A 249850-nucleotide genomic window follows, 5' to 3' on the forward strand; every position below is an offset into this window, starting at 1 on the left:
TATTACATTCCAATCGTGGGACTTATCCCACCAGGTTTCAGTGATGCCTATTATGTCATATTTAGTTTGCTGTACCAAGAGCTCAAGCTCATCTTTCTGTGGCTCTGTAGTCTTTCTGCCTGTGTTGTGCTTCTCTGACTATTATGGAGCCCCTAACCCATTCACCTCCATAGGTGATGATAAGAATGAGGATTTTCCCTTGCCTTCCTTCCCAACCGTTTTTCAGGAATAGGAGGTGGATGATGATAGGAGTGAAGAATTTATGCAGGATGAACCTTTTTCCATGTGGCTGTTTCAGGAGGCTAGTGCCCTCACCCTGAAACATAAGATAATGCACATCTTAGAATTAACTGCTCAACCTGACAGATCAGTCACTGAACCAGAGAGTGATCTGTATTTGTTAACTCCTAGCCATATCCCATCCAACTTCATGTTGGTTCCCTCAGTGCTTAAGGCAGTAGTTAAATCTGAGCTTGATGCACCTATGCACTCTAAAAGAAATTCTGCCTTAGTTAGCAAACTATATGACTTGAATCCTGAATTCATGGCATATAGTCTTCTCCTTCTATAGACAGACCAGTTTTAAATCTGTCCTTGCAACATCTGGTTCCCAAGAAGGAAATGCTCAACTTTGGGACACTACTGATAGGAGAATTGAATATGCCTTACTAAGACCCATGATGCAGCGGCCCCCTCTGTGAGAGCTGCCTGCATAGCATCCTCATGTGCTCGAGCATATATTGTTTGGTTTGAGGATCTGTTGCAGTCTCCTCCCCAATATCCAGCTCTACAGCAACAGATTCTTGCCAAACTCCTTAAAGCTCAAGTATGGCAAATGCTTTCATGCAGTTTGCAGCTAGAGCAGTGGCATCCAGGTAGCTGTAGATGCACTCTGTGGCTGAAGTCCTGGAATGCTGGTGCTGCCTCTAAACCTTTCCACTGAACCTTTTTCAGGAGGTCAGCTTTTTGGAGAAGTGGTGTTGAAAAATGTCTTTATAGAATCAAAAGATAAGAGAAAAATCTTGCTGACCCAGAGAGATGACAAGCACCCAACCAGGCGTTTCTTCCGACTCTTCTTGTTTCCAATCCTTCCATAATAGGCAAAGGGACGTCAGGTTCAGACCTCAATCCTTTAGACAATGCTTCCAAGGCAGGCAAGGGTTTCATCGCTTTCCAACTTTTTCCAGTACCAAAGCCACAAAACAGCAAACCCAATGGCAGATCTGTGCGGGGGCCGATTCTTTCCCTCCTCGCCTGGCAGACGCCAGTATCCAATTGCTGGGTTTCAGAAATTATTTCATAGAATTCATTTCCATCCGTCCCCCAACGTTTCATTCCCTTGCCCTTGCCAAGAAATAAAGTATGTTTGCAAGCTGTTTGGACTTGTGTTCGCCATCTTCTGTCTGTGGAAGCTATAGTGCTGTTCCCTCAGATCAGCACTTTCGTGGTTCCTACTCCATATTTTTTGTTGTGCCAAAAAGAGATCCCCAAAAATGGCATCCTGTTCTCAATTTACGCTTCCTCAACCGTTACGTGGCTTACAAGAGATTCAAGATGGAATCTCAGAACTCAAACTGAGAGTCCTTACACCACAGATATTTCATATTGAGTATCAATCTCTTAAGACGCATACCTTCACTTCTCACTCCATCCCACACATCAACAATATCTTCGATTCACCCTAGGCAACCATCATTTTTCAATTCAGGACACTCCCCTTTGGCCTCTCCTCATCTCCAATAATTTTCTCCAAAGTAATGTGCTCGTGCCACAGCACACCTCCGCCTCCAGGGGGTCGATATTTTCCCCATTGGCTCCAGCATCCCTACTCCCAAATATACACTTCAGGTAAGACCAATCATTCTTTCTACATATTATAACCAGAATATGGCCAATTCTGATCAATGCAAAGCAACTGGACCAAATTCAGCCTCATATTATTACTATTATGGTATATGTTAAATCCTAGCAATTGTGCATAGAAAGGTTATAATAATATTATAACATCCTCTGCATGTACTCTGACTCAGAGCCTTAACTCAAAAATAAAGACAAACTCAAGAGTGTCAAACAACTTTTAATAAAGGAAATTTTGTGGTACAGTTTCTCAGAACAAATGCAAATTTGCTGTGGGATACAGCAATTGACCTGCTTACATATTTTGATGTAGATGTGCATAAAGCTGCATTGTGCACCTTATGTACTTATTTATCAAATCAGTGGCTGCTCCTAATTCAGAGTCTTCAGCTACTTAGATTGAACTATTGATTGTGCAATTGAACCATAGTTAAGTGTTAACATAAAGTCTCTTCAAATGTTTTAGTTGCTGCTGCTCAAAACCAGAACATATCACTACAAAATTGCCACTACAAATATACAAAAATATACTGGCTCCTCCATCCTACCCACCCTCTAGCCAGTTTGGCAATCAAGACTCCTCTTTCTTCCCACCCATTATGTACCAAGAGACCTGGCTAATGTTATCTAAAATAGTAATAGGAAAGTGTGTCTGGTATTATCACATCAAAATTAGGTGAGGCAGAAGTAAAAGATTGGAAAACTTGTGATGATTATTAAAAGCATATAAACATATTGAACATATTTCTGAAATCTGAGTACAAATCACTGTTTATAAATTATTCCTCATGCTCCTGGACGTTTGGAAGGTAACTTCATGGCCTGTATAAATAAGCATCACAGTTGACTCAAATCTACATCCAGGAGCTGAAAGCCTTTAGTGTTACTGTATTTCCATATAAAGAGACGCAAGCATTTCTCATGAGCCTAAAGTCTAGTTCACATTAATAAACAAATGTCATGGTTACTATAAGCATAGCGGCTTGCTGTGAGGGTGCTGTGATATGAGGGCAACTGAAAACTGAATTTGACTAGACTAATGAAATGATGGTCATGCATGAGCTCTCAACAAAGATTTGAGGGGCTGGATGTCATATTCTCATCACTCAGGACTATAGTCTTAGAAGTGCCCAGATGGTAACAGTGGCCAAGACCACCTCCCTCCAATGCTATCCAATAAGAGCTGCACTTTCTTTTATCAGGAACCTGGCAAGTGTACACCAATGGACTAAAAAGAGACTTACCGGTTTGCCTTCAGGGAAGATTCAGGCATGTCAACTAGTGCAGAATGCATTGCATCAGTCACCAGAACATTTAGAGTCTTCCGCATTGTGTACTCATTACCTTCTGGATCCAAATTCAAGGCTTGTGATCTTTGAGAGAAACACCAGGTTCAAACTGTCTAGAAAAGCATTCTCACTTCTTCTTTTTTAGTAGCTGACCCTTCTCCCAGATCCACAACTCCTACGTGAAGACTCCTAGAAGTCCAACCTGAGCACTTTTTGGATGCATTGCAAGATTGTCTTAATGGAATTGTTCTGCATTCAGAATGAGCTGGGCAATAATTCTAACAGGGCATAAATGCTAATAATAATAGATGCAATACTATAAGGAAAGTTGCAGCACTTAGACTGAAGATTCTCTTATCTGAGGCATTGTTCATACTGGTGTGAAGAGCAAGTCATGGAAGAAGCTTGTTCCATGGAGTTTTGTAGTTAGGTGCTCATATGAAAAACTATTTAGAATATCAGCCAGGGCAGGCAAATTGGCTGGTGCCAAGCCATTCTGATTGCTCATTGTTTTATACATATAATTTTGGAGAAATCAAATTATTTCCTCACTTGTAGTTGTAACTAAGACAGTGGGCAGCAAGAATTAACAAAATAAAGCAAACTGCAATGCACGCATCTCTCTCTTGCCAAAGCCCAAAGTGTGCACATACAGTGGATGAAATCCAGAGTACGCTAGGTGTGCCTCAGTCCCATTGGAACCATCAGAATGAAAACACAAGACAGTTAAATCTCCACTTTAGCCACACCTTACTTTGGCAGGATTGCTTCACAGTTCCAAAAATGTTCTCAGGGCAGATTTCTGACAAACCTTCAGGGGGTGGGGTAGGAAATTCCATAAACATGAAGCAGCTATTTGCCTCTCTTTCTTGCCTTGATGTTTGTAGGTAGTGCACAGATGGAATCTTTTACAGAGATGCCTCTTGAGGAAAGAGAATAGCACAGCAAGAAAGAAGAGTGTGATCATTAAAGAGGCCTGTGTCGGCTTTTGGCCAGCATTAGTATGTGAGGGGGAAAGACAAATCTCTCTTTCTCCCTCCCCCGCCTTATCTTGGGCTATTGCAGACTAAAATGGGGAGGCAGGAGTCCTAGGGGAGAAACACACCCTTTGCTTCCCTGCCAATCATGAACCACAACTTTTTATAGCAGTTCTGGGACCCAGGTTCCACACTCAGATCACCAGTACCTCACAAACTACTGAAAATATACACTCTAGATTGTTGTAATGCAGGGCTGAAAGAAAACTCACAGGGTGCTAACAGGAGTGACCCCCTTAATCCAGGTTCCTGATGCCTACATGCTCAAAGATTGGAAGTTACTGACAATGATAGAATGAGCCAGTTTACACAGCATGTTAAACCCTAATGGTTTACAATGAATGGAGAGATCTCTGCTCTTTCACTCACCACCTAGTTTGAGTGGGAGCAACCAAGCACACTCCTCCCTAGTTCAGTGTTAGGGCTGAAATGCAGACTGAGCAAAACCACAATTCACAAGCCAAGAATGAACCACAACCTATGGTTTGGATGTGATGCTAATCACCTTTTGTTGCAATCATAGGCCGAGAGGGGAGGAGGGATGTCTGAGCCTTCTGCAAGTTAACAGTAAGCCATCAACTATGAGTGAATGTGGAGCCATAAGATGCACTGTTGGCCTTCATCCCTCAAAGTACATGCTGCACATTGCATGTGAATAATGATTGAAACAGCTAGATTCAGGTAGGTAGCCGGGTTGGTCTGATGCAGTCAAAATATATAAAAAAATTGTCCAGTAGCACCTTAGAGACCAACTAAGTTTGTTCTTGGTATAAGCTTTCATAGAATCATAGAGTTGGAAGAGACCACAAGGGCCATCGAGTCCAACCCCCTGCCAAGCAGGAAACATCATCAGAGCACTCCTGACATATGGTTGTCAAGCCTCTGCTTAAAGACCTCCAAAGTAGGAGACTCCACCACACTCCTTGGCAGCAAATTCCACTGTCGAACAGCTCTTACTGTCAGGAAGTTCTTCCTAATGTTTAGGTGGAATCTTCTTTCTTGTAGTTTGGATCCATTGCTCCGTGTCCGCTTCTCTGGAGCAGCAGAAAACAACCTTTCTCCCTCCTCTATGTGACATCCTTTTATATATTTGAACATGGCTATCATATCACCCCTTAACCTCCTCTTCTCCAGGCTAAACATGCCCAGCTCCCTTAGCCGTTCCTCATAAGGCATCGTTTCCAGGCCTTTGACCATTTTGGTTGCCCTCTTCTGGACACGTTCCAGTTTGTCAGTGTCCTTCTTGAATTGTGGTGCCCAGAACTGGACACAGTACTCCAGGTGTGGTCTGACCAGAGCAGAATACAGTGGCACTATTACTTCCCTTGATCTAGATGCTATACTCCTATTGATGCAGCCCAGAATTGCATTGGCTTTTTTAGCTGCCGCGTCACACTGTTGGCTCATGTCAAGTTTGTGGTCAACCAAGACTCCTAGATCCTTTTCACATGTACTGCTCTCAAGCCAGGTGTCACCCATCTTGTATTTGTGCCTCTCATTTTTTTTGCCCAAGTGCAATACTTTACATTTCTCCCTGTTAAAATTCATCTTGTTTGTTTTGGCCCAGTTCTCTAATCTGTCAAGGTCGTTTTGAAGTGTGATCCTGTCCTCTGGGGTGTTAGCCACCCCTCCCAGTTTGGTGTCATCTGCAAATTTGATCAGGATGCCCTTGAGTCCATCATCCAAGTCGTTGATAAAGATGTTGAATAAGACCGGGCCCAAGACAGAACCCTGTGGCACCCCACTAGTCACTCTTCTCCAGGATGAAGAGGAACCATTGATGAGCACCCTTTGGGTTCGGTCAGTCAGCCAGTTACAAATCCACTGAGTGGTAGCATAGTCAAGACCGCATTTTACCAGCTTCTTTACAAGAATATCATGGGGCACCTTGTCAAATGCTTTGCTGAAATCAAGGTAGGCTACATCCACTGCGTTCCCTTCATCTACCAGGCTTGTAATTCTGTCAAAAAACGAGATCAGGTTAGTCTGACATGATTTATTTTTCAGAAATCCATGCTGACTATTGGTGATCACAGCATTCCTTTCTAGGTGCTCACAGACTGTTTGCTTAATGATCTGCTCCAGAATCTTCCCTGCTATTGATGTCAGACTGACTGGGCGGTAATTATTTGGGTCCTCTCTTTTCCCCTTTTTGAAAATAGGAACAACATTTGCCCTCCTCCAGTCTGCCGGGACTTCGCCTGTTCTCCAGGAATTCTCAAAGATGACTGCCAGTGGTTCTGAGATCACATCTGCCAGTTCTTTTAATACTCTTGGATGCAGTTCATCTGGCCCTGGAGACTTGAATACATCTAATCTAGCCAAATATTCTTGTACTATCTCCTTAGTTATTCTGGGCTGTGTTTCCTTTGCTGAATCATTTGCTTCAAATTCTTCAGGTCGGGCATTGTCTTCTTTATCGGAGAAGACTGAGGCAAAGAAGGCATTGAGTAGTTCAGCCCTTTCTGTGTCCCCTGTTTGCATTTCACCATCTTCTCCTCTGAGTGACCCCACTGTTTCTTTGTTCTTCCTTTTGCTACGAACATACCCATAAAAGCCTTTTTTGTTGCTTTTAACCTCTCTAGCAAGCCTGAGTTCATTCTGTGCTTTAGCTTTTCTGACTTTGTGTCTACACGTGCTGGCTATTTGTTTGAATTCCTCTTTGGTGGTTTCCCCCCTTTTCCATTTTTTGTACACAAAAAAGTGTGCATGCAGATACACTGAAACAGAAGTCACCAGACCCTTATGTATACTGGGAGGGTGGGGTGGGGTTTTTCTCAGGAGGGTAGTAGGAGATGGGTGATTGACTCAGTGGGTATGGTAAACCTGTTGACAACTGTTAACAACTGCAATTAGTCCTACAGGAAAAAGCAAGGGATAGTATGCAGATGATTAGCATGTAATGAGACAGGAATCCAATATCTCTATTAAGACCAGGTCTCGCCATAGTTTTCAGTTTAGTGATAAGTTGTAATTCAGCAACTTCTCTTTCAAATCTGTTTCTGAAATTCTTTTGTAATAAGAATTGAAACTGGGCTAGAAATGTAGCGGGAGGCAAATCCTAAGCAGTCTTACTTGCGCCTCAGTTCACAAATTAATGGGTTTGGTCATTTAATTTTGATAATTTAATATCCCTGCTCTTCAGGCCAGGGGCTTCCTGGGTGTCTTTTGTATTTCACAGAATCAGAGCTGTAGAGTTGAAAGGGACCACGAGAATCATCCAGTGCAGGAATCTTTTGTAAAACATGGACCTTGAATCCACAACCCTTAGATTAAAGAGTCTTATACTCTCCTGACTGAGCTATCCCAGAAGACTTTTCAAAAACAAAAAAATGCATATGATATTACATATCAAATAGGAGTAGATCATACCCTTCAAGTGTCCCAATTTTCCAGGGACAGTCCTGGCATTCCGAAAGCCATCCCAGCTTCTGATTTGATCCTGGAATGCCCTATCTCCCCCCCCCCCAGCGCTGCTGCCACTAAGCTGAAGGAGAGGAGGAGCCGGCACTTTGGTGGCTGCTGTGAGAGATGAGGGAGCATCCCGTTGCCTCTCCAGGGCCGCTGTTGCCAGTCTCCTCCCTGGGCAGCTTGTAGAGACTGCTGGAAAGTGGGAGAGGAGGAGAGGCGGCTGCCACTGAGGCCCAGCCTGCCTGGCACACCTGAGGGCAGGGTCCCCAGGACAGCAGGAAAGGGAGCGGAGCAAAGGGCTTGGAGTCTTGATTTGTTTTTATTTTTTTAATGCTTTGTGCATCCATATCTAATCTTTCTCAAATGTATTTATTGATGTGCGTTTTTCTTTTTGTAAGCATACCAAAGAATAAAGTAAAATAGGGATTAAGAGGGTTTCTCAGAATGGTGGAGGGCTTGTGTGCCCTGTGTCCTGTTGGTGAAGTAGTGGCAGCACTTTCCCTTCTGATAGGAAATGCTCTGTGGGCGGGAGCACAAAAATGGGGGTCGAGGAGGGTCAGTTGGTGGGGGGGGTGGAGTGAGAAATGTCGCTGTCTGGAGCTGAAGAATGTTGGAAGGTACGGTAGATACATCGGTGAAATAGGCTGGGAACACCACACAGGTGATGTTTTGCAGATTTTAGAGATGTTTTGAAGCAGCAAAGGCGGTCTTGTTTCTTGGTGTGTAGCGCTTTTCAAAAGGATGTTGACGGATAAATACTTAGCTTGGTTCTTGCTCTGAAGTATTTAGAAAGGGCTACAAAACTTGATAGAAACACAGACATCCAAGCCCACCTGTCCATAAAAATCAAAACTATCAGGAAATATATATGTTTTCTAGTGGGGGTGATCTGAAAGCCTGTCTTCTTGTTATGTATTTTAATGTACAAAATACATGGCACATGGCAACACACATGCCCCCTTTCTCCCTTTCAATAATGTTTTCTCTGTATTGGTAGTGTTCTGGAAAGAATCTCCAGGTGTAGTTCATTCTTGCTGCAATGACCACCCATTTTCTCTTAGTCATCAGAGAAGGTACATTCCAGTCAAAGCATTAACTCCCATTGCTTTCCATAAAGAAGACTGAACTAATATGCCAGTATCTCCCACTGAAATCAGCGGAACTTTAAAATAATTAATTTCAACTGAATTTGCACCAGTTAGTAATTTGATCAATTATATTAATTTGATTGTACTTAATTGCCTTCCCACAAGCTTTTCAGTCAGTTAATTTAAGATGGATTCATTTCCCCTTTCAAAATGTCAATTTTCACCATAATTATGAACAGAAAGATTATGAACTCTCCCAAGATGCCTGAGTCATCTCTTTAAATCAGAAGAAATTCTTGGATATATTGTCAAACTCTAAAATGTGTCAGCTCTCCTGAAATTTTTCTTCCACCACAGCATCACCCAGAGATAAAGTGAATGGCTATAGGGATGGCAGCGTTTTTAGATGATTCTGGCAGTGAAGAGAGATGTGGGTGGCAGCAGCCACTTCCTTTGTCTCAATTTAATCCATGGAGCAAATACCACGAGCTGTCACCTACTACCTACAAACAAGATGACAAAAGTTGTAGCAGAAGTTGAGGTAGCTGAGTTTTGCATTTGCTGTCACTGGTCTACTGGTGTCTACTGGTCACCTGTCTCTGCCTTATACTGCTCCCATTTTAAGTGGTTCATGAATTCAAATCAGGCATCTCAGAGCTTAACAAGCCTTTTGGCAGCTGCAGACAGTGGAGTGTGTGCATGCACATGCTATGAGAAACAGGGTGCAAAATGAAAGACATGAAACTGCAGTACATACCTTAGGAGAGGTGAAAGTTGCAGGTCACCACAAAACCAATGAGACAGTGCTGCTTCTGTTTAATTGTTTTAAGCCTCCACCTTGCTTTATGAAAAGAGGTGCTCCCTGCTAGGCGGCTTCAAAATTTCCTTATGCCTTCTCTTAAAAGTCTGGACAGTGAGTCCCGATTATCAACTGATGAGTGGAATCACCAACCCTTTCTAAAGGGCTGGGACCTGAGCTGCCCCTTTTCGTCAGGCCTCTGTGAGTCTTATGCCCAGCTGGCCCAGAACAGGTCACCACTGCTCAGAGCTTCCATGCCTGAGCCATGCTTTCACATTGCTAGTATCCCTACCCTTGCTTCTTCCGGCCACCCTCACTGTGGGGCTTTGGACCAGGCAACAGATCATGTAGCATCTTCTTATGGTTTATATTATGTCATCAGTGTGTATTATGCTTTTGCAGAGTAAAAAACAAACAAACTGCTGCACCAAGGAGTTTACAATCTAATATTAGACATGTGCGGGAGATTAGCTGCCAAATCTAACAAATGCACATTCTTGCTAGTTAGAAGGGGCTAATACCACAGAGCTGTACTGTTGAGAGGCAGAAAGTCAGACCTTTGAAAAACATTTTCCTTCTTTTCTTTCTTGCTTTTTTTGACCAGTCTTGGACGCAGACATAGCTCTGCTTGCTCCAGCCTGAAGCTGGCTATACTGTAAATATAAATATTTTGCCTGCAAAGGTTTGACTGTTGAACCAATGCAAGATTATAAGGAAGTAAATAATATTTTTAAACTTACTTCCCAAGTTGTTGCCTGATGGTTTGTTAAGGAAGAAATGGGGAAGCCAGCCTAATTCCTGTGCTTCAATTTTGCTGCTAAGGATGGGACTTTAAAAATCTATTCCACCACAACATGGAGGAAGGAGGCAAGGGTAGCAGGCATCCTCTTTTTGCAAACACACTCATCTTACACAGAAGTAAATGTGACTTACTTTGGAGGCAGTGGGGTTAGGATTGCAGCCTTACCTGTCAATAAAAGAACTGCTAAAAGATTCCAAACTTTTTATTACACAGGAAAAAAAACCTTGCAATCAGTACTGCTCCACTCCACTCTCATATAGGGAGAAGATACAAAGCTTGTTCATATGTTACACTGTACATAGGTACAAGCTGCCTTTACATATGTACAAGCGTTTCTGTGAAAGAGTGTACACATATTGATTGGTACACCTCAACTATTGTGCACACAGATTACACACTCCTAGAACGCTACATGTGAGTAGCTGTACGAGTGTACAGCTCAACTATTTGTGTACACAGGTACACAGATTGTACACTCTTTGAATGCAATGTGAAAACCCCTATTGTGTCACGATTTCCCTTCTGGCATTCAAGCAGAAACTCACCCACAGTTCCCAGCAGTTTATCTGGCTATGGAGAAAATATCATGCTGTGACCGCTATGCAAATATATATATTAAAAAGCACAGCAAAAGCTATATCAATATTATGTGACTTCAAATTGTCAGAATCTGAACTTTCTTGCAATAAGAGTCCAACCCTTTTAATTTGTCCCCCTGCCTCCCAAAAAAGTCTCCCTCCATGTTTGGAAGGAGGAGCACTTACAGCAAAGTTAGAAAAATGTTAACTCTGCATTGCACTTTATCAGCCAAAGACAATGTTTTTTCACACATGCAAGAAAAGATAGAAGGTGATGGAAATAAAAGCTCAGTCACTTCAGTAAAGGGAATTGCGTATTTGCACATGTTCTTTCATATGTGCAAGGCTTCTCTCTTCACTAAAGAATATAAGAAGCAGGAGTTCCATGTCTGTGCAACAATGCCCATGGAACTATAGGTTGGAATAATGGACTAACTCATACCCAGCACGAACAGTACACCTTATAAAAACATTAAGGCAGGCAGAGAAAACAAGTGTGCGTTTACAGTAAATGCATGCTAATGTTAAATAGTGCTCAAGTAACAAATCAAAAGCACAACAACCAAAACATCTCAAAACAAACACACCATTTAGCTTCTTTCTATTCCCTATTTAGGGAAGTTTTTAATATTTAATGCTGTATTGTTTTTAACACTTGATTGGAAGCAGCCCAGAGTGGCTGGGGAAACTCAGCCAGATGGGCGGGGGATAAATAAATTATTATTATTATTATTATTATTATTATTATTATTATTATTATTATTATTCTGATTGGGGGAGGAGCAGAACTGGAATTTCCTGTGTGTAGATTCAAGGTGGGGAGTTTCCATTCCAAGGATGAGAAGCAGTATTTTTCATGAGGCAATACTAAAAATCTAGAATTAAGAGTTAGCACTGGACAGCAACTGACTTATTAGCACTTTAAATACAGTTGTTCTAATAATCCACTTCTCCAGAAAGTGTTCCAAGAAACTATTGAATGCCATAAGATTTAATTTTGCTGGAGTCATAACACAGACCAGTTTCCCCCCATTTTTAGTAATCCATTATTGATCTGTGGGTATGGGACCTTGTGTTCTTCTAAACAGGGGCTTAATATTGTAAACAGGTTTTTAATATATATAATTTATTGGATTTTTCCAGAAAGGGTAAATCCTGATTATCCTTGAAATAAGAGTTGGCATTTGATACCAATCATCATGAAAATGTTGTGAAAAATTTGCCCACATGCGAAGCATAAACACCCATCTGGATGTACCCCATAGACCTGTGGTGATTTGCCTTCCTCATAGGGTTTCTGGGGGACAGGAATTCTATCCTATATCCTATTTGGTGAGGTTTTGCTGTTTACAGTGCCAGCAGTACTATGAACAGTGAAATAAAGTCATTGGGACTCCTGATGCCCATGTTCTCTCACCAGCTGCTAAGCACTGTGCAGGCAAAGCGGCAGTCTGCATGGCTCCTTCCCAAGCAAACGTTCAGGGCATTAGTAGGTCTTGCGGCATCAACAAAGACAGACTGAGATCCTGAGCAAGTGGCAAAAAGACACAATTCATTCACAGCAATGTCATCATCCATTTGGATAGCCAGTTCCTGAATGCATTGTGCTTAACAGTTCTGCAGGATTTGCTTTAGTGCTCACAAGAGGACAAAATAGAACATGACAAAATGGAATGTGCTTTCAGCAAAAATAAACATTGGCACCTTGGAGACATAATAATCTAATACATACAATACTAGTAAGTGTGACATAACTCATTCTTATTTATGCTTGGTTATCCACTGCTATTCAGCAAACCTAAGGTAACTCTGCTAGTTCTTTGTAAAAAGTGAGACAATTAGAAAGATGCTCAGTGACTAGTTCCAAGCAGTGCTGTGGTTCATTTTCTATACAAGAGTCTCAGAGCAAATACAAGTAGATGCAGGTTTGGCTGCAACCTTGCAGTTCCTGCTCCATGAAGCTACTTGGGGTAGAATAAGCAAACACAGCATTTAACTTGCACACCTTCAAAACAACAGTAACCATCACAGGAGACCACTGTCCTGCACACAGAAATAAGGTCTAGCTCAACGCAGGTCTCAGGAATGAAGCGTGACACCTAGGGGTTAGATTGAGAAAGTGCAATCATTTCAATGGAATTAATTCTCAAATTTAATTCACCAGATTGTCAGACACATCCAAGGCAGTGTGTTTTTTTTCCAGTTTGTTCCGCCCCACAGTAGAAAAAGGAAAAAGACTAAAATAGCAAGTTCCAAGTATGCTGCTTTGACAGTACTATCCTGAGACAGGAATGCTTGTATAGCTATAAAAATAGAAAGTTTAAAAAGATACAAAAAAGGGTTACAGAAATAAAAAAGTAATTACACTTGCTGTTATGGGGACCAAAAGACAGTAAGGCAGCCCAAGCTGTATACTATATAATTATGTAGGTTGCAAACTACCAGTCAGTCTAGTGGTACCCACTTACGGAAGGGTGGGTGGTGTCTGAAAAGGAGGAAACCTGGTCTGGGAACAAAACAAAGCAGAGAGTTTCCTAGTGGTGATGTACAAGAAGCTGTGAGACTTCCCACTTCAGCATCACCCTGTACGGTGTTTTCAAAGAGCTGCTGCAGCCTGAAGGACTTGCACGGGGCCTGAAGAGGGATGCTAGTGAGTCATCAACGTGTCTCTTGACAGTATCTCTCTGAATTCTTCGGTTGTGCCACATCAGACCCAGGAGTCACTTCCTTGTAAAAGGAAACTATTCCCAACATTCCACCAGATTTCTGCTTCAACTAGCCAACAGCTTTTAAAACCAGTCTTCATGGCTCAAGAACTGCAGCCTCCTACTTGATACTGCCACAGTGAGCTAAGTGCTGTATGCATTCAATTAAATGAACATTGAGAACTAGAGACACGGGAGACAGAAAAGGTGGTTGCAAGTGTGCCTAGGGCTACAGATCTGCTATCTTAGTTTGAGGTGTAAAAAAAGTCCACAGCCATGGAAACAAATTATATTATCTTTCTCTCCAAGTATTACACATCTGTGCCTATCTTCAAGACAACTTCTCCATCCCACCAGTAGTTATATCTTCAGAGGGAGAAGGAGGGACCCAACAGAAGAGTCTATATGTTCATTTGTGAGTATCAGCTAATCAGGTAACTGTGCTTCTCCCTGGAATTAGTGCTCAGAACCATGCCTGAGAGATTGCCTAAGGAACAGAAAAACAAAGCACAATGATTAGCAAATTACAGGATTTTGACAGGAACCCCACCCCCATCTATTCCAGGAACAATTCCACCAAATGGGATGGTGGGTTTTATCAAAATTGCATCAGGTGAGAGTGGTGCAGCGGTTTTGTGTTGCTAAAAATGTTGGCTTTCAATGAACTATTGGGAATCCCTATAGTGTTGAGCCAAGTGACATCATAAAGTGGTTTTGGGGGAGGAGGCAAGGGAGAAGAATGGAACCATAGGCTTCCTTTTAAGATGACACTGACCTGGGACTGGACACTGACTGCCATCAGCAATAAGGGAACTCTGTAGCTGTTCAAGTTTCCACCTCTCCCAGAAGGAGTCACTGCAAGGTAATGGTGTGGAGAAGTCCCAAGGTGGGGGTGGCGATAAAGTAGGCAACATAAAATATATAAAAACAAAAGAAGTGGATGGGTGAGTCTAGAAATATGCCACTGTAAAAATTCCAAAATTATGAGAAGAGAGAACAGAAAGCTAGGATTTGTTTAGTCACACTACGCTGTAAAACAGAGAAGGGTCTGTTCAAACTGTCTCAAAGATGAGAAGGGAATCCCCATCTAACGTTTGTCACATGTATTTCAGATCCTAATTGGAGGAAGCGTCCCCTGCAGTTTAGCTAAGAAAAATCTACGACAAAAAGAATGAATGGAATAATTGAAAAGTTTCCTTACACCATGGCCCTGACCTGATGATACATTTGCACTAAACCGGGGGCATAGAGGCAGCCCCAGTCAATCAACAAGAGTACCAATCACCTGGCTGGGAGTGGGAGGCGGGGCAGGGAAGGCTTAATCCAAATCCTGCTTCCCCCTTCAGAATAGTAGTTCTGGTCTATCATCTAAGCAGGGCTGGCCTAAGGCACTTTGGCACCTGAGTCGAACCACAAAATGTCCCTGCACCCAGCCAGGGAAGAAGGGATGAAGGAAGATCTACATCAGGAACAAGGGTGGGAGGAGACCAGCAATGCCTCCTATTCGCCAAGATGTTGCGGCAGAGGCAGCATGTGGGGGGTGCGAATGCTGAGGAGGCTTCCAAGGCGTGTGCCACAGCTCTTGCTGCTACCATGGCCCCCCGAATCTGCGCCCCCTGTGGATCCTGCCGTCTGAGGCAGCCACTGGGTCGGCCCTGAGGGTGCTGGGAACCATGCCTGGCAGCTGTTCCTCACCCACCTAGGGATGCTGCGCTCACGTTTATAGGTCCTTGTGCTGAATCAGAGTGTGTCACAGGGATCTCTCTCAAAAGAACAGCATGTCACTAGATCTCAAAAAAGGGAATGTGCATCAAACCACTACTGCGGCTAATTAGCAAAATGGAGGCTATAGAAACAAAAATAAAAAATAAAAATTCTGGAATGGACCATTCACCAGAAAAATGCAGTTTCAGATAGGGTAGGGATGATATTACCATGAGGCTAAATGTCCCTGGCGTGGGGCAGAAGGAAACAACATCGTTTGTGCTAGGGTTGCCATACGTCTGGGGAGAATTTCCAGGATTTCAACGGTGGAAGTGACGTCTGGGGGGAATTTCCGAAAAGCTGCAGTTCATCATGGATTTTTTGCTACATAACCAAAAAATTGTTTTTTCCAAAAAGGGGGGGGGACAATTTGTATGTTTTTGGATTTTCACTTCGTGAAATATGGCAGCTCTCGTTTCTGCTGACTTTCCATGGATTTTCCATGGGGGTTGGGTGAAAGGCTGCCCTATGTTTGCTTATAAGTTTTCTTACCTGCACTTCACCATAAGGGCACAGGGCAGGTTACAGCAAATCATGAAAGCAGTGATAAAACATGGAAAACCATTCCAGCCCGGCAGAAAGTGATGTGAATGCATCTGAACGTGAGAATTCATTGGGTTCATTTCAGTCTCAGACCGAACTGCAGAAGGGATTCTCAATGCCATCTCCTCTGCCTGTTCTGATTTTGGACTCAGTCTCAATAAGTTAGTTGTACAAGTATACAAGGGTTGCTCAACTATAGGGTTCAAGCACAAATCAGGGCAATATATTAGACCACCATTGTCTACTGCTAATCCCACAGTTGGCACAATTAAAGGCATCATAAAAAATTTCCCTAAGAGCATCCAAAGACTAATTCCCAACATACCAATGCTATGTGAAAGCTGGGGGATTCAACAGTGAAAGAGTATCTGTGTGTTTGCAGAAAAATACCCCTTATTATCAAGCAACTCAAGCAATTAGCAGGACCAGGCAAAACCAAGAGAAGACGTATTTTGTCCATCATGGACAACAACTTGCATTGTTTGTCTTTGGATTCGCTAATTATCTCACTGATGTCCTTTCATTGATGAAACTTTCAATCCCATTCAGGAACTTTACAAATTTGAAAACTTTGGGGATGAGTCTGTTACTTGGTATGAATTGTTGGCAAAAAGACTCACAACTTGGACACATTTAACTTGTGTGATCACAGTTTTACCTGCTTTGCAGCTGGCCAGCTGACATTGCACAAATTAAACACAACTTGTTGGTGCCAAGGGTTTTCTGACTAAATGTGATTTCAGTTTTATGCGTACCCCTCCCCCCCACACCCTGGGAACAAACCCTCGCACAAGCTGTGAGTCTACCAAAGAAATATAACCATCACTGGGTGATGTTTGGATCATGAGCCTTACTGAACTACTGGACCACAACAAAATGTGCTCTGCTATTAAAATGGTCATTCTCATAGCACTTTCCCTCCCAGTTACACAATGAACAACTAAACAATCCTTTGGTACATTGTGGAGGGTGAAGGCAGGGCTAAAATCGACAATGAGTGAAGACTAATTGTCAGGCTTGTGTTTGTTGAGCGTCCATAGAGAAAAATGGAAGAGCTATCCCAAGGATAAATTCATAAAAGAAAAGACCGTTGACAACTTCACTTTTTGTTTACAGAATGATCCACCTAGTACTGTATTTTATTTAGTGTCAAGGACAGACAACCCTCTTCCTTATCAGCCAACCCTGACCCGGCAACCCTCCACAAGAGATCTTGAAGGTAGCAAAACAAGAATGGGTCTTTTCTGTGGTGGCTGCCCATTTGTGGAATGGTCTCCCCAGGGAGGGTCACCTGGCACCATCATTATATATCTTTAGATACCAGGCAAAACCATTCCTTTTATTCCAGGCCACCGGGTAATTAAACAATCTTTGGCCTTTTAAACTGGGGGGTGGGACGGTTATTTGTTTGTTTGTTACTATGTTATATATTTTTGTGTTTTTATATTATAAACTGCCCTGTGATCCTCAGATGAAGGGTGGTATAGAAATTTAAAGGAAAAGGGACCCCTGACCATTAGGTCCAGTCGTGACCGACTCTGGGCTAGCGGCGCTCATCTCGCTTTATTGGCCGAGGGAGCTGGCGTACAGCTTCCGGGTCACGTGGCCAGCATGACTAAGCCGCTTCTGGCGAACCAGAGCAGCGCACGGAAACGCCGTTTACCTTCCCGCCAGAGCGGTACCTATTTATCTACTTGCACTTTGACGTGCTTTCAAACTGCTAGGTTGGCAGGAGCTGGGACCGAGCAACGGGAGCTCACCCCATTGCGGGGATTCGAACCGCTGACCTTCTGATCAGCAAGTCCTAGGCTCTGTGGTTTAACCCACAGCGCCACCCGCGTCCCTTGGTATAGAAATTTAATAATAATTTTAAAAGCATTAACAAAAAAACCTGACTGGTTTCAGACCTTGGGTTTGGCATAAACCACAATGAATAAAACATATGTGTAAAAGTAGGGGAAATTCAGCCTTAGGGGTTTTAATTTGGTTTAGAATTCCAAGTATTGATGTTCAATGGACAAACTCAAGCTGTATGTTTTTCTCTGTTATTTGTAAATGGACAAATAAAGGAATTTGTTAGAAGTTAGTTCTGATATGTATAATCCCATAAAATGCAGTAAATTTCCAACAGGCACAATCCACTATGATTTCTCATTGCTTCTCTTTAGCAGAATGCAGTGGTTTGTGGACTTACGTTCTATGAAGACTGCAAAGCATCAACAACCTGTAATTAAAAATCTTTTTACAAATCTACTTTGCCCCTGCCCCTGAAATTATTTCTGCAGACACCCATGTGCTTGGGAAGTTCAGCTAAAATATATAACACAGATCAAGAAATGTATCACCACAGCCTCTGTGGTTAAAGCAGAATTCAATTAGCTGTTAGAGACAAAAAGGTTTCCTTTTGAAAATGGAAGTTTGGTAAGAGAACAAAAAAGAAAAGAAATGCAAGCAGACAATAGCAGGGGCTTAAAATGAATTTGAGGAGCAAATTGCTAAAAACATAAACAATAACAATGAATTATTTAAATACATCAGAGGCAGGAGGCTAACTAGAGAAGTGGTTGGAGCCTAGACTGACAAGGTCAAAAGTGTGCTAAAAGAAGAAAAGGAGATTGTAGAAAAGTTGAATGAATTCTTTGTGTTCGTCTTCACAGTGGAAGAGGCAGTGGAGGCAGAGCAAAGCCCTTGTGGCTAGTAGCCATTGCTAGTCTTACCTTCCATGAATTTGTATACAGTGGTACCTCGGGTTAAGTACTTAATTCGTTCTGGAGGTCCGTTCTTAACCTGAAACTGTTCTTAACCTGAAGCCCCAGTTTAGCTCATGGGGCCTCCTGCTGCCGCCGCACCGCCGGAGCACGATTTCTGTTCTTATCCTGAAGCAAAGTTCTTAACCTGAAGCACTATTTCTGGGTTAGCAGAGTCTGTAACCTGAAGCGTATGTAACCTGCAGCGTATGTAACCCGAGTTACCACTGTATTACAAATGCGGTTGCACCATTGATTTGTGTAATGGCATTATATCATAAGTTTTATTTTCCTTTCCTAATTATCCCTAGCAGGAACAGGAAAATTGGCTTCCAGGTGGAGAAATCAAAATTGGAAACAGAACTGTTAGAACCCAATACTAAGAATTTGTCAAGAATGTATAACTTGTTGCTGAAATGGAATACACAAGATGAAACAGTTAAATTGGCCATGATTAAGTGGGCACAAGACATTGGTCATAATATTATGTTTGCTGACTGGGAACAGTTGTGGACCACCGGTATAAAATTTACGGCATGTAATGCCTTAAGAGAGAATATTATGAAAATGATTTACAGGTGGTACATGACCCCAGTCAAGCTAGCAAAAATCTACCATTTGCCTGATAATAAGTGTTGGAAATGTAAAGAAACTGAAGGTACTTTTTATCACCTTTGGTGGACGTGCCCGAAGATTAAGGCTTTCTGGGAAATGATATATAATGAAATGAAAAAGGTACTTAAATGTACTTGACTAACCTGATCTCGTTTTTTGACAGAATTACAAGCCTGGTAGATGAAGGGAACGCAGTGGATGTAGCCTACCTTGATTTCAGCAAGGCATTTGACAAGGTGCCCCATGATATTCTTGTAAAGAAGCTGGTAAAATGCGGTCTTGACTATGCTACCACTCAGTGGATTTGTAACTGGCTGACTGCCCGAACCCAAAGGGTGCTCATCAATGGTTCCTCTTCATCCTGGAGAAGAGTGACTAGTGGGGTGCCACAGGGTTCTGTCTTGGGCCCGGTCTTATTCAACATCTTTATCAACGACTTGGATGATGGACTCAAGGGCATCCTGATCAAATTTGCAGATGACACCAAACTGGGAGGGGTGGCTAACACCCCAGAGGACAGGATCACACTTCAAAACGACCTTGACAGATTAGAGAACTGGGCCAAAACAAACAAGATGAATTTTAACAGGGAGAAATGTAAAGTATTGCACTTGGGCAAAAAAAATGAGAGGCACAAATACAAGATGGGTGACACCTCGCTTGAGAGCAGTACATGTGAAAAGGATCTAGGAGTCTTGGTTGACCACAAACTTGACATGAGCCAACAGTGTGACGCGGCAGCTAAAAAAGCCAATTCAATTCTGGGCTGCATCAATAGGAGTATAGCATCTAGATCAAGGGAAGTAATAGTGCCACTGTATTCTGCTCTGGTCAGACCACACCTGGAGTACTGTGTCCAGTTCTGGGCACCACAATTCAAGAAGGACACTGACAAACTGGAACGTGTCCAGAGGAGGGCAACCAAAATGGTCAAAGGCCTGGAAACGATGCCTTATGAGGAACGGCTAAGGGAGCTGGGCATGTTTAGCCTGGAGAAGAGGAGGTTAAGGGGTGATATGATAGCCATGTTCAAATATATAAAAGGATGTCACATAGAGGAGGGAGAAAGGTTGTTTTCTGCTGCTCCAGAGAAGCGGACACGGAGCAATGAATCCAAACTACAAGAAAGAAGATTCCACCTAAACATTCGGAAGAACTTCCTGACAGTAAGAGCTGTTCGACAGTGGAATTTGCTGCCAAGGAGTGTGGTGGAGTCTCCTACTTTGGAGGTCTTTAAGCAGAGGCTTGACAACCATATGTCAGGAGTGCTCTGATGGTGTTTCCTGCTTGGCAGGGGGTTGGACTCGATGGCCCTTGTGGTCTCTTCCAACTCTATGATTCTATGATTCTATGATTCTATGATTCTATGATTCTACTTTTCCTAAGAAACCAGAAGCCTTTCTCTTGGGCACTGTCGGCCAATTGGTGCCAAAGAAGGATAGGATTTTCTTTATGTATGCTACTACAGCAGCAAGAATACTTATCGCAAAGGATCTACCCACCCTGGAAGAATGGCAGATGAAGGTGATAGACTATATGGGACTGGCTGAAATGACTGGCAGAATCCGAGACCAGGGGAAAGAGACGGCGGAAGAAGATTGGAAGAAATTTAAAACTTATCTTAAGAAATATTGTAAAATTAATGAGTGCTAAAATTTTGAGGTTATAGAAAAAAGGGGATTACAGCTGCAAAAGATTAAGTAAAAGAAAAGAACAAGGGAAAATTAGATAAACTCAAGGGGGAGGATTTGCTGAAACAAATTTGGAAATTGGGATGCAGAAAGGGGAGCTACGGGGAAGTCGGTGAAGTAAGGTTTAAGAAAAAAAGGATTTGAAATTATACATGTTTGTTTATGTGTTTGTTTGTCTGTTTCGTGTATTGTTTGTGTTTATATAAATTGTGAAAAATCAATTAAAAAATTTATATATAAAAAAAATTATCCCTAGCAGGAAATTTGCCTTTTTCACAGCTCAACATCTTTGTTGAGCTATCCACTATGACCCCAAGGTATCATTCCTGGTCAGTCAGAGATGGTTCAGACCTCATTAGGGTATATGTGAAATTGGGTTTTTTTCTCTTCACATGCACCACTTTACACTTGTTTACATTGAATTGTATTCACCATTTCACCACTCATCTTTTTTGGAGCTCTTCACTACCTCTTTTTCTTTTAACCACTTTGCATCATGGCCACCCCACTGCTCACCCCTAGCTCCAAATCATTTCAGAATAAGTTAAAAAGTATAGGTCCTAGATAAATTAATAGGACATGAATTTGCTGAACCAATTGCTAAAAGGGATACAAAAATGGGAGACGTGAGGAAGTCAGGAAAATAAGTTAATTAAAGATGAGAAACTAAGAAAGAGGGGATTTTTGTTTTTTGTTCTTTTTATATGTGTTTCTTCTTTTTCTATTTTTGTGTTTAAAGTATGTATTTTTGTATTTTGTAATTTTGTATCTTTTTCGTTTTCGGTACTTTTCTAAACCTTTTTATTGATAAAACCTAATAAAATATTATAAAAAATAAAAAATAAAAAGTATAGGTCCTAATACTGATCTTTGGGGGACTCCACTTTCTACATCCTTCTGTTGATAGATCTGTCCATCTATTCTTACTTAAACAATACCTGATACAAAAGAGGAGCCTGCCTCTTATTCCATGACTGCTAAGCTTACTCAGGAGTCTTTGGTGAAGTAGTTTCTCAACTGGATCACCACTATCTATATGGTATTGACACTCTAAAAAGGAGTGAGATGGGATGTATCCTTACAGAAGCCATGCTGATTTTGCTTCAGCGGGGCTTGTTCTATATGCTTGCTTGTTTTATCTTCAACTAGTATTTCTACCAGGAAAAACATTAAGCTAATTGGCCCGTGATTTCCAGGCTCTCTTGCCACTCCCTGTAGCCCCAATCCTCTTTTTAAAATTGGTGCCACGGTGCTCACTTTCTAGTCCTTAGGCCTTCAGATTCACCTCTCCCTCAGCAGTGAGTAACTAGAATAGGAAGTAACCCCTAGTCAAGCTAACAGATTTAGCTGTAGTCACTTTTTACAAGAACTAATAAATGTCAACCTAATTGACATATTTTATAAAGTATTAAATGTTAGATTACTTCAGCATATACTTTTTAAAATCAATATTTCCATTAATTAATAAAATATATAGATTGAAGAACCCAGAATGTGTGTTTAATGCCACACCTACACCTTGCATTTAAAGTACATTTACAGTCATACATCATGTTATGGACGCTTCAGGTTATGTGTTTTTGGGTTACGGACTGCAGGAAACCCGGAAGTACTGGAACGGGTTATTTCCAGGTTTCACCACTCACACATGCGCGCTTTGCGCATGCGCAGAAGCGTCAAATTGTGCCGGCGCAGACGCGGCGCTTCAGGATGTGAATGCTGCGGGTTGCGGACGTGCCTCCATCACGGATTACATCCGCAACTCGAGGTTCCACTGTATAGCACTTTAACAGTTATGGCTTTCCCCAAAGAATCCTGGAAACTGCCATTTCCCCCTCACACAGTTACAATTCCCAGCACCTTTAACAAACTGCAGTCCACAGGATTCCCTGGAGGAAGTATGGTGTGGATGTAACCTTTGGTAAATCAGAATTCAGATATGAATAATACAGCTGCTGTGGTCTACAATGACCACAATATAATGGTCTACAATGACCACAATATAATGGTCTACAATGACCACAATATAATGAAGAATGCCACTCAGGCTGCTGGTACATTGGAAATGCATTTCCAAACGCTTATGGAATGGAATGAAACAACTGCTTTCATAATCAATGTAATTATAAAAGAAAAAGTGAGTTACTGCTGTATAGTGCTTGTCAAGCATACAGTTAGTAGTGATTTCCCCCTACCCCCACTGGCATTGTAATTTTTCTTATTTTATTCATTCAGCACTTGGGTCCTAAATAAATATTTGTTCCCATGGACTGACATGTGTACAACGTATTTTTTTGGATGCTGCAATAGTATAGCAGTTGGCATTATTGATTATGAGAACCCTTTTGAGAGCGGAGCAGAAATTTGCCAGTAAAGAAAGAGAAGGTGTACTTACCTCTTGCATTTCCCAGTGTTTGACAATCAAGATCATCATCAATAAACTCCTCCCCCTGGATGATATTTTGGGTGTCCTCTCTACGGTTTACAGGGTTGGTCATCTCTTGTTCTTTTTCATTTTGCATCTGTGCATAGACATTTCTGCCTGGTAATTTCCTTAAGAGTACAAGACAGGATTGTAATGCAATGTTGTACAGTGCTGCTCTGATCCACAAATGGGTGTGGATAATACCAGCTCATTAAGACTCAATTGAATTGGCTAGAAGCACCTTTTCATGCTGATGGGAATGTACTTGCCAACCTAGAACCACCTATTTTTTGCATGCTACTATAGCCAGACTAGGACCTAAATCTGATGTTGGCAACCTAAGACCCATGGACTGGCTCTGGCCCATGAGCTTCCTGGAACCGGCCCATGGCCATTCCGTGGGTCGGCGTGCGTATTCCGTGCTTTTTGGGGGGGCACCATTTTTTTCTCACCACGGGAACTGACTTCCGGGTCGGAAGAGCGCTGGAAACAGCGTGTGCGCATGCGCACGGGCACTCCTCCATCTCAGAAGAGCGCCGGAAATAGCTTGAGCGGACGCATGGGCACACACGCTCCGGCCCATCGAGAGGTCTGTCAGGGAGTGGACCGCCCCAGCCTCAAAAAAAGGTTGCTGACCCCTGGCCTAAATCTTTACCTCCAAAAGGAATGTTTAAAAGGTGCATTGAGGCAAATCCCTGGCTAAGAACATAAAAAGAGGCCATGGTTCGGGATCTTGTTCTCACAGTGGCCAACAAGAAGCCTGTGGGAAGTCTGCCCATGGGGCACACCACTGGCATTCTGGGTCATCTGACACAGTTCTATATGACTTGGTTGTGCACAATCAACATGCAGGTACAACTTGATGTTCTGCTTCTTCCCTGAGGCAAGCAGAGATACAAACCAGGAATTGTCAATTAAGCTTGGCTTCCTGTTACATCTGAACCCATAGTCATGCTTCGTTTTCCCCAGGTTTGTTTCTCTATTTGCATCAGGGGAGAAGCAAAGCATCCGGTTGCACCAGCATGCTGATTGTGCACAACAAACCAGAAACAACTGTTGATTGTTATGTGTCAGTGTGGCCAAAGAAGGGGAGGTTTGATGTATGTAGAGTTCAATGTCCCAACCCTCAGATCCAGAGAACTCTTCTATCCAACTAGGGCTGGACAGATCAATCTATTTACATTCTGTGTCAATTTTTCAGGTCCATTCCATTTCTGCATTTATTTGTGATTGTTCTTTATTATCTCAATGTGCACATTTATAAATATATGTTATTTTTAAAAGTTTAACACATTTTTGTGTATTTTATTTGAGTTGAGAACTACTTTTGAAGGATAGTTATGTTCCTCCTTCCATTTGGGAAGTGTAGATCAGGTTGTTTTGCATCAGAAATTGAATTCCTCAAGCATCCCCAGATCTAACCTAGTGTTTGTGACATAAGCTGACTGATAAAATGATTTGTTTAGCCCCGAAGTACTCTTCTCATTTGTATTTCCAGTGTTATGATTGCTCATTGCTCACTTGAAGGAATTGAATTTTGACCTTGGAACAACAGATTGCTCGTTTCCTGCTTACTCATTATTATGAACAATAGATCTTTAGTAACTCAGATTGGTACAGCTTGTGACTATAATTAAAGTGAAATGAATGCTACTGTCCTAACTCTACAATGCTGCTCTTGGGAAGCTGAGCACCAGGCAACCCCTGAAAGATGCATGGAAGCGCCAGGTTCTGCTCTGCTGAGTTTTGGTAGAGAGGAATGCCACCAACTCACCAGATACTCTTACTTTTCTCTTGTTGCAGCAGAGGGAATAACAGTCACATCAACCACTGCAAACCATTTTGAAGTCTAGTCATACAGTGTTATTCAGGACTCGCCCCCAAATACTTGATCAGGCAAAGGGGGTATTTTTTTACTTTTTGATTTCTGGACTGAAAGGCTTCCACCCAGGACGTGGGGCAGGAGCCCAGCCCAGCCTGGGCGGGTGGGGGCAGGGAACAGAACGCAGAGCCACTGGGACTTCTCTGCCCTGCAGGCACAGGGGTTCTGAAGCTGCTACACATCCTGGAAAAATCATTTCCCCACAGACTTTACTCACAACGTTTTGTACAGGCAAAGTTACTTTCAGTTTAATTTTTAAAAAATCTGTCCCTACTGTGAATAATATTTTGTTTCCTAAAAAGGGGAATTATTATTATTATATCTGCTTTATATCTGTTTTGGAAGCTATTAACATACCATGAGTTTATAATACAGTGGTGCCCCGCAAGACGAATGCCTCGCAAGACGGAAAACCCACTAGACGAAAGGGTTTTCCGTTTTGGAGGCGCTTCGCAAAACGAATTTCCCTATGGGCTTGCTTCGCAAGACGAAAGCCCATAGGGAAATCTCCGGGGACCTCTTTTAAATGCTGGTGGTGGGGAGCAAAGCCTTTTCCCCCCTCCGGCCTTCAGAAGAGGTCCAGGAAGGCCGGCGGGGGCCGAAAGGCTTTGCTCCCCACCTCCAGCATTTTAAAAGCAGTCCGGGATAGCAGGGAAACGCTTCCCACTATCGCGGACGGCTTTTGAAGGCAGGCGGGGGGGAGCAAAGACTTTCGCCCCCCGCCCGCCTTCAGAAGAGGTCCTGGACCTCTTCTGAAGGCGGACGGGGGGCGAAAGTCATTGCTCCCCCCTGCCTGCCTTCCCGGGAGAGCAGAGAAAGGCAGCGCGTTTCTCCACTGTCCCGGACGGCTTTTGAAGGCAGGCGGGGGGGCAAAGACTTTCGCCCCCCGCCCACCTTCAGAAGAGGTCCAGGACCTCTTCTGAAGGCGGGCGGGGGGCAAAAGTCTTTGTCCCCCCCTGCCTGCCTTCCCAGGGGCTTTTACATCGCCCCGGACAGCGGAGAAGTCCTCCGCTGTCCCGGGCGATTTTAAAATGCCGCCCGCCAGCATTTTAAGATCGCCCCGGACAGCGGAGAAGTCCTCCGCTGTCCCGGGGTTTTTTAAAATGCTGGGGGTGGGAAGAAAAGCCCTTGTCCCCCCCCCAGCCTTCAGAAGAGGTCGGGGGACAGACTGTCCCCGGACCTGGTCTGAAGGCGGTTTCCATAGGAACGCATTAATTGATTTTCAATGCATTCCTATGAGAAACCGTGCATCGCAAGACGAAAAGCTCGCAAGAAGAAAAAACTTGCGGAACGAATTAATTTCGTCTTGCGAGGCACCACTGTAATAGGGTTAGGGAAAAGATGTTGAAAAAAAGGTGAAGATTTTTTTAAAAAAGAAAAGAAAAGCTTTTCCTATGATTTCCAGACAACTTCTGCTTTATAACATATTCTGCATATGATGCCAGATGTAAAATCACTTGCCTTTTAAACTTGTAGAGGATGATAGCACCTACAGCCACCAGAGAGATGACAAAAAGGGCCATTATCGCCCAGTACCCTCCTCCTCCAATACTCTGAGAATCTGAAACCAAAGGCACACACTGTTAAATTCAATCCTGAGCACAATCAACCATCCTCTGTATTTAGCATTAGTGCAGATTCTTTTTTAATAAAGTGACCCTAAACTGTATCCACTCATCTTGTCCACAATGCAGTAAAGTCAATGGGACGAAGGTCCTGGGAAGGGTATAGCCATTGACTTAACTGCAATTCCCAGCACCCTTAACAAAGTCCCAGGATGCTTTGGGGGAGGCCATATGCTTTATGTATGGTGTGGAAAAGATCTAACTCCCCAGGCCTAACCTCATTTCCGGACGCAGGGAATCTTCACTTCAATAGGATTTTCTTCCATATAATATTTAAGAGCAAGATTTAAATTTTATTCAAAGTGATTGTTTTAATTGTAATGATAGGCTGACTGGTGTGTGTGTGTGTGTGTGTGTGTATGAATTCCAAACCAATATGGAGCTTCAATATTATTTTAACTTAAACATGAGAGGAACATCAACTAACTGTCAAAAAAGGATACAAATTTTACCTGAATCCGAGCTAACTAAGGTCACAAAGACCCAGCGTCCTCCTTTCATGAAGAAACTGATGTTATGGGCATTCAAAGATTGCTTAATAGCAGCTATTCTCTGGAAACATAAGAAAAACTGCATTAGGCAGGTCCTACCTTCCACAACCGCCAAAAGGAAGTCATTGCTTGTGTGGAGTTATTCACTGTTGAGTTGCTATGAAAATTCAGCCAAAAGTAAAATTCAAAATGAAGTAGGGGTTTCTTATACAGTGGTATCTCGGGTTAAGTACTTAATTCGTTCCGGAGGTCCGTTCTTAACCTGAAACTGTTCTTAACCTGAAGCACCACTTTAGCTAATGGGGCCTCCTGCTGCTGCCGCGCCGCCAGAGCACGATTTCTGTTCTCATCATGAAACAAAGTTCTTAACCTGAAGCACTATTTCTGGGTTAGCAGAGTCTGTAACCTGAAGTGTATGTAACCCGAGATACCACTGTACTCAAATCTGGGTTACCCACAGCAAATTTTGAGGCAAAACATTCATCTATGAGAAGGCAGTGAATCCTGACGCTGCAGAATCTGAAATAATTGCTATTAAAGCTGATGGCAAAAGATGAATATTTTAATACTATAGGGGCCCTGTGACTTCTGAAATATTGATTTTGTTCAGTGGTAGTCACAAGGACTTTTCACTTCATGCTTCAGCTGCAAGAGCACTGAGGCATGATTATGCATCCAGTAACTGCCCATATTAAAAAAGAAATGATAAGACAAGACTGAGCAGTGTTTGTCAGGATGATATCTGTCTCAATTCAGCATGTACAGTATTTGGGGCACAGGGTTTTTTTTTCATGTAACATGATACGCTCTCCAAGGCTAATGCCTTGCGCTCTTTCCAAGGAGGAGAAGGAGAAATAAGAAAATTGGAATGTGAATCTAGGGCCAATTCATACCTTACAATTGCAGCCTAATTGGATGGTTGCTTCCTATACCAGTGCTGCACATCCCCAGATATTAGGAGTGTGCATACATGACCTGTGTCCTGGGGGCTCCAGGCACATAGAACAGATGTAGTCGTGATGATGCAGCAGCTGTTAGAGGGAACATTCAATGTGACAGTCCCCTCCTAAAATACTTTTAGGCCCTTCAAAGAGTGAATTTCTGCTATGCTAGACATGTTGCAAAATTACACAGTGCTCTTAGTTTAATAAGGAGTGAGACAGTCAATGTGTATTGTGTTCTAAATTAATATTCATCTGTCTTCTTACCTTATTGCTAGACATACTTATTTTGCTTTTGGTGTGGTTCATGGATAGAAGCACGTGTAAATCTGCAGTTGTGGGCAGTCCAGGTTTTACTACTGTAACAAGACCTTCTTCAGGTACGCCTGTTTCCTGAGGGGAGAGAAACCATTCAGAAATGGACTTGGACTGCACGGCTACCTTTGTAATAAACTGCTCTACTATAGCTCCTTTAAAGTGATTTGATTTGTTTCTTGCCTCACATGAATTAGTCAAGGTTTGGAATAACTACTGGAAAAGAACAAACAAACAAACAAACAAATGGATGTAATAAAGAATAAAGAATAATAATTGGAAGATTTAGGCAATTTGTTTTAAAAAGTGGAAAATACTTATTAAGTTCAAGTGTCTTGTAGTTTCACCAGTGCCTTATTGCTTGCACTAATGACAGATTTAGTGCTGAGTGCTGTATCATCATCATCTAATTATTTATACCCCACCTTTTCCCCTGATGGGACTCAAGTTGGCAAAGATTCCCTTTTTTCCTCCCCAATTTTAACAGATGGTTATGCAGTCTGATCCATAGCTGTCAATTTCCCCCTTTTTAAAAGGGAAATTCCCTTATTCTGAATAGGATTCCTCGCAAGAAAAGGGAAAAGTTGACAGCTATGGTCTGATCTTATGCATTTACACTATGTTAAGTCCCATTGTGTTCAGTGAGTCTCTTTCCTTGCTAAGTATGCAAAAGATTGCAGTTCCATCTTCTAACATGGTAAGCAATATGTGTGTCTGTGTGCACTTTGCAGGGCAAGGTGGGAGATCTATTTATTTATTTAGTTAGTCATTCTATCTTGCTCAAGGCAACTTCCAACTGAACAACCAACAAAACCCCGTTGCATAGTTACATCAAAACTGGAGGCAGGAAGTGGTGGAATATGTATATATTCTTTTTTAAAAAAACATTAAAACATTTATTCAAAAGTTACAATACAGTTTTGTCCATTGCCATAGTATCACAAAATGATCATTCTAATCCTCAATCCCACATCACTGTCATGTTGGCTTGAACCCAACCAACAATCTGGCTAGACATTTTTAATTGATATATCCCCTCTATGATGATGATGATGATAGAGCAATGCTCCAGATGTTATTAACCCAAGCCTCTATTGGTTTATTAGAGGTTCCTTCCATCGTTGGACAATAAATAAAAAAACAATCTGAATGTGAAACATTTTCTTGTGAGGAGGTGATATTGAAAATTATAGTGATGTACGTAATGTGTCTGAAATTGAGCAAAACAATTTAGTGAAATACTGATAGGAGGTGAACATAACAGATCAAAATCATTTTTGTATCATAAGTATTCCACTATTCTTTTTACGATAGGCATTCCTCTCAAGCCAGTGACAAGTATTTTAAGAAAATTACTCCCGAATAATGAGTTAATCATATTCCTCTCAAGAGAAGTCAATTTGTGCTTGTTATGGATCCTCGCTGATGTACAGTATATCAAAGCATTGTTTGCACTTTGTTGCTTGAGCCCTAAATTATATGCCATAATTTTAAATCTAATGCACACCTCAAATTTCAGAACCTTGAAACCAAAAAAAGTATTTGCTGGTGATTGTAAATGTGCCATTGAATCAAAAGCGTACCTTAATTTTTGTACCACAATTTGGCCAAAAATGGTGAGCATTAGATTTGAGTAAATACAAGCAATTCAAGAGCATTTATTTACAATCACTGTTAAAACCTTGATAACTTGATAAATAAATGACGTAAAACCACATTCTCCCTGAAAAATGTCTCTACTTCATTTAAAGACACAAAGGGAACAAGAAGTAAAACCAAAACCCAGTGATGTCATCCTGCTGCACTAACTCTATATACAAGCTTCTCCAAAGGCTCCACATTCCCTCTGTTCCCTCTCTGCTAAATTTGCAAAGCATCAAAGCACCTTTGCAATCTGTTGTGTTACGACACGGCCAACATCTTCCCGCCAGGCAGGTATGTTTGGGTTGTATAAGTCCAGGTGTTCAGAAAACCTTAGAGGAAGTACTTGAAAATTATCTGGAAACAGGGAGAGAGAACTTAAAAACAAATTTTGTATACTTAAAAAAGCAATTCTGGATTTGCACAAAAGTTTCTCTGCACCAAGCTATTAGGCTTTTTCTATAACCACAGTCTTTATCTGAAAATTTTCACAACAGAAAACAAGCAACTAAGGGCAGAACTACATAGTACATGAACACACATAACAAAACCATGACAATCACTGGAAGAGTAGAATTAATTCCCCAAAGCTGATTGCGTGCCAGGATTTGTCAGGTTCACAGCTGAAGCACCCACAGACTTGTAAATATTCAGAAAAGCCCAAGCTTTCACCCAAGCTGTCTCAGCTACAATAGGATGGAGGTGAAATAATTTGCATAGTTTAAAATATATATTTGAAAGGAAAATGTCTCACCCAAAACCCGGACAATCTTGGAATCCTGAAGCATGAAGTTCCCACAGGAAGCCTGAACTGTAACTCTGACTTCCCCCACCTCTGCAAAACTGGTTACCAAAAAATTCTCCAGTGACAGAAGTGGCTAAAAAAAAAGAAAAGAAAAGAAAGAGGAAAAAATAAGCAAAGCCCAAATGTTCAACTAAGAGCTTTCATCTTTAAATTGAAGGAGGTAACAAACCTGGGGACAATTTTCAGGGGAAGCAAAATTATTTGAAACATCTGAGGGAACTTCCCATTGGCAGCAGCGATGGTGCTCGTCTTTCTCCCCACTTTTAACCCTTTTACTAAAAAAGTGTGTCCACACCACATTTGTCAGCAGAGGAGCTTCCCTTGATCGCTACCAGCTGGCAGGTGCCATTTTTGTTCCCTGCAATGTCTCAGACGCAGCGTCATTCCAGGACATTATGAAACAAAAGCAGAAGCCAACAGGTGGCAGCCGCCAAGAGAAGCTCCAATGCTTATGAGCAAGGGCACCAAAAAAGGTCTTAAAAAACCAAAAAGAAGACTACCATTGCTAGCACCAATTCACAAAAACCTGCAAATGGCATGTGGAATGGGGGCCATTTTCTTTCAGTCCTAGAGCAGAGGGTGAGAAACAAATGAAGGGTGAAGAAAAATGCTGAGAACATTGCAACTGTGGAAGCATAAATATTTCATATGGTAACAAACTGTTTAATTTGGTCTAAGCAGGGCTTTGTTTGTGTGAGGATTCACCAGGGCATTACCCTGGAACTTGTATTTGCTGCCAAGGCTCAACCCTGGAAAGCGCTCCTGGGTATTCTCTGGGTAGCAACAGGGTGCTCCAGGGCATCGGGGATTAGCAGCAGAAGATCCAAGGTCAAGCAACAATTATTTTCAGAGGAGCATGCAGTACATATTCTTGTTTCTTCTTTTTTAGAAATTCATATGGGAAGCTAGATGCTGCATGCAAATATGCATAACGAAACCCCACCAGTTTTTGAAAAAAAGAAGAGCTTCAGGAACCTGCAATTTTGAGTGGAAGGACAGCAGGGGAGGAAAGGCGCTTAATCCTTTCTCAACTGGCTCCAAATCCTCCTATGCTGACTTTTCCAGTTCTGAACATGTTTATCCTGCAAACATGCACCTAGAACACATGGCAGGGGGAAGCAGCTTGGGAGGGGCAGCTCTGGGCAGAAAAAAGTAAATAAAGCAGCTTTCCCTCATCCCCTGCTGCTACTTTCCTCAAAATTGCAGCCTCCTGGTGCTGCTTTTAATTTTAAAATGTGTTGGTTTTTTTTACATACATACATACACATCAAAATTATCTGTGTATCATCAGGTGCATGTTATCCAGAACAAGCCTGAGTAGAAGTATGAAAAATGTGAGACACTAAATTTTAAGGAAAATGCAAAAATATTAACTATATTATGAAGGAAATCAGAATGTACGGTATATTTGAATGGAATAAATAAGGAAGACGAACACTTTAGAGCTGGCAAAAAAAGCATAAAAACTAACAAAATACCAGTTTCCTTAGACAAAAAGCCTTTCCTCACTGTCTGGCATGATGTTGTATCTGGGCAGTGCCCCAAACGCCACTTGGTTTCAGGAGTCGTTTTGATCTCAGCCATTTCCAGTGGGGTTTTTTTGGAGGGGTGGGGGTGACAGTGCACAAAGGGCTGGTTTCCAGAGCTCCCAAGCAAATGTAACACCAGTAGAAAGATGCAAGAAAAGCAGACAGCTGACATCATGGCCAAAACCAGTTCCAGTTTTGGATCTGCCAAGAGATTGCTGTTTGAATTACTGTATTTACTCAAATCTAATGTGCACTTTTTTGGCCAAATCACGTTGCAAAAATAAAGGTGTGCATTAGATTCAATGGCACATTTACAATTACCAGCAAACAATTTTTTGGTTTCAAGGTTCTGAAAATTGAGATGTGCATTAAATTTGGTGGTGCATTAGACTCGAGTAAATACGGTACCCAAATTCTCTCAGTTGTTTCAAAATCTTACCCAATTGAAATGAGCAGACAGAACTTATTAGCCAATGAGGGAAAGGACTAAAAAAACTAGCCAACTTAAGAAAAGTAGGCAAATAAGCTTTTGAAACCTAGGTCACATCAACATCATACATTTAAAACATATTTAAAGCACTCAGCTTTCTCCAATGAATCCTGATAACTGTAGTTTACCCTCCACAGAGCTACAATTTCCAGCAACCTCAAAAAACTACAGTTCCCAGGATTCTTTGGCCAAAGCCAAGCAGATGGTGTGGATGGGACCAGAGCGGGTGCAGCCATGAGGCAGGTGAGGCTGCTGCTTCTGCCTGCCCCACCCCCAGTGGAGAAGTGCCGCCCCATCAGTGCTGATATGGGACAATATCACAGTCATTTTGGGTGAGATTTCACCAAAAATCGACGTGCCCAAAATTGGCATTGATGGTGGCAGCCCTTCACCAGTGGGAGATGGGGCAGGTTGCATGGCAGCTGCGGAAGCAGGTCAGTGATGGCAGGAGCCATGAAAGCAGGGCAAAGCAGCACTTCCTGTTTCATCTCCAGTGGAGAAACGGGACACGCCACTCCTGGATGGGACCTTAATGTAAATGAAGTCTGTCTGTATGTGTGTAAGTGACAACGATTCTCCCTTCTGTGATTTGTACATGGGAAACTGAACACCCACATCAAACAGGTTGCTTGAGAATGGTCATAGTTTTAAGAAGCTGGACAGGTTAAGTTGGTCAAAGTAAGAAATTAAGCCAATTTCTATCAGAGCATCTAAGGTGACCTCTTACCCTCTCATACACTGAATTCCTAATAAAAATATTATTTACTATTTATAAAAGGATTAAAATAAAAAAATTCCTTCCAGTAGCACCTTAAAGACCAACTAAGTTAGTTCTTGGTATAAAAGGATTATCACTCTTCCGTACTGCTATACTTTGTTTGTTCCTAAATTTATTGTTCTAGCCAAAGGCCTTGACAAACTTGTAGCAATAGTATTACTAAAATAATAATATAAGCCAACATCCATGATATTAAGTGAGAGAAGTTACCAGAGACAACAAACTCAAATCCAATTTGATTTGAGATCAAACCTCTGAATTTCCACAACAATTTATAGCAATTTTATCTAACTCCCTTTCCCTGATTTTTTCAGCCCGTGTATGGAGGGCCACTGTCTGTGTTACGAAACTATTATTGTCACTCCAAAGAAACAGCACATTTTCTGCTGGGGGTGTGCTAGCTTGCTTGTGTGAACAAAGGCTTCAGAAAACGACCTCTTGGGTCTCCACATAAGGGGCAGGCTGGCAGATCACGAGTGATGTCTTCCACTTGAGGTCTGTCTGCATATGGGACCTTCTTGTAGTGACCATCCAAGACTGCAGGGCATCACTTGGGAATGCAGCTCAATAGAGGCATTTCTTAAGGAAACTGGTGAGAATTTGCTCAGGTAACTAGTTCTAAAATGCTCTGTTCTCAGGAATGGATATCAAGGGGGAAATTGGTGTTTCTAATTAGTTGCAGGTCTCTTCTAGATTCTATCCAGAAGAGCCAATTCCTTAGTTGACACTTAGCCAAGGTTAATGCTAACCTAAGTTCTGGAAAATGATAATAGTTTAAAATCCTAAAGACCCAAAAGGTCTTTATAATTGTGAGTATTCTTGAAAAAAAGGAGTTGCAGTGCTCAGGTAAATACAAAGGATAATGGAGACAAAATTTTGTGTAACAGAATGGTATCGCATAAGATTGTGATGTTTCTTATATGTGCTACAAGAATAAGAAGCAAAGTTTTAACACAGGGGTGGTAAACCTCTAAAAGTTGCTGGATTACAAGACCCATTATATCTGCCTATTAGCCGTGATGGCTAGGGCTAATGAGAGTTGGGGTCTAGCAATATCTTGAGAGCCACAGGTTAGGAACTCCTGTTTTAAATATTGGAGAAGTCAGAATTAATTACTAGTCAATACCTGAAGGTTGTTTCCAATCCACCAGTAAAACAGTGTAAAGTTAGCATTTCTGGGAAAGATGATGGCTGTCAGGTTCACCTTCTGATTTTTGCCAGTAACAGGAACTACTTCTAGCTGTAATGCCTGCAGTGGAGCTAAAAAAAGTCCCTATCATTAATTAAGAAACTATTAATTTATCAAGCACTTCAGGTTCTGAAATCTTTAAACAATTCATCAGCAATATCATACTGAGAGACATAAGCAATGCATTTCAAGCAAATCCCACATTGCCAACAGGTTGAGGTAAATGGCCAGAGCCAAGTGGTTAATCACTTTCCGGCAGCACTTTCTCTTGCATGCTAGAATATACAAGAAAATGGTCACCGAATTAACTCTCCTACAGAATTAAATTTGAGATGCTCTTGCTTGAAAGCTCAGCATGCCCACTCAAAGCATTAAGGGACCCAAGCAATATTTGTGACACATTGAAATTTTCATCAAGAAAAAGAGAAGTGGATTTTATTATGCTTACAAGTAGGAAGTAGATTCCAAAGCCTTTCTGAAGCCCCTCATATCCATGTTTGAGCAGCACTGAACACACCAACTTTGAAAGGCATTTCAGGCTTCAGAGAATGGAGACTCTATGAAGTAGCTTAGCCTTCTGCTTCGAGAAAAGGAGCTGTGCAACTCCCAAAATTGACAGACCAAGTTATAGTGCAACTCCCTAACCAGACTGAGCCAAAATATTGGCAGAGTCACTTTCAACACCCTATGGGACCAGAGAGTATGCAAAGAGATTTTGCTTCAGCTTAGTGGGATGGGGAAATTTTCTCCATCTTGGCCAGACAAGCTCAGGAATTGCACATCTGAATTTCTGCCAAAAGCTTAAGTCATGGTTTTGCTGGATGTCTGACCGACTAGACAATCTCTGTTCCCACACTAGTTTGATGCTAGGGCAACAAAACAGAGCATCTGATGGACTTAAGTGTTACTGAAAGACTTTCCACACTATCTGTTTTGCACATCACCGCAAAACAGACTGCACAAGAGGTACTACATTGACAAATAGTAATGTTGTGGCACCTAATGGTATGACCTAATGGTCAGGGGTCCCTTTACCCTTTACCTAATGTTGTAGCCCAGGGATTTGTGCAAAGCAGAGCTCATGCGCCACCTGTGTATGCTTCCATTGATTTCTAGCAGGTGGGCTTGGGTGCTGAACAGCTTTCAGGGATCCAGCGTACTGAATAAATGTGTCAGAGATCACATACTATGGAACTCTGGCAGTCCCTGACACACCAACACACCTTGGGTTCATAAACAAAAAGAGCACTTAGCTGGTCAAATTTAGCTGAGTCTCTGCTTCTTTCTGAAGTGACAAAAGCCTTCATTTCACAGGTTGCCAAGACTGACCTATGGCAATAGTAGTATGGCTATGACTACTTCTACTGCTACTAAGGATGTTGATGACAAAAGACTAGAGAAGAATTAAGAAAAAGAGGTCAAGACTTACACTGAACCTGAATAAACACAACTGCTTCGTCTCGGCCTGCAGCATTCTCAGCTATCACTGAGACTCGGTAAATCCCAGGGTTTGCATAGCGGTGTTGTATGGGTTCACCTGTCAATGTGAGATTCACATAGATGGCCTTAACGCCATCGCCAAGGTTCAGCTGATACTTGGTGTTTAAAATATCTCCCTATGAAAAGCCAAGGACAGCAAAAATAAGAGACAGGTAAAACCAAAACAAAGCCACACACACACTTGCATTCAGCTCCATCATAAAGACTGGCACTGGGAAACAAACAGAATTAGTCATCAGGAGGATTATTACTGCCAATTCTTTCATAGGGCTTTCATCTCTTTTAATACATAGACATTTGGAAGATTCTTAAATAAATCAGATGAAATGTGTGAGACTATTCCCTGGAATAATGCCTGTTCAGCATTCAGAATGTGGGAGTTCCTGTGAATTTATCCATGCTTGGCCTGGATTCAAACGTCAATGAGGACCCTCCTCAAAATGGGAATCAAGTCTTCCAACCCTCAAACTTCCGCTCCACACTCAGATCAAAATCCAAGTGTTTGGGACAGTGTCATGCAGAACAACAGAAGTAAATTAATCATCCAAGGCTCTCCCTCAGATTCAGATTTTTCTGATTGTTGTCCCCAGCTCAGGACACTTTGGAATGTTCCCAAACCAACCTGAGGGTCTAAAAAACTGGACAGTGAAAAGTTTATTCCGAGTTTCATGAATTTCAGTGGTGAGAATGAATATCTGGCAATATATCTTAGTCTTATTCCAAACTCTACCAACCTGTCATATTTTGAAACACCTACATCTAAGCCAATAAACCCTCCAAACTACAAAGCCCCCATGGGGGTGGCTCAGCTGCTCCTGATCTCTCAAAATATTATGCAGCAGCCCAGATAAGGTATCTGATAAGCTGGGCACAACACTAGAGAGAGATTATCTCAGAAGCAAGAAAGCCCTCTCTCCCATTACACCAGGGGAAACAAGCCCAGTCACTCTCTCTAGCATAGATTGAACCCCTTTCTGATGTACACCGGGGAACCATCAATCAATCAATACATAATCCTTCTCTTCCTCTGGAAATTCACCATTCCCACTGTGCGTTGATTCCACTAAAATACTGGATCTTGAAGAGGAATGATGCATCAAAGAATACTGCCTGAGGAGGGAATATTTCTTTCCTTTTTTTTTCTTGGAAGAAGCCCCTTCTGTTTCTTTTCAGAGGGTGACTCAGCTATGCTCTAGATCAGGGATGGGAAACCCTGTGGAACTCCAGATGTTGTTGGACCCCACCTCCCATTGGCCCCAAACAACATGGCAATGGGCAGGCATCGTGAGACTCTGGTAAACATCTTCTTGGAAGAGTTTACCAGAATAGTGGCTGAGGAAGCACAACTGCAGTCCCACACCCTACACTTGGAACTGGAGTGGTTTTAGCAGCTCTTTGAGGACTACCTGCATGGAGAACTGGATCAGAACTGGTGAATATGTGGGTTCCCTTTCCCAAGTTTACGCAGCTCTGTAAAGCTTTGTTACAAGCTCCACAACAAATAAAAGTCCAGGAATTTGAGGTGTGGCCTATCTCCCCAGAGGTTTATATAGGGTCAGATGTCTTCTGGATGAGGATGTTCCTAGATTACACACCCTATCTTTGACTTTCCCTAGCTTATTTCACTCCGGGGGAAGGGATGCCATCCCACACAGGCATGTTCCCCACCCCCACATTCCTTACACAGAAGGCAACTAGCAGTTGGCTTGTACTTCAACACTGGCAACAAGACAGCAGACTCCACTGCATTTGAGGGCAGCAGGCTAAGACAGGAGACCCAGGACAGGACAGACACAGAGAGGAGAATGGGTGAAGGACTCAGAAGGAGTAGCTATAGGGGGCTGCTGCTGCTACTCCTCCCTGCCCCCTCACCAACATTCCCCAACCTGAGGCAGCTGCATCATTTTAATTAATGCTAGGGTTGTCTTGCAACCCTTGTCCAGCCTTGATATCAGGAGAGGACAGAGAGTAGGGCTGCCTGTAGCTTGCCACCCCTGCTCCATCTCAAGAGAAGAGACTCTGCGGTGTTCATAACAGCATGGCCTTGAGGGGGAAAACACCGTGGGGGGAGAAAAATAGGCTGGGAGTACTTTCTGGAAGAAGTGATATTTGGATAATCCAAACAACCTAACAAAGGGCCATTTTCTTCCTAACATATGTTAAGAGGAAGTTATGTGAAGACAGCAGAGGGGATTAATAGCAAGGAAAAGCTCTGCAGCAAACTTCCTTCCACATTAATTGGCAGGGCTGGATCTGGGAGGACAAGGAGTTTGGAATGAATCTTTCCCCAGAAAGAATTGGCCAAGGTTCCCCACCCACCCACCCAAGTGGAAACTCTATCCTGAAAGAATAAAACACATGTCCTGCTTCCAAATGAAAGTTGATCCCAGCTGCAAGGATCATGGGCAAGTCCGCTTGCCCCCTTATAGGTAGGGGTGCGGTGGCTTTGCAGGACGGCCAGCACCTCCACCACACCGACAATGAAGGGTCTGATCCCTGCTGAAGCGTGAGCTTTGGTTCGTGCTCCCAGCTTGAAATCCTGCTCTGCGTCAGCCTGCCAAATTGGCCAATGGCAGACTGGCACAGAGAGCTGGGCTCTCCGGGAGCGGGCTAGAGAGAACAATCAGGCTTCCCTCAGGTCTGCTCCCGGGGGATTTAAAGCAGCCCACACCGGACCCCGACACCCAGCTCTTCTTCGTTGGATCAACCCACCACTCACTCTAGTAATTTTGCATTTACTCATTGAATTGACCTTCCTACGGCTGCGGTAGCTGTTGTGGCTGGGTAGGAATTTGCCTCTCAGGAGAACTGGCTATGACTTGGAGGTTTTGCCTACCTTGTAGCAATCATCACAACTTCGGCAGTTTAGGCACTGAGTGACCTTAGTCTTGATTGGAGGGGGGTTGTACCCCCGCTTTCCCCTCCAGAAACAGGGCATCCCATTAAAGAGATCCATGATGGAGTTGCTTCTGTTCATTTGCCCAGATGGTGGGCTTGGGCCTCAGTGCTCCTAGAGGCAGGGATCCCTGCAGGGATCCCTCCATTTGATGTAAGTCATAGGAATCCCTGCTTCCGGATTGACCCTGATATCATTTCCTGTAGGCAGTTCAGAAATTAAAATGCTTACTCAATGTCTATGCCAAACCACTTCATCTGTAGTCAATAAAGTTGTGGCCTGATTTGATCCCATTCAACTGTGTGGTGTCTTTTATTGGTAGCTCAACTGAGCGGAGGAGTGGGAAGTGTGCGGCCTGGGCCTGCAATGGGAGCCACTGAACTGCCCCAGTTAGCAAATACTAATATGGGGAATGTTTTAGAATGTGTTAAGTGTCCTGAAATTGGAACCGTCAGCACCTGGATTAATATGCCTTTTCTTCTGCGGTTAACAAATATGCCGGGCCTCATGCCATTTCCCATCTTCCTATTCATTCACTTAGCAGATGGGAGACAAATATCTACAGAGGCAGGAAATTACAGTTACCTGATCTTGTTTGACAATGAAGGTGACATCTTCTCCAGGCTTAACAGCAAGGCTCTCCCCTTTGATGCTTATCTGCAGTCCTCTGGGAGCAGTCAGAGGGCACAGATGCTGAGATACATTTTGCTGCAAATCCACACCACCCTCACATATATTAGATATAACTTTGCGATACCTGTAGAAAAAATGGAAATGGAGAGCATATCTAAGTGCACAATGGGACTGTGCACCAAGCACAGCATGCATCATAACTTGGAGGGATCTGATCTCTCTCCATGGATGAGGCAGGAGGAAAACAGGAAGAGAACCAGACCAAGGTAACCAACAGCACAATCCAGAAACACAGGAAGCTGTGTTATACTGAGCCAGACTGCTGGTCCATTTAGCTCAGTTTTGTTCAGACTAACCAGAAGTGGCTCTCCAGGGTTTCAGACAGGGGGCATTTTGACCGCTACCTGGAGATACCAGGAATTGAACCTGGGACATTTTGCAGGCAAAGCACTGAGCTATATCTCTGTTTGGAAGTTATTCCCACCAAGGTCAACGGGTCTTGCTTCCACATAAAGCCACATCCACACCATGCATTCAAAGCAATAAGATGCCCCTTCAAACTGTCATGGCTTCACCCAAAGAATCCTGGGAACTGTAGTTTGTTCAGGGTGCTGAGAGTCTTAGGAGACCCCTATTCTCTTCCCAAAGCCACAACTCTCAGAGTTCCCTGAGAAAAAGGCTTGCCTGTTAAACCAAACTGGGAATGGCGAACAGCAACCTTTCAATATCCATTTAGAAAGGCAATGGATTAACTGAAGGAAGGAAGGAAGCTATGGGGCTGCTTTCCACAGCAGAACACTCCCCAAGTACTTACCCTGTGCTGCTTCTGTAGGCCTGCCCTAAGACACAGTCTTCAGGAGGAGTTTCAGGGTTGAACCAAAAGTCAGCAAAGCACGTGTTTGGCTCAGATTTTTGCAGCGCTGAACGCTCAAACCCATAATCACTACAGAACAACAAACAAGCATTAATCATGAAGTTGACTTGTCTTTACTATTAATTTGTAAAGTGTTATTTGTAGTGTACGTGGCCTGGGGAGTACGAGTACACAACTGGCATCTTTTGTAGCCATTGGGAGGGCACCTCATGCCAAGTGAGTGAGGGTCAGCCAGCCCCCACCCCAGGGTCTCTTGTATGGCAGGAGTCTACTGAGCCCTGCAGCCGGAAGATGTCTCGGGAAGTGACAAGATGTCTCGGGAAGTGACAAGATGTCTTGGGAATTGACAAGATGTCTCGGGAATTGACAAGATGTCTCGGGAAGTGTGCTGTCTCCCCGGGGCTAAGATCCAAGATGTAACTGAACGACTGCAAGGAATCATAAAACCCACTGACGAATACCCCTTCCTCTTGGTTCATGTGGGAACCAATGACACTGCAAGCAATAGCCTCCAGAAGATCAAAAGAGACTACGAGGCTCTCGGCAGGAAATTGAAGCAACTAAATGCACAAATTGTAATCTCGTCTGTCCTCCCAGTTGAACGACGTGGCCCAGGGAGAGAGGGGGAAATAGTGGAAGTGAACAGCTGGCTTCGCAAATGGTGTAAACAGGAACGGTTTGGATTCTTAGATCACGGACTGCAGTTTCTTGAAGATGGACTTCTGGCAAGTGATGGGCTGCACCTCACAACGGTTGGGAGAAATGTTTTTGCCAAAAATCTCAGAAACCTCATCAGGAGGGCTTTAAACTGACTAATGTGGGGGAGGGAGACAGTGCTCCTGAAGGTAGGAGTCTATCAATTAATGAAGATGATCATCCAAATGTCATAGACCAAATGGAGCAAACAGCACGCGGACCTAGTGGTGGGAGGAAAAAATCCTTAAATAAGAGACACGGGGGAATGATTAATGGACTTCAATGTCTCTACACTAATGCGCAAAGCATGGGAAATAAACAAGATGAGCTTGAGCTCTTGGTACAGCAAACTAAATATGACATAATAGGCATCACTGAAACCTGGTGGGATAAGTCCCACGATTGGAATGTAATAATGGGGGGATACAATCTATTTCAGAGAAACAGACCAGACAAGAAAGGAGGAGGAGTGGCGTTATATGTCAGGGATGTGTATACCTGTGAAGAGATCCAAGATTTAGAACCTCAAAGCCAAAGTGAGAGCATTTGGGTCAAAATTAAGGGAGAGAAGAATAACAGAGACCTCATTGTGGGAGTTTACTATAGATCCCCAAGCCAAACGGAGGACATAGATGATGCCTTCCTGGAACAGATGGCCAAGCATGCAAAAGGAAGGGAGATAGTAGTAATGGGGGACTTCAATTACCCGGATATTTGTTGGACGTCAAACTCAGCCAAGAGCATAAGGTCAAACAGATTCCTCACTGGCCTTGCAGACAACTTCATTGTCCAGAAAGTGGGAGAAGCAACAAGAGGAACAGCCATTTTAGATCTGGTCCTAACCAATGTTGATGACCTGGTTAGTGGGGTAGATGTGGAAGGATCATTAGGCGCGAGTGATCATGCTCTTCTGAAGTTTACTATACAGCGGAAAGGAGCAGCCAAGCATACTAGGACTCAATTTCTTGACTTTAAGAAAGCCGACTTCATAAAACTTAGGGAAGTGCTGGGTGAGATCCCATGGACAGCAATACTAAAAGGAAAGGGAGTTCATGATGGCTGGGAGTTTGTTAAGAGGGAGATAGTAAAAGCACAATGACAGGAAATACCAATGAGACGGAAACGTGGAAGGTGCCTAAAGAAGCCAGGGTGGCTATCTAAAGAACTTTTAACTGAATTAAGATTAAAAAAGGATGTGTACAAAAAATGGAAAAGGGGGGAAACCACCAAAGAGGAATTCAAACAAATAGCCAGCACGTGTAGACACAAAGTCAGAAAAGCTAAAGCACAGAATGAACTCAGGCTTGCTAGAGAGGTTAAAAGCAACAAAAAAGGCTTTTATGGGTATGTTCGTAGCAAAAGGAAGAACAAAGAAACAGTGGGGTCACTCAGAGGAGAAGATGGTGAAATGCAAACAGGGGACACAGAAAGGGCTGAACTCCTCAATGCCTTCTTTGCCTCAGTCTTCTCCGATAAAGAAAACAATGCCCGACCTGAAGAATTTGGAGCAAATGATTCAGCAAAGGAAACACAGCCCAGAATAACTAAGGAGATAGTACAAGAATATTTGGCTAGTTTAGATGTATTCAAGTCTCCAGGGCCAGATGAACTGCATCCAAGAGTATTAAAAGAACTGGCAGATGTGATCTCAGAACCACTGGCAGTCATCTTTGAGAATTCCTGGAGAACAGGCGAAGTCCCGGCAGACTGGAGGAGGGCAAATGTTGTCCCTATTTTCAAAAAGGGGAAAAGAGAGGACCCAAATAATTACCGCCCAGTCAGTCTGACATCAATAGCAGGGAAGATTCTGGAGCAGATCATTAAGCAAACAGTCTGTGAGCACCTAGAAAGGAATGCTGTGATCACCAATAGTCAGCATGGATTTCTGAAAAATAAGTCATGTCAGACTAACCTGATCTCGTTTTTTGACAGAATTACAAGCCTGGTAGATGAAGGGAACGCAGTGGATGTAGCCTGCCTTGATTTCAGCAAGGCATTTGACAAGGTGCCCCATGATATTCTTGTAAAGAAGCTGGTAAAATGCGGTCTTGACTATGCTACCACTCAGTGGATTTGTAACTGGCTGACTGCCCGAACCCAAAGGGTGCTCATCAATGGTTCCTCTTCATCCTGGAGAAGAGTGACTAGTGGGGTGCCACAGGGTTCTGTCTTGGGCCCGGTCTTATTCAACATCTTTATCAACGACTTGGATGATGGACTCAAGGGCATCCTGATCAAATTTGCAGATGACACCAAACTGGGAGGGGTGGCTAACACCCCAGAGGACAGGATCACACTTCAAAACGACCTTGACAGATTAGAGAACTGGGCCAAAACAAACAAGATGAATTTTAACAGGGAGAAATGTAAAGTATTGCACTTGGGCAAAAAAAATGAGAGGCACAAATACAAGATGGGTGACACCTGGCTTGAGAGCAGTACATGTGAAAAGGATCTAGGAGTCTTGGTTGACCACAAACTTGACATGAGCCAACAGTGTGACGCGGCAGCTAAAAAAGCCAATTCAATTCTGGGCTGCATCAATAGGAGTATAGCATCTAGATCAAGGGAAGTAATAGTGCCACTGTATTCTGCTCTGGTCAGACCACACCTGGAGTACTGTGTCCAGTTCTGGGCACCACAATTCAAGAAGGACACTGACAAACTGGAACGTGTCCAGAGGAGGGCAACCAAAATGGTCAAAGGCCTGGAAACGATGCCTTATGAGGAACGGCTAAGGGAGCTGGGCATGTTTAGCCTGGAGAAGAGGAGGTTAAGGGGTGATATGATAGCCATGTTCAAATATATAAAAGGATGTCACATAGAGGAGGGAGAAAGGTTGTTTTCTGCTGCTCCAGAGAAGCGGACACGGAGCAATGAATCCAAACTACAAGAAAGAAGATTCCACCTAAACATTCGGAAGAACTTCCTGACAGTAAGAGCTGTTCGACAGTGGAATTTGCTGCCAAGGAGTGTGGTGGAGTCTCCTACTTTGGAGGTCTTTAAGCAGAGGTTTGACAACCATATGTCAGGAGTGCTCTGATGGTGTTTCCTGCTTGGCAGGGGGTTGGACTCGATGGCCCTTGTGGTCTCTTCCAACTCTATGATTCTATGATTCTATGATTCTATGAATGCAGCCACAGGGCCCAGAGGACCCAATGCAAACAAACTGCCTATCACCTGCAAGCTCCTTCCCAAACCCACGCAGGCAGTGTGGTGAGTAAAAAGGCTCTGGGAAGAATGTGTGCAATGCCTCTTTCCACTAGCGTGGGCTGGCCCTACAACACTCCATAAAGGAACAACCTTTATTTAAGGGCTGGTCCAGACCTGGGCAGCAGGATTCTGGTCATGGCTGAGCCACTGTGTCCTGGGTTTCTCCCTAGTTTTTGTGGACTAAATGCAGGTGCCACCAGCTTGATCATTTGTGCTTGTAAAAGGACCATTGGTCTCAGCTGAAATATGGCTTTAGTGAGTTTCAGGCTGTCACATGAGCTGTGATAGCCACCCTGCATCCAAGGCAGGAAATGTTCAGAGCTGAGTATGTAGCTACTTCCTGTCCTCACTCAGTCCATTTTCTGACTGACACAGGATCAGAGCAGCTGGGAGCCAAACACAACACAATCCTTTTTCAACAAACCTTTTAAGTGTTGTTCGTTATCCTGGCCTCTATCTGTATTGGGTTTTAACTGTTCTTACATATGAAATTTGTTATGTACTGAGTTCAATGGGATCCAAACTGCAGCAGGCTGATTGGTCCTAGAACAATAGGATCCAAAAGGCAGCAGTCTGATTGGTCCTAGAACAATGCAGCAGTATGATTGGTTGGCAGGAACCACCCAATCCTGCTCCAGATAGAAGTGAATCCACAACCTGATTGGCTTACAGTAGAATTCCAGAATTAACCAATCATGGGCAGCCTATTGTGTAAATAATGTATATAAAGCAGATACTGTGAGGGGACTTTCATTCATTCCTCCTCACCACTATGAGCTGAATAAAGAGCATGAAATCACTTTGCGACTCTGAGTATATTTCACTGGCGACGAAGGTGGGATCCCGCTGAGCTGACTGCCACACACAGCACCGCAGCACCGCCACCTGCCGCACCGCTGCCTCGCACCGTGTATCCAGGCTTCAGCTCCGGGACACAAGGAACTCAGAATGGCAACCGACAGCAGCTTCTCGCCATTCAACCCAGCATCTGGAGACTGGGAAGCATACGCCTCCCGTTTCACCTTCCTCCTAGAAGCCAAGGGGGTCACTGATGAAGAAGACGCCAAGAAGAGGGCGATATTCTTCAGCGTCTGTGGAGAGGAGACATTTGAAATCGCCCGGGCTCTCCTTGCACCTCAAGACGTCGCTACTGTTCCATACAAAACAATAATGGAACAGCTGAAGGGGCACTTTTCGCCGCAGCCCTCAGTGGTGGCTCGTCGAAATGCCTTCTACGCAAAGCAGCAAGCCCATGGGGAAACCATAACTGGGTTTGTGACCTCTCTCCGCCAAGCCGCCCGGTTCTGCAACTTCTCAGAGCTGGAGAACATGCTCCGTGACCGCCTCGTCGGTGGCCTGAAGGATGAGAAGCTGCAACGATGCCTCTACGCTAAGAAGGACCTAACGTTCCAGGTCGCTCTGGAGGAGGCCCTGGCAACAGAAGCTGCCGAGAGGTCGACGCAAGAGGCACGGCCGAGCCTGCCGTCTCAACTGAGGGTCCACCATGAAGACCTCACCGACGACTCAGGATCCGACAGGGAGGAGGTGCACCGAGTACAGCAGCGCACTCAAGCAGCGCACAGACCACAGCTGCCACAACGAGAAGGAGGGAACTGCGCAAGCTGCGGGGAGAGTCACGAGAGGAGGACCTGCCGTTTCCGCAACGCAGAGTGCAGGCTGTGCAGAAAATCAGGACACATCGCCCGGGTGTGTTGGGCTCGGCCCACCCGACGCCAGGCAGCAGATGACCAATCCAAGAGCCCCAGGTCCCGGGGCCCAACGCACCAAGGCAACTCGACGGAGCTCACAGACTTCCAGGTATACCAGTTGCCCCACCCCAACGTAGAGAAAATTTATGTAGAGGTACAGATAGAGGGGGCCCCTTGCCGCATGGAGCTTGACACGGGTTCAACTCTATCCATAATCTCGGCAAGGACCTTAAGGAAACTGGGTCCTACTGGGGGTCCCAAACTCAGGCCGGCCCCATTCACCCTATGGGACTTCCAGAAACGTAAGGTCCCCACAATGGGGGTGGGGACCTTCAGGGTGCAATACCGAGGGCGGACGCGGCAACTGGACTTGCTTGTGGTCAAGGGCTCCTACATTAGTTTACTGGGATTGGCATGGTTTGGACCACTGGGGCTAGCTGTCACCGGGGTGAACCACACTAGCTTACAAGTGGACGTGGACGCCATATGCAAGGAATTTCCAGGAGTTTTCGATGGGAAATTGGGACAGTATACGGGCCCCCCCATTGCGCTACAGCTTGACCCCGCAGTTCGACCGGTCAGGCTCAAGGCCCGCCGGGTCCCGTTTGCCTTGAAACCCCGTATAGACGAGGAATTGGACCGACTTGTGGAGCAAGGAGTGCTGGAGCCGGTGCCTAATGCCCCCTGGGAAACCCCAATCGTCACACCCGTCAAGCCTAATGGTTCGGTCCGCATCTGCGCAGACTACAAATGTACCATAAACAAGGCCCTCACGGCCCACGCATACCCAGTGCCAGTGGTCAGCCATGTCCTTGCCACCCTGGCTGGGTCGAAAATTTTTGGCAAGCTGGACTTGGCCCAAGCATATCAACAGCTGCCAGTAGATGAGTCCACAGCAGAGGCACAGACGATTGTGACGCACAGAGGAGCGTTCAGGGTAAAGCGGCTGCAATTCGGTGTCAGTGTGGCACCAGGCATATTCCAGAATCTAATGGACTCGCTCCTTAAAGGGATTCCTGGCGTCACCCCCTTCTTCGATGATGTGTTGATTGCCGGGCCCACACCAGAGGAGTTTGAGGACCGCCTCCGCACCGTTCTGCACCGTTTCCAGACGGCGGGTCTCAAGGTAAAGCGGGAAAAATGTCTACTAGGAGTGCCTCAGGTGGACTTTCTCGGATTTATGGTGGACGCAGAAGGGGTCCACCCGACTGGGGACAAGGTACGGGCCATTTGTGATGCCCCAGCAACCAAGAGCAAGACTGAACTTCAGGCCTTCTTGGGACTATTGAACTTTTACCATTCCTTCCTTCCCCACAAGGCGGCGGTAACAGAGCCCCTACACAGACTCCTGGACAAGCGGGCCCCTTGGGTGTGGGGCCAGCGCCAGGAGGCCGCATTCCAGGCAGTCAAGGACTTGTTTGTCTCAAACTCGGTCTTGGCACACTTTGACGAGAGGCTGCCGGTGGTGCTAGCATGCGACGCCTCACCCTATGGCATTGGCGCTGTCCTGGGGCACCAACTCCCAGATGGAAGAGAGGTACCGGTGGCGTACTTTTCCCAGACACTCAACGCAACCGAGCGGAACTACTCGCAAATCGACAAGGAGGGTCTGGCAATCATGAAGGGAGTAAAAAAATTCAATGATTTCCCTTCACCGTGGTGACTGACCACAAGCCGTTGCTTGGCTTGTTTGCCCCCGAAAAGCAGACCCCCCAAGTGCTGTCTCTTCCCGTCCTCAGGTGGTCAATTTTCCTTGCCAGCTACCAGTATGCACTGATTCACCGACCTGGGAAGGCGATGGGCCATGCGGACGCCCTCAGCAGGCTACCACTACCGGAAACAGGCCCTGACCCAGCACCTGCACAAGAGGTTATGAGCCTGGAGCTGCTTCCCGACCGCCCCATTCAGGCACAAGAAGTTGCACACCATTCCAAGAAAGATAGGGTCATCTCCCGGGTCCTGGACTGGGTGTGGAGGGGATGGCCCAGCAGCAGCCCCGGGCCAGAATTCGCCGGCTACACAACCCGCAAACATGAACTGTCGGCCCACAAGGGGTGCCTGTTATGGGGAAGCAGAGTCGTTGTTCCCCAGCCCCTCCGCAAAAGGGTCCTCACAGCCCTACACGAGACACATCCAGGGGTAGTAAGAATGAAGGCCCTGGCCAGGAGTTATGTGTGGTGGCCGGGGATCAATGGAGAGATAGAGGCCTGGGTCAAACACTGCCAGGCCTGCCAAGAATCCCGCCCAGATCCCCCAAGGGCCCCAGTCCAGTCCTGGGAGTCCGCCCGAGCACCATGGTCACGCCTGCATGTGGATTTCGCTGGCCCCTTCCAGGGGAAAACATTCTTCATAGTGGTGGACTCCTACACCAAATGGCTGGAAGTCGCACTGGTACCGTCCACTTCCACTTCCGCAGCCATCCGGGTACTACGCAGGCTGTTTGCAACCCACGGGCTCCCTGACACTCTTGTCTCAGACAACGGGACTGCATTTACGTCAGGAGAATTCCAAACCTTCACAGCGCAGAACGCCATCTGCCACATCCGTTCGGCACCGTTCCACCCTGCCACCAATGGCCAAGCAGAACGCATGGTGCGGACTACCAAGGAAACCCTTCGCTGCATGACGCAAGGGGACTGGGAGTACCGCCTTGCCACATTCCTTCTAGCACAGCACAGCACCCCCAGCTCAACGACTGGCCGGAGCCCCGCTGAACTACTAATGGGTCGGCGCCTTGCAATCAGATTGGATCGCCTTCACCCCGATAGAGCTCAGGATGAGGTAGTGGTGGGGGAAGGCAGAAACCCCCGGACCTTCAAGGCCCAGGACCCAGTGTACGCAAAGCATTTTGGGGCAGGCCCAGCATGGGTACCCGCCACAGTCACCAGGGTCACTGGCCCCGCGTCGTACGAGGTGCTAACGGATGGGGGGCAATGCTGGCGCCGCCACTGCGACCAGATACGGCGACGATTCCCGGGAGAAAACCAGGAGGAGGAAAGGTCAGAGGAGTCCCAAGGGAACAGCGGGGCAGTGAGGCCCATAGAGCAGGAGGGGCCAGCAGGAGAGGCAGAATCAGTAAATACAGAGAGGACCCGTGAGGCCGAAAGGACACCGGAACCAGAACCACGACTGAGCGAGCCGGTTGCACCAGACCAAACAGCCCCATCACAGCCAGCATCCTTGGAACACGAGCCAGAACCTGGAGCCCGGACCAGGGAACACCCCAGGCCGCAACGCACACGTAGGCTGCCGGCGTACCTCGAGGATTATGAATGCGACCTCCCGGGCAGGACTGGAACTTAGAGGGGAGGGGTGTTATGTACTGAGTTCAATAGGATCCAAACTGCAGCAGGCTGATTGGTCCTAGAACAATGCAGCAGTATGATTGGTTGGCAGGAACCACCCAATCCTGCTCCAGATAGAAGTGAATCCACAACCTGATTGGCTTACAGTAGAATTCCAGAATTAACCAATCATGGGCAGCCTATTGTGTAAATAATGTATATAAAGCAGATACTGTGAGGGGACTTTCATTCATTCCTCCTCACCACTATGAGCTGAATAAAGAGCATGAAATCACTTTGCGACCCTGAGTATATTTCAAAATTTGTTTCCAATTGTTTGCTGTGGAATCACTGTGAAATTCATAAAAAGGTAAAGGTAAAGGTACCCCTGCCCGAGCGGGCCAGTCTTGACAGACTCTGGGGTTTGTGCGCCCATCTCACATCTATTGGCCGGGGGCCAGCGCTGTCCGGAGACACTTCCGGGTCACGTGGCCAGCGTGACAACGCTGCTCTGGCGAGCCAGAGCCGCACACGGAACGCCGTTTACCTTCCCGCTGGTAAGCGGTACCTATTTATCTACTTGCCCCCGGGGGTGCTTTCGAACTGCTAGGTTGGCAGGCGCTGGGACCGAGCAGCGGGAGCGCACCCCGCCGCGGGGATTCGAACCGCCGACCTTTCGATCGGCAAGCCCTAGGCGCTGAGGCTTTAGCCCACAGCGCCACCCGCGTCCCCCTAATTCATAAATGGAATCAAACAAACAAGCCCAACAGTCCAACTATGGGGGGCTGGGGGGCACCAGAAATTGCTTGGAGTTGTGACTGAGACACTGCCTTTTCAGTCAAGTACTCACAGTTATGAAATGCTGTTACAAGGAAACTCCTCCAGGTTCAATAACTGCTCAACTTTTGGTGGGCAGTGAACACATTATGCGCGAAGGCCTTGGGAGGGAAGTTACCGCTGCTGCTGTATGTACTTCAAAATTCTACATATTTATACTTTATTTTCAAATGCCCTATATTGTTTTCAAAATCTCTCTGTAAGGTACCATGGGGGTCCTTTGGAACTGAAAGGTGGGGTATGAAGTCTCCTAAGTAACTCTGACAAATGCATAGGTGGGGTAGAACAGCTGGAGATATGAAGTGTTGACTATTACTACTACTACTACTACTACCACCACCACATCCTCAAAGGAAAGCTAGAAATAATTTTCTCTTTCTAACCAGTGCATAACTACCACTTCTGTTAAATATTAGGGTTTTCAATAAGATTAATACAGAATATGTAGTTAAGCCATCACAAAGACCCATAGAAAAGCTCACCATGAGAAATCTGAAGGGCTGCACTCACAAGCTGTGGAAGTGAGTGCGGATGTGAAGTTTCTTCCTTTAATGCACCACGAGGAACTCTTCCTCTTCCGAAAACTTCTCCGCTGACCCATGATGCAGAGGTCGCCCTGAACATTAGAATGTGAACTCTCATAACTACCAGATAGGATTAAACATACAAAGGTTGTTTGTTTGTTATTTACCTACCGCCCTTCATCCAAGGATCACAGAAAGGTTTACAGTATAAAAAACTAAAATACATAGCATAATAACAACGAAAACAATGAAAACACCCACACACATTCAGTTTAAAAGGACATAGATGGTTTACTTAACCGAAGGCCTGGGGAAAGGCCTGGTGCCTAAAGAAGGCTCCCTGAGGAGAGCATTCCACAAATGGGGAGCCACCACAGAAAAGGCCCGCTCTCACGTTATCACCCTCCAGTTTTCAGGCTTTATAAGTCAAAACCAGCAATCTGAATTGGCCTACAGGGCTTTTAATAATGCAGACTCTCTCACCTTAGCTAACAGCTAGCCAATTCTCTTTAGCACTTAAAAAAATAGATTTTTAAATGGTTGACATTAGTAGAGGTAATATTTGATTTATACTAATCAATGTTGGTGACTCCTTAATGGCCAGCTATCAACCTGATTTTTTTGTCAGGCTGCTGCCAGTGACCTCTGGCTGGTTGCCCAGGAATGTACAAAGACATGGAAATGTTTCTTACCGTTTGCTTTCAGTATTTACAGAGAGAGGCTATAGAACCCAGCCTCTTGGATAATGGCACTGTCCCAACTGAATCTCCACCCCCGTCTCCCCCACTTTCTCATTCGTCATTTGCATCATCTCTCCTACAGGTGCTGACAAGTGCCTTCTGTCTTTGTGCTCTTTGCTCTTCTACTTTCAAGTCCTGCCGGGTTCTGGGAGGTGGAGTGTCTGGAATGCTTTCTAAAGACACTGTGTCCATCAGCTGTTGTCCCGTCCCCGTCCCCCCGGATGCTTCCTCCTCCTCTTCTCCCATTATTTCCCAACTTTCGCCCTCATGGCCTCTGAGCTGTGACCTCCCTTAAACCCTTGTTGTAAATCTAAACTGTCTTCCTCTTCCTCCTCCCTGGAAGGGTCAAGCTGGGGAGGCGGTCTCCACCATTCCTCCTCTGCCCAGTCCCTGACAATTTCTGAGAATAAACAAGACATAGATTTAGAAACCCAAATAACATCCAAGGGTGGGGAAGATTTTTCCCACAGGCTGGGTGTGGCTTATGAGGCTTCCCCATCTGGACTGCAACCTCCCCTCCCCACAGTACAGTAATTAGGCTTGAGAAAAAGTATCTTACTGGAACCAGCAAGTGGCTTTTAAAGTCTAATTACTCTAGGGGGTCTGTCTAATTACTGTGGCAAGCTGGCTTTGTTTGAGGGGGGCACAGATAGGGAGGAAATGGTTAACACAATTAGGCATGAAAAAACTTCCTATTGAATCCTAGGCATGTCTACTCACAAGTAAAGGCTGAGTTTAATGGTACTTACTCCTTAAAGTGCAGTGCAGGACTGCCGCCTTAGTGTTAAATACATGAGCTGTTTTGAGCCTTGGCATCAAATGTTCCCTATTTCCCTTCCTCTACAAGAGGAGGAAATTAAAAAGTTTTCAATTGGTTTTTATAACAAACTGCAGTTTCTTAGTTTGTCTGAAATTAGAAAACTGTAGTTTTTACAGATCATAGTTAGTTAAGAAACCAATATATTAAACCAGGATGACACCATGACTTATTAAATAACTATGGTTTGTGCAAACCACCAGTTTTCTGTAATTACATGAAACAGGCAACTGCAGCTTGTTATAGCTAGACCATGAATGGAAGCTTTACATATCCACCCTTTACAAACAAAAGTGGGAGGCAGGAGAGGAGAAGCACAGAAGGGTTCATTCTGGTTTGTACATGTAACACTGAATCAGACCAGTGTCACCAGTTGTGGCAGCGACTATTTTATCTGAGGTTATACCTGTAGATTTGTCAGGTCCCATGATTCATAGTCCTCATCAGTGCATTCTCGAGGAAAAGAAGGGCGGAAATCTACCTTCACTAACTCCCAATCTGAGCGGAAACTTATGTGTCCAAAGATTCTAAGAGAAAGATCAAAAGCTTCAGAATTAGATACCAGTTAAACAGGGGATAAAATGCAGGAGAGTAACACCAATCAATAAGTTCTATTTTGGTTGTTGGGTGTAAAAACGTACGTTGCATTTTCAGACTCTTAGTAGTCACAGTATTTTGTGTACAATTCTATGTATCAGTGGCAAATTGTGTCCCTATCCCTCCCTTCACAGTGCCTGGGGACAATCAGGGCTCACCCACACTTCCGTTTGCCCCACTGATGTCACCCAGGAAAACCCATGGTTTAGCTCTGAATCAGAACAAACAGCAATCAGGGTTAAGGGAAACTGCTCTTACTCATGCGTTCTAGGCAGAGGACAAGCAGAAGTGTGGACGAGTCCTTGTCACTAGGAAAGATAAACAGGGGCAAGTGGTGGCCAATGTCTCCCCCATCCCTGCGTGTATCCTTGTCATCCTCAACAGCCTTCTCTGCCCATCTCTAGGGGATCTTCAGAAGTGAGAATCTGGTTTGCCTGTGGAGGCTGATGTGATTCTTGTAACATGTATGTATACCCAGGTGTGTGCATGAGCACACGCGCGCACACAAACAAGGAATGTCTTCTAAAGGAAACTTCCAACTTTCCCCATGCAGTTTGTGTACTGGTGCAGTAGATTCTACTTACGTCATGACTAAAGTCTCATCTCCAGGCTCACTGAGTAGGCCATCAACAAAAACGGAGATACTGGTGAAGTTATGAGTGCTCCATGTTTGGCCTTCATCGACACTAAACCTGTAAATGAAAAAAAATATTGTTTCTTATTTATTGCAGGTCTTATTTATACAGAATGGTTTGAAAATAAGTACTGATCATCACCACCATTAGAAATAATTAATTAAGCCATAAGACTTTAAAAGCCCATAGTAGTTAAGTTGTGAATGTACGCAAGGAGGATGCGTGAATGTTATACAACAGTATTTTAATTCTTAGGTGCAGATTTTGCTGAGTGATTTTATTGTACTGAACCTTTTGGAGTTTTGTCTATATGCCAATAAAGGTTTGAGACTGAATGTACTGAATCCATCCCCTAAAAGTCATGGAGGAGGAAGACAGCAAAGAAGGGAGAAGGTCACAATGTGTGGATGCCTATTTTGGTTGTTATCCCAGTCAACTAAATCTCTCCACCAGTACATTTCCCTCAAACAACCATATCAGTTCTCCAAATTAGAAATTTAAAATCTTCACATTCCATTGTAGAATAGCATATCTTGCACACTGCACCAGTAAATCAAGGACTGATAAGCATAATTTGCATAGACAAATTATGGTGGTTTAGTATGTACAGCAGTTTCTCTCTGAGTCACGACAGCTGAAGGGATTCAGCCTATAAAAAGAGATGAGAGTCAACTATAGGGAACAGTGAGACCTAAGAATATGTGTTCAGCTGTGCTATGGTTGTTACTACTTGCTTTAGAATAAAGTGTTTGTGATTTACTTCTGTCTTGATTCTTAGACATGCATGTACAGTGGTGCCCCGCAAGACGAATGCCTCGCAAGACGGAAAACCCGCTAGACGAAAGGGTTTTCCGTTTTGGAGGTTGTCAGGGGTTCAGGAGCTGAGGCACAGGAAAGGGAGGAAACAGAGAGCGAAGGGGAGGAATACGAAGGAAACATGAGCGATGACGGCGGCCCGAGATCTCCGAGTCTTTCCAGTGAATCGGAAGATTCACAGAAAGGGGCGCCAGTGGTCAGAGCAAGGGGGGGGGCTTAGGGAGACACCCCAGGAAGAAGGGACCAGAGGGGGCTCAGAGAGCAGCAGTTGGAAATCGGGGCCAGCTTCCCCAACAGGGCGCAGCAGGGAGGAAGGGGGCCAGATATCGGGATCCGGTGACTCGCCACAGGCGGGAGGGCTTGAGTCAGGATTGGCCACACCTCCGTCGGGGAGTGAGGAAACGGTCAAGAGGAAGGTGAAAAGTTGGGCGCGCGCGCCAAGTTCAAATGTGCAGGAAGGCGGCACAGTAAGCAGCCCGGAAAGGGAGCCAGGTCCTAAAGCCCGCCGCAAAGAGGGAGAAGGGTCCGGGGGGTCGGCGTCGGAAGAGTCCAGGAAGGAAGAGACCACGGGGGGCAGAGGGACCCAGAGAAGGAAGGAAAGGCGGAAGAGGTGGAGTAAGGCTAGAGTATTAAGTTGGTGTACAGGAGGCGGGGACTCAGACGGAGGTTCGCCGGTCTAGCTTCTAAGACATAGAGCTGCACGCTGCAGCTTGGAAATGGAAACTGTAACTCAATAAAGACTTTTATAAAGTGGACGCTGGCTAGCGTGATCCTCTGTGAGCTGGGATCTGGAAGCAGCTCTGACAGAGGTGCTTCGTAAAACGAATTTCCTATGAGCTTGCTTCGCAAGACGAAAATGTCTTGTGAGTTCCTGCGGGGCTTTTTTCCTCCCCCCCTTTTCCCAAGCCGCTAAGCCGCTTATCAGCTGATCCGCTAAGCCGCTTAACAGCTGATCCGCTAAGCTGCTAATCAGCTGATCCGCTAAGCCGCTAAACCACTTATCAGCTGATCCGCTAAGCCCGCTAATCCACTAATAGCGCTAATCTGCTAATGGGCTTGCTTCGCAAGACGAAAAAACCGCAAGACGAAGAGACTCGCAGAACGGATTCTTTTCGTCTTGCGAGGCACCACTGTAAATATTTCTTCCAGTATTATAACATCTACTCTGGTAACCTGCTGTGGAAGTTCAGCTTCACATATGATGAAGATGTCCATATTGTTACAAAAGTCAGGTGCCTGCCCCTCTCTCTGTGTTCCTTTGGAAAATAGAAGAGATGGCTGAGACTGTTGTGCTTTAAGAAATATGTTTTTCCACCTATTTACACCTTCAGGCTGCATGGAGGAAGTCCAGATCTCATAGCATGACCCACAGCAGTGCAGGCAACCTTTCGGCTCCCTCTCCAAGATGGATCTCCACCATCCTCCCTCCTTCTCTCTCCCAGCAACCCCTTGCTTGAAAACTTCATTTTCCTGTCCCCTCAAACATTCACCCCATCAACATCTCACCCCTGCAGGCTAAAGGATTCTTCTCCTCAATGGCCCATCAACACTTTTTGTCATGTTAGGTTTGTTCTTCACTAAGCCAGCCAGGTTGCATAAGCCAACCAAGAAATTCCTTTGCAACTTGTATTCTCCTTTCATATCACCAATAACCAAAACCCTAGCATTTGTTAATTTACCTTACATTTTTAACACCATTCAGAGTGCCAGGCATGGACGTCAACCACAAAGGCTGCTCTAGACAGATGTCTATGGAAGGATTACACTATAAGCTGCAATTTAAAAGTTGGTGTTAGCACCTCTCCTCCAGTAATCCAACATGGTGGATTTTATATTAGTCCAGAGTCTGCAAATTTTCTCATATATGTTCTTATCCACACTTACCTTTTGCTCTGTTCTTTCCAGGCACAGGTCCGCATTTAAAAGCTCCATGTTCAAATGTGGTTTTTTCTTGCCTCCAAGCTTTCCCCACAAAAACCCACACTATAGTGCTTAACCAGAGCAAACATCAGTTCGGGTTTTCTGCAGACTGCTGTTTGCTCTGATTGAGCTTTAAAGAGCAGATTTTCACAGGGACTGGAGAGAGCAGAGGAAAGGTAAGCGTGGATAAGCTCTATATTTTTCCAAGTCCTATAGTATTCTGGAGAATCCCAGGTTTATGCACTGGCTGAAGCTGCAGGAGGGTGGGGGGGGAACCCCACCCACAGTTTAAGGGCCTTGCTAGAGAGGACACTAAACTAGACGGTATGCCGTTTAAAAAACATCAATTAAGGGCAGGTGTGGGAGCCGTTTTCATTGGGACTGTGGCTTGGGGAGAGGGGCTAACTGAACAGTGTAGACAGAAACTGTACCATCTCACATACCACTCTCCACAGCTGCTGATAAGTCCAGAGAGAGAAACTTCTATTAAGGCGCAAGGGAGTTTTCCTCATGGAGCTAACAACTGCTACAGGGGAGAGAGATTTTCATTGTGATACAGTTCTGATGACAATCACACTGTGCACCTGTTATAGTTTTTTTGAAAGATGCAGCAGCAAGTGATTTAGTGCAATGTCTCTTTTGGCTCCCAGAGTGTACTCAGACCTTGCATTCTCTAGTATCTCTCAGTAGATTCTCTTTCATCCCCACCTTTAAAAAACAGAATTCATGAAGAATTAGTACGTTCTGGAATCCTGCCTAACTCAAAAGCTTGGTATAGGGCTCTACACTAAATATAGGAGCACAGGGCTGCAAAGGAGTCTCCAGTGCTCATCCAAATCTGCAGCCTATTCCAAGGTCCCCCATGCGCCAACCCTATGCAGCTTGACCCAGGCAATCCAGTCCAGGATGAAACAAAGTTTTCTCACGCCACACCAGACACAAACATATAACTCAAGGAATAATTAATTTTAAAAAGTTTGAATGACTCAAGGAAATATTGCCATCAACACAAGAAAACAAAGCAAGCACTGTACAGAAACATGACTTAGCTGCTTTAACTTGGGGAACAGTCCTTCACAGTCTTAACCCCTACCCACTGTAACACTATTCAGGTGATCCTCATGCCTACAATGAATATTTATAGAAGGGGAGTAGGATGGTAGTGATGTCCCATCCCTCAGTTACTCAACTTCACAATACGGTCTGTGCAGCATGCATGTATGTTTGTACATGTGGCTGGGTATCCTACAAAAAGTGTGATGATCATCTCAGTGAGTAGAGTTCATATCTTACCTAAAGGAGGTTTCACTGGGATCAAAGCACTGCCCAGTCAGCATCCTGCCTCTGTCTGCAACAGACTCTGATAACCCAGAGGAAGCAAGCTCAACAAAAAGCCTGCCCCATCTATGAATGATCTTTGTATCATTCAGAGAGGTCCGGTGTTTATTACTGCATCAATATAACCAAACCATCATCTTTGCAGAGCAAATATTAGATTAGTAAATTCTTGGAGGGGAAAACTCATATCAACCAATGGAATAGACTTGTTCCTGAAAATGGAAGTTTACTGTAGAATTACTTGAGTATTTTCAGTGGAATAGAGGTGTCTTTGATGGCCACAATCACTCCACCATGATCCAGATACAAGATGTGATGCTCCTCTTCAAAGACCTAGAAAGCAGGGGGGAAACCCAATAAATGACCATGCTTTGGGCTGGGGTGGGGAATGTATTACTAAAGTATCCCATGCTATATATTTAATTATTAATGAAATGTGTAGACCAGTCCTTAAAACACTGAAAAGGTTACACATTTCCTTGAACTGACTGTATATTGTGCTAGACATGTTTAAATACATAAGAAATATTTGAATATATGGGGTGGAATTCTGTGTCTATGGTGCTTATTCCATCAGAGCAAGCATTCTATTCGGAACAATCTCCCCTATTGTTCCCCAGCTCACAGCTCTGTGAGGCTCTCCCAATCTTTCAGAGCAGATTGAGGTAGGGTGAATTGCATGAGGCAAATGTTTGCACTGGTCACTTTATATTCCAACTTTACCAGAAGCAATCCCCCAAGGAAGAGTGGATGGGATAGCAGTATTAGTCTGACTAGGGGAGCTCTACAGCAATAATATGAGAAGAGACGCCTGAGCCAGTTAAGGAAATGGAGATAGCAATCTACACAACATAACAGATTCATTTTCCTTACTTGTCTCCAGGTTTTGCCACAGTCAGATGTTATATACATTTCTTCTTTATATTCAACAAGCTGGGCACCCAGATTGCCTGGGAACAAAGGCAAAATAGGCAAGGGTTACTCGTGGTTATTTGTTCCGAAACACAAGAACCCATCTACCCCACAAGCAAGGGGCTTTCATCTTATGATGAGAATTAGCCTCACAAAAGCTGTGAAAGGCTGTCTATGTCTTCCAGGTTCCCAACAGCAACCCCAACACCCATAATGAGTCAGGCAGTTCTGAAGAATTACATTTAAAGACTTTACAATTACCAGACCATTTAAGTGCATGACTGAAATGGAATGACTAGTGGTCCAAGTTCTGTCTCAAAGCAGAATATCTTCTTTCCTCTGCCAGGGGCTTGCTCAACTTTGGCTGCAGAGAGCTGCCCTTATTCTCTCTCGTGTTAAAGTAATCCCTTCTTGGCATAGCCTCAATGCTAAGTTGCATTAACTATTCCCTCTCCTCGTATGAGAGCCTCTTAAAAAATTGCATATGTCATTTTAATAGCAATAGCAATAATAATATTTATACCCCGCCCATCTGGCTGGGTTGCCCCAGACACTGGGTGGCTTCCAACACATAAAAAATCATTTTAATCACTTATGTTGATTAAGCATGCCTGGTTCCACATATGTGCATATTCCTCTCTGTTACACCCCATACACTGTCTGGTGTAGAGAAGTACTTTATGAGAACGTAAGAACATAAAAATAGCCTGCTGGATTACCCTCTCTCCTCCAGTGGTTTCCACCCACTGTTAACTGTGGATAGCCCCCTCCTCCATGAATTTGTCTGCCATGGGTCAAGAGTCTGCTTCACCTGCTGAGCAGCAGCCTGAAGAACGGAAACACAGAGAGGAACTGTGTCTCTGCTGTGGAGGCTGGGGACATTCATCGTTCCTGACCAGACCTTGCTGCTTCTTACTTCTCGTGACCTTGGACCCTCGGCTTTCTTGACTCCCAGACCATCTGACTATGTGATACTCCTGACCTTAGGACTGGACTGGACCTTGTATACAGACTCTGCCTTCAGGCAAGGACCCCACTGAGACTTGGCTGGCTGGCTGGCTTCTCCCTCCACTAAGCTCTGCCGTGGCTGGAAGCCCAAGACCACGACAGCCTAATTCTCTTTTAAAGCCATCTAAGTTGGTGGCTGTCACTGCCTCTGGGGGAGCAAGATCCAAAGTCTGACTATGCCCTACGCAAGGAAGTACTTTCTTTTACCTGTCCTAAATCTTCCAACATTCAACTTCACTGGATGCCCGTGAGTTCTAGTGTTATGCAATGCATAATTTTATAAACTTGTACCATGTCACCTCTCACTTGCCCTTTCTCTAAACTAAAAAGTCCCAAGCACTGCAACCCTTCTTCATAGGGGAGTTGCTCCACCCCCTTGATCACTTTGTTGCTGTTTTGTTGTTGTTGTTTTACGGATACTTTTAAAATATTTATTGTAAATCGTTCAGAGGTTTCATTTCAATCAACATTTTGTTAAATAAAATAATTGCAGAATGAAAACAGGGCCACAGTGTTCAGACTCAGCATGGAAGACGAAGGGCGGCCAGAATTAGTTATCAAATAGGCTGAGCCCCTCCCAAACACAGCACCCCAATCCTGGAATGCACTCTACAAATTCACCCCAATTTTGTTATGGAACATAGCAGGATGCAATTCTGATTAAACTGAGTAAACCTGACTAGGACTGGGCTGTGTGGCAACTTTGTATAAAACCACACTCACCACTATTAATTGCTATATTTAATCTAGTTTAATGAGCTTTTTTGTTATTTCCTCTGGGACCTTTCCAGGAATGGAAATTTCCTTAGTCATCCTTTTTCTATTTGCAACTAATGCAAGTGATGTGCATTTCTTACAGAGGTGCCCTTTTAAAAAAAATACTGAACTTTCATTTCATTATTTCCCTTAATTTTAGTTTTCAGATGGCCAGAGAGTTTTACTTTGGTCCTTCTGGGGGTTACCCCATCTCCCCCCCCCCCCGAGATGCTGTGTTATTTAAAATAGCAGACAACATTTTTTCACTGGAATGCCCCAAGACAATGTAAAATTCAGAGCATTTCTTAAGGGTGAAGGAGAATAGCAGCTATTAGGATGGGTCTCTGAGGTTAGCTCACTGCCACCATTGCCACTCCTGAAGGTAAGCCCCCAACTCTGAATGGTACCAATTTAGAGCAAATAGATACAAATGTGAGTAACAAGAACCATTTTCATTCACATTCTTTTGATACTCTGTGTGTTCTTTTTGAACGAATTAAAATTGAACTGAATGAATCCCATTTGATTTAACTGTTAATTCATTCTGAAAAGAATGCCCAGCCTAATTAAGATCAAGGACAAAATTAGTTTTTCTCCAGTCTTCTAGGAGGAAACTGGTTTCCCAGGAGTTCTGCTATGACAGCAAAGAAACTGGGAAAGCTCACCCGGCCTGGACACTTACCAGGTCCTGCTCATCTGAATTAATTTGCGATTAACAATGTATCCATGAGCATGCTTTTGGTTGGCCTCATCATTGTTTGGATCAATGTGGCTAAGTATCATGTCGCAACTTTCCTTCTTTGTGAAGTCAGAAGTTGAGCAGTCTCAGTAATTCAGGCTTGCCCCGAGTCTCTTCTTCCAAGCTGAACAATGGTCCCACTGTACTGCGTTGGCTTCCGCCTGTTTCTAACAAGCCACCCTCTGCCTTTACTTTCCGATTCTGTTCTGGCAAGCTTGTGCTACATCAGTGTCCACTTCCTTGAAATTTATTCTATAGACAGTAAGTCTATACAAACAAACAGTAAGTTTTCATATAATTCTGAAGATTCCTATGCGGCCAGTTTAGTTTTCTGCCATTCTTTCCCCTCACTAGTGTGTGTCGCTGGTATCACACTTCAAAAATGAAGCACTTCATTCAACAGGGGTTTACTTTCTTTCAGTGCTTGTAAAAATCCACTTTCTGAAATACAATTCAATATATTTTTGCTGTTTCATCTTCTGTCTTGATGCCTATGTTGACTGTCTCCTCCAAAGTGACTTCCTATTGGTCAGACCCAGAACTTTAATTGCACAGCCTCTGGCTGTCTCTTCTGACTACCAGAGAACAGAAGGCTTTTTGCAGTGTGTATATAGGCCGCTGCCTCTCTCTCTCGACGCCTTCAAAAGTAACTTTCCAGATATGAGAGACACCCCATTTCACTTCAGTAGTAAGAACTACATTTTAAATTCTAGTTTGCTCCTCGAACTGGTATAAAACAATACATATGACTAACAGGAAGCCACTAGTTGTCTCTTGCTGGGCGGCACAATTTACCACAAGCATCAACACAAAAGTTGATGTTTTCTGATCAGTCGCTGAGCTTGCATCTTCATCCTACACTTTGACAATGGTCCTACACTTATTGTGTTCTGGCCTTGATCACACACATGCCTCTAAGTTTTGTAAGACCAGGAACATAAAAAAAAACACTGCAAGCCAGTCCAAGAAGCAAAGTAAAGAAAGATCCAGGGCACAAATGCATGGAATATTCTCCAGTTGCAGGACCTTCCCTTCTATGTGCCATGAGGTCAGGTGAGGGAGGTCTTGAGCCAAAGGTCTGTTCCCAATCTCCCTGCACACGGATGTAAGGCCTCAACTGGTTCTAAGAATTATTTTGTGCAAAATCTGAGGAGAGAATGAGGTGCTAGAATTCTGCACAATACTGCTCCAGACGACTTTGAATGCTCCCACAGAACAAACTCAGGCATATTAAAGAGAGGGCTATGCCTTCTGATATGCTAGGTTTTGATACTCCTACTTAAAAGAAAAGTAATTAATTTGGGTCCAGGGAGCATTCAAAAAGATTATTACTCTCACCTGCTGTATAAAGTGATTATACTCATTCTGCATTAAAATGCTATATGTGGTGCTCTGCGGAATACCCTCCTATCAGATGTCAAGGAAATAAACAACTACCTGACTTTTAGAAGACATCTGAAGGCAGTGCTCAGAGAGGCTGGGGGAACCCAGTCAGATGGGAGGTATATAATAAAAAATAAAGTTATCATTATCATTATCATCATCATCATCATCAGGGAAAGAGCTCATCCACACTTCTGTTTGATCCGTTCCTAGAAAGCAAGGGTCCCAGTGGTTCCACGGGAATACCTGCTCTTTAGCAAAAGATCTGAACAAATGGCAATCCAGGGGAAACCTGAAGTGCTGTTTGCTCCAACTGAACACTAAAGAGTGGTTTTCCCTAGGGGAAAGCAGCAAGAGAAGAGGAAGTGTAGATAAGTCCAGGGCTCCCTGTGACCTCAAAAGGGCTTTGCCTTTTGTGTCTTGTTTTTTAATTGTAGGCTAACTTGTTTCTTTTTTTCCTTTTAATTCATACAGTGCAGCTTCAGTCACTTTCAAAGTAATTAATAATGAACAGATTTGCATTCAATATTCATTCATTTAAATTTTTTTACTGAGAGGAAAGGGGGATTGGAAAAATTATGTGGAAAACACTTCCATCGTGAGAATATAATTTTTAACCCTGTTTGGCGTTGCGGGGGTTCCCTGTTTTTCTCCAGGTGGTTGCTACAGTCTCTTTCCTGGTTTAGTCACATGTGTGATCCAAGCTTAGCAGGACCAGGTTGACATCACTACACTACAGAACATAGCCAATAATATTTGGCAATGTGCTATCACTGAAGGGAAATGAAGTCAACTGAGAGAGAGGGCAAGAAAAAGGTAGTGCACTGAATAGGCAAATATTTTTTCCCAGTGGCTCTGATGATTCTGATGTTGTATCAATGGCGCTTTTGGTTCACCCCTTGCAAGCAACACTACAGTGGCAGGGCCTTGGGAAAGTGTCTGCAATCAGTTACTCCAGGCGTGGAGCACTAAGGGAAAGAGCCAGGTTGTTTGTTCAGACGGAGCTGAATCACCTTACACCAAGCTAGGGCAGCAGAAATTTAACATGGATAAATTTATCATGGCAAAAAGCATTTGCATGCACTTGGTTAATTATGTTCCACAATATCTCGGTCTGTCTTCAAACTTCAGTTATTTCATACGTGAACTACAGTAGTGAAGAGGAAGAGGAGGAACAGACAGATTCAGTCCTTCACCCCCAGCTTCTGCCTCCCACCCCCGCTTTCACCCCACTGTCCCATCTCCCCTTCTGCTCGTGGGATTGTTTCTCTTGCTCCCACTGGATGTTCTGCACTCAGGGCAAGAGTGCAAGGGCTGTGGGTCTGTGAACTGCACAGCGTCATGTGGCTTTCCCCTGGGCTCTCTCTCTCCTCCTGGGTGCAGTGCGCTTGGTGCTCAACTTGCCTGGAGAAAGAGGGGAACACAACACTCCACACAGCACCCAGTGGCTCCCACCTTCCTCCTACCAAGTGCTTGTTGCTGCCACTGCCTCTTCTTTCCCTTGTCAGGAATAAAAAGAATGAGATACACTGCATTTTCCTCTCCACCAAGGGTGTGGCATCCAGGGACGCGGACTTATAAAAAATATTGGGGGGGCCGGGAAAGCTCGTGAAATGTAAATAAGCTCATGAATATGCAAATAAGCTCATGAATATGCAAATGAAGTGGCGCCACCCCCTCGTGAGCGAATAGGGGAGAGCGTGCTGCTGCCTATTAATCAGCTCCGGAACAGCTGATATGCGGGAAACCTGGGGCTAGAGGCAGAAGCCCCCGCCCCCGGGGATTCCCCTGTTCTCGCGGGGGACGGCCGGGGCTCTCCAGCTAGGGCGCGCGGCTGGCTGGCTGGCTGGGGAGGGAGCAGGTGGGGAGGAGGCGGGGGACGGCAGCAAGGGCGCCCGAGATTATTGGGGGGGCTGAGCCCCCCCAAAAATTTTTTTGAGGGGGCTCAAGCCCCCTCAAGCCCCATGGAGTCGGCGCCTATGGTGGCATCTGTGGTGATGGCATCAACAGGTACAGCAAGGTAAAAGCAAGACAGAGGAGAGAGCCCCATCCTTGGTCATTTCTGTGCTGCTTTATTCTTCAAGCACAATGAAAATAACCAGGCACACATGAAGTAAGTTAACTGCTTTATATGGATAGATAATATGCAATGGAGAATTGGTTAAATGTCATATAATATTATGTAACTTTTTGATCAATGAACACCAAACACAAAGTGCACTCTCTTTTTTTACCTGCCCCCATTATGAGTCCTGGCGCTGTATCCTTGGTATGAACCATTCCTGACACATATGGATTGTCTGGCCAGCGGAGATGGAGGTGAAGGTGGCAATCAGGCTATAAAGATAACAAAGAAAAGTCTTTGTTTTTAGCAGAATGGCAGGAATGCCTCTAATTTTTGAAACAGCCACACACTATGGGTAAATGGTATGTAATGATAGCTCTCTCTGGAGAGACAAGGGTAATTATTTCATGAAGACACACCTATTAGTACAGCTACTATTTCTGCTTTGACTACTGCTCCTGTGCTGATGTAATGTGCATTAATGCCAACAGCACAGTGAAGCAGACCCTGCTGTACTGAGATAATACTAAGAGCATTAGCACTGTTAGATTTTGGTGGTCTTTGAAAAAGTCACCCATCCTTTGCTTAATCAGATTGAAATTGTAGCAGGAAAAAACATCAAGACACAATCAACTAACTAACCAGCAAAAATGTGTTGTCACAGGGATGTTTTACATAGTCACCATAGTCACTTTGAGAAATATATTTTAAAGAGAATTCTCCTAGTTCAGGGTAATTCCATTTATACTTCTTTCTGCACTGGAGTAAGACATATCTCCCATATATATCAGACAACCCCGTGGTTTTCTACTGTATCTAATTTCTTCCTCCAGGCTTGGAAGTGACTGTGATTATTACAAGTAAATAAAGAAGATTCATTGCAAAATCAAAGGTAATATCCCTGTTACTCACACCCTTCTGCTTCCAAAAAAATAAAAATAAAATGCAAGGGTTAACCAATCACATTTTTCCAAAGATGATAATGTGTGGTCATCAGTTGTAAACTATGCTTCTTCTTATTCACAATTTATTTATCATTGATATTTCTATCCTGCTCTTCACCCTAAGGGTGCATCAATGGAAATAAAAAGCAATAATAATCAAAATCTGTAATAGAAACATTACATTTCCACAGATCCACAGTTGATGATTAGAGGATCTGACAAAAAAATACTTTCTGCATTTTTTTCAACAAAGAATCACTGTCCAAAGAATCACCCTCTCAGTAATTCACTGGAGTCTCTTCAAGCTTAGATCTGGGACTTCACAATGTATTAAGAGAGGGGTCAGCTACACTTCCGATTGTCCTGTGTCTAGAAAGTTTGGGTCCCAGCAGCTTTCCCCTTGCCCTGCTCCTTTCCCAAGGGAAACCCACTCTAAATCGGAGCAAACATCAATCCGGAGAAAACTTGTAGTTTGTTCCAGCTGAGAGCTAAAGATTGGTTTTCCCGGGGGGAAAGCAATTGGTCAAAAGGAATTGTGGATGAGCCCAGATATGATCTGTCAAACTCATTTTTTCTCAGTTTCACATTTTCCCAACATTAAGTTCAGTTCTCCACATTTCTGCAGCAGTCTGTGATTTTCACAACTCTTTTTTAAAAAAGGTTCTCATTAAAATTCATCAGAGAATCTCTTCTAACAGATACATATCTGTATGCAATTTCCCCCCAAAACAGTGCATACACTATTCTCACTAATATATGCATTTATATGCACACTTTACCCCCAGTAAATACATTTTAAATGCTGTATTGTTTTTAACACTCGATTGGGGGAAACTCAGCCAGATGGGCAGGGTTTAAATAATAATAATAATTATTATTATTATTATTATTATTATTATTATTATTATTATACACACTACTTGGTTGGAGAATGGCATTGCAAAATATCAATTGCAAAAGCGTGAATTTCAAAGGATGACTGCATTTCAATGGATTGTTTCAGAACGTGCAAATTAGGTGGGGGGGGGGATCAGAAGCTGCTTTAGGGTACTTCACCCCCTTTTGGCTCCCTAACCCACAAAACAGCCGCTCACAGCCTCTCCTGGACCTGGGCTCTCTTGAGGCTGAGTTTCAAACAACTTCCTCTTTTGCCACTCTTTCTTCGCTCCTATGCTGCCCCTACCCTCCATTTCCACAAGTTCCTACTTCTTCCTGTGCATTGCCTCTGTGTGTTCTAAGGTCCTTAAGCATTTTAGCATGACTCATGCTCCCTGCCTGTTCAGCATTTAGACACACCCCGCCCCCGCCACCTCTACTGTCAATGGCAATAAGGTCAATGGCCTTGCCCTAAGGACAGGATAAATTTCCCTCTTGCTCTTATCCTTGGCCCAGTATCTCCTCAGCAACCTGCCTCTCCCCCCCCCCCAACGCTCTTGCCTTTTCTTCCTACCTTCCTTCCCTTCTGATTCTTGCTTTTACTTCACTACTCTCTCCCCTTGTCCTCCAGCAGTCCCATCTCGGTTCCCTAACTCCAAGTTTCTCTTTCTCCTGGTTAGACACCTCATCAGGTTTTCCTATTCTATGTCCTCCACACAGCTACCCCTGTTCTTGGGTGCTTCCACACTAGACATTAACTTTGGAATTGCCATGCTTCAGTCACTCACTTTTTATGGGACATCCACACAACAGTGTTATCCAATCATTGGCACCCAGTATTTTTCCTGTGCCAATTCTGTTCCTTTCTTCTGCCTTTTGTCAGACCATAGAAAGTCCACTTTTTTTTGAAGAATGGAAGAACAGTGCAATTCTCATTGACGTACATGCCCTTAGGACTACACTGTCTCCTTTTTTTTTTTTTAAAGCATGAGATTTGAAATAGGCAGTGAGGTTTGGGGCAGATGAACACATCACAGTTCAGCACACCTTCATTATAATATATGCAGTGACTGGCATTTTATTGTCCCTTTATTTGTCTACCTTAATCAATATTTTAATCAGAGCTAGAATGCTTCTCTAGCTATACTTGTTACTTAAAGTGAAAGAGTGTTATAGGACTATAATCCTATCATTCTAATTGCTTTTAAAAATTATAGTGCTATAACATTAAGTTATAATGATATTGCACTATAGTGTTGCAACATTATAACTCTATCTATATACAGTGGTACCTCTGGTTACGGACAGGATCCGTTCTGGAGGCTTGGCCGTATCCCGAAAAGTCTGTAACCGGAGGCGTGCTTCTGCGCATGCGGCAAAACCCGGAAGTATAAACTTCTGGGTTTGCCGTTTTCACAACCCAAAGTTTACATATCCAGAGGGATACGTAAGCAGAGGTACGACTGTACTAATAATTCCTGTGTTTATATTTATGTAGCTAAATTGCACCAAGAGTGGCAGATTTAGGATAATCCCAAGGTACACACAAGTACAAAAAATCCGAAAGGAAAAACAGAAGGGGAGGCTGCCCTAACAGCCCCATAAGATCAGGCATGACAGCAGCTGTAGTTCAGGTTCTCCAACCCTGCTCTAAGGTCTGTGTGAACCTGATTTCCAAACAAACTGGTGTTCTGTATCAACTCAGACTGATGGAAACATTCTGCAGCTGACTCCATAGATAAAATACTTACGAGTATTCCATGACATCTCTTCAGCACAAAACACAATCCCTTAATCCATAACAGTTTAGAAAAACACAGTAACCAATCCTCATATAGGGGGGGAAGTGTGGGAAATAAAGCAAAAAAAGTCCTCCTCGTGCGTTCTGTGATATAAGCGAGGAGAGGACCTGCGGGATCAAGCACACTAGCTCTGCCCTTCGCCCCCGTCCTCACCAACCTCCATGAACTGGAGAGCCAGTGAGGCATTGTGCTTAGAACGTCAGACTGTGACCTGCAAGGGACCAGGGCTCGACTTGTCCATGAAGCTCAATGGGTGACTGTTGGCCAGTCAGCCTAACCTGCCTCACAGAGTTATTATTGTGAGGATTAAACAAGGAGGGGTAGAGCAGTGTTTCCCAACCACTGTTCCGTGGCACACTAGTGTGCCGCGAGATGTTGCCTGGTGTGCCGCGGGAAAAATAAAAAAATGCGAAAGATTTTTTTTTTTAAAAAAAAGTCAAATTTTCGATTGGGGCGCCGTCACTAGATGACCCCTGGGGTTCCCTCCCTCCCTCCCGCTCTGCGCCTCCCTCCTCCTCCTCCTCCGGGGAGGCCCTTCCTGGCTCTCGGCCAAGGCTTGGCGGCTGCCACTCACTCACTTGCTCGCCCACCCGTCCCTCCATCCCTGCACCCGGCCTCTCCCCCTCCGTCCCCGGCGCGGGGGCTGCCGGAATCCGTAGTCCCCTCGCCCTTGGGCTCCGCGCCCGCGCGGGGTGTGCGAACTACGTTTCCCAGCGTGGCCTGGCGGGCCGGGCGTTTTGTTTGAAGCACTCTTCTCCCGGCCATGGAATGAGTGCGGCGGCGGCCGGGCAGGCAGGGGCTCTTCCGCGCAGACCCCACACAGCCTGCCTGCGCCCCCGCAGAGAGCGGCAGGATGGAGCCCGGGGATCCCCGCGGAGGCGGAGCGGCGGAGGCGGAGGCTGCCCCCCAGGTAGGGCTGCGTCGGGGGGGGGTTTATTTTTGCAATGCTGCATCCGCGCCGGAGGGGACGCATCGGACCGCGGGGAGACCCCTTGGCGGGCGTACAAGGCAATGCATGCGTGCAGGCGTTGCATGGAGTGCAGTGCAATGCAATGGCAACGCGGCACCCTGCATGCGTGCATGCAACTTCCACCGGCGCTCCGGACTTGGCAGGTGAGGGGGGTCCCCAGTGGGCGGCAGAGAGAGCCGGGAGGGCGAAGGGGAGCCGGGGGGGAGCAGCGCTGCTCCCCGAGCCGAGCCCGGGGGGAAACTTCGGCGTCGTTGCGCCGGGTGTTGGAAGCGGAGGCTGGCGGGGGCCCCTCACCTGCAAAACCTGGTCGCCTCTCATATATTTTGTGCATTGCATTCATCGCCCGCTTTCTCCTCCAAGGAGCTCCCGGGGGCGCGCGTGGTTCTCCCCGTGTTATCCTCGCAACAACAGCCCTGCGAGGTGGGTCAGGCGAGTGGCCCAAGGGAGCACCCAGGGATTGTCCTGGCCAGGTGGGGTGATTTGAACCCTGCTCTCTGCCCGGTCTTCGTCCTCATTTAGCCCCCACATGTGCATGACTGTGCATGACTGAGGTTTTTCCCCCTCGTCTTGGCTATGGTGTCAGTCTGTGCTGTTAATTAATGGGGTTCTGCCTTCGGAGAAGATGAGCCAGCCCTCAAGGAGGTGATTATGTAATTTGCTAGCAATTCATGTCCCTCCCGGCGTGACGCTGCGCGCTGACGTCACGGGGCTGTAATGGTGGTGTGCCTCGAGATTTTTTTCATGAAACAAGTGTGCCTTTGCCCCAAAAAGGTTGGGAAACACTGGGGTAGAGCCATGTATGCTGCCTTGAGCTCCTTTGAGAAAAAAGTGGGATATAAATGTAAATGAATGAATGAATGGTCTGAAATGGGGAGACTCCTATGCTCACAGATGCTCCCCTTGCTACATTACTCATGTAGGCTCTCCAAGTAATGGGGGAAACCTGTTTTCAAATTGCATAGGGAACCTACAAAAATACAGGAGGTTCCCTGCTTCAGACAGTCGTTCTTCAACTTAACGGAGGGGGACAAGGCGGGGTCACAGATAGTGTGCTTGTCCTCACGAACAAGATTCACATGTGGAATTTCCAGATCACCATAATGCCCTAATAGGGCTAAGATACAAAGGGGGAAATGTGCAGCAGCTTCAGAGCTGTTATCCTTTACAATTACCATCACCACCATATGAGTATTATTATTCCCATGTTCCAGGCAGAGGGGCAAGGCTGAGAAAGAATGATGGCAAATTAATTACATATATTTACATGCATTATGGTGCCTTTACTCTGAATTGTAAGGAAGATGAAAGGATGGAGGAAAGTTAGATGGATTACTGTCAAGAGGTTGGATAGCTATCTGTCATGGATGCTTTAGCTGATATTCCTGTATTGCAGTGGGTTCGACTAGATGACCCTTGGGTCCCTTCCAACTCTGCAATTCTATGATCCTATGATTCTAAAATCATTACAATACATTTCCTATACAAGAGAGGCTGGTGCTGAAGCCCATGTCGCGGCAGCCCCCACTTCCTCCTGTTTAGTGATCAAGTTCCGCCTTTTGTCCCAAATGCCAAATCATGCCCTTTGGAGTTTTATTTTGTTTTAAATGAAAATTAGTGAAGTAGAAACAATTCAATCCCATATGGCCCAAATGTAAGCAGTGAATAGTAGTAATTAGTCTGGCCTAATGACAAATACTAATGGTGAGCTGCCCAGAGTGGCTGGGAAACCCAGCCAGATGGGAGGGGTATAGATAATAAATTTATTGTTGTTATTATTATTATTATTCTTAATAAAAAAATTCCTTCCAGTAGCACCTTAAAGACCAACTAAGTTAGTTCTTGGTATGAGCTTTCGTGTGCATGCACAATTCTTCAGATACTTCTTCTTTATTATTCTTATTACTGATTCAGAACACATAAATCTTGATTTCTTTTATTTGAGACTGCTACCTTTCAGAAATCTAAGTTAATATAATATTTTAACACAGCTCTCAATGGACCTGAAAATTTGTATGTGACTGGCCATTTAAACAAAATTAATGGGGTTGTTGAGTTTAAACTTTTGCTGCTTTATGTTACAGCATGAATCCAGTTTTTCATTTTTTTTTATTTACATCAATTCTATGAAACAGCAGTAGAAGAAGAAAAACTGCATAGTCTCAAGGGACGCTGAGCTTATAGAAGAAAGACACATCCAAATTTCATATTCAAATTTCCTGGTCATATGATGCAAGAACAAATACTGTTTTGCTTGAAAGATATTGAAAATTATTTTCTCACTCATTCTAATTCAGATTTGTATATTTGATCAATCAAAACTTGTTCCAAATCCAGGTAAATTCCAGAGCTGGAGACTCAATCTGAACATGCAGAAGAACCACAAGGTGTAACTCCTGCTGTCCTGGGTCCCTTTCAGACGGCATCCCTGGGGGCTGAGGAATGTAACCGTGCCTAGAAAAGTTGCACGTCAGGAGAAGAGTTCAAGGCTGGCCTTCTAGCATTTTATGTGCAGGGAATTGTCTCATGGAGGAACATTAAACTGTGAAATTCTTCATCTGGAACTTGAAAAGGTACTAGGAAAATTGGATTGTTATGCTGAATGTTTAGATTAATTCCTGAAAATCTGAACAAACATTTTAGGGTGGGGAAAAACCCAACACCTGTAATATATTATAACTATTTTTGCCATTACAAATTAGGGGTGGAGATGCTTACCGGTTTGCAGTCAACTGGTTTACCATTCATATCAACAGCTGGCGGTGTAAGATAGTCCCAGTTACGGCCTTTGTTGAATGTTATAAGAGTGGTAACTTTTCCATCTATTTTTTGATTAGCCAAAAACACTCCTTTGACTCCCCTAATCTACATTGCAAACACAAAATGTAGGAAGGTTAATAAGCAGTATTCACAGCCTTCTCTAACATATATTTAATGGCAGTATTTTGCTACTGAGTAACAAAAAAGTGAGTATGCCAGTTGCTTATCTACATAACCATTTATTTTTATATCACTGAAAGTTCTTTAGATTAAATAATGTGAAATCCATGGTCATGCCCTCCAATCCAAGGGCCAATTTGGGCATGTGATAACTGTACCAGATGCAGAATAAGTATTTCACATGCCTAAGACTGAGTATTCCGCTAAGCATAGGGACAAAGGATGGGTCTAGAGATCTGTCCTTCTGTCTATGGCTAAACTGTGCTCAGGATATATTGGGCACTAAATTTTAGCTGTTTAAATAATGTGCAAATACCTTAAATACTTTGGGAGGCAATTATTTCCTCTTATTCTGAGAGAGTCAAATATGCACCTCAGAAATATGTAGTTCTAGTAATCAAAAGTAGACTAGTTGTATACCAAATTCTGACCTCTTATCTATTTGGGGGCATTTGTCATGTCCCTTATTTTGAAAGGGGGGGGTAGTACAAATGCCCATTTTTTTTAGTAATTAAGATTCTTTGGGTTACAGACATATAGGATTTCAGATGTCTAGAAAAGATCATGCGGAAAGACACAAACAGGTCTGGCACTCCATGCGTGAGGCCAGTGCAAATAGAGGCTGCACACTGAACAATCCTCCCTCTGCAGGTTGGAGGAGCTCCATGAACCCCCAAAGGCGCTCTCTCTCTCTGCCCTCCTCTCCGCCCCCCCTCTCACACACACGGCCGTTCTGATTCAAAAGTACTCAAAGGAACAAGGATCAAGGAACAAGAAGAGTCAGCAAAACGAGGACCTAGTAAATGAAGAGCCTTTTACCTCCAGAATATCTATTAGCACATTCTCCTCAGGCTGCTTGGTGCTCCTGACATTCTCTAGCACAATGGAATAGGAGACGCCCTGTGGGTCAGACTGGTAAAGGTTGTAAGTATCTGTCTGATACCATTCCTGGATAGCCACAAACACGTGGCTCTCGTCAGTGCTGATAATTTGTAAATCCTGAAGGGGAAAAGATCAATATAAAATAAAATGTATACCAGACAGGACAGCATTTACAACCAACTCACGCTTGCCAGATGCCAGAAAAAAAACTATTATAATTCTCACCCCACAGACCAATCTCACATGTATTATTTGGAACAGAAAAACTGAGGGGTAAAGAATATGTAGCTTTATCTGCTAGCACATTATCTGCTATACAAAATAGATAAGACTCTGTTGTTTCCATATGATTACAAGATGCAACATCTCTGAGGAAGATACATGGACTGAGGAGAACGGAAATGATAGCCTCTGCAAAGGGGGAGCTGGGATTGCATGTGTGATTATACAGCAAGTTACCCATGTTGGATACTGAATGGGGGTATGACTTGTCACAAACATCATATGCATCAATCAATGATGCAGAAATGCTTGTGAAGCTGCAGGGAATCAGAAGTAGGTTGGGCCCCTGGCAATCCAAGTTGATGAAGGAGAAGTTTGATCTTGTACCAGTTAACATAGGCAGTGAATACTCTGAAAGGCTGGTTCCCTAAACTGTAGTGACCCCCTCTCATCAGGAAACAAGCACCAATAAATTATGCTCCGGACAAAACTGCCTGTCCTCTATCTACTTCTTTTGGGTTGAAGTGGTAGAATAGATGGTTGCCACACACATCCGATGCCCCGTCTGAGGTCTAAACTTGTGTATGGGACTGAGACGGAATTTGTAGCCATGGTTGAGGATATCTAATTCTGAGGACTGAGAAAGGCAGACTTAGCTAAGCCCGTGGTCACTGTTGATCATGATAGGTTCCTGAGTTCAGTGCATCCTCTCTGGAACCTATCAGGTATCAACATCACTCACTCTCGCTTGACACAACATTGTCTAACACATCCACATACAAATAATAATGGATGCTCAACGTATAGTCTATGTTGTCAAATGTCCCTGCAGGGTTAATGTTTGATAAACAGGCTATCTGGCAACAACCTGAGGAGGCCCTCTTTGCAGATTATATCCACTTCATCTCAGGAAGTGGGGGCCCATGGAGAAGGGCTTCCAAAGAAGATCCCAAAGCATGGACAACATGTTGATACTGAAGTAGGTGATCCTCCAGATATCTAGACCTCAAGCTCTGAGGGGACTATTACACACAGAGAGAATGTGGGGATACATTTCCCACAATTTCATATAAGGGTATTTCAGTGTTGGGCTGTGGGTGAAGTGGAACAACTATCAGTTTGGGGCAAGTAAACTACAAGCAACTCCCTGTTTGCGTGGTGGTTGTGTTATGACACACTGAGTGCTTCGATGGGGTGTATAAGTAAATAACTTTTGTACTAGCCATTGGCCACGACAAATCTGAATAAAAAATAAATATATGTAAAGGGATGCTGCACCACAAATAATAGTGTCTATTTAGATCTCTGTGTTTCCCTTGCAAGTCAATGCTAATTTTGTCCAGGGTCGTCTTTCTGATCTTTTTGGCTGCCAGAGCAAAAAGGGCTACTTTGTGAGTCATTGAAACGTTTACCGGTACATTGCTAAGAAGTCATAGGATCTTCTCTGCCGGGGAGAGACATCTTTCCTGTACGGGTGGTAGGGTGAGAAATTGCCTCTGGGGTCCAGTGTATAGTAGGCAGTACAGTAAATAGTGAGAGATGTCCTCCACCTGTGGTTGTCCACATATACAAAGTGTCTTCACTCTGTTGTATCATCCATCCAGGCAGCTCAGTAAAAGATAATCTTAATGAGGCTGGCCAGAGATTTGACAGGTAACTGGCTCTAAAATGGACAATTTTTAGAAGGGTGTGTGTACAAGCCCGCCCTGACCCATTCTGCCCCCTTCCAGAGATGAAAACAAAGCACATGTCAATGATTGCACATGTGCCTAACGAATGCAACCAGGGAGCTAGCTACTTGTATTTAAACATTTGCACAGAATAATTAGTGGGAAAATCTAGCAAAGCACAGAAAAAATCTACTTTGGGCTAAGAAAAGGGACAGGAATTTTGTGGATAATTACCTTAGGTAATGCATACTTTGGCAATTTCATCTGTACAAATTCATTCCGAAGGTGAGACACATAATAGTTTGTTTGATTTACTGATGATGTCTGTGAAAGAGAAAAGGTTGGTACCGTTTTATAGTGGGTATCATCAGTTTCTAACTATTAAAGAAACAAAGTTCATTACTGAGGATTAAAACTAGAAATTTCAGTGTCACTATATAGCATCTCAACATAATGCTGGTATAGTGTAGAGGTACAAATCAAGAAGCTCTCAGTTCAAATCTTGCTTCCACCATGAATTCACTTGGTGGCCTCAAAAGAGACTCTCACTCTCTGAAGACAAATTCTCCTTTCCATATGAAATTTGACCTGCTGAGTAGAGAGGCAGTGACTTTTCAAAAGTGGGGACTTGAAATGTGAATTGCTCCACTTGAAGGAGGCCTCAAATATCAGGGACTAGCTGGATGAAGAGGCGTGGTGGGAGGCACCAGCTGGGGAGTCCACTAGGGAGGCCCACTAGGGCTCTGAGAAGGAAGGCTTAGAGCCCAGAGGGTGGACAAGTCAGAGGATGAAGCGGAGCAGAAGGGTTGGAGGCTGCAGAAGCAACAGGCTTGAGTGAGAGCAAAGAAAGCAATGCAGACTCAGGATGCGGAGCAGAGGAGGAGGGGCCAGAGGCTGCAGTCGCATCCACAGAGCTTGTCTTTCCTACTATAGTAAGCTCCCCCCCCCCCAATCTCCAAGGCCAAGGAGAGCTTAGCGTTTGCATAACAACAAGCACAGGTGGCCCCTCCCCAACATAGGTTAAGGCTGCTTGGGAGACATCAGCTGGTGGGGAGACGTAGTGAGAAGTAGAAGGCAAAGACCTTCAGTCCTGGCAACTGTTTCATGGGGGCCAATCTTGTTTGTGGGCATTGCTGCCTGGTATGCTGTTTTCTTGAATAAAGAGCTAACACTTCTGCTTGTCTCTGGATCTTGAGCGCTGACCTGCATCTGAACCAACCCTGACACCAGGTCAACTTGGTTCAAACCCCATCCTAGCTTGGCCTGACTCAAATTGCTACTCTTGTGTGTGTCCCGTCCCCCCATGTCTTCCACCCTTTGTTACCTTGTCCCTAACCTGGAAAAGCCTTATTTTGGAGGCTGGTGCAACAGGCAATGCAGGGACCTCTCATCAACTGCAAGTGACCCCTTGACTGAAGACCTTATAAAAGGGGCCAAAGAAGCTGCATGTTGACGTATTAGCACTTTTGCCTGTCATAGATCTTCAAAGAAACATAATGGGTTATGTGGCCATTTAAAAGATGTTCCTTGTAATAAATTTCCGTTTTGGTTCTGATGGTCCTTATGTCACGTAGGCTACGAACCAAAAATTTCTGGCCAGTAAGCCCCACGCTGTGGGAGCAAATATGCTAAGGGTTGCATTAAAACTTTTGTAACTTACCTTCCATGAGTGGCATTACCTGAAGGAATATGTAGTCATCCTGCACTGTCAATGAGTTTTTGTCAATGCTATCAATGAAGAGGGCTCTCGGTGTTTTATCTGAACAGTTCTGAATTTGACAAGCCATGTAGCGAAAGCCTAGAGAGGGCAGGAAACATTTAGGCACCATGCAAATAAATAACAGATGCGCTATTTTAAACTGCTAACATTCTTTTCCTGAAGCAGTTGACCTATTGTGAAAATGCACATGCCACAAAAGGTTTGCCCAACAAATCTATCCCCCAGAAGCTAGTGATATATAACTGTGGGTGGGGGTCCTCCTTCAGAAGTCAGGGATTCTGGGGGATGGATGGGAGCCCATTAGAGCTGCTTTGCTGCCTGACTTCTTTGACAGCTGCTTTTCTCCTTTTAAAGCAGTTTGCCAGTTGTGAGGCAAACTACCCATGACACTGAATCGCATAACTTTAAGCTGGGTGGATCTTTTTTACAAATGCAAGTAGAAGCTGTGGTGTGTCCTCAGGACTAAAAGGGTCAGTAGACTCAAACCCTTTCCCTGCTGTACAGACTAGAGAAACCAGACACACTCATGGCTGCCATTTGCATAGGGTGGGAATCTCCCACCAATGAAGACTTCCCTCACAATGCAAATAGTAGCCTGGTGGCCAGGGGATTTTTGCTGATCACAGAAGCTCCAGAAAGGTTAAAATTACCTCCCCAGTTGTAGTACTGAGCCTGGATTAGCATTATGTGTAGTATGGCCTACATCTTCTGGAGGTGGTTGGTACTGAGTAGCAGCAGTGGAAGGCCACTCTTCCTTTCTTGGAGCAATGGGTGAGGGGGCAGTCAGCTCCTGAAGCATATTATGCTTGAACTCATTGTTCTAAGCACTGGTAGAAGGAAGCAACTCTTTCTCAGGTCTCCAAATAGCCCAAGAAGGACACTACCCACATATTATTTCAGCACATGAACTTGACCTTAGCTCAGCATTCACTCAAAATTAGGATTACATGTTCATTATTAAAAGCAAGACCAGATCGCCATCTTTATAGCCTTTTCAATGAAGCAGGGTATGGTGGCTTGACTTTAACTCAAAAAGAACTTAAAATTCATCCTATAGTTCTACATTACAGTAATGTAGAAACATTCCTAACAAAGAGGTCTTGCACACCTCTTGGGTGGCTGGCAACGTTAGTATACTTAATGGAGCTCATCTTTGCTGGGCTGGACTGCTTGGTTGAAACCTCCATCAGCCTAATTTTCATTTGCGTATCCTCACCTGTAGTTGTGTACAAAGAAGGCCTGCACTGTAAACTCTGTGCCTCACACTATATATATTTGCCATGTGAGCTAGTACGTCTGCAGCCAAGTATTTGACTTATCTCATCTGAAAAGCCGCAACCATCAATGCAGGTTCACAATGACAATGACAGGTCATCCAGCCATTGCAGTAGCAAGGCAAGAGAGATAAAATGGTCCTGCTGAATACATATAAGTAAAACAAATTTATGATATATGAAAAGTGTGTTTCTAAATAAAAGAAAGCAGGAAATGGGGATCACCTCCCCAATGCCTACCTCCTCTGGGATCTTGGACTTCCATGTGAACCAAATTAGGGTCTTCATCAACTCCATCAACTGCCCTGGGAGCATAATGAAACCAAAGCTTATCTCAGGACAGCTATAGACCTTGGGTACTTACTTACTTACTTACTTACTTACTTACTTACTTATATTTATGCCCTGCCCTTCCTCCCCAAGGAGCTCAGGGCAGCAGGTAAACAGAAGGATTTATATGCAACTGCTCACAACATCAAGCAAGACATCATTTTTTCTGCCTCCTGATTTTTAAGTATAATATCTCAAAAAATGCAAAAGGTCAAAAACACAAAAATAGGAGTCCAGAGTATCCCTAAAACTCCACTGTAGGTTACATGCAAGCAACACATACATTCCCATAGTGCACACAAGCAAAAATATGCATTCCCCTATAATACACAGGCAGTTCAGGGCTGTCAAGCCCCATCCCTTCACTAGGACATAATTAACTGCTGGTGTCAATCATAGCAGATAGCAAGACAAACAGCGCAGGTGTTAGTGGAAGCTGAACCTCAGCGGAAAAGAAATAGGCTCTGAAATAAAGCTTGTTGGTGGCCTTCTCTTCATGACACTTATTCTTTCCTTTCTACATAATCCTTCCTTTTCTAAAAAGTAATTGCATTTGTTTTCAAAGTAACAAAAGCGGGAAATAAATTTGAAAGCAACACACCATTATTTCTAATAGTCATGTCTGATTATTTTCAGAAAGTGTAACCATTACAAAATTCAAATCAATGTGCTGAATACGATGTCTAAAGCTCTCAATGCCCTTGGCTCAGTCCGCCTTATGGAGAATTGTCTGGAAAGCTTCTGCTCTCTTTGTCGGGGTAGATCTGCAGCAAGGAAGTTTTCCTAGAGAAGCCTGCCAGGCAGCAGGTTGCATCCAGTGCTTCATGAGAAGCATTTCAGTTCTACAACAGGACTTGCCCTTTCTCTCCTCTGCTCCCCCTCCCCCCTGCAAAACATCTGGAGCAGATTCTGAGGGCGTTATGGGGGAAAGAAGAGTAGGGGGAAGCACTGGTGGGTGAGCAGAAGTCTGGTGCATGAGCAGAATGGCAGCATTGGAAACAAACTAATTGTTTCTATTCTACAATTTTTTGAGTTCTTATTTGAACATGGGGAGTCTGCTTTTAGTTATGATGCTCTGCTTTTGTTATTCCTGTCTGGGTGTTCGTAGGCTGTCTCATTTCTTATTTCTTTGTATACCTATTTTTTCACTCTTGCATACCATTGTGGGTATTTCTAATGGGAAGTTAACTAATTTTAATAAACAAACAAACAAACAAACAAACAAATTCAATAGCATATCAAGTTAATAGATGTACATACAATCCTCCCTAAAGTCTTGAGGAAACTAAGGGTGTTAAAGAAAAATCTAAAATACCATTTTTGTGGTGGGACCATTTGTCCCCATTTCATGCAGCAGGCTTTGTTGGATAATTGGGTTGCCTCCAAAACCCACATTTAGCCACCAAGGCTGTATTATACCCAAAACAACCCTTAAGAGACTCTGGCCAACTTTTTCCTGCCTCTAGTCAACACTTGAATCCTAGCAGTGTGAGCAAATTCAGTTCTTGTGCAGATTTAGTTCTTGTAAACTCTTCTAAATTCATGCTGCACAAATGAAGCTTTCTAACCAGACAGAATCTGTCATATCTGTGTAATTATTATTTTCTAATTACCCCCCTCCCACAGGGCATTCACTCTTTTGTATCTGATCCAAGAGATTTCATAAATGTCATCCTTTGAATAACAACCTAAAACCCTCACTAACATCACAGATGGCCCTAGAGAATTTTCTCCCATTTGTCCTTCTGCACCAAGCTAACGTTGAGCTTACCCAAACACATAAATGGAGTCAAGATTTATTATTCGCAGTGTTGATTGACAAGTAAACCACTGCTTGATCATCCAGTCAAAACAGCATTATTCATAAGTACAATAAAACAACCAGCTCAATAGATGTTGTTGTTGCTGCTACATACTGTTCTATTGGGGATTATTTTTATATATATAAAAAAGTGTACTGAATAAGCAGTCTGCTCTAATTAGCATGAAAGGCTAATGTCTTCTGGCACTTACTTGGAGAAAAAGAAAATAACTTGATCTTCACAACAGAGTATGTTTAATTTATGGGCTCTGGGTTTTTTTTACTAAATAGGCTTGCTTATGACATTTCTGTCCTGCATTCCACACTGTGCATTTTCTTTACTTTTATTTTAATTATTTATCTCTATAAAGAACACAGAAGAACAAAGGCAAATGAGGTATAAGCAGAATAGAAAGCTATACAGATGTACAATGTTTCGAATAGTATTAAAGACTGAAAGCTGTACATCAAAGAACATACAAAGTCAATACAAAGGTGGAGTAATTTAAAAGACTACATTTCAAAAAAGTTAATCATTTGAAGACTTCCAGCGTAATTTTCTTTCAGATATATATCATTAATATTTTCATAGAATCATGAAATCAAACTTTATTCCTATAATTCTTTATTGCCACTAAATGTAGGTAGCCACAGGCTTCCAACCAATCAGCGCTTCCTGATACTTCAACATTTTGATTATCATGGTTGGTTTTATCATTTAATTATTACAATGCTACCCCTACCCTTCCAGGGCAGCAAACACCAAAGTGGTAAAATAATACAATTTACTACAACAACAAATATTTTAATATATCTTTAAAAATGTAGAATTCAATTCCAATCTGTTGCCTCCAAGTATGTGGACAGGCTGCTTGGACGAGTGAAACCAACCACCTGTCTCCTTGATCCTTGCCCATCCTGGCTCATAAAAGCGAGCCAGGAAGGACTGAGTGATGGGCTCTGCGGGGTGGTGAATGTTTCCCTCTGTGAGGGAGCCTTCCCAGACCCGCTGAAAGAGGCGGCTATTAAAAAAACACCTTTGGACCCGGCCAATATGGCCAGCTATTGCCCAGTCTCAAATGTTCCATTCTTGAGCAAGGTAATTGAGCAGGTGATCGTTGAACAACTCCAGGCAGGCCTGGAGGATGATGACCATTTGGATCCCTTCCAATCAGGATTCAGACCTGATTCAGGGACTGAAACTGCCTTGGTCACACTGGTCAATGATCTCTGGTGGGTTAGGGACAGAGGGGAAAGCTGTTTCATGGTTCTGCTGAATCTCCTAGTGGCTTTTGATACCATTGACCATGGTATCCTTCCGGACAATCTATGGAAGATGCTTCTGCTCCTTCCTCCTGGGCCGTGTTCAGAAAGCGGTGATGGGGGATGAGTGTTCAGACCCCTGGGCTCTCACTTGTGGGGTGCCTCGGGGCTCTGTCCTCTCCCTGATGCTCTTCAACATCTATGTGAAGTTGCTGAGAGAGATAATCAGGGGGTCTGGGCTGGGTGTTCAGCAGTACTTGGATGACACCCAGCTCGACCTCTCTTTTAAATCAGAAGGCAGTGAATGTCCTGTGTGAGTGTCTGGAGGCGGTTGAAGGATTGATGGTGGCTAACAGACTGAGGTTCAATCCTGACAAGACATAAATACTGTTTGGGGGGGACAGGGGGCAGTTGGGTGCACCTTTACTAACTCCTGCATAAAAATAAGACAAAATTATATCAAATAACAACAAGTGAGGTTATAGTAGTTTAAATCTTTCATCTTTCCAACTTGCTTGTAGTTTCATTTTCTTCCAATCTCTGCACAGATCCTTCCAATGAAGACTCATCCTTAAACCATATTCTTTCCTTTTAATGTTCAGTCTTTGCTCCAACCTTTCAAGGCCATTAGTTACATTCCTTTGGAGATAAAGCTTTTACCACCAACCCTTTGTGTTAGGAAGGAGATGTGCCATATTACCATATTTCCTGGAGAATTCCAACCATAAAAGACTTGGCCACCTCCTTTTGTCTGAGGGCAAATGTATTTTGCCCCTTACAGTTCCAGATGAACCACTACACCAATATATTCACTTCTTCAGACTGACTTACTATTTACTTTAATCCCTCATGGCTATTCCTTGATCATAGTGATCAGTTCCAGTCTTTCCAACATAAGTTCAAATTTTGTTCTGCGGTCTTTTGTGAAGATGATCCACTGCAAATTCAGCCAGTCTCAAAGTCACCTAGCACAACTCAGGCGATCTCTTTTCCTCCATTTCTCTAATGGAGAAATTATATGCCATTGTTATTTGCTTTGCTTTCACATTCCAAACACTTTCCTCACTTTTTAATCCTCATTTGGGGGCAGGCAGTAAAATATAGCCTTGGCAATTTCCAAGTAAAACATCAAAAAATCTGTCCCGCTGCCTCTAATTCCAGTTAACAGCAGGAGTTGTCCTTTCAAGTCATTGAAATTTCGAATAAATACCTTCATAGTCCCAATCCTCTGAGCCGGCAGCTGATTTGCTTGTGGCATCCCTTCAGCATGTTGCCCAGAGAGCGCCTTTTAAACTTTTATTCAAGTTAGCCAAAACTCGAAGAGGAGATCTACCACGCACTGAGGCAGACAATGGAGAAGCTCTCACCCAGCACTTCCCCCTGCCTGCCCCCCAGGCACAAACCCAGACACCACAGGCACCTGCAGGTATCTTAGTCTCCCCAATTCCTACTGAGGAGGTTCAGGGGGCTTTATGGCCTCCTCACCCTCCTCCTTTTTGTCCAAGCCTCTCTTCAGCCCTGGAGGACTGGAACGATCCGTCGTCATCAGTTGAGGCAGAAGTGGAAACCAGTTAGTTTCTACACACACCAATACGCTGCTCTCCATCCTACATCCGGGCAAGCAAGAAGCATCATCGGAGTTCATTCCAGCCAGGCAAAACCACTCAGGGTGGAAAGAAGGGACCGTGATGGGGCATGGGCCAAACAGAGGGCCAAACAGAGAAGTCAAGAGGGTTCTTGGGCCTGGGCGTCCCCACTTCTGCCATATACCAAAAGCTTTTTGCCTTAGGGCACATGTGATAGAAGTCTCACTTGTTTTTTTTGTTTTTTTTACAAAGTCAGCAGTGGTTACCTCCAACTTTGCACACAATATTATTTTCCCCAAGTGACCTGTGCCCTGATATATGTTTTTTTGTGTGTTTATACTTCTCACATTCATTTTTCATCAGTTAATTTGCTATATGAATCCTCCATACAAGAATGGTAGTTTGATTGGGTTTTGTCACATAAAACTTAAAAGTAGTGATTCAAGGAACTATACTGAAATAACTGGATCAGATTGTGGAATCAAATATATAAAATATAAGTATATTATCTATTATCTAGTGTTTAGTGGAGCTGAGGAAGTTTCTCAGTTATCTTTGACACAGGGCTCAGATCTGCAGGCGCAAAATTTTCTGCTTTGTTGCAATGAATTGGAAAGCCTTTGGAATATGCAAGTTCTTTGTCTAAATCAGAGCTCACATGCTGCTACCAAACCAGTGGATGAGGGTGACACCATTGAAGAGTGGGCCATTGAAGAAGCAGGACTAGTTGTACCTATTTGTTCTACCATGTCTACTGAAACCACAGGTCACGCAATTGTATTAGCTTTCCAGAAGTTGCTGGACTGCCAGTTCCCTGAATCCTTGAACACTGGACATGCTGGCTGGGGCTGATGGGGGTCCAATAATATATGGAGGGCCAAGGATTCCCCGGCCCTGGAGCAGTGTATTCCTTCATCCAAGGATAATTTCCATCAAACCACACTAACCAACAAAAGATCTGCCTTAACTCTAATTTATGGAGACCAACATTATGTTTCTTACCAAAATATATGGTCTTTTGACACGTGATCCTGCAGGAGTGTCCATCTTGTCCCCAAGTCAAGAGATGCATAAAGCTTAAAATATAATAAAAGCAGAACATTTTAGTACAGTTTTTATTTAATCCTTCTTACAAAGTACAATAAGCACAGGCAAATGAATTTTCAAGGCTGGAAGTAATATGCGAGTGAGCTGTCCAGGTGGTCAAATTACTGGCTGCCATCCCTTAGTTCATTTCAATTTGTTTAAATATCAACAAAACATGACCAAAAAGGAAGCAACATTCAGATTCATATACTGTATTTTTCGCCCCATAGGGCACACCGGCCCATCGGACGCACCTAGTTTTTTTTGGGGGGGGGAAATAAAGAAAAAAAATTATTTCCCCCCCAGGCACGGGGCTGGGGCGGGGGAAGCCCGAGCTTCCCCCGACCCCAGCCCCCAGAACAGGCAGCTCTCCGCAAGCCTTGGGAGACCGGCGTGACTTCCCGCCGGGCTCCCACGCCTTGCGGATATCTGCCTGAAGCCCAAACCAGGTCGGGGAACAGCGGGATGGCGGCATTCCGCCTCCCCGCTGTCCCCCGAGCTTGTGGGGCTGGCAGCAGGGAGAAGCGCGCTTCTCCCCGCCGCCAGCCTCCAAACCATGTCGGGGGACAGTGGGGTGGAGGCGTTCTGCCTCCTTGCCTCCAAACCAGCCTCCAAACCAGGTCGGGGAGCCGAAGCCCAGGGCATGCCGTGCAGTGCGCCCCAGGCTTTGAGATTCAGGCTGCTATCCGCAAGCCTAGGGAGCCCAACGGGAACTCCCGCGGGCTCCCAAGGCTTGCGGAGAGCTTCCTGAAGCCTGGAGAGCGAGAGGGGTCGGTGCGCACCGACCCCTCTCGCTCTCCAGGCTTCAGCGAAAGCCTGCATTCGCCCCATAGGATGCACACACATTTCCCCTTCATTTTTGGAGGGGAAAAAGTGCGTCCTATAGGGCGAAAAATACGGTAAATAATCATATCATGACAGAATGGCTCACACATGTGCAATCATCGTCATGACTTTCATATACCTAATATCACTTCCTTACTGGCTGGTGCAACTCAAAGCCAATGCTGTTCGATGGACTCTGCTCAGTTATTCAGCTGTGAAACACTAACTGTTGAAGAATAGTATGAGATGGATGTGTGTAGGGTACAGCCTACACTGAATGACCTGAATAATAATTTCCCATTGCTAAATAATGTCACCCTTATCTGAATACTATTCCTCTAAAGTGGTTAGAACTTATTTTGGTATAACATTTCAGAAATGTCAAATGACCGCTTGACCCTTCTTACCTGTCCCTCCTTGGTGTAGGCAAGCACTTTATCCTCCTGCTTTGGATGAAAAATCAGGGTTTCCACAAAGAAATTAATAGGCTGCTTCTGAAAAGTTGCTCCTTCATCTGTGCTAATAAAAAGACTCTGATCCAGGTCATTATGGGAAGAACTTACAAGAATTATCTACAAAAGAAAAGAACAGCAGATTAGCCAGACTCTTGTTCTACCTACAGGAATCTTTTTCATCTTATTAAAAGGCAAAGAAATGTAGGAGCAGAAAATAGGCACAGATGTACTGAGCTGATTCAGCTCAATCTTCCTTCCAACTGGTCCAGAAACCAAAAGAGGAACTATATCAGCCATTTAATGATAATCCCTTTAGGACAGGTCATATAAGCTACAATTATAACCATTGGTTTTATGCCACTTCAACTCCCATGGCTTTTCCTAAAAAAACCAACCTAGGATTTGTAGGACGATGGTGTAGGAATTCTGTATTTAGGATCCCCTATGCTACTTCTCCATAGAACTACAATTCCCAGGATCCCCTGAAGACGAGAAGGGACTTTTATAGCACAATCGTATAAATGTTAACTCAAAAGAAAGTTCCATTTTGTTCTACGGTGCTTATTCCCTAGTGGGGTTGCAGGCTAGAACAAGAATTATGCTCATGCTTTATCAGTGATCATATCACAACTGGCACAAGATGTTTGGAAGGAGGCAGCAAAATACGGGGGACAAGGACTGCAGTTGGAAGGAGGAGGGGATAATAAAATGTTGGAAAGAACTAATCTTCCTAATACTACCATTAATGCTGCAAAGCTGCTTCCTAAGACAGCATTTTCCTTGCGGAGCAATACAATACATTTTAAAATGACAATTCTTTGCCCATGTGCTCATAATCTAAAAAATGCCAACATGTACATGGTAAATCTCTAGCGGTGGTGAGAGTCAGCAGTCAATTATTTGTCTAGATCACAATTCACTGCAAACTGCATAAAGAAACTAACTGAATTCTGCAAGAGGAATTGTCTCATGCAGGCATCCTGTTGGAGCCACACTGCAGTACCTTTCACGGTTCCCACTGGCAGACCTATTCAGGCATTTATAATTTTCATGTGCTAACAGCCAAGCAGCAATGTCCTGGGGGGCCCTGAAGCAGGAGAGGCCCCCTATGTCTAGCCTTCATCCTCAAACCCACTGAGTGCTGTAAAAGGTGACCTGCCAGCAGGGCTGGGGCTTGGCAGCTCAGCCAGCCTGCTCCCCCTCACCTGCCAGTTTGCACACAACCCGGATGACAATCCACTCCAGATTTTGCTTGGAACTAGACTGTATCCACTAACGGCAGATCCAGAATTAGCTGTTTTCAACTCAAGAGTCAGTAACAGTGTCACTCACTGTCCACAAGTGACATTTCAGAGGAGACTGAAAGGCTGTTGTACCATGGATTAAGAAATAACATGGTGAAACACGGTGAAGTGAACAAATTAGTTCAAGATACATTCTGTGTGTAAGCAAAACCACTGAAGACTTCCCCCTCCTCATAGAGCCAAAGGTCAGATGATCACATCATTGTGCAGCATGGCTGCTGCTGCAAAATCCCTGCAGGGTTGCGGAGCTGCAGGCAACATAGGTAGCAAAATATCCATACTTGTTGGAGGGGAGGGGAGGGGCCCATGGCTGCAGACCCTGTGGCTGAATGCACTAGCGTAGAGATGCCCCAAGTGATGCTCTGGCATGTGAACTGTGGGTCCAAACAGGTGTGGTGTAAGCATGCAAATGCCCACACCGGCTGTTGTTTATTTTAGCAATAGCAAGCTGCAGGGACATTCAACCAGGATCGGGACTGCAGCACACAGAGAGGGGGGACAGGTTAACCATTTCACGCATGCAACAGTCCCAACATGCTTGTCTCCTGGAGCTAATACAGGAGTAGGCAACCTAAGGCCCAAGGGCCACAAGCAGCCCATGGGGGTCGTTTAACCGGCCCACGAGCCGCCCCCAAACCGAGCCGCCCACTTGGCGAGTCCCCACGTGCTGCACTAAACCTGTGTGGCGTGGGGACTCGCTTCTGCGGCGCTAGAAATTGCATCTGCGCAGACGCAGACACCGGAAATTGCAGGTGTGTGCACACGCAATGCAGCCCACGGAGGGATCTCTGCTGGAGTGAACCGGCCCAGGCGAGGTAAACCTTGCTGACCCCTGAGCTAATAGAAGCTTCTGGAGGAAGGGTTTTTGGCAGGACTGCAGAGGGAGGTAAGAGTTAACTCCATTATCACAAAGCTGAGGTTCCAATCCCTCTTGGGGCCGCAGGAAGAGAGAGCTGCTATTGTTATAAGAAAAAATCAGGCATGTTAAATGCGTTCACACATTCAACATCATGCCTTTTCAGTCAGATGTTATGAATGTTAAGCGCTACATACGGCAAGGGGCCAAAAGCATATCAAAGAAGCGTTTTGCTGCCGTTCATGCTGCAGCAATAAGAGCAACAATGAAATCAGGCCAGAGTCGGCTAGTGCTACAACTTCAGGATATCTGCAATGGATACTCTGAAAATACCTAGTGTTCATTTTCAGGGCTTACCTTGAGCCTGAACTACAATATTAAGAGGAAAAGACTAAAATTGATTTTGGATTAAATAGGAGATCAACTTGGGAGGGGGTGGAATCCTAATATGAATTACCATAACTAGCTAACTATCTGGCAATTTGCCATTTCTCAATTTCCTTTCATTATTTGTAAAATTAGAATATTGCATTATCTCTAATGTTGCAGTAATCAGTAAGATGAAGATTGTAAAACACTGTGCAAATTACACATGATCCAACATGATTCATAACAACACAATTGTGCTGTTCTGTTCCAAATTCATGTGCTGCACAGAGGGATCCTCGGGTTGCGTGCTTCCATCAGCCTCTGATAGTGGGAGAAAAGATTTCCAGTAGCAGCAAAGAACAGAGTAAACTGGGCTCACTCTAGAAGAGAATTACAGTGGTCAGTGGCGTAGCGTGGGGGGTGCCAGGGGGGCCGGCCGCACCGGGCGCAACATCTGGGGGGGCGCGCTCGCTGCCTCCGGAGTCGCCAAAGAGCCTCGGGCGCAGGCTGTAGCGGAGCCGCATGTCTCGCGGAACCGCCGAGCTGTGCGTGCGTCCGGGCTGAAGGCACCCGGCAGGCAGCGGCTCTCAGCGCTCGCCGTGGAGGACGCGCCAGGCAGCCCCTCCTCACAGCCCCGCCTCCGCCGGTGCTGCTGCAGCTGCTGGGCCGTTGCATTTTCCTCGCCTCTCTGCCCCCCTCCTCCTCCGGGCAAGCGGCGTCGTTTGGGCGGCAGCGCCAGCGGCAACTCGCAGGTTAGGGGGTAGGGGGGGGCGCAAATTACTTGCCTTGCCCCGGGTTAGGGGGCGCAAATTACTTGCCTTGCCCCAGGTGCTGACAACTCACGCTACGCCGCTGACAGTGGTACCTTGGTTCTCAATCGTAATCTGCTCCGGAAGTCCATTTGAATTCCAAAATGTTCAAAAACCAAGGCACGGCTTCCAATTGGCTGCAGGAGTTTCCTGCACTCAAGCATAAGCCGCATCGGACATTCAGCTTCCAAAAAACATTCGAAAACCAGAACTCTTACTTCCGGGTTTTCACGTTTGGGAGCCAATTTGTTCGTCAACTAGGCCATTCAAGAACCAAGGTTCCACTGTAGCTATTCATTGAGTTCATTTTCTATCCCACCAATTCCCAAGAGTTGCAGCCTAGTAACAACAGTTTAGGAGGGAAATATAATGAAAGCAGAATGCTCAATTAACAAGCAAATCATGCAGAAATTAAATTATACCCCATGTCTGCTCAACACAGGCTTAAATAGAAAGACTATAAGCACTGCCTGGTGGTATTCAGACTACATGCATTCCAGTGCTCTACTCCATGTGGAAGTGGACTGAGCCCCATAAAGAAGAAGCTATGCCACAGGGTGAGTCCTTTAAAAGAGGCTCTGTGGATATAGAGTATACATTTTCCACGGGGCCTCTTTTAAAAGACTCACCTTTTACATTTAGAAGCTATACAAAAGAGGAACTGGCAACCAAGCACAGGAGCTGACTCCTAGGGGCTGAGTAGTATTTGGCCACCCCAAAAAAATATTTGAGGGGGCCACCCCCCCAAAAAAAGTTGATGGGCATTGCCATTCAAATAGTGTCTGTGTGTGCCACATCATGTGATTGATTATGCAGGGCGGGGCTTACCTGGGCCTATTATTCAAGTTGGCACCCCTGCAACCAAGCAACTCCTAACTATTCTGACATGAGGGCCACTGCGCCTGGAAAAACCAATCACAGATAAATTTCCAGAGCTCACTGACAGTCTGTAGTCTGGCAGCAAAGCCAGAGAAGTTCTTTGATGCTTTACATCTCTTTCCAATGAAATGTCCATGTACCACCAAAAGAAATGTGCATGAAATGAAAACGCAGCATATCAAAACATGAAGAAGGAAATCCATAATGTTTAGAGATCCCTGTCCACATCCTTTTGACACACCAAAAACATACCAACCTTGCTTGCACCTATACAACAAACTGCCAAGGACATTTGTAATACAACAGAAAGAGGAGTAACTTGTCAGATTTGTAATAATATAAAATTCTCCTCCTGCTAACCAGGTTTCTGTGATAAGAAATGTACCAATATACAGTGGCATTCTGCTCTTCATATATTAGTAGCCAGTTTTTTCTTTCAGATTTCTCCGTGTGATTGTGTAAGTGGGTAACAGGTACATGGAGAAGGTCTAGGGTGAGTCAGGGCTCATTCGCACTTCCGCTTGTCTTGTGCCAAATGATTTTGTCTTTGCCCTATCGCTTTCCCCTGGAAAACCTGCTCTTTAGTGCTAAATCGGAACAAACAGCAATCTGAGACAAACCTGGTTGCCATTTGTTCTGATTCAGCACTAAACCATGGGTTTCCCCAGGGGAAAGAAGCAGGCAAAATGGAGGTGGGATGAGTCTGTACATGCAGCCCTCATCCCTGCCACACTCACCTCAGCCATTGTGATCACGGAAATGGCTATTGACTTCCTGTATACACATCCAGTGTACACTAGTCTCTCTACATGGCAGTGCACCCGTGTATATAACCATATGGAGGAGTCTGTTCACTCCATTACTCATTAAAAACATGAATTTAGGTAAATTGATCTCAGTTGACATATGCTATTCTATGTGCTACCTGGAGATGGCAGCATTAAATTTCCCTCTGTATTGTTCTAACCTCTATCCCATACTATTATGCAATTTCACATTCCAGAAGTACTCTGCTGTGGTTTTTAATTACTATGTGAAAGAAATATCGTGCAACTGCTGTTAATTTGGGAGTGTTACCAAATTATGGGCTTATTTTTGTACACTGTCAGCATATGTTCTATGTAGCAGGTGGTATGTAGAAATGTCTTATAATATAAAAAACCATAAAACGTAATGCAACAGAATTTACACCTTCTAGTTTTTGGCCACTGGAAAATTCACATTGCGTGCATATTAATTTTGTGTGCCTCCTTGGATAAGACGCTGCAGGTATGATTCCATGTGAACAGTATTCATCTATACCAGGGACGTCCAACTCCCGATAGACTGTGATCTACTCACAGTATAAAAAAACTGGCAGTGATCTACCCATTGTCGTAAAAAGACTGGCAGTGATCCACCCCAAGTTGTGGAGCTTTTTTTAGGAAGCCAAAGTTGTGGAGCTTGAGCTTTTTTTAGGAAGCCAAATTTGGTGGGGGTTTTTTGGTTTTTTTTCTTTTCCTTTTTTGCTTTTTTGTAAGGAGATCGCTGAGGAGCTAGCGGTCAACCAGGATCTACCACGCAATGTACCAGTAGATCACGATCTACCTGTTGGACATGCCTGATCTATACCAAAATGCCTAAAAGTTTTGTCTGTTTCCCTCATACCATTAGTGGGTGTGGGGGTAGGAAAGCCAGCTGTGAGAAGGCAGGGGGCAGAAGAGAGCAAGGCAAAGAGTTGCCATCCCCACCTGCTCCACCAAATGGGACTCCGCATCCCCTCACCATGGCCATGGCAAATCAAGGGCCCCCTCCCTTGCACAATGCACAATTCAAGGACCAGGCGTGCCTTATGGGGAGGGGGAGCTGAGTGGAACCAGAACAAAGAATCCATTGTGAGGTCTGCATTTTAGAAGAATGCAAGCAACAGGGACAAGAAAATGTTAGGAGGAAGCAATTACTTATTTTATAGTTCCCCAAACAAGTCATGCCAGATGAATCTCATGTCTCTTTTTGATAAGAGTTGCAAGCTTGGTGGAACAAGCAGGGTAACGCGGTGGATGTAATGTACTTTTGTACATAGAGATGTCAGAACTGAATGAGGCAATGGGTGCTTCCAGAATACACCCAAAATGATTTTTTTAAAAAAGTAACATGGCATAAGTTATTTCCATACAGACTGGGTAAATCTAACATTTATAGAGTAATTTGCTTGCCTTCATGTAACCTCAGACAGATTCGATTAGACACTTCCGGGTGTTACATTGTGTGTGAAAACATCACATTCAAACTCATTGATCTAAATGCTGGCACTTAGTTTTGATTTGAAATCAATGGGACTTAAAAGTGCTTAACTTTGGCTGGATTGTGGCCAAAGCAATTACTGTAATTAGCAAGGCTTATGGCAGCCTCTAAGTAATAGCCCCAGGTGCATGTGCCACTGTGGCATCGAACATTATTTCTGTAAAGAGAAGAAGATGACAACAGGGTAGGAAGGTCATGGCTGGTCTACAAAATTACGACTAATCAAAGTGCCCCAGGCACATCATGTCATGACAACTCACATCAATTGTTCGTTCATTTGTTCATAGAAAGCAGTCACTGAAAACAATAATGCAAAAATTCAGAAGGTAAGAAAAAGAATGTAGGTTACATTGTCACATTTGGTAGCTTCCTTTTCATACAAAATACATGGAGATGGATGCTAGAAAAATCTTGAGACTTCCGGGGTTGACGCGATCTGGGAATGGCGGATTCCCTCCGAGCTCCGGAGGGAATCGGCTCAGCAGGGGACGGGTCTTTGCCGTGCCGGCGACACGGGGACCCTTAAAACCGCAGGCGCGGAATGCCTGCGGACTGAAGACTCGGCGGGTGCCTTAAGTGCCCCCCCTGATTCGCGAAGAGCCTTTTTAAAGGCTGCGGAGGGGATACGGGGGGTGGCGCGGCACTGAGAGTCCATCGCTACCTCTGCTGAGCGAAGCCGCGAGCCATGACCGGAGAGCGCTGACTTCCTTCCTTGAAATTCGGCTGAAAAAACAACCCGTGAGTAATTTGGACTTGGCTTTTAAGAAATTTATCCACTGAATTTGAGACGATCGGGGGATGTGCTAAAAGGAAGTCCGCACCCCCTACCTTGCAGACGATTTAGAGCAACGAAAAAAGAACTAAGCTGGAGTGCCTACCCTGTAAAGGGTGAGTTTTAAAAAAGACAGTAACTTCCAAGATTTGGAAATTTTGAGCAGGAGAGAGGAGTGTTGGATGTTTTATGTTCTGCTGTAAATAACCCCCCTCCCGGGCCCGGGAGCGTCCTGCTTTGGAGCTGGTTTAAGAAGCGCAGAGTTTGACAGCTGTCAAAGCTGTCAAACGGACTGTTAATAGTGGAAAATTGCTACCTAAGTTACCTCTGGACTAAAAAGAGTTACAATTGATCTAAAATTGTTGGAAATAAAGAAACAATAACAAGACAGAGGACTGTTGGGGAAAAGAATACTAAGTAACCAGATTCCCTCTAGAGGGAATTCTGTGGAATTACAATGGCTGTGGATGGAAAGATACTGGGAGAAATCGAAAGGATGTTTTACTTGGTTGGAATCTTACAAGAGCAGACTACGGCTATGAGTGAACAATTGATGACCTTGACTTCTGAAACAAGTAGTCCTGCTGAATGTAAAGAGGACCTCAATGAGAAAGAATCCACAGCTGAACCAGAAATGATAATAGAAGCAGAGGAGAAGACAAAACAAGAAAGAGAAGAAATGATGTGGGAAAATACTGAGCAGAAGCTGACGCCTGTGGAATACAAACAAGGAGACTATTGGAGTAAATCTACTATAAATCCACGAAAGATGCAGAAGATGAAAGTGGAGGCCCTGGGAGTTTATGAAATTAAGGAACTTAAAATAAAGAAATATAATTGGGGCCTCCACATAGACTCTGACTTTGATTACCTTCAAGATTCATGCCTTGTGGAAACTCTTCAGCAGCTGTTTGCAAATATGGGAAGAGACTTTGGACTGATGGTGAAAGAACTCTTTCGAGATGTGACGACTGGCATAAAAGGTTACCAACAAGACCGGCGGAGAGGGACTGAAAGAGACTGGAGGGCCTCGGACGTGAGGAACCCGGGCTAAGAACTGTTATTTTGGACATGCTTTGGGAAGGGACGCAAACCGGGGATGGGAGGGAGGGAAAAAAATTAAGATCTAACAACACTCATGATTATGGGATTTGGTTAAAAAGATCATTATTCAAGACAAAATGGGAAATCGTTGGAAGGGAATTGAGGTCCAACTTAGAAAAAATTAATTTTTGTTTGTTTTTATAAAAGGACTAATATTAGGACAGGGAAATGCCAATTTGCTGACATAAATTTGGAAATGGGGATGCAAGGGAGGGGGTAGGGGGAAGTCTATGACCAGGGTTAGGAAATAATATTTTCGGGAAAGTATATATGTTTGTTGTTGTTTTCTTTTTTTTTTCTCTCTTTCTTTGTTTATGTGTTTATTTGTTTCTTGTGTTTTTGTTTTTGTCTATATAAAATCCGAAAACTTAATAAAAATTTTATAAAAAAAAAAAAAAAAAGAGATGGATGCTAGAAAAATCTTTATGCAGTGGTACCTTGGCTTACAAACACCTTGGGTTACAGACACTTCGGGTTACAGACTCCGCTAACCCAGAAGTAGTACCTCAGGTTAAGAACTTTACCTCAGGATGAGAACAGAAATTGTGCGGTGGCAGGGGGAGGCCCCATTAGCTAAAGTGGTAGCTCAGGTTAAGAACGGTTTCAGGTTAAGAACGGACCTCTGGAACGAATTAAGTTCGTAACCAGAGGTACCACTGTAGCTAATAGAAGAGTAAGAAGCAAGCTTATTTATATCGGGGAAAAGAAGAAGTATCACAAATAAGCTTAATAAAAGAGCATCTTCAAAAATTATGCTGAAACCATGCTTACATTTCAAAATGTGCAAGCAATGGATCAATTTCCTCCCCCCCCCCGAAAGTATTTATAATGAAAAGGTTGATTTCTTATATATTTTACTGCCTGCCTTAGTAGCATCCTAGCAAGATCTAGCTATACATAACTTCTAACTGTATGTGGGGCTGCCTTTGAAGAATGCAAACTTCAGTTGAATGCCAAATGCCACAGTAAGAATGCTGGCAAGATTCAAACTACCAGAGAAAACAAAACCAGTTTCAATTCAGTTGTTTCTGGGCCCAATGCAAAGTGCTGCTTTCAACCTTTAAAGGCTTAAACCAGGGGTCGGCCACCTAAGGCCTGGGGACCCAGATGTGGCCCAATCGCCTTCTCAATCCGGCCCGCCGGTGGTCCGGAATTCAGTGTGTTTTTACATGAGGAGAATGTGCACTTTTATTTAAAATGCATCTCTGGGTTATTTGTGGGGCATAGGAATTTGTTCATTATTTTTTTCAAAATATAGTCCGTCCCACCACGTGGGACCAGCCCACGGCTGAAGAAGGTTGCTGCCCCTGGCTTAAAGCATTCCAGAGCAGGATATATACAGGCCCACCTTCTCCACATGAGTCCACCCACATGCTTGGATCATCGGGGAGGTCTGCTCCACGCCCCACGGCCCTCCGAGGCAGAGAGAAAGCCCAGGCTCTAACCTCCCCAGCCCTTTCTGCTGTTAAGACACTGTTGTTTAGACAGCTATTTACTCAGTAAATTACTGAAGTTTTCTCCTTTTTTTTTTGCAGATTGCTTTTGCTTAAAGACTGCGGTCGCTGTTTTTGTTTTATTGGTAGATTTTTTTATGGTGATTGTCGGCCACTTTGAAAGTCTCAATAAGGGCAGAAAAAACTGGAATTTTAAGTATTCCAATTAACAAATAATTATTACCCAGGTAAATGAAAAACTGTATTTTTGTGTTAATTATTGTGTTAATACAACATTCAGTTACACACACATTGTCATTCAAAATAGTGATGGTGATTGACAATCAAATATTTGTAGCTGAATAGACTAATCTCAGTTTCTATTTTAACTTGGCATTCATCCAAAGGCTTTGACAGGGCAAAGGTGGCATCACATTGAAGGCTAAAATTGCTCAAGACGAATAAAGTCAATTTGTACCTAAGGCAAATTGTTCCATACCACCTTTCAACCCCTACTGGTTGTTTTGAATATTTGGCTTAAAGGTTGTACAACTATCTCCAAGAGCTAAACAATATTCTCTTTATCACTGCTTATGTCAATACACCTTGCATCAGGCTAATCTTTTCCAGTCCTCTACACAACTGTGTCATCTGGTGAAAAGAGAAAAACGTGAATGGCTTGCCTCCTCAACCCCACCCCCTCCTAGGCCTCTAAATAAATGGGGCGATGGAAGCACCTCTTACTATGGAGTTCTGGATCTAGGGGTCTATTAAATGCGTTGGGCTAATAGATCTCAAGGTTCTAGGGAAGAAAACAAAGTAGATCCTACAAGTCTGACAGCTGCCCATCACTGCAGACAAAACCCAGCTGGAATAGTCTGTCTTGGTACAAAAAAGGTTCCTGTGTTTCACTAGGCTTGAGAAATACAGTACTGCTACTCTTCCATAAGCCCTGCAAGAATTACGGCTTGTGAAGATACAACAACAAACCACCATTTTATCATAACAGCATATGGGAACATCTTCACGTTGCAACAATACGGCCATCTGCTGCCATCAATTTAATAACAGGTTCTATTATCAAAAACAACAACAACAGATAACAGGTTCTATTATAAGGGCAAGGATAAATGTGCTTATCTATATTAGGGTGACTTCAAGTGACTGAGTGTTATACACAAAAATAGTGTTTTTTATTTAGGCACGGAAAGGGAAATTAGAGGAAACATTTTATGCAGATTCCCTTCAAAAGCTGTGCTAAAGGGAATGTGTATATTCTCATTCTCTTTTCCGGGTTTTTGTTTTTAACTCTCAGACGTATAACTGACTGTAGCAATAACTGAGTATTGCTGAAACTGTGAGATAAATGTGACAGTCTAGTTTTCACCTCTGGAGCATCTTCCAGATAAACAGCCCAACCTGAAGATCAGCCTTTTGCTATTTTAAAAAACAGAAAACAAAAGAAATCAATTTCCCACTTGAAAGGCTGCCAGGTTGACATTTTAGAAGAATAGTTAATGAGGGAGCCCGATTAGAAGTAAATGACAATTTCCATATTAGGTAGAATGCAATCAACTTTCTGAGTCCTATAATGCAGTAGTACAATAAACATTCTTGGTCCTATTTGCATTTACACAGTGGAAATGAATGAGGGGCATGTTATGAGCTGTACTTTGTGGCAACTGAGAGTAAGGGGAACTGACCTTTCGGTGGCCCAGGAGCACTCAAGTGTGCAACAATACTGTGACAAGATGCATTGGCTAAGAAAACTGGCTACTGGAGAATGTGATTTTGAACAGGGAACTGCAGGGAACTGCACTGCTCCTCAGCTTCAAATCCCCCATGCCAGATGTTTCTCCTCTTGCAGGGCTCCCTTGCAAACATGCACACTATGTAGGGCTGTCTTTGGGAAGTGACCCAATGCTTATTTGGAGGAGCAAATCTACAGTTCCCTTGAACATTTGTGGCAGCTGTGGCCATTACTATCATGGAGGGCAGTGACCAGGGTCGGCCCACCCATGAGGCAAAGTGAGGCAACTGCCTCAGGCAGCAGGATCACAGGGGCAGCAGATCTGGCCTCCAAGGAATCCATTGCCTGCTGCCGCTGCTGCAGTAGCACTGATGGCTGTGGCGCACTCCTTGGAGGCCAGATCTGTCTCCTCCTCAGCAGCACCCTCCAACGCCACCTGGGTGTTTGTGAGTGTGGCACCACCATTTTGCGGTTCACCCTAGGTGCCAAAATGTCTTGGGCTGACTTGGGCAATGACTATGCCTTGCAGAAAAAGGAAGCAGTGGGTGAGATAAAACTCTATGGAATGTCCTAGGAGACAATCCCCTGGTGCTGTGGAAGTATCGTTTGGGGGTGGCCTGGCGCTTCTTTTGGGGTGCAAAGCTACAGTTCTCTAATTCATAGCAGCAGGCTGAGGTCATCAAGCATTGAAGTGCTCAAGACCGACAACAATCTTTATCCCAGCAAACAATAATGTATCTTGAAGGGGAGAAGTGATTGCAATGTACGATATGGGGTATTATAATTCATATTTTCTGGTGTAGGATCAAATAAACTATCGAGGCTATTAGTTTGGCTCTTTGTCGCATAAGGAAATGGGCACCAACTTTAGCATCACTGAAAATATGTAAGACAGCGAAAACTGCAAGATTACCACCTATCTTCCAACTACTGGGGTATAAATCTTGCAAAAAAACCAAAACAAAAAACCACACACATTCAACTTTATCCAGCACCAATTGGTACCAATTCACCATTTTTAGTGGTGTGGCTCATATACTGTAAAGGCATAATGCCTGAACAGATCATGTACTGAAGATCCACTCCACACTGGACCTATGTTACCCAAAAGTCTGGAATCTTCTTTCCTGATTTTCCAGGGCCAGTCCTGGAATTACGAAAGCCATCATGGCCTCTGAATTGATCCCAGAATGTCCCTATTTCCCCTGTTAGTGCTGCTGCTGCTGCCAAGCTGAGGATGAGCCGACGTTTATCAATTGGATGAGTTGGGCTGAGTGAGGAAAGTCCCTCACTCAGGAAAGCTGAGGAATGTTGCAGGGTTCAGTTTCCTAGCACAGGGATTCTGTTCTCACATGCCTGGGAACACCCACAAGTGCCATTAAAATTCTGTATTTTATAAAAGGGACCCTAAGAGAATCATAGAATCTTAGAGCTGGAAGGTACCCAAGGGTCATCTAGTCCAACCCCACACAATGCAGGAATCTCAGCTAAAGCATCCATGAGAGTTGGCCATCCAACCTCTGCTTCAAAACAAACCTCCAAGGAAGGAGAGTCCACAACTTCCTGAGGGAGACTGTTACACTGTCAAGCAGCTCTGACTGTCAGAAAGTTTTCCCTCGTATTTAGTTGGAATCTCCTTTCTTGTAATTTGAAGCCATTGGTTTGAGTCCTACCCTCCAGAGCAGGAGAAAACAAGCTTGTTCCCTCTTCCATGTGATGCCCCTTGAGATATTTCAATATGGCTATTGTATCTCTTTCAATCTTGTCTTTTCCAGGCGAAACATAACCAGCTTCCAAAATCACTTTGGCAAATGCACATATTCAATGTCTTTGCCCTTTAACTCCACTGCAGTTGCACCACCGGTTTAGTTTTACAAGAAACAGGTGGTTTCCTTCCATATGAAATGAAGCCCTTGCAACAACTTTACAATACACTTTTGAAGAGGAGTGCCATCAGGATTTGGTGTGCCTATGTGAATTGGGATTTCTTCTGCATTCACAAAACACACAAATTTGCATGAAACTTGCATATACGTTGTTATGTGGATATTTGTGCCCTTTTGCGATGGAGGTGAAGGATGCAAAAATAAATCAAAGACCACACACAAGACATAAGAGGTCTGACAAACAGAATATCAACGTGATGCTTTCCCCACGATAGTATTTCCAGACCAGAAAATGTTTGCCCTGTTACAGGTTTTTGTTTTTAATATATTTTAAAACATATCTTCAAGTTGCCCAAATGTTTTCTTGGTTTTACTCCAACTTGAGTTCTTTACATGACTTAGAATTGGCACTGGGGGAGAGTGGGGCTCTTGGGCAGACAGAAATTACTTTCCCTCAGTGTAAACCATGTAAATAACTTAATCTCTTAAAATAACCAATTTTGTCATCCTTTCTGCTTGAAATCTGGCATCCTCAAACTTACCTCTTCTATACTGCCAAGTTTCAAATTGATCCATTGAACCATTTTGAACCGTATGACCTACTTAACCACCACCACCCACCAATTTCCTGTTCAGCCAGCTCATTCTTAAACACAGGGCCATGGCTGGAAGTAACAAGCATTCTGAATAATGGATTCCTCAGCTAGTTTTCTCCCCATCTAAACCCTTTCCTTGCTGGAGACAACTGGTTCCCCAGCAGCATACGGCATATAGTAAATATTACCAAAGTAATAAATCTTTGGCAGATGATTACTTTGAGAATTTTGGAAGAGGAAGAGAGAGAGAGAGAGAGAGAGAGAGAGAGCTTATAGATTCCACACACACCCTCCCAAAATGTGGTTCTTTATACCAACTTTGTGTGCTTATAGTGACAAAACTATGGGAGCTGGCAGGATTGCTTTATGTTCATATTAATTTCCTGACTGATGCAAGAGCTCAGGTTTTAAAAGTTACATACCCCTGAGGAGAAATCCAATTTGACAATAAAATCCTTGTCTTCCAGAGGAGTATAATATGGAATTCAGTTAAATGTTCTACTTGCTTTCCATCTACAATTGTATTAAGTCACCCATATCATGTTCCATGATACTATTTTGGAAATGTTAAGGTTTCCTTCCCCTGGATTATAAGCATTTTGAAATCCTAAGTGGCATATCATAGCTCTCAATACTCTTTGTTGTAGGATTGGAACTCCCCCTTTATCCCTCTAAAGCATTGCTTAAGTCAAATTTGCCTTTGGGGATTGATCTGAATTGAATTTGGGAATGTAAATCAGATCATCACCTTTGCTTGGCAGAGTCTTACATCTCTCCAGCTATTATAGGTTTGACAGGCAGCAGAGTCCAATTTGCTATAATTATTTGCCTTTTGAGAAATCATAGTCTTTTCTCCTTCACACAAAAATGAGAATATGCTGTGAATTTGGCATGGAAGAAAACGTAGGGCAACACACAAAAAGATGAACAGAGAAGAGGGCACTGTGGTCAAGATGAGAGAGTGCAATGCACAAGATACATTTGGGGGCTTATATTTCTTTTTACAGCAAGAGATGACCTGTTGTATAGCCAACAACTTCTGGCCAGGAAACCTACTAGTCACAGCACTGCAGGTGTGCAGCTTTGAGAAGGACAGTGCATAACAAGAATCAGGATCAGAAACTTTCTCTACAAGACTTTTGTACTAAGTATATTCACAGCACAAAACCTCTGAAAATGCTAACACAGACTCACCAACTGATCTTCTGAACATATTCTGCCAGTAAGGTGTTAAATTTTTCAATACTTTGGGGGAGCAGATCTTTTAGGTGCAGAAAAAAGGAACTGCGGGCCTTAGCACATCATGCATTTTTAATAATCAGAAAATGTGCTTGGGGGAGAATGACCACAGCTGACAGGCTGAACCCACAGGAGTAGCACATTTCTCACAATCCCCCTGGAAAAGAACAGTGTCTCACTTCTATAAAAAATACAATAGATGGGCAAACCACTGGTAACAGAAAAGGAGCACGTCTAGCTACCGATTTCAGTGCTGCCTAGTGACCTTTCAACAACACTGACTTTCCAACATTTTAGTTGGAAGCAAGTTCATATCCAATTTTTCACTAGTTTGGAAAATTTTGTAAAAATGAAAACTCTCATGGTGTCACACATGCTTGGCAAGATGTGGCTAAAATCACAGGCATGTCTGACATCATGGCAGTGTTCAATTTTACCAAATTTTAAAATTAATGAAACCTAGGAAATTAGATTTTGAAAGGTGGTTGCATTTCATATTCATATATTGGTTTGAAAAATGAAAATAAGACAGTTTACATTAAAAAGCAAATGGAACCCAATTTCTCCCCCTTTGGTACCAGAGCTATATGGAGAAAGAACTTGAAAGAAAGTGATCACATCTCTAGCAGCAATGCACAAAGAGAACTGAAACCTATTAGGTCTTCAAATATGTAAGACATGCTTTTTGCAATGTTTTCTTACCTTGCTGAGATCAGAAAACGTCTAAGTGCTTATTCAGACATTCAAAATTTGCTCCATGCAACCTGTCCAAAGCTATCTGTGGTCACACATGGAGAATGCAATGTGTGGATCAGCCTTTCTCCAAACCTGTGACTTCTAGTCAGCTAGAAATGGATGGCAGTCAGCTAAGTTGTACTCAGAGTAGACCCATTGAAATTGATGGACATAACTTAGTCAGGTTCATTCATTTCAGTTGGTCCCCTTGAGTAACAGCTAAGACTGCTGGGCTCTCTCCCACCCCCACCCCCCAATCTGTATATATTCACGTCAGGCTGCATGAGCTACAGTCATGGAAGAGCCACGTTGCACATTATATTACAAATTCAACTGACATCCCTGGGGACAACTGAAATGCTTCATGTGGAGCCAGGCTGGATCTTAGGAACGAGTGAGTCCCTGGCTCTTAGCAATCTACTGTAAACTCAGTCAGAAATAATGATGGAAGTTAGCATTGCCATTGTGAGTGTTATCAATTTGCTTTCCGTTGCAACACGAAATTGGGGCTCGCTGTCCTGAGGTTTTTGCTAGAAGCTAGGCTCCCTGGTCAGAGTAGAAGACTAACAGAAAAGACAACCAGGCAAAAATCCATAAGCAAAGTGGGCTGTTAAGCCTTTGATCGTTTATTAGTCGTGACAAAGATTCAACCTCTCTAAAAGCAAAGAAATGAGAACCTAAAGGACGTTCTGCCTTCTGAAGGTTTACGTTTCCCACAAAACAATAAGCAAAGCATCTGTGGCACAGAAAACGTCAAAGGTGCATCACAAAATTAGAAGGGATTACAGCAGGTCAGATAGGTCAATATCACAATGTGTCAAACCAAACATTTTGTGAATTACAGTATAAGTCTTACACCTTTCCAGACAGAATTTGCATGAAACATTCTAAACAGTTACATTCAAATAACAACATGAGCAATCAACAGGATTGGTACATCCTATTCATTGGAAAGTCTGGGCAATCATTGCCATACACCTCCTCAATCATCTCCATCAGGAACCTTGTGCTGGAGAAACCCTGCCCAGATCCTTCCCCTGAGAAGCTGCAGCCTGCATAACAACAACAAACAACAACAATTGATACCCGCCCATCTGGCTGGGTTTCCTCAGCCACTCTGGGCAGCTTTCAGTACATATGAAAACATAATAAAACATCAAATGTTAAAAATTTCTCTATATAGGGCTGTCTTCAAAGGTCTTCTAAAAGTTGTGTAGCTCTTTATCTCCTTGACATCTGATGGGAGGGTCTTCCACAGGGAGGGTGACACTGCCAAGAAGGCCCTCTGCCTGGTTCCCTTCTTGCAGTGAGGGAACTGCCAGAAAACCCTCGGAGGTGGAACTCAGTGTCTGGGCTTAAAGATGGGGTGGAGATGGTCCTTCAGGTTTACTGGACCGAGGCTGTTTAGGGCTTTAAAGGCCAACACTTTGAATTGTGCTTGGAAATGTACTGGGAATCTTACACTTAGGGGATTATGGCAGCAGAGGTTTCCCAGAATACAAGTGGGGGGGGGGGTAATTTTGGAGGTTTATGTTACAGTGGTGCCCCGCAAGACGAATGCCTCGCAAGACGAAAAACTCGCTAGACAAAAGGGTTTTCCGTTTTTGCGTTGCTTCGCTAGACGAATTTCCCTATGGGCTTGCTTCGCAAGATGAAAACGTCTTGCGCTTTTTTTAAAAAGCCGCTTGAAGAGGCGCAGTTGCGACGGACCGTGCTTCGCAAGACGAAAAACATCGCAAGACGAAAAGACTTGCGGAACGAATTCTTTTCGTCTTGCGAGGCACCACTGTATAGAATAAATCATTTACGAAACATTCATATATACAAACTTTCCCTAGCAAAACAAGCTTGATTAATTGCTTCAGTTTAAATAGATAGAGTGGCCCCTATCCCGTGGTGCTGCTTGCTACAATTGCACAGTGGGGTGTTTCATTCATTGAAACCTGTGGCATTGCCTGCTACTACCACAGAGTGGCCACTAGGGGCGCTGTGGTGCAACAACTTTGACAGCACAAGTTAAAATTTTTAAGACCTCACAGGTGTGAGCCTTTATTAGAGAAATCTGCTTAGGTTTTTGGGATTCTGTTTGGGTTTTGGGGGTGTGAATGTGATGTAGTGCATTGAGGAGACATATCATGCCTATGCACCGGCGACTGTGTGAGGGGAGGTGGCACATATGATGGCACTCATGTATCACCATGGGGGAGGGGCTTGGTTTCCGTCACATGAGTCACCAGAAGCAACAATCTTTGCAATCTTTTGGGGTGTCTGGGGTCTTAGAGGAGGGGCAGTACCTCTGGTGGGGGACACGTCATGCTCCTTCTGGGGTAGTTTGTCCACCTTTGCTCCCCCGCTCCTGCACTCAGCTCTCACCTGTGGCTTCTAGAAGCTGTCAGCATGTGACAGCAGCCACACGCCGGGAAATGGCCACCAAACTTTTTTATTGAAATGTGGTAGCAGCCAGTGTGGCACGGCTGAGCTGCGAGATCTCCTTCCCAACACTTGTTGCTGCTGCAGGTTGGCATCACAGAGTGGTGTTGAGGTCAGGAGCACCAGACTGGCTCTGCCATGGGAGCTGCAGCGATGCCAGTATCAGGGGGCCAACTCTGGAGCTGCCCCCCCCCACTGGCCACTACTGGTTAAATGCATAAAAAGATGGCACTGATTTTGCAGCATGCTTAGCACGGGTCCTTCTTGTGGGTCCATTTAAGGAAATGTTTGTCAGTTTCCTAAAAAATTAAAAGTGTGAGGTCTTGTGGATATCTGGACATTACAATATGACACACAATTTATCTGCACTCTCCAGTCTTGTTTGTGCAACCCATATATTCAGTCAACTGCTGTTTCTAAGGCTAATTCAAAAGATACATTGGCAGTGTGAGCGTGGTTGCTGCACCTTCCAATCTATGCAGCTCCAGTAACATGCTACCATCTTTGTGGGCAGGATGGCGTGGCTACCTTCTACATTAGTACTACTGGCCCTGATAAGCAACAATGGTATAGGAAGTAAGCTCACCATCCACCTGCCCACATGTTCTTACAAGAGCAGCATGGGACCAGACCACACAAGGCCACTCCCACCCTGCAGATGCCTTTGGCCTTCACCAGCCCTTGAACTAGCTTAGCTTTGTATGCCTCTGTGCATTTGTTTTCGCCTTCCTACCTTGCTGCATGCACTGTCCTGATTTTCTCTTCTCTCATTCTTTATCCCTTGGCAGTCACTGTTTCCTTTCTTCATATCTGATCGGTCTTAAACTGACAAGTTCCTATTTCTTTGCTTCTCTTTTTCTGTGGCCTTCTTAATTGCTGCTCAGTGTTTAACAAATTTGTAATTGTCGGCAACTCTTCTTGTTGGAACATCTCCACATATTGGCTCATGGTCAAACTTGGCTCTCCCAAGCTGATTCTGGTGCTCATGTTGCCCGAAACTCTGGCTCTTTGTCATTTTCCCACGCTCCCCACTATGATACTCATGATGAGTACCTTTCAAGCCAGCTACATCCTTCCTCTTGGCAAATACCTTTTATCTTTATACTTTTCCCCAAGCTATTGCTTTGCTATATTTTCCATATAAATTATTATTACTTATAGTCTATTCCTACAGTCTCAATCTCCCTCCACTCCCTGTTTCTCTTATTGAATCCCTGCAATCTGGTTTCTTTTCAAACTATTCTGCTAAGGCCTCCCTTGCAAAACGTGTCAAATGGTCTGTTGGTAGTTAAAGGTCAAGGTGTCATCTTTCTTCTTATGTTCCTTTATTTCTTCTCTGCATTTCACACAGTTGCTCACGCTAATCTTCTGGAATTCTTGCCTGGTCTTTGTATTTCTCTTGCTTTTCATTTTTGCAGGGCTAAACTATACAGATGATGTGAGAGCTTTAAAGCATTTATGGGTGTGGGGATACTGAGTGGACTTGGGCAGCAGTGCTGGGTGAAGGGGCACCTAGAAGAATTTGCCCCTGTGCAATTTCCTCAACTCGAAATCACTCTCCAAAATGGCTGGGTTGGGGGGGCATGTTTGGTGTCTGTCTTTTTCTAGCTAGGCTATTAGCAGTTTGTGCAGGTGGGAAGAATTACTGATCAGGAAAAGGACACAGAGGAAGAGTTGAACACTCCTTTCTCCAGCACTGCTGCCCCAAACCCCATGACTTCTTCGTATTGTACCTGGGAGATTCAAGTATCAATCATATCATGTTTATAAATAAATCCCAATGATTTCAACAGGACTTACTCCCAGGTAAACATACAGAGCATTACAGTCTCAGTGACAGAGCTCCCACATCATATGTGGCTTGGTCCTTGGTGCTTAGATATCATACTTTTTGTGCATTGTTTCAAGATTCCCCATAAGAATATTCCCCACTTTATCTCCTCAAGGTTCTTTCATTAAGGCATCTTTTGAGTACATTTCTCTCTGTGTGTGATCCTATAGCTTCATTTAATCTGGACTGACTCTGCACTGATCAATAGCTCTGTCTTCCTTGTATCTCTGTCTTTCTCTGCCATTTCTTTCTGGATATGCCCCCTTCAAGATCAATAGAATTCACTGGCTGTTTCTCCCAGACCCTCTTTGATTCCCATCCCCCCTCTTACTAGTATTGATTTGGTGGCCCATCCTTCTCCTGCTCTAAGTCATGTCTTATCCCTGCCTTTCTTTTATCTTCAAACCAGCTCAGTCAGTCAACAAGACCTGTATCATTGTAATTTGTCAAAGGGCAGCAGTACCCAATGGGTGTGCAACTTGTGTAAAACCATGTGTCTTTACACTCTCCGGGAAAGCTCAATTGTCCCATTTTTATCAGACATGGGTTTTTTTTAAAAAAAGATGCATATAAGCACATATTTTGCTTCCACACTTGTGACAGAAAACACCCATGGGACACCATTGGGACCCACAACAATTGCAGTGATGTCCCTCGAATATGTCAACTGATGATTGGACAAGTCTTTGAATAATCAAATCCTTATCATCTCATGTCTTGACTACTATGATAATTGCTTTCATTATATTTCTGTAACACAGCATTACAACCAATGAACAAACCACAAAGGCACACACAATTCTTTAGTCCCAAGGCAACCCATAATTAATGACATCTGTCATGTGAACTAAGCAGTATTCATTACATTCCAGACTCCAGCTTTATACATCTTTGGCTCCAGAAAAACAGAGATCAGGCCTTCAAACATCATTTTGAAGCAACTGATTGACAAATAAGCCAAATTACCAGGCATTATCAATATGCTTCCAGCTCGGGTCACCTCATTTAACAGCAGCCTGTAATTTATCCCAGTCCTTCAAGCATGCCTGATGGCCCCATCCTAACAAGACCAATTCTTGTCTGTCTTGGGCACTAAAACAAGGGTGATACACAGAAAGCCAGGAAGTCCTCCAATCTTACAAATGCCCAACTCCACTCCTAACAAAGCAACCAGTGTGCTAAAAAGAGGAAATGGGAACTAGACTTTTTAAAAAGCTCAGAGCAAGAAGTGAAGATTTCAGAGGTTTTGTCAGCTTCAAAGCTAACTAAACTGAGAGAACTTGGTGTTTTTACAGCTCATTAGTATCAAAAGAATGGAAATACAAAATGTCACAGGCTGGAATAAATCCAGGGGTCTTCCTAGGGGAATTCAATGTGTGAACCAGAAAACTGAGGTCCACTCCATTCCACGTGCACTGGAAAATATAGACCACAGATGCCCACCTTGTACACTGCGGATCTACCCTGAACATCAACATATACTGGGCTGTGGCCCTTTTGAATGCTGTAACTCGTTAGTGTGACCTGGGAGTTTGATGGGTGTGGTGTGGGTGTGGCTGGAATGTGGTTTGTTTGGTTGTTGTTGTTGTCTTGCTTTTGTTGTTTTAAGGGATGGCATCCAATTTCGTTGCACTTTGTGCAATGTTGCACTTGTGTAATGACAATAAAGAATCTATCTATCTATCTATTTACTATATTCCTCCAACCCGATTGGCAGCCAATTCACAACAAAAGCAATCAGCAAGCCTCCATAATTGCTTTCTGCCAACCTCAAAATCTATTAAATTTACAGCTGAGTGCTGAAATAAAACCACCAATCAACAATTCTGGGTCACATCATGATAAACTGAGTTGTTGTATCACTTGGACCTCCCATAGGAAAATGGTTACCTTTAAAGCAGGACAACTGATAAAGCCCATTTCATAAAGCAGAACATCACCTGAAAATCTAATGTTACATACATTACTGAACACAGACACCATGAACACCACATCCAGGACACTGAAAAAACAGCTTTGTATATGATTTAGAGACCATAAATCAGTCATCTTAACCAAAGCAATTAAAATACTGTTTCACAACCCTTTAATTCTGATGGCCACAACCTCTCCCACTTGAAGATCTTTCCTACAGAGCATCCATCAAATCCTGGGATATTAAAAGCAACAACTGGAGAACAGCTTAGTCTGGATGACAATACAATTGTTCCTCTTTTTTAAAGCCCCTTCTCTTGTACATGCCACACTCCTTAGAATTATTCAGTTCTGAAGCTGCATTCATACAGTGTTTTATTTCATTTCCCCAAAATTTCCTTACTTGATCATTTTCACATTTTGTGTGATCTTCCACACAATGTAAAAGCTACTTCTGGAAGTAATAGTGGAATCTAGTAGAAGGTTAGCACTCATTTCTGTTGACCTGAAAATTTGTGGGATGAAAAAATTGGGAGCGGAATCCCAACATCTGGGGTGCCAAATGGAATAAAATATTGGGGGGGGAGTAAGCCCTGCCCTGCATAACTGATCACATGACATGGTGCACAGAAACCATTTGAATGGCACTGCCCATCAACTTTTGGGGGGCAGGCCTCTCAAATATTTTAGTGGGGGCCTGAAAACCCCTCAGCCCCTAGGAGTTTGCTCCTATGCCCAGCATACAGTTCTTTCCCACTGCTTTCATGGGTGAATCATGGGGGAACAGAAGCACACATTTACATAAAGGGTGGGGAGTGGAGGCAACATGTTTAATGAGGCCTGCTGTTGTGTCCCAACTGATCCACAGGTGTGAATTAAATGTAGCATGAATGTCTCACTCAAAAAGCCACAATTCCATGCATAATGCAACTGGGAGTGCAATGTAAAAAGAACATCAGACACCAGAACAGAAGTGACCAGGAACTCTAATGCAATTATCTCCACGTCTGAATGCACCCTGAGTGCTCTTAAAACTGTTACCTTCTCATAACGTTCATTTGAAGTCACAGCTATGTTATTTAAAACTCACATTTAGCATTGCCTCCTGTTCCAGAGTACCAAGAGCAAAGATGGGAAGTTTGCGTGTGCATCCACAAAAGATCACAACATTTCAGACAACAAAGATGAGATTTCTTCAATTGTTCCATACAATGTTTTCAGATAAATTATAGTTACTTCCAGCTCATGTCAGCACACATTTCCAGCTTTCCATATGATCCTGCAGGCAAGGTTATCTATTTTTACCTTTTCATGCATGTTATTGCTCTTTCTTCCCACCCTTTATGTCACTTGCTAGATACATGAATATCTCAAAGAGTAAGGTTAAATAAACCAAACTATGATTAATACTAAAACTATTTATTGCTAGCATCTTTCAAACATGATATTTAGGTATTGATACAGAGTTCTACAGCATTCCATTAATCCCTATTTTACAGCGGCTCGTTTATGAGCTAAACATGGATGGCATAATCCAGCAGTAGAAGGTAAAGACAGTCATTTCCTGAGCTGACCTATTGAGTTGTATAGTAAAGAGTACTCCCTTACCTTTTTTTTGTTAGTGGGGCAGATGTAGAAATTTTCAATGACTGTAGCAATTCCAGGCTGTAGATTCAACTTGGTATATAATGTTCCAAAATCTGAGGACCTGGTATGGTGGAAAACAGAACTTTAACTGCATGGTGGTAATTAACCAGTATTTTTACATTTCAAAATAGAGCTGATATACAGCTCACATATTATACATCTGAAAACTGTTATAAACAAAGATTTTAAGTAAAGTAACTGCCCAATTATGAAGGCCCTGCTCAAATACAACATATTGTTATAGATGGGGGGCTAAACCCTAGAAATTAATAAATGGTAAAGGACCCCTGACAGTTAAGTCCAGTCATGAACAACTCTGGGGTTGCGGAAACGTCCGCAGACAGTTTTTCTGGGTCATGTGGCCAGCAGGACTAAGCCGCTTCTGGCGAACCAGAGCAGCGTACGGAAACGCCGTTTACCTTCCCACTGGAGTGGTACCTATTTATCTACTTGCACTCTGACATGCTTTTGAATTGCTAGGTTGGCAGGAGCTGGGACCCAGCAACGGGAGCTCACCCCGTCACAGGGATTTGAACTGCCAACCTTCCGATCGGTGGCTCAGTGGTTTACACCACAGAGCCACCCGCGTACCTGTAGGGAAGGGAAGACTGCAGGCCAGTGAAAAAATGCAGGCTAAGCTTCCTTCCCAAGCCAGGGCCTCATCTGGGATAGAGGCATTAACATGACAAAATGTGTTGATGGTCCATCTAAGGGGAATTTTTGCCTGGGCAGGCAGAAGTTGCTGAGGTGGTGGGGGTATGTGAGAGATGACAGGAAAAGGGTGTCTTTAGCAAGGTGTGCTGGGAAGGAGGAGAGAACAAAGACAGAGCTAGGGGTGCCATCTATGGGGGGCATGGGAGCCAGGCCCCCCATATTTTAAATAAGGGGGCCTGGGCTCACCAAAATTCCATGACGATCCTCAAAAGGATGCACCGGGATGAAGATGCTTGGCCCTGCTGCCTCCTTTTGAGGATCACCAGGGATGGGGCAGGAAGAAAAGGTGGCTGGTGGTGGGTGGGGGATGGCAGGCTGAGTCAGCCCAGCTAGGTGTGTGTGGGGGGGGGGTGTCACACATGTGACATCATGCACTGCCCCTGCTCACATGTTGGGTGCAACTCAGTGCCTATGCTGAGCAGGCTGGCTGGGGAAAATGCCTTGGACTCCATGGTTGCACTGCTGTGGGGAAACAAGCCCCTCTCAAAAGGACCGTGCTGTAAGATCTGGACTCCCTGCATGCAGACTGAAGCTGTAAATGTGTGGCTGAATCATGTTTCTTCAAAGTCCCAGCAGCATCTTCAATTCCCCAAAGGAGCACAACCCCTGGGCAAGGGCCTGGAGCCCCCTGAAATCTTGCTACCACTTGGTGCTACCCAACCTTTGTAACAATATGAATGAAATAAGCTTTACATAAATTCACGCCATTTTGCATCATCCAGATTTATGAAACAGAAGACATTGACCTTATATTGTAGGAAGAACCCATCAGAAAATGAACACTTGCTTTTGCCTCCAAGAATAAAAAATACACAGGTATCCTTCCAGTTTTAGCCTTAGCCTTGACATTTTCAAACTACAACAGCCTATAGAAACAATAGTGGATGTACAAATAATGGTGAGTTCTGCCCTCAATGGGGCCCTTCAAGGGGAAGGACAAGAGAGAACATGATCTACCGTATTTTTCGCTCTATAACACGCAGATTTTTTTCTCCTAAAAAGGAAGGGGAAATGTCTGTGCGTGTTATGGAGCGAATGTGTGGTCCCTGGAGCCGAAAAATGAGGCAAAAATCAAACCGCGCTTCAGGGAGAAGGGAGCTCCGTGAGAGAGAAAGCTGTTGCTTTCCTGCATTCTGCCTCAGGGTCTTACCGCCCACCCACTTCTGTTTCCTTGCTGTGTTTGCTCAAACGGAACAAAGAGCAGGGGAAGCCCCTCCCCTCCAGGCAAGCAGAGGGGAAAGCAGAGCGTCCGTCCTTCTATCCTCTCCCTGCTCCGGAGGGAACAATGTTTGTGAAGGGAAGAGAGATTACAGGTTCGGCTTAAAATTCTGATTTGACTTCCTGCTTTTTGTTTTTGGAGACACACAGCATTCAAATATGCTTTCTTCCATTTAAAGAGGGAGAGAGAGAGAGAGAGAGCACATGCTGGCTGGCTTGTGTGGGTGGGTGGGGGGAAACTTTTGCCTTCCTTTCCTCACGTTATAGCCCTCTCCTGCATTCTTAGCCTTCTGTGTTTTTCCTTCCCTCCCCACTTAAAATGTGGTTACAAAGCATGGATCCACATGGATCCTCAGGATCTTTGCATTGGGTCACCCCAAATTCACCATCAGAGCACACAGCATGTCCATGGCTACAGCCTGTCCCCCCCCCAAAAAAAAATCACGCACCCACTGTTGCCTGGGGCTGCAATGGTGCAAAAACGTGGTTACAAAGCATGGATCCACATGGATCCTCAGGATCTTTGCATTGGGTCAGCCAAAATTCACCATCAGAGCACAAAGCACGTCCATGGCTACAGCCTGTCCCCCCCCCCAAAAAAAAAATCACGCACCCACTGTTGCCTGGGGCTGCAATGGTGCAAAAACGTGGTTAAAAAGTATGGGTCCACATGGATCCTCAGGATCTTTGCATTGGGTCAGCCAAAATTCACCATCAGAGCACATAGCATGTCCATGGCTACAGCCTGCCCCCCCCAAAAAAAATCACGCACCCACTGTTGCCTGGGGCTGCAATGGTGCAAAAACGTGGTTACAAAGCATGGATCCACAGGGATTCTCAGGATTTTTGCATTGGGTCACCCCAAATTCACCATCAGATCACATGTCTGTGGCCACAGCATGAAGCACAAAAATGATACGTCCACTGTTTCATTCAGAATATTTTTTCCCTTGTTTTCCTCCTCTAAAAACGATGTGCGTGTTATGGTCAGGTGCGTGTTATAGAGCGAAAAATACGGTACATGATCAAAGAACAAGACACCAGGTGAGGCGCACCAAAACATGCACAAACCATGCTAAGTTTCAATGCATTTTAATATCTGAAATAAAGATCCACTCTTACTGACCTTCTTGGGTGCTAAAACTGAGGGGGGTCTCATGCTAGTTCTGCCACCCTCAGTATTGTAAGCTTTCTCTGTGGCAAACCCACTCCCCACAGTGGTACATTGAGCTTTCACCAAATGTCAAAACATCTCTCTTTACCTTGGTTTCTGTCAGTTAAAATATTTTATTTTGTGGGACATACCAATTTTGTTGAATTTATACTGTTCTGTTCTGACTGTAAAAGTTTTACTTTTTTATAATTATAGCTGGTTTATCTGGTTTTATGATTGTATATTACATTTGTGGAACCCATCCTGGGACCTTGCAGTTAAGGGCAGGTAAGAAATCTCATAAATAGGATCACAGGGGAAGATGGTAAAGTCACCATGGAAATAATAATCTTGTAAAAATAATTATGCATTAACGTCAACATCTGAAAGATAGCTATGATTGTGAAGATTCATTTCACAGCCCTTGACATGCAAGAGAAACCTAGATTGTTTTGTTTTTTTAACCATTCAGTTGTTTCTCACTTGGCTCTCCTTAGCGGTTAAAGGGTTTGAAAAATAAATGAATTCAATAACAGAATTTTAAGCATTTTTTCAGCAGCACAGAAACTAGAACTTGTGAAGGAAAATTGGACATGACAGCATGCCTAACGTACATTTTACAACAGCTTCTCAAAACACCTTCAGATTCCTTATATATTCCCAAACACTAAGTCAAAATGACATTGATTGCTGTTCTCCTCAGTCACATGTAACCAAAAGAAACCAAGGGGCATCCTAATTGGTATAATTAGTCAGTTCACTTGTCCGCCTGCACACTTGTTGGGGTTTTTTTAGGCCTCAGAGCATGGAAGAGGAAAAGTATCAGACCGTTAATGGTACAATGCCCATAAAATACTGTTTAGTGGCAGGGGTGCAAACTTGAATAAAATATTGTGGGGGCCCAGGTAAGCCCCGCCCTGCATAATCAATTACACGATGCAGTGCACACACACAATTTGAATGGGAATGCCCATCAACTTTGTGGGGTTCCAGCCGCCTAAAATATTTTGTTGTGGGGGGCAAAGCCCCCACAGCCCCTAGGAGGTGGCTCTGTGCTCAGTGGAGAGGCTCAGATCTGCCAGCACAGAGAGAAAGTCAGTCCAGTGCTGATGGGCAATAGGACTGAGCCAAAATGATTCTTGCCATTTCCATTTCATTTGCTCAGAATATCGAAGCATGTCTTCTTGTGGAAATCATTTATTGCAAATCATCTTCAGTTGCTTTTTATTTAGGTTGCACACCAGCATACTATATGTTCGTGTTGCCTTTTTAATAGAAGTGGATGCTTAAGGCAACCTTCATACCCCTTACATCCTAGAAGTTTCCAAGTGCTCATATTCCTACTTTGTTGCAAGGCGGCTTTTGTAGATTTTTTTTTGGAATTGATTTTTTGTGTGCACGGCATCCAGACACTTTAGCACACTGAGTAGCTCTGCTAATTCAAGCACACATGCCACACCATATCATAATGGCAACACAGGTAGCTGAGTAAGTGCCTCCGTATTGTCTCTATCGGGATGTGAATGTGTACAGTATTACAATGAAGCTACATCAAGGATGCCTCTGAATCTTGATATAGTGGCACATGCTCCTCAACAAACACGTGTTTCATAATCCTTGGAGGCTGCCGTACAACTCCTACCACCCACCTAGAATCCTGAAACACCCACTAGTGGGTGTTAGGGACCAAGTTGAAACCCCCTGGCCTAACAGAAAAGGTAGAAGCTGTGCATAGCTTGTCTACTGATAACAGTGAAAGAATACTGAAGGAATGGAATGTAAACAGCTACGCTATGACGGTGGTGTACTAAACGCTAGAAGATCAATCAAGCATAGAAGTTACACTAAGTCCTAGGTCAAGATGAGAACAAAAATATTAACATAGGTAACTGAAAGCAGATGCTGGCAGACCACTAATAGAAGACAATCAAAGGAGACACTGAAAGATGGTTACATGTATCCACACATTATGAGATGGTTAGGGTTGGCTAGTCAGAAGAATCCAAGTATCTCCAAGTGACTTAAGAATGATGATAGTGTGTTGCAATTGTGTAACTGTCATAGGGAAGATTGCTGCAATTGTGGTAACTGACTGGTTATTTTGTACTCACATGAATAGATTAGTAGTGTACTGTACAGTGGTACCTCTGATTACGAACTGAATTCGTTCCGGAGATCCGTTCTTAATCCGAAACCGTTCTTAACCTGAGGCGCGCTTTTGCTAATGGGGCCTCCCGCTGCGGCGCGATTTCTGGGGCAAAGTTCTCAACCCGAGGTACTACTTCTGGGTTAGCAGAGTCTATAACCTGAAGTGTTTGTAACCCAAGGTGGTTGTAACCCAAGGTACCACTGTATAAGAGATGATGTTTGAGAACATCAAAATTGCTCTCTGCCTCTGATTTTTTAGGAGACTGACCTCTAGATACGTTTGTATCAATAAGAGCATAATCTCTCCCCCCCTCCCCATGAAGGCATTAACAAGATTCCTCCTCTGTGTAACTATTACTACTTTAGCCCTTTAACTATGGTTTCTTTTTCCAGATTTTTTTATGATTGGAGAGACACACTGTCAGGGACTGGGTAGATGAGGGAGAGTGGTGGCAGCCAGTGGTTCAGGAGGCACCTGAGGGGGAAGGGGACTTTGAACCAGGTTCAGTGTGGTGGGACAGGGAGGACTCATCATCAGAGAGTGAGGGGGAAGGGAGAGGCTTCAGGTGGCCACAGACGCTGAGAGAGATGGAGAAGGAGCTGGGTCTCCTGCTTCGCAATACAGTCCTGATTCAGCTTCTTCTCCTCCCTCTTTCAGCGAAGGAATGAAGTGTCGTGAAAAGGTGAGGACAATTAAGAAAAGCTGAGTCACAGCAAAAAAATGCAAGGAGGGAGGTATAAATAAGGGGGAGAGAGCACAGAACTTTAGCTTCTGCAACTGACCTGCTTATCTGATGGATGTGATGGATGCTGACTCCCTGGTTGCTGGGCAATAAAATTAATTACTGACAAGTAAGTTTGCCAGCTTCTGATTACAGTGTTGGATAAGAGACAGCAGGCTTTTCCAGCAACCTGAGAGATACTAGCAAGTGTCATAAAACCACATAAGGAGGGTGAACCAAAGAAATCAGTCATACCCATTGGCACCCTGAGCCTAATAGAGGATACAGGACACACAGTTACAACTCGGATTCCAGTGGAGGCACAAGTCCCTGTTCCAACAGAAAATTTGCTCCCATCTGAGTCCTTTAATATAAGCTGCACAGACATACATTTAAAGCACATGTGAACTTTCTGGTTTCTCCTGGTTCCTTATTTCTTCATAAAAGCATTTATAAACCACTTAATATTAAAAAAAAATGTCAAAGCTGTAAGAAAAATCTAAGTGGCCAAGCACCACCATCAATCCAGATGGTTCAGTTTCAGAGACTAATGGAATCCAATGGATTCCTGAATGCTCTTGGGGGCTTTCCAGCACATAGGGCAGAGGACCCTGTTGAAGCCCTTTCCATTTTGTAACAGTGGAGATCATTGGGCTTTTGACACAGTCACCCCAAGCACCCTCTCCAGGATTGCAGAGTGAGAGTAGAAGAGTGTCATCTGTCATCAAAGCAGTCTTGCTGACTGCTCTAAACTTGGAGACTTTGGATTCTAGATTAAGGGATCTAATTATGTCTTGCTACCCTAATTCAGTCGGAAATGGCAATAGCTTCATTTTCTATTTTTGTTTATTTATAAACAGCAATAATGACAATGTATTATATAATTAGACAGCATGTAGAGCAGTAGGGAAGGAGGTAATTCACCATCACATTGCTTAGTTGCGACATTTCATACTCCTTCAGCTACATGGGAATGACTGTCAGTCTATGTGACACTAAAGACAGGTTCCATCTGTTGTTCTATTTTTCCTCTCAACCTATCTTCCAGTTCATTTATCAGTTTCCTAGCAACCCATCTCAATTTTCTGTTCTTACATGTAATTCCTCTTTCAGTTCCTACTGAGAGGCATCCATCTTTCAAAGCAGTTGAGCTTTAATTTCTTCCCGCACAGTTTGAATCACATCAAGTCTTCCTCCTTTGCCCTTCCTGTTGTGCAACCTTGAGCTTTATTCTTGGATACTGAAAACAGTGAAGGCATTTGAAAAGCCTGCCTGCAAAACAACAGGCCACTTTTTGGGGTGGGGGCAGGGGGAGCGGACAAGCAACTAATGAATAGCTGAATGATTTGAAAGCAAAATTGTGGTGCACCTGAAGCTACAGGCATAGAAAAAGTAAAATCTGGAACATTTCTGAATTTATTTTTGTATTTATTTGAATACTTTTATCTCACTTAGTAACTAGAAATGCTCAAGGTGGTCTTAAAACAATTTTAAAAGGAACACTGAAATAAAAACAAAACTCGGAGCCAGTTAAAATTCTTAGAAATCAAAGTCAACATCTAGAAGCATATCCAGATGCAAATGTCTACCTAAGCAGCCACATACTGAGAGCAGCTCTTTAAGGCATGAATTCCACAATAAGGGGGCAAGCGCCAAGAGGCGGGTTCTCAGCTCACTTTCAGAAGGCAGCAGGAAGACTGCCTCCTGCACATGGGACCATCGTAATACACATGGCCGTATATTCAAGAGCAGATCTGTAAGACGCCCTGATCCAACTCACTGTGGATGTTCAAACTCAAAAACTTTGAACTTGGCCCAGAAAACTAACAGTCAGCGTTCTTTGAAAACTGCCATTATGTGCCTTCAAAGGTCAGTTCCAGTTAACAATTGTTATATTCTGAATCCAGTGCTGTTTCTGAACAATCTTCAAAAGACATCCCCACTGATTGAAAAACTGTTGAGTGTTCCCTGAGAGCAACATTGTTCAACATTCACCTGCCCTTTAATAAAAACATGATCCGATGGGCAAGTCATCAGAGGCTTAGTGGGGGGGGGCACATGGGGGCCATGTCCCAGGGCGCAATTTTGTGAGGGGGCACAAACAGGCACCTCCACGGCAGGGACCTTCACTGGAGCCTGGCTCCACACAAGAAGGAGCTGTGCTTTGGCTGTGGGGTTTGCGCCTGGCTGCAGCAACTCCACCACCAGGTCAGGCCTAGGGGGGTGTGGCGGGAAACAGCGTGGTTAACTCTCAGCTCCTCAGCTTCAACATAATTTTTTCCCAGACAAATTAAGCACAATACCACAGCTGTCTTGTGTCTGAAGATCTACATCCTCTATTAGGTAATAAAATAAATGCAAGAATGCTGCCCTCAGCTTTCCACAGCTAGAGAGAGTGGGAGGGGGGATAAGACAATGTCGTCTTTTGACAGGACCCAAAATAGTGATAATCTAAGGGCTGCTTCTCTTATTAAATTGCAGAGCTACTGGATGACTCCCACAGGTTATTCCTGTGTCTGAAAAGATGTAGCAGTGCCTTGGATTGATATTAATAATCCAAGTAACTGCAGGCTGTTCCTAGCCCTGTTTTACTCAATTCAGATTCGCATATATATGTTCAAATGTATATAACTGAATGCCATGGATGGTGTTTGGTTCTGTATACATGTTGCTACCAATATATCAGCCAGATAGGTGAAGTATAAATAATAAATAATACATTAGTAGTAGTAGTAGTAGTAGTAGTAAAAAGGGTGATCAGGAGGGAGAGTTAACGGAGCAACTTTGCTCCTCTCCCAACCCAGATTGGAAGACTAGTGAGGAATCAAATTGTTCTTAACAACACAGTCTCAATTCTATTCTAAAAATGAAAGGGAGGGACATCACTATTTTCTAGCAAAATTTAGGTGGGTAGGTAGCTGGAATTAGAAGAGTAACTGAAGTATTTAATTTCAACAGGACCAATGTTGAGAAGCTAAAACAACTAGAGAGGTAGGTGATACTGTATATACAGAAAAGCATGTGGAACTTCTTTCAATCAACTGTGCAATGATTATAAGCAATTTGCATAGGAAGCACAGGTCCCATACCAAATTGGATAAGTAATAATCTTTAAGTGTATTTATCCACAGGGTTTATCTTTGCTGCTTAATATCAAAGAAAAATCAGGAGAGAAATATTTGTGATACAAAATTACTATCCTGGCCAATGTAGTGGTTGCATTAGCATAACACCCTGACTGAGTAAAAAGCCACTTAAGGGTCATGTAGGAGAAACAGAAAGAAAGAGATCAAATGGGGTGAATGCGTTCAAAAGGCCCGGTGAAGATGAAAGAACCTGTGGATGTACTTTAAATGCTCAACAGTTTTAATCATTTTAATACTTAAGATGTATGCATCTGCACTATGCCAACCCATGTTAGGTTTGACTGAGAAGGGAGATAGGCCAAAAACAAAGCATTTCCTCTTCCCATAAAGTTTGCTGGTACTGCAGAATGAAAGTCAGATCCAGGAGATTGTGATGCCCAACTCCCCTGCTGCCACTCAGACAAAGGAGAGACGTTCCCTCCATCCATCAAGGCAGGAATTACTGGAACCACCAGTAGACACTGGTGAAATCGTGAGTCTGGTTGCATTTCCCCACCCTTTCATGCAACCCCAAAATCTGATCCATAGGGTCCCCATCCAGATGGGGGGGGGCACATGGGATCTGCTGTGGGGGGGGAGAGTCCTGTTGCAGGAGGGGATCCCTGCTTACAGTACATTGGATCCTACCCTCTATGTTGCTGAGGCTGGGTTTCATTCTGCCTTTTTACTTGTTAGCAATTCTGAATCAGAGCCAGAGACAGATAAGGAAAACAGCTGCAAGGCATTACAGGGGCTACTAAAGCTAATCTGATATCCTTTTTTTAGAAGGTAGATGGTTTTCCAGATAAAATTAAATTCAGCAGATTGAACCAGTTTAAAATTTCACAGAACATTTGGTTACATATGATGTAAGAAACTATTATTTCTGCTTTAAAAGAGGCATGTCAAATATGTATTAAAGGGACTTTTTAGGGTTTTGCTTAAAAGCAAACAGTACAGTTGAAGAAAAGAAAGCAGTGGATGTAATCAGTGATGGGGCCCACTTTATTAAATATTTGCATATTTTACAGAAGCCTGGGGGCTGAGGAGAAATGTTTTGGTTAGAATCTAACCATTAGATGACAGCAATCCCAAGCCATTGTTAATACAGATTATTAGGAAATTGCACAGGATGAATTGGTTGATCTCAAATTTGTGGAATAATACTAATTAAATTCAGTAATATAAGATGTACGCAGAGAAAATAGCACATTTTTTGTTGCTGGCTAAGGGCTCAACAGAGAAAAGAATTATAGGCATATTGGCTGATCACTTAACTCTGGCTCAGCAATGCCATAGAGCAACAAGCAGAGCAAATGTAATCTCTGGATGTGTCCACACCTTTAGATCCTGTAAGAAATAGCAAGCAGGCAGGTGAAGTTACACAACTGGAAAGAGGGAGAAAGTTATGAGGCAGGGCTTAAGAGCTAGATATCAACAGTGTATGTCCAATATTGAAAGCTGCAAGTTTTGATGAGATCACTAATAGAGAACATGTAGAGAATGGTCCTGTATAATTTCTCTTGGAGAAGCTACTCAAAGATGCCACAAAAGGAGGTGTTACAACTTTGCTCCATTAGCCACCCTGAAAGTCCAAAGTTGCCAAGAAATGAAACTGGGTTTTATATTTATGATAAGCCAGAAATGAGTGGAAAGTTATTGCTGAGGTCTTAATTCTTCACCTATGGTGCCTTAACTGCCTCCTTTCTTCACTCAGATACATATTTTACCTTCACAATTATTTATGGACAGAGGAATCCTACGGCCGTGGTGGTGGTGCTGGAATTATGTGGAAGATAAACTGTCACTCCCTAGGCCCTGCCAACTCACACCAGCTAGGAAGGGAGGGGCAGGGGCGGATTTTCCAGGTGTCCCCCTCCACCAGTTAGCCCTCTCAGAAAATTCTCCCCTTATAGACTCTAATGGGAGAGAAAACAACTGCACCAGCTCCAAGGCAAGCATACATTTTTCAGCCCGCGAGTGTCAGGGGAAGAGGGGGTTCCAGTTCTGGAGGGTCCAAAGTGCTCCCCCAACGTGCCCCTGGAATGCCCCACATGGTGATGGCCTCTGAGCACAAACCTCCCTTCTGGGAGTTCACATTTGCTTCCTTGTTTGTTTATTTAAGAGCATTTCTATGCCATGGTACAAAATTGCTTTACAGTGTAATCTACAGTAGGACAATAATAAAATACAGTAAATTATTTAGAGGCAATAAACAAACAACAGAATTAGCATGATATACATTTAAAATACCTATTTTAAAAGCAAAGAATTTGTGTTTTAAAATATAGCAGCTCCCCCATACTATCCAACATCAAAGCAATTAAAATGCCTAAGAGAATGAGATGTCTTCTTCATCTGACACCTAAAAGACAATAAAACAAAAGCCTCCTTGGGTGGGAGTCCCACAGCAGGGGTGCCACAAATGAGCAAGCTACCCACTTGGCTATTAAACAAGAACCCTATTTCAAATGTCTAATACTGAGGAGACAGTGCTTGCTTTATGGCACTTGCTTTGTAAAAAAAATATAATAAAAAGGTGAATAGAAAATGAAAATCTGTGAGCAGTTCTGACATCAAGCATACTATACTGTGGCAAATTGTTGCTGTAGACATTGAATGAAGCAGAATAATTATGACTGAATTCTTACAAAGTTCATAGGACGGTCAGGCCACATATGTCAGCATCCAACAACAGAAATGTTTGATGAGAAACTGGCAACCAGGAAGCCGTTCCACAAGTATGAAAATTGATTTGTAGAAGCTTCAAGTTACCAGCTTGAAGCAGAGGAATAGGAAAGGCAAACAACCAGCCAGCATGTATCGTATTTCCTTTGGCACTTCCAATATACTAAAATCTTCATGAAAAATAATCCTATCAAAAATATCACAATCCTTTCCCACACAATTAATACCACTTTATTCTCTGTGTTTATCTGTCTGTTCCAAAAAACAGGAAATGTGGTATTTCTATGGGAATGAGGCAAGAGAGAAAGGGGTACGCATTCCACAAATACCATTTGGACATGCGGGGGGGGGCATTTACTATAAATGGGGTCAAGCAGAACATGAGCACAGGAACTCTGGACCCCAGCCCTTATCTCATGTATACAGCTATTAAAGGATCTATACTGCACATCTTAAATAAAGTTTCCTTCCATTGTACACCCTTTTTTGTATATCATAATGTATTTAAAACAAACAAAAACAAACCACATTTGTGCCAAAGAAATGTGCATGAAAGCCTTGCTCTAATGTACTCACAGATATTCTCATATATAGATGGCTGGCAAAATGCCCCAACAACTACACTCCACAATGCTGATACATAGAGCTGTGGCGGGAAAGGTTACTAATTCTGTCCCAATTGGTACTGCAGCTGATAGTGGTCTTCCCCAGCACTTATGCCCCCCACGCCCTTGAACTCACACTTTACAGTTCCTTGCAGGAAATCAAAGCCTGTGAGGTAATCGTGTCAATGCTATTTATTATTTATCAGGTGTTTTGAAAACTGCCTTTCAGTATTATCACTCCCAAGACAACTAACGAATCAGATAAAACTGATAAAAACACATACGAACAGTAAAAACAGCAGACTAGAAAAAGCAAAAATAAAATTGTAGCGGAAGAATAAATCCAATTCACTTGGGCTTTTAAGAGTTCTCGTTGCATGGTGCTAAAAAGACGTAATGATAGATGCCAAGTGAAACTCCCTGGGTAAGCTGTGAAATTGCTGATCTTGTAACAAAAATATGTAAGCTGTCCCTAAATTGTCCATACCGGACGATTGCAAAGTAGTGCATATACCACCAATTTTAAAAGAAAGATCTAGGACCATGAGCATAACTTCTGATCCTTGTAAATTGGAGGAAAGCATGGTTAAATATAAAGTTATCAATCATACAGAACAGCCTTTTCCAGCCTTTCTAGATGCTTGGACTACAATGCCTATCAGCCCTAGTTCAGCCCACATGGTGTTGGATAACCAGTCTCATAAAACCAACAAAAAAAGGTAAAGGTAAAGGACCCCTGACAGTGAAGTCCAGTCGCGAACGACTCTGGGGTTGCAGCGCTCATCTTGCTTTACTGGCTGAAGGAGCAGATATTTGTCCGCAGACAGTTTTTTTGGGTCATGTGGCCAGCATGACTACTAAGCCACTTCTGATGAAACCAGAGCAGTGCACGGAAATGCCGTTTACCTTCCCGCCGGAGCGGTACCTATTTATCTACTTGCACTTTTGACGTGCTTTTGAACTGCTAGGTTGGCAGGAGCAGGGACCGAGTTACGGGAGCTCACCCTGTCTCAGGGATTCGAACCGCCGACCTTCTGATCGGCAAGCCCTAGGCTCTGTGGTTTAACCCACAGTGCCACCCGCGTCCCAACATGCTTAAGTCTAATTAGTGCATGATGTGGTTAATACCATAGAGCAGGGATGTCCAACAGGTTGATCACGAGGGATCACTGGTAGACCCAGTGAGGTTTTGGTAGATCGCGGTCGATTGCTGGGTCCCTTTCCTTAGCACTGGTAAAACAGAACCCGCCCCCTCCTCCTGCCCTCCATTGTTGCACAATCTGCAGAACGGAAGACGGAGTTTACTCAGTGAGGCTGTTTGTTTCCGCAGTGATCTTTTGATGAGTGGCTGTTCCCCTTTCTCCCTTGATCTTAGGCTCAAATTCTCAAAAATTGGAGGCTTTTCACCTCCCTATTAAAAAAGCTCAACAACTTTGACCTGAATCTGTGTGTAGAATGCAGTCTCTTGCGAGTTGGCCACCCTTGCCATAGAGCAGTGTTTCCCAACCGGTGTTCCGCGGCACACGAGTGTGCCGTGAGACGTTGCCTCGTGTGCCGCGAGATGCCTGGAGGGAGGCGGGCGAGTCGGGCGGCGAGAGGCGGGGCGGCGGCGGCGAGGAGAGGCCGCGCCTCCTGCTGCTGCCTGGCGCTCCTCCTCGCAGCCGGCAGCGCTGCCTGGGCGCCTCCGCGCGACTCTGCCTCACTGGGTTTGGTCTCCCAGCAGAGACGGGTCACACGCGCACCTCCCTCCCTCCCTCAGCCTGCGCGGAGGGAGAGCCAGAGAGAGGCATCGCTCCTGCGCGGCGGGAGAGTGAGCAGCCGGAGCGATGCCCCAAACGAAGGCATGGGACCGGAGGGGAAATCCTCTCCGAGGAGGATTGAGCGCAGCTGAGAGAAGCCTTTCGAGGAGCTGCCGTGTCCCCTGGAAACCCCCTTCCCAGCTCTGCCTGCCTGCCTGCCCAAAGCTTGGAGGTTCCCCAGCAAGGGGGAGGGAAAAAACTTTCACTTTTGTGCGTCCCTCCCGGCGTGACGCTGCGCGCTGACGTCACGGGGCGGGGCTTTAATGGTGGTGTGCCGCGAGATTTTTTTTCAGTAAACAGGTGTGCCGTTGCCCAAAAACGTTTGGGAAACACTGCCATAGAGTAAGCTGCCTTGCCGGGCTTAGTCTAGGTCACTTCCTCTCACCTTGGGAGGAAATAGGTAATCAAGCCTATTGTTCACCTCCAGTCTACCTGAGAAACTCAAAGTTTGAAGATGTTAGAGCTGGTTGTTCCAGCTCAGCTATATGGCTCTCACCAGCCATTCTTGAGTTCCTATATCAATAATTTAGGAACTTTCACCACTTTGTAACTAAGTGAAGTTTTATTGCCTGTGCAACCTCTTTTCTGAAGCACATGAATCTGAACTTTGGAAAGATTGTAAGTAACATATTTTTAAAATTACCAAATGTCTTTTCCTATGCTGGGGGAAGAGGGAAGAGGGAAACTTGGGGGGGGGGCTTTTTAAGAGGACATTTTGGAACTCACTTTAAAGGGCACATATTTTAAAGGTCTAAACACCTATGTTTCTATGCTTCACTTTGCTGCATATTTTGTGATTTTAAATCTCTGCTAGGGCTCTCACACCAAAGGGCACTTGCCCCAAACTTGGACCTTGGCCTTTAGGGATTCTCCTTTCTATATATTTTTCTCCTGAACCAACTAATGGTCAGGGTAGTGGTAGTCTAGAAATATCTGGAGGTCCCCAGCTTGGAGAACGGCAGACATAAAAGAACAAGCCTTGCTAAAGAAGACTCAGTGTGGCTTCTGACTAACCTTTCAGAGCTCTTTGAAAATATCAAACAGAATGTGGATAGGGGTGATTCAGCAGGCAGAGTACTTGGACCTTTAAAAAGCTTTTGATAAAATCCTCATTGAAGGCTCCTAAACTGCACTTTATCACACGATAAAAGGGAAGGTCCACTTATGGATTAGTAGCTGGTTTAATTAGAACTGGATGCAAAGAGTAGAAATAAATGGATGGTTCTCACAATGGAATAAAGAAGTAAAATCTCCCCAGGTTTCTACAGGTGCTTTTAAAGTGGTTCAGAAGTGAACTGGCTTTTAGGGTGAAAAGTGAGGTGGCCCCAATTTTCTAAGGCAGTGAAAAACAAAGAGCTCCCCAAAACTAGGTGAAGAGGCAGACAGGAGCCACGCGGGCACGCAGAGGCACTGTCAGGAGGACGGAGCCTGAACCCAGGACCTCATCAGTGGGGGGTGGGGGGGTGGGCAGGGCCAGGGAAGAAGCTGCATGGTGGTGGTGGCGGCAGAGAGGTGGGCGCACAGTGGTGGCGCCTCTCCCCTCAGAGAATGAAAGGCGAGGAAGCTTCTCGCAAATGCTGCTCTCCCTCCCCGTCCCAGGAGCAGAGAAGTCCAGGCAGCCCACTCTGGACACCCTGACTTGGAAGGAAACACTGCCGAGATTCAGGCAGGTTGGCTAAGTGCGTGCAGGACGGCCTGCCAACAGCGCCCCTCCTTCCAACTTGGCACATGTGGCCCTGTGCCCCAATCCACACCTGGCACCAGATGGCACCGGTGGGAAGCATTTCGTCAAGTGTGGTGGCACTTCCTTGGTGACGCAGCTCAGAGGTTTTTGTGAGCAAACGTCAGGTGTAATCTTTGTCAGCTTTAGCCTTGGGTTGGGCTCAGCAGTCCTCCCATTTCTGTATTCGGATTTGAGGGTGACAAGTGATGAAAATCCTATCTTGTACAGGGATGTGAAAAATAAGACACTTTCCCCATCATCATCCAATGCATTATGAGAAACATGAGGCCTGGTCTAGGGCCTTGCTAACCTTTTAATAATTCTGTCCTCCATCATCATATCAAGGAACGTAAGTGCGGAGCTGAGTACAGATAAATTTCACTCTGTTGCAGCCTTTCCACCGGCCTCCCAAATGGAACTCACAGACCATAGTTTAAAAACTTCTGCCTTAGCCCATAGTTAATACCATTTCGATCAATCAATCTTAGTCAATCTCAAACCTTTTTTGGCATATGGACAAGATTCTGAAAGGTTCAGTACAATAAAACCAATTAGCAGAATCTGCATCTAACAATTAAAATACTGTTGTGTTTTGCAGCAACCTGGCTACTATCTCCATCTTATCCCCATCCCAAGTAAACATTAGGAAGGTCACCTTGCATACATCTGACTGCCATTCCCTGCTAACAACCAAATGATTAATGAACTAGACTGAATCGTCTGATGCAAGCGGCAGTGCAAAAGAACATGCACAACTGGTTCTATATGAATCTTCAAATGTCTCAAGGCTGCCACATGGAAGAGGGAACAAGCTTGTTTTCTCCTGCTCCTGGGACTTGAACAAATGGCTTCAAGTTACAAGACAGGAGATTCCAACTAAACATCAGAAAAAACTTTCTGACAGTACAGTAAGAGCTGTTTGACTGTGGAATGGTCTCCTTCAGGAGGTGGTGGACTCTCCATTGGAGGTTTTTAAGCAAATTTTGGATGGCCATCGGTCAGGGATGCTTTAGCTGAGATTCCTGCACTGCAGAGGGTTGGACTAGATGACTTGGGGTCCCTTCGGACTTTACAATTCTATGATTCTATGACTCTGTCCACAGCAGCATAGTCTCTCTGTGAATCGTAATACCATGTCCATTTCTACTGTGTGTGTTTCTCATTCTTGCATACCGGGACAAGTGAATTGTTGTAAGTGTAAGCTCCAGTCAAGCAATGTAGTTGAGATCATAGAATGATAGAATTGTAGTGCTGGGCGGTACCAAGGGTCATCCAGTCCGACCCCCTGAAAACAGACATTCCTTTGAGGCGACCGTAACCTAGGTTTAAGGTGCTCTTTGGCCACTAGCATTGGTGGTCATTAATCTGAAGATACCCAAGTGTGGATCACTGTGGCTGAGCTACCTCTACTTGGGAGGAGGAGCAGCTGTCACATCAGCCTCCGTTGGTGGAAGGCACATTGCGTCACAACCGTCTCTGGGCCTTCAGTGACATTTATCTGGGTCCCCAGACAGCAAACATGATCCTTTAGGTCAGAGGAGTAGAACCTTGTCCCTTCCAATAAACAAGGCCAAGGCAGGAGGCGGTTAAAACAACAGGGAATGGCCGCTGAGGTGACCACTCGTTTACCCATTCAGCTATAATTTATCATTGTGGCCATATTTTGATGCACATTGGTGGGCACCTTGCTAGGAGAACATCATTTTAGGTTGCTGTTGCTTTCAAAAACCACAAACACATGCATGGAGGGAGCACCATCCTTAGCAATTTAACCAGGTCCGTACATAGACAATGCTTTGTTTTTAATCTGTGGCATTCTTAATTTGTTTGTCCCCACAGCACTTAGTGGCAGCTGGCTAAATCTGCAGAAGCTTAACAGAACACTGGCATTTTGTTTCCTCTCAGCTTCCAACACCAGTTTATCACCATGGCACCTCCCTGAATAGGCCTGATATCAATTCTGCCATCTACTGAGAGCCTGAGAACACTTTCTTTTTAAATCTGTTGGCAGTTTAGAAACTACCATGGAAATTCTTGTATAAACCAAGAACCCTTGAATTTTGGAGGATGCAATGAAACCCAAACCTTTAAAGTCCTCCCTACTTTTCTAAAATAAAAAGCAATAATTAGGGCCAGGAGAGTCTCCCAACCACCAAATATATTAAAAAGAAAACTTTGTGTGTTAAAAGTTTTCTTGTTTAATTTTTTCTAGTTAGGGTAAATAAGCTTTATTGCACTAGCCAAAGGTCATGACAAAACCATACAAACACTTTCAGGAAAAGAAATATCTATATAACTGTATATAAAAAGCAGAGCCACTGCCTGAATAATCAATATCATAAAATGAAGATTCACACATAGAATGGGGACTCCACACAGCATACAGTATTTTCCTATTTAGAGCTCTGAATCTCCCTTACTGCAATTTTGTCCAGGTTCTTCTTCCTGATCTTACTTGCCGCCAGTGCAAAGAGGGCCACATTATAAGTTACTGGAGCATTAGCATCACTGAGCAGCCAGGGAACCCTCTCCACCAGGGAGAGGCAGCTTTCCTGGACAAACAAGGGATTTGAAAAGTGCCTCCTAGGTTCTGTGTATAGCGGGCAATGTAATAAATAATTTTGGACACTCTCCACCTGTGGTTGCCACAAATACAAAGTCTACCTGCTTACGGGGCCCTGTTATATGCCCTTGCAGGTCAGCAGAAGGCATTATGTGTTAAACGTTGCTTCTTTTCTTCTTCCTTAGGCAAATCAACCACTGAGAGCAGAACAATGTGTAGACAGGCAAGGGAGGGAAGCAGGTTTTCCAGATGCGCTGCTGCTTTCTCAAAGCTGCCCACAACCAGCCTCCCTCCACAATACGGAGTGAGGGCAGCCCAGTCGGAGGGCTGTTGCCATGGCTGAGGTGAGGAAGCAAGAAGAGACTCTCCCTGGTGAGTCCAAGTCTTCCTCCCTGGCCTCTCTCTCCAGCAGCGCCAGCAGCATCCACTGCCTGAGAATTGCTCTTGTGGATGAGGTGTGGAAAGGAGCAAGGAAGGCAGAGATATCTCCCCCCCCCCCACACACAGGACAGCTAGAGGGCAAGGCTGCTGCCTCACGCAGCCTGCAACTTCCTGCCATAGAGAGAAAGTGAAACCACAGGAGTGCCACAAGGGTGGGAGCAGAGCCTGCCCACAGCCCCTGAAGCTGCCACCTTCATGGTCAGTTTTAATTTACACAGAGGCTGAATCTACACATAAATAAAAAAGCTGTGAAAATGCTTTTTTTAAAAAAAACATTTTAAAATATATATGGAATTCCCCATAAGCTCACCTGCACCACCTAGTGTCACATTTGTATAATGCACTTAAAGTGCACTTAAAATGTTATCTTTCAGCTGTACAGTGGTACCTCGCAAGACGAAAAACTCGCAAGACAAAAGAGTTTTTCGTTTTTTGAGTTGCTTCACAAGACAAATTTCCCTATGGGCTTGCTTCGCAAGACGAAAAACCGAAAACGTCTTGCAAGTTTGTTTCCTTTTTCTTAAAACCGTTAATACCCAGGGTGACTTCGAGGAGCAACTCATAGCATGCGGTGTGGTAGCCTTTTTTGAGGTTTTTGAAGACTTTGGTGATTTTGAAGACTTTGGGAAACCGTGCTTCGCAAGACGAAAAATTTGCAAGACGAAAAAACTCGCAGAACGAATTAATTTCGTCTTGCGAGGCACCACTGTATAACTAAGTCCCCAAAAGATATGTTTGGCAGTGACCAGTGCTTTTTTTCTGGAGGGCGCAGGGGTATGCATACCCCTAAACATTTTGTGTTGCCCCAACCGACCGACCAATGGACGGATTGACATGCCAGCTGTCTCCACAGTAGCAGCGCAGACTGGAGCTCCATCATTCTCCCCACCAGTGTCCGGAGAGGGGAGTCTGGGGCAGCCGTGGTGAAGATGATGGCACCACCACTGCTGCTCCTCCTCTTGCCGGGCTAGAGTAAGCCAGCGAGCACTGGCCCCTCCTCGCCAAAGCCACCGCCACCAGGGGCCTTCCTGTCCTCTCAGCACCACCCTCGTCCAGGGGTTGGGGGGAGGGAGGGGGAGCAGCCAAAATGAGAGTACCCCTAAACATTTTTTTAGGAAAAAAGCACTGGCAGTGGCCATTCATTCCCCTGCCCTCCAATAAGGTGAATGGCATCCATTCACTTAAGATGGTGGGGAGAATGAGAGCCCTGATCTCAGGGACACCGCAGCCAGCTCCAGTCACATATCACTGCCTGCTCCATCCCAGCAACAAGGAACACAGGGTGGAAGTTGTATTTAAGCCAGCACCCTTGCTGGCAAACAAAATGAGCTTCTCCCATGGCGGCTGCACAGCACTGCAATTATGAAGCGGCAAGGAGCAGCTGATGGCAGCTGGGAGGACGACTCATCAAAGAAGGAGAGCCAGTCTGCAGCTTCAAGAACAAAACCCTCTTGCAGGCAGGATGGGGGGGGGAGCAGAGGGGAGCAGCTGGAAGGAGGAAAAATAAAGAAGGGAAAGAGACAGGAGGCACCACTAGAGAAGCCAGGTCTGCCAGCCCTCACCAGCCATGGTGGAAGTAACTAGGGCAACTCTGTACCTTACCTTCCAGCAGACTTTCCTTGGGGCTGGAGTGGCAAAACCACATCCTCCCCTGTAATATTTTTCCTGTCCCAGTCCCCGCGCCCCATCTTTTTCTTGTGTAAGCCCCTGCTAAGGCACAACTCTGGAGTGCCACAGAAAAGGTCATTGCCATCTACACAAAGACAAAAGGATTCAGTTGTCTTATGCCTGTACAACTCCCTGTAATGTGACCCTTGGGGCCCTAATAACAGACACCCTGAAGCAATAGCAAATCAGCCTCCCTTTTCCGACATTAAGGTCTGGATTCAACTACCTTGTACCTTTAGTGAAAGCCAGCACAAGGACTCCCATAATGGGGCTTTTCTCTCTCCTTGCCTCGTGCCACCCCCAGGCCTCCCCAAATCTGCTCTAGAAGGTCATGAGTGTTAGAAAAACACTGGGGCCTAATTCGAATAGTAGAATGTCTGGCATCTGGTGGGTGTGGCTTTGGTGTTCTGCTCCGGAATTGGCCCCTCCCTTTGTGTGCTCAGTTAAGTTCAGTTAGAGAGACAAACTGTCATTCTTCATTCTTGTCTCATTCCTGCCTTATGATGCTGTTTTAGTTTCCCTCAGATAGTATGTTATTGTGTTACAATTTTCTTTATTATTAAAGCTTTGCTTGACATAAACGTGAGCCGCTTACTTTGCTGAAAGAAAGAAACTCTGCTGAAGAATGGTGGAATATTAAACTGGGTGTGAGGGGATATTTTAATCATCCCACCTTCCACAGCAATGAGAACCCCCAGAACAGCACACATGGGGAAGGGGAGATCATCCCATTGGAAGAAATTACAGAATTAGCTCCTTAGCATGAGGCTAAATTCCAGCCAAATTCACTGGGTCCCAGGGACTCCACTCCAACTGTGTCCTAAGTGCATTATTTTCTTAATATGTTTATGGTTCCCACTGAATTCTAAGGGCAAGTAGACTAGCTGTTAGAAGAAGCACAGTTCAGTGATTAAGTCCCCCCACCAACAATTCATTTACTTTCTACCATGTAGGTGGATGGCGTTCATTTACTTGTATGTCCAAAAAAAAGTGTGTGGCACATGTGGCAGTGCTTGTACAAAATGCCCTTGACACTGGGCATGGCCTCTGTGGAGAAGGACCCTGCAGTGGTAGAACTGGGTCTCTGTCCACAGCGCACAGAAAGACTCTTTGCACCCCTTCATGGGCTCCCACCACACACTCCACCAACCTCTACCACAACCTCTCAGCATGCCTGGCATTTTGATAGTACCTATAAAATTTAATCACAGGGGTTTTAAAAACAAGCAACCATAATCTCAGTGTTTCCATGTTGATAAAATTACAGAATTAAGAGAAATGCTGCAAATGCCTTCAGAAGCATAGGTTGTATTTTGCCACAAATCTTGTTACTTCTGTGTTGCTCATGCATGATAATCAGTAATCCATAATAGACTGGATGGGAGCCAACCAACTGATGCTCAGCCCAGGAAATCAGAGGCGGCTCACCTGCACTAGGAGGTTTGATTTAACCTCTTCTGGGTTAAGCCTAAAGCAGAGACAGTGAGTGATGCATAAGCATTTAGCACATGTTCCAAAAGAAGTACAGTATGTTTTTATTTTCTCCAGTGTTTCTGGACCAAGCCCATTATTTGATCTCCTTCATGAATTTGTATCTTGCCTTTTAGGAAAACTTTCTTACAATAAAATCAGCTTACAAATCATATTCTAAATTACGCAGCAACATATACACAAAACAAATGTGCAGCAACATAGAAACATCATAATTATAACCAATAACACACGGTCACAAAACAATTAAACTGCAGCAGCCAGACAGGATATTGAAACATTAAGATTATTGTTATTATTTATTAGTTGCTTATTGCACAAATGTCTCTGACCGACTTACAGCATATTTTAAAACCTAAGCCCAAGGAAAAAATGCACAGTATTACTACATAAAAACCACATACATTATTTTTTTAAAATACACGGAGACATATACACAAACATAGGACCCAACTCCTAGGGACGATGGGGGCTTCGGCCACCACAATAAAATATTTGAGGGGGCCGGGCCCCCACAAAGTTGATGGGCATTCCCACACAAATGGTGTGTGCGCACTGTGTTATGTGATTATGCAGGGCAGCATTTATCTGGGCCCCCACAATATTTTATTCAAGTTGGCACTCTTGCACACAAAACAACACTCCCCAATAACAGTAGCAGAATGCTCTGATAGCATGCTAACAGCACGCACAAAGACATGAGATCACAAAATAAATCTGCACCACAGTAACAGCAATCCCATCAAAATCCTTAAGGGTGTACACCTAGGGCCTTGGAAGAGAGCCACAGGAGTTTGCTGCTGTCCCTCTCACAGGTGAGGGACGGAGAGGAAAGGGAGATCTGCAGACAGAGCAGAGATCTGTTGCCACTGTGGAAGCCACCAGTGCCCAGCGGAGCCATAAGTACTCCAACTGGGATAGGAGGGGACAAAGGGCATACAGAGCCATGTTTTGGGGGTGGGGGTTAGATGTGCCCACATGACACATCTAAGCCGCTCTTTTTTTCTCCAGCCTTCCAGCCTGGGTAGATTGAGCACAGCAAGGGTTGGGATCGGTCAGTTCTACTTCTACACACACCCCCTCATCAGACTGGTGTATAAAATTACAAAAAGGCAGTAGTAAACAAATAAATGTAAATGGCCACTTAAATGTGGTAGACTTGTAAAAATAGTTAAAGGCTATTGGGAAATTATATAGAATGAAATTAAAAAGATGATCAGGTTGATGATTCCCAAGACACCCGAAGCTTTTCTTATAGGAATTATAGATAATGATGTACCAAAAGAGTTGGTTAACTCATTTATGTATATCATAGCAGCAGCACGAATACTGTATGCCCAGGGATGGAAAGAAGAAGTTCCAACAAAGGAAGAATATGTGGAACAGGCAAGATTAACAGCAAATATTAGAGATCAAAATGACGAAAAAATCCTTTGAGGTCTAGAAACCTTTTATTGAGTATTTAAAGAACTAACTATAGCAAGATGAAATCGCATGCAAGCAACAGCATTAATTACTAAGATAAATAGGTTAAAATTGATGTATTGAATAGTATATGCGAAATATGCAGCATTCAAGAGTAAATACGGAAACCATGGAAGGGGAGAATGGGAAGTCAAAGGATAAAGTAATTTACAGTACATCTTAAAATTTGTAAAGTTTTTTCTTTCTGTGTGAAAAACCAATAAATAAGAGTTAGAAAAAACAAAATAAAATAAATGGGCACTGAGATGGTGTACTTCCCCCAGTGCACAAACACATGCCCCCCCCCCTCCGGGCGCCATGAAGGGATGCTCTGCTGCTGAGTATGAATCACACTGAAGTAAATGGAATCTTAAGTAACTTGCAGTCATCTCTTGCAGATTTCCCCCCATTAAAATCAGTGGATGATTTAAATATAGACTAACAAAAGGGCATGAATATAGTAAGAAATTCATCACATCCATTAAGAAGCATTAGGTGGGGTGTGCGTGTGCATATATGTATTTGATCAAGGTTTTAAAGGTTAATCATCATTAAGGTTGCAGTGTTTAACACTGTTAAAAAGTATTGAGTTCAGTATGGTTTACTTTTGAGTAAACATGTGCAGAACGGTACATGCAAAATGTAAAGGCTGTAAAAATGCTTATAAAGCAAACTAACGCACCCAAAACTGCACATACCACATCCTGAGCTAATTTACTTGCCCATTTACACAACTAAAATAAATAAGATAAAATAAGGCTAGAAGAGATCTGAACAAAATTAAGGCTCTGGAAGTTTACAAATAGGTTCCACTCTTGAAAAAGAAATACTCTCCTGTAATCTCTAGTTATTATTAAAATTGTGACATCAGAGGAGTATCCATTGCTCCAAACCTTTAAATGTCTTTCCAAGTTTTTCAAGCTGCTCTTTGAAGAGAACAAAAGAAATAAACAGCAGGATGTGACTCTATCTGACCACATACTGAGTGCATGAGACAATAACATACCTCCACAAAGAGCTCTCCAATACTTTGCCCATATCACTGTGGTAATACTTGGTAAGGATCAGAATCACCTAAAGGAAAACAAATGAATAAGAGAACTAAGGTATTTATGTCAGACAACAAAAATAATAAACAGCAGCATGCAATTAAATAAATAAATGTCAAGACTTTGAGTTCTTAAGAGTTATTTTATGTTTACCCTCATCTAAGACTGTCCCACTGAAATCAGGATTGGGTGGTAAAAGTGTTTTTTTAATAATAATGAATAAAACCACAAGCAAACACAAGAACTATGCACATACTACAATTGAACTATTTTCCGAGCTTATATTTACATAAAAAGGTAAAGGTAAAGGGACCCCTGACCAGTCCAGTCGCAGACAACTCTGGGGTTGCGATGCTCATCTCGCTTTACTGGCCGAGGGAGCCGACGTTTGTCCGCAGACAGTTTTTCCGGCTCATGTGGCCAGCATGACTAAGCTGCCTCTGGTGAAACCAGAGCAGCGCAAGGAAACGCCGTTTACCTTCCCGCCAGAGTGTTACCTATTTATCTACTTGCACTTTGACGTGCTTTCGAACTGCTAGGTTGGCATGACCTTCTGACTGGCAAGCCCTAGGCTCTGTGGTTTAACCCACAGCACCACCCGCATTCCCTTATATTTACATAGCTAACATATATAAGAATTAATGGAAGGTACTCCCATGTCAGTATGTATGTGTTGTGTGTGTGTGTGTGTGTATATATATATGTGTGTGTGTGTGTACACACACACACACACACACACACATATATATGTATATGTGTGTGTGTGTGTCAGCCTAAAAGCAACACACTACCCCACAAATTTTTTTTGTTTTGAATATGATAAATTATTTCTTTGCTAAATTGAGCTTCTGTGAGAGTCTACAATAAATAAATAAATTATATTATTGAAATAAGGTCAGAAATGCATAATGCTCAAAGAAATAAAATATTAATTTATTGGTTACTTCATACTATTCAATAATGTTACAAAACTATTATTTTTTGAACTTTACAATCCATCTTGGCAAATGGGCTGCCACTTACTGTCACCATCAAATGTGGGCCATATATTCAGTGGTGAAGCTGCATGCTACGCTACCAGGGACGGAGAGCAGGCGGGGTGTGGCTGGTGCCCCCCGGGGGCGTGGCGTGCATCCCAGGGGCGTGGCACACGTTCTGGGAGCATGATGCGCTGCCTGTGGGGGCATGGCGCCCGGCGCGCAGGTGGGTGGCAACATGTGTCTGGGGGAGCCACCGCGATGGCAACCTACTGGAATAGTCCGCGCCCTCCGCACTCCTGTTCCTCTGCCAGTGCATATATTAGGTACTAACATCCACAGGATAATCAGTATTACGGGGGGGAAACCATTGTTTTTAAAGTAGCTGTATTATTTACTGATAATGAAAGCTTTTGAGTGTACGGTTTTTCATTTAAGCAGTTATGGAGCAATTAAGGCCACATCTGCACCAAGCATTACTATATCACTTTAACAGTGGCTTCCCCCAAAGAATCCTGGGAACTGTAGTTTGTTAAGGGTGCCAAGAGCTATTGAGAGACCCATATTCCCCTCACAGCGCTACACTTCCCCAGTTTCCTGTGAAGAGGGATTAGTTGTAGCTCTGAATAGGAGTCTCTTAACAGTTCTCAGTGCCCATAAGAAACTACATTTCCCAGAATTCTTAGGAGGAAACCGTGACTATTAAAGTGACACGATAGCACTGCAAATGTATGGTGTGAGAACCTCAGAGCGGCTTATAAAAGAGTCCCAGAAAATATTCCAGCCAGGCACTAGTCAACACAAGAGACTATTAATTATTATTAGCAATACCGCTGGTTAAGAACTTAATTCGTTCTGGAGGTCCGTTCTTAACCTGAAACTGTTCTTAACCTGAAGCACCACTTTAGATAATGGGGCCTCCCACTGCTGCCGCGCTGCCACAAAACGATTTCTGTTCTCATCCTGAAGCAAAGTTCTTAACCCGAGGTACTATTTCTGGGTTAGCGGAGTCTGTAACCTGAAGCATATGTAACCCGAGGGACCACTGTATCTGGAAAACTCAAGAATCACTTAATAAAGAGTTACAGTTTGAAGCTTTGAATTAGATACCAGTGGCAACTATGGAAAATATGCCTAATCTGTTTGGCTAAATGGATTCTTTAACTGCCCTTATGCCTGGAAGCTGAAACCAGAAACCTCCACCCTAAAACCTCACCAGAACAATGAACTGAGTAGAGGAGTTGTGTAGGACTAGAACAACATGCACATATTCAAATGCCCTATCTAGATAAATCATTTTCTGATTTAATACAATGATTAACAAATTAAGCAAAAGTGACTCTTGCTTGACACAGAGAATAACAGGCTTGAGCAGTTTAAAAAAACAGTTGACAAACACAGGTTTTCAGCAGCAAATATGGTTAGATTGGGGTTTAATGCTGCAGTCTAGTGGATATCTAGATTAAAGAAAGTAAAGGGAACTGTGTAACGCAATGTTTTCCATGAGCTTAGGGCTGACTGGCCCTAGGTAACTCAGTGAGCTAATGGCTGACTGAAGATTTGAACTCAGGTCTCTCCAGTCCTAGTCTGGCACTTTCATCGCACTACACCACAGAAGCTCTCCATTAGAGCAGCCACCATCATCTGCCTTTTTTTTTGTTAGTTGTTTCTCTTCACCTTTCAATCCAGAAGGACCTTCAAGGCAGGACAGGGTGAGACAACCACCTCAGGTGACAGGATGGGCAGGGACAGCAGATTCAGCCCCCGCCAAACGCATCACCTACTGCTGTCACTGTGGCAGCAACAGTTGCCACACAGTCCTTGGAGGCCAGATCTGCTGCCTCCTGGCAGTCTCCACAATGCCACCTCTACAGCAGCCTCATGGTGAACAGAAGGTGCTTCCGGTCTCCTCCCACCCTTGTTTCTGATGTACATCTTCACTCATCCCTTCTTCCCTGGCAGTGTGTATGTGCGCATCTTGTGGATAGCCTCAGGTGCCAAACTGTCTTGGGATTGCTCTGCTTCAAGGTAACTTACATAGAATAATAAAATCCAACTGGAGCTGCTTCCATCTCCTCTGACACGTAGCACAGCTCTGGGTCTCATACTCATGCCTCAACACTCGCTGCCGCCACCAATCCTCATTAGGCCGCTGCAGCTGTGCCGCGTCCGCTTTCATCCTACCTTATTCCTCAGACTGCTGGCAACTGGGTGATCAGTTGTCTGGCTACATGCATTCCACTGGGAATGCAAGCTGCTTTTAAATAATTCTTGTTAAGACGGCCATCAGCTTCAAACAGTCAAAATAAAAGCGATCACCGTTCAATCCAGGGACCCACAAACACGCTGCCTCCTGTGGATCTATCTGTGTTTCCCCACAAAAGTAATCACCAGGAGGGACAACAGGGATAGCTGGATTCCCTTCCTCTCCAGAATTTAGAGGAAGGTACAACAGAGTCCATATATGACAGGCCCTGGACAAGACCAGTAGTTGGTGTCAGGAGATTTCCCTCTAATGTAAGAGCTTCTTTAACTTCTGGAAGGAGTGCTCTGTGAACAGATAGCCCCTCACTAGACCTGTGAATGGTCACATCTCACGTGAGAGACAGAAACAGGAGAAATTAGTTTTAACACATGTGCTCTGAAACCCAACCTAGGCTGCATTCACACTGCAGTTTATTCAATTACCCTGAGCATTCCTTAATTGCTGCATCATATTATAGCTTTCATATGACATAAAAGCCACTTCTGTAAAACTAATGGGATATAGTGCATGTTTAGCACTTATTTCTGTGTTATTTGATCCCCCTTAACCCAAAAAATAAAGGGGGGCAAAGTTACGAAATTTTGGGCAGTATGTCAGCGTAGTGTTCTTTCCTGCTGTTTTCAAGGGGGGGGCATGGGGGCAACAGAAGCATGTGTGTGAAGAAGGCTGGGGGAATAGAAAACTGTCCAAGGTTGTTCATTGTTGTGTCACTCCATGGCCATGGGTGTGAATGAAATTCAGCATGTCATGCTGGTATATTGGTTAAAAATCCACAAATTCATAATACAACAGGTACTGCAGCGTGAAAGAATCATTAGAAAACAGGAGAGAAGTGTTAGCATTATAATCAAGAAAACTAATGCAATATTCTCCACCTCTGAATACACCCTGTGCTCTTGCCCTCTGCCCCAATACCTCCCACCCACCAGAATTTTTAAAAATATCTGTCATATGCCATGTTTGGTAAATTATTATGAAAGTAAATGCTAATGGTAACAAAATGCCCCAAAATTAAGTTCACAATGCTTCTATCATATTAGTGCTCAAAGGAATGACTCCATGACATGAAGGTAGAAATCCTGCGACCAAGAAGAGTGGTAAAACCTGAAAAACTGCCGATACAGAGTACACAGATATACAGTCCTTTGTAAACCTCAGGTATCCATGTAGCAGACCACCTGCATTCATGGCTGTGTTTTGGCAAGAGGCATTGAAAAAGCCACAGTCTACCAGCTTATCAATTTATAAGCATAAAATACAATAGATACAGTTTCCTTCTGCAACCATACCAGTAATCAATTTAAATTTTCCTTGACACTTGGCATGGAGCTCAATTTAAAGAGGGAACATACAATTTATTTGTTTCAGTTTCCTAAATCTTCCCTACATCAAACATCCTAAATACTGATAATGTACATTTTTTTGTATTCACTGTCACCAATAACCTTTAGTCTAAGTTCTTTCTCTATAGCAGTGGTTATTCAATGAGCTGCATTAATATTTAGTATTTTATACTATTTTTATCACACATTTTTTCTTTATGTGCTGAAATACTACATTAGAGCTTCCTAAACTGAACTATGCACTGGTGCCAATTAATTTTTGGGCCCAATTCAAATGCTGGTTTTGACCTATAAAGCCTTAAATGGCTCAGAACCAAAATACCTCAAGGACCATCTCTCCCCATATGAACCCGAGTCCTGTGATCATCTTCTGAGGTCCTTCTTCATGTGCCCCCTCCATGAGAGTTTCAGAGGTTGACAACACGAGACCAGGCCTTTTCTGGCGTGGATCCTTGCTCGTAGGATACTCTCCCTAGGGAGGCTTTCCTGGCACCTTCGTTACAAAAACTTTCCCCTATAATCAGGCATTTGGCCTTTAACTATATGTGGCCTTTTTGAAGAGGGTGGGGTGTTTCTAATGTATTTCTCTGTCCTCTTAGTTTAATGTATTTATGTGGGATTTACTGTTGGTTTCATTGGTCGGTTGGTTGTAAGTTGCTTTGGGTTGCCCTGGGCAGGATAAGGTGACTAGCAAATTTAATAAATATATAGGAACAAAAATAAGAACAATTCCCCAGCATCAAAATAAGCTTCATTGTCCCTTTGTCCTTTCCTGTGTAGAATTCAAACTGTGAATATCCAGCTGAGAACATAAGAAGCTTCCCCACATCAAGTCAGACCTTTGGTCCGTCTAGACCAGAGCTTTCCAAACTTTTCATGTTGTTGACAAACTTTTTAGACGTGCATCATTTCGTGACACAGTAATTCAGTTTTACTAGCAAACCAGAGGTAAACGTACCCCTTTCCAGCCCTGGGAAGAGAGCGGGGAAGCATTCGTGTGACACGCCAACACACTAACGTGTCACACAGTTTGGAAAGCTCTGGTGTAAAGAATCAGTCTCCCCTTCACTGCCAGCAGTCTCTGTTTTTCCTAATTAACTTTTGACACATTATCCCATTTCCTTCTCCCTCATGTGTTGAGTTTTCTCAATTGCAAGCCTGCAGGCAGGGCCAGGTCTATTAATTTTCCATTTGGAATCTGGTACAGTGATAGACATAGTCTAATCCACAGGGGATGGTGTTGAATCTCTTTTAAAGTCACCTAATCTAGGTTGGTTTTTCAATGGGCCCATGGGCAAGAGACAATAATTGCTTCCTCCCCAACCCTGCACTCGCCCCAAAGGAAGAGCACCAAAACCCCTCCTTCGCACGGCACTATAACAAAGCCACCACTTTAGGATTTTAAGTCTGAAACCTTTCTCTCAAAGCCTCCGTCATCCCTTGGCAGCAATGAAAAGTGGGACAACCGTCTTCAGAGACGGCTGTACTCAGAATTTGCTTCTGTAAAAATGGAAATAATGTCCAAAATACTCACAACTGATAATTATTGTGAAGACAGATGGAAGAAGGGACTGGTTTTTAAAAGTGGAGCTCACTCTGTATCAACGTTCATAAAGTACAGCACTGGTAATCCCAGTGTTTATTAGCAACGACTATATGGAATATGTTTATTACATGTTTATTATAGAAAGAGAAATTCAAATAAGCATCAAATCAAACGTAAACTATGAAGCTGTAACATAGAACTATTTTTATTTTTATTAAAATATTAAAGATTCAAGGCACAGTCTAGATCTCCTCCCAGTGTCAACACAGGTAAAGGATGGGGACCTGAGAGCAAAAAGGTTAATGGTGGTGAAGAGAGGTTGGAAGGAAAAGGATTTCCAGCACAGGAAAATCCTTTCTCTTCCTTGGCTACAGATGTAAGATTTTCAGAAATGTTGAAGGCACAAAAAATGGAAATGTTGGGAGAGACTGAAACATAAGAAACAAATAACTGCAAATGAGATGCAAACTTACTTTGCGACATTAAGAACATAAACAACATTGTGTATAACTTTGCACATAAAAGCATACTATATGATAGACTAAATGAGTAAAATGGTCTTCATTTTATTGAAACAATAACAGCACATACTAGGCGGAGCTGCTACATCCAAAGGCTCCTATCTTAGTTGTGAAAATGGGCTGGGGCGGTACAGAATAAAAGTTGAAAACAGAAACTATCAGCAATGTAATAAACAAAAGGAAATGTCTATTATGTGGATTTAAAAATGGTCTCCTCTCTTTACCATTGGCATTTTCTGGAAAAAGAAGAAAACGTTCAGAAACCTTAACACCTCTTTTTAGTCTAACAACGGGATTGATAAACAGCAATCCCTGTTGCAAACTGCTTCCTGATCTCTGAAAGCAAGGGGGGCACACCCAGTATCAGCCTCTAGTTTAACAGATCACAGGATGAAAGAATGCATGTGTCACCTGCAACAAAATGTTGCAGTGCGAAGTGCTTCTGTTCAGGGTTCCAGGCACTTCATTCTATTTCCTCTTCCATTTCCCCTTCCCAAGCAGTCAGTCCTCCTTCCATGGCAACAAAGAGTGCTCACTAGACTGGGCATTGGGGGGGGTATCCCCCTAAGAGTTACTTAACATATTGTTACGAGTTTTGGAGGGGGGCTCATTCCCCTAAGTTCCTGGGTGGCAGCTCCTCCCCACAGCTCCTAGATTTAGTAAAAGTTAGAATTAATTAAGGTTTGATTAAACTTGGCCAGACAGGGAAACCCCCTGGATTTAGTTTTGCCAGGGGTCGGCAAGGTTTACTGGCCATGGGCCGGATCACTCCCCTGGAGATCGTCCGTGGGCCGGACTGGTGCAGCATGACGTCAGAAATCGCGTCTGCACATGTCCGCAGCACCAGAAATCACAAGAGAGCCAGTGTGGTGTAGTGGTTAAGAGCGGTAGTCACGTAATCTGGGAAACCGGGTTCGCGTCTCCGCTCCTCCACATGCAGCTGCTGGGTGACCTTGGGCCAGTCACAATTCTCTGAAGTCTCTCAGCCCCACTCACCTCCCAGAGTGTTTGTTGTGGGGGAGGAAGGGAAAGGAGAATGTTAGCCGCTTTGAGACTCCTGAAGGGGAGTGAAAGGCGGGATATCAAATCCAAACTCTTCTTCTTCTTCTTCTACCCAGACGCCAAAAATCGTGCTCCCGCAGAAGCGATTTTCAGTGTCTGGACATGTGCAGATGCGATTTCCGGTATCTGCGCGGGCGGCTCGTGGGCCAGTAAAACCATCTTCGTGGGCTGCATCCGGCTCATGGGCCACACGTTGCCGACCCCTGAGTTATGCTAAAGAGTCACGGTGGCTAGGCAGAGCTGGCTGGCTGGGCCATTAGCAGGAGACAAAAGCCAGGGGTGGCCGTCCAGGAAACCACTGGAAAACAAAGGGGAGTGGTCCCCTTCTTGGCTGGGTGCTAGTGGAAAGAGGAAAATGCAAGGTTTAGGGCTTCAGCTTTGAATGCCGTAGGCTTGGGGAGGTCCTTGGAGTTGGTTGGCAGAGAAAATGAGAAGATGGGGCAGAGGTCCAAGTGAGCTGGGCAGGACTAGCTGGAACCAAGAGACACAGAGGATGGCTTTTTGCCACCCTTTGAATACAAGGCTACCCTGAATGGGGAAGCCAGACCCCCATAGGATGTGAATAATCTGCAATCCCTCCATCTAAGTTCAGGTTGTATATAAACCAAATATCATTTAAAAAACCACCATAGTCTCTACTGTGCCTCATTTTGGAACTCCCTCCCTGCAGAAGCCAGACTGGCCCCTTCCTTGTCTGGCAGGTGACGATTCCCACAAGAGGAGGTGGACTCGCCTTCCTTGGAGTTTTGTTTTGAAGCAGAGGTTGGATGGCCAACTCTCATGGAAGCTTTAGCCTAGATGCTTGCATTGTGGGGGATTGGACTTGATGACACTTGGACACCTTCCAGCTCTAAGATTCTATGGTTCTATTATTTATATTACTTTCATTTCATTTTTTGATCTTAGTTTTTTTGGGGGGAGGACTAAGATCATGTCCACTGGGCCCATCACCTCCTGGCAAATAGAAGGGGAAGAAATGGAGGCAGCGAGAGATTTTACTTTCTTGGGCTCCATGATCACTGCAGATGGTGACAGCAGTCACGAAATTAAAAGACGCCTGCTCCTTGGGAGAAAGGCGATGGCAAACCTAGACAGCATCTTAAAAAGCAGAGACATCACCTTACCAACAAAGGTCCGCATAGTTAAAGCCATGGTTTTCCCAGTAGTGATGTATGGAAGTGAGAGCTGGACCATAAAGAAGGCTGATCGCCGAAGAATTGATGCTTTTGAATTATGGTACTGGAGGAGATTCTTGAGAGTCCCATGGACAGCAAGAAGATCAAACCTATCCATTCTGAAGGAAATCAGCCTTGAGTGCTCACTGGAAGGACAGATCCTGAAGTTGAGGCTCCAATACTTTGGCCACCTCATGAGAAGAGAAGACTCCCTGGAAAAGACCCTGATGTTGGGAAAGATGGAGGGCACAAAGAGAAGGGGACGACAGAGAACGAGATGGTTGGACAGTGTTCTCAAAGCTAGCAGCATGAGTTTGACCAAATTGCAGGAGGCAGTGGAAGACAAGAATGCCTGGTGTGCTCTAGTCCAGGGGGTCACAAAGAGTCGGACATGACTAAATGACTAAACAACAACAACATTTCATTTTAGATTTCTATTTTGTATTTTAAATTATATGATTCTGTCATTCTAAGCAGCACCTGGAGTTCATGCTTGGCAATGTCCCAGTCTGCCATCGGTGCTGACTTTGGTGTGATCCTGCCCAAAATCGGTGCTGGTGGTTCTGCCACTTCTCTGCCATCAGCAAATTCTGCGGTTTCACAGCATATTGCCAGCAAGCACTAACAGGAGTGGAAAGGTTAATGCATATGTGCCTATGTGTCAGATAAATATTTTATTGCAGCACCTCTTCTATCCCTTTGAATCTTCCATCACACAAAGATGAAGCAGAAACTGAAGGTAATGAACAAGCTGCTGGCACAGATGTATAACATCATTTCAGCTCCTGTCAGGGGTTCAGGAGCAGAGACGCAGAGAAGGGAGGAAGCAGAGAGCGAGGGGGAGGAATCCGAAGGGAAAATGAGTGATGATGACGACCCGAGATCTCCAAGCCTAAGCAGTGAGTCAGAGGACTCCCAAAAGGGAGCCCCAGTGAGCAGAGCAAGGGGGGGATCCGGGGGGACACCCCAGGAGGAAGGGAACAGAGGAGATTCAGAGAGTAGCAGCTGGAAGTCGGGACCCACGCTCATAACTGAGGGCGGCAGCAGCTGGAAGTCGGGACCCACGCTCAAGACTGAGAGCAGCAGGGAGGAAGGTAGCCAGGCATCGGGTTCCGGAGGCTGTCAGCAGGAGGGAGGGCACGAGTCAGGGGTGGTCACGCCCTCCTCAGAGAGCGAGGCAACGGTTAAGAGGAAAGTAGAGAGTTGGGCGCGCGCGCCAAGTTCAAATGCAGCGGAAGCTGGAGCAGTAAGCAGCCCGGAGAGTGAGCCAGGTCCTAAAGCCCGCCGCAAGGAGGCAGAAGGATCAGGGGGGTCAGCGTCAGAGGAGAGTAGAAGGGAGGAGGCCCAGGGGGGCAGAAGGACCCAGAGACGTAGGGAGAGGCGAAGGAGGTGGAGCAAGGCTAGGGTATTAAGCTGGTGTGCAAGAGGCGGGGACTCAGACGGGTCTTCGCCGACCTAGGGCAGAAGGTGTAGAGCTGCACGCTGCAGTTCGGAAATGAAACCTGTAACTTAATAAAGACTCTTATAAAGTGAACGCTGGCGGACTTGGTCCTATGTGAGCTGGGACTGGGTGGCAGCCCTGACAGTAAGACCCGTCACACAAAAGCTTCGGACACCTGATATCTCGCAGCGGAGAGAGAGGCAGCTGGAGGAGGGGATCGGTGTTTGGGAGCAAGCTCACGACGGTTAGCAGAGATGACGGAAGCAGAGACAGTTGCAGCGCTGCAACAGGCAGTTACCCAATTGAACGCGGAGGTACTGGCATCCAAGAAGAGGGAGGAGGATGCGGCAGCCGCCTACAGAGATCTCCACGCCAGGTTTGAAGCATGGGTTAAACACGGGCAGCCAGGACCCAGACCGGAGGGGGTTGGGTTGGCACGGAGAGCAGGAGGGCTTGTGGCTCACTTCGATGGGAATTTACAACAGTACCCCAATTTTCGAGCAGACGTAATGTGCGCACTGCAACTGCTGGCAAAAGACTTTAGAGATGAGGAAGAGAAAGTGGGGTTCATACTATCCCATTTGCATGGGGATGCTAAAGCGTGGCTACGCAATTTGTGGAGGGATAAAGATCCGGCGCTTCAGAATGCAGATGCCTTTATCAAAGCGATGGATGCGTGTTTTTTGTCTACTATTGATGTGGATCTTGCCCGACGGGAGATTCATGGACTAAAACAAGGGAGGGCAAGCGTCCGGCAGTACCACGCCCGCTTTTTTGCGCTGGTCAGTGCCTTAGAGTGGGACCGGGATTCGCCCCCCGTCAGAGACCTGTTCTGGGAGGGTCTAAGCTCTGCGGTCAAGGATGAAATTGCAAGGGGGGAGAGGCCCCGAAGCACGCAGGAGGTGGTCCAAAGGGCGCTGACTGTGGGGGTGAGGCTGGAAGAACGTCCATGGTGCAGAGATGAAGGACGTGGAGGGCGCGAAGCAGCGAGAAGTTTCTCTTTCGTTCCAAGAGAAGCAGCGCGTGCGCAATCCACACCTCCGCCTGGAGGGGGAGGGGAACCGATGGAGGTTGGAGGTGCAAGGGCTCAGTCAGCAGCCAGAGCCCAAGCACCGACAGCAGTGAAAGCGAAGCCTCCTAGAGGGAACAGGAAGTGTTACATCTGCGAGGATCCAGGCCATTTGGCGAAAGAGTGTCCCCGGAGGCTCCACAAGCACACTGCAGCCTCAGCAATGGTGACTGCAGCAACGCAGCAAGGAGAACCACAGCAGGGAAACGACGATGTCTGGCTGGAGACAGAGGCACTGGGGCCCAGCCAGACGCATCAGTGAAGCAGTCCCCAGCGATCTTGCAACCCACGGACCCCCTCCCACCCAAACCAGTAGTGCAGCTCACAGCATCTCTCCAGCTACCCGATGGCGTCACTATCGAAGTGCCGCTTTCTGTGGATTCTGGAAGCAACGCAGACTTTATAGCGCAGGATTTTGTGGAGCAGCACGCTATACAGCTACTGCCTGCCACTCTGCCCCTGCAAGTCGTCACAGTGGATGGCAGAGAGTTGCTAGGGGGGCAGGTGGTGAAGCAAACGCCACCGATGGTGATGCGCCTTGGCAACCACAGGGAAGTCATCAGTTTTAATGTCACCCAACTGTCGGACACGCCCATTGTGTTGGGCATGAGTTGGCTGGACAGGCACAGTCCGACACTGGCTTGGTACCAGAGACAGCTGATCTTCGGCTCCTCTTATTGCGCAGAACACTGCATCCTGCCCAGACAGGAGGGAGAGGAGGAGGAATCACAACTGCAGTTGGGAACGTTGCAAGCAGTCCCCCACAAATACGCAGACTTTCTGGAGGTCTTCTGCGAGAAAGAGGCTGACAAGCTACCACCGCACAGGCAATATGACTGCAAGATTGACCTCCTACCAGGGGCGACGCTGCCGAAAGGGAAGCTGTATTCCATGTCTGAGGACGAATTACAGGAACTCAAACAGTTCATAGATCACAATTTGCAGCGCGGTTTCATCCGGGAGTCCAGGGCAGTAGGGGGCAGTCCTGTTTTCTTCGTGAAGAAGAAAGATACGCCCCAAAAAAGACTGGTGGTGGATTTTCGCCTCTTAAACAAGATGACCAAGCCTTCTGATTTCCCCATGCCCAGGATTGACGACCTACTAGCGACGGTGCGCAAGGGACGCGTGTTCACCAAGTTGGACCTGCGAGGTGCGTACAATCTCATCCGCATGAGGGAGGGCGATGAGTGGAAGACAGCCATGTTCACGCCTCTGGGCACCTACGAATACAGAGTGATGCCGTTTGGATTGCAAAACGGTTCTCACTGTTTCCAAGCTTTCATGCATCATGTGTTGGCGGGACTCCTTTACAAGAAGTGCGTCTGCTTTCTGGATGACATCCTGATATTCTCCGAATCGCAGCAAGCCCATGACCAAGATGTTCGGGAGGTGCTGAAGAGGCTGCAGCAGCATAGACTGTACGCCAAACTGGAGAAGTGCCAGTTCGACACGACGGAGGTGGATTTCTTGGGTTACAAGTTGTCGGACAAGGGGCTAGCCATGGACAGCGCCAAGGTTCGTGCGGTGTTGGATTGGAAGAGCCCGCGCAACCGGAAGGAGGTCCAGCGGTTTGTCGGCTTCGCCAACTTCTATCGCAAGTTTATCAAGGGGTTCGCGATGCAGACGGCGGCCATTACGGACACGCTAAGCTCCAAGAAAAAGAAATTCATCTGGACGGAGCAGGCGGAGCAGTCCTTTCAGGCACTCAAGCGTCTCTTCGCGTCGGAAGAGCAACTGCTGCATATCGACCCCAGCAGACCGATGCAGGTAGAGACAGACGCGTCCGATAGAGCAGTGGGAGCTGTCCTGCTGCAAAGGGACCCACAGGGGGTCTGGAGGCCGGGAGCGTTCTACTCCAGAAAGCTCAGCAAGTCGGAGCAGAACTACACCATCTGGGACAGGGAGTTGCTGGCCATTCATGCAGCTTTCAAGGCGTGGAGGCACTTCCTGATCGGCGCCAAGCACACGGTGCAGGTCTGCACGGATCACAAGAATCTGGAGCACTGGCGCACGGCTCAGTTCCTGAACCAGAGGCAGATACGTTGGGCGGAGTTCTTTGCTGACTTCAATTTCCGAATAGAGTACGTCCCAGGCGACACCAACGTCATGGCGGATGCACTGTCCCGCAAACCGCAATACCTCGAAGAGGCGACGCCAGCGGCAGCCATGCACATCTTCGCGCCAACAGCGTGGGCGTGCGCTTCAGCCACAGTAGACCTGGATGCGGTGCGGCGGGCGTTGCAGGACGACTCCTTCGCGCAGGCGAAGATGGCAGAGGTGCACAAGGGCACGGCGAAGGGCGACGAGTTCCAGATACGAGACGGCTTGCTCTTACGTAAAGAGGCCATCTACGTGCCGGGAGACGAACTTCGCGCCAGGGTACTGCAGCAGCTGCACGACGCACCCACGGCCGGGCACTTTGGCACGGAAAAAACGGTGGAATTAGTCGCAAGGGACTTTTGGTGGCCCAGACTGAGAGGGGAAGTCGCGGACTACGTTGCGAGGTGCGACACCTGCCAGAGGGCCAAACCGGTGCACAAACCACCGGCGGGACTGCTGGAACCGCTGCAAACGCCGTTTGAACCGTGGGAGAGAGTGGCCCTGGACTTTGTTACGGATCTACCCAGCTCGAGAGGCAAGACAGCTGTACTAGTGGTGGTGGACTTGTTCACCAAGATGGCACATTTCATTCCGTGTGCGAAGTTGGCCACGGCGGAACAAACCGCCAAACTGTTCATAGATCACGTGTTCAAAGGGCATGGTCTGCCGCGGTCTATCCTGTCCGACCGCGGGCGCCAGTTCGTCTCGAATTTCTGGCAGAAGCTGATGAGTTTTCTAAATGTCAAGGTCGATCTGGCATCAGCAAGACACCCGCAGACCAACGGGCAAGCAGAGAGGGTCAATGCCATCATGCAGCAGTACCTGAGATGCTATGCCAATCAACAACCTGCGACCTGGGTGGATTACCTGCCGCTCGCCGAGTTCGCTTACAACAACACGAAGCACGTGTCCACAGGGGTGACGCCGTTCTTCGCCAACAATGGGAGGAATCCCAGAACCTTCCCGGGACGGGAGAGAGTGGGGGACGGAGAACCACAGACGGCGGACGCGTTCGCGTCAGAGTTGCAGGCGGTACACGATCAACTCAGACGGCAGCTGGAGCTAGCTAAGCACGCCTACAAGGTGCAAGCTGACAAGCACAGGCGGGTTGGCGAAGAGATCCAAGTGGGAGACTGGGTCTGGTTGGCAGCCCACGCAGTGCCGACCAGGTCACTAGCCAAGAAGAAGTTGGGGCACAAGCAAATTGGTCCGTACCAAGTCGAAGCACAGATCAACCCGGTAGCCTTCCGACTGGCGCTGCCGGAGGGTTCTAGAATGCATCCGGTGTTCCACAGGTCGGTGCTCACTCCCTACAAGGCACCTCACAGATTCCAGGAGCCAGGGACGGCACCGAGTCCATTCCGGGAGCGGACGGAGACGCGAGGGGTGACGCAGCAAGACCCCATCAACGGGGTCACGGAGATTTTGGACTCCAGATGGGGGGAAGAGGGAGTCGAATACCTCCTAGCCAGAGAGGGCACCCGGGCCAGCGCCAATAGCTGGGTGCCAGACTACGCTTTGGAGGAACCCCTGCTCAAGGACGAGTTTCATGCCCTTTTCCCACACAGACCCATGCCAGCGAGCTTCTTCGACGACTGGCTGTTCACGCCCACACTTTCTTCCAGCACGTTCCATGGATTCGACTCGGACGGGGAACCCGCACTGAGCACCCGTTCCCCAGAAGGATCGCCGGCGGGTTCGGCGTCAGACACCTCGTATTGGTGGGACGATCGACCGGAGGAGCAATGGCGCCGGAAGTGGCTGGAGATGCCAGGTCGAGCGACCGACGCAGAGACTGACATGGACGTGTTCGGGGAGGACCTTGGGTTCGAGCACGGCGGTACAGAGATGGAAGCGGAACAGGTCAACGTCGGCGACCGCGAGGAGGAAGACTCGGAGGTCTTCAGTTGGCGGCCAACCACGGGGAGCGAACTGTATCCGGCATTCCCTCCCGTGATGATGGAGCACCCAGCACCCACACCTGAAAGCGGGGAGGGGGGAAGGGGGGGGCTTCGAGGGGGGGATGGATGTCAGGGGTTCAGGAGCAGAGACGCAGAGAAGGGAGGAAGCAGAGAGCGAGGGGGAGGAATCCGAAGGGAAAATGAGTGATGATGACGACCCGAGATCTCCAAGCCTAAGCAGTGAGTCAGAGGACTCCCAAAAGGGAGCCCCAGTGAGCAGAGCAAGGGGGGGGATCCGGGGGGACACCCCAGGAGGAAGGGAACAGAGGAGATTCAGAGAGTAGCAGCTGGAAGTCGGGACCCACGCTCATAACTGAGGGCGGCAGCAGCTGGAAGTCGGGACCCACGCTCAAGACTGAGAGCAGCAGGGAGGAAGGTAGCCAGGCATCGGGTTCCGGAGGCTGTCAGCAGGAGGGAGGGCACGAGTCAGGGGTGGTCACGCCCTCCTCAGAGAGCGAGGCAACGGTTAAGAGGAAAGTAGAGAGTTGGGCGCGCGCGCCAAGTTCAAATGCAGCGGAAGCTGGAGCAGTAAGCAGCCCGGAGAGTGAGCCAGGTCCTAAAGCCCGCCGCAAGGAGGCAGAAGGATCAGGGGGGTCAGCGTCAGAGGAGAGTAGAAGGGAGGAGGCCCAGGGGGGCAGAAGGACCCAGAGACGTAGGGAGAGGCGAAGGAGGTGGAGCAAGGCTAGGGTATTAAGCTGGTGTGCAAGAGGCGGGGACTCAGACGGGTCTTCGCCGACCTAGGGCAGAAGGTGTAGAGCTGCACGCTGCAGTTCGGAAATGAAACCTGTAACTTAATAAAGACTCTTATAAAGTGAACGCTGGCGGACTTGGTCCTATGTGAGCTGGGACTGGGTGGCAGCCCTGACAGCTCCTTAAATTGCTTGTAAGACTGGATACCACCAAAGGATATTCCCAGAGCATTTTTGTAAGCTGGCTACATTGGGGTGGGGGTGGATCACAACAAAATGTCTGAATTTTGAAAATAAAAGAAAAAACACAACCTGGGATTTTAGGAAAGGGAGGCAAGGATAATCCTTGAGGAGGCATCTGTTGTTTTCCCAAGGAATGCCCTAGGACAGTGCCAAATTTACCTATAAGTTAAACAAGCTGTAGCTTAGGGCCCCACTCTCTTGGGGGTCCCCCAAAAAAATTAAAGGGGAAAAACTGGATGTACATTTCCAAAATATAACATAAAAAACAAATAAAATAAAACCTAAAATCTAAAATCTAAAGCAACAGGCTTTAGATACCTATTAGGTCGATAAATTACTATATAGCATATATTCAACACAAAAAACAGCAACAATTTGTTGTTGACAAAGGACAGCTGGACATATAAAGGGCCCCATTACCTTCAGTAGCTTAGGGCCTCATCAAACTTAAATCCGGCCCTGCCCAAGGATATATGAGAAACACCTGGTATAATCCGGCTTAGGGTCAAACTACTTGTGACAGTAAATGTTGAATTTCCCCAATCACAAATAAAGCAGGAGGAGGGGGTGTAATTTGAAGTACAACAGGGGCATGCGTGGTAGGAATGGTGATTCTTCATCTTCACCTACACAGCCCTAGCCATGTGATTGGGTTAAGTCTGCATTTAAATACACTAGCTTGCCCTTAGTGTTCTCCCATATGTTCAGATAATGTCAAAGAAAAATCCAGCAATTCCACGATTTGTCCTTATTGTCTGTAAGCAGACATCATTCTGTGAGAGGGCAAATGGCTTGTTGGCTGCATGACCTAGGTAGTAGAAGGCCTTTATTTATTTGCAACAACTATGCTTTAATTGATGTGTGATTATCAGTGTGCAGATTTGCGACGGAAATACATGGTTTACAAAACGGGAAAATTAATTTAGTTAAAAATCATCATTTCCTTGGTGATTTAAAAATCAGTATCTCCTGAATAGTATGGAAACGAAGAGGAACAAACAAAAGGCACGCATGAGGCAATGGTTCAAACATATTCTTAGTCTCCAAGAACCACCAATCCCCCATGTGGGCATAGGAGGAATCTTCAAGTAAGTCCTGAAGAATCCACTCACTGAGAGCACAGTCCCCAAATGCAATGCTAGTGCTGTTCAGAAAGGAGCATTGTGTGTGTATGACTCCCCCCTTTCACTGCTTTCTGCCCACACCAGCAGAAAACTGGTTAAGGAGATCTGATGCTTATATCTTCTATGGTGGAAGATTATGAAAAAGGGTGGCACCAAACAGTCAAGCAGAAGAGGGCTGGGAGATATATTGATATATCAAGATGTCTGAAATAAGGATGGAACCATGTGGAGGTGAATGAAAACACTTAATAGATCCAAATGGACAATGTTGGCCTTGGTTTCAAGATCTACAAATGTTCTTCTTTCCAATAGTTATAGAATTGCAGTTGACCTACCTCAAAGCACTTGGGATTGCTATGTTGCCTTGAGCCCCACCACTAGACCATCCCTTTAGAAATACGTTGCCACTCAGTTGGACGTAGAAAGGGAGAGGAAATACAGTTTTAAGGAGTATCTTAAGTGAGTTTTCTACCATCATCAAATCCTCAACCCCCACAGAAATGAGCTGTCCTCCAGAATAGCCAGAGAGGTTGTGGGTTATCTAATAATACTATCATAGAGTCACTGGGAAACTCAATGCGTTCCTCCCACCACCAAGAACTTGGGAAAACCTTGAAACTTGCAAGTGCTCTGCTTCACCATTCTCCTTCTGTATGCACTGAGATGTGTTAACCACAGTCCTCCAATCAACCATAAGAAACATCCAGAACCCTTTGAGAAGTCACAGAACTCAGTGGGAACCACAGGAGGTGGTGAGGGGGCCACAGCATTTGCATACACGAAGTATTAGATTTGTAGTACATTATGTATTCTTGCTACCTCAGAGTGTAAGAAATGGCTTTCAACAAGGCAATGGATGTTGTATTTCTAAGTATGCATGTAAGTGCACATGTGTGTCAGAGCTAGCCAAAGCATTAGGTAGAGAGGTGCACCCACCTTGGGCAGGCGGCGTTGGCTGTCACAAAAAGACAGCATTGTCATTTTTACAGCCAGGGAAGAAAAAGACAAGGGTTTTCATGGGATTTCCCACTCAGGTACAAACATAATTTTGTGACTAAGCACCTTTTCTTGGCTGGAAGCAGAGCTTCACTTCTGCTAATACAGAACAAAAAATGATACCCCTCCTTGCCCCACCCCCCACGAAGCCAAGTCAAGGTAACCCAAATTATTTTGGCACATGAGGCAGAAAACCATAGAGGTGCTTCTCCCTGGCAACAAAAATGCAATAAGGAATTAAACAACTGGCAATTTGCAGCCTTTTCATGAAACCCCAAATCAGCTGGTCTGGGTTGGGAGAAGGAGCCATTTGCTGCTCTGCCAAAGGAAGCAAATTGTCTGGGGGGTGTTTCAATTTAAATATCCACCATCCATCTTACATGGGGATTACATGCCCAAGTAATTCAGTCGAGATCCAGCAATGTGTTCTCCAGACCATTCACTGGGCCCAAGAGGGACCCAAGAACATCTACCACTCAAGCATCTTGCAGCCACACTGGTGCTCACAACCTCAACTTCACTCGCTCCCAATAACCACAGCAAAGCACTAGCTTCCCTCAAACACCAGCGGCCGCCCTGCCCAGGGCAACTCTGTGTGTGACCAGCAAGACACTTTCCCCATATGTGTGACAACCTGGTCCTATGCCTCTGAAACAACTCCCAAGGCACCGGGGGAAGGAAATGGCATTCCTAAAATGATGGACAGGTGCTGTGGCAAGCATGAAGCTCTTTGGCAGATCATGCATCATTTTTCTATGACCATGTGGAAGGTTCACCAGTAATCTAATCACCAGTAATCTAATTTCTATACTGCTTTATATTGTTAAGGAAAAAACCTCAATGTAGTTTACAGCCTACATTAAGACACCAAATAAAACAATCCAAAATAAAACAATACCAAAGAAAGTCAGATATAAAGTATACATAAAGATTAACAGGAAACTAAAATATTATACATTTCAAAATAAGACATTGCAAAGGAGGTCAGCCACAGAATGTGCATTGCATGCAGCAAAGTTAACAAAAAAATATATCTGAAAAACGGTAAATCGCGATTAGATGAATTGCCAGGGGCGTTTAGACAGACAATACATTTGACAGCACCAAAATACTGAGTGGGAGAAGAGAGCGGGGGCGTCTCCCATTGTTTCGCCGCAACCTAGACTGGGTCTCCCGGTGTTTCCAGCCGGCACCGCGCAGGATTCCGAGGAATCCCCGTCCGATCCAGAAGCCGAGGCGCGCGCGCCTGGCGAACCGGGCGTCGGAAGGCGAGAGGCGGCGCGGAGCCTCGGAGGCGAAGCCCTTTCTGGCGCGTCCCGCTTTCCGCCCGACAGATGGATGAAGGGGGCTCCTCGCCCAGCAGCCACTCGCTCAGCTGGCGGCGGCGGCGGCGGGGAGCCTCGGAAGAAGTCGGAATCGGCAACCCGTCGCCCTCGGGTTAACTCTTCCGCTGCCGGAGCCGGGCCCCGAGACATGCCCGGGACGTGCCCCGGGGTCGGGTCCCCCCTGCCGCCTCCCCAGCCTGACACGTGACTACACCCCCCAACCCCCCCCCCAAACCCTCTTTTCTTTGGCCGGGCGAGGGAGCCGCACTTACGCTGCTGTTCTCGCCCGTCCAGTGCACCATCGCCTGGTTGTGCGCCGCGTCGCCTTTCAGCACGAAGGAGGTGGTGAGCAGCGAGGCCGCCTCCGGAGCTCCCCCGCCGCCGGCGCGACCCCGCAGGCCGCCCGCCTCGTCCCGCGGGCTGCCGCGTCTCGGGCGCCCGCTCCGGTCCGGCGGGCGCGCCGCCCAGGAGGCGCCCAGCGCCAGCAGCAGCAGCAAGCGGAGCGGAGCCGCCCGGCCCGACGCCCCTCCGCGCGCCCCGGCAGCCGCTGCTGGCGCCATGCTCGGCCGCCGGGCAGGGATGCGAGTCTGGCAGGCGAGGCGGGCGGGCGCGGAGGCGGAGGACGGCGGCAGGGAGCGAGCCGAGAGGGAGGCGGGAGCGCGGCGCGGCGGACGCGCGGCGTGGGAAACAACGTGCCAGCAGGGCTTCCACGCCCAGGCCAGGCGCAGCGCCGCCCTCTGCCGGCCGGACCCGCCGAGCCCCGGAGCCCGCCCGCCCGCCCGCCCGCCTTCCCCGACGGCTGCGGGCAAGTGGACGGCAGCCCCGCGCCCGGCGCCTCCTCGGCCTCTGCTTGCCACGGAGGACAGGGGCAGCTCGGCCCGTCGGGGAAATGTGCTTCCCAGTGGCGTAGCGTGGGTTGTCAGCACCCGGGGCGGGGCAAGGCAAGTAATTTGCGCCCCCTAACCCTTAACCCCCAGATGTTGCGCCCGGTGGGGCCGGCCCCCCTGCACCCCCCACGCTACGCCACTGGTGCTTCCTCCACCAGCGCCCGATTTGGGGCCGTGCGGGCGCCTCACCCGCCCCGAGCCAAGGGAGCACAAAATAATGAGAACGATGCCTATTTATTCTATCGGGGGAGCCACCAAATTTTGTCCTCCCTCAGAGTGGGGGCCGTATTACCAAAGTCCGCCCCTGCCCCACCTCAATGGGATTTGAAATCCAATAAATTCCTAGGAGTGCCCCTGTCCGTACTGAGTAAGCCCCTCTCAGCCCCTCAAAGCAGACGTCCCATAGCGCTGGGAGATACCAACTTTTCAACATCGTGATGGTGATGTTGTGATACGGTAGTGATATATTGCAGTGTTGAAAAGCAGAGGGAGGAACAAGCAGCATTGGCCCCGTCAGAAACTGGGGTGCAACCGGCACATCTCCCCCCACTGCCATAGCTGTCAACGTTTCCCTTTTTTAAAGGGAAATTCCGTTATTCCGAATAGGATTCCTTGCAAGAAAAGGGAAAAGTTGACAGCTATGCCCACCGCCAGCGCCTGGCACAGGGAGGAGGCAGCAACAGGCAGAGAAGGAAAATAAGGCACAGGCAAGCCCCAGCCACAAGACACAGTCGGGTGACGGTGCCATCGCGCTCTGGCCCTCAGACTGGGCCTGGACAATCACCACAGGGGCAGACTTTAGTAATCTTTCATAACGGGTGGCAGCCTGAATAAAATATTGAGGGGGGGCAGGTAGGCCCCACCTCACATCATCATCATCATCATCATAATTACGGTCAAAGACCAGCTTGAACCTCACATAATTTATCACACGCCACACCCCATTTAAATGTCAAAGCCCATCAACTTCGGGGGGCTCAGCCTGCTCAAATATTTTAGGGGGAGCAAAGGGACCTTGGCCCCTAGGAGTTATCTCCTATGTGTCATAATATGGCACTCTGTGTGAGGCCAAAATTTGGTTTCTTCAAATGAATCTTCTCAATTATGGATTTTCTTAATTTTGTGACCCCTTGGCTTGGCACCCTGTGCCAAGGAACCACCTGCACCACGCTAAATTCAGCGTTGGTCCCCACTGAAGTGGCTGTCAGCAGACGGACTGATTCTAAAACTAGTTACTGCCTGCTTGGTTCAGAATGCAGCTAGTTCTTCTAATCCACTGCAAAGTCGCCACAGGCATCTGGTTTGTATGCAGTGCTGTACTAGTTGGGACTGATCTGGCAGCCAGGCACTTCTTATTCTGTCATTGAGAGACAGTACAAGAGTGTTGCTAGCTCTTTAAAAGATTCGGGGCCTGAAGACATCTCATTTGTTGTCCACCCTTCCATCACTGGGCTCAAAGCGGCATACGTGTCTCACCTGTTTTTAACCATAACAGCCCTCCCAGGTAGGCTATACCAAAAGCAGCAAGGGTTGGTATGTGTGATGCCCACAACAAGGTCAGATCTATGATCAAACAAACCCAACGCAAACAGGACTCTAATACATATTCTGTGGTGCTGTCACTCTCAAACGTGATAAGCATATGTGGTACAGGTGTTACAGTAAGATAGTGGACTAATGTCGTATAAAATATACAACTCGCTTCATAGATATTGCAAAGAAGTGTGAAATAGTCCTGAACAACAGAGTTCCAGTTCAGTACAATATATTTTTCACGGTGCATTTAACTAATGTAATTCCTCCTGCTACAACTTCCATCTCCAAAAAATAATTCCTATAATGCATTATTTCCATTTAATATCAAGCTACAACGTAACTATAATCCATTAGCACTTACCATCTGAGTGCTAAACAGATTTCAGCAATGACCAACCCAACTCAATATTTTTCCTTTATATCACCTGCTTTTCACAATATTAACTGGAGGAAAGAATGATTGCAACTTCAGACTAAATGAATTTATGCCAGCCTTAACAGCTGCTCCATGAATAAGACAATCAATAAAGCATTTTAAAGAACCAACCACTTTTCTACATGTGTTTGTAATTAAGTATGTGAAAGTAGATGTTACATCAGATAAACCTCATTACAAATAGGCAAATAAATCACATTTTCCATTCATCCCATTAGGAATAATTGTCTACAAAGTTTAAAAAATCCAAAATTCTTCTCTTTGGGAAAATGGAGCCTAGATACTTTTTCCTTTATGAATAGATGCATGAACTTGTTCAGTTGCTTTGAATCTTATATCTTCAGGTGTGCAGTTACATTTTAAAAAAAATTGTTTTAATAGAGCCTCATGTCCCCATTTGTAGCATAGTGATGATAATGTAAAATTCAGTTAAAGTACTAGAAAATGTTTGTGAAGAAATAGTGAAATAAATAGCTCCACTTGATCAAGGTGTCTCATTTTTCAGTTATGCTGCCCTCATCCAGAAGCCCCCCCCCCCCATTGTCATCATCTAGCAGAATAATGACCATATGCTTATTGGTAACTCCTTTGTCCCAAAACTGAAGGTACTTTAGCTGTGGACCATGGGTGACCTGCTCACCAGTAGGACATATTGAAAAGGCCAGGCACATGAATCTTTATTAATTTATATACACCTTATATGGCAAAATGGAGAGATCATTGGTACAATTCAGGTGTGGGAAACAGTTGGCTCTCTTGCTCTCTCTAGGTTGCTGAACGACAACTCTCATAATCCCTGGCCATGCTTACTGGGGTTGATGGGAGTTATTTTGCTATTATATTTATTATTTATTATATTTGTATACCGCCCTATAACCACAGGTCTCGGGGCAGTTCACAGAGTTGTAGATTGACATCTGCAGAGCCCAGGGTTCCCCATACCTTGTATGAGAGATTGGCAGAGAGATTAGCATATTTCATTGTACAAAGTCACCTGGAGAAAGTTGTAAAAGGAGGGATAGCTGTCTCTTGTATTTTTATTTTTAAATACTACCAGACTGCTATACTAACAAACTTGAAAAATAGGTTTCAGCCGAGTGCATCTTGCATTTCGGAATAAAATAATATGTCCACACACTGCATCTTTAAAATTTATTTTGAGCATTTATACCCTAATCTTCTTCCAAAAAGACTTCCAGAGTGACTTACATACAATTAAAACAAGGCAGTCTCTGCCCTCAGGCTTACCATCTTACAAAAACAACACGCAAGGGAAAAGGGGCAAGGAGGGAAAAGGAAAACGCAAGCACAATGGTTCTGATAATGAGCACCTGGACCATAACCAGCTCAGGGGCAGAAGGTGCCTGGTGCAGCTGGCCTTTCAGCAGAGCTGGTGGAAGGAGCCCTGCTTCCCATCTCTCCCACTGGTGGAATGGTTGGTGGCAGGTGAAAAGGGCCCTTCCAGACAAACGCAAGCGTGAGTTGATCTGGCATGCTGAGAAGGCCTTTGTATATCAGCCAGTTATGGATGGTCATGAGATGATGCTTTGTGGTTGTGGCTGGAGCCTGGTCAAGGAGCACAGAATAAAGTGGTATGTGAATGCAACTGAGAGTAACAATGCACTGGGCTTCCACACTGGAAGTTGCCATACGTGGTATCTCCCGTACAGGTCCTCTTCTTCAGGGGATTTTAGTCCGGGTGGATTTTTTGAATTTGCCAAAATGCCCGAGTTTTTGGAAACGGAGCCAGAAAGTGTGCATGAGAGTATCACTCCGCACTTTTTCCTTTCTCTATGGATGTGCCCAGCTCTCTGTACAAAGACTTGCTTTGCAAGCTGAGCCAGGATATATGCATGCAAGGACCACTCTCAATCTTTTCCTATCACTGTGGTGCACCTGCAAGGTGAATATTGGGATTGGGCTCATCCACCGGCAAATCCAAAGCTGCTACCTAGAGGAAAGACTGTGAGGAGGTCTCTCTCTCTCTGTCTCCCCTTCTCCTCCTCCCCCCGCTGTCCGGGTCTCTCATATACTCTGCGTGGCTCAATGCCAGGATCCCCAGCCCACCCTCGTGCATTATCCATTGATTGCAATTAAGTGGACTCCATTTTGCAATATTAGAACGAACTAGGATAAGAAAGAGAGAGCTCTCTCAGTTCTTTGTCTAAGGCCAATGGGCATTTGGAGAGCTGGTGTGGAGATGATCCAAATCACCTGGGGGACCTCTAAACACAATTCTTGAATGTAAGTTAAATACACATCTCATGTAATGTCAGGGAAAGCCCCCCCCCCCATTTTTATGTGTTAGCAGACAGAAGAACCTAGCAAAGAAAGTGCTGGGAGTTGGAGTGGTGGAAAAGAGTGGAGGAAATGGCTGAAGCACCCCATTTCCCCCCAAAACCTTTGTTCCTTTCCTTTGATCACTGTACTGCTTGGATCTTCATATTGTATTTCTTTTTGCCATTATACAAACCCCCAAACCAAGGAGATAAGTAAGGATACAACTTTTAGAAGACTAATGTTTTATTATGTTTTTATATATGTTGGAAGCCACCCAGAATGGCTGGGGCAAGCCAGTCACATGGGTGGGGTATAAATATTAATTATTGAATAGGATGTCTATTTTCATCAGAGAAATGTTGGAACGTATGGTGCATGTTCACCATGGAAAGCGAGGGGGCTCCACCATCAGAAAGTGAGGCTGGGAGCTTGTCCATTCAAGCATGGGCTTCAAGGAAACTCCAGACAGAACCTTAGAGAAGATCTTTGCAGCGATTGTGCCCTGTGAAACAGTTTGTTATGCACAGTGGGACATAACTTTACAGTTGTGATAGGTCTGTGGGTGTGGATGCTGAAGCAAGTGGCCTGAACCATTCAACACCCTTTCCCCCCTCTCTCCCCAAGGCCAGAACTCTCAGCTCCTGTGGAGGATGTGTGCAGTAGCCAAAACAGAGCCAGGGACCTACCTGTGGCTGAGGTAGCAGAGGTTTGCACGGAGAATGAAGGTGGTGGTTCTGTGCCACTGGAGCATCTGTGGAAGCTGCCTGACCAGCTTGAGGGGATCACTTGCTCACCTTGTGTCTTGGAGGCAGCTATATCTGCTCCTTATGACTGTGGTGGCCCCAACTAGCACTCTTGGGGCTCCCTGAAGGGGATTAGGACTGCCCCCCCTGCTGTGATTGTGTGAGCAACCATGGTGCTTATTATAATTCCCCCCTCTTTTGCACACAAGGATGCCAAGAACCAGTCTATCAGCTGCCTTGCTGGATGCTGTGGCAGATATTTGGCAGAACCCCCTTCTTCAGGATGCCAGAGTGCCAACAGAAGAACCCATAGAAGACCCACACAACCAGTGCCTTTGCCACCAGTCAAATAATTGGTTTACAAACTTAATCCGTTCCGGAAGTCCATTCTTAAACCAAAGCGTTCTTAAACCAAGGCGTGCTTTCCCATAGCAGCAGGGGACTCAATTTACAAATGGAACACACTCAACAGGAAGCAGAACATGTTCTGCTTCCAAGGCAAAGTTCACAAACCAAAACACCTACTTCCGCATTGGCAGCGTTCTTAATGCAAGTTGTTCATAAACTAAGCTGTTCTTAAAGCAAGGTACCACTGTACATGCCTGTACATGTTCACCCCTTGGATGTATGGAGAGCCCCTCTGTGGATGTAGTCCCCATGTTGTATAGGCTAATGTTTAAAATGCCCCAGCATGGTTAGCTTTTTTCATCCCTCCCTCAAGTCCATGGGAATATGAGGGTGAGAACCTATTTTGCTCACATACCCATGACATACCTTTCCACCTCACAACAATGTACTGCTGCTCTGTCTTAATAAAGATCCTATCCCTGCTTACAAGTAAGACCATCTGCTGTTGTGTTTTAGGACGGGAGCCAGGACACCCTTTTTGCTTCATAAGCAAGGGCCTCTAGGCTGATCAGAAGAAGAACACAAGGTGATAATGATGCCCACAGGGCTCATGAGTGAAGTTCCCGTGGGGTTGCAGGCTGTCAAAAGAGTCAGAGAGGAGAATGATGGGTTCTGAGAAGAAAATCAATGGCAGGCGCTGAGTAAAATGCCATGTGTGAGAAATCAATGAGAAGGCTTATGTGAAAAATTATCCTTATTGACAATGAATTCTGGAAGAACTGCCACAAATAAGCTCCAAGATACACTATGTTCTTTTCAGGAGTAACTTCATGTCTATTGAGGATTAGTGTGTATGTTTATTTTTAAATTAGTAGGGTTTCAGTATCTTTCAGTTGATTCCTCTGGTCATTTAGATGGATCTTACTTTTTACATGGGAAGAAAGGAAGGAAGGAAGGAAGGAGGGAGGGAGGATCCCACACAATAGACTATTTCCACATGTCTGCTATGTGCATTCTCCACCCCAACCCCCATATTTGTTGGCACATATTATATCTGATCCTCTTAGGGCCATTTCTCACAACAATGTCTGTGTGTGGTGGCCATGAGAAAACAGCAGCTCAAGCTGATTTCCACCCATTTCTACCAATCACTTGTTGAACACACTGCTGAATCCTGCTGCCACATGACAGATTGGGTTTTTGCACATCACTGCCACTAATCCTCATTTAGAGTGGCGCCTCCTCCTCGTGAGTGAATAGGGGAGAGCGTGCTGCGCCTATTAATCAGCTCCGAAGGAAATTGGGTGGAGCTTTTGCTCGGGAGGGAGGGCAGGAGGCATGCAGCCCGACCCTGTGCATTTTGGGCTGGGGGAGGGGCGGCGGTGGCGCTCTGCTGGAGGGGTGCCCGAGATTATTGGGGGGCGGAGCCCCCCCAAACGAATTTTTGAGGGGGCTCGGGCCCCCTCAGGCCCCATGGAGTCGGCGCCTATGAGTGTGTTTCTTTGTGCAGAGAAAACTCAGCTTTCAAGCCATGATGGCACATGGTGCTTCTAGGCAGCAGTTTCTTCTGGACTCTGTGCTGTTCATACATACAAGCCTTATGAGGAATGGTCGAGGGAGTTGGGTGTGTTTCACCTGGTAAAGAGGAGACTGAGAGGAGATACTGAAGATGGAGCAAACTTGTTTTCTCCTGCTCTGGAGGGTAGGACCCAAACCAATGGATTCCAACTAAACATCCGTAAGAACTTTCTGACAGTAAGACCTGTTGGAATCCCTTGAAAGGTGGTGGACTCTCCTTCCTTTGAGGTTTTTAAGCAGAGGTTAGGTGGCCATCTGGCAGGCATGATTTGGTTGTGATTCCTGCATTGGAATTGGACCAGATGACCCTTAGGACCCCCTGCAACTTTACCATTCTAAATTTTGTTCAGTGCCCACATATGACATTGTCTTAATCAGAATGCCATCACATATTATTTACAATTTAATCTGGATTTACCACAGACAATCCAGTAACACACACACACACACACACACACACACAGAGAGAGAGAGAGAGAGAGAGAGCTTGCTGAAAACGGTAAATCGGTTTTAAAAGCAGGGGGTGAGATGAGATGGTGTTATGATGCGACCGTGGTCATTCTGTGAACGCTGCAAAAACAGTTGCGTGTGTCAGCCACATGGAGTTCACAGGTGCAGCAATAAAACTGCTAGCAGATTTGCAAACCTAGTATGGTTTCCAGTATGGTTTCCCATTGTAAGGGGGACTGCATGTTGAGATTCCTGCATTGAGGGGGTTAGACTAGACGACCCTCGGGAATCCTTTACAATTCGATGATTCTAGGAAACTGCCGCACGGAAGCACGCCCGTCTAGTCTTCGGTTTAATTTGACGTCTCCCTTTAACATTGTGAGAGCGATAACGCCCCACATCTGGGGATAATGGACTGCACTGGCACTCTTTTAAAATGCTTGAAAAAATTAAAACCCGATTAAGACTTGAGTGGGAAAGACCAGGAACTCTTTCTACGACTTCACTTTATTTTGGCATGCAGGCATCTGGAGGCGTCTAAGCGCCAGTGCGCTAAAAAATATTAACAATATCCTTATTTTTAAGGATATGTTTTTGGATAATATGTCTTGTTATAACTTTGAATAAAAAAATAATAATAATAAAATAAAATAAAAAATATTAACAATAAATTCGTAGATTTCTCAGTTGTTGCCTAACCCTTCTGCGTTGGGAGAGCAAGCACGGGTCTGACTGAACCCAGAAGTTAAATGCCAGTGTGAGTCTAATTATTAGATCTATAGCTGCCTTTTCCTCGGCTCTCGTTTGACTCGCAATGACTGTAGCTCGCTTTCCAAAGGCGAACTGCAGGCCCCGGATGTCGACATACCTTTTTATTCCCTCCCTCTCACGCACGTGCTTCCGAGGGCGTGGCTGATTGGCTGCATGGTCCGGGAAGAGGGGAACTCCGCTCGACCTGCCTGATGATTGGGCAGAGGCTGTTGCTGAGGTCGTCGCTGATTGGTTACATGGCCCAACCTGCCCGCTCGACCTGCCTGCTGATTGGGCGGAGGCGATTTCCGTTGGTGCGTTTGGGGTGGGGGAGGGGAGGAGGCCGAGCGGCAACATGGCGGCGGCGGCGGCGGCGGCGAGAGCCGTGCGGTCCGTGTGGCGGCTGGCGGGGCTGTCGGCGTTGCCGGGCCGAGGCGCCTTTCTCGTCCCACAGCACCCGCAGCGGTAAGCCGGCAAAGGCGGCGGGACTTCGCCCTGGGGGAAGGGCCGGGGGGCTCCGCGTGCCTGAGGCGACGAGGCAGGAGGCGGGAAGCCGGGAGGCCCACAGCCCGACGGTCCCCCCGCATCCCCCCCCCGTCCCGGAATCTGCTTTTATTTATTTTACATATTTTCCGTTGGTCGCATTGAATCCCTCGCTTCCCTCCAAGCGACTTAAGGTAGTTCTCTCCCCGCCGCCCCCCCCGCTCCACAACCGCCCTGTGAGGCGGGCTGGGCAGGGAGGAGGCAGCTCCCGGCCCCCAAGGTCACCCCCAGGGGGCTTCACCAGCCCAGGGGCGGAATTTGAACCGTGGTCTCGCTCAGATGCAGCCTGTATTACTCCGGGAGGAGGTAGCTTTCCCGGTTTAGTTTCTCTGCGTGGACGGGGCGAATGTCTGCTATTTACCGCCCCCCCCCACCTTTTCTCTCTTTTTTTCTTTAGACAGTTGAATCCTTTCAGATTCACCTTTGGCCGGTGCTTGGGGCAGTATTAAAAAAGCTTTTCAATACCCGATCCATCTTAATAGCAAATGACTTGATTCCTTTTGAGCAGGAATTGTCTGCCTTGCACGTGCCAACGGGACGTTTTTGAAACCAACGTGGGCAATAGAATCATAGAGTTGGAAGAGACCACAAGGGCCATCGAGTCCAACCCCCTGCCAAGCAGGAAACACCATCAGAGCACTCCTGACATATGGTTGTCAAGCCTCTGCTTAAAGACCTCCAAAGTAGGAGACTCCACACTCCTTGGCAGCAAATTCCACTGTCAAACAGCTCTTACTGTCAGGAAGTTCTTCCTAATGTTTAGGTGGAATCTTCTTTCTTGTAGTTTGGATCCATTGCTCCGTGTCCGCTTCTCTGGAGCAGCAGAAAACAACCTTTCTCCCTCCTCTATGTGACATCCTTTTATATATTTGAACATGGCTATCATATCACCCCTTAACCTCCTCTTCTCCAGGCTAAACATGCCCAGCTCCCTTAGCCGTTCCTCATAAGGCATCGTTTCCAGGCCTTTGACCATTTTGGTTGCCCTCCTCTGGACACGTTCCAGTTTGTCAGTGTCCTTCTTGAATTGTGGTGCCCAGAACTGGACACAGTACTCCAGGTGAGGTCTGACCAGAGCAGAATACAGTGGCACTATTACTTCCCTTGATCTAGATGCTATACTCCTATTGATGCAGCCCAGAATTGCATTGGCTTTTTTAGCTGCCGCGTCACACTGTTGGCTCATGTCAAGTTTGTGGTCAACCAAGACTCCTAGATCCTTTTCACATGTACTGCTCTCAAGCCAGGTGTCACCCATCTTGTATTTGTGCCTCTCATTTTTTTTGCCCAAGTGCAATACTTTACATTTCTCCCTCTTAAAATTCATCTTGTTTGTTTTTGCCCAGTTCTCTAATCTGTCAAGGTCGTTTTGAAGTGTGATCCTGTCCTCTGGGGTGTTAGAGGGTATTGGTTCACTTAAATATGCTGATACTTTAGAGCAGAGCTCACCAACCCCAGGTGAAACATAAAGGAGGGACAGTATAAGTCTCTCATCCTGTATTTTATCTTCTATTTTTATCTTGTGAACTGCCCTGAGATCTTTGGATGAAGGGTTGTATATAAATATAATAAATTTTCAGAGAAGATTTGGGGATAAGAGGTGGCAATGTGCTGGTGGCCTCTTGTACTCAGTCTTAAAAAGTTGCTTTGAGTTTTACTGAACCTGATATTGTTTCAGGACTTCTCAGCTGCTTTGCATAGCGACACAGGAGAAAGGCACTGGACCAAACTTGGAAGAAGAGCCAAACCAAACTCAACATGAACAAAAATCTGTTACTGGCTCTGCTGAAAAGATGTTAATAGAGGAAAAGGCCAAACTAGAAGACCAATTAAAAGAAATCACTGTAAGACTCCTTTTGGTTTATATATTTGTACAGCCCTCAAACAGCAGATAGGATATGCATATTACTTTTCAGTAGTTTCCTTTAGCAATTGGGTCTTGAAAGTGCTAGTGTCAGAAAAGTGAGAATGTATATATAACTGAAATGTCTTGAGACTACCTGAGCTCTGTACATGTCATTAATTTCCCCCCACTGGTGAACTAAAGTTGGATTTCATCTTTGTCTAAAAAGGGAATGGTTAGGTTTTTGCCATATATCTAGTTAATAAAAAAGAGGAATAGGACTTTTATCTTGTTTACTTAAATGGGCCCTGGTGCCACAAAAATAGGAGTGTCTCATGGTTTGCTGATGTTGCTCTTAATATTGCCAGATAATTGTAGGATTTAACAGCATAGCAAATGGCTGAAGTACAGTGGTGCCTCGCAAGACGAAAAGAAGAGAGAGCCAGTGTGGTGTAGTGGTTAAGAGCAGTAGTCTCGTAATCTGGGGAACCGGGTTCGCGCCTCCGCTCCTCCACATGCAGCTGCTGGGTGACCTTGGGCCAGTCACACTTCTCTGAAGTCTCTCAGCCCCACTCACCTCACAGAGTGTTTGTTGTGGGGGAGGAAGGGAAAGGAGAATGTTAGCCGCTTTGAGACTCCTTAAAAGGGAGTGAAAGGCGGGATATCAAATCCAAACTCTTCTTCTTCTTCTTCCGCGAGTCTTTTCGTCTTGCGATGTTTTTCGTCTTGCGAAGCACGGTCCGTCGCAACTGCGCCTCTTCAAGCGGCTTTAAAAAAAAAGCGCAAGACGTTTTCGTCTTGCGAAGCAAGCCCATAGGGAAATTCATCTAGCGAAGCAACGCAAAACCGAAAAACCCTTTTGTCTAGCGAGTTTTTCGTCTTGCGGGGCACCACTGTAATATCTCTCCCTTTATATTTCTGTCTTGCATTTAACCATTATCCCCTCACTTGTGGGTCACAACATTTATAAAGTTCTATTAAAAAGACAGCTCTTTTGATCCAGGAGCACAGTTAGGATGGTGTGTTTGGTGGACTCATTCATTCTGTGTCTCCATATCCTGGGAGTTTTTTACATAGGCAGTTGGTTTTACATTTCCACTGTTTATTTTCCCCCTTGTCCAGGACAAGTATAAACGTGCCCTGGCAGATGCAGAAAATCTACGACAAAGAACTCAGAAATTGGTAGAAGAAGCAAAGTTATATGGTAGGTATAGGCTATATTTGTTGTTACTAGCACTAGAACACCACATTAAACATAAATAAAAACTTAAGCTTGGAAATTCCAAAATGGAACTTCCACTCAGCTCATATGCTGTGCTGCTTCAAGAGATCTAGATACATACTTTTTCAGCTGGTACTTTGAATCCGTGAACATGATTCTTGTTTGGTTAGTAAGCATGAGAGAAAATATACAAGTGAGAGCAAGAACCCCTGTGGGCCGTTTTTGTGATCAATGTGACATCATCATGACACCAGGTAAAGCATTTCCCTTTGCACATGTGGTCTGAAGTCAAAAACAGTGCAGGCAAAGGCTTGGGTTTGCAGGTGCTGATGATCAGTTGATTGGTGGCACCTGGAAACCCTGCTTCCATTGCCCGGGTGATTTGAAGTCATACTTCACAGCACACAGGTAAACTGCAGTTTCACTTCTCCCACACTACTCCAGAGTCATATATGTCAGGTGTGTGTGACTTGGGAAGCTGGCCTTAGATGCAAAATTAGGACCTCCGCTGAGCCATAATAGGGATGCCAGGCTGGAAATTCACCACTGATCTTGACTATAGGAAAAAGAATCCCACAAGGTGGAGATTTTTGCAGCTTGAATTGCTTACTGCTTTGCCAAATACCCCTTTCAGTTAAATTTTCAAGAGATGACATTGGGTCATTATACAGAACAGAAAAAATGCACGTTTATCATATACACTGGTACCTTATTAAAACTTAGGCTTGAGGGTGGTTGTGAAAAGAGTTAAGTTACTTATAATTTTCTAGCTATAAGTTTTATGCCCCAATTCTACAAATGTATCCAAATATATTTTCATTAACATAAGGGTAAATCTGAATTTAATGGAGATTCAGTCGCACGTCATTTTTGGTATTGGTAATACTTGATAATGTATCTTTAACCATATACATGCCTAAGCTTTGAATCCTGGAAAAAATATAGAATTAATGGTTCCTTTCATTGTCTGATGAAATGTTGATGCATCTTTAAGGGTTATCTGAAATTTTATTTGCTTTTCCTGTTTTAGGAATTCAGAGTTTCTGCAAAGATTTGCTGGAAGTTGCTGATGTTCTGGAAAAAGCAACTGAGAGTGTTCCCAGAGAAGAACTCAAGGATGAAAATCCACATCTCAAAAACCTTTACGAAGGTCTTGTCATGACTGAGGTTCAAATACAGAAAGTGTTCACCAAACATGGCTTGATGAAACTGAATCCTCTTGGAGCCAAGTTTGATCCCTATGAGCACGAAGCCTTATTCCACATTCCCATGGAAGGGAAAGAGCCTGGCACTGTGGCTTTAGTATCCAAGGTGGGCTATAAGTTGCATGGCCGTACTTTGAGGCCTGCTTTAGTAGGTGTTGTAAAGGAACCTTAGCAGTCTAATCTTAGAGTGCCACAGAACCAATAGATGCCCAGATAAAGACTCACTAAACAGTGTGGGAGGCTAAACTAAATGGTGGAAGAAGCTTTAATACCAATGAAGCAATGTTGAAATGTGTTTTTAAAATGAATACCAATAATGTGGTGGGGAATGCAAAGTGAGTGGTATGAATTGCAAGCATGAGTCATCTGTGTCCCGTGAATAATATTATGGTGATTAATGAAAGGTATTCTGCATTGTAATTAGGCAATTTAGTAACAATAATGCAATGTAGATTGTTCAGAATGAAAATCTGATCTTTTCAGTGTCGTGTTCTGTGTACAAATTAGCATTTTTGCTTATTCTTTTATGACACCAGCCTAGTACTAACTTAAACATCTTCTGTTCCCATGGAAAGCATCAAATTGTATATCACATAACACAAGTATTTGGTATAAGTGCTGTTAGCCTTTTCTAGACTTAGTTTAGTATTGAATCACATTGCACGACCTTGAAATGACAATTGATCTAGAGATGTATTGAGACTATTACAAAGAAAAGAATAGCAAGTTCATTTAGTAACTGCTTGCAGACACACAACCAAATTAAGTGTTTTAAGAGTTCACAGACATCAGCTAGTTTTCATTGAAACCAGAATTTTTTAATACCTGCCATTCCCTGCCTGCTTCATCGAAGTCCTCCGGCACATAGAAGAGTGCATGGGAGGCCTGAGGCAGTTGACCAACGTAAAATATGAGCACTTCATCTTCTGAATTCTCTATGATACATTGGGAACAGCTTGTTAGGGATTTTGTTTTCTGAATCCTGCCAGTTAACCTTAAGAATGCCAAATGATCCCTACTGGATCGAACCCAAGGCCTATGTAGTTCAGCATCCTGTTTCCCAAAGTTGCATACCAGATGCTTATAGGAAGTTTACAAGTGGGATGTGAGGACAGTCTCCTACTCCAGTTGTTCCCCAATGGCTAGTATTTGGAGACGTGGTGCTTCTGAGCCTTGAAGTAGCATATACCCACAGGTGGAGAACTGGATCCAGCTGGTGGGCCAAGTTTGACAGGTGGGGCTGCCCACTTGTCAGTTACCTGACATCAAATGTCCGGTTTCTGCCCACATGATTTTAAATGATACTGCAGACAAAACAGTCTGCAAAGTGCTTCTGACCAGCTGATCATCAGCACTTGTTCTGTACCTGACATCAGGCGTGTCTGGTGTAGAGCAGGTGGGCATATTGTGGCCAAAGTGACCTCATGGGCAAAATGAGGAAAACTGGTGGCCTTAATTAGGCCTGTGGTCTGTGGCTTCCCTACCCCTGCATACAGCTGTTGTGACTGGTACTTATTCTGCATGAATTGGTCTAACCATCCTTTTAAATCCATCAAAGTTGGTGCCAGTATTACAGATACTGCAAATGATACAATGATAACATTTCCACTTTCTTCATGCTTAATTTCTTACAATGTTTTCTTTTCTGTATTTGCATTGATTTCCACCAGATGCAAAATCATCAGTTTTGCAATATTTGGGATGATGATTGATCCCAACAAGGATTAATATACAATTATTTTTACATTGATCAACAGATAATTAGGAAGGTGCATGCTTTGTCGCTTTGCAAACAAAATGGCAAACTTATTTTAAAAAATGTTTAAATAATCTGACGTAGGCAGGTTACATCCAGGCTTACTTGTCTTCAGGCCTGAGCCTTGTAGCACCACCTGCTCCTAGACTAGGGCTAGGAAACACTTTGCCCCAGCAGGCTTTCACTCCCCATCCCTGCAGGCCAAGTTCAACAAGCAAATGAAAAGAAGCTTCCTAAAAGTTTTACTCCTGCATTTTTGGGGTCTTGCCTATAAACAAACTGTCCAGAACAACCATTGCTTTTTTTCTGGCGGTACTCAAGTGTATGCAGCACTGGCACCTCCTCCCCTTTAAAAAAAGCACTGAGAAGAACACGCTCAATTTTTTATTCCTGTTTTGGTTTTGCTTTTTTAAGCTGCAGATTTGGTAAATGGGTAAAACCCATTATCTATTTTTAGAGACAAAACTTTTTTATTAACTTAGGTTGATGACTTGTACCAGTCTCCTGAACTATACAGCATAAAGTTAAAGTTGTTTTGTTAAGGGGGAGGGGAGTAGTTTTCCAGTTAATGAGTTTGATTTGGATAGTGGATAAACTTGCAAAGGAAAAATGTCACTAGTAAGTACTGGATGGTGATTTACGGTGACAGGCCCCCAGTGCTGAAGTATCAAACCAAGGAAACAAGTGAGTTAAGCAATGAAGCAACTAGGGGGTAAGTACCACCACATACTTGTTTAATTCATGTACCTTAAACTAATAGGAACTAAATCCTAGGGATGGAAAGTCTGTAGATAATCTAGTTTCATCTCTTCCTGTTAACTGGAATTGATTAAGCCCACGAGTTGAGCTACATTTCTTTCTGTGTTGTGCTTTTTTCCAAATAAGGTCTACTTTACCTAATTGGCTGCATCAACAGCTGGGGAAGCTTAGCCAGGGCAATAAATTTGGAACAATCTAATGAGGGAGTGTGCTCCAAAAGTGAGAGGGAGCTCTAGTGATGAAACAAGCTAGAGAAACAAAGCAAGTTAAGCGGTAGGGTGAGGTTGACACAGTGAAGAGGTTGTGGCAGATTGCTCTGTCACTCTCCTTAGTGACCTAACAAAACCCAAGCTCCCAAGTAAACTACCTCAGTAAACAACAGCAACTGATATTCAGGTGGAGAGCCAGCAGGGTTGTGGGGGATATCCAGTGTGTCACAAGTGTTGACAATGCATACTGCTTATCAGGAAAGGTACCATCAGGGCTAAGAGAAATGTAGTATAATTAATGATGTCAAGGAAACTGTTAGAAGCAAGGCGGCTTCCTTCAGAAAGTGGAAGTCTAATCCAAAAAGGAACAAGAGGGAACACAAACTTTGGCCAAAAAATGCGTGCAGATAAGGGATGCAAAAAAGAATTCAATACAGTGGTACCTCGGGTTAAGTACTTAATTCCTTCTGGAGGTCCGTTCTTAACCTGAAACTGTTCTTAACTTGAAGCATCACTTTAGCTAATGGGGCCTCCTGCTGCTGCTCTGCTGCCGGAGCACGATTTCTGTTCTCATCCTGAAGCTAAATTCTTAACCCGAGGTACTATTTCTGGCTTAGAAGAGTCTGTAACCTGAAGCGTATGTAACCTGAAGCATATGTAACCCGAGGTACCACTGTAATCATATTGCTAAAAACTTGCAAAACTAACCATAGTTTTTAAAAAATGCATCAGAAGCAAGAAACCAGCTAGGGAGGTGTTTAGACCTTTGGATAACAAGAGAGTAAGTGCTGAAGGAGAAAAAGGAGACTACAGAGAAGCTGAATGAAATATTTGCATCGGTTTTCAGAGAGATGTAGGGCAGACAAACCAAGGAAAACAATGATTACAAGATGCTTACGTTTTAAGCCTTATTAACAAATGAAAAATAAAAACAAATCACCAGGTGATCTAGTTCACAATGTGTACTTCGGACTTTTAAAAGCTTTTGCCAAAGTTCCTCACCAAGGATTCCTTGAGTAAGTTTAGCAGTCATGGAATAGGAAAGGTTATATTATGGATCAGTAACTAGTTAAGAAACAGGAAGCACACTAGGAATCAATGGGTAGTTCTTCCAGTGGAGGAATGTAGAAAGTGGAATCTCCCCGCCCCCAAAGATCGGTGTTGAGACATTTGCTTTTTAACTTGTTCATATGTGATCTGGAGGTTGGGATGAGCAGTGGGGGGAGTCAAATTTACTAATGATACTGAATTGTTCAAGAGGGCTAAAACAAAAAGAGATTGTGAGGAGCTCTGAAACCAGGTGAAATACAGTTACGGTATATGGCAAATCCAGTTAAATGTAAGCAAGTTTAAAGTGATGCACAATGGGTCAAAAATAAAATCCTAATTTTGCATGTATGAGGTTGAGGTCTGAACTGGCAGCGACTAACTAGGAAAGAGATCTTGGGGTTGCAACAGATAGCTCATTGAACTCAATTTTTGGTGGCTGTGAAATGAATTCAGTCTTGGGCATCTTTAAGAAAGGGACTGCCAATATAATAATTTATGAGGTGACCACATTTAGAGTACTGTGTGCAATTCTTACTGCCTCGCCTAAAAAAGGACAGTGCAGAGCTAGAAAAGGGCAACCAAAATGATCAACTGCCCAGCCTTTGAGGAAATGTTATGACATCTGGGGCTTTTTATTAAGAAAAGGCAAGTAAGGGTGAGGGGATGACAGAGGTGTGTGAAATTGTGCATCACCCAGAGAAAGTGGATCAGGAGAGGATTTTCTTCCTCTTTCTAGATCCAGGGTCATCTAATGAAGCTGAATCAGTTAACCAAAACTAAAAGCCAAGTCAAGCTTACCTGACATACACATCAGGGATTCAGGGCAGACAAAAGTACTTCTTCACAACAGCTTAGTTATTTGCAGTTTGCTGCCACAAGATATAGTGATGGTCACCAACTTGGATGGCTTTAAAACAGGACTAGACAAATCCATGGAAGATGGAGCTATCAATTGCTACTAGTCTTGATGGCTATGTATGATCATCGCTGGATGCGGTATGCTTCTGTACCGGTTGCTGGGAACCCCAAAGTCAGGAAAGTGCATGACCTGACTGGTCGCTCTGAAAACAGCATGCTGAACTAGATGGGCCTTTGGTCTGACTCAGCAGGGCTCTTGTCTTAATTAGCTGTTGTTGTTTTTTAAAAAAAACAGAACTCAGATTTGTGCGTTGACTGGCCTTTTAAATGTCAGATTAGATATTGCCATGCTTTTAATTTGTCCTTTAGTTGACACTCGTGTCGTACTCTACTCCCAGATGCACCTGCAAAAATTCCTCCTCGCAGCCAACTGTGGTTTCCAAAGTTCTGCTGAACTCCAGACATACAAATGCATGCTTGAAACTGTTGTGAAACCCTCTTGAAGCTGCTCACTATTGTTATATGCTACTTGTTCTTTATAATAACTTTTGCACATTATGATGATCACAAAGACTGAATGTGTCTTTGTATATGAATGGGAATGCCCATCTAGGGCTAGCTGTAGTATGTGATAGATCACCTGCAACTATAATGGAGCATAGCCTCTACTTTTAAACATGAAAACATACAGCCCCAAATGATGATACAGGAAGGGAGATGTGTATGGACTTCTAGCTTTTCCGGCTGCTTGGAGTTCCTAGCAAGTGCAAAAACAAGTAGACATACCTCCCTCCTCCCCACAAGTCACAACTGCACAGACAGAATATAGGCTTCTTCTCAACTATGTGGAGCATGAAGATTACCAATTCTCCTGCATTGGTCAGAAGCCTGGGAATTGCGCTCTCTAGAAACTGGCTCAGTACTTACCATGGTGAATGAAATTATGGAGTCTGCTAACATCATGTATGGAAAAGGAAACATATAGTATAGAGTAATAGTACCTGGGTAGTAGTATATATTGCTTAAAAATGATTTGCCTCTCATGTGCACGGATACTTTATGCCACATCCGATTAGAAAAGAGTGGCAAGAAATGAATTGATAATTTTAACATCCTTCCCCTTCAAATTGTGAACTGGGCTAAGAGTGTTCACTTGACACATGCCTGTGAAAAGAATGTCTGATGTCTTCCCTGAACTATTTCTGTCAGAGCACTTTTTCCATGGGTTACATTCCCTTGTGGGTGATATTCAGGGAAGCACATGCTAATAGTAGGTACATCCAGAGCCAAAATGTAGGTATAGTCCGAGGTAGAAATGGTTAGAACAGCCTTTGTATTATAGGCTGCATTCTAAGCCATGAAAAGGTCAGGGATTTTATCCTGCAAAGTTGTACCATTAGTTAAAGGCTTGTGTCTGCACAATAGGACTCCTTCCTCTTCTCTGCAGATTCGGAGTCCCACGGGGAAAGGAAATCTCATTGGATAGGTGGAAGTCCTTGTGCTAATGGGATACGTTCGCTGGATATAGCATCCACCTCTTCTGGCTTGCAAGAGGCATCCTCCAAGTTCAAAAACACATTCCACCTAGATAAAAGCACAAGGGTGTATAGTATAATTTTGGTGAGGTGTAGCCTGGGCAGTCTTGAGACCTGAATGTGAAGGCCTGGAGTTGCATTTGGCCCCTGCAGCTGAGGTTTCCACCCACAATAAGCATTTAATGTTTCTTTTAACTGTTAAAAGCTAATAAATAATTATGTGTTCCTTAAAGGTACCCCTGACTGGGGTTGCGCGCTCATCTTGTTCTATAGGCCAAGGGAGCCAGCGTTTGTTCGCAGACATGTGGCCAGCATGACTAAGCCGTTTATGGCAAACTAGAGCAGCGCACGGAAACGCCGTTTACCTTCCCACCAGGGTGGTACCTATTTATCTACTTGCACTTTGACGTGCTTTCAAACTGCTAGGTGGGCAGGAGCAGGGACCGAGCAACAGGAGCTCACCCTGTCGCAGGGAATCGAACCACCGACCTTCTGATCGGCAAGCCCTAGGTTCTGTGGTTTAGACCACAGCACCACTGTGGTTCCTTACATGCCCATATTTCTCTATTAGATGTCAGTCACCCTTAAATAATTTTAATGAAACATTAGTTATATTAAAGTATTTATTCACTATAGTTTTGCTAAGAGGCTTTGCATGAATGTGAAAATGCCACACTGTAAAGACCTTTGCAGAAGTGTAATAAATATTAACACATTTAAAAATTGTTCAGATTATCAAATAAGTTATATTTAGCACCAGTTGCTCCTCTTAAGCAACATTAAAAGGGCTGCCAATGAAATATAAGGCTTACATCAACCTTGTCTAGCAGATGTATTGATTAACATTCAGGAAACTACAGTTATGGCACTAGAGCTAAATAAATACATTTAGATAGTGGCACTCATGTTAACAAAGTTTACCAGTTTTTTGAAGGGCAGGAATAACAAAACATGTCTGTCATTACTTAGGGTTAGTTGTGCTTCAGTCCTATTGGACTGACCTCTGGATGGAACAGTGCATTGACCATAAAACACTGCATAGTTTCTGACCAGAGTAGACTTATTGTCAAAAACAAAGTATCATAATTAAAGTCACATATAAAATGAGAGAAAACCTTTGCTTTGTCAATCAGAAGAGAACACAAACTGAAAAAGAACCCTATTGTTTCCTCAGGGACCTTTGTGCTATTTCTAGTCCATTAGTGGCCGGAAAGTGGAATGTGCAAGAGCTGCCAAGCTACCCATGTATACAGCTGAAAAAGAGTAGGGGTTAAACACCGGCACATGCAACAGCAGATAAATGGATCTATAGGTGCAGTAGAATGAGATGGCAAGTGGCATGTCCTTTCTGAACACTGGATGTGTAAGGAGCCACGTATCAGCGACAGGTTTGTGCTATGCCTCCCTCTGATGTGTTATTCATTGCACTAGGGGGAGGTGACACATTTATAAAGTTTATAAGGTTTATAAAGTGGGAGAATTCAGAATTTTGTGTAAGGTGTATATCAACACTGAATTCACAGGAGTTTGAGGAATAATCTGTAATCCTGAATAGTTAAGATTCTGTAACTGTGTTAGTAAACCCCAGTCATCAAGGAAGCTGGTGGTGAAAGCTACTTATGGTAGAGCTGCGCATGAAGATCAGTGTTTTCAAGGCCCAGAGACGGTTTAGCAGGCCAGAAGCATCCCTTTAGCCCTAGGCATTATCACCACAAGCCAATGAAGCCTTTGATGTGGACAGGAGAGCTTGTAGAAGTGCTTTTTAAAAAAAACTTTCCCCATCTACACCATACAGGAAGCTGTTCTTTAGCCACAGCCCCACTTCATAAGTTTGTATAAACGACAAGGCCCCTGGGCACACAGTCAACTGCCCTAGAATTGGAGCACTGAGAGAGACCATGAAGGTCATCTAGTTGAACCCCCTGCAGTGCAGGAAATCTTTTGCCCAACATGAGGCAAATGAAGAGTTTCATGCTCTCCATACTGAGCTATCCCAGACTGGATTGTGGTAACAGCAAAGTTATACTTTGTCTCAACAGCTGATAAATAAGCATTTGCATTTGACACGACCCTTTTCAAGCTTACTCTTTTGATAACTATGCTACCTGCTGCATTAAGAGGCAATCTGGCCTAAATCAGGCCTGCCTGCATAATTTGTAATCCAGGCAGCAGCTTAGAAAGCCTCAATATTTTTGCTTCTTGCCCAAGACTGAAAAACCAAGGAACCTGTTAAGATCCAACCCACCTGTCATAGTTTCAAGTGGTGCAAACTTCCCATAAGCACATATTGTGAGAGTGGATTCTACTGAGCCAGGTAGTGCCTACCACCATGTAACGGATGTGTGTGTATGAGATTTCTACATGCATCCAGAGAAAACCTTTGTGCATGCAAAGTGTGTCTTTAGTCACAGAAATAGTGTCATGTAGACGCCAGAGCTGCTGACCACTACATTCAGAACCACAATGCCAGTTACTTGCCAAAGACAAGTCATGGGTTTATATTCAGCTAGCTGATGGAGCCAGTCTACTCTTAAAATTGCCATGTGTACACTCAAGCAAGTGAGCAGATACCCTTTAATGCCCTCTTGAATTGCGTTCATTATGCTCTTCTACTGTTGCAGCAAAATATATTGTTTTGGCAATGAACCATAGCTTACAGCTAAGGATCTTCACAAAAAATCTTCTCTGTGCTTTTGAAGTTTAGTACCCAGGATTTAGTAAAAAGACACATGCACCCTAATCCTATTCAAGTTTACTCAACAGCAAGTTCCTCTGAATTCAGTCAGATTTACTCCCCAAGTAAGTGTACAGAGGACTGCAGCCTCACTCTGCACTATGTCCGTAAGAAGCTGAAGGTCTCCCCCTCTCCACACAAACAGCTTCTACAGTAGAGGTGGATCTCAGTAACTACTGCCACATTTGCTATACTAGCCAAAGATAAGTGAGTCACATATCCCACAATTATTTTAAAAGCAATTTCTTCCCCTCAAGGAAGCTGTCTGGGTCGCAAAGTAGGATCTAGCATTTGCATGATTCAATACAGAAGAATCCAGTTCAGTTTAGGATTTTAAGCTTTTACAAGAAAATCCTAGGTTTTAAGAAAAGGATAAGCAAGTGAAGTGACTATTAGTTCATACTATTTCAAGGGAGAAAGAACAAGATTCAAGAGGCATCCCTGGATATCCAACCACTTTCAGTTAAGAAGTTCAAAATCCTTTTCTTTAGTACCTTATCCAGGTAACTAGGAAGGCGACTTTTTGATGGAATGCCCTGCCTTTTTTGGAGATGATCTTTAATGATAATAGTTTTAACAGTCACGTAACGTGCTGGACTCAGATTAATAGAGCTACAAAGCACTTTCTCTCGGTCAGATAACAGTTCAAAGCCAGGTAAGTTTTCAATTGCTGCAAATTCCCCGTCTTTCCCATCTTCTTTCCCCCTCTTTGAAGTACCAATATTTTTATTTTCCTTCCTTTTCTCTCGTTTGTGTCTAGCTGCTTCATATTCTGCAGATTCTTCCATTTTTGTTATACCATTCCGCCGATATCGTTGTAGTTCCCTAATCTTGGTTCGAAGTACTTTCTCTTTGTGCAAGTTTTCAAAGAAATCATCAAACTCCTTGCAAGACATAAACTGATAGAGAGACCTTAATTTTAACCGCAGCTCTTTTTCTTCTTTTGTGATTTTGCGTTTTGAAGGTTTTTCTTTATCTCTTCTGTCTTTGCCTAAGAAAGCAGGGACCAAGTTGTAGTCACGGGCAATGTTCTTTCGTCTCTGTCTCTCCTTCAGTTTTCTTACATACATGTCCACATGAGCTCTTTTTAATTCTATTTCAACATCATCATCATCATAGTTTACTGAAAGGCCACTGATTAGAGTCTCTGCATCTTGGTCATATTCAATCTCATAATCATCTCGAAGTGGCATATATCCCAGCTGCTGCTGTTCAGCCACTGATATATCTAGAGGTGGCAGAGGCATGGTCAGGCTAGGTGAAAGTGGGCCACCAGTTGGGCAGGTGTGATCAGTCACTCTGTTGGGAATAACATCAGGGATGCAGGCCTTCCCAAGGTTACCATGTATATACATGCTTACATAGTGTTCCATCACTTCCTGAGGCGTTCGTGATGCTCCAACATGAGCAGCCATATCTTCCTAGAATAAAATTAAAATTAAATATATGAAGACCTTTAAAATTATAAGATTATCCCATATACAGTATGTAAGGTAAAGGTAAAGGGACCCCTGACCATTGGGTTCAGTCGTGACCAACTCTGGGGTTGCGGCGCTCATCTCGCTTTATTGGCCGAGGGAGCCGGCGTACAGTTTCTGGGTCATGTGGCCAGCATGACTAAGCCGCTTCTGGCGAACCAGAGCAGCGCACGGAAACACCGTTTACGTTCCCGCTGGAGCGGTACCTATTTATCTACTTGCACTTTGACGTGCTTTCGAACTACTAGGTGGGCAGGAACTGGGACCAAGCAATGGAAGCTCACCCTGTCATGGGGATTCGAACCACTGACCTTCTGGTCCTAGGCTCTGTGGTTTAACCCACAGCGCCACCCACATCCCTATACTGTATGTACTAAATGTTAATTTCTAGATAAGAGCAGTGGCATTCCTTCATAAAACTAGAGAGTAATATTTCACATTATAATACTTTTAAATAGTGTTAATGAATGCTAGGGCTTGTTCATACCAAGGATTTACCCCAAACAGCAATGCTAGTTTGTTATATGCACACACCAAGATCAAGTAGTCCCTAACTGGAGCTGTTATATCCATGCCTTTTCCCACAAATTCATATCTTGATACATACACATTAAACTGAAGCTCTCTAAAAGAACAGTATCAAATGTATCCAATGGTGGCTTTTTTCTTGGGTTCTCAAACTGCCGCTAGGACCCTCTTGAGATGTCTGAAAATTACTCAGCCCACCAGTCACAGCAGAGTGACAGATGAAGTCCTAATCAGCTGATAAGTAATGGCATTTCCTAATGATATTTAACCCCTCTTTTTTAACTCTTGGCCGCAGTTCATCCAGAAAGCACCGCAAAGGGACGCGAACGAGGCCGGGGGGGGGGGCCGCCCAGGGACCGCGAGAAGAGCCCCTCCCGCGCCGCGCGGGGAGGGCCGGAGCCGAGGCGGGAGCCCCTCTCCCTCACCCAGTTGCCGAAGCCGAACTGCTCGATGGCGTCCAGCAGGAGCTGCTCTTCGCGGCTGCTCCAGCCGCCCTCGGCCTCGGCGCCCCAGAGCGTGAAGCGCCCGCCGTCCACCAGCTGGTAGCCGTGCCAGCGCCGGTGAGGCCCGATCTCCGCGCCCGCCGAGAAGCACTCCGGGCACAGCTCGATGTCGGCGCACTCGGTGCAGCGGAAGCGCAGGGAGCTGACTTCGGCCAGGCAATACACGCAGTACTTCTTGCCCAGCTCCGCCATCTTGGTTCCCCCCGCCCTCAGGAAAACAAAAAGGGGGGAGGGAGGCCGGCGCACAGCTGACGTGAGAGAGACTGCGCCGGGGAAGAGGCCGGGCAGGCCCCGCCCCCGCCTCGCCACCTCCGCCTATCGGCGCCCGAGGCCAGCGCGGCCAATCGAGCTTCGAGGCTCGGCGTCGCGCTTCCTCTCGCGCCGCCGGTTGAGCGGCTCTCCCCTTCGCCTATCAGCAGCTCCGAGAGGCCCGTGGGCGTGGCCCAGGCTAGCGTGGCCAATCGAGTTTCCAAGCTCTGGTCCGCGTTTCCCCTAGCAACCGCCGTGCCCGCCCACAGAGCGGTTACTGTGGAGACGCGGAGACGCCGCTCGCTGCGCGGAGCCGGAGAAGCCATGGAGGAGCCGGAGAACATGGAGGCGGCGGGCGGGGACGCGGCTGCCGAAGCCCCGCTTCCCCCGCCGGAGCCCCCGGAGGCGCCCCCTGAACCCGCGGAGGCGCCCCCGGAGGAGGCCGAGGTCCCGGAGGTAGCGCCCGCCTCGGGCCCCGAGGAGCCTCCGCCGGCGGACGGGGCCGAGGCCGAGCCGGGGGCGGAGGAGCCGGGCGCGGAGGAGGCGGGGGCTGAGCCGGCGGGCGAAGGAGAGCCGCAGGAGCCGGTCTCCGAAGAGGCGCCCGGCCCGGAGGAAGCGAGCGAGGCGGCGGGGCCGGAGCAGCAGAGCTCCGTGGAAGGGGCGCCGGAGGAGGAGGGGAAGGAGGGCGGAGGCGGCGAGGAGGAGGCGGAGGAGGAAGGGGCCCCGCCTGACGGCGCCCCCGTCCCGGAGATCCAGGAGACCGTGGAGCCGCGCGAGGCGCCCTCCGTGTCGGTGGCGCTGCCCAGCGAGGCCTCCTTCGCGGCGGGAGAGCTGCTGGAGCCGCCTCCGCTGCAGACGGGCGTGGATCTGGGGCGCCGCATCAGCCTGAGCCTGCGGGACCTGGAGCTGCAGCGCCACAGCGGGCTGTCGCTGGAGGTGGGCAGCAGCGCCGGCAGCTCGGAGGCCGAGGAGGCGGCGGCGGCCGTGGAGACGGAGGAGCAGCGCGAGAAGCGCCAGGCCGAGGAGCAGCTCCAGCGGCAGGAGCTGGCCGAGCAGTACCGGCAGCTGCTGCTGGAGCGGGCGCGGCTGCAGCACTACAACGCCAAGCTCCAGAGCAAGCTGAGCGAGCTGCTGAACAAGGCCAAGAGCAAGGAGCGCGTCCGGCAGGAGCTGGAGCAGCACATCTCCGACAAGGAGCAGCGCTACAGCCGCTACCTGGCCATGCTGGAGGAGCTGCGCACCCAGCAGGCCGAGGAGGCCGCCTGGTTCCAGAAGCAGATCGACGACGCCCGCCTCTCCTGCAGCCAGAAGCTGGCCAAGGTCGAGAGCGCCTGGAAGGCCCACCAGGCGCTCAAGATGGAGGTGGCCGTGTACACCGTGGGGCGCCGGCTGGGGAGCAAGCAAGCCGCCATCGACAGAGTGGGCCAGATCCAGGCCAGGGAGCAGAGCAAGGAAAGGGAGATGACGGAGGTGAGACCTGCCCGGAGAAGTCTGCCCAGACAGTCCAGCCATGGATTAGACTTGCTTCTCCCCCTCACTGCCTCACTGGCAGGAGACTGTGGTGCAGCTAGTTAATTCTCCCCTGAAAGTTATGGTCTTCTCAGCTTAGGCAGTTTATTATTTCAGGTGTGATGCGCAGTTGATATTTGCCCTCCCCTTCCATGCTTTGCTTCTGCATTCCTGTTCCAGTGGAGGGGAGGGATAAGGCAATATGGTGTCCTCTCAGCAGCCTCAGGCAGTATAACCAATGGTTTGGGCTGATGGGAGTCATAGTCCATCAACATGTGGACAGCACAACATTGGAGCAACAATACCAAAACCAAGTTGTAAACCCTGATAGTAATAGTACAGTGGTACCTCGGTTTATGAACAGCCCTGTTAATGAACTATTTGGTTTACAAACTCCACAAAACCAGAAGTAGTGTTCCGGTTTGCAAACTTTACCTCGGTCTACAAACAGAAGCCGAAGGGTAGCAGGGGACCGGCAGCAGGAGGCCTCATTAGGGAAAGCGCGCCTCGGTTTAAGAATGGATTTGGTTTAAGAAGGGACTTCATGAACAGATTAAGTTCGTAAACCGAGGTACCATTGTAGTCAATAATAGGCCCACGGGTAAACAAGGAAAGCCTATGTAGTTATTTCCATCACATGTGCTTAGGCTTATTAGTTATAGATAGAAACTTATGGTGATAAAAAAGTAAGAAAAACTTCCTGAGCATCTTGTAGTCTGAACTATTTTAAAAGTCAATTTTATTGAGGTTTATTCGTAGGTGTTACAGCTGGTAAAGACTGACATTGATGGGCTTGGATCCAGAGTTCATATAAGCTCCCAACATATATTCCAACCCCAATCACCTCCCATAATACATTTTCTCACCTGGAAGAGTTTCATCCCAAGTCAACTGTTCCACATACGGTCAATAGGGGAGTTGTGGCTGCTTCTATTCCATTCCTTGAGTTCTTCAAATCTGCTTTGAGTTAAATTCTTTGGGTTGTACTCTAAGTAGCACTAGGTCTATGGTTTTATCACAGCAAGGGTTTTGTCTCTTTTTGTAGGAAATGTATATTTGTGCATGTTGTAATTTCCATTTTTAACATTTTAACTTTCCACCATGCCTCTCCTACCTGTTCTGGGATTTCCTTAAATTCCCTGGAACAGATTTGGGGAAAATGTGAGCTGTATGTGGAGGAGACAGGGGTGGGGGAAGTCCTGTGGTAGAGATGATCCTTGCATTTGCACAACTGTTTAGTTGAATACCACCCTTGGGTAGGATATCTGTAGACTCACTTCAGTTTTTATCATGCTAGGTTCGACTGGAAAATATAAAGCTGAAACACAGGATCCAAAAGCTTGATGCAAGTTTAAAAGCCATGGAAGAGTTAGCAGAAGGTCTGCACTTAATAGATTTTGAGCAACTGAAAATAGAGAACCAGACCTACAATGAAAAGATTGAAGAGCGCAATGAGGAGCTTATGAAGCTCCGGAAAAAGATAACCAACACAGTGCAAGTTCTTACTCAAGTGAAGGAAAAACTGCAGTTTGTGGAAGCAGAGAATCATGGCCAAAGGTCTCAACTAATGGCAGTTGAGGCTTTAGTGGCCCAAAGGAGAGAGATTCTAACAAAGACTAAACAGGCTAGGGACAAATTGCGAACGGACAATCAGAGGCTTTACCAGAAGTGCGGCTTACTTGGGAATACACTGCTGCTAAGGGACTTTGAAGATAAGGTAACTGCTGCTGAAATGCTGACTGAAAGGCTGGAGGTGCTGAAACGCCATCATGCTGCGATCTCCCTTACTTGCAAAGGGGTAAAGAAGAAAATCAGAGGGGTGACATCTTTTCTACCGCTCTAAACTTTATTTTAAATGTCAAAAAGAGCAAAGTAGAGTGTGCACTATAAAATATTACATTAAATAGCAATTAGTTGTTTGTCCTTAGAATCTTTGTTCCAGATATTGTTCCTATTTCCAGAAGATAACAGTACTTTAAAACCAAATCAATTTGTCCAACTGGCTTCCAACTGTCAGTTAAAAGTTTTCAGCAACTGATAGTTGTGCTTAATTACTTTCAAAAAGTAACAACTTGAAACTATCAGTGCCTTGATGTGAACATACCGTATTTTCAATCAACTCTTTAGATTCTCCACATCCTCTTTCTGGGCCAACTGCTGCCTTCTGCACATATACACCAAGCAGTGTGGTGGGTAACAAACCTTTGCAGTGGGTACAGGACCAAAGGGGGGAAAGGCCCACTGGTGGGATTTTGCAAGGGTTCCTTATCTTTGGACACATGGGTGGGCTTGGGATTTTGATGAAGTGTTGGTGTGCCACCACAAAATGGCTGTCCTTCAGCAGCAATCCTACACAAATTTACATAGCAATAAATTATTTTGTGTAACATTAAGAGGTCAATATTTATTTGTAAGTTGCTGTAGGAGTCTGTCTTGGCTAAAGAATAGGGTAAAAACATTGATAATGCTAATAGCAGCAAGTCATCCAGTGCCTGCCTTGGTACACAACAGGTCAAGTGCATGGAAGGGACAGCCAGGTGCTTGGTTAAAAAAACTTTTTAAAAAGTCTTTACAAAAATCTATCTTGGTGTGGGTAGAGAGCTTCATGGATGCTAGGCCTATTGCTCAGGTGTGTAAGGTTTCTGAGGGTTGTGCGTGTTGTGCCTGAAAGATGTTGAGCGATTACACTCAGAATGCAGAGGGTTCTTAGTGACCAAGTAAATCAGTGTTTCCCAATTGGGGGCCACATGGTCCCATGGTGCCCCCCAGGATATTTCAAGGGGCCCCAAGGTGATAACCACATAAATGGGGGGGGGGGGACAGAGCGAGGCTAGGGGGCATCAGAGGAAAATGAGAAGTGAAAGGGGAATCATCTTTTTAAATTTTTTATGTAATTTTTTTTTTGTTTTTCCACAATTAATTTCCACAATTTACAAAAAACAACCCCCATCCCCATTCACAAAAACTTTTCAAAACTTTATCTTTGAGGTTCTTTAGACCTCATGACTTCCCTCCATTCCCTCTTATGGTTCCTCCTTCTGCATTTCCATACACATACTTCACCAATTCTTCTTGTAGTGTTATCCAACTTTTTGCTGATTGCAAGTGTGCTGTATAAGCCTGCCAATGTATCAATTTATTTACATTATAAGTGTTTCCCATTCTTTTTCTTAACTTTGGCATATTTCACTGGAAGGAGGCTATCAGTTAAATCAGATTTAAAATCCTGCTCACCTTCCTCAGTCTCCTTTTAAGTCTTGGAGGCTGTAATTTCTGTCTCATTTCAGCCACCAAAGCATTCCCAAATATTTCCTGCCTACCACCCATGGCAGCCATTTTGTGAGTGGTGCCCAGAGCACTCTCAAAATTTAAAATGTGTCCACTGGTCCAAAATGTTTGGTGACCTCTGGGTCCCCAGTGCGGCAACCATTCTTCCTTCTGGTACTCTTGTTCTTCCTCCTGAACTTCTTTGTTGATCATCTTACAACTTTCAGGTCCTTTAAATTTGATGCAGTGTGCCACTTTTTTGGATCATCAGTTTAAAGGGGTGTAAATGATTTATTTTTCCGCCAGCTTGTTGGCCACTAGTTTCAGTTCTTGATGATGCTTCAGGGTTTCAGGTGACAGGTTTTGCAAAACAAGCACTGGTTGACCATTGTCAGTTCATGTATGCTTCACAGGTGCCACATTATATCCCCTTTCTACACGTAACATGCAAAATTGATCACCACGTCTTGAACAGGTGTTTTATCTTGTGACTCGGGAACAACCCTGTGCACATGCTATGTCAAAAATTCCCACTACCATTTCAAGGCTTTAATCTAATAATATTTATGCTACAGACTGTCCCAATATCTTTTCTATTTTAGTATTTCAAGTAACTATTTGCTACTTAAGAGGAGTTTGGAGAGTTTGGATTTGATATCCCGCTTTATCACTACCCAAAGGAGTCTCAAAGCGGCTAGCATTCTCCTTTCCCTTCCTCCCCCACAACAAACACTCTGTGAGGTGAGTGGGGCTGAGAGACTTCAGAGAAGTGTGACTGGCCCAAGGTCACCCAGCAGCTGCATGTGGAGGAGCAGGGAAGCGAACCCAGTTCACCAGATTACGAGTCCACCGCTTCTAACCACTACACCACACTGGCCCTTAAAAGTAGGGATAGGCAATATATGATCCAAAACTGGTTTGAAGTCCATATTGTGATATCCTTTTCATAATTTTTGACCTGGCGATATATCGCGATTCATGGTATGTGGGTCGAAATCACCATGTGGGAAAAACCATAAAACCAGCCAATGCCTCAACATAGCTCCATCCTTATTTCAGATATTGTGATATATATATGTGATATAGCTTAGTGATACACTGCAATGTTGAAAACCAGATAGAGGCCACCCCTACTCAAAAGGTTTCAGAGATTTTTGTCCCATTTGGCTGTTGACTTCTTGGTAGTCTGTTAGAATCCCTTAGTAAATTTGATTACGATTACCTAAATTATTGTACAGTGGTACCTCGGGTTACAGATGCTTCAGGTTACAGACTCCACTAACCCAGAAATAGTACCTCAGGTTAAGAACTTTGCTTCAGTATGAGAACAGAATTTGCGCAGCAGCGGCACGGCAGCAGCGGGAGGCCACATTAGCTAATCAGGTTAAGAACAGTTTCAGGTTAAGAACAGACCTCAGGAACGAATTACCGTATTTTTCACTCTATAACACGCACCCGACCATAATACAAACGTAGTTTTTAGAGGAGGAAAATCCGTAGGCATACCACCCGTAGGCATTCCCTCCATAACACGCACAGACATTTCCCCTTACTTTTTAGGAGGAAAAAAGTGAGTGTTATGGTGCAAAAAATACGGTAAGTTCTTAACCTGAGGTACCACTGTATACTTAAAGGTCTTGTTCCTCTGTTGGCCTGGGCATTTTGGGAAGAGAAGCAGGCACCATTTTTGAGTGCTGTATTCAGCTCTGTGTCTAGGTTATCCTAAGACGGGGGCCAGCAACCTTTTTCAGCCGTGAGCCAGTCCACTGTCCCTCAGACCATGTGGTGGGCCAGACAATATTTTGGCAGAGGGAAATGAACCAGTAAAAGCAAGCACACATTCTACTCATGTAAAAACACGCTGATTCCTGGGCCTTAGGTTGCCTCCCCTGTCCAAAGACTTTGTTTCAACATAGGCTGTTAAGAGTTCTCTCTTTGGGAGGGTCATGCCTGCATCCTGTGTCTCACCTTCAAGAAAATTGCTGCAGGCTGACCCTTTAATCCAACACAGGGCTATGTCCCACCACAGACAAGCCCAGGAGCTCTCAACCTATGTAGCCTTGCTTCTCATAGCGAGTGGGAATTTTGTACATTAACAACAGACAAACCAACAAAGCTGTCCTTTTATCTTTTTATTTGGTGTTAAGTAACTTCACAAAAAAACAAATTCAGTTACTCTGGTGTATGTGAAATCAGAACAATACAACCACTTGAAGCAAAAAAGTAGAAACAAATTCAGCCCAGGAATGAAAAACTGATCCTTCAGTGCTATGGATATGCAATGCGCCTCCGACCACAGTGCATTTCAGCATCTCCACTTTTAAATTATCCTTGCAAAAAAACAAAACACAAACTCACACGTCAACCTCCTCCCTGGAAAGCTTCAGAATTTTCTCCATTCAATTATGGAACAAATAAATATTATTTGTTATTGCCCACACATGAAACATGTACATTTTCAAAGGTGTTAAAATATTAAATCATAATGTAACCAACAACCCTTTCACTGAGATCTACCTAAATAAGCTGAGTTTTAAAAAGTGTGGGTTCTTCTCGCCCACTGCAATATTTCCATTTGGTCATTTCTTATTGTAATAATGACTTACTAGTTAAGTTAATCATTATGATTTATCAGTTTCGCTCTTTTTGCTTTCATGTTGACAGACAATATTCTCAGTGCATGTGCTATACAACTTTTTTAAGGAAGCTCCAGAAGAAAGTAAATATATAAAAACTTATCCCGAATCTCAAATAAGAAAAAAACCCAAACACTCTAAAGATTTGTTGTATGAATGCTAAAATAATGTAGCTTAAAAGCAGTTATTAATAACATTTCCCTGGAAAGTACAAACCAAGCCAATGGAGTAAAAGTTTCAACAGAAAGGAGACATGCAATCTTACAAGGTGTTGATACCCTAGATCTTAAGTCATGTACTATCAATTAAGAAAAGGCAACAAAACTCAAATTTAGTTCAGCTCACTAGCACAGAATAAAAATTTCAAAGCCAGTTCAGCTTAATATTTGAAACAACTATAATTGTTAGGAGTTTCTTGCCTATCAAAGTTAATGGCTTAGCATTTTCAAGTCAATAGTAAACTTTCTGCACTTTCTGATGTCTTAAACATGCTGCTATTGTATAGATCTTTTTTAAAAACTATGAAATGGTACAAACCAATATTGCTCCTCCTGGCTCTTATGATTTGCATAATACGTTAGTAGCACAAGGAGTTGATAGTCTTGCACAGTTACAACTTGACAGATGCATTGACTATGTTAAAATAAACTTTAAGAGCAGGTCACATAAAGCAACAATCACTACTGCAATCACACATGTAAGTCGTCATCACGTTCCCCACTCCCACCCACAACACACAACTTACTCCTAACATTCTCTCAGGACACAAAGATCGCTACAAGATTTACTAAATTAGAACCACAATAGTAGCCAACTGCAGGAGCCACAGGATTTGTTTTGAGTGACACACTAATCCTTCGCCTATAAATTACCGAACACTGAATTCCGAGATTATTTTAGTTATTCAAGCAAAGTCTTTGCAGCTTGTGACAAAGCTCATCATCCATTAAATTTATCCATTGGGTTTAACAGTGCAACCCAGACTACACTTACACCTAAGTACCATTGAAGTAAGTGTGCTTGGGAATCAGGACATAGTGTCATTTTGTTTTTAATCATCTACTTTACAGTACTGAGCCCTGAAAGAGATGAACAGAGAAGAAATGAGGGGGAAGGAAGAAGAGGAAAAAAATAGTGTTTCTTTCCCAGGCCTGCAAAAATCCTTGGCTTCTTCAGTTAGCAAGAACAAACAATAGTTTCAACTGTGTTAGTTTATATGCGAGTTAAGAGGAGAGATCCTAGAATAGAAAACACAGTTTCTGAAAGTCTCTAAAGCACAGCCCTAGTTTTCCTACTCCAAAGTTAGAAGATCTTAAAGACTGGACAAGCCATACATGTTGTCCTCTCACATTCAGAAAGGCACTGATAGATTACAGTGTTAAGTATTTATCTCCCAAATCTTAAAAGCCAAAAGATAAAATATCTGAATAGCTGTGGACACTGCAATGCTAGTTAGATAGTAATACTGATAAGGCTACAGTTAAAATTAAAAATAACTGCAGCTAAGATGCAAAAGAGCAGTGATACTACCATGACAAATCACATGCACATCCATTCTTGATTTGACAACACAATCTAATCTAGGTCCAAATGGCCAAGGAACTAACAGTTTGGAGGGAGAGAAAAAAAGCCTTCAATGGGACAATGTTCCCTACTATTGAAAATAAAATACCAAGAAGAGAAAGATAAATACACTTCTGAATCCATTAACCCAAAGGGAAAATCAATTCATTGCTGAGTCACAGACCTTCAGGAAGAGTTTTCCATCTCATGCTATTCTTAAACCATACTTTTTTTACTCTGCAGTTTTTATAGCTGAGTTCGAGAGAAAAGCTCTTCACAAGGATCTGCCCATCCATTTCCACCTTCTGATGCTGTGCCTTCAGAGCTGGGGCTGTCACTGGAGTATAGCTTTTTCCTAATGCCATTTGATTTTGTTTCAGAACTTCTGGGATCTGCACACCTTGCTTCATGTAGAGAAGAAACCTATAGATTTAAGAAATTAAAATGTAGAATACAGCTTTGCAAAAGAGAAAATAAAATTTCCCTTAGTAAATAAACATTCAAACATTGTAGAGTGGAACCTTGGTTCTAGAACGCCTTGGTACTCAAACATTTCGGCTCCCGAAAGCCAAAAACCCAGAAGTAAGTGTTCCACTTTTCGAACCTTTTTGGAAGCCAAACATCTGATGCGGTTGTCGGCCATTGTTTCTGGGGTGCCTGCGCCAGTGGCGTAGCGTGGGTTGTCAGCACCCGGGGCAAGGGAAGTAATTTGCGCCCCCTAACCTGTGGATTTGCGCCCCCTAACCCTAACCCCCAGATGTTGCGCCCGGTGCGGCCGGCCCCCCCTGCACCCCCCACGCTACGCCACTGCTCAGCCTGCAGAGGCCTCTTCCCAGCCGTGCTTGAAAGGGGCAGGCAGGCACTGCCCCCCACCTCCCCCCAGACAAATAGGACGTTGATTAGTTTTTCAATGGACCTGTTTAAAAGATTTTGTAAATTGTTCTTCTTCCTGAAGGAGCATCTCCACCCCCATTGTTCTGCCTGGACACTGAGGTCCAGCTCCGAGGGCCTTCTGGCGGTCCCCTCATGAGAAGCCAAGTTGCAGGGAACCAGGCAGAGGGGCTTCTTGGTAGTGGCGCCCGCCCTGTGGAACGCCCTCCCACCAGATGTCAAAGAGAAGAACAACTACCAGACTTTTAGAAGACATCAGAAGGCAGCCCTGTTTAGGGAAGCTTTTAATGTTTAATAGGTTATTGTACTTTAACATTCTGTTGGAAGCCACCCAGAGTGGCTGGGTAAACCCAGCCAGATAGGCAGGGCTTAAATAAATTATTATTATTATTATTATTATTATTATTATTATTATTATTATTTGTTTTCATTACTTTGCTCCCCACTCTTGGGAGTGGGGAGAATTCAGCTGTAGAGAAGGCTATAGATTCTGCGAATAAGTCAATAATATTTCCCCTCTTTGGCCAGCTGCTGGTCCCTCCATGTGCACCCCTCCATTTGTCAACTCCGAGGAGCCCAGGCTCTGCCTGTCCCTAAGCAGGGGCAGAGGAAGGGGGCGGTGGGGGCGGTCCACACCAGGTGTCATCACTGAGGGGGATGACATTCGGCGCACCGTGACTCCCAGGCCTACCCCGAGCCGTCAGGGGAAGGGGTGGAGATGCGCCGCCTTGCCAGCGGCCTTCCCCACCTTCCCCCTTTGTTTTGACAGCTGGGGGAGGCTTTGGAGTTGTGGGCCGGCGTCGCGCCATTGCCCCTCTCTTCTGGGCTGCTTGGGGGGGGGGAGAGCTTCCCCATAGCTGTTAAAAGGAAGAGGGAAAGGAAGAAGGGCGCTGGCAAAGCGGCATGGCTCCCCACCCCCCAGGAAGCAGCCCAGCATGGACAGCTCGCTCCACCCCCCCATGGGCATCTCTCCCCCTGGGACACTCACCCCATGGCATGTGCACCGCTCCGGGCGCTGTAGCAGCTAGATCTGCCTCTGTCCCTAAGGCCAGCCTCTCAGTCCCCCCCCCCGCCAATCATAGAGTTAGAAGGGACCCTGGGGGTCATCGAGCCCAACCCCCCCCTGCAATGCAGGGATAAATATGCAGCCGTCCCAAATGAGGATCAGAGACGCAACCTTGGCGTTCTCATCGCCGCGCTCCAACCAACCGAGGTATCCACACGTCTCCCAAATGCCCCCTTCCCCGAGAGCTGCCCGAGGATTTGCTGTCGATTCCCCGCGTGAAAATGCTTGCCCATTAAAAGGAAGGGAGGCTCCCTCCGCCCCTGCCACGGGGAGCTCAGCCTGCACTTGGGCAGGCCCTTTGCGTCACGTGCGCTTGGCGCGCTGCTCTTTCCAGCTTCCTCCCCTCCGGGCCAGCGGCTCCACCTCTTTTCCTTTGCCTCTTTGAGCCGCTTAATTCCCAGCAAGGAATTAGCAGGCTCGCTCCACCTCCTCCTCCTCCTCCTCCCGACTTTGCTGCTGCTGCTGCGCGGCTTTTTTCCTCTACCGACGGCACGCTGTGCCTTGGAGAGGTTCCCACTTCCTCGAGGGGGGCCGGCCAAACGCGCCCCCAAAAATGTTGCGCCCGGTGCGGCCGGCACCCCTGGCACCCCCCACGCTACGCCACTGGCCTGCGCCAATCAGAAGCTGCGCCTTGGTTTTCGAATATTTCGGAAGTCAAATGGACTTCTGGAACGGATTACATTTGAGAACCCAGGGACCACTGTATAGTAATCCTATATACAGAAAAGCGAAATCTCAGTGTTACTGCACTATGATTACACATTTTGACTGAGAGCCAAAGAGAGTTACATGCACACAATAGGAACTTTCATTCTCCCCACTTCTCACTGCACCCTCTGGGGCCCATCACATCTATAAGAGGATTCAACATGATGTGAAAAGCTGCGTCTGAAAAGGAAAGTCAGCAACTGCTCCTCTGCAACCTCCAGTGCCTGCTATTCACACACGATCCCTCTTCAGGCACTCTGCTCATATGAACACTTCTGCAGGGACTAGCTTGGTAAGCCTTATTTCTCCCTGCCCCTCTCCACAAACTGAGAGGCAAACCTCTGAAATGGGGAATCTCCTCTACTCACTGGGGTTCCACATGTGATTTAGAACTGATTTCCAGTTGCGCTGGCTATGGCGAAATATTTGCCAAGCTTACCATATTAAAATCTAGAAGATGTTCTTCACACTGCGATATTTCTTCCACATCTGCAAATTCTCCAATACTATTTTCTCTCTTGACATTTGTACAGCATTCTTCCAAAGTTGTATTTCAGATAAGGGGGGGGGGGAAGAGAAAAACAGAATTCCATTACAAAAGGTTTTTTGTTTTTGTTAAAGTTACATTTCAGTGGTGTAGTGTCATTATGTTTTAAACAAAAGTAATCCAGTTTGGTCAATTAAGATGTCAGAAGACAAGCAGAACTGCAACAGAGGCTAGTGAAGGAAACAGAGGTATCTCTCATCAGTTCAACTGGTCAAGTGACTAAACAGAACCATGGTTTTAAAATGTTTTATTTCTTACATCTTATTTTAATAGAGTGGACCCTATAGTTTCATACCGCTCTGGATACATAACTTTTGGGTTACGAACGTGGTGAACCTGGAAGTGTATATTTCCAGGTTTCGCCATGCACAGAAGTGCTTTGCACACTTCACATGTGCACAGAAGCACTCAATTGTGCCGCACACATGCGCAGAAGCAGCACCTCTGCCTACTGAGTTTTTGGGTTGCGGATGGACCCCCGGAACTAACTTAATTCGTATCCAGAGGGTCCACTGTATCTTACAGTGTAGTATCAGTTCTTCTGGCTTCTTGTGCAGGCCAGTTTTATGATCCTGCTATGCCAGTGCTCATGATGTCCACCAATTAATGACACACAGAAGACACAAACATAGGCATGATACAGACATTCAACCCAGGTGGGCTGTTGTGGATAATCCCGTCCATTGTATGTCCTCTAAAGACATCTGAGGTGACTAATAAGGGGCAAGGCTTCCCTAACTGGTTGGCCACCATAAGAAAAGCAATTCAGTCACAGATTTTGTTGAACAATATTAGTTGTGGAGTGAGGCCTGACAGTTCCACAGAGCGGGGGTTGCCATATTTTTGTTTCCACAGGAGCCCTCTGCCTTCAACAACATTGTTAACAGCCAGAGGGGTTCACTGGTGCAGACTTCCCTGAGTGCAGTTGCACCTGTTTGCCACACTGCCTCTCATTCAGCTTTCAAAGGCACAAAACCCTGTAGGAACAAAATGGTAGCAACTCTAGAGAAAAAAGCTGCTTTCTCACTGGCGGTTGCTGAAGCTGCAGACATCCCTTGTGGTCTGCATGTCATGTTCTGCGAAGAGCATTCTTGCTTCTGTGTATGCAGGATGGTTGCTGGATTGCCTGAGGAGACAAGAGAAACATAGGCAAGGTGTTACAAGACGTTAGCTGTGACCCAGGTAATGAGTAAATGAAAAACGGTGCCAACACTTAAGAGTCTTTTTATTCTAGATGCCACTGCCTATGTCCTTTTTCTTCAAACAAGAATGCTCTCACCTCTTAGCTCTGCTGGCGTCAGTATTTGGAAAGACCCATTGGAGATAACATTGTTCTGGGCAAAGTACTTACTCATCAAATGTAGAGCGTCTCTCTCCTGCGACTGTTCTGCTTCAATGTAACCTGGTTCTGATCCTGCAAGGGAGAACACATTGCAAGTTTTGCTAGCGTTAAGAAAAGGTGGAGTGGATTGCTTGGCTTTTATTGAAGTTGGTTGCACTTCCCTTTGTGGGGCAGGTGGGTGTGGACCAGGTGTGCAGCCTGGGAGTCATTCTGGACTCACAGCTGTCCATGGAAGAACAGGTTAATTCTGTGTCCAGGGCAGCTGTCTACCAGCTCCATCCAACATGCCGGCTGAGACACTACTCATCAGAGTGATGCATTCTCTGGTTATCTCCCACTTGGACTACTGCAATGAGTTCTATGTGGGGCTATCTTTGAAGGTGACTCAGAAACTACAGCTAATCCAGAATGTGGCAGCTAGACTGGTGATTGAGAGTAGCCGCTGGGACCATATAACACCAGTCCTAAAGATCCTACACTGGCTTCTAGTACGTTTCCAAGCACTATTCATAGTGTTGTTGCTGGCCTTCAAAGCCCTAAATGACCTTGGCCCAGTATACCTGGAGGAGCATCTCTGCCCCCATCATTCAGCCACGACACTGAGGTCTTCCTCCGAGGGTCTTCTGCTGGTTTCTTCACTGCGAGAATTGAGGTTACAGGGAACCAGGCAGAGGGCCTTCTCTGCAATGGCACCATCCCTGTGGAATGCCCTCCCATCAGTTGTCAAGGAGATAAAGAACTACACAACTTTTAGAAGATACCTGAAGGCAGCCCTGAATAGGGAAGTTTTAAATGTTTGATATTTTATTATGTTTCTATATGTGCTGGAAGCCAGCCAGATGGGTGGAGTATAAATAATAATTATAACTATTAGCTTTTTCCAGCGCATGATGAGAGCTCACTGGGATTTGGGCAGTCTTACAACCTATTAGGTAAGGGAAGATTCTCCAGTCAGTTTAGACTCTTCCTATATTCTAGGGGCAGTGGTTTTCTTTTTCATATTTTATTGAGGGGAAAAATATATATGAACAAAGATGTACAGATACCACAAATACACATAGAAACACATATGCTACGTATACAAACTAAAACAAGACACCTTACCCCATCCCCATGACCTCCCTCCACCACGGATCAACTTCCTTCTAAAAATCTTCATCTTTATCTCTTACAACCCTTTCTGATTTTATTTTCACCTTTACTTTATACACTTACACACTTAATCTATACTTGCTAACCATATATTTATATTCACACATCCACTTTACACATTTAATCTATGTATATTAACATATTCTTTTCAGAGCAGCATTTTTCCATGTATTCTTCAAAGCATTTCCATTCTCATTTTAAATTTTGATTTGTTTGAGATCTTATAATTGCTGTAAATTTTGCCAACTATGTATTCACTTAGTTTATAAATCCATACTTCTTTAGAGAATACTGTCTTGTCTTTCCATTTGCTGGCTAGAACTATTCTGGCGGCTACTGTGGCATATAAAAAATTATTTTCTTATTATGTGGGATATCACTCCCTATTATGCCCAATAGATATGCCTCGGGGTTTTTTTCTATGGAGATCCTGAGCATTTTTTAAAAACTCATCATGTATTATGCCCCAAAAGGTTTTAATCTTTTCACATCTCCACCAGACTTTCCACATTTCCAACATAAAATAGATTTTAATTTGTAATTTTTTGCAAGCTTGGCTGGTGTCCTGTACCATTTAAAGAACATTTTTATAAAGTTTTCTTTGATACAGTAGCAGGCTGTGAAATTAATATCCACTTGCCATAGCCTCTCCCACTGTTCTAAATATACAGTCCTGCCGATGTCTTGGGCACATTTTATCTGAGCCTCCTTTACTTTTCATCTTTCAGGTCTCACTCCAATAGGAAATCATACATTTTGGATAAAAGTTTAGTGTGTTTTTTTAATACTATCAATTGGAATTTTGAATCTTCTTTGCCAAAATCTCTTTTAATATCTGATTGGAAAACACTATTCATCTGATGGCATTGGAGCCAGTCAGATAAATGTTGCCTTATCTCCCGGTATGGTTTTAACTTTAACTGGCCTTGGTCTTCTGTTATTAACTGCCTATATGAGGCCCAATGTCTCTGCATGTTCAATTTTTTAACAGCATGTGCTTCCAATGGGGATACCCACCATGGAGTTTGTGGTTCCAATAAGAGGTTGATATCCGGTCCAGACTTTAAATAGAGCATTTCTGAGAATGTGACTAGTAAATCCGCTATGCACTTTAGCTTTATTATAGCCGAGAAAGGCATGCCATCCAAATCTGTTCCAATGGCTCTCAAGGTCTAAAATGTCTGTCCTTTCCAGTGTTACCCAATCTTTTATCCAGATTAGACATTCTGTCTAGGGCAGTGGTTTTCAACCACTGTGCTATAGCACCCTGGGGTACCTTGAATGATGGTCAGGGGTGCCATGGGCAACACTGGCCTCTGCCCCTCCCTCCTCTGGTGTCCTCTCATATCACTGCCTCCCAAAGGCTTCTACAGCTGTTTGTTGCAGCAGCTCTGCCTACAAACTCCCCAGGTGAATGGTGCCTCTGGGGCTGGCCAGGGGGTGCTTCCCAGGCCCCTGTGGGACAGTGTGAGGAGGCCCCTCTCCTTTGGGCAGGGGGATCAACTGCGGCTGCCCAGAGGACTCCCAAGGAGACGGGAGAAGAGGAGGCTGAGGGAACACTCCACAAGGGAGGGTGTTTGAAAACGGGTGAGGGGCTGCCAGCTCTGCAGGCAAGGGGGGACATAACTGGGCTTCTGAGTCTCACAGGGGTGCCGCAGAAATAATGTAGTTGGTCAAGGGAGCCGTGGACCTAAAAAGGTTTGAAAAACTCTGTTCTAGGGTAGGAGAGGAAAACCTTCTGGCCATGGGTGCACGTACTCTGCACATTTTGGGATGCTAATAAGGAACAGATGGAGGATGCTCAGGAGTCTTAGTTTAAGGAATGGACCACCACATCCCTGGTTACCCACCACCCACCCAGATTACCTATGTAGGGTGGCTTGTCCTTCAGCTTCCAGTTGCTGCAGTGGATTTGGGATTCCTGGTGCATGTGTGTGTCTGGAGTTCGGAAGCAGAGTACCTGTAAAGGGTCTGAGAGCACAAGAGTTATCCATCTACCCTTCCTATCTTCCTTGGTGGTTTGTTGTTTGCACAAAGCACCTTTTTATCAAGTTCATACTTGTATAGTCATGTGTTTCTGGACAGAGAGAGTCCTAGCATGATGTAGGAGTGATGTTCCCTTGCCAAAGCTTATATACTCCTGGTGATGTGTTGCAATTGGCTGCCAAACTGGAATCTTATTCTGAGATTTGGGAAAGACAGAGGCGGCAGCCATCTGAAGTGCTCCACTAAGAAAGTGTTTGAATTCTTGTTAACACCAGGGGCAAGATCAAGTCCTATGTGAGCAAAGGATTCCAACTCTGCTCCATTTCTCTTCAGTCATTCCCCCCATCCCTCGGCCTGCTTGTTCAACAGATGTCTTAACAATGGTTTTATGGTCCCCAGTTGTAACCCCTCTGCACCTCAATTAGGGTGAAAACTTTGCTTCAAGAGAAGGTTTTCCCCCAAGCCTAATTGGTGTGCGCGCACGGGGGAGATCTTCCTCAAGATTGCAGCTGGGGAGGGAAAATTAATCACTCTTCAGGAGGATCACTCCTACCTCCCAAATCAGGTTTGGAAAGAGTTAAAATGATTTCTCTAATCTTAATTGTGAGGGCACTTGTGTGGCTGTGATGTGTGGGTGGTTGTGGTGTACACTAGGCCTGGGCGTTGTATCAATACATGGGCTAGGACCGGTATGAGGGCCAGAGAGCAATGGCTGCTTCACCTGCAATAAATACTGGGTGAAACTGCCATCGAGCTCTGGCCCTCATGTCCCAGAGGGAGTGCATAGGAAGGAGGCTTCTTTATATTGCTCTGCTGAAGGGTGTGCGGCTGCCACGCCTCAGTGGAGCAGTTTAATGAAGCCCCCGCTGAGGGACACTCAAGCTGGAGGCAGGGGGCTTGATCAGATGAGAAGCGGGCTTTCTTGCGTGAGCCGGAGTGGGAGCTCCTTTAAACTGCTCCACTGATGGGCATAATTTTCTCTTTTGGCCTGCAAAGCTTACAATGGCACAGAAAGAACAAAAAAGACCCAAGTGAGGAAATGAATCAAACAGAGGCTAGATATTTCTATCATTTTCTTGGATTAGCAGGAAGCTAGTTTAAATGGTAACATTCCTTTGTAAGATTGTTCATTTATAATTAAAAGCTAAAAGTTGCATTTCAGCTGACTGAAGCACAATTGTTAGTTAAAGCTCAGTATGTCTTGCATGTAGAACCTACGTAGAAGGAAGTAAAGCACGATTCCATTCCATAGCACTTACTCCCAGGTAGGTATGCTGCATAAAATGGTAGTCATGACACAAAATAATTTGGTCTCTAAGGTGCCATACAACTCTGTGAAATACTGGGGCATTTGTACATATTAAAAATTAAAAATCCAAAATCCAAAATTCCCCATATTTTGATGCTTATACTAGAAATAACATTCACTTTACTATTTTTTAAACATTTGAATATATGGTCTTTGATGTATGAAGGGGAACAAACTGTAAAAAGCAGTGCAGCTATTCAGAAGTCAAGAGGTTTTTTTTAAAGCATGTGTTCATCAACCTATAAAAAACCTTAGCTATACAACTTCAGTTTTTAATCAGACAATACAGTGCTAATAAAAAACAGTGTTGATAAAAAGTTTATAATACTGTTGTGTTCTCCTGGGGGGCCTGGACTTCACAGCCAGCCATAATTTGCAGACCCTGTCTGAAACATCCCAGAGTTTCCCCTTAGCATGCAGACATCCCTCATGTTTTTCATTAGTCTCATTGTAGCTTCATTTCTGTCGGCACTCGCCACTTCGGTTGTGAGATAGTAGCTAAGATTAAATATAGATGGCCATTCTTAATATGCCAGAAACTACTTTGTAAGCTCACAACACTATTGCAGTGATAAGAATGCATGGGAAGTAGGTGAGTGGCAATTCCCCTCCAAAAGTATGTTTGGCATACGGTACTTAATGGTTACAAGTTGGTACATGCTCAACTGCATTCACCTTCTATTTCTGCTCAGATATAAAGTGTTCAATTCATTTTAAGTAAGTTAAAAGATGCTGCTACCTTCAAACTGTGATGCAGGAAAGAGTGGCGTATAAAGAGCTTTCTCCCACCAGCACTGCTTCGCTTGATTGTAGCTTATTTTCTGAAGATCATTATTCAATACAGGAAACTGTTTTGAGAATAACTGTATTTTAGTTTAAGAGATAAAACACTGCACTAAACTGCACTTCTGCTTACTGATTAATCTGTAGCCAAAATACGTTTAAATGTTGTTTAAAAGTTACAGTTGCAAAGTCTGTGCTTTTTGATAGAGTGACGATATAGCACCAGTTACACTCACGCAGCATTGACTGAGAGATCAGCCCCACTGAAGCTTATTCCCAGATTCAAAGCCATCTGTTTCCCAAAAAACAGAAGAGAATAGCAGAAGGTATTTGTGCTCAGCCTTGAGATCAACACCTATGTTTGAATTGGATCCCAGTTCACACTTAATCCCTGTTTGTGTGCTGCATTCATTCTGCTGCTCTGCAGTTCTCTGGCTTGGGGCCCTCAAAAATCCTCATACTGATAAGAGCAGCCATTTTTAAAAACCTCAAACAGCTAATAATTCATGCTTTAAATTTTAATTTTAAAATATACCATACTGCATATACTCGAGGATAAGCCGACCCGAATATACCGTAAGCCGAGGCACCTAATTTTACCACAAAAAACTGGAAAAACTTATTGACTTGAGTATATAAGCAGGTTCACCACACCACAAACCTCCTGGTGGGCCAGAGTGCATGCGCGCACATGCACATGCGCACATGGCAGAGGGGGCTTCTCTCTCCCCCCAGCCCCTCCCGTCCCCCTGCCTACCTAGGGAGCTGCTGAGAGGCAGAGGCTGGTGGCAGCAGCGGTGGAGGAAGAACAAGCAGCCCCAAAGGGCTCCTTTTTGCTTCTCGTTCCTCCGCCACCACTAGAGTATAAGCCGAGGGGGGCTTTTTCAGCATAAAAAATGTGCTGAAAGTCAGCTTATACTCGAGTATATACGGTACTTTAAAGTCACAAATTCAAGCCAGCCTTTCAGTTGCTAGATTATATAGCATGACTGGAGGATAAATTCTGAAATCCTCTATCTTTTACCCTTCATAAAAAAATTAATCATAACAGTTGCATCAGGACTATACATTTTAGGCAGGTTGTCAAATTCTTCCAACAAGCAGCATAATACAAGAATAAAACACTCATTTTAGAACACCTTGGAATATTTACACAGGTTCTTAATATAGTGCAACAGCTATACCCTGCCCAACAGGGTTAGACAGCAGGTTGCAAGAAAATGGCATTGTATTTGCTCACTGAGAGAGGTTTGTTCTCTTAGCAGTCTGGATGCCAACCCTGTCTCTCTCATGTTCCTCTACTGCTTTCTTGAGTATCTTTGAGTTTACATGTGTGAACAATGTTGTTCACAACCTATTTAACACATTAATGTAATTCATAGCCAACATGCCTTTTGTGATGGCATTAAGGTTCCAATTTTCTGAAATATGTTAGATCTTTGAATTATACAAAAAAATGTACAGAATACATCTCTCAAGAACATACCTCTTTCAGCTGTGCTGAAGTAACAAGATTATCTTCATATGAATTATCTCCACAACTGCAAGACTTGTCTTCCTCTTCCTGTGGTTCTACAACATTGCAACTAGTGTTAGGGATTTCCGCAGCCATCACGTCTTGCAGGTCTTTTATACCACATTCTAAGCAAGAACTCTCGTTTTCCAACAGCAATATTCCAGATGATTCTTCCTGGGAATCCAGAGATGTCTGCGCACTCTTTTCCATTCCACACTTCTTTAATCTAGGAAGGAACTTTCCAGACTCAAGTTCCAATTTGCCATAATAATGCCCTTCTTTTTCTGCATCTTCTTCCAGTGGTTTAAGATCTGCTTGTGGATCATCAAACACTTCAGTCTGTGAAGGGGCGGGGATAATCCCCTCATCTTTCTCTGATTCAAAGTCAGATTCACTTCCACCACATGGGGAAAGTTCAGATGCAGAAATGGGGCGAAAGTGAGTTCTAGGAGAAATTCGTATAGCTCTGTATTGTGTTCTCCCAGCACCACATATTCTAGGACGAAAAACCTCCCTATCAGAATCAGAGCAAAGAATAGATTTGGGTTTAAAGCAAGGGCTGAAGGATGCAATTCCTTCTGGTTCAAATGTACATTCTACATGAAGAACTTGTGAAAATGGATTATTCAAATCAAAGGAAGAGAATGAATATTCAAGACCAGACTCTTCACCTTGAAAATTACCACAAGCTTCTAACAAGTCTTCATGGAAGATAAATGAAAAACCCCTATTTAATCCACGATCACCACACTTCAACTGCTCACTCTGTTCAAATGATACTAAAGGTCGCCATAACTGTCTGTGACCAGGGGCAAAGCTGTTTCCTGGTGTCATGAAAACATCTGTACCAGCTATTGTAACTACATCAGAAGTTGCACACTGTAGTAAGTTTCCTTTTGGATGGTTAGGCGGCACCACTGCCCACTCTCCATCACTGTTAAAGGTTTTGAGCTCCCCATACACACCACCAAGAATAAATGAACTTTCTTTATCTTGGTTAATATCCCATGGTTTGGAGGGTGTAGTATAATCCCCACAATCCACTTCTGATAAATTGTTTGAAGCAAAAGCTCTTTTCTCCAAATTCTCTTTCTGTCCTTCCCACAGATGATATTCTGATCTTTGCACTGCTTTGTTAGGGTCCTGAAGAATTTCTACCTTTGTGTCATTTAAGCAACAGCAATAATGATTTACATCAGTTGAAAACAGCTCCTCTTCTACACCATCTATTTCTATAATTGATGCAGAATTTCTGTCTGTCATATTTGTCCAGATGTCTTTAATAACCCCTGAGCCATAGTCATCTTCATGTGGACTGCTGTCACTACACACTTGTGTAGATTCATATTCTTTATCTTCGGCTTTTTGTTCTAATTGTATACCACATATAGATTCTAGTTTTGATTTTTTTGTAAAAACTAAGGTAGGCATTTCTCCTAAAGGTCTAGTCTGTTCCGGGCAGGTTTCCTCCTGCAAAAAATCTACAATTTCTTCATCTATGTAACTTGAAGATACTCTGGGAACTACATAATTTATCTCATCCGAGTTAAATTGAGGGGATTCTTCAAATGGAATATTTAAAGTCTCATTGTCTGAACGGGTTTCTTCAGAGTATGACCATGGACTACAAGTTCTTGTTGATAAATTAGAACAGTGTTCGTTTTCATCAAAGGCACTATTTTTGGTCCATATTAACAATCTAGACTGTGTTTTCCCAAACATACCAACATTGCTACTAGAATCTGTATTTTCATTTCCCAAACTGAATTTTTCTAAAGGAAATGGTAAGACAGAATTACTGCATTGCACTTCAAACACTGAAAAAGAATTTAAACCAGACCCTTCATTAGTATCTGAAAACAGCTCTTGATTGCCTACAAGCATGTGAGAATTAAGCATTGTGCTGTCTAAAGTAGGAGAAAGTCTAATAGGAGAATCTCCTCCAAAGCTTTCCCCATCTGCATCACCAGAGCTAGAAGACGAACAGCACTCCCAAAATTGAGCTAAATTACTAAGATCTTGTAAGAACCACCCTTCAGCACCAGAGGTGGCTGAATCTGCCCATATTGCACTTTCCCCTTGCAACTCCATTCCATCAAACACTATGCAACATTCTGCCTCAAAATCAGTCCCCTCTTTACTTTTCTGCCGAATCATATTCAAAATCCGACTCTCTCCTTCCATCTTGCCTGAGGCACCAGAATCCAACATGGATTGGTCAATATCCACTTCATAGAAGTGCGTTAGTTCTGACAGATGAACGCCATCTGAGTGTGTATCGTCCTCTGGTTGAGAACACTTTGAGGTCCTAGTGAGGCCAATGTCCTCATTTAGAACTGCAGGCATTTCCACAAAATGGCCATCAATGAAAGTACCTGCTGCGAGGTATGTTTTATTAATATTATTGTTGCTAATGCAGAGACCTTGCACCGATTCAGCTAATTCTTCTACAGCCTCCGAAGTTGCATCACATGCATCTTGCCTATTGCGGTACGTCGTCTCCAGCTTGCTTTTTCTACTCAGGGGAACAAAGTATTCAGTAATTGGCTCAGTATACCATAAGGGCTCTTCCTTATATTCCTTCTCATTTCTGCTATCAAAATATAGCTCTTTTCTCTCGTAGTTCCCAGTTTCTTTCCTTCTAATTTCTTTTAATGGCCGTTTACCTCTTTTACAGAGTTGTTTGATAGATTCATTACTGCTGCTGCCACCATGAATTTTTCTTTCAGACTTCTCACCAAATTTTGCCAAATGCCTGCTTTGTCCATTGCGTCCTTTTTTACTCCGGACCTCCCTTGTTTTATGCCTAACTTTAACACATTTTGTGGTTGCCTTTAGTTCACCTTGATTACCACTAGAATTTGAACCTTCTTCACTGGAGCCAGAAGACCAGGATCGCGGGCGTATCTTTCCCTCAGATTTATGTCGGACTTGCTTTTTATATAAAACAGATTTATCTTCAACACTGCTACTTCCAAACTTATTCTCTTTTTCATCTTTATCCTTTTTCTGTGTGGTTCTCTCATGGACAGTGGCATGCACTTTGTTACCATTTCTCTCTTTGGAAATTTCACTTTCACTAATACAATCCTTTGGAGATGATGTATCTGTGCTAGTTGCTGGGGCAGTAGAAGAAGATGAGGAGCTGGAGTAAGAACAAATTTTGGATTTATTCCACACTGTCATAATTTCTTGCAGGCAAACAGGTTTCTTGGAAAGAGGTGGGAATGCTTCATAATACCTGAATGGAGAAACGAAAAAATAAAAGTTTTATATGCAGGACTTACTGTAGATATGGATTTGACACTCAATCCTTCTCTCATAGCTTGCTAGATGAAAGGGGGATGACAACAGACAAGGGTTCCCTTTATATGAAGGGGCAATTGGAATGTCTCAGACACTCCCATACCTGTATTGCTTGGGGTTTGTGGGCATCATGGGAATGATTACTCATTGTGCCCAGACATCCTGGCTCACTGTACATGCACATGAGTGTCCAAAGTCTCTCTGCAGAAATAGGTGGGCCCTTTCTGCCACCTCTGAAAAGCAGCGCAAAGAGGGAGGCAGAAGGAAAGGTTCCACCCAGTGCTTTTTTCTGGGGGGAGCAAGGGGTACGCATACCACTAAACATTTTGTGAATCTTAAGCTTGGCCTCATTGAGGGGCAGTATTTCAATATGAGTAGGAATATGAGAGTACCCCTAAACACTTTTTTGGGGCCGGGGGGGGAGCACTGGTTCCATCCATGTCAGGAGGGGCAGAGAAACACAGATCTCTAGAGTCCCTGGTGCCCAATGTTGTCATCAAGCATGAAGAGGCGAAGAAGCCAGATGTCCAGGAGACCATCTTGTAAATTCATGTTATTTTCCTCAACAGGTTGTTCACTATGCCGCATATAATGAAAAATAAAAAAGTGTCACTGAAGACAACATTTCGGACACAACAAAACTAACTTCTCCAGCAAGGTGAAAGGTAAAGGAACCCTGCATGGTTAAGTCCAGTCAAATTTGACTATGGGGTGTGGCACTCATCTCCGCTTCCAGGCCAAGGGAGCCAGCGTTTGTCCAGACAGCTTTTCCGGGTCACGTGGCCACCATGACTAAACTGCTCCTGGCGCATCGAACACTGTGACAAGTGCCAGAGTGCACAGAAATGCAGTTAACCTTCCCGTTGTAGCAGTACCTATTTATCTACTTGCGCTGAACTGCTAGGTTGCCAGGAGCTGGGACAAAGCAACGGGAGCTCATCCCATCATGTGGATTAGAACTGCTGACCTTATGATTGGCAACCCCAAGAAGTTTGGTGGTTTAGACCACAGCCACCTGTGATTCATCAAATCAATAGCTTTTCCCTGCTTATTTTTCTCATCCTTAGCACCTTGTTTGGTAGGACTGATAAACTGGGGAAGCCTTGCTGAGGATGAAAACCAATATTATCCTTTGTCAAAGGAAAATATAACTTTCTCAAGTATATATTTTTAAAAAATCTTATTTTATGATTACAATGCAGAAGTAAACATTTTAATAGAAAACAAAAGACTGAAACCCTTATATTAAGACCTGTATATGTTTAACTGTCTATTTAAAATAGCATTTGGCTTTTACATCAACATACACAGGAAAACACAATACTTCATTTTAAAAGAGGGATACCTACATTTCCACCTGATCCTTTGCTGCAGGAGAGAAATCAACTTCAGGAGGCAAAGAGCCCTCAAGTTTTTTGTGAATCTTCTCCTCTGCTAAGAAATAAAATAAAAACAGTCTTCTGAAAATTTGATATCATACTTTCCCTACCATGCTATATCTTATAATGAGAAACATGCATCATATTAAGTAATTGTATTTACAGTAGTATTATTGCATAGTTTAATGGTTTAAGCACTTTATTTTAAACCTTTCATCAAGTGAATTTTGTCCTCTAAAATTCATCAAATATTATTTGAACACAATCAGGGTAGCCTTATATACATTTGGGATTTAACTAATTTTAATAATTTTCTAAAACATACTCATAAATTATTGAAGCCATTAAAATATATAAAATTTGTTAATGCAGCCTTTATATCATGCAGGGGTGTAATTCAAATCATCTGCTCAAATAACCCACATTAAAAAAAATAACCCACGTTTCTTTTACAATATAGTATTCTGTTTGGAGGCAAGTGGGGAGCGGTTATGAAAGTAATGGATTAATTAATTTCAAGGAGGCCAGGAAAATTCATTTACCTAAGCTTTCCAAAAACACCAGCTACAGATGCAGATAAAAATGTGTTGATGTTCAGCTGTTTCGTAGATGAGAGTAAAACGTTTGGGGTTTGAGACCGGAACTAAGATGAGAACTCAGTGAGTTAAGAGTATGAGATCACCCAGATATTTCTGGTGAACGACATTAATGAGACACAATGTGTTATTTTTTGAAGCCAAGGGATGGATCCAAGTGGGGTGATGGCTTGCTTTTGTCTGCTCCCTCGTATCAATCCCACAATTGTAAATCTGTATGTATTACTGCAGGTAAAAGTGTAGCTTAAAATGCAATCTAAAACAAGGTCAGGTGTAGGCTTTAACCTCTGAATCATCACTCAAGTGACTTAATAGATCCTTTGCTATGAAAAGAGAGAATGATGATGACCACCAACTTAAATCTCATTGATTTCAAAGGGACTAAAGTGACAATAATTTATTCTGGCTTGCCTTCCCAGGCTAAATACTTAAGTGTGTTACTGTTATAAGTATTGTATTTTCTTAGTTTCAATATAAACTTTTTCAAGTGCATCTTCAGACTTTTATCAACCCATTAACAACTCTAGAAAGCTGGTCATTGACTGGGGTAGCCAAGATAGACAGGGATGTTCCAAATTGTAATCCTGCAACACCAAGCTGGTCTCCCACGGATTACATTCTCTTGTTATGGCTTCACAATGGTCCTTATATATAGTGGGACGGATCTTAATTTATTACGAAATGTCGCACATCATGACCCAATATTACATCTACAGTCCTTGAAGAACTTTGGTGCAGTTATCATAAAGAGCCAATAAAGTGGACTGTACTATTTCAGGCTGCATTGGAGGCTCACATGACTGAATGCTCCATCACAATAAAAGTATTCCTGTGCTCAGCAAACCAGATAAAAGGCTTGACTTCAATGTCTAAGACTGGGGCAAAGGGTGAAGCACTCTAAACATGCGAGTTCTCACTAGCAGCCTGAAATGGCAGACACCTTACAATTTGAGAGACCTGGGTTTTGTTCTAGCCTAACTGGAACCATAGAACTCTGTAAGGTACTGACCTAATGCATCTAAGAATGGTCTAGCCCCACGGCCTTGTGATATTTTATATGAAAGTGTGGTTTATAAATACTTAAATAAAAATAACAAATAACTCTGAAGATATGTAGTCCAAATGTTTTTCTCACCTTGTTCACTCTGGAGATCTTTCAACCTGCAGCAGAGCTCCTCCACTAAAGTCTCAATCCCAGAGCTCTGTGTAATAATAAAAAAGCTTACAGTGACCACTTGGCATTTACTTAATACATTTCAAGTACTGAAAGTGCTTCATATATATTGTCTCCGTAAGAGTCTCAGCATGTATCCCCCACTCCAAGGTAATGCTGGCAAAGAGAATAGTGGCTTGTATCTAAGCCAACTAGTTAATGTTTAGTTGCAGTGTGAGTAAGTAAATTTCCCCATCTTTGCTCAAATTTGGAGCCACTGGAGCTGCTTTTAAGGAACTAACTGGAATCTTCAGCCAGGAATCTCAGTGGAATGTGTAGTTTGGCCTTAAAGATAGGTGTCAAACTAAAATGAAATGGAGCGGAGGGCCATGTTACCTATCCAAAAGTTCCCCAAAGAACTCTAATTTTAAAACCAAAAAAGGTCAGTTCAATAGCTACACCAGATCTTATCCCAAGTAATATAACAACAACAACAACTTATTTGTACCCTGCCCATCTGGCTGGGTCTCCCCAGCCACTCTGGGCGGCTTCCAACGAAGATTAAACTGTCACACATTAAAGCTTCCCTAAACAGAGCTGCCTTCAGGTGTCTTCCAAATGTCAGGTAGTTGTTTATCTCTTTGACATCTGATGGGAGGGTATTCCACAGGGCGGGCGCCACCACCGAGAAGGCCCTCTGCCCGGTTCCCTGTAGGGAAGGGAGTGAGGGAACCACCAGAAGGCCCTTGGAGCTGGACCTCAGTGTCCGGGCAGAATGATGGTGGTGGAGACACTCCTTCAGGTCTACTGGGCCGAGGCTGTTTAGGGCTTTAAAGGTCAGCACCAACACTTTGAATTGTGCTTGGAAACATACTGGGGAGCCAATGTCAAAAGGCAATCCCAACAAATCTCTATTTTTTGAAATATTAGTGTTATTCAGAACTATAGATACAGAAGTACAGTGAGGGATAGTGGCCAACCAGCTGCATTTCACTTGATCCTTACACCTTGTCACCTACTGCTTATTTTCATTAATTGTTAGTCTACCAGCTGAAATGTATTTTCAATCATTTATTCAACCCAATGCTCCAGCACATGTCTAGCCTTTGGCACAACACTCTTATGTCCCATGCTCTACTACTATGGTGAGAAACCACTGGCCCATGCGCCTAAATAGGAACACATACCCCAGATGGCCTGCAAGACGGCCACTTTGGCCAAACAACATCCAGCTGTCACTCAGCTGACATCAGGTGAAGGGCAAGTAAAGCCACAGCTGCACAAGTACAATCAGGAGCCTTAGAGAATGCTCCTGATGGTTTCTTTGCACCATGACTTCAAATGATTAAATTTGGCTCTGAATGTAAACTGCACAACCTTTGAGCAGATCATGGAGCTACTGAAGAGCTCTGATCACATCACCTCTGTCTTACTGAAACTCAGATTGTAGCTATGCCCATCATATACAACCTATTTACCCTCCCCTCCCCTTGGCCTGCTGCAGTCAAATGGCAGCTTGATTTCAAGTTTCCAGCACCCTCGGGAATGATTTTGCTTTGAATGACTGCAAAATCACTCTTCTTCACCTTTCTCAGCACACCTCCTGAAAGGTAATGCTGCAGGAGTTGCATGGCCTGAAAGGTAAGTTAGCAAGGCTTGACTGGTAGGAAGCTGTAGCTCCTGATTACTCAGAGCTCTCAGAAGAAGCTTGTGAGGAAAAAATGGCTCCAGGGCCTAAAAGCAAAAGGCAGGAAACCTCGTAGCAGCTTAGATAATAAAAAAGACGGAGGGGGTGTATTCATAAAATAAGACAGACTTTAGCAACAGACTGAGCAGCTGCTTTAAAAGCAAGATTGATATGTTATCTAATCAAATAGCTGATGTAGCACAAACAGTAAACGAGACCCTCAATACCAGCTTAAGCACCCAAACAAAACTGAAAGCACTTAAGGTAAAATGGCAAATGAATATTTAGATTTAAAATTTGCTTCTCGGCTGGATAGAGAAAAAATTGAAAAAATTTAAACTACATGGGATTCTGGAAAAAGAGGAGGGGGGATATGACTGATTGGATTTTAAGTTGGTTAGACAGTTTGAATATATAACCCCCCATCACTCTCCATGACACTGAAAGGGGACACAGAGTGGGTGCACTAAGAGCAAGTAACTCAGAGGGACCAAGAGATATTGTTGTCTGCTTTGAACGCTACCAAACTAAAACTCTGATTTTAAATGCCCTACACAACTATCCAGAACTTAAATACAACTCATTCAGTGTAGGGGCATTTCCAGATTTATGCCAGGAAACTGGCTCAACAGAGATAATTCAGAGGTCACACCACTGAGCTGAAGGCTGCAGGGATTTCCTACTGATGGGGGTTCCAATTTAAGTTGTTGGTGCAAGTCAATGGCAAACACATTGCTGCCTCTGATAAACTGCCTCTACAAAATATTATCCATGAACGTAAAATTGCAATCCCCAAAGTGGCTGCAAGGAGTGGAACTAACCTCCCCTCCTCTTCCTCATAGTTCACGCACAGAGAGAAAAAGAAAATGCAAAGCTCTGCAGCAGACTCTCTTCGTTCACACCATGGCTCTTAGGCCTTTGTAAAGCACAAACGATTAAACCAAGCACTTAGCCATCAGGCTTATTATGACTAACTCCCAGAGGAGGAGAGGGTGTGGAGCAAAAGATCTTTCTCTGCCTCAGCCCCCCTTCTGTTCCTTGGTGTGCTAGCATAATGCTCTCCACAGCTTCCCCTATTCCAGCCACAGATAGCTGGATGCACCTGGAACAGTTTGCTATGTTAAAAGTTGAAGTTTTCTGTTCTTATTTTTCTCTCCTGTTGAGAGTTTATTGTACAGTGCAATCAACCCTCAAGCATACTGTGTTCTTTCTTCCTCCTTCGACATATTGGATAAGCACCATTTGTTCTCAACTATGGTTATAGCGCCACCCACTGTAAAGGTAATTTCATTAAATGCTAAAGGTTTAGGCTCTGCTGTGAGGTGCTCCAGAGTAGAAATGCTCCTGAAAAAGGATATAATTTTATCCAGATATAATTTTGATACAAGAGACACACCAAAAGAAAAACAGCAAAACAACTACATTGCTACAACTACACTGCTATTAAAGGGCAAATGGTTAGGTGACCAAACCTGTGCCCTCAGCAAGGGGTGTGGCCATAATGATTGCAAAAATAAATAAATGCCCATTCACTATTCAGGACTCCACAGCGGACCCAAAAGACAGATACCTCACTAGGGTCTGAGAAAGTTTAGTTCCCTAAAGCCTGGTGAAGCCTTCACTAAACTTTTGCATGCCAATAATTTATGCAACCTCTGGCAGATCTGTCACCCCACTGACAGGGAATTTACATTTCACTCGTACATGTATGGCCCATTTGGACTGTACCTTCATATCCAAAGATATTTGGTAGATCTCTGGTATAAAGTGACAAAAACAGATATAGGAATCATCCCAGTCTCAGATGATGCCCCAAATTCTATCTCTATAGCAGTGGACTCTCTAAGCCCAACTTCATTTCGCTGACATTTGATTCTCTCCTACTAACCAACAAATTGGCTAAAGAAAGTCTTCATCAAGCGCTAAAGTTTTATTTCCTATAAAATGCCATCCCGGACACTAAAATATCGAGCCTATGGGATGCCATGAACCAAAGCTAATCTAGAAGAAAAATAAATAAAGGGAACTTGCTTCTTCCAGACCACACAAGGAAATACGGGACTTGGAAATCTTGGAGTAGCAGAGTTGTCAGACTTTATCATCCCAGGACCCAAGGAGGTCTCGGGTTCCCATGTCTTAGGCTATGCTATGAGGTTTTTCAATTAAAGCAAATGGTGCACATTATTAATGGTTCATTCTCAGGGGCTACAATTAGTATGGGAGAGTGATCTGGGTCTCTGGATAGAGCAACAAGTATGGGAAACGATGTAGTCCAAACCCCCACTTAAAACAATTTCTGTAAGAATACAGAAAGCCACACTGAAAACAGTGTTAAGATGGCATTGGACTCCACTCCACCTGCCTAGAACTGGCAAAGGGTACTCTAATTTGTGATGGCGGGGTTGTGGTCACATTGGAACACTGCTCCATATGTGGTGGGATCGCTGCATAGTTCAGAGATTCTGGACCCAAATTTTTGAAGCTATCTCCACCATCACTCTTATCCTTGGAGCCTGGTACCAATTCACCCATTATGCACAAATCTCTTGTGTCTGTGGCCTCCCACTGGAAATCTGACTCACCTCCTTTCCAAGAGGAGTGGCCAGCAAAAGTATGGGACATTGGGAGATTGGAGAACACCTGACACATATATCCTGCCACTGTATTCTGCTCTGGTCAGACCACACCTGGAGTACTGTGTCCAGTTCTGGGCACCACAATTCAAGAAGGACACTGACAAACTGGAACGTGTCCAGAGGAGGGCAACCAAAATGGTCAAAGGCCTGGAAATGATGCCTTATGAGGAACGGCTAAGGGAGCTGGGCATGTTTAGCCTGGAGAAGAGGAGGTTAAGGGGTGATATGATAGCCATGTTCAAATATACAAAAGGATGTCACATGGAGGAGGGAGAAAGGTTGTTTTCTGCTGCTCCGGAGAAGCGGACACGGAGCAATGGATCCAAACTACAAGAAAGAAGATTCCACCTAAACATTAGGAAGAACTTCCTGACAGTGAGAGCTGTTCGACAGTGGAATTTGCTGCCAAGGAGTGTGGTGGAGTCTCCTACTTTGGAGGTCTTTAAGCAGAGGCTTGACATCCATATGTCAGGAGTGCTCTGATGGTGTTTCCTGCTTGGCAGGGGGTTGGACTCGATGGCCCTTGTGGTCTCTTCCAACTCTATGATTCTATGATTCTATAAATGGAGAGTCATTAATTGTTCACCAAAAATAGACCACTTTTTCTCCTATGTTAACTTGTCCACACAGCCCACTAAACCCCCTGCTCCACAGATAAATACCGTATTTTTCGCACTATAGGACGCACTTTTTCCCCTCCAAAAATGAAGGGGAAATGTGTGTGCGTCCTATGGTGCGAATGCAGGCTTTTGCTGAAGCCTGGAGAGCGAGAGGGGTCCGTGCGCACCGACCCCTCTCGCTCTCCAGGCTTCAGGAAGCTATCCCAAGTCTTGCAAGCCCGGCGGGATGTCCCGCGGGCTCGCAAGGCTTGCGGGCAGCACCCTGCACCCAAAAGCTGGGGACAGCGGGGAGGCGCAGAGCCGCCACCCCGCTATTCCCCGACCTGATGTGGAGGCTGGCGGGGGGAGAAGCAAGCCTGCTTCTCCCCACCCCCACCATCCCCACAACCTCCAGATCAGGTCGGGGAATAGCGGGATGGCGGCGCTCCGCCATCCCGCTATTCCCCGACCTGATCTGGAGGCTGGGGGAGGGAGAAGCAAGCCTGCTTCTCCCCCCACCCAGCCCCACAACCTCCAGATCAGGTCGGGGAAAAGCGGGATGGCGGCGCTCCGCCATCCCGCTATTCCCCGACCTGATCTGGAGGCTGGGGGAGGGAGAAGCAAGCCTGCTTCTCCCCCCCACCAGCCCCACAACCTCCAGGCTTCAGGAGAGCGCCACCGCCAGCCCCACAAGCTCGGGGGACAGCGGGAGAGGCGCAGCGCGCCCTTCCCGCTGTCCCCCGACTTGTCTAGAAGGCTGGTGGGGGGAGAAGCCTGCTCCTCCCCGTCGCCAGCCCCGCAAATTCGGGGGACAGCGGGAGAGGCGCAGCACGCCTTTGCCGCTGTCCCCCGACTTGTCTAGAAGGCTGGCGGGGGGAGAAGCCTGCTCCTCCCCGTCGCCAGCCCCGCAAACTCGGGAGACAGCGGCAGGGGGCAGCGCGCCATTCCCGCTGTCCCCCGACTTGGTTAGAAGGCTGGCCCAGCCCTGCAAACTCGGGGGACAGCGGGAGAGGCGCAGCGCGCCATCCCGCTGTCTCCCGACATGGTTTGGAGGCTGGCGGAAGGCTTCCTCCTCCCCCAGCCCCGCAAGTTCCCAGAGCGATGCCAAAGCTGCGCGCAGCTTCGGCATGGCTCTGGGTCCCGTTCTGGGGGAGGGGGAAGCTCGGGCTTCCCCGCCCCAGCCCCGCGCCTGGCGGGGGGGGGGATAAATTTTTTTTGCCTTTATTTCCCCCCCCCCCAAATCTAGGTGCGTCCTATGGACCGGTGCGTCCAATAGTCCGAAAAATACGGTAGGTAGAGAGGCTTTATTGATAACTAATTTGACTCAACCTTTTTCTTTTTATATGTGATAAATATATACAGCATTGCACTCTCAGTTGTTTCCCAGTTTTCCCCTCACCTCTGTATTTTCATTCCATTTTTCTATTTGTATTTTTACATTCATTATTCTTACTGCGTTTTGTATGTGTGTTTTGCATGAAAATGGCAATAACAACAACAATAATAATAATGAAGTTTCTTGTTTTTTTAAAAAAGATTAAACTTAAGATTTCATATTCAACTAGGATATTTTGAAGGGAAGCTTTCTATAACTGAAATTTACCAACATTACAAAACTAAAATTTATCCACCCCAATACCACATTAAGAATGAGAAGTTACATAGAATTAAACAAGGGTGCTTATTCTTACTTCATCAGAAGCAGAGCGAAGACACTGAACAGCAGCCTGTTTTTTCATTTCTTCTAGTGTTAGATCAGAGCATTTTTTCTTACTCTTTCCCCATTTCTTGTAAGCTCCTTTTTCCCAACCCAGGAAGATGTCATTCTCCTAAAAATAAATTAAAGCGAAGAATAAAAGTTAACAGCAGTATTTGGCTCCATGTTGTTTGCAAGACGCTTCAGACTTTTGTACAAGGATGGAACAAATACCGTGGTGAGGAGCAGAAGCACAATAACTCTGTACACGAGCTCCATGATCCCATTACTTGTCCTCCTGACTCTTTGCTTTAATTACAGTAGATCCAACCAACTAAATTTTCCAAATACAGCTTTACAATAAAGATTTAAAAACACAAGAGAATATAATGTATGCATCAGCAACACTTACAACAGCACATGATAGAGCAGCAGAAAAACTTAGGCAACACTTATTCCGCTAAATTGCCTTGGAGTGTAAGCACCTAAAAGCAGGCACGACGAAAGCCTCACTGAGGAAAGTATTCCAGAACTGGATTGCCACCACAGAGAAATCCATTGCCTGGTCACTACTTGACATAGTTGTGAAAACAGAGGAACCCAAAAGAAGGTTCCCTAAAGATGAACTACACAGGTTGACTCAAAAGGAGACAGGTGGTCTATCACAGTGTTTCCCAACCGGTGTTCCGCGGCACACTAGTGTGCCGTGAGACGTTGCCTGGTGTGCCGTGGGAGGGAGGCGGGCGAGTCGGGCGGCGAGAGGTGGGGCGGCGGCAGCGAGGAGAGGCCGCCCAGCGCGGGGCTCTCGCCGTCTGCCTGCCTGGCTGCCTGCGTGGTGCTGACGTCACGGGGCTGTAACGTGCCCCACATAGGCACACGCGGGGCGGCGAGCTCCCTCCCTCCCACATCCCATCGCCGGCTCTGCACCAGGCGGTAGAGCTCGGCGAAGTCACTGCACTGGAAGGCCAGCAGCGCGCACGCCTTGGCCAGGCTCTTGCCCGCCTGCGCCTCCAGGCACGGCGCCTCGGCGTCGGGCGGCAGCGAGCCCAGGAAGCGGCCCAGCCGGCTGGGGTCGCCCGCCTGCAGCAGCGCCTCGCACACGCACGAGACCTGCTCCGCCGAGAAGCGCGGCGAGCGCGGAGGATCGGGCGCGGCGGAGGCCAGCCCCGTGCTTGGAGAGGACGCAGCAGCCGTCGCCAAACCCGATCCTCCTCCTCCTGCTCCGCCGCCGTCCTCTGGCTCTCGGCCGGGAGGAGCCTGCGGCGACGGGGCGGGCGCCGAAGTTGGCAGAAGTTGGCGCGCCTCCTCGGCAGCGCCTTCGTCCTCCTCCTCCTGCTCTCCTCCGGCGGCGGGGGCGCGCCGCCCTCCCCGGCCGGGGGGCTTGGCGGGGCCCGCGGGGAAGGAGGCCATGTTCACGGCGCGCAGGATCGCGGCCCCCCTCACCCGCCTCCGGCCCGCTCCCGTCCCCCTGCGCACTGCCCTAGCCGTGCGGGTCTCCTCCCCCTGCGCCGCCGTCCCCTTTCCACATCCTAGGAGCCGCGGTCTGCCTTCCGCCCCCGGGCCGCGGCGCGGCTCCCAGCCCGGGCTGGCCTCCGCCTCCTGGGACGCGCGCCCACCCCCGCGGCCCCCCAAACTTCGGAGCAACTCTCCAGACGCTTCTGCCCCGCCTCGGTCTTCCTCCTTTCCACTTCTCTTCCCCCCTTCCTTCCCTCTTTCTTTCTCTTTCTCTCCCACCCACCTTTCCTTCTATTAACTTTCCTTTCCCCTTCCCATGTAGAACAGTCCCTGCAAATAAAAACCTAGCATATTTGGAAGAGGGATAGCCTAACCATTACCTTCTATGCTGTTACTATTTTTTTTTTTTTTTTACATAAGTAAAAAGTGACCTTTCCCCATCTGGCATGGTGGTGTGCCTCGAGATTTTTTTCATGAAACAAGTGTGCCTTTGCCCAAAAAAGGTTGGGAAACACTGGTCTATCAGATACCCTGGCTGTAAGCTGTGAAGGGCATTAAAAAGAAACAGGAGCTAGTGCAGAGATCAGTACCATCAGTGCCTCCAATGCCTGGTCCCAGTTGGCACACTCAGCTGGATTTTGCACTAAATGTAATTTTTCAATTGCCTTCAGAACGCAACCGAACGTATAATGCATTAAGGTAAAGGTAAAGGGACCCCTGACAATTAAGTCCAGTCACAAACGACTCTGGGGTTGCAGCGCTCATCTCGCTTTAAAGGCCAAGAGAGCCAGCGTTTGTCCGCTTAAGCAGACAGTTTTTCCAGGTCATGTGGCCAGCATGACTAAGCCGCTTCTAGTGAAACCAGAGCAGTGCATGGAAACACTGTTTACCTTCCCACTGGAGCGGTACCTATTTATCTACTTGTACTGTGTGCTTTCAAACTGCTATGTTGTCAGGAGCTGGGACCAAAGCAATGGGAGCTCAACCCATCATGGGGATTCAAACTGCCAACCTTTCAATCACAAGCCCAAGCGGCACAGTGGTTTAACCCACAGCACCACCCGCGTCCCCATATAATGCATTACAGTAGTCTAATCTCTAGGCTAGCAAAGCAGAGATAACTAAAAGTAGGCTCTGTCCCAGCAGCTGGCACACCATCCAAACTGATAAATGGCACCTCATGCCACAGAGGCTTCTTGTGCCTCCAGCAACAAAGCTAGATCTAGAGCACCAACTGATAAACCTGCTTCTTTATGGGAAGTACAACTCAAAGTGTTTGAACTCTGCCCACCAGTACTGACAAGCCACCCACCAACAGCTCTTGTTTGTCTTATCAAAATCAAATTTCAGTATATTGACCGTCATCCAGTCCAATTAGTGCCATTGCCTTCCGTTAAGAGTTTGGGTGTAATCCTTGACGCCTCCCTTTCCATGGAGGCACAAGTTACAGCAACAGCCAAAGTAACATTTTCCCACCTTCGCCGCATCAAACAGTTGGTCCCTCACCTTTCCCGCCCCAACCTGGCCACAGTGATCCATGCGACAGTCACCTCCAGGCTTGACTACTGTAATTCGCTCTACGCGGGGCTGCCCTTGAAGCAGTCCCAGAAACTCCAGCGGGTACAGAATGCTGCAGCGAGGCTCCTCACGGGGTCTCTGCCATGGGAGCATATTCACCCAGTGCTTTTCAAACTGTACTGGCTCCCGGTAAAGTACAGGGTCAGATTTAAGGTGCTGCTTTTGACCTTTAAAGCCCTTCACGGCCTAGGACCCTCGTACCTACAGGACCGCCTCTCCCGGTATGCCCCACGGAGAGCCTCAAGGTCCATAAATTGCAACACCCTAGTGGTCCCGGGCCCTAAGGAAGTTAGATTAGCTTCAACCAGAGTCAGGGCCTTTTCAACACTGGCTCCGGCCTGGTGGAATGCTCTGCCTCATGAGACCAGGGCCCTGCAGGATCTGATTTCTTTCCGCAGGGCCTGTAAGACAGAGTTGTTCCGCCTGGCCTTTGGCTTGGAGCCCATTTGATTCCCTCCCTCTCTTTCTTTTTTCCTTTTCCTTCTCCTGCGATGAGGCTAAATTTTAATATTTTAATATTTCAATATTTTAATGTTGCATTTTAATTTTGTTTTTAAGTTGTAATCATTCAACTTGTTTTTATTATTGCTTGTAAGCCGCTCTGAGCCCGGCCTTGGCTGGGGAGGGCGGGGTATAAATAAAAATTTATTGTTATTGTTATTATTATTATTATTAGTGGGCCCAGTTACTGATTCAACATTTCTAGAACCTTATATGAATCTAATGTAAATACATTCACTCTCAAGGGTCCTCTCTAGTACTGGAGATCACATGAATGGATACTTAACTGCAAGTGGTTAAAATCTTGCTCCAAAGTTGACTGAACACCTGTAGTCGTGTTTACCACATGGCGGTGAAGGCAGCAAAGTCACAATTCACCATGTCCATCACACCCTTGATAAGTGAGCTGGGAGAGTTGTTCCATGTAGTCCAGAGACTAGTTAGCCCAAATTCAAGGGGCGGACTCCTAGAACACATGGTCACTAGCAGCTACTAGCTTGCAAGGCACTTTATCCCTGATATATGTAGCTTAGTCAATAGAGCATGAGACTCTTAATCTCAGGTCATGGGTCCGTGCCCAATGTTAACCAAAACATTCCTGCAATGCAGGGGGTTTGACTAAATGACCCTTCTGGTCCCTTCCAACTGTACAATTCTGTGATTCTATACTTCAAGGACAAAATCTCTAAACTTCATAGTGACATGGATGTTATTATTATAGCAAATCCAATCAGCGTTCCAAGGCAGCGTCTGGCCCATTGTTATGGGAGCATTTCCAGTTGATGTGGCCTGAAGATGTGGACAGATACTTGAAGAAACAGAGCCAAGCATGCGCCCTCTGGACATTTGCCCTTTCTGGCTGGCTACAGCTAACCACAGTGGGGTGGCTGGGTGGGTCTAGGGTGTTGTGAACACATCACTGCGTGAGGGGGAGGTCCCAGCCGCCCTTAAATAGGCAGCTACCCCTTTAAAAGCCCACAGTGGACACAATACCCTTATTTCTGAGAAACATGGTGAAGATGGTGGTTATGGAGCAATTCTAGCATTCCTAAATGACAATGATTATCTGGATCCACCTCAGACTGGATATAGGCCAGGTTTCCTATTAGCCTTGTTATTCATAGAGGGCCAGGGGAGTGTGGCCCTGTTACTCTTATGAACTTTGATACCAATGACAATAGTAACCTCCCAGATTCATTGTGTGGGACTGGAACTGGTGGCACTGTATTACAGTTTTTCCATTCCTATTTGTGCAGTCAAATCCAGAAATAAACACTGAAGGAATGCTCTTTGACCCCCTGGCACCAGCGTTAGAAACTGGTATAGAAAAGCCAGGAGTCAAATGGCTTTTGGGACCTGGGCTGTGGGCACCAAAACAGAATGTCTAGTCATTAGTGGGGTGTGTGTGTTGACAACCATTTTTTGTTATTATTTTGCTAAGTATGAATTAATATGCAATTCACATAAGTGACACATTGTTAATATCTCATTTTTAGCAGAAATTGTTAATACATTTTTAATTTGGCGTTGACAATAAAAATATTGGTACCATACTTCAGTTTTCAAATGTTCTACCTGCAACTTGTGCTGTGGGGTTCTACATGGCACAATTTTGTCCCCAATGTTATTTAACCTCAGGACTAGATTGCTGCAATGTGCTCTATGTTCTTGGGCCTGGTCTAAAAATTCCAGCTATTGCAGAATGCTGATGGAGGAAGGCAGTCAACATTTGCACTGCTGCCCAAATGCTACTGGGCCAGATTCAAGGCACTTGGTGTTGATATACAAATCCCTGAACAACTTGGGTTCACAACACCATAAGCAGCTGAGCGTTTATACCCCAGCTGGATCACTGTGATCTATAGATGCACTGCTAGTCATTCTCATGTTACCGAGGTCTGACTGTCCTCAGCTAGAATGTGGGCATTTAGTGTTGCCAGTCACATACTGCAGAACACTCTTCCACCCTTTAAAGCCTTGAAGACTTTTTATGCAGCTGTTTAAAACACCATAATGATTATTGTGTACTCTTTTTAATGGAGTGTTGTTTTTTCTCACTATACACTGCCCTGCTATTCTATGATGTATGTATGTGTGTGTGTGTGTGTGTGTGTGCGCGTGCGCGCGCACATGTGCATGCTAACCCAGACTGCCTCAAACTCAGCCCTCCAGATGTTTTTGGCCTATAACTCCCATGATCCCTAGCTAGCAGGACCAGTGGTCAGGGATGATTTGAGAAAAGGTTCTTAAGTCCATGTCAAAGAAATGATCAACATCTTAACTGAACAAGGAAATCCATTTGAAGAAACTAATTTGGTGACAATTAGGGGCTCAAAAGTAATTCTAAGTGTCGAAGTTGTCAAGTGTGTTAGAGAGGCATTTACAATAGGACTGAAAAAGTGTGAAGAATATGTCATGCCTCGTCTTGATCAAGTTCAAAGTACAATTCATGAAGTTATTCCAAGGAGCAACCTTCACATTTTTAATAGAACAAAAAGCACCAGTAAAACAAAGTCCAAGATTACTAACTTGCGAAAAGACTCTAACTGGTTCTGCAGAGCATATGCCATATCTGAAGTACGGGATGGTGACATTGATGCTTTCTTTTCCTATGAAAAGCAATTGTACCCACCCTCCATTTCAGATGATGAAAAACTCCGAAAACCAACCAACAAGTCTGAAATTATAGACTGTATTCAATCAAAATGTGATGACACCTTTAATCACAGCAAACCAAATGTAATAGTTAAAATATTTGATGGAGCAGCTGCAATCCACAAACGTAATCTGGGCAATGTCAAAACATTTTCAGAATACTATGAAAGTGTTTTTAAATCATATTTCAATAATCAACTGAAGGATATTTCACGACTAGATATGGTGTTTGATAGATACTCTAGTAACAGTGTGAAGGCAGATACTTGAGAATCAAGAGGAAGTGACATCAGTATTCAAGTCAAAAACTACAATTCCAATGCAATTTAAGCAATTCCTACGTGTTAATGAAAACAAGCAACAGTTGTTCCAGTTGCTAGCCAAGAGAATGGTGTAAAATGAGCGTCCAGGAAAACTTAGTGAGCTTTTTGTTCATCTTTGATGCTGTTAAACTGAGTAAGAGGGTGATGAAGATTTTATAGTCACACAGTGGTACCTTGGGTTACATACACTTCAGGTTACATACGCATCAGGTTACAGACTCCGCTAACCCAGAAATAGTGCTTCAGGTTAAGAACTTTGCTTCAGGATGAGAACAGAAATTGGGCTCCAGTGGCGCGGCGGCGGCAGGAGGCCCCATTAGCTAAAGTGGTGCTTCAGGTTAAGAACAGTTTCAGGTTAAGAACGGACCTCTGGAATGAATTAAGTACTTAGCCCGAGGTACCACTGTATTTGCAGGGCATGGGCTTGATGATCCTTGAGGTCCCTTCCAACTCTACAATTCTACTATGGGGGGGGGGGTAATCCTGATGTCTGTTTTGCTTTAGGAGGCTTAAAAGGTAAAGGTACCCCTGCCCGTACGGGCCAGTCGTGTCCGACTCTGGGGTTGTGCGCCCATCTCACTTAAGAGGCTGGGGGCCAGCGCTGTCCGAAGACACTTCCGGGTCACATAGCCAGCATGACAAGCTGCATCTGGCGAGCCAGAGCCGCACACGGAAACGCTGTTTACCTTCCCGCTAGTAAGCGGTCCCTATTTATCTACTTGCACCCGGAGGTGCTTTCGAACTGCTAGGTTGGCAGGCACTGGGACCGAACGATGGGAGCGCACCCCGCTGCGGGGATTTGAACCGCCGACCATGCGATCGGCAAGTCCTAGGCGCTGAGGTTTTACCCACAGCGTCACCTGCGTCCCCTTAGGAGGCTTAGTTTGGTCAAAATTGAATATAAGTTTTGAGAGCTAATGCAAAATACATTACTTCTGGCAAATGAGCCACCTTACCTGCTAGAGGGTCATGAACATTTGTGTCCTGGGCTTCTTAGACTCGTTTACCCATGTACTTACTATCTGAAACCAAAGCAGCACATTGGTTGCCAGATGTAATTTGTTTTTCAGCTTTCCCACCCCAGTAGGTAGAACCCAGTGGATCTCCACAGCATAGAGGCCATGGAGGTTAACAGTACTTCCCTAGCACCACTGCTTAGAATTGACCACCCAGGGAAGAATGGAACCACCATAATACATTGCCCACAATTCCCAGAACAAACAGGCTTTCAGAAGGATACTATGTTTAACTGTACAGTTGTACCTTGGTTGGCGAACATAATCCGTTCCGGGAGTCCGTTTGACTCCTGAAATGCAGGAACTTCCTGCACTCAATTGGAAGCCATAGAAGCAACGTTGGACATTTGGCTCCCGAAAAATATTCGCAAACCGGAACATTAACTTCTGGGTTTGCGGCGTTCAGGAGCCAAAACATCCGAGTACGAAGGCGTTCGATAACCAAGATATGACTGTACCGAAAGTGGCTCAGAGGTACAGGAGAATAAGCATGGTCACACACCCTCCTTGTTTGTTTCTCAGCATTAGTCATCCATCAAGACAAAGCAAGTGGTATTTGTGCCAAAACTATATCTGAATTCATTTCAATCAGATTTCAGGTCACCAGTCTCATCCAAGAGTATCTGGAACTCCATAACGACCTTGCTCAGGAAGGGAATACAGTGGTACCTCGGGTTAAGAACTTAATTCGTTCTGGAGGTCTGTTCTTAACCTGAAACTGTTCTTAACCTGAGGTACCACTTTAGCTAATGGGGCCTCCCGCTGCCGTCGTGCGATTTCTGTTCTCATCCTGAAGCAAAGTTCTTACCCCAAGGTACTATTTCTGAGTTAGTGGAGTCTGTAACCTGAAGCGTCTGTAACCCAAGGTACCATTGTACTAGCAATTGGCTGGTGGTTGTTAACTTCTTGATCCACAAAAGCTTCTTTAGGTGAAGCTTTATAGTTACTTCCTTCAAAGACAGAAGCACTCCTCCACAAAGTGAGGCATTCGTCTCGTCTTTTACCTAGCTGGCCAATCCCTCCCTCCTTGATATAAAACAAGGGGGAAAGATCAAACGTACAATAAACTGGTCGCCCTTGTCCAAAGAATCTTGTCTACACCCCAACAGCTGAAACTCATCTGAAAATACTTTGATTCACATAAGTGCTGGACACATTTATAATCTGTACTCATCAACAGCAGCATCAAAGTCATAGAATCATAGAATCATAGAATCATAGAATCATAGAATCATAGAATCATAGAGTTGGAAGAGACCACAAGGGCCATCGAGTCCAACCCCCTGCCAAGCAGGAAACACCATCAGAGCACTCCTGACATATGGTTGTCAAGCCTCTGCTTAAAGACCTCCAAAGTAGGAGACTCCACCACACTCCTTGGCAGCAAATTCCACTGTCGAACAGCTCTCACTGTCAGGAAGTTCTTCCTAATGTTTAGGTGGAATCTTCTTTCTTGTAGTTTGGATCCATTGCTCCGTGTCCGCTTCTCCGGAGCAGCAGAAAACAACCTTTCTCCCTCCTCCATGTCATGGAACATATGAACAATTTCTGCCTCAATGCACTTTGTATGCACATCACAGCATATCAAAGGTTGTCATCCCCTCTGACATTATCTTCCACACCAACATTTCAGTCTACTTAAGTTCCTCCCTCACCACATTCATACACACCACTAGCTGCCATACCCTCTTCTGTCTCATTCTGCTCCTCTACCTACTGTCTAATTTCCCTCCTTCCCTCTGAACAGTTGTCTCAACTTCTGGCTGCTCTCCACTGATATGGTACACTGTATGTATACTCCTCAACTTCTCTGCTGTCTTCTATACCATCAACCACTTTCTTCACTGCAACTTCCTTCATTCCTTTTTTTTTTTTTAACATATTGTTCTCAGCTGGCTCTCCTCAAGGGATTGCTTGATCGAAGTCTTCCCTGCGGGAGGAAGTTTCTCTTGACACAGTCTATGAATACCTTCAAATTTTATGGCTTTTCAGGGACTCTTAATCTCAGGGTCATGGGTTCAATTCCCATCTTGGGTAAAAGGTTCATGCATTGCAAGGGTTTGAACTAGATGGCTCTCGTGGTCCCTTCCAACTCAGTTCTATGAGGTTATCTATATGATGATGGCACACAGCTCTTCCTTTCTATCTATGATCCTTCTTCCATCCCATTCCACATATGACTGCCCATCTGTGTTTTTTTTTTACTAACTGCTATCTTTTTACTTACTTACATCTAACTGCCATCTCAAACTTTGTATACAAGAACACGATCGTCTTACATCCAAAATTGCTGTCTGTATCCACTGGCATCAACATTCACCCTGTTAAACAGGCATAAGCCTCATCTTTGATCACTAAACATGATGAACAAAAAGCAGAAGATTCTATTTGTGTTAAAGTGCTTCTCTCTACATAATGCAAAGCAAAAAATCATCCTATCGTCTTCACTCTAGTCCAAATAGTTGCAGGCTTCTCTCTGAACCTTCTGGTCACATATTAGCCCTCTATCAAAAACTTCAAAGTGGAAGAGATTTGCCCCTCTTATTGCTCAAAATACATGATACCCCTTCTCCATTTACTACACTGCAATCCCATCTCTTTTCACAACATACACACACATGTATCTACCACATCTTTAGTTTTACAAACTTCCCTGAGTCTTCCATTCTACCCTTGTTCCCACTTACATCCCTACCGGGACCTCTACACTCCAACTCTGCCAGCAAGGACTCCATTGGTAGCTGCCATATTTTCTCCCCAGATATCCCCATGGAATGATGCTAGATTAGGATACCCAATTATATTCTGGGATGAAAAAATTGTGGCTATCTGCCACTAGAAGCAGCTTTGCCATGGACAAAAATGTTTCTAGAGGAATGGGAAGAAGGGCAATCCCAGTGTTATCAGGGTGGCATTTAGACTATTGCTTGAGGAATTGCTGGTTGCTTTCACATCAGCACTAACATTCTCAGAAGTGTTACTTCATAATCTGTAAAAAGGTAAAGGACCCCTGATGGTTAGGTCCAGTCGCAGACGACTCTGGGGTTGCAGTGCTCATCTTGCTCTATAGGCCAAGGGAGCCGGCATTGGTCTGCAGGCAGCTTCCGGGTCATGTGGCCAGTATGACCAAGCCACTTCTGGCGAACCAGAGCAGTGCACGGAAATGCCATTTACCTTCCCACCAGAGCAGTACCTATTTATCTACTTGCACTTTGACGTGCTTTTGAACTTTTACGTTGGCAGGAGCTGGGACAGAGCAACGGGAGCTCACCCCATCGCGGGGATTCGAACTGCCAACCTTCTGATCAGCAAGCCCAAGAGGCTCAGTGGTTTAGACCACAGCGCCACCCGTGTCCCCATATTATATTATAGCCATCTTCAAATATATATAGGGCTATCACACAGAGAATGAAGCAAGCTTGTTTTCTCCAATGGATTCAAGTTACAAGAAAGGAGATTCTGACTAAAAACAGGAAAAGCTTTCTGGCTGTAAGAGCTGTTTGACAGTGGAACAGACTCCTATGAGAGGTGGTGGACTCTCTTTCCTTGGAGGTTTTTAAGCAGAGGTTGTATGGTCATCTGAAATGCATGATCTAGTTGAGATGCCTGCACTGCAGGGGGCTGGACTAGATGACCCTTGGGGTTCCTTCCAACACTACAATTCTATGATTCTACAAGGATTACACAAGGATTTAATAAACAGAAATATATTTGATCAATGGAGAAATTTAATTTGTTTTAAATAAGGAACTTAGAATGGCTTTCCAGTATATTATTGTTTTTCTCGCTGTTTTTTGCAAATTGTGGTAAGAAAACTATAATTAAAAAGAACTGGCCAACAGTCAGGCAAAATGCAAGTTTTAGTCCCGCAACATCTTTCCCACTCTGGAAACCTGTTACGTTTGGTTTTGAAATATACTACAAAAACAGTATAGCATAAACATATTAAAATAGATTTTTTTGACAAACAAAAATCAGTAAAATAGCAACAGATGATAAAAACAATTTAATAGTTTTGAGAAAGTTTTAACCAAGTGAAAGAAAGTGGATACCTTAACAAACCATAGGTCTTAAGAGGTTTGCACGCAAGAGTGAGACTGGATGGGGGTCTAGTTGTTAGTGTTCAGTCTCTCTCAACTCTACAGGAGTGTTTATGCTATCCAGGTGCAATACAGGGGACGCAGAGGCATGGAGACGAGGCTGGAAAAAGTGTTCCTCAAGCAGCTTTGTCTGTCAACTTTGCCATGTTGGTCCCGAGCAAAGCAACACAAGTCCTAGCTCAGAGGTCACGGCAATGGCCCTAACTTTTGTTTTCCTTTAATGTTATTAAGCTCCACTGTAGGAGACCTATATTACTTTTGAGCACCAGGTTCTGCAAATACAAGCTTGCAGAGTTGAGAGACTAGGTGCCAGCTCCTAGACCAATAGGGGAACCTTGTGGTTCATACTCCTGTGTGCAAACCTCTTAAGATTTATGCTTTGTTCAGGTAGAAAACGGACAACCAGCCAGATTCTCATCATCTAACTGGAGACCATTTATAAATCACATTTTCAAAATGCATTATAATTCATTCATTCACACACACACACACACAAAATAACTACTAACGTAGGCGACTATTACTCCCATACTGAATATGCCACACTTGCCTACATTCTGGCTCTGGCCTCTCAAGTGTCCATTTGCTGCCACTGCTGGTATCTCCCACACCACAGATGAAGGAAGAAATTGTGATCTATTTGGTAAAACAGTGCCAACATTTTACTTGAGGCTAGCAACATACAGCACCAGTCTTAAGGAACAAATAAAAGGCATGAGGAAAGTACGGCATACGGATTGTGCCAAAACAACTACCAGCCAAGCTGTTATCCAGGGCCTCTTTTCTGGTAAATAGACTGGCACAATCCTGGCCAAACAGGTAAAAGTTCTATTTCGGAACAGTATGGCCTGCACCAACTGACTGCCATGTTAGTAATGTCTGCCTGCTATACCTGCTGCATTTGCTGGTGCCATTGCAGGAGCATTTAAATCCTGCTGCCCAGGGTGTGCCCTCTTCCTTTCCATCATAACCATTGCTCATGTAATGCCCTTGTAAGTTCTCCTTTTTCAAGTTGCAGAACAAGTTTAAGTTTGTACATGCAATTGGGTTATGTAGATAGACACATGGACCTCTCCTATATTCTTCCACTGACTGCCAAGTAATGGGTTCAAGGAATATACGAGTCAATTTTCAAAAAGCGGCAAATTAAAGCTGCAAGTAACAATGAGCCTTCTCTGGACAGTTCTAACCCCACAAATTCAATGAACACCTCATGCCAAACAGCAACTAAGAAAGTTTAAACATGGCTTAATGTCTAAATTTGAAAATAATAAATATGAAAAGAAAAAAGGGGAAGCGAATTGGGACACATAAGCAAATTAAGGAAGGGACTAGGCAACAAGGATTTGAGTAAAAAACAAACAAGCTCCAGCCTTTTTAGACAGCACCTAAAGGCTGATGCCCAAAGCTTCATCTATCAATTAGGACTTAAGCAGATGATCCACCCTTTGCAGATTTTTTTTTTTTGGGGGGGGGGTGCATTTGTAATGTGCCTATGCAATCAAGGTGGGGAGAGCTTGAGAAGCACCTCTGCTACTACAGAGACAGGGATATGTGGTTCCAGATCAGGGACAGCCTTGGTTACAAAAAAGGTTGTTCAGAATTGTTAAAATCTGCCCTTTCTTATCCCTCCTCCATCTGTAAGATTTGGGTTGCCAGTCAATCAACCCTCAAGTCTAGTGTAACCACTCTGTACCCAATATTTGCTATTCAAATGGGAATCCGAAATCAGTTAACACATTTAGAATTTCAAACACGTGTCACACAATGAAAACATGTATTCGTTTTTCACTCAAACAATATCCAAAATATGCAAATACCTGTTCCTGCAGGTCGTAGTCATAACTATCATGCAGTAGAAGACTGAGGACATAGCGAGTATAAATCATGGCATCAATGCCACATTTTTCTAGCTCTTGTCCCAGCCAGGTCTGCACGGGGCCCAAAGCATGAAGCAGAGACATTTCAGAAACAGGTACAGAGCCCAGACAGGAGCTTGAGGAGCTTTCAGATGGCAAACCATCCACAACAACTGTATAGATTGGGTGCATGAATCTAGGTGACTGTCATCCTTAGAACGTGATGCATTTTCTGTAGATGATATTCCGTAGGAACCTGGAGATGGTTATTTTTTTCACTCCAGCAAGGAGGAGAGAAGCTTGACTTCTAGGATAATCATTTATATTTCCTGGCAGTTATCAGTCTAAAGACAAGACCCACTCTTCAGGCATAACCACTGAGTACACTAAATCTTAACAGGAAACACATGTTTATGTGCATTTTTCTACCTTAATTTCACATTGACGCCAGATGTAAATCCCCAGCAGGACCTATAAATAAGAGGAAAAAAGAGGCTGTGATGCACATGAAGAAAAAAAAATCACAATTTAAGCAAAATACATGAATGTATAAAGGGAACAGAAATGTATACTTGTGAAAAAAACAAAGGCTTGTTATAAAAAGGAACTGAACTGAAGTGAACATTATAGGCTTGAAAACTAAAAAGAGAAAGTTTTGGGGAGCACTTTCAGCTGAGAAAGGGGAACCTTGTCTCCCTTTCCCTTGCTCTAGGCAAATCTTCCTTTGAGCTTGATAAAAGCAATTCTTTGCTCAGGGGCAATTAAATATTTTGACATGTGATCCACCTGTAAAACTTACTCAACCTCTGAGCACTACTTTCCTGCTCTAAAAAAGGAGTGGTAAACTTTTGAGTGGTAAACTTTGAGCCTGGCGTGCTCTGGTCCATGGGGTCACGAAGAGTTGGACACGACTAAACGACTAAACAACAACAACAAACTTTGAGTGATTTTGTAATTCATTTTTAACCTTCCCTTTTACAGGATTCCAATCCCACAAGAGCCAAGCTTGCCATACATTATTAAATTAGCATATCTGTTTTGGTAATTATGGTTTTTCCTGCTATTCAGTTTTGTTAAAATTTTTATTATTAACTTGCTTCTGGAAATACTTGGGCAATCATAAGTGGGCAATAATAAAATATTTACATGGAGAATTCTGCAGTACATTGAATTCAAAGGACTGGTTTGTTCCTTGCAACACCTGTAGTACTTAAGGCACCAGAGTACAATATTAAAATAAGAAATATATCACGCATTTCGATGGCTCAGTTGGTTAAAGCATGGTGCTGATCATACCAAGGTCGCAGGTTCTATCCCCATACAGGACAGCTGCCTATTCCTGCACTGCAGGGGGCTGAATAGATACCGTAATCTGCAGGGTCTCTTCCAACTCTACAATTCTTTTTTATATATAATTTTATTTTTTATTTTGACAAGGTAATAATAAATAAATAAATAAATAGCAATAAAAATGTGCACCCCACCTCCGAGACCATCCATTGTAACTACCCAACCTCCCAAAATTTCAACACCTCTTGCAATGGTTTGACCCCATTGCATTTTAACAGTACAAATTCTACAAATACCTTCCATAGCTCCTCAAAATCATTTCTCTTGCATATTCCCCATCTTACCTTAATAGTGCATGTTAATTTATCATTAATACCTATATCCCACACCTCTTTATAGTATTCTTCCATTTTATCATCACCTTGCCCCTTCCACGTCCTAGCAATAATAACTTGTGCAGCTGTCAATAAATTTGTACCTTCCACCCCATCGTAAACTGATAATAATGCTACCTTGGGACTTTCGGTCAGCTTTAACCCAGTGATTTCTGTTATGTCCTTAAACACCCTTTGCCAAAAAATTGTACATATTTGCATCCCCACCACATGTGAACATAAGTCCCAGCATCCCCTCTAACATAACACTGAATATTCCTTGTTTATTTGATTTAATCTGACTGGTGTTAAATAACATCTCCAAATTAATTTATAATAATTTTCTTTTATCCTTATAGGCAACATTTTCAAAGTGTGTTTCTCCCCAGCTTTGACTATTTATCTGCCCTGCTGTCTCCTTATCCCCATTACAAAATTAATTAATCATACTTTGCCAACACTTTGTCTCTGTCTCTGATATCTTAACTGGCAACATTCCAAATACAGTGGTGCCTCGCAAGACGAAATTAATTCGTTCCGCAAGTTTTTTCTTCTTGCGAGTTTTTCGTCTTGCGAAGCACGGTTTCCCATAGGAATGCATTGAAAATCAATCAATGTGTTCCTATGGAGACCGTCCGGGGACAGAGGGGAAGTGCCGCACACCTTCCCCTCTGTCACCGAACCTGTTTTAAAGCAAGGGAAGGGGCAGCGGGGAGAAGATCGCTTCTCCCCATTGCCGCCCCTTGGTTCAAAAGGGGTCCGGGGAGAGAGGGGAAGGCGCGCGCGCACCTTCCCCTCTGTCCCCTCTTTTGAAGCAAGGGGCGGAGGGGAGAAGATCGCTTCTCCCCATTGCCGCCCCTTGGTTCAAAAGGGGTCCGGGGAGAGAGGGGAAGGCGCGCGCGCACCTTCCCCTCTGTCCCCAGAGATTGCGGGGCTGGCAACGGGGAGAAGCGATCTTCTCCCCGCCGCCCCTTGCTTCAAAAGCGGTCCGGGGACAGCGGGGAAGACGCGCTGCGCTTCACCGCTATCCCCGGAGCTTGCAGGGCAAGCTTCGTTTTGCAAAGCAAGCCCATAGAGAAATGCGTCTTGCGAAGCGGCTAAGAAAATGAAAAACTCCTTCGTCTAGCGAGTTTTTCGTCTTCCGAGGCGTTCGTCTTGCGGGGTACCACTGTAATTAAAAGGAAAATTTTGTCTAGATTTTTTAATCACTATGCTTCCAAACCATGAAAGCTTAATTTTCTTATATTCCTCAAGCTTTTCTTTAATTTCCCTATTTAATTTGTTAAAATTCTCTTGTTCTAAATTTCTTGTTATATTTATTCCTAGGTACTTTATTACATTTCTTAATTTTATATCTATTTTATTTCCTTCAAAATTTTTCATTTTTCATCATCACAGATGAAGGCTTCTCCTCAGATCTTTCACCTTTTACAGCTCTACAATTCTATGATTCTGTGATCAGCTCTTGCTCCATTATACAGTAAGATGAGAGTAATAGAACAAGTTGATACGATATGGATATAAAAAGAGTCACTTCTAGGAGACACAAATACAGTAGATAGATTTAATCAGGAGATTGTGCTGTTTTTTCAAATTAATATCGTTTCAGGAGCTCAATATGAGAAACCTTTAAATGTTTTCATGCAGGGTTATATCTGCTTCAGGTTTTAGAAGCCAGAAAACAAATAAAAAGAGAGGCAACATTATATAAAAAATGAAAAATGTAAGGAATTTGTTAAGGAGAAAGAATGGAAGGCATTAAAAATACTCCAAGGGCAATTAAAGGTGCTTGAGATTGGTGAAGAAGTCTCACCTTTGGCTTTCTTGAGACAAAGGGGTTTTTTTGGCTTTGGACAACAAAACAGGAAATTGTTGGCTCATGTAGTTAATTAAGCAAACGTGTTAATACTAGCAATAAAATATTTAGCTGGAATGAAGGTCGAATAACAAACCTTTCATAGGGTGTAAAGAATTTTATATACCTCAAGTAATCCAGTCAGACAGACACTGAAGTCAAATATTATATAGGAATTTGTCTAATTCAAAATCTTTTAGAAAAGTCACATCATTGCTTAAAAATAAACTATATTTAATTATTTCAATTTTCCCACTCACCCACAGAATAGACTAAAAGTTTATCTGAGGTTCTATGGCACATAATTGCCCCCAGATGCCAGATGAATCTACAAACTTTCCTGCAGTGGGAAATAAAAATCCCTGAGCCCCAACTCTGGAATGCAGAAGTCTTCTTAAAAGGGCTCCAGCGTGCAGAGTACACGCAGGAACTCTCTCCTTCTTTCTTCTAGCCTTTAAACTACTGCTCTCTGAAAAGAACATATAGTCTTGTGTACAGCTCCCCAACCACAATTTCTTCCTCTGATCCTCTAGAAAAAGAACAGAAAGGGAGAATACAGATGCTAGCAACTGCTTGGGATGCCCTGCTGTGCCCACAAGCGAAGGGTCATGGCAGGGTCCCTGGTCCCCCTGCCCAAGTGATTCTAGCCTAGAGAGGGACACGGAGCCTGGTAGTTGCTCAAGTGTCGTGCTACACTAGCAGTTTTCCCTATCCTCTCTCAACAGGAGTGTGGGGAAAGGACAGCTGCAAAGGACATGGTCTGGTACTAAGGCACCTGCTAGCCAATTGGTCCATTTAGGTTAAGGCTAAAAGGCATGATCTCCATGTCCTTCAGAGGCCAGCAGCTGCCTAAGTGCTCAGCCATGTGCTCTACAGCTGTCCTTGCCCGCTTCCATCTCTCAACAGCAAAGGGAAAAGGACAGCTGCAGGGTGCGTGGGGACTGCGAGCCTGAGGGGACTGGGGCTGAATTGTGCAGCATTTCACAGAGGAATCCGCTTTTCTTGTAATCCCCACAGATTTGCCTTTGACTCCATCTCCTACAAGCCTGTGAAAGTTATATGGCAGTAGATCTAATGGAAGAAGAGCATAAGTAATGCCATCTTTCTTATATGGCTTCACAAGAGTAAGAAAATAACTGTATAAATTTTGTGGTGTGTATATATATATATATATGCAGGTGAAAATCTACGAAAGCATATATATATATATATATATATATATATATTCATTCTTTTAGTAAAGGGTTTTCTTATAGAAAGAAGCCATAAGCAGAGCAAGTCGGGGCTAGTGGTAAACTGTGTAAAGCAACTTTTAGTATTTTATTTCACATCTATCTGGCACAAGGGTGGGGAATTAGACTTGGTGAGTGGGCCAGATCATTATCTCCAACATAATGATCTCCTGATGTCACAATAACAGAAAGTGATCCATGTTTGCCCAGGCAGAGGATTGCTGGGGTTTGAATAGCTCTCTGTGAGGCATAGCTCCCTGCGATGAAGTGAACAGGTTCATTTATTTATAAAAATAGTTGTAAGCCTCTATATCATAAAAAATATATCAAAGCAATAAAAATGCAATCTGGACACCCCCTTGTTGTTCTTTTTATGTTGAGACCTGGATGCGCTCCAGACCCAAGAGTTAACACATAAATAACTCAAAAGTCGTTTTAATCCATCAAAAAGGGAATTAACATGCTGTCTCTAAGGGAAATTAGCATATTGTAAATGCACATTTGCAACAATCTTTCCAAGTAGGTTTCAGCCCAGTGCAAAGCGTATTTACTTAAAACATTCTAAAATAAATTTAACAATAATTGCTTCTAAGTTATCTTCTCATAAACTAAGCCAGTAATGCAAATAACAATTATTTTTACAAGTAGGATTAAAGTTCTACAGCCCAAACCACATATTTATGAACAAATAAATTCCACTCCAGCAAAAACAGGGCTAACTTACCTAGACTGAACTCTTAGAATGAGAAAAGGAGTAATTTAATCTAATTTTATCCACGCTCCGTATCACAGGGTACTCAATAGCCTAACCTAATGTATTGATACACATTTTTTTACACAATATTGGAAAAATAAGCTCTTGCGCTAGGCAACATTGCAATTCTGGCGAAATGTGGTCCTGAAAACCATGCACTCAGAGCTGGCAGCTTTGTCCATAAGTAGAAAGGCATTGTATCAGTTTCCTGTTCAATAACTGGTTGCAGGCACCTATGCACAGGTCCCAACTATCCACTCACTTGTTATGTGAAAAATCATTTACCAAAACACAATTATGCCCAAAGCTCACTATACACACCACAGATTCAGATATACAAACGGTTAAGAGTTTGCCCACTTCCTTACTACTTTGTGTTTGTGTTCCAGATACCAGGAACCAAAAAGTCCGACTGTCTGGCAGAAAAATGGCAACTAGGCATTCTGTTCTGGCAAGTGTAACTCTGGTTTAAGAAGCCATTTGGTGCACCTCCAGATCTGTGTTAGAAACTCAGATATATAAGCTAGGTGCCAAATGGCTCCTTAAACCAGGGTTACAGTTGCTAAAATGGAATGTCTAGTTGCCATTTTGGGACAAGATGGCTCTAAGGTCTTATTTTTCAAACTATTGACTGACTGTGATTATCGGTTAAACATCTGGCTAGTTCAGATGACAACCTTGAGCTAGGTTAAGAGCTTTGAGAACTTAAAGTAGAAATCACAGTTAGTCCATCATTTGAAAAGTAAGATTTTAAGGCCATCTTGCCCAAAAATGACAACCAGATATTCTGTCTTGGTGACTGCAGCCTTAGATTAAGGAACCATTTGGCGTCCAGCTTATATGAGTTTCTAACACTGCGTCAGGTGCCATCTTCACTTGATCACAAGTGGCCAGGTGCAAAATGTGCCTGGTGAATTTTGAACGCTCATCAGAGGCAGCCATTTTCAGGCAGAAACCATGCAAGGAGGGAGTAAGGAAGATAAGACCGGACAAATCAGTTCTGCTGGTTAGCTACAGCCATTTCAGGAAGAAACCATGGAAGAGGGGGAAGATTGGAGAAATAATGGATCAGAAATGTCCCCATAGCAATCAATGGAAATTGTAGAATCACTTTGCAAACGCTCACCTAACAAATGATTTCCAGGGAACACATTGCATTTGATAAGCGGGACCTGTGTGTATAAAGTTCTATAAAGGTTCTAGACACAAACTGATTATGCTCCACATAGCTCTTAAAGATTTTTCAGAGTGTGTGAATGAGAACTACAATCAGCATTTTCACAGGAGAAAGAAGCTTCCACCTTAGTTTAGTAGTTGTTAGTAGTGGTTTCAATGCAAACTGTGCCTGCTCTCTTGGTTAACACCCAAAAGGAACATCCCGATTTTTTCCCCACTACCAAGCATTGAACAGAAACTTGAAGGAGAGAGCAATTTCAGATCCTTCTCTAAGTGACATTTTGTTTTCCCCATATTTATTTACCTACTTAATTTATAGAGCTGCCCCACAACAGAAGTACTCTAGGAAGCATTTGGGATGTAGTGGTTAGATTGTTGGACTAGGACCTGGGAAATCAGGGTTCAAATCTCCACTCAGCTATGAAGCTCCCTGGGTGACCCTGGGCCAGTCACAGTCTCTTCACCTACCTCACAGGGTCATTGTAGGTATTAACTGATGGGGGGGGGTGAACCATGTATTCCTTGAATAAAATATGGGACATACATGCAATAAATAAGCTCTACTACTTAAGAAAGCTGGACAGGCCAGCCAGATGGAGATGTCAGTCGCCAACCTGGCATCCAGAGATCTCCATTGGGTGACAATGGACATGCGTCAGTCACAAAATGCTGTTGTTGACTGGAGGGATTTCTAACACTGCTTGCCAGTACACAAATCAACCTTCTCTGGTTTTCAGTGAGGAAGCGTTCTAGATTTTACCCATTTTAGAGATCTCACACAAGGCCATATTCTCAAGTTATATTCATTGTGCTAATTGCTGAGTGTCAGAGAGATCAATATAAAAGCTTAGCTACAAGTTAAAATCACATCACTAACCAATTACTATTTTCTGTGGTGGAATTAGCTAATCAGATGAGCCACAAGCGCACACACGAGAAAAAGCGCAAACGGAGAACCATGCAGTCATTGAGCAACCAGCTGAGTAGGAGCTACCTGTGACTAATGCACAGAGGGCTGCTTGACTTAGGAATACAAGGAAAAGACATTGTGTGCAGCCTCCAAGGGACGTAGTTAAAGCCAAACACATATTGGGAGGAGGATGGCAGAACACATATATGAGCTAGATAAAATAGGGAATCAGAGTGGCAACATTAGGGCCTTCAGGTTGCTATGTAGTCAAGTTGCTTCTACTTCTAGAATTGGGGAGCATTGCAAGTTCATGACAGAAGCTACATCAGCTATGAAAGAATCTAATGTTGCCTTTGAGAGGCCAATTGCCACTGCAGTTTCTGGAGAAAACAGGAGAAGCAGTGCAGGTCAAGCCAGTTGCACAACCACAAATGTAGCAGCATATGCGTTACCTGGGACACCAGAACTTACAAGACAACTGTCAGGGCCTTCATCCACCCCTGCTTCCACTAGAGCCTATTTAGTAAGTGTATCTGGTAAGATCCTCAAGATCTAATCTCCCTGGTAAACTTGCAGAGGAGTAAATGGGGTGGAGGAGAAAAGACAACCCAAAGGATTGGAGGAAAGCCACTTTTCAAAAGGTTTGGGTTTTTTCATTGCAACTATGTATAAGTTAAAGAAAGAAAGATACTAGTGAAAACTATGGTTGAAAAGTTACCTAAAACTGGAATGTAAAAAAGCTAAAATCGATAAAATAACTGTTACCCAGTCAAACACTTGAATTTTTACACTTAATATTAAGATATTTACTGTTAATACCAGGGGAGACTGTTAAAATACTTATGCTATGGAGAAAATTGCATCTCTAACAAGAGTCAGAGAACTATCATTAATCAGCAGGAAGAGCAAAAAGTTCCCTTATTTAGGTCATTTTCATTAAATCTTTCGGAAGCACATGGAAGATTACTACAATTACAATTTCTACAGCATGGTTCTGCACGCAGTGGTGGACACAAAAGGAAAGTTGTTTGTTTGTTTGTTTGTTTGTTTGTTTATAGGAGACAAAGTCTTTGCTTGCTTGCCCTCCGTCCCTTTAATAAAAAGGGAGAGATTGGTGGGGTGGAGTTTTTTGGGGGGAGGGGGCTTCTGTGTGGGGGTGGGAAATGGAGGGGAGAAGATTTAACTGGTTGCCTTCTGCTGAAATGAGAAGTTGGGTACTGTGTGAGGATGGTATGGAGGGTGTTTGCTGGTAAGCAGTGCAAGCAAATGCATGTCTACTCACAAGCAAGCTCTACTGGATTCAATGAGGCTTACTACCAGGAAAGTAGAAGTTTAGATGAACTCAGTGGGGCTTATGCATGCATAGATTCCGCTTAGACCTCCGAGTGGGGAAGTAGATGCAACTTGCCTTGTAAATCAGCTGAACTATTCTTAAATTCTTAAATATTTAAAATATTATATGGAAGTTTATTAATATTTTTATGAAATCTCACACCTCCTTACACTGTAAAGCCCTCAGCTGCCATGGGGAGGTGCAGCAAAGCTTTCCACCACCCCAGGGAAGCGCAGTGCACCCTCTGCCATCTCAGAAAGGCGCGACGGTGGCCCTCAACTACTGTGGGGATGCCCGGTGAGGCCCTCCTCTGTCACGGGGATGCCTGCAAAGTCCTCCACTTCCACAGGGAGGTGTGGTGAGGCCCTCCACCACCATGAATAGGCATGGTGAGGCCCTCCTCTGTCACGGGGATGCCCAGCAAAGACCCCCACTTCCATGCGGAGGCGCCCTTCTCCCTGCAGGGAGGTCCGGCAAGGCCCTCCGCTGCCGCAGATATACCGTATTTTTTGCACCATAACACTCACTTTTTTCCTCCTAGAAAGTAAGGGGAAATGTCTGTGCGTGTTATGGAGGGAATGCCTACGGATTTTCCTCCTCTAAAAACTACATACGTGTTATGGTCGGGTGCGTGTTATAGAGCGAAAAATACAGTATATCATGATATATCGAGATATTGTGATGTTTAGTTGGCACTATATTGTGATATTGAAAACCAGATATCGCGCAGCCCTAATGGCATGTACCGTATTTTTCGCTCTATTGGACGCACCGGACCACAGGACGCACCTAGTTTTTAGAGGGGGAAATCAAGGAAAAAAATATTATCCCTCCCCCCAGCCCCAAAGAGCAACGGACAGGCTGTGAGCAGCCTGTCTGCTTTTCCCAGAGCTTCTTGGGGCTGCGGGGGAAGCCCGGGTTCCCCCACCAGCCCCAAAGAGCAAAGAAGCCAAGACAGCGCACGGGATCCATAGCCGCGCAACCTCTCCAGCCAGGAGCTAAACCTCTCCAGCGCGGCTAAAGAAGAAGACAAGGCAGTCCAGGGCAGGCACTCACTGCCCTGGCTTCCTCTTTAGCCTTGCACAGCATCTTTAGTCTTGCACAATGGGATGGATTGTGCCCGCTGTCCACCGGGGCTGGACTAGATGACTCCTGGGGTTCCCTTCCAACCTTGCAATTCTATGACCTCGGAAGGTGTTTGGGGTCTCCACCACTGGAGGCTTTTAAGCAGTGGTTGGGGGACCATCTGCCTGGCGTTCTTTAGCTGTGATTCCTACATTGTGAGGGGGCTGGGCTAGATGACCCTCAGGTGGCCCTCCCAACTCTATACAGTCCTACAGTTCTGCAGCAGGAGATCCACAGCCACTTAGAATCATAGAATCATAGAATTGGAATAGACCACAAGGGCCATAGAGTCCAACCCCCTGCCGAGCAGGAAACACCATCAGAGCACTTCACACAATGCCCGCACCATCAGAGCACTTCACACAATGCCCGCACCATCAGAGCACTTCACACAATGCCCACCATCAGAGCACTTCACACAATGCCCACTCCCAATTTTCATCTGAGAGACATGTGGCTTCAGTGTCTAGGTAGGTACCCCCCTACTTGCCACACTTCCCCCACCTCACTTAAGCTGAGGGAATTCCTGCCCAGAGAAGCTCCCAGGTGAGGCAAGGGTTAAGATCTACCTCTGGTAGATCTCTTGCGGCTGGAGAGGTTGTGCAAGGCTTTTCTAGAGGAGGGAGAGGGACTGACTGGCGGCGTCAGTCCCTTCTCCCTCTTGGGGAAAAGCCCGCAAGAGCCGCGCGAAGCTTGTGTGGGGCTCTTGAGGGCTTTTCCTGCCTGCCTCCCTGCATTCGCTCTATAGGACGCACAGACTTTTCCCCTTAGTTTTTAAGACGGGAAAAGTGCGTCCTATGGTGCGAAAAATACGGTAATGCACATCTCTGCTTTCAGGCAGAGGGAGCTGGGGTTTGTTCACAGACAGCTTTTCTGGGTTATGTGGCCAGCATGACTAAACGTCTTCTAAACTTCTGGCACACAGAACATCATGACAAGTGCTTAAAAATAAAGACTTTGCTTGAATAATTTTTACAAAATGTACAGTGGTACCTCCCAAGATGAATGCCTCGCAAGACGAAAAACGCGCAAGACGAAAGTGTTTTCCATTTTTTGAGTTGTTCCGCAAGATGAATTTCCCTATGGGCTTGCTTCGCAAGACGAAACATCTTGCGAGTTCTTGCGAGTTCGTTTCCTTTTTCTTAAAGCCACTAAGCCGTTAATAGCCACTAAGCCGCTAATAGCCGTGCTTCGCAAGACGAAAAAACCGCAAGACGAAGAGACTCGCGGAACAGATTAATTTCGTCTTGCGAGGCCCCACTGTAGTTGGCTATTGATATTTACCTATCAAATTTTTTAAAAGAATGTAGTATTTTTCATATATATTCATATATTGGGTTTGTTTTCTTTACACATTTTTGTCCCTTTTTTCTTTTTGTCCCTTTTTCTTTGTACCACTTTATTTCTTTATAATTGAAAGCTTTTCAATAAAATATTAATACTAAAAAGCCCTTCATCTTCTGAGTAAGGCTGGCAGTCATAGTTCATAATCAGTAAGCAGCAAATGAACTTTAAAAACTATGTGCTAGCTATTTCATCATAGGAGGTGGGTGGAATTAGAAGTCTGCTTATGCCAAATATTCCTGAGCAAAACTTCCGCCTGGATATCAGATATATGCAGGCATATGACTTTGTGGAACATTCTATGTGCTCAGAGATCTTCTTTTTAAAAAATTACAGGTTTATTATTTTTTGAAACAGGCTCTGGATCAAAGTCTGATTAAGGGGAAAATCACATTCATATTTTTAAGAACTTAATATCACTTCACTTAATACACATTACTACTCTTCACTTTTCCAGCTTTGAAATATTCTATCACAATGCCCCTTCCAGCTAGCACAAGAGAAAACACGTCTACACTATGTGTGGTATTTGACTAATTTAGGACTATTTATTTCAGTGGGTGTACTCTGAATATGACTTAAGTTGGATACTACAGTAATCTATTCTGGATACTGGACCACAATGCCCTGCAACTAGACTTGAATGCAATTCCATCACAACATGATTGGTGCTGGCTTCACTGTAAGCCTAGAAGTATGAAGGACTCTTTTCTTCATTGCTTGCTTATCTGCTCCATTACCTTTTCTTCCTTCATCTCTGATGTTCAGTGACACTGACATGGCTGAGGGCTTGGGAATGATGCGCTTTATTTCAGTTGTGGCATTCTCTTTCTTCCCTCCTTCAAAAGGGTGTTTCATATAGGTAAGTAACAGCTCATATACATGGGCTTTCTGAAGGAAACATACTATAAAGTTCTGTGAAATTGACACAGCTACCCACCTAACTTGCCAGTTCCATCAGAGTGAAGAGACATGGCAGTTGACCACAATCATAAGGAAGCAGCAGGAAGCAGGTAAGGGAGCAACATCAATCCTGTCAATATTGATCAAATATTAACTTCCCTACATGAAGTAGACATTTAAAAGATGAGAAGCACTATTTTCAAACATGGATATAAAGAAAGTGGCAGACAGAGGATTAAAAATGCATCTATTTACATTCACTAAGTTTTACAGTGTAACACAGTAAGGCTGAAATACAATCCTAAATCCTTCTTACTATATGGACAACAATCATTTAGAAAATGTTATATAACTTCATGTTAAGTCCTATTTCTGTCTTTCACAAATGAATACCAGTAGCGCAAGAAAAAACATCAAATGTGCTTTTTTAAATGGGCTCATTTAAACCCCAATGGCAGTAGTAGAAATTATCAGCATTCAGCTTGCAAATACAGGCGTACTTCATTTTACTGAGCTCCTTTAGGAGGACGTGGGTGCAGCTGCAGGCAGCCTGTCTGCTTCCAGGAGAAGGAAGTCCTCTCTCTGCTGCCACCACCCCTCTTCTGGCCACAGGAGTGGCACTGGCTAGGGCTGGAGCAGAAAAGGAAAAAATGCACTTTATTGTGATATGTATTTGTTTTATTGTGGTGGTCTGCAACTGAACCCACAATATCTCCAAGGTGTGCCTGTACTGCTGTACTGTTCTTCACTGTGTTAGGAACTTCTCTAGGGAAAGGGAAATTTTCTAATCCTTGGAATTTAGTGAACTATAAAAATATAAATTTATAACTTTTTTAGATCCTATATTCCTTTTACCACCACAGGTTTCTTTTCACTTGTTTCTAATGGAAGTCTCAAATTGTAAGATACAGAACAAAATATGCATTACTTCCTGTTCAGAGATTTATTACTCTGCTGTGGTAGGATATTCTGCATATGCTCAGGAAAAAAGTGCTTAATTCCTAAAAGAGAGACAAACATCAGGGCTCCAGAGTGCCTGAAACCTATGCCATCCATCCGGAAATGCTACTTAATTTGGTATGTTGGGACATAATGCAGTTGACTACTTGGCCTCTTAAGGCTACGTCCCTTGTGCAAACTCATCATAGATCTATTCATCACCTTCTAATCAATCATTTCCATGTGATTTATGGGGGGGACCCAACAAAAATATGCTTATGGGGGGGGACCCAACAAAAAACAGTAAATTCATTTAAAAGAAGACTAAAACTATGCTGCTGCAGTATCAGAGCTTGAATCCTGGAATATATGGAAACAAATTCCAAAACTGAATCCTAGAACAAGTTAATCTATCAGAGGTAAGCCTATTATTTTACACTAGCATTTAGGGCTACGCAAGTTCTGGTTCAGTTTGGGATAGGGATGGTCACCTTAAGCTACTACAATACCCTAATCCAGAGGTTTTCAACCTTTTTTAGTCCATAGCTCCCTTGACACACTTTCTGTGGCTTCCCTGTGGGGAAACACACTCTAAGCCTCAGAAATCCAGTTATGCCAACCCTTGCTTGCAGAGCTGGGAACCCTTCGCCCCTTTTTGAACACCCCCCCCTCTTGTGGAGTGTTCCCTCAGCTTCCTCTCCTCTCCCCTCTCCTTCAGAGTTCTCTGGGCAGTTGCTGATGCTGCCACCCCCCACCCCACCCCAAAGAGAGATGCCTCCTGGGAAGAAGGTGCCTCCAGCCTTAGCGGCCAGATGGAGACTGGCTGAAGGTGAACATGAGGCCACCATCTTACTCACGTTGGGAGGCAGCAGTGGGCACCGCTGGGCCTGCATGGTGAAAATGCTCCCCTTCAGCGCTGGGCACTCAGCTCCCAGGCAGGCATTGCACACAGCAAGCACAAGAAAGGCCAGCACAGCACCTGCCTGCCTGCCTGCCCGGCCTCCCACTTGCTCATCCATTCCTAGCAGCAAGGACTGGCGGACTGGATCCCCTCACCCTCTTGCCTGCTTATTCCAAGGCCACCCCAGCAACCAGCACCCCCTCCCTTCAGGGATACCAAGAAAAACTCCTCCTTTGAAATCTCAGAGCAGAAAGGAAATACCAAGTATTTTTGACTTTTCTTTTCAATCAATCCCATATAGTCTCAGAATCAATTACGTTCTCCTTTAAATTATAAGATTAAAGAGTTTTCAAAAATATTCCCATAAGCCGCTTCACCCTCTTCTGCAGAGCAGCCACTGCTGCTGCCCTCTCAACTTCCTCATATGAAAGCTGAAGGAGCTCTGCCACAAAAAGCAGCAGCACTTTTTACAGCATACATTTCCATCAACTCAAGTCATATGCTGCTCATTTCACCCATACTTTTATGTTTAAGTATGCCAACAATTTGGGTGTATGACCTGCAATTTAGCATTTGCAACTTTAATTTTTTCAAGCCACTGACGATGCATGTTCACTCAGAACTGAGCCTTGCTCATACTGTAGTTGCTCCCCAGTAACTATGCCTAGGAGTGGCAGCCTACAGATAGGCTTGCAAGGGCAGGTGAACTACTAATACAGTTGTGGATTCGTTTAAAGGGCCAGACTAAACACATGCTTGATTTAAACTAACGGTAAAAAACGCTATCGGCTCAAATCTCGTTTTGAAAACCAATATACCGGTAACCCAAGCCATATACATTAACCAGAGTTTGAAACCAAAATGGCTCTGGCGGCCTTTCAGTCAACTCCTCAAGAAACTCAGTAACGGAAAGGTGGGAAAGTTGGCAAGGACATTAAGCTTCATAAAAGCTTTGGAAATTTTACATTCAAGCCGGTGAGGCCCTTGTTTGTGGCCCGAAGCGGAAGTCTAGTAGGAAGAAGGTGAACTCCAACAGGGCAAGTCCGTCAGGCCCTTGGCGAGACCCCCCAGCCGACACCGCCCTCCCGGCCCCGGGGGAAGGCTACCCGGCTACCCGGTTTACACGCCTGTCCTCCTCTCCAGTTTACTTGGCACGAGAGCACAATAATATCAGCGCAGCAAACGTTGCGGCAGGCAGACCCGAGCAGCGACGAAGTAACTTGAAAGTACTTTTTCCAGCAGCCCCAAGCAAGGTCTGCAAGATCAGAACAAGCGGGCGGGGGGGGGGGAGCAGTCAAAACGGGCCTCTGGAGCCTCCGCCCCCGTCGCCCAGTTCGGCTCCGCAGCGCTAAACCGGGAGGGAGGAAGAGGAGGAGGAGGAGCGCCTGAGCAAACTCCACAGGGGCGTCGTGGGAAGCGCGCAGGAAGCCCTCCGCTCCGCCGGAGCAGCCGGCCAACATGGACGAGTCGCCGCCCGCCCCCCCCAGCCCACTCCGGCCTCCCAGCCCGGGCGCAGAGAGGGCAGGCCCGGCTGCCCGACCGTCCACCCTCCCGACGCCGCTCGCCCGGCGGCCCGGCCCTCCCGCCTGCCCTTGGAGCGGCGCCCGCGCCAGGCCGCCTGCGAGAGGCGGCGGGGCCCAGCAGAGGCCTCCGGATCAAGTCGAGAGGCCCGGCCAGGCCGGTCCCCCCCCCCCGCGCCGCGCCCCAGGCCTGGGCCCGGGCCCCGGGGAGCGCGCGGGGGGAGCGGGGAGCGGCGCCCCCGCCGAGGCGCCCCGGCCCAAGGTCGCGCTTACCTGCCAGGGCCTCTGGCGCCCCGTGCCGAGTCAGGCGGCGGGACCGAGCCGGAATTTGCCCGGAGAGGCGTTACGTAAACCGGCGCCGGCCCCGCCGAGGGGAGGGACAGGGAGGGCTGGGGCGGAGCGCCCTCTCCTCCCACTGCGCAAGCGGGAGGCGGTCAGGTGACGCGACGTCAGGATCCTTCCGCCGGCGCAGTTCGGCTTCGAGGGATGGGACTAGCCTTCCTCTTTTGCCAGAGAATAACATTCCCAGAATGTGTTTGGGTGTGGGGGGGGGGGGTCACAGCGACACGCTGTTATAGAATATTTGGCTTTAAGACTTAAAACATTTACGATTCACCATGAAGCGTGCGTCTGTGTCGTCTGTGTCACATAAGAAATAAATACATTTTATACTCCTGTACTGTATATTCTACTCTCCTTGCACTCCCACTTTCCTTGATTTTTTTCAGCCCCAACCCTCTTCCTTTGCAGGTTGGATTATTGATCGAATAATTATTTAAAATGGTTTATGAACTACTTAATAGTTTAAAAAAGATATTCATGTGATGAACAATATTTAAAAAACCAGTATCAGTGAAACAAAAATACCACCTAAAGCCACTAAAACAGCAGTATAGAAGCAAATTAAACAAATTTTTGAGAGATTCAAGCGCATAAAGCAGAATCCAATCACATGAGTTGGGAAAAGCTTGGGAAAAAATATAGGTACTGTATTTACAAGAAATGGGAAGCAACTGATGGTTCCTGCTATATTTTAGGGCTGAGGGAGGCATTCCATAGAGTAGGGGCGACAGCAGAAAATGCCTGTTTTTGGAGTCACCATCTTATGTTATTCTGTAGGGTGTGCTGCCACAAGTGGAATTTATCCTGATTAGCTAAGTGATCTTCCAAGTTTATATAGGGGCAGGTGATATTTCAGGAAAACTGGTTCTGAGTTGTTCAGGGCTATATATGGTATATGTTAAGATCTTGAGCATGGCCTGGCAGCTTACTGGTAGCCAGCACAGTTCCCTCAGCACAGGTGTCATATATGTGCAACTCAACAACCTGTCCACAGCATTCTACAACTTTGTCACAGTTAACTTGGTTCTGCTCCCACCCAACACAAAACCTGCCCACCCTAAAATAAATCATGGCCATCTGGGCGTAGCCAGAATTTATGGGGGGGCGAGGGGCAGGCTTTATTGGGGGGGGCAGAACAAAGTTATCTATGATGCTATTGGTCAGTTAGTTAAGTATTTTTATTTACTTGATTTGTAAGCCCATGCTATCTGCCTTCAAATCATGTGTGGATGACTCACATCAAGGAGCTGAGTATCCTATACTTGGCAACTACATTTGCATGTGTTAATGTTTAGGTCAGGTGTGAATAGGTCAGGATATGCCTGAAGGCCTTACAGGAGAGAAGGCTGGAATCAGGCTTGTCATCAAGGTTCATAATGGTGGGTTTCCTGTCATATTAGCCTTTTTATTATGTCGACCTTTTTATTAACACCTATAACAGAGTAAGAAAATGCATGAGCCAGGTTCCTTGGCAAACCTCATGGTTAGCTAATGGAAGTAGAATCTTGATCCTGTGTTTTGGGTTTGTCAAGGTGGGGTTAGGGTTAGGACTATTTTTACCTTTGTTGATTGACTGACTTTTCCCTGGACTTGAAACACTCTGCTTGCTTATTCTTTCCCGCACATTGCAGTAGATGTTCTGCGTCAATCACTACACTAGTAGGGCAGTATTTTCCAACTCTGGTGAGCTGTGTTCCACATGGTGAGCTGTTCTTTTCTATTCTGTGTTCCATGTATTTGTCAGTGTTTGTAAAAAGCAAAAAAAGAAGGAAAGGGTTCTGACCTCCCTTTGTCTCCTCAGCCTCCTTGTCGGCACAAAAAGAGTCCACAAGAATAACCTTGCAGAGTTTTATTCTTAAAAGTCCTTGTGCAAAACACAACTGAATAACTATACACACCAGCACCAACCAACCCAAACACCAGCCTCAGCCCAAACTAACATTTCTCACTTATATATACAACTTGGTGCAGACCGCTGAGTCATGCTGACCCAGCTTTATTCGCATTAAAGAAACAGCGGCCATTTTAGCCGTGACACCCCTTCTGTTTCTTAAATGCGAAAAACCCCAACAGAAACAATACATTACAACAATACAACAATACATTATATACATAAACCCAGTTTTGTCATCAGTTCATTATGGCATGTTGCTGGCAAAGGCTTGGTAAACAAATCAGCAATATTATCTTGTGACTGACAATACTCCAGTTTGATTACTCCATTCTGTACACAATCTCTCACATTCGCATGACGGATAGCAATATGTTTTGATGCGGATTTCATTATTTCCGAGCCCGCTAATGCAATGCACGATTGGCTATCTTCATACACTTGGATAGGCAAATCTACTTTACAATCTAGATCTTTTAGTATCTGTATAAACCATATGATTTCATTGCATGCTAGCGACAGGCTCCCATATTCTGCCTCACAGGATGAGGTTGCAACAAATCCTTGTTTCTTTGACCTCCATCCAATTATGGAATTGGCAAACATCATAACCATTCCACTTGTAGATTTTCTAGTAGCTACACAGCTTCCCCAGTCCGCATCAACAAATACTTCTAGTTTTTCATCTTGTGTACTAGATATCTTTAAACATACATTTAATGTCCCCTTTAGATATCTGATAAGCCTTTTCATTTTTTTTTAAAATATTTTATTAAGGATTTTCTTGTTTTACAGAAGTGTAGTGCCTCATATATATTTTTTCCCCATGTAACATTTTTACAAATCCGTTTCATTTGCTGAGGCATTAGGGGGAGAAGAAAATAAAAATAAAAATAAAAAAGGAGAGAAAAAAGAAAGGGGGGTGGAGAGAGGGAAGATGGATAAGGGTGGGATTGGGTGGCGGTGTTTCTATTATGTTTAATGTATGTAGAGTTTGGTGTCAGCGTGCTTTTGTTGTTCACTTGTGTTCCTTTGGTGGTGAGAGAGGTTGGGGTTGGCCTAGGGTGTGATTGTTTGCTTGTGATTGGCTGTGGTGATCTTTGTTTTCGTGTGTGAGTGAGGTGGGTGGGTGTTTTGGATCAGGTTAGCCATATTGATTTGTATGCTGTTGGTGGATTATTGTCATTGTCCTGTTGGGCTGTGTGTGTGATAAAGGGGAGCCATACCGGGGTGAAGGCATCTTCTTCCGTTTGTCCCCGTGTCAGTTTCAGTTTATTAGTTAATTTTTCTAGTAGGGCTGTTTCCCATACTATTTGATACCATTGGTCCATGCTTACTCCTGACAGGTCTCTCCAGTGTCTGTTTATGTTGTTTCTGGCTGCTGAGAGCAGGTGGGTTATGAGTTCTTTGTGGTGTAAATGGGCATTGTTGTCTTGGAAGATGTTTAGTAGGGCCAATTCTGGGGTGGTGTCTATTACTTGCTTAGTTATTTTACAAATTTCTTGTATGGCTGTTGTCCAGAACAGTTGGATTTTGGGACACTCCCACCACATGTGGAAGTATGTGCCTGTGGAGGTGCACCCTCTCCAGCATTTTGGTGAGGTTCCTGGGTGTATTAGCGCTAGTTTCCTTGGTGTTAGGTACCACCTGTAGGTGAGTTTCAGTGTGAGTTCTTTTCTTTTCGTTGATATGGATTTAAAGGGGGGTTTAGACCACATTCTGGTCCATTGAGTGGGGTTTATCTCATAGCCTATGTCATTCTCCCATTGATTTTTGATTGCGTCTAGGGGATTTGCGAGATTTTGGAGTAGTATTTTGTATATTGCGGATACCATCCCTTTACCGTTTCCCTTTGTTGTTAGAAGGAGGTTTTCGAAGGTTGTCAGGGGCCTAGTTGCTGCTGATTTTACTGTTGGGTTGTTTAAGAGGGCATGTAGTTGGTGTTGTGTTAACCAGGGCATTTGGGTGTCTTCTAGTTTGTCTTGTATTTCTTGTGTTGACAAGGGTTTGTTATTTTTATAAAAGTCTATTAGGCGATACAAGCCTTTGGTTCGCCAGGTTTTTATCTTGAGGTTTTGTGCTGCATGGTGGAATAATGGGTGGTATGCCAGGGGGATTAGTGGGGATGGGGTTGGGGATAGTTTGCCTATTTGTGTTTTCCATGCTTTGAGCATGGTCTGTGTGTACCTGTTAAGTGTTGTGGGAATTTTCTTTAGTTTGTTTGGGAGGAGTGGGTATGTTGTGGTGCAGGTGTTTTCAATTGTGTCCTTCTCTAGGTGTACCCATTGTTTTGTCTCATCTTCTAGTATATATGGGATTATATGGCGTATTTGGTTGGCGTTGTAATATGCTTCTATGTTGGGGATTCCCCATCCTCCTTCTGAGGTGGGGAGGTGCAGGTATTTGGGGCTTATTCTTGGTTTTTTATGTGAGAAGATGAAAGAGTGTAGTTTTCTCTGCCAACTGTGAAGTTGGGTTGAGGGGATCCAGATTGGGAGGGTTTGGAATAGGTAGGTTAGTTTTGGGAGTGTGATCATTTTGATCATGGCTATTTTGTCTGAGAGAGTGAGGTTCATGTTATTCCATCTCTTTAGGTCTTTGTTAATTTGTCGCCACAGGGGCTTGTAGTTGTGGAGGTACAATTTATTGAGGTTTCTGGTTATTTGTACCCCTAGGTATCTGAACTTGGTGTGGCAAAGTTTTATTTTGGTGACCTTCGTGAGTTCTTTTTGGGTGTGAGGAGGGGTATTGAAGCACATAGCTTCTGACTTTGTGAAATTTACCTGTAGGCCCGACACCATTGCAAATGCGTTGAGTTCTCTGATTAGGGAGGTTGCTGTGCTTACGGGGTCTGGTGTTGTGACCATTAGGTCATCTGCAAAGAGCCCTAATTTATAGGTCCTGCCTTTTATTTCCACTCCCTTGATGTCTGTGGCTGCTCGGATGCGGATTGCTAGGGGTTCCAGAGCCAGGATAAATAAGAAGGGAGACAGTGGGCATCCTTGTTTCGTGCCTCTTTGGATAGCTATAGTGTTAGAATCCATATTGTTAGTTCTGCATTTTGCTGAGGCTTGGGAGTATATTTGTTTGAGGATTTGTAGGAAGTTGGGGCCAAATTTCATGTTAGTTAGTACTGCTAGTATGTATTTCCACTCCAAGCAATCAAAGGCTTTGAGGATGTCTAGGGACATAATTGTCAATGGGAGTTTGGTTGCCTTGCTGTGTTCGATCAGGTTCAGTAGTTTCCTGATGGGGTCTGTTATATTGCGGCCAGGGACAAAGCCAGTCTGGTCTGGGGCTATTAACTTGTGTAGGAAGATTTTTAGGCGGTTGGCCAAGATTGATGTGAATATCTTGTAGTCTTGGTTTATTAATGAGATTGGGCGGTATGATTCTACTTTGAGGCTGTCTTTTAGTGGTTTTGGGATGGAGACTATTTTGGAGTGGGTCCAGGTTTTGGGGATGGGGCCCCCTTTTATGATGTCGTTGAATAGGCGGGTCATGTAGGGCATCAAGGGTTCTTTGAATTTCTTATAGAATTCTGCTGTGAAGCCGTCTGGGCCTGGGGCTTTGTGTGGTTTCAAGTTTTTGAGGACCGCATCTATTTCCTCTGGGGTGATAGGGCTATCCATGAATTCCTGTTCCTCATCAGTTAGGGTGGGCATGGTCAGTCCTGCTAGAAATTTTTTGATTTCCCTCTCTGGTGGGTTATGGGAGGTGTATAGGTTGGAGTAAAATTCTGCAAATTCTGAAATTATTTCTTTGGGGGAGAATGTTATGTTGCCGTCTTTTTTGGTGATGCAGTGTATTCTTGTTTTGAGTGCTTTTTTCCTACATCTATTTGCTAGTAATCTGGAGTTTACAGAAGGAAAGGGTTCTGACCTCCCTTTGTCTCCTCAGTCTCCTTGTCGGCACAAAAAGAGTCCACGAGAATAACCTTGCAGAGTTTTATTCTTAAAAGTCCTTGTGCAAAACACAACTGAATAACTATACACACCAGCACCAACCAACCCAAACACCAGCCACAGCCCAAACTAACATTTCTCACTTATATATACAACTTGGTGCAGACCGCTGAGTCATGCTGACCCAGCTTTATTCGCATTAAAGAAACAGCGGCCATTTTAGCCGTGACAGTATTTGCTTATTTTCCCCTATTTTCTTTTTGTGTCTTCCCACCTTCCAATTGTAAGCCTATGGACAGGTACTGTACTTTTTTTTACTGATCTTCATTGCCACTTGGGAAGCCTTTTTGCCTAAAAAGTTAGATATTTAAATAAATAAAATTGAATGATTACTAGAGTTCTGGAATAATTTTGAACTATTTGATTTATTTTCTAGTTCTAATCTACAACACCTCACCCACACAGTGGCAGAGGAACCCTCTCCGGCACCTGGGGCGGGATGCCGAGGGGTGGGGCGAACCACGCGACATGCCGTACGGACTGTGCACACATGGCAGCTCGTACGGTCACTGTGCAAGAGGCAGCCCGTATGGACACTCGCGAGCGGCAGTCCGTACGGATGCCATGTGAGCGGCGCCCATACTAAATGCACACATGCCCTCAGCTGCTCTACAGCTGGGGGGCGGCAGTGGGTCATCTTGTCACACCGTCCCCCCAGAGTGGTGCCCAGGGCAGCCCACCCCCCTCCTTCATACGCCCCTGCACCCACAGCAATAAATGCTTAGGTGGTTTTGGGGGAGGGGATGAGATTTATGGGGAAAGTTCAGCCACTGTCCCATCTGTTGCGTGGGAGCCAACAGGCAGCACGCTTGGCTAACAGCCGAGAGAAACCAGGCACGCAGTGAGCTTCTTTATCAGTTCATTTATTTAGTATCAATGCAGAGTACTCCTTCAAAGCTGAGCTGTTGCCCAGAGACCCCTCCTACTTATGGTGGCTGCCAAGGGCCTCCCTCTACCTGTTTGGTTTTCAGCTCTATGTACTGGATAAAACGCCTGGTTCTGCTAGCTTGCTCCTGTTATAAGAATTTTAAGGTCATATATATATAAAGTAAATGTTCATAAATGTACCAAGCAAGCATATACATAAATGTATAGACCACATGTCTGAGACCCACAGAAAAAGTCCTGAAACCATTTGTCTCTTGCAAATGACCTCAAATATTTCTCTGCAAGGTTGAAGGAAATGGGGAGCCTCCCCATTGCCTCTTTGCTCACAAATCCTATCTCAAGGGCACATTTAAGATATGAATAGGGTGAGCCTGTGACCTATATTCAGGGATTGAGTAGTTATCATAACAAAAGTGTGGCCAGGATGCCCAGGTAATCCAATCAGGTAACCTGGCAGACAGGATGAAAACAAAGCACTCAGATTTCCGTAGTCCGCCCCTTTTCTGATATACGTATGATGTATTGGAGGGTGGTTTGGGCTACACCCCTTCTGTGATGTACGTATGATATATGGAGGGGTAGGCCGTTCAAGTCTATATAAGGGCTTGCACACCTTTGTCCTGGGTCCCTCCTGCCTCCTGTGTGGCAGTGAGCACCCTGTTGCAGCAGTTAATAAAGATCAGGCTTATAGCTGCTTTGCTTTTGTATATCCTGGTCTGGTCTGTGTTCATTTCCTGACCGGTTTGAGCCTTAAAAGATACACTCTCTCCGAAGGTCCAGTCTTCCTTAAGAAACTGAACCCTTTGAAGGGACCCCTCAATATTCTTGTTTCACTCCAACTCCTGGACGCATCTTGGGGTGCCCATCACCTCCTCATCTGACCAGTCCCTGACAGCTGCTTATTCATTTCAAGCATTTTTAAATTAAAGTTTTCCATATTTGCATGGAGCTGCCGCCCCCCCCCCAAAAAAAAATTGGGCTCTTTTAAGCATGACA

General features: G+C 44.7%; 5 protein-coding genes across 11 annotated transcripts; 2 read left to right on the forward strand and 3 right to left on the reverse strand.

Annotated features, from left to right (window-relative positions):
- Positions 1-10470: 10470 nt before the first annotated feature.
- Positions 10471-154378, reverse strand: SORCS2 (sortilin related VPS10 domain containing receptor 2; the record flags this gene model as incomplete). The annotated part of the gene is made up of 28 exons (XM_082234236.1): positions 10471-14053; positions 14342-14421; positions 23322-23479; positions 26695-26794; positions 27311-27410; positions 28558-28683; positions 30491-30603; positions 31001-31124; positions 34975-35108; positions 36467-36653; positions 40019-40190; positions 40881-41009; positions 51162-51295; positions 53167-53287; positions 53942-54049; positions 58308-58399; positions 58940-59016; positions 65099-65201; positions 72237-72383; positions 73278-73457; positions 75467-75556; positions 76912-77030; positions 78467-78531; positions 84209-84282; positions 85525-85689; positions 109371-109470; positions 133938-134005; positions 154091-154378. The coding sequence occupies 28 exons, from the start codon at positions 154376-154378 to the stop codon at positions 14030-14032; spliced, it is 3378 nt and encodes a 1125-aa protein (XP_082090362.1). The 3' UTR covers positions 10471-14029.
- Positions 154379-163140: 8762 nt separating this feature from the next.
- On the forward strand, positions 163141-168121 carry GRPEL1 (GrpE like 1, mitochondrial). Its single transcript, XM_082235234.1, has 4 exons — positions 163141-163291; positions 165048-165213; positions 166335-166416; positions 167465-168121. The coding sequence occupies exons 1-4, from the start codon at positions 163182-163184 to the stop codon at positions 167809-167811; spliced, it is 705 nt and encodes a 234-aa protein (XP_082091360.1). The 5' UTR covers positions 163141-163181; the 3' UTR covers positions 167812-168121.
- Positions 168122-174488: 6367 nt separating this feature from the next.
- Positions 174489-179288, reverse strand: TADA2B (transcriptional adaptor 2B). The gene is made up of 2 exons (XM_082235233.1): positions 178972-179288; positions 174489-177961 (listed from the first exon to the last, which is right to left on the reverse strand). Exons 1-2 carry the CDS (start codon positions 179239-179241, stop codon positions 176969-176971), a joined length of 1263 nt encoding a protein of 420 aa, XP_082091359.1. The 5' UTR covers positions 179242-179288; the 3' UTR covers positions 174489-176968.
- A 22-nt stretch (positions 179289-179310) lies between these two features.
- On the forward strand, positions 179311-182717 carry CFAP184 (cilia and flagella associated protein 184). The gene is made up of 2 exons (XM_082235232.1): positions 179311-180768; positions 182105-182717. The coding sequence occupies exons 1-2, from the start codon at positions 179623-179625 to the stop codon at positions 182648-182650; spliced, it is 1692 nt and encodes a 563-aa protein (XP_082091358.1). The 5' UTR covers positions 179311-179622; the 3' UTR covers positions 182651-182717.
- A 3476-nt stretch (positions 182718-186193) lies between these two features.
- On the reverse strand, positions 186194-242189 carry KIAA0232. 7 transcript variants are annotated; one of them, XM_082234177.1, is made up of 13 exons: positions 242042-242189; positions 238446-238538; positions 226542-226583; positions 212621-212758; positions 205990-206056; positions 204229-204313; positions 199544-202814; positions 198014-198122; positions 195846-195950; positions 192837-192899; positions 192513-192611; positions 191378-191475; positions 186194-188696 (listed from the first exon to the last, which is right to left on the reverse strand). In XM_082234177.1, the coding sequence occupies exons 4-13, from the start codon at positions 212666-212668 to the stop codon at positions 188520-188522; spliced, it is 4122 nt and encodes a 1373-aa protein (XP_082090303.1). In that variant the 5' UTR covers positions 212669-212758; positions 226542-226583; positions 238446-238538; positions 242042-242189; the 3' UTR covers positions 186194-188519. The 7 variants fall into 7 exon arrangements, with proteins under 7 accessions (XP_082090303.1, XP_082090300.1, XP_082090301.1 ...); XM_082234174.1 differs by having other exon boundaries at positions 226074-226583; XM_082234175.1 differs by lacking the exon at positions 242042-242189 and adding an exon at positions 238909-239038 and having other exon boundaries at positions 226074-226583.
- Between the last annotated feature and the right edge of the window lie 7661 nt (positions 242190-249850).

Source organism: Podarcis vaucheri (assembly GCF_965113315.1).
Source record: "Podarcis vaucheri genome assembly, chromosome: 8".
Classification (NCBI taxonomy): Eukaryota; Metazoa; Chordata; class Lepidosauria; order Squamata; family Lacertidae; genus Podarcis; species Podarcis vaucheri.

Excerpts from the sequence above, each read along its gene's own strand:
- GRPEL1 (XM_082235234.1), top strand. The coding sequence starts at position 163,182 with ATGGCGGCGGCGGCGGCGGCGGCGAGAGCCGTGCGGTCCGTGTGGCGG. Across the intron at positions 163,292-165,047 it reads GTCCCACAGCACCCGCAGCG|GACTTCTCAGCTGCTTTGCA; the intron begins GTAAGCCGGCAA and ends ATATTGTTTCAG. Across the intron at positions 165,214-166,334 it reads ACCAATTAAAAGAAATCACT|GACAAGTATAAACGTGCCCT; the intron begins GTAAGACTCCTT and ends CCCCTTGTCCAG.
- CFAP184 (XM_082235232.1), top strand. The coding sequence starts at position 179,623 with ATGGAGGAGCCGGAGAACATGGAGGCGGCGGGCGGGGACGCGGCTGCC. Across the intron at positions 180,769-182,104 it reads AGGAAAGGGAGATGACGGAG|GTTCGACTGGAAAATATAAA; the intron begins GTGAGACCTGCC and ends TTATCATGCTAG.
- KIAA0232 (XM_082234173.1), bottom strand. The coding sequence starts at position 226,304 with ATGCACCCAATCTATACAGTTGTTGTGGATGGTTTGCCATCTGAAAGC. Across the intron at positions 202,815-204,228 it reads GCAAAGGATCAGGTGGAAAT|GTATTATGAAGCATTCCCAC; the intron begins GTAGGTATCCCT and ends TTCTCCATTCAG. Across the intron at positions 191,476-192,512 it reads TGCAGCTTCAGCAACCGCCA|AATGCTGTACAAATGTCAAG; the intron begins GTGAGAAAGCAG and ends CAACTTTGGAAG.
- TADA2B (XM_082235233.1), bottom strand. The coding sequence starts at position 179,241 with ATGGCGGAGCTGGGCAAGAAGTACTGCGTGTATTGCCTGGCCGAAGTC. Across the intron at positions 177,962-178,971 it reads AGTTCGGCTTCGGCAACTGG|GAAGATATGGCTGCTCATGT; the intron begins GTGAGGGAGAGG and ends ATTTTATTCTAG.